Source organism: Pagrus pagrus, assembly GCF_965226575.1.
Source record: "Pagrus pagrus genome assembly, chromosome: 20".
Taxonomy (NCBI): Eukaryota; Metazoa; Chordata; class Actinopteri; order Spariformes; family Sparidae; genus Pagrus; species Pagrus pagrus.
Window position 1 is genome coordinate 13,499,151 of NC_140207.1, and position 288,358 is coordinate 13,787,508.

Consider the following 288,358-nt stretch of genomic DNA (forward strand, 5'->3'; position numbering starts at 1 on the left):
ACCACGAGCATGAGGTCATCAGCTCCATCACAGAGGCTGATGGGATAGAGAGGGATGGGTGTGTCCCCTCTGTGCCTTTTTTTTAAAATTCACTCTTTCTCATTTCTGTCCACTCCAGACTTCTCAGAAACGTGCTGCTCAGCAAAGGCACCGCATCCCCCATCTCATCCAATCAACATTTATCCCCTCGCTCTCTCACTTCAATCCATTCTTACTCTCTCTCTCTTTCTCCTCCAACAGATCTGTCTCCCTCCCCTCGTTTTTCCCTGTGGATCCGCCGCTCCACATCCAAAGACAGAGAGTCACGTGACCAGAACTGGATCGATACGAGTGCATCTTTTTTTGCAGTGCACTGTATAATGAGACTTACATAACCGGCTTACACACAGCTGTCACAGCCTGCCGTTCTTGCTGTTTGTAACACAAATACGGTCTTGATTTAAAAAAAAATCTTGATTCCAGTCAGGAGAAGGGAAGAGCTTGTTTTGAGATTTCCAGCTGCACATGATGGATGGCGGTGCGGTCACGTACCAGCCAGTAATTTGATCACTTACTACAGTACAGGGGACCTTGTTTGCTGCCATAAACACTTTGCATCAGCTTGAATGCTTTCACCGTCGTTGCTTTAGCGCTATGCATCAGGTCATGTGTTTACTTCTGCTGTAAATTGTTGCTCTAATGCAAAAGCCCAACAGAGAATCTGTAAGCTCGTCCTTTCAACACATTATTCATTTTTCTCTTTTCCCACTAGGTTTACCTCAAGCTCACTGGCTCTCACTGACACAGATACAGACTCATAATATCACGGGTCTTATCTGTGGAATAAACAGTATGCTGGAGTTTTTCAATATCAAGCATGTTAAATCCACCTTATGTAATCTTTGTCTTATATCCTTGAAATCTGCAGAATAAAGCATTTTCTCTCTGCGCTCGCCAGAGAGGAATTATTGTATTCTAAAAGACTGTCTGGATATTATAATAAAGCCGGCTACTCATCGAGTCTGCTATTACTGCATTGCTGTAAATGTCTAGGTTCAGCTCTGAGTTAGAATGCTCTTATTTATTCCCTCCAGTGTTTTATAGAAGTGAGTATTTTATTTAATCACAATACAGATTGTTGATTAATCATTTAGTCTAACAATGTTTAAATAATGCCACCAATTATTTATTAGTCAAGTGCAAAGTAATTTTTTAACCTCTAGCTGGTCTAAGCAGCCAATAAAACATCAAAGTATCATTATTATTTATTATTGTAAGTTGTCTTTATCGGTCTACCCATTTGGTCCAGACTGTCAGCTATTCTCAACTATTGGATGAACTGCCCTGAAATTGTGTTCAGACATTCTTGATCCCCAGAGCATGAACCTTACAAACTATGGTGATCCTGACTGTTCATTTTGACGAGCGGTTGAATCGTGAGGTTGAATTGTTGAAATGTCTCAGCACCTCTCTCAGCAAGATAGCTTGTACAGACATTCATAGGCCCCAGAGGATGAACCCTACTGAGTCGAATCCCTTAACTTATGCTAAAGTACCATCATACGGTTTGTTTTATTTTAGTAAATATCTGAGCAATTATTGGATGGGTTGTCATGAAGTTTGGTGCTGATATTCATGGTTCCCAGAGGATGAAAACTAAAGGCTGCTTGCCTGACTCTTATTGTTGCGCCACCAGCAAGTCGAGGTTTTCACTAATCCTGACATCAACATCTCTAAGAATCCCTAGACGATAAATCATAAAAACTTTGTTGATCCCCTGACATCTTTGGACATTTTTGGTATTGAGTAAAATGTCTTGAGATAAAGTAACTTGAGTGATCCCTTAACATTTCAACTAGCAGCATCATCAGGTCAAATTTCCATTTCTCCAGTACTTGGTTTTATGACTGAATACATGCAAAATGTGCTTATTGCTAGTTAGAAATTGTTAGCATGCTAAACGTCTAAACTAGAATGCTAAACATGGTATTTTACCCATTTAACACCAGCATCTTGTGAACTGTGAACATGTTAGCACGCTCACACAGTACAACCTTGAAGAACTGCCAGCATGGCTGTGCACTGTTAGGCTTATATAATTATATGAAACATAAAAAATAACTCTGGAAATTTGTGAAGCTGTGCCCAGCAGGACAACAGACTGATTTAACTGATTAATTGTATAATTAAAGTTCATTATCTTTATTTTGATTGATTCACATTGCTTGCTTGCGAATATAAGTGTCCATTTTCTTGAGTGTGAGACAATAAACTTGTCTTTGATTTTGTGTATTATAATTGATTGTTCATTTCTTTTCATGCATGCATATTTATGTGCACCTCTTGAGCAAGAGAGAGAGAGAGAGAAAGAAAAAATCAAAACGCGCTTGATTGCATGGAGACCTTTTCACAGCTTGTACACATCCTCGCAGTCTTGAGTCTAATAATTCCCTGATGCAATGAAACCAGAGGATGTCAAAGTGATGCTGCGTACGCTGAACTGTGTCCCAGTAGGAGGGAGGCTTTAAAGGAAAAGGTCACATCTCATCCACCTGTTAAAGAGCAGATGCCACATCAGAGCAATACTTGGCAGGAGGAGCAAGTATCGTTATTGGGCACACGAGACGCATTTGGCATGGGCGCAGGTATGGCTATACCGCTCACACACATGAACTCACAGGCACACAGACCGCACTCTCACACACTCACGGACCAACGCGCACACACACAAGATCCCTAACCCCTCTCCCTGGGAATGAAAGATATGGGCAGAGAATAGAAACAGAACCTTTTCCAGGGATGATCGCAGTGGCCACACAAAAGCCTTGACTGTTGATGATGTATAAAGGTCGGCGCTGTTGTCATGGGACTCCACTTACACAAGACTGAGCCTTCAATCAGACCGGGAAATGTTTGTCAAACAGGCCACTGCTCTGACTCCTCAATGCTGAAAATAAACTGCTGAGGATGTTCGCCCTGTCGTTTTTTGTGTTTACACAGTATACACCCACATGCACATACAGAAGCATGAATGGACACACACATAGACACAGTACCTGGAAGCTGCTATTTCCACTTTACTCCTGGCAATGGCTGCAGCCCTCTGTGCCCCCTCCACAGCCCGATCAACCTTCTCTTTGGTTTTGGGGTTCTTAAGAGGAATCAACTGCTTCCTTATTCCACGCACCAGCACGTTATTTTTGTACTTCCCTTCTTCTTTGGTGGCATCTGGGAAAACTGTGCACCCGTAACCATGGCGCTTGTTGTTAAGCCACTCTCCCTCATACTTCATCCCGTTGGATCTCTCTGAAACACCAAATCCATTGCGTTTGTCGTTCTTCCACTCGCCCATGTAGGTCTCAGTCGTAGTGGCATCCACATGGTCCTCTAGAGGAAAGTCCTCATCCTGCAGCTCGCCGTCGCCGATGGATATGGTAGAGTTGGCATCGCTGGAGCTGATGCGGCTCATTGCGGCATCACTGCGTGCAGAGCTGCGCTTGCTGGAGATTGAGGTCCGAGAGTCAGACTTGCGCAACTGCCGGAGGCTGCCGAAGAGCGACCCCCGGCGGAACAGGCCCTTCTTCTTGCCGGTGACGACCTCGCTGTCTGAGTGGAAGTTAAGGACGAAGCCGCCACGGCTGCCTGTCGGTGTGTCTGCGGGGGAGGAGAGGTCCTGGAGCACTGTGCCGTTGCTCTGCTCGGAGCGCAGGGAGGCCAGAGACGTGCGCAGAGGAGAGCGGATAACAGTGGCCATGCCATAGGGAACGCTCTGACGCACGCCGTAGCCATGCCGCATTCCACCCATCCACTGGCCTTGATAGGTACCTGAGGAACAGGTGGACACAGGTCAGGGTCAGTCACAACTACAGTACACAAACACAAACAGTGGTTCCCAACCTCAAGTACCACCATGAGGTTTTTGTTTTTTGGTAAATGTCAGAGCAATTATTAGATGGGTTGTCTGTTTTTGTTTTGTCTTTGTCTTTGAGATTGTTTGCTACTGATATTCATGGTGCCCAGATGATGAACCTAAAGACTTTGGTCATTCCCTGACTCTTATGTTACGCCACCAGCACGTCAAGGTTTTCACTTATCATCAGTAACATCTCAACATCTTCTAGTTGGATTCATTTAAAAAAATTGTAGAGATATTCATGGTTCCCAGAAGAAGAATCAATAATTGGTTGTATTGTCATGAAATTTGGTACAGATGTCCACGTTCCAAACACGATGAACTGTAATACCTTTGGTGAAAACATTTCACTGAGCACCATCATCAGGTCCAATTTTCATTTCTCCAGGACTGTGATTTTTGATCGAATATCTGCAAAGTGTGCTTATTGCTAATTTTAGCATGCCAGCAGACTGAAAATTCAGCTCAACATCAGCATCTTGTGACTGCGAACATGTTAGCATGCTGGCATTAGCATTTAGCACAGAGCACTGCTGTGCTCACAGTACAGCCCTGCAGAACTGCTAGCGTGGCTGTACACATTTCACCTTGCAGCAGCATCAGGTCAAATTTCCATTTGTCCAGTACTGTTAGCATGCCGGGGGGGTCGTGTGCCCCAGGTTGGGAACCACCACTGTCTAGGATGAAACAATGCAACGGCGTATTGAAGAACTCATATGATTGCAAACATGATTTTTAATATATCTTCACATGACAATTTATTTTACAGTGCTTCAACATGGTAGAGGAAAGAGGATGTAGTGTGATAAGGTAAAAGGGGTTTGAAACTCTAACTTGGTGGGTCCACCATGTTTAATAACACCATTTTGGGCAAATTAAATTAACTTTTCTGGACATTATCTCTATTTCCCATCAGTTCCAAGAAGAAAAATTAAGCACTGGCTGGTATCATAAAGCACAATCAGCAGTGGGCTCACAATGATTTTAATAAGCATTAAAAGTGCTGCTTTGTGTCTGTTTTTGCTTGTGTGCACAGTCTGCTCTGTCTCACCGGGCCCACTTCCAAAATGAGCCGTCTTTTATCTTACATCAATGGGAAAAAAGCGTATAAGCCTGGATAATGTCTGCATTGTGGGATTTCCACAAACTACCTGAGCAAAACAAAAACAATTTTAAAGTGGCCCATCATGGTTGAGTCCTTGAGGGGAGAATCCGCACCGACACTGAAGATAACAGCTGATTGTTTCAAGATATGGACGTCTGAAAAGCTTAAAGGTGCACTGTGTAGTTTTCATACTACTTTTCATACTGTTTTACTTTGTTTATATTTGGCGTACCCTGCCACCTTTCTAGCTTATTTTCCTCTGAGAACAGCTTGTTTATCAAGTTCTGGAAAAAAATTATATTTCTGAGTTTGTATTATTACCTCATTAATATTATATATATAAAAATTCTGAATTTGAATTTCCCCAAAACCACATACTGCCCCTTTAATGTGTTTGACAAATGCTTTTAATTCATATCAGGGTGAGTTTTGTTGGTGAAAATCGCAAGGTTTCTCTTTTTCCCCTGCTGTACACTTTGCATTTTGCTGGCCAGACATTCTCTACATCAGCACTAATTCCTTTAAAACAGCATTACGTACGGGAACACAGAGGAGCCTTGCTGTATGGGTGCAGACTTTATCAGCCAATGAAATGTTTTCTCTCCTTCCCCACAGATCTGGGACTGTGAGTATAACTAACTCAATCACAGAGATTTGATTAAGGTACTGATACTGAGGATCACTTGGGATGAATGTGAATCACTCAGCCTGGAGCCTATTTTCAGGCAGCCACTGACTCCCCCACTGACAGTAGGCGCATTCGCCACCATCCGCTTGTCTCTGACGGCAGGGAATCGCTATGAGTCACATAATGAGAGGAATACTTCATTAATCCCATTTGGTGCTGCTGAGCCCAATGAGCATGTGCTGCTGGCCTACTGTAGCTTCTTCAGAGCATCATATTACAACCCCCGATCCTGATAATAAGAAACGCTTGTTGATCCAGCGCTCGGATCTCATCGGCCAATAACAATGAAGTAAGCCATAATGGTCAGATTCAAAACAGAAAATGATATACTACCCCGGGCAGGAGTTTAGATGGATAAACAGTGTGAGATTAACAGGCTGGCTCTGCAGTGGAGTTCAAATCAGCGACCCTGCAGATCAAGTTATCAGGATGTGGCGGGGTCAGACGGCCAGATGTTCCGTGGATCCTCTAGGATCAGCTGATTTCCCAAGCCCAGCCCTCTGTAGCTTTCATATGTGAGGCATTTACTCTGCACCATAAGGCCTCGCTTAGCGGAGATGATGCTCACAAATCACAGCGGGACTTAGATGTTTTATAACCACAATACGCCTTGCAGAGCACTCGTGTTTGCGGACCCTCCCTGATCACACAGGTCTGTAGACAAACTGTGAACACAGCACTGATTAGTGAGATCAAAGCACCAAGCTCACACTTTCAAGCCTGAGAGGGTGTCCTCAAACACGGCTAAATTCATAGCTGGTGGGTATATTTGTGTATTTTCAGCACTGCGGAAATGTCTTTTTTTTGTGTAGGAAGTTAAATAGAAATTGGAAACAGCATCCAGTGGGTTTTCATTAGTGTTCCCTGCAGGTGCACCTGTTTCGTGGGCTTATCTTTCACTGAAAGTTGCACTTTCTCAAAGAACACTGGCATCATTTTTCATCGGAAATCTTTGTAGTTATTTAAGAGACACGCTCTTAAAGGGGCACTGTGTTCAATTCAATCTCAGAACTTTAATATTTAGAGTATTAATGAGGTAATAACACAAACTCAGATGTATTTATTGTTTCCATAACTGACCAAACAAGCTGTTCTCAGAGGAAAATAAGGCGTTTGAAGCTAGAAAAGTGGCAGGGTCCGCCAAATACAAAGAAAGTAGAGCCGTGTTTTTGTGTCGTCCTTTGAAGTCAGTTTGTTTAATCAGTTTATTTGGTATTAGGCGTTAAAAGATCTCCCTCTTCTCATTAAAATGTCTTCCCCAAAAACGACACAGTGCACCTTTAAAGAGGCATCTCAACGAAGTCAAGGTTCAAATGTGAAAACGACAGAGAAGCAGGTGATAGTCAGGCTATAATTGGCTCCAAACGCACTGATTTGCTGTGATTTCCAAAACTCCTTCTAGGTGCCAGCTCTCTCTCTCGCTCGCTCTCTCCTCCCACTGTCATATGAGGAGCAACCGGTAGTTGCCAAACGAGACGGAACATTATCTTAAACTGTTATCCATCAAGTTAACATCAGCAGGGTGATAATAAGTCATACTTTCATCGGCCGGGGGGGTACATGATGATGCGCTTGACCACGGTGCGCAGTGCGCAATCTCAACCTGAACTCGGATCATATCAGATGGAAGATTCACGCGCTGATGTATCTCCATCAGCCTCCCTCAGTTTAAGTCTGAGCATCCTCTCTCTCTCACACACACACACACACACACACACACACACACACACACACAGAGAGAGGCTACATAACACACCATCAGCCACAGCAGTTAAAGCGACACACACGTTAAACAAGCACCGGAGGAAACAGTCTTTTGTCAACCTTACCGCCATCTCCATAGGTCTCGATCCCGTACCCATCCTGCAGCCCGTTGCTCCAGGTGCCGTCGTATCTCGCAGGTGTGTTGTGGCTCTGCCGGACACCGTAGCGACCCTTAAAACCGTGACTCCACTCTCCGCGGTACATCCACTTCCCTTTATTCTCCACGCCGAGCCCATGCCTCTTCCCCTGGGACCAGTAGCCCTTGTAGGTATTCCCGCTGGGCCAGGTGTACACCCCCACTATCTCAAAGCCGTGCGACCAGGACCCGGCGTACTCGCCCTGGCCCTTGGGTCCGGTGCAGATGCCGTGTCCGTGGGCTTTGCCATCCTCCCACCCCCCGCAGTAAGTGCCACCGTCGTCGAAGTCAAACCTTCCGCCCGTCATTCAGATATAGGCTGGAAATAAAAAAAAGCAGATCGTGCTGCAGACTTCAGGCGTCTCCAGGACCGAGGCTGAGGGGATCCAGGACCGGTGGTGGTGGTGGAGGTGGTGGTGGTGAGATGACAGTATGAGCCGACAAGATGATGACTAAAAAAAAAGAGAGGAGGGTGAGGACAGAGGGCAGACACTGACATGCAACACAAAAGGCATGCGTAACGGTAAGTGTGAAGGTATGAATGGTGGGCGTCGTTTACCGGAGGCGCACGCCGGGTTCTCCGCTGTGTGCTGCTGCTCGTCTCCCCCCTCTCACCCACTGATCACAGAGGGAGAGAGAGAGGCGTCGAGTCCCCGCTAAGGAAAGACACTGGGCCAATCGCAACGTCACGCCACAGGGACCTCCCACTCTCCTCTCTCTCTCTCTCTCTGTCTCTCCCCACCGTGTGTGAGGAGGCGCGTCACCCCCCCACCCCTCCACCCAATAAATAATAAGGCTCTTCTACATCTCTGCTACACATCTGAAAGACTGCTCTCACTTTACAGGTGTGAAGATTACATAACAACGTCAGAAGTGTGGGATTCTTCTGTGAATTCATGCTGACTTATTATATTTAGTCTATCTTATCAGTCATAGTTACATAATCACATTCATATGGCCCATTTGTTTGTGAGCTGATAATGTATACTAGGAAACTATACATAGCTTTAGAGATCATGCTATAATATGAATATATGAATGCCACGTATGTTTGTGTCGTATGAATGCATGCTCTCGGCCTTTATATTTGATTTTATCAGACATTATACTATATTTATTATTGATGAGACACTATACAATACTAAGGACTGCAGGACTATACTGTTTATTGTGTCATACTACACTATATCACCTGTATTTGTATCTTATATCTCATTAAAGGGGCATCATGTAGTTGTGGAGGAAAAAGTCAAGCTCAGAATTGTAATCTTTCCAATATCAATGAGGTAATAATACCTCTATTTTTTCCCCCATAACTGAATAAACAAGCTGTTCTCAGAGGGAAATAAGGTCCCCAGAACACTGTTTGAAGCTAGAAAGGTGGCAGGGTCGGCCACATGTAAACAAAGTAAAACAGTATGAAACTGTGTTGTCCTTTAAGGTCAGTTTCAGTCATGAAAACAAAGAGAGTTTGTTCATTTAGTTTGTTTAGGCATAGAAGGGAATGCACCTCTAATATTTTGTAATATATTATGCAGTATTTTATTGTTTTTTACTGTTTTATTACATTAGATGCTATACTGTATTTCTCTCATAATTATGTTAATACATACACTGTTTACATACATGTCACTTGATTTTTTTTAACCTTTGAAATTTTCTGTTTGCTCCTGTTTAGTGTATATTTTTGACTTTTATATATTTATATTTAATGCTTCTTAGTTATCTTTTTAATTTTCTCTATTTGACTTTACTTATTTCTCCCTTTGCTCTGCTGCATCGGGGATCAATAAAGACTTATATTATCTAATATTTCCTAATGACTAATTTTCCTCATATTATCTTGTTATTACCACTATATATGAGATATAAAACATAGATTTTGTTTGCACTGAGTTGGAACAGAAAGTGGGCTATGCAACTTCAAAATAGAGGTATGAGAAAAATCTTAAACATTCACAACACATTTAGGTCACTCCCTTTCTAAAAAAAAAAAACCCAACAAAAAATCACAAAAAGTGAATTATTCCAATTGATTCAATTCGTAAGAATAAGCATCACCTTACGTGACACTCGTGGCCTTTATTGACCTGCTACCTTTTGTATCAGGGCTGACCAGAGCACAGTGTGTATGGGCGAACAGCAGCTCGCACACTGAAGGGATAGATAACAGCGACCTCTGCTGGACAAACGCACTTATTACACAGCTGGAGAAATGTTGAGCTGTTGAGCTAACATTACAGCATACATTAACTTTGGCTAACTCTTTCTCTTTTACAATGCTAATCTTTATAGGTCTACTTACTGAGGTGTACTTACACACACCAAGCGTGTGGGGCTTGGTAATGATGTATGTAGACATTTGAAAAGAAAAAAACATAGTTAATAATTTTTAAACACGGGTTAATACATGCTACATGCTAGCACTACTACTACCGGAACTATCAGGAACAGGTGTGATGGAAAAGAGAAGAAGAAGAAGAAGAAGAAGAAGAAGGAAGAGGAAAAAGAAGAAGAAGGAGGAGGAGGAGGAAGAAATGGTGGAGACTTAAGTTAATTTAAATAATTTAGTTTAATTTAATTTAATTTAGAAAAACTCTATCAAAATGAATGCAGGTGGATGTTCCCCTCCGAGCCACTAGGGGGCGCACTGTGTCGCCTGTGATCTGACGCTGACCTCACTCGTCCCCTAAAATACTAACAGATAAAATGGCGTCCGAAAACAGCTCCGAGTCCCAAGAAGAGAGAGCAGCTCTTCTAGAGACTGGCTCTGAACAAGATGAACAGCAGCAGTGTGACACAGTGGCCAAACAAAGCGGGTCCAAACTAACGCTGTATCACTGGACGCAGTCTTTTAACTCTCAGAAGGTGAGTGTCTTTACGTTTCAGCACCACAGTGCGGGGGACAGCTCCCTGTTACATGTCCACACGGGGAGAAACATGAGAAATGATCATGATTTATCTGTCATATCCATTCAAAGTCTTACCACACAACATTTAAAAGGACGTTGACGTTTGTCATGTAAGGCTGCACGATATAGTGCGTTGAAAAAACATCATATTGTGATTTTCCTTTGTCGCAGTTTGTGGGATTAATCAATTTTGCATCACAATTTTAATAAGCTGACTATATAACATATGCCAATTGGTTTTGTATTTGAGTTGTGATATGTGAGAAACACTCACTGAGAGGAATATATATATTTTAGTTGGGATTCCTTGCACACTAAATGTGTCTTTGGGCTTGAGGGAGCAGTTCACCCAAAAATGCAAATTGTTATCTATCAATTTCCATGCTCCACATGCTCTGTTAGCTCGACCGTGCACCAAGGGTGTAAATAACATTTTCAAATCAATTTCAGATCTCTAGGCTTCTGGAGACTTGGATTAAACTGGAGCCATTTATGTTTTTTTCCCCCTGTATTTTTTTACATTTAAAAACAAGTCTCCTGTAAGGCTGTTTTTGCCTTAAAGCTCCAGAAATATTTTGTGGAGTATAAAATTGCACCCGACTTTCCATCAGCATGAGTGGATAATGACTGAATTTTTTGGATGAACTGTTCCTTTAAGAATCACTGAGATATCTAAGCTCCTACAAACAGTCACAGTTGTTGTTTTGCAGGTGCGTCTGGCCATAGCAGAGAAAGGTTTGCGCTGTGAGGAGTATGATGTGAGCCTACCGCTCAGCGAACACAACGAGCCCTGGTTCATGCGTCTGAACCCCACCGGTGAGGTGCCGGTCCTGGTCCACGATGACAACGTCATCTGTGACCCAACACAGATCATGGACTACCTGGAGCAGAATTTCAACAATGGTGAGACTGAATAAAATCTCTTCAGCAGCCTCAAACTCTCACTAAGTGTTTTGATCCACTGTAGCAGGGCTGGATAGGTCTCGTACCTATTCTATTCATTCTGAGTTTCTTACTTTGCTTTCTTCTTTCAGCATGTTTTTGTTGATTATTTGGTTTTTAATTAAATGTATTTTTCTTTTGTTTGCATTTGTTGCTTTTTCGATCATTCGTTCAATCATTTTCTTTTAAATTTTCCATTTTCTCTCGGTTTGCACTCACCCATGGTAGCTTTGTTCTAAGGGTCTCATCCAGTCGCCTTAGAAGAAGAGACAATCTGGTAAGCATGGAACTATTTAAGCTAATGAAAAATGACGTGTCACGCTGTTAAATTAAAACACTTTTTTGCTCTTATATTGTCTTGATTCCCTTCTGTTTTCTTTGGAGACACAAAAGTTGACACCTCACATCACTGCTCCTTCCTCGTTTGTCTCCAGAGGGCACTCCCAAGCTGATCCCTGAAGAGGGCAGTGCATACTATCTTAGAGTGCAGCACTACAGAGAGCTGCTGGACTCACTACAGATGGATGCCTACACCCACGGCTGCATCCTCCACCCTGAGATCACAGTGGACTCCCATATACCTGCATATGCAGCCACGTGTATACGAAGTAAGACATGCGTAGTGATCCATCCATGTTCCAAGAAAGTATCATGAAGACAGTAAAGATTATTTCTAAATTTTCTCATCATTCGAGCTCCTTTCACTCTGCCTAATGAGGTCGTTCATAAGAGAGATGTTAATGGAGACATACACGATTTGACCGTAACATAGTTTTGTAATGATAATCGCTGTGTAATTATTTGTCCCTAACATGATGCTGTGTTTTTGTGTGACAGCACAGATCGGAAACACACAGACTGAGCTGAAGAAACTGGCAGAACAGAACCCAGAGCTTAAAGATGCTTATGTGGCAAAACAGAGGCGCTTGAAAGTAAGTAAATAATGTCAGTATGCCGAATGTGATTTACACTGAAGACTGAGGGTTGTACCCTCCAAAGGCCATGCCACACTAAAAAAAAGCCAAAACACAGCAACTAACACATAGCCTTCTTCTTAACTGAGTAAAAACTGGATTTCAGTGCTGCTTAAGTAGCCACTAAAAACTAACTTCAGTTTCAACAAAGCTGCTTTAAATACTCTCCTCCTGCTTCCCACTTCTCTTCCCCATAGTTCCCATTTTGAGCCACATTTGTAGTACATTTTTGAACCTTTCAGTTTACTTCCGCTTACTATTTTGCCCTTACAGTTTGAGTTTAGCCCGTGACTAATCATGGATGACGTATGCGCCTGCTACATGCATGAACATGACCAGGTAGCAGGCTAAAACAAAAATATTACTGGAAAGACACAACTAACTAATCACATTTCAGTGTAGGTGATCTAATTCAAACTTCTGCAGTATTTTGATAGTATTAACTATATGTTTATAAATCATTTCATTTTCAACAAACTCCTCCACGTGATACTATAGGGAGCTCGTGTAGTACCAGTGGTACTTGTAGCACAGTAGGGGAATAGTGGAACTAGACGGTTATAGCGAGTGAGCAACTCCAAAATCTAGCTATCTCACTCATGCATTAATATATGAAAATGTTCCTGCAGTCCAAGTTGTTTGACCATGACAACATGAAGTACCTGAAGAAGCTTCTGGATGAACTGGAGAGTGTGATGGATCAGGTGGAGACAGAGCTACAGAGGAGGGTGGAAGAAACACCAGGTACACGACCACAATAGCGTGTTGCTAAGCAACCATTTTACTGTGAATTAAAGACACAATAAAAACATTTTTATGAGTCTAATGCTGGATGTCATGTAATCTTTTCTTCATGTCCTCTTCCACGCGCAGAAGAAGGCAGTCCGTCCTGGCTGTGCGGCGACTTCTTCAGCATGGCCGACGTCTCTCTGGCCGTCACCTTACACCGCCTCAAGTTCCTTGGCCTCTCGCGCCGCTACTGGGGCAACGGTAACCGCGTGAACCTGGAAACGTACTACGAGCGTGTGGTGGAGCGCCCGGCCTTCAGGAGAGTGCTGGGCCATGTCAACAACATCCTGATCTCCGCCGTCCTTCCTGTGGCGTTTCGCGTGGCCAGGAAGAACGCGCCGGTTATCCTCGGCACCACCCTGCTGATAGGCGTCCTAGGAGGAGCTACGTACCTCGCTTTCCTCTACATGAAGAAGAGGCTGACTCTCATCAGCTGAGGGAGACAACACACGTTTGAATTGCTTTGGGACTGAATTGGGGTCTGGGAGGTAGATAAACACAGAAAAATATGAGAAATGTTGCCTATTTAAATAATTTAAATTAAGATTCAAGTACTAGAATAATTCAATCATTCAGCAGGCGTCAGTAATACTGTATGTAATTAAAACAAACTTTATTTGTCTTGTGTTTTTGGCACAAAATGCACTTTCCATCATCCCCTATGCTGCATTACACGCCAAAGGATTGACTTACAGGACCATACTGCTGTATTTACATGTTTTGCCGTTCATTATAAATCACATATATCACATGTTGTGTGTTTTGCAGCTCTACAAATTAAGTCAGCTTCCAAACAGCATTGTATTTACAAGCTATCGGCAGTTATGAATAAATTACATGTCAAAAGATGAAAAAGTGAAGACTATCCTTGCACTTTGTATTTACAATCCACATAACAGCTCATGAATGTACCATTCCTCCATCAAAAGTCTGAACTTTTGACTGTGTTGCAGGCGATTGTAGCATAACTTTGATCTACATATGCAAACATGTTCACACTGTATTGAAAGTGATGGAAAGCAATGGCTGCTTGGACAAACGAAGCTGTCAGTGCCGCGCTGTGGATACGCTGTTATCTCAAGAAAACGATTAACGAGATAATGAATCTGTTATCGCAGGTTAACTAAAGGTCGTTTTCTCCATTTATTATCAAGTGTATCAGGGATCAGTAGTGCCGTGACAGCGTGCATAGATTGCATCTTGACAACTGAGGCAGCTGATTTAAGATGAAAAAGTCAGATCAAGAAGAACTTGTTTTTGATCAATGCATCAGTCTGTTCTTCAACCTTATTTATGTATATAAATAATTAATTATACCATTTGAACACCCACCAATCGCTACGTCAACGAGAATTATTTTGGTTGTAGCCTACTGGGCAGTAACACATATTCAAGTTGATGTACATTGAGCCTATCCTTTACAATAATTATCCATAATGTAAATACCCTCATGTCAAATAGGGAGAAACATTCTTACAAGCAATGGCAAATATTCAGAAAAAATACATCTATCCGCTTTAAAAACTCACAAAACAATCCCTGCGGTAGTGTGTGTATGTCACGGTTCACTCCTCTGAATTTAATGATTTAATGATGTAATTTTCTCGTGATACAGTATAAAAATTAACTCTTGATTTTGAGATAATGGCATTAATAAACAAAAACAAAGTTGGAATCGTGTCTCTTCTTGGCTTCCGTAGAGTACCAATATAGCTATTTTATGGAAAATGGGCTAAAATGTGCAAAAACACTATGGTCAGACATCTTTATATGTACTTAAATCATCGTTAAGAGCCCGATATGTTGTGCTTTGTCATTTACAATTTTGTTATCGTCCATATCTGCATGTTAAAAACTTTACAAAACATTATAAAAGCCTGCAATCTGCTTTATGTGACCAAGTCTGCCAGTGTTTAACAAACTGACCTGCCCAGCAGTTAACATAGTGATGATGGATGTGTAGGAACTTTGTTATCACACCTGCACTTGTGTCTTACTGTGCGACTGATGGATCATTGTTTTGAAATATTCTCTATGTAATGATAGTTGAATGAAAGCTCTTGAAATCGCATTAACATCTTCAGGCCTTCACATGCAACATCTGTCTGAAATTAAAGCGCTCCCAAACAATCTGCAGTGTTTCCTGTCAATCAGATCTAATTGAGGACGGCATTAAAACATTCAAATCTCAGCATCATTTGAAAGATCGTATGTCATAAAGGTTTCAAACACTTTGTCAGAGGGGAAACATCTGAAGACTGCTAATCACATTTCTCAGGGTTCTGGATGGAAGTCAACATCTACAGTCATTTGTTTGCTCAGTCAGGACCTCCAGGCCAACACTGACATTTAACATGCTCGGCTTTAATTTAAACTCCTCCTCACGTGAGCTCAGCCTCACATAAAACAGACACATGCTCGGCCTTTCAACAAAGTCTGGCCTTTGTTTCCAGCGTCCAGGGGGGCTGTCAGAGAAACGCCTCACACGTGTCAAAGCCGCATGTGAGCCAAGCTGTCAAAGGACCATAAGCTCATACTAGAGTGTGAGCACTGGAAAATCATACCGCTGCAAATGGCAACCAAAATGACATCACTTTTTGTTGTGGAGTACAGGTGCAAATTCAAAGTACATGCGCTTAAAGGGGGATTCTAGTGTTTTTTAAACCATGTTTTGCTGGAAGCTGAGGGGATCTAATGGTCCATAGTTATTTCCTGTTTTATTTTGTACTTATATCCTCTAGTGTCTTGTTGTCACTTCCCACTTCCTGCTCACCAGTACTCCCAGTGCTCTGTTCCCTCCTGTGTTCCTGTGCTCCTCCCCAGTTTGATTTTTCCCCAGCACCTGTCTCACATCAGCCTCGTTAGCACTGCCCTGTTCCCAGCGTCTCTCCACCTGCACGTCATCCCCTCGTTACTTTAGTTGGCATATAAGTGTTTGTCTGTTGTCGCCCTTGTGTCAGTCCTGTTGCGGTCCTCATGTCAGTCCTGTTTACTTCCAGGCGTCTATTGTGCTCCTGTGCCTGTTCCCCAGTCCTCGTGTGTCCCCTGTGTTCCTGATTTGTTCCTCGTGGCTTTCTGGATTGTCCTCAGTTTTTGTATCACTTTTGTATTTACCTTTGCCTGCTTTTTTGTTGCCAGTTTTTTGATTTTGGAGATCGCTTGTTTGTTTGTTTTACTACTTTGTTCACTGTGTAACTGACACTGAAGGATGAAATAATCCTTTAAGAACTGAGAAAATGTTCCTACTTCTTGAGCACAACGCACAATCGACTTATTAGAGATACGTGTTTTTTCACAGTACTACAAGCATATGGTGATCTTATGTAATATGATGCATTGCTGTTGATTAAAGTATATAAAGTAGTTGAAATGAGCTCAGACTTAAACATCGACAGCACAAAAATGCAACATACAAATGAATGCAGCAATAATATTAATGTAAAAACGTATAAAATGGCAAAAAACACTGACAACAAACATTTTTCTGCAGAAACACTATAAACAGACAACTTTGAAATGCATTGTACATTATTATATGACAGTTTTCTGTTTGATGAATATAACTAAATAAACCCACTAGGGGGCAGTGTTTCCTCAACCAACACTCACCTCTTTGAATTATAGGGAGAATACCATACACCCCATAATTCACAGGGTGGGGGGGCATACGTACTCCCTCAGACTCTATGTGTTTAAAAGGACTTTTCTTCTGAGAAAACTTCTGCTCTTTAAAACGTGCAGGCTGATATACATTTCATTTAAACAGGCCCGTCCTGGATAAATGAATTTTTCTGTGGACTGCTATCTATTAGAGGTGCAGCTGCAGCCAAGAGCGATTCAGCCAGCTGACAAAGTAAACCTCTTGTTGGAGCTGGACATGGTCACGTATTGTTTAAATGATTGGTCCTGACATCTCGCTATTCTGTTGTTTAAAATCCAACAGGTGGTTCACAATAATTGGACAAAGTTCTCCTCGCTCAGACTGTACAACAATGGTGAAACAATGGTGTTTTCTCCCCTTTGTTGCAGAGCCAGTGTCATGTGATATTAGACGAGTCTGTCAGCTCATTAACAGTCCTGAGCACTCTGGCCAGACGGATACAACAAAAATATTTGAATTATTTTAAACAGTGGGTCAAATATGAGCTTCAGACATGTTTAATAGATCAACAAAGACGTTTAAAGGACACGGCTCAAATATTTATAACAACTGCTCACGTTTTTGGCCTCGGCTGATACGTGAATTATCAGTTCGACTAAATCCATATCCAAATCCATTTCCTGATGAGCCGTCACTCATTTTAATTTACCTGCCAGAAGAAGGTTTATAAATGTCAGAATAGTGATGTCCTCAAACTGCGACGTGCAGAGCAAAAACACCTCTGTTGACTAGTTTCGGGGGCAGATTACTAAAATGATTTTGAATTTATGGGATAGGTTTGCCTTCACAGTAGATGATGATGTGACTGAATATGATAAATGTGATTTACAGCAACCGAAAGGATGAAGGCAGCGACAAGGAAGCTTTGCTGTTGCCTTTAATGGTCTTATGATAGCTACCTTTTGACTGGGGCTACATTGGGTGAAGGATGAGCTGAGGTTATTAAAGGCGCTGTATGCGATTCTTGAGAAAGCCAGTTGATTGTTGCGTCTCATTCCCAGGTCATCAAATATTGACGATTTGGGTTGGTGGCTCTACAAATACACTTTGGTGTGATGGAGTTGCACATTGTTCGAGACGACAGTAGTTAAATAAAAGAAACATCCAAGTCACTTCTGGCATAGAGTGACAAGACAAGCTGAGGAGAACACCCACGCAACTCAGAAGAAGGTCTTGGATCGTTGACAATTGAGAATATGCCTCTTAAATAATCATGAATACTACGGCGACAGGCTCAAGGGCCGTATCTTTTTGTCAAACATTTCTCCTCAGGCACAGATTCACTTAGCTGAACATACAGTCGGAGATATCTCTGATCTGCTCCACCGCAGATTCAACATGCTCGTGCGGGACACACCGCAAAAACAGGGCGACATTGGGCGATGGCAAACTGTCAGCCTCGTGTGTAAGGCAGCATCCAGTTACATACAGAAGCTTCAACAGCCCGTCTGTACATATAAAGGCTCTGTGGTGAACGCTACTGTGATGAATGATGAGAAACCATACAGCGTCCTCGATGATGTGGCATTAGAGCTGAGTCACCTCAGTACCAAAGCTTCTGTTGTGCCGTAATCCTACCAGTGGATTATTTGTATTCCCATTTAAAGTGTCTTTAAACCCCCCTGGTGTACATTTGAGATGGCGACTGGCGCCAAGTCAGACCACTAACAGAGAGTTGCATGCAGCTTCTTCGCTGCCACTCAAATAAACAACATGGACTGCGTCTGAAGGCATCACAGACACCCTCTATTTCTTTCTCCTATTAACTCTTTGACTCTGAACACAGTTATTTTGCCAGCAGGGAGCGTCTACGTCAGAGGGGATGGGTGGGGTAGTGCAGGTGTCTGTTGGAGGGAGCTGCATGGAAACCCCCCAGTAGACATGCAAGCCCTCAGACAAGCAAACAGAGAGTGAAGAGGGTGAAAGAGATGGAGGCTTGTGGTAGAGTGCGGTATGGATGGCAAGGAGTGATGGATGGAAACACGTATGCTATGATGATGCGAGCGAAAAAAAAGGTGGAGTCGAGGACAAAACTGAAGCTGAAAATGGTTCTGCCACTGAAGTGGGGATGCTAAAAATAGTTTACAGCCATGAAATAAAATAAAATCACGTGGCTTTGAGAAGAAAAAGAAAGATACCAATCCTATATGGAAAAAGAAGTTTTGAATGGAACCAGTTTAAAGAACATGGAGGTGAGAACAATCTAAAAAACAGTAAAACGTTCACTGTCTGTCAGCAAAAGTCGCCAAACAGTTCCTGAAACAGTAAAATACTACATATTATTAACGATCAATGACTGTCAAAGTTAACCATTCTCCTGTAATTATTATTTATTATGTATTTGTATATTATTTAACAGCCAAATCTGATTGAAATTACAAAAATGTATTATCAGAAAACATCTCTAATTATGTCTTTAATTAAATCAATGAAATACTGCATTTTTTTTTTTACAGCAATTTTTCTTCTTGGCCTATTTCACAGGTATATTCTCTTATTATGAAAAATACAAAAATATCTGTAGCATATGTATTTACAGTAAATGTATGTAAAAACATTTTTTTTTACAGAGACTAATTTCTCTCCCATTAGAGTAGTACTCGTTCTTTCAGAGGAGGGATTTCTTGCTGAATTGAAACTCTGTTTTAAGCGAGTGAGGCAGGTGGACAGTGGGGTGATGATGTGTGAGCTGAGCTGGATGCCCACAGACAGGTTGGCTGGGTAAACACAAACCCACGCAGCAGTAGCTGACAGCTAAGCCCGCTTGATGTGGCTCTTGCCCCGGCGACTGAGTGAGTGGGAGTATGGAAACTTCCACACTTCTTGCAATCAGAAGCTGTGAGCTGCACGGGTAGTGGTGGGGAAAAAACAGGATACTGTTGGGGATGTCATGGGCAGAAGGGAAGGGGACACAAACCAGGGACTGAAATCCTATCTTATCTGAGTTTAGCAGGATATTAAGGATTTTTGGTTGCACACAAACAAAAATCCCATCTTATCTTCCGGTAGGAATTTAGCTAGTAGCCTGTAATTACCCTAAATAAAAAAATTCTAAGATAGGAAACTTAAGTTAGGAGGCATAAACCTGTATTCAAAATAACTGCCAACCACTCTTATTAGGTGTGTATGGCAATGAAGATGGGGAACAAGAAGAAGAAGAAGCTAACATCAATGTTAGCCTGTTAGCTTTAAACTTTCCAAACCATGTAAAAATTGGCACACAGTGTATCCTCTCCTTCTTGGACACAATTAAAACCTCAAACTCATCAAAGCTAAGATTCAATGCCTATTTTTCCTTGTCCGTCATGGCGAGCTAGCTAACCAGCAACAAGTGAGGTAGGACAGCTGTTGTCATGGACACAGCCAGTCTCCCGTGTGGCATTGAACAATCAAGTTTATAGCTCTAGTAGGATTTCAGATATGATGAGATTGACTAGGACAACCATGAGTTTTGAATTTGCTGTCTTAATGGAAAGATAGGATTTTTCCTATCTTTGAAACTTTGAAAAAGAAGAACAATATTGTAGTCATGGATTATCTAATATTCTCCCATCACATCTGCAAAAAGCACTAGCGAACAATCCTTCTTGCCCTCTGACTGGTCAAAACAAATGGAAAAGATGTTGGAGGAGATAATGAGCGTCATGTGTTCCTGCGTCTACAGTGGCATTACGTAATGACACTGTAGACAAAGGAATGGCACGGCAAGATGAACTACCTCAGTGAACGGAGGAGCAGCTGTTTTGCTCTTTGTACAGTGTCAGCAGCAGTTTTGTCACCATTGTCCAATGAGCTAATTTGTTGCCCCAAACCAACTCTCTTATATCTCACTCTGTTCATTTTGCCCTCGTGGTTACTTTGGACGGCCTTCTTAATGGAACGAGTCCAAAGCCTGCTGGCACCCTTAAAGATGTTCTGAGAAAACCGACCACCGGGCCCTTCCAGAAAGCAGCCGTCACCGCCTTTCAGAGCGTCTGCGATATACTGCTTGCTGAGTCGACAGGGGTGGGATCTCACGTTGTTGACACTACTGTTACAATGACCCCCCGCCGGCTTGCCCTTCACAGCTTTATGATGAAATCCTGTGCCACCATTCATCCCCACATGTGCTCCTCAAATATTTAAACTCGGCCTACATAAACACTGCCGTGCAGGAGAGGTGATACCCAACGCCGCTTGGAGAGAACCTGCTGTATTATAAATCTCTGTTCAATTGGCCAGATGTGACCAAGTCAAACAAGCCATCGGCTTTTTATTGTTTTAATGAATTGTCTGTGTATCATAGCTTTGCCACTACCTTGCAAATTAAACCACAGTGATCTCAGCGTGGATCTGAGGCGATGGGAGGAATTATTTTCCCAGCTTTTTAAGCTCTTCTGTGTCTGCGCTGGAAGTGTACAGGCAGGTTGTGATCACTTTTGATTCATTAGGGAGATACTGTTGGAGGATAACGGAGTCACTCTTGATCCGAGTCTTAAAAGTGACTCAATAAAGAATGAAATAAGAATAAGAAGGTTAAGCGCGTCCATTCTTGCCTCCATACATCATCCTGACACGGATTAATGTCGCCGTTGCTCTAATGTATCGTCTGTCTCGTCCCGGAGGTCAGCGAAGGTCGCTCCACCTACTGTGACTGTCACAGTTAACAAACCCTGCGAGGGAGGCTGAACGCAGCTGGCACCATATAAACGGACATCCTTGTTTAAATACTGAGTTCACCTTGTGCTTTGAAAACACTTCCTCTCCCATGAACCCCAAAGGCAACATGAACCATGTTATAATACCATGAAAAATATTAATTCTTTTGATATTATGAGATACAGATGTGTACTAATCAGTGAAGTTATAATCAATGTAATCATTTGACATGTTCCTCAATGGAAAGGTAATTAGTTACATGACTTGTTCCATTACTTGCATTATGCAGCTCGGCCTCATCAAAGCTCCCAGGCCCACGACACATCTTTCGTACTTAAAGGACCAGTGTGTAGGATTTACACAGAAGTCCCTCTCTAGAGCCAGCGTTTGGTTTGTCTGTTCTGGGCTACGGTAGAAACATGGCGGTGCAACATGGCGGACTCCCTAAATCCCAGACACCGAACCTGTAACACATGTAAAAACAGAAAACAAAACATTGCTGTAACCTGAGATATTTACTGACCATCAACAGCTAGCTTAGCCCAGGTGGCTACACGCAGCCTCCATCTCTGAAAAACACGTGATTTTGAATGTGGGTTTTGAAGTGACGTTAGCAAGCCAGCTAAGCAGAGGTAAATAACACAATACATTTCTCTTTAGCATGGTTCCCTTTCTTATGGTAGACAGCAAGTGCCTCCCCGTACCGCTATCTAACACACAACCTACCTGAGCAGGTGAATTTTAACTCACAAACTAATCACAATCAATCGTTAAAGTCATATTAGCACTCTCACTGGGTTACCTGATTCGTGCAGCTCAGGGGAAAAAGCAGTTGGCCTCCACTGAAGAGACTCTCAATCTCTCTCCATCTGCAGTTGGTGAGAAGCCAGTGAGGGATCATTTTTCCCACCCTGCTCTATGACTCTAATTAAGCATCTCGCTATCAGGTGAACAGAAGCGTTCTAGTTTCTCAGTTGTGCTGGAGGATACATGTAAGTATTTCAACTCTCCGAACACTGCGAGTTAACAACAACAGCCCCTCAAAATGTCTGCACAGCTCCCTGAATTTCTCACATATTTAGGTCAAATTTATAGGTCGACTCTGTCCGATCCAGTTAGCGTAGCCATTACATACTTGGCTTACGACTAGGAACATTTTGAAATAACATTTCAGAGCGTATCAAACAGGAAGGGCAGAAGGGAAGAGAGAATTAATGGTTCTGTAGGGGCTTTACTGAGATATCAAGTGTAACTGTCCCTCTGTTTGGCAAAAGGCTTATTGCTAACGCAGGGACATATAAAAAAAAAGCAGAACTGATTTTAAAAGGTGTTTTCTTTGATTGTCGGCAGATAGAAGAAACATAAGCGATACGGTCCACCTTCCTGTGAGATATCCAGGACGCTGAACGGCCTTTCTTAAGGATCGATGTGTTATAGTTTGACACAATGCAGTGACTTATGCAGAATATCTCATCCACACAACCTCACACACTTCTATCAATATTTCTATGTGCAAACCTTGAATACAAACAAAAAAAAAACACTCACTGTGGTTTGAGAAACTTCAGACGTCTGCAGTCATCGGTGTTTGGTTAAGTTATTGCTGACAATTCATATTTGGTGAAACCACACAGTGTTTTGATTTTTGTTTCTTAGAAAGAGACTGTTTTGCCATTTGCTAGAGAAAAAAAACAATTGTAATTGAAAGTGGTGTGCTTGTTTATATCGAGTGTGGCCAATCTGATATGCCATTGCTGAATATGCAACATGGACACAAACTCAGTGAAATGACTCAATGATTCATTCGTTGCTGCTGTTGGTTCTGCACAAGAGGAAAGTCAATCACAGATCGCTGAGCTACAGCCAATCATAACATCAGCATATGGCTCGAGCATGCATGCGAGCACTCACACTGCCCGCTGCCCTTTGCTCGCAGCGCTTGTTTTGGCAGCTGATTTTGATTTAGTTCTAGTCTTAGTCAACAAAAACTAAAAACATTGTAGTCTCATTTTTCATCAGGGACAGGTACGTCCTCGCAGCATTTTGATGCGACCGCTCTCGCCATCTTTATTGTGTGCAGTGTCACCATGGTTACAGGTGAGCTCTATATATCTGCAGGCACAAGAGGAGAGTCATCAGAAGCATTCTGGTTTCCGTTTGTGGTTCGAGTACAGTATTGATTAATCATGTTTAAGGGGGCTTTGGTTGCATGGACGTAAACAGTCCTTGTGGAGAGCAAAAAAAGGCAGAACGAATCGGCTGGATGGCAACCGATGGTTACATTCTTTTGTGTGTCTGCTTTAATATGGAGGCATCAGTTTATAGAGATTGTTTCCACCACAACGTCTCGGATCAAGCTGTTACATTTGATGGTCGGACCGTGATCCAGGCCGCCAGAGCGTAGGACTACAGCGGGACGAGGAGAGGTGGACCCTGTGTTTATAACAGTGATGCTTGGACAGTGTTGATGATGTCCAACTTTTCACGTGAAGATGTGGACCTAGTTATCATCACCGTCATTTTGCTGCTGTTTACATTCACACTGATGCAAATTCAAAAGATGCACAACGTCTTTAAGTATGTTTCTATATTAACAACTGGATATATGTTCTGTAATTTATATAGCATGGAGGAGGTTATGAACATTTTGTTATGCAGCCCTGTGTTAGCCCTTTAATCTCTGTAATGAACTTGAATGAACTCTGTCGTGAACTAGAGTGAACCTGCTATTTCTTTTGACAAGTCCTGTTAGAACATCATTTTTTGCGTTATCAACACTATTTATCTTAAGTAGTCAGAACATATTAATGAAAACATTGTACAAATGTAGAAATTCAAGACGAAGGCAGAAAAGAAAACTGAGTCATACTGTTGGTTCTTAACCAAACAGCTCGTCCTCCATGACCTTTTAAAGGCAAGGACTGAACACAACAACACAATCTGTCTATTGTTAGTTGCAAAAAGGCTTTCCTGCGGGGAGTTTTCTGTTAAGATTTGAAAACAAATCAACTTTGTGGAAGGTGGTGCATTGTGTGTTTGTGTATGTGTATGTGTGTGTGTGTGTGTGTGTGTGTGTGTGTGTGTGTGTGCGTGCGTGCGTGCGTGTGTGTGTGTGTGTGTGTGTGTGTGTGTGTGTGTGCAGATGCCTGTTAGAGTTTGGGTCATTTTTTTCCAGTCTGCAACTTTTGAACTGGTTGTATGGTTGTTTAAATGTGCAAACATCTTCAAAGAGACATTCAATTTACAGAGATGAGTCAAAGTTGGAATACTCTCATCAGTGTGTCACAAATTCCACATCTCTGCTTCAAACCAACATGCTATTTTCAAGATGGCGTCCAATAGAGGAGCTTCATTGGGAGTAAAGCATTTAATAACGGAGCTGAATACTTTTCAAGGCCACCTTCAGGCTCACAGTGCACTCCCTGCTGCAACATATTATGCTCATTTTCAGGTTCATCATTTTATTTTGGGTTACTGCTAGAACAGCACCGTATTGCCCCTCTGTCTGAAACGCTCTGTTTTAGCTCCTGTCTCTTTAAGGCCCTCCCTTCTGAATACCCAGTCTGCTCTGATTGGTCAGCTCACACATGCATGACCCAGCACTGCTAACAACAACAGAGCAACTGTGCTAAATCAATTCTTACGTGCTAAAGTAGCTGCTAGGCATAAATTATTCAAATGTGTGACATGGCGACGTAGTGTGATGTCATAAAGTTACAGAATTAAAGGCACGACTACTGGTGAGGCGCTTCAGGAGCAGTTTTTGTGGGAGAGAGGAGCTTCTGTTGGTGTGGACTTTGACCTTTTTAACTTTCAAGATCTCTAACGTCGGAAAGGAAAATAACTAAAAAGCATAATAGATCTCCTTCAAAATCACAAGACATTATTACTAGAATAATTTTGATGCTGCAGTAATCAAACTCATTGTTGTTGATTGGAGCATGCTCAGCATTTCCACCTCATGCTCCATGCTCCCAAGTCCAAAGTAAACTGAAATAGTAGCACCTACAGTACTATCAACAAATTATCAAGGTCACTGGGGACAAACCAATAAGCTCAGAGTTGTACACTCTGAATCTGATCTGTAAAAAAAATAACAGAAAGAACACGTGTAATTAAATTAACTTTACATGCAAAAACCACTTTCTCCTCACTGGGTATCAGCCATGACTTCTAAAAACCCAACACAGACTTGAGAACATGCTGACTGTGTGGATTATCTCTGAGAATTGAGCAGGATAACAGGTGAAACTATATATGGTATTCTAAGCAGGCATTGGAAAGCAGATTTTGCATTGGCAGGGTTTCTGGGGCCTCCCTGCCAAGCACAATACTCGACATAATGAGAAACACTTGTTTCAAAATGAGCAATCCGCCGAGCCTCGCAGCATTCAAAAGCAACCGAGGGAGCTCATATTTTACTGTATATCATTAACACTGATTATGTTTGGTGGCCTTGGTTCACAGCCAGAGGAATATTCCCATACAACACTGGCCGTAAAGATTAAAGGGCTGTCTACTTAATAGATGCTCGAGAGGTGTCGATGACTGGAGAACAGGAGCAGTCTTTTGAGGAGAAAACAAGCTTTGCAAAAGAAAATGAAAAGAGAGAAGACTGTAAAACAACGCACGTTAAAAAGGAAACCTGCCTTTCTCCTCACTCATGTGTCATGTGTGAATACTTTCTCTTCTGGAAGTGCCAACAGACAGCATGCCCAAAATGACACACTGTTGTGGAAAGAACAAATGAATAAACAATTACGTCTCTGTGCGACCGAATATCGTCCAAGAACTAACAGAACATAAATCAACATGAATAACCAAATCAAAATCATAAATGGAAGAAATGACATAAGCACAATCACTGTCAATAGATCTGTGTGATGCCAAAGGTCAATACGGTCTCTGAAACACTTCTCTAACGGCAACGCTGGGCGCTCAAAGTTTATGCATCTGTGGGAAAACTACAAGTTAATATCCCTTAAACAAAGAGATCCATACAAAGTCCTTCTGTTTGTTTATATAATGCCAATTTCACTTCTGTTGCCTCATAAAAATAAAAAAACACAGAAATGCTGCCTTGTGGCTTTTTAGAGTTTCACGTTTGGCTGTGTACCTCTGCAGCATTTCACTGTTACAAAGGGAGGCATTAAATGGCAAAAGGGTTTTATTGACACGGCTGTATCCATGGAGGATTAGAGAGGTCTGCTTTCTCTTAGTGGCCTGAACCCATTAACACTAGCCAAGAGGAGAGAGGCATTTTTTCCACTGCTCGGAGGTCTCAATCTCGAGACAAGAGCCAGGGAAATGAAGTGCTAATTATGACCCTAGGGGTGGCAAGGGAAGTGATAGTAATGATTATGCAGTGAAATACTTCCTGTAAGGTGCTTTCAGAGAGATTGAGCATGTAAGACAAAATCGTGACCTGCGATCAGTCGACAAAAGTTGAAGTGAGATGCTCACAAGTCTTTTGTGCAAGTCCAAGTCAAGTCTCAAGTCTCTTATGGCTGTAATGAGCATAATCATTCGTCTGTATGCCATCTGGTCTGCTTAGAACAGTGCAACAGCTTTCCTTTAGAGTTCATAACTGTATTTTGCCTTGTAACATGAACATCCAGCTCCAATATAAAGCAAGTATTGAGGTCTTACCTGCCTACTTAGCCAACAGGTGGTGGCAGCAGCCTGTGGACTATTAAGTTACCTGACCATTTTTATAGTGATGGCAAAGCCAGCACAATGTAAACAAGTGTGGCAAGCAAGCACTCATCTTTTCAAAATGTTCCGCCAACGCTAATCTACTTAAGTAAGCTAATGTTAGATAACTTAATGTGATCAGCTAAGCATGTTTGCTAACTGTTAGCTTTCACAACTGACTAACTGACCTGTGTTTTCAGGTGCCTGATAAAGTTTGACGTGGTAGATCCAGCGTCCTTTGTTTTGATTCTGCAGACGTTGCATTGGGCCTCGTGTGAAGTCTTTAAAGCCAAAAGGGATGGCAAACAGCACCGCAGCTGGTGGCGTGCTCGCCGTGCTGTTGTATTGAGCTGTGTTGTTGCTGCAGGATACGTTGCGCGCTTGTGAAATGGGTGGGAGGTAGAGAGGGAATGACGATCACCTCGTCAGATCGTTCAAGAGTTCCAGATCTCAAGTCCAAGTCGAGTCAAGTTTCTTAATTCAAGAGAAAACGCAAATGCTATCGAGAGTTCGCATGACATTGCCAGGTTAATCTAGTCTTTGGCTCACTGTGCAGCAACCTGTAGTAGTTACAGGCCAAACTCCGGGAGGAGAGTGTGTATGAGCCAACCCTCCCTCCATGGTGGTTTGGTCTGGACTGAAGCCTTTTGATTCTGATTTCTACCACACAAGCTGACGTGTATTTATTTCATGGTTGCTATGACATCACTTGAGATTAGGAGCACTGTACGCTCTCATTCATAATGAAAAGCTGACATGCACTGCTGACAAACATCACACTTTTGCACAACTGTGGCTCCAAAAGGCAGCGAGTGCTAACTGAAAATTTTTAAATTCGCTAAATCAGTGAACTCCACACAGCAAGCTCATTTTCTAGAAGCAAGCTATTAGTTAACATCAGAAGATCCCACAGGCTTGAACAGCTGGTGTGATGTTAGACCACTGACGGGCCCTACCTATCTTCAATGGGGCCACTGCTGCTGTGTAGAAATGGATCCAGACTGGATCTACATGTGGGAGAATTGCTGCTGCTCTGCCCTCCATTGGCTGAAACAGGCAGCATGCTGCAGTTAGGGATGTCACAGGCTCACAACAGGTGTTTCCTAAGAGCCTGTACAGAATGAACTGAGAATCCATGGGGGAACAGGAAGTGGGCAGGTGAGGGGTACAGGCAGACAGATAGGCAGGCACAGATCAGGGTTCAGATAAAGTTTCCAGGTTTAAAGGTAGAGGGTTCCTGTTAAATGGTACAGAGGCTGGAAAGCAAGGCATGAAGCAGCACTGACGATCTCACCGGGTTGCATTCCATCTGCCTCTGAAGTCGGAGTTGGGAATGATGTCATACCCGAGTTGACTGCGTTCCAGTACAAGTTATAAAACTACGATGGACGCCTCCAAAAAAGGAAAACCTTTGTTGTGCTTTCTACCAGTTGATAACAACACAAAACTGTGGTATAATGTGCAAACACCGTCTGATTTAATGTGACAAAATGCTAACTTTCACTTTCTGTTGATTGCCTGAGCAGCCATCTTCCATTTTGAAGTCAAGGTTGGTGAGGTTCCTTCGACTTTCTGAATGGGAAGTTCGACTTTCATTTCAGTTGAAATTTCCGACCGAGTACTCGGAAATTTGGACTTCCCATTTCAAACTGAGCGCACCATCAGCACTGACAGGGTGACTGAGGGCTGTGTCAGTACACAGTGACAACACTGTTGGACCAAACCCGACCATACTTGAGCAGTCAGAGGGCGACAAAGAGGCAACTGCATTTCAGCTGGGTATTCATTCACTCTTTAAAGAACATACGTAATGAAAGGGAAAAACAGACAGACAGAAATAGTTGGAAGGAAGAAAAAGGGAATGACATGTGACATAGTATGACTCTTGAATTGAATTCTGCATTTTATGACGGATATAAACTGCAGCCATAGAGAGAGATGAAGCTGCAGTGTTTCCTGGTGAATCTGAATGTTTAGCTTGGGCCTCAGAATGAACAAAAGGCAGATGAAAAACCTGAAATGACAGTTTAATGTCTCAGAGGAATCAGCGCTCAGTGTAACGAATTAGCCATGTGTTCCTCTGTTTTATCACCACGGCATTTGAGGTGAGGAGCAGAGAGGGCCACGTCGGGGCTTTATGCTTCTGGAGGTTTGGTGCGAGGGCTCCGTTTCTGGATGGCAGCACTGTACTAACAAACATTTGCACTGATATGGAATTGCACTCAAACCAACAAACTGTAAATGCAGCGTTTCAGTCCTCTGAGTCAGACCTCTCGGAAAATGATCCACCGCTGTCATCCCTCCTCTTATTCTGTGTGCATTTGGCAACTGGACCTAAACACTGATGGAAGCTGAAACTCTGACATGATATTTAGAAAATGCAATGCTTTGGGATTTCTGTGGTTAATAACCAGCTTCGCTTGAAAAAGTATTTAAAAAAGATTTTTCAGAATGAACCGAAAGGCAGGCAGACGTGAGGAGCAAAGAAAGAGGGATAAAGCCACTCTCACCCTAACCTTACACCCTAACTGTGACGCTCAGTTATGCTGACAGATTTAGTTTTTGACCGCCACTCACAGCCCTGCCCTGCTCCGTCCATGTCAGGCCAATCCAGACTAGACTCATTCCAACACAGGCTGTGACCGCTGTCATCACAGGTCTCGTGTCCTGCAGCTCACCTAGACTACAGCGTCAGGCTGACCGGCAGCACGAGCTGTGCCCGTAGTGGTGAGCCAGGGCACGAGGCGAAGCAAAATAAATCCCATCATCGACCGAGTGACGTGAAACTTAGACACCCCACATATACAAAAGGAAACACCGACACAGTTGGATATTATTCTTGTCCTGAAGTGGAATACGCATCTTATTGAGGAAAGCAAAACTGGACATCCGAGGGGTGAAACGAGGTGAAGGAGGGATAGTATATCAGTCAATTAAATTTGTGTTTGGCTTTACTTGGCCTAAAATGTGGGTAACCATTGTTTTGATTTGGGGTTGGATGATGTATTGAGCTGGATTATTTTATTTCCATTCCACACCAGCATACTGCTTTAGAGATGGATTATTACTGTACAAATACGACCACGTCCTCAGCAACAATGAGCATCCCGAGTTTCACTTTCTCTCAGGGAAGAGTTCATGCTACTATCGGAAAGGTCAGAAAAGGTCACACTGGGAAAAGAGGCTGCCAAATTATAATAATCATGAGCTTCAATAAAAAGTTTGAGGCACGTGACAGAAGTTTTGCAAAAAAAAGGCTTTTTTAATTAACCAGATCCAAATATTTTCAGTGAATGACGTGAATACTTTCACTCGTGGGTTCGTTGCCTTCCAGTGTCATGAATATGCAGTAAACTGGTTTGAACCGTAAACAGAACGATGATGACAATTATTTTGGTTTATAAACTGAAAAGGCTTCTTTACACAAGACAATCTGCCAATGAAGTGAAATGATCATTCTGAACCTCTCCAAATGATGAGTCATGTGGCAAAGTGTATGCAACAAATTGAATGGGATTATGTTTGCAGAAATAGTCGCTAAAGCTTTTATATATATCATCACCATTGTGTAGAGTGGACATAAATGATTGGAACTGGTTCACAGTTACTCAATTAAAAACAAATGTAGGCCAGGGGCGTAAAGAGGGGGGCCGAGACCCCTTTCCAACTTTCGTCCCCCTCTAATTTAGACCCCTTTTTAAACTCACCCCTCTTTTCTTTCTCTAATACACACCCACAGCTTCATGACTGCATCTTGCACGATAGAGATGCTGTCGCGCTGACAAAAATCTGTCCACGGAAAGAGAGACAGAAAAACCTGGCATAATACTCAAAATTGCTTCTAGTGTAGGAGTTTCCGCTACATAAGGTGTCTCCAGGACAACATTTTATCATGATAACACACACAGACTCACACAGTGAAAACATTATCAGTCGACGCTGTCACGGCTGGTAATTTATCTGTGATGAAACTATTATAATAACACCACTGTGTCATGAGTGAAATAATCTTCCCTGAAAATTAATTTTATCAGAGAATTATTCTTATCTGTCACAATTACAGCAGCCATTAATCCATGAATTCATTACAAGGATTTAGTTATTTTCCTAACCCTGCACAGTAGTCTGTACATGGACACGATAAAAGCATCTGCACACACACACAGACAAGACATGTACTCCTTTTTTCTTCACTCTCTCTCTGCTTAAGGGAGTTCTGCTAACAATGTTATGTGTGTGTGTATGTGTGTGTGTGTGTGTGTGTGTGTGTGTGACTCCTCTGTGAACTGCATGTATTTTACTACACCAGCCTGTGTGCCAGGCTGCGTCATTTCTCTAATGGCTCTTTGCAATAACACTGGCAGAGTTACGTCAGTTGCATCTGTGGGGAATCGCAGAGATTTGGGAAAAGAACAAACCGGGTTCAGTAAAAGCCCCCTAATCAGGCATCGTGAACCAGTTATTGCGTTAACATTAAGAAACATTTTCAGTTTTCGAAACGGGTGAATGACTTAAACGGAAATATATGATGGTCAAGCACTTGTCTTGTTGACTAAACTATGCCAACTATCTGGTATACGGGAAAGAAACGTGACAGCGAGCTGAGGTGAGCTCAGTTTCACACCCGTGACGTCCATCCTGTTTAGCTTGTCTGAGCCATTTCCCTGAAGCAGATGCAGAAACACGGAGCAGCCAGCACATCTAGCATCGAGCAAACCGAACACAAAGGATACAATTCTCGATGCACTAATACTCTTCACATGTCAGCTAACCCAAACATGCGTAAACCACAAATCATCGCCATTTAGAGGTACCTGCAAACGTTTTATTCTTAAAACGCCTCCTGACATGTCCAACCTGCGAGGCTGGGGATGAGAGGGAAAGCAGACGAGAAGGGAATGTTGTTTGGGGGTCTTAATAGTATGTTCTTTGAGCGTGTTTTACGTCACTACCACCCACTGCTTTTCCTCCACATATGGTCGAGTTCCAGGAATGTGTTTCCTTAGCCTGTTCTTGATGACATGGGTCACCTCACTGACACTGCACATGCTGGGGAAAGATGGGCAAGCAAGCCTCAGAGCACTCGAGGATGAATACTGTTCTCAGTGTTGTTGGACGGCAACCTTGAATTTCCGAAAAGTTACGTTGTCTGATCGATGCCTGTGAACTATTACTTTCCTTTTGGTGTTATGAAGGGTCATAATTTAGAAGACATAATAAATGACGGAAAACAACATGTCGTCTGCTGTATTTATAAATGTAGTGAATCATCAATACAAACTGTTTAAACTGAAGACCACTAATGCATCATATTTATTAGCTGCCTGAACCAGAGACCATTTTTTTGTCACAAGGTGGCAGGGCCATTTGACATTTTGTGAAATACCAATGTCAGCTTTTTTGCTAAGAGCGAGATGAGAAGATGAAAACCAATCTTGTGTCTGTGTGTGAGATAAAGGCCTGTAGCTAACACCTGGTTAGCTTAGCTTACCACGTAGACTGGAAACAGCGAAAACAGCTAGCCTGGTTCTGTCTGAAGTTAAATCTTGCTAATTAAAAACAACGTTTGTTTAATCCATACAAAATATTAGTAGCCAAAACCCTTCGTCTGTCAAATAACCCTTTGTGAAGAGCAAGAACAAGAAATAATGTGGTGATAGGTGAGCGTTAGAGGTGGTATCCGCGGGTCATTCCGACATACCGCCACTCCGACGTTGACGTCTAGTTGTCGTAATGGCGGCACTTCCATTGATTGAAAACGTCCCACCACTCCGACAATTTCTGTTTCCATTGTCGGAATGGTGGTACTTTCCTTTTTTTGAAACGTTCCGCCATTCCGACACATCTTTTAAAAGGGTTAAGGTTAGGGTTAGGGTTATGGGTTGGGTTAGTATTACTCTTGTTGGAATGCCAGGACGAAACTTTGTCGGAATGGCGGAACGTTCACATGTCGGAATAGCGGTATGTCGGAATGGTGACATGTCGGAATGGTGACATGTCGGAATGGCGGTATGTCGGAATGGTGACATGTCGGAATGGTGGTATGTCGGAATGGTGACATGTCGGAATGGTGACATGTCGGAATGGCGGTATGTCGGAATTTTGGGATGTCGGAATGCCAGCATGTAACCGTTAGAGGTGTGGATAGGTGGATTTTGTTACCTTGGGAGAGAACCAGGGTAGCTTTTTCCCTGTTTCTAGTCTTTATGTAGAGCTCACTAAAGCTGCTGTACACTTTGTTGTTGTTTTAGCTAACTTCCTGTCTGTTTTGTAGTTAGCAGTTCCCTCCCTCCTCTCGACGTCGCCACATTAACGTGCAGCGGTAATCGCCAGACATTGCAGGAAACATGAGAATACGTGAGCAGACAGTACCGCCTGTTTATGGAGTTCTCTGTCCTGATTGGATAAAGTGGGCAGGGATGCCAGAAAATTTTCTTTAACTTCATGAGCAGGAGAAGGAGAGACATGGGTTACTGACCAAATGCTCTTTAACAGTGATTACTACTTAACACTTATTTTACTAAAAATACAGTTTCACGCTGACTGTGTCCTGGCTCCAGGTTTCATCTTACAAGATCAGTCGCATTTGCCCCAAAGGATTACATTGCAGCTGCCAGCTGAGTCGATCTTCTGGACCATTTCCAAAACTTTGGGTAAATAGGAATCATTTAAACACCCAAACATGTACATTTTCATGTTAGCTGGGCTGTCTGCAGATATCAGCCCTGCACTGCCCCTTGATTTGGTTGTGGGTTGCCAGGTTGTGGGGGCAGATGGGTTGAAATTGTATGTAGTTTGTTCATAGACAATCTGGCAACTTGGGTAATGTCGGACAAACGTATAAAACGTATGGATCAGTGTATGATTATTGTACATAATAAAGTTTAAGGTCTATGAAGATTGCAGTAGTTTCCTGGGAGAAACAAGAGGACAGGAGGGTGCTGGGTGATCGCTGTGAATATGGAAAAAACCCTGGAAAAACAGGAGTGTTGGCAGGTATAAGCCTTTGTCCTCTCTCAAAAAATTCCTTTAAAAACAGCAAAACAGGAATGTCATTCAAGACTTCATCTCAGGGCAGCGATGAGACAGTAGCAGTATGGTGGCTTCTGGGTTGAAACAGATTTGCCTTTTCAATTTTTTCCATGACAGTTCAATAAACGAGAGCGATGGAGGCTTTTGTTGGCAAGACATCTCATTTTTCCCCGCTCCATAAGTCGAATACGTTACACTCAGTAAAAATTACTTAAAGTCCCAGAATGAGGGACACTAACACAATAAAACTCTCAAATTTCTGAAGGCTGGAAATCCCCAATTTAGTGTGCTTTAAACCGAATCCAAACATGCCATTAGACAGCAGCTGACTCTTTCCCATACGACAGCATTATCTTTCCTGGAAGAATCTTGGATAGAAAGCATATGTAAAGTGAAGAAAGCCTAATTAAATAATCCATTTCACACCCGGTGGTTCTCGCCGTAAAGGCTGCCTCTGTGTCCAGCTGGAGGGGATTTGAGGCAAATCTTGAGCTCCGAGTCTTCCAGTTAAAACAGACTGCGGCAGTCTGTGGATTCCCACTTAGATGCCACTTGGATGCAGCTGAATGCTAAATTGAGATATTTATGTACAGTTGGCCCGTGTTTACATACTGTGGTAACTGCACCTTCCAGATTTTGCACCACATTTGTAGGATCAACTAATAGGAGGGTTAAGTGTTCAAAAAATAACTTCTTGCTGGTAGCAAATAGACCATTCGGAAAAAGGCTTCTGCGCTGACTGTAATTCTTTTAAGAACGTGGCTTACTGTGAGAAATAAAATAATTAAACAGAGGTTAAGGGTAGTTTTAAATAATCTAAACTTCAGAACTAAGATTAAAGTTTTCCAAAATTGTGGTCCAGTGCTCCTCAGTTCATTCATTTCCATTTTTAGCTATGCTAGCAGCCTGGCTGATAATGTTGGTTGGTCTTTCCAACAGCAGACTAAATTATATCAACAACTAGTGAATGGATTGGAGGATGAGTCATAATTAGCTTGGTGATACCTTGACCTTCCCTCTGTATTTATATGCATAGACTCAAAAATCAACTATCTCTTTCAGAATCACTTTAATAAGTGTGTGCAGTATGTGTCTGCTTTGTTGTCTTTGAGGGATCCCCCTCCCCATGATTGCTTTTTTTTTTACAACAGCAGGTTAGCCACATGTGGAGGAAGCCTGCTGTTGACTGCGTAGCCAAACTATCGAAACTAATGTGGTACTGAATGACATCATGACAACCAGGTTCACTTACAAGCTTGTAGAACAAAAACAACAGGTCGCCCTACACTAAATTGGAGAGGTCGCGTCACAGTCAGTGTGTTTACAGGAGGGACAATACTTCTGCTCTCTCTGAGTTTCTCTGTCGAGCACGTGGGGATGTCGGTAAGCAGAAGGTGTTGAGCAAGGCAGACTGTCCACTAGTTAATCGAACGCGGATGGCGTCGTTACCTAATAGTAAAAAATGCTAAAATGGGATGCCAAATGTAAAGTCTATGTGTGGAAAAGACTGGATTCCCATCGGTTGCAACTGTTCGTGAGTTTAGTACTAGTTAGCAAATGTAGCATTATACCTGATATACATCAGCATGATACTATTGACATTTTGAACATGTAGCATTTAGCTCAAAGCATCACTATGCTAACAGGTCCACTTAGTTTTTGAACATTTCTGTACATATGATTCAAGTTCCTGTGATGCATCTTGATTGAACACATCATGGCAAGGTTAAGGAACACTAACTGCTGTTACCATAGTATACCACCCGAGTGTTTTTGTCTCAGTTAAAAGCCCTCAGAAATTGTAGATAGAGAAAATTATGATGAGATTCATGTCGGCAACAAAACAAGGTGGAAAATCATTTGCACTGAACATGTGTAGAGTAACATTTCTAAAAACTCTGCAGACAAACTGTGAAACACTAGTTTGAGCTACAGCCAGTAGCCAATTATCTTAGCTTAGCGTGATTCATGACTTGATGCGAGAAAAAAGCAAGCCGAGCTTTGTCCAAAGATGACGAGATCCTCCACAGCTAAGCTAACTGGCTCCTGGCAGCACGCCAGTGTGTACCGCACGGACACGAGATTCGTCTGATCTTCTGATCTAACACGCTTCAACTTTTACCTCCAGTATACACTCCAATCTAGCCAGCTCAGCCCGCCCAGGAGTGAAAAACAATCCAGCTGGTGTCTGATTCATGGAAATGTTGGTGACTCAGAGCCTTAAGAAAAGCCATTGAAAATGAAGAGGGTGTTTTGCCAGCTGATCTCATTGACAAATTTTAAGAGTAGGTAATATTACATAATTTGTTGAGCATATGCGCCTTTGCAGCAGTTGACACCATCTGGATCCGTGTCCATAGAAGACCACCTTTTCCCAGCGTCCTCTCCAGCCAAACATTACAGAGTGAGAGCGAGAAAAGAGAAAGTGACTGCTCCAGATTGAATGATCACCGCTGAGACTGTTATTTGTTTTCTACAGTGACTAAAGCTTTTTTGGATATGCCTCTTCCTCTCAAAGGTCACCAGGGTTGGGACCACCTCTTCCTCCTGCACCAACCGCAACCATGAGAGCTGAAGTGTATCCTGACATGTGAGTGGAGTTTGTTTGAGAGCGCACCTGTTTTTCTTATTGATGGGCTTGTTTATAACGTTATCCACGATTGTTGGACGGGACTTTGAGGAAAGTTCACAGACTGTGTTATTGGCACAGGGGATATGTAACTGGGTGAGAAGTCATTTGATAGTGTGGACTCGCTAACCCTCCTCAAACCCACACTGCATCGCACGTTGATTGGAATGACTTTCACAGAAGCTATAAACCTTTGAGAGAGGAAAAGCAAAAGTCGGCTCTCTTACATATAACACCTGGTACTGTTTTAGGTAATGGATTTGATTGTCTGCAAGTCTGCATCAATCCAACAGGTTGCAGTGAAATATGGAAACTGCTTCTTGAATAGAAACTGTTAAAGGCAAGTCTGTGCATTGCACTAAATGATCTGAATCCATACTCATAACTTCTTTGGTCGCTGGTTTTACTGGGAATGTGATTGAAACCTGAAATTGTGGCGATGAAGCTCTAACTGTGACGCCTTTCCTACCGCACACTCCCTCCATCTGGAATCACTCTGCTACTGTGTGTCTGGGGACTGAGCTCTGTGGGTCAGAGGGCAGGGAAAGGTTTGTCATTACAACAGTGCTGAGAAATACCTCAGAAGGACAACGCTACTCTGCTGAACCGTGGTCCATCCAATAATAACAATAGGCACATGGGAGGAGGTGTAATGCTAGCTGATGGGAACGGCAGTCGTTGTGAACAGTGTGCTAGAATAAAAACACAACCCTAGTTAAAGGAAGAGTTCAGCGAAAAATGAAAAATGACGAATACCTGTTTTAAAACGTAAAGGAAACACCTGAAAATAGACTGAAATGGCTCCATAGAGCTCGGCCGGTGTTATCCAAGTCTCTGGAAGCCCCTAGATCCTAGATTGATATAAAACGATGTTATTTACATTTACAACCTTGCCAAAAATGTAAATGGTCTGCATTTCTATAGCAATCTTGGGGCTTCTGGAGACTTGGATGATGCTGGACGAGCAGTATGGAGCCATTTTATGCCTATTTTCAGATGTTTGTTGTTGAAAATCCAATCCAAGTCCATCACAAAGAAATCCACAGACCAGCAGCATTAAACAACTCAAACAAATCATCCACAGGCTTGTATAGGCAAACGGAGAGATGGGGAAGGTCTTATTTTTAAAGTCACGTTACTAATTCACTCACATATGGCCAATAAAAAAGTGATAGTGGTTACGAAGCAACATTATCATTCATTGAGGGTCTGTTTTCAGACATCCTGATGAATGTAAGTCCTGTATTCACTCTCTTCTAGCTGGTTTTAGTCTGCAGCAACACCAGAAACCCTTTGTTGGTAAATGGTAAAATAAAGTTGACTGAAACTGACTGAGCGCATAAGGAAGAAAGGAGAGGAAATTCATAAGGAGAGCCACAGTGTAAAAAAATCCAAGAAACAGTCAGTTCTTCAGACTGTACCAAGTCCAAGGTGCCAGGTAGGTGGGGCAGGGGTTAGAGGGAAGGGTCAGTGCACTGGGAAGCTTTGAGGAACGGCTGTGAAACTTGAAATAAGAAGGAGACCTGGCTATTCCAGACGCAGAGAGGCAGCACAGGGTCCTGGAATATGACGAGGAGGAGCCAGGCGGCGGTTGACCAGCCACGGCTGAACTTCACTACCTTGATATACAATTTGTGACCAGTGGTGTCGTGAGGTGATGTCTGGGCTGTACATTTTTGAGTGTAGATTTAAAGATCGCACAAGAGCCAGCTCTTCAACTGGCAGCGAGGAGTTTATTCCAGTGGCACTGCTCCGGGTTCGTTATGTATAGCAGGGATCATGTATTACAGGGCTGCCAAAACTTTTACCGCTGGAGGTTCAAACCTCAGACTTAATGGCGGGCTGTAAGCATCTGTTGTACAGTATTGAAGTTCCCTGTATTGACTTACTGTACTTACTGTGCAAAGCTGCTCAGATGGTGAAAAAATAATGAATAATCAGGGATCTGCATATTTTGACCTTACAAAAAAATAAAACAGCATAAGAAGTGATTTATGTTTTAATTTTTCTCGTATAGTCATTTAATTTTAGGGTGAAAACTTGATTCAAGGTAAGGCTAGGTATAGGTTAAGGTTAGGGTTACGCAGGTAGTGGTTGTGGTTAGGGTAAGTCTTCAGGAAATGAATGTAAGTCTATGTAATGTCCTCAAAACTGATGGAAACACAACTCTCTCTCTCTCTCTCTCTCTCTCTCTGTGTGTGTGTGTGTTGTATAGGGTGGGGCAGCGGCAGTCATAGCATCAGACTCCTTGATGAGCTGTGAGGACAGTTGTGGATATTTTGGCTGGAAGGAAAGGAAATCACTGTTTCACATCTGTTTTTTTTTTCTTTCTTTTTGTCATTTTTGGACAATTTTCAGCTTATAAAATGACAGGCACGGTTTGATTTAGTGCAATGAAAAATGAGCATGGCTTTGAATTCTCTGCCTTTTCATATTTCACTGAATCCTACCGCTGTGAATTTGCTCTCATGGAACTGACAGCTGTAGGTTTTTCAATACATTCACAGAGCCGTTCCAAGGACTACAAATTCTTCGCTTTCCTCTGCCAGCAACCCCAGAAAGCAGAGTATCTGCAGTTCAGGTTTTCGCTATTTTCTTTCCTCTTGCGGCCTCAATTTCAGCCTTATATTCTGAGATGATGCTCATCTGGTTAAAGGCAATAAAAACAGACAATAAGACGAGAAAAGACCTTGCACTAATTGTAACCATGTGCAGCTCGTGGGAACTCTGACCGCTTGTGCAGCAGCAGTGTCTCTTGATGAGTCTCTATAGCACTTTGATATTCAGCAGGAAACAGGGACAGGAAATGTGCATTGGCTTGGGGATGCTGGAATACATCTTATGCACTCACTGCCGAACAAACCGGAGCAGAAATCCAGCAGCTGGTTGGATTTGTTTTGGCCCAGGGCTGACCAATCCAGGGCCTAGCAAGACCCAGACAAATTTCCTGGTTGATAACAAGCAATTTCTGTCACAACAAGCTGCACAGCTTTGGGAAGATAGACTATGAATGCTATTTAAACATTCAGAAGGGTGTGCGAAGGACAAGTCCACCCATATACTCTCACGGTGTTATAGCTGCAGAGAAGACGTGAGGACATGGATTATTGTCAGCAACTATTTAAAGCTTTTTTTTGCATAAACTTGCATAAAATGGATCAAATGACTACGTCATTACACCTGTCATGAGGCCAGAAACACAACTCCAAATGACAGCTAATGTTGCTGTTTCCTACAGCATCCCCTTTCCAACTTTTACCCCTACCCCTTGTTTTTGAGCAGAGTTACAAGGGTTAGTGGTTGTAATCTCCCCCTATGAAATGGGACGACCCTTTAAGACCCTCATAAGTAATCAGTAGTGGTCGAAGTTTACATTAACAGACACAACCGGACATCTGCACTAGGCCTCTCTTCAGTTCTGGTGAATTCTCTTGCATCACTGTGGCAATCCTGGTATTATCACAATGCCATTTGCCATTTATCTGATGGAGATAGAAAAACATGGATGCTCGCAATGTGTTCACAACCTCAGGCTATCAATCAAGTCATCAAATACAAAAGAACACCGCTTCATGACCTGGCCACTAGCGGTGCTTTATAACATTAATAACTTGTGCTATGAGAGGAGCAGGACCAAGTGCAGCTTTGCTCCAGAGCTTTAGTTACACTTCGGACATCATAAGCCATCAAAGGTGGGAATGCAACACTGAAATGAATCAAAATGCAAGCATAAACCAGCCATAACAATGCATTGTTAGCTAGCTAACTAGTTAGCCACTGAGACATCAGCAAAGTATTAGTGATTGTTTTCAGTGTGTTATAAAAGAAAAGGACCAGAATACAATACAATACTAAGAGAGGAATTTAGAGCCACAGTTTTAAATGTGAAAATATTTTTCTTTTATAACAACACACAATCATATTTGTGGACAATTCATGTTTTTTCATTTTGCATGATTCTGTTCATTAATGTGATTTCCCTCGTTTCCTGACAGAAACGTCAACTAAATATCCAGACTGCACACTCGTTCCAAGCCGATTCTAGGAAAAGTGGGCCGCCAATAAGTATCAAAGACAAAACAGGTTGAAAGGAAGTAGAACGTAAATGCTAAATTACACCACTTGTTCACAAAATAAGTCCTGGAATAAATGGGACATCACGTACTGAGGACATAAAACAGTTTAAGACTGGAAGAGTCTGGGACTTTCCTTTCACAGTGATAACACACACAAAATTAAAAGAAAAGTTAAACTCCCAGTTCCAAGAACATCAAAGGCAAACACTGATATGTTAAGCATAACTGAAAACACTGCTCAGGTCAGTTACAGGGCTAAATTATAGGAGCGGTTTTCAGTTGTAAAACACTGACGTGAAAAATAAAGATGACCCCTGGATGCTCCTCATAGTAGTCTGGCTTCGTTTTCCTCTCATCTAATATGACAAACTTTGGATGATGAGAAACGTGAATATCTGCCGCCCAACTCATAAATAGGTCAAAACTGGAAAGGCTTAAAAGAAAGTGAAGTAATGCTGTGTTGTTTTCTAAAAACTAAGAGATCGTTTGCATACACCGCAAACTGTACGCCAGTGGAAGGGGCAATCATCTGATAATCTATACATGTGCATGCATGGGATGATTTCAGATTCGCCCGGTGTTCTCAGCCGATTAAACCTCAGTCTGAAGTGTGTGAAACTATTTGGCAGATGGGATTACCGAGAGAACCGAGGCCAGCGGAGAGAAACGAATGGGAACGCCACCAAGCTGCGGAGTCAAAACACTTGCTGATGCAAATCAGGTTAAAACCACCACAACAAGTCCACAACAGCCAGACACACACACCGCATGTTTACACCTCGCGGGTCAAAGGTTTGTGGAAACAGAGAGAAAGTTTACTATGTGGAAAGATTCAACAGGATAGAGTTACAAAACATTCCTCGTATGATGTAAGGTTTTGAAGGAAAGTTTGACAGAGCTCATTAATATTGGGAATTTCAACCCGGGTTCAAGACAATGTTAAAATATATTCTACTCCAGTTCATTTTCATGTAAACAGCAGAAAGAGGCAAAGAGGGAAAGAACCCATCTACACAGACAATGCCAACGAAAGGGAGGATTTGTTTTGCATGAGAAATGGAAAATACAATATGCTATGAACTCTCACCAATATCCTGAACATACTCAGCTCTCTCATTAATGAAGTAGCAAAAGGTTGGAGCTAAGGAGGATATCCTGATTGGATCCGGTGCCGTGGTAGTGACCTGTCACAAGGTGCCCCCTCCCTAAAGCGGACCCTGCTTTATCGTCTATTTTACTCTAAATGAGAAATCAACATCATAATTCATCAAAAAATGCTTCAAAATAGATAAACTCATTAGTAAACAGTAGACTGTGGTACATTTTTTCATAAGCTTACATGCAATCTGACTTTTTTTTGCAACCAGTGGAGTCGCCCCCCGCTGGCCAGTGGAAAGAGGTGTGATATAGAAGTGATACAGACTTGTGCTTGAGCCAGCCACAGCTGAGGGTACGTCCACTCGCAATGTTGTCGCAACCAACAGCGTCTATCACAACACGGCTCAGCCCTCCTCGGCGGATCAGAGGGAGAGCAACAAAAGGTATTGCAAGGTAACGCTAAAGAATTCAGAAAAACATTCCCACCGAGACCTTTCAGAGACTCCGTTCTGGCATTGGTTGTATAGTACGTCTTTGTAACATGAAATGTATAAGTTGAGAGGCAGATATGTGAATAGATGTGATGGTTTTTCATGATGTCAGAGAAAAACTGGAATTCCTGAACACATCTCACAGGTACCACAGGCCAAATGAAGCCATGTTTCTCTGTCATGGTACAATCAAACCGCAGGGTCCATGACCTCTCAGTATTTGCCCCATAAAACTTGGTTTGTTTGCATTGAACCAGAAGAACCTGGCCGTAAATTCTTACGAGGGATGCCACCTGCTGCAGCCGCCCAAAGGGGGGTGTAGCGCAAAACATCTGAGGTCACCTTGTTTGGACCAAAAGGGTGCGAGACAGAGGAAGACCGTGTGAGTGTGCAGTCTTAAGCCATCACCGAGCCCCTAAATGGTTATTTTTCGATAACTTTGACTGATCAAATAAACACAAAGGATTGTGACAACCGTGCCTCCGGCCTTGACCCCGAACAAGGAGTGGGTTTTGGCCTCTGTATTTGGGAAATATTCAATAAAAGCATGAAACACTTTGACCAGTCCCATCAGCTGCAGTTCAGAAAACTTGGGAAACCTTGAAACTGTACGAAGCCAACTGCTAGGATGACGACAACGAGAGGCCAAAAGGGGACTCCCAGAAACCCGCAGAGACTTTGCTTCATCTCAACTTAAAATCCATCACTTCCATGGAACACAGAGCACATGAAAGCTCGGGCTTTTCTGATAAGATGGATCCAAGGAAAACACTGATGTCATCATAAATACGGCCTGGGCAAGAGCCTGGTAATGACAGATAACTGATTACCCATTCGACGTCATTGTCCAAAACTCAAGTGAGATAAATACTCACGTCTGTGATTATGGACATCGTACGTTTCTTTTATGATATCACATTACTCACAAATCAAATGTGAGAAGCTTAGAGACTGTTTAAATCCCAGTGTTATTGCTGTTTCGGTACAGACAGCCCTCTGAACTCTTGTTGGACTTTGAGGCTAGATTCCCAGATTCCTGTCATCGTCAAGGCCAAAATCAAGAGAGCAAACAACAACTGCGGTGGAAAGAGAAAAGATTCTGAGTAAAACTTTAAGTTTTTTATTGTTTATCATTTGTTTCTGAGCTAAAACAAAAGACTTACATGCAGCGTCACACCCGGCGATACCGTATACTGGAAGAAACAACATTTCATACATACATAGGATATTTTGAAACGCGTTGGAGCTGGAAAATGTCCAGTAAACTTACAACACACAGTCTTAATGCCTACAATGGAAGTTTTAACTCCGGTCACATCTTGTTGAATCTACAGTACCAAAGTATACTTTTACTTATTTAAAGTATATTCTATACCGACATAGTGCACTATATTCAAAGTGTACTATGTCTCCAAAGTATTAAAAACGAATATACTTATTCAACAATACAATACACTTAGAGTGGTTTTTAGTGTACTTTGTTGTAAGCATATTGTAAATTGTACACATGTATACTTGAAGAAATTATACTTAAGTGCAAATACTTACAGTAGTGATTTAGTGTACTTTCATGTCCTTTGTGATACACTGACAGGAAAGTTCACTTTAATATCACTTCATTATATTTTAGTAGACTTATAAACAGTGCACTGTACTGTCATTTGTTTTAAGTTGTACTTCTGTGTACTATAAACAAGTATACTAAATTGTATGTGAGTATGTGAGTTTGTTTACTTTTTAAATGTCCTTTGGGTACTGTAAGATGAAGGTTTCTGTACCAACAGTGTCTACATGGAGCGGCCATGAGTGTAACAATGGTGTCATTTGTGTTATTGTACTTTGTTGCATGGTGTTCTGGCAGGTAGCTGCTTGAATGGGCCCTAATAGGATCAAGGAAGAAAAGCTGACATTAAAAATAATCCAACATAACAATTTGCATATTCTTTAACGATGAATGGTACAGTTCACCAGATGTCACCGCTGCACTCTGGACGCAAATTCTGCTCGTTGCAGCCCTCGCCTGTGCTTTCCAGCCACACAAAAGCTCTTACCAGGTGCCAAGTGAGCAAGGATCAAGTCTTAAACCACCCACGTTGGGATCGGGACTGAAGCTTTTCTTTCACTTTGTGATCATGACCACTTCTTTGCGAGTAGTGGTGGGAACTTCAGTTGAATCACAAATGCTGGGCAAACTTCTGATAATAGGAAAAACAGATTCTTGCAGGTAATAATTTCAGAACAGAAATCAGAAGGTACAGGCATGAAATGGACTTTCGCAACACAGCCAACAGCTGGTTTATGATCTGTTTTCGGTTTTCTCCTATTAGATGCCCTCAGTTAGAAGAATGTATTATATTTGCAAAGGCTAGGGTGTCTCTCCTTCAGAATAGCCCAATGCAACTATTATTTCTGTCAATGACAGGAGTCCCAAAGGCCTTGCCCTGCCCAAGAGAGACCGAGCCACAGGGCCCGTCTGCCAGGGCCCAGCTCATTGCTCATCTGCTGTCTAGACTGCCTCCAGGCCTACCCAGCCACAGCCTGATCCAGCCAGCCAGCCAGCCAGCAAGCCAACATACATCCAAGCATCTCTTTTGCTCTCAAATGGCCAACGCAGGTCACAAGAAATCCACCTTTATCAGAAGAATCAGCAACCTGCAAATCTGAAGGTTTGACTTCCTGTCCGTTTTGCAGTCAGCAACCCCCTCCCTCCTCTCTACCATACTGGCATGACTCCTTTCTTTTTTTTTTGAGGCAGCTCTCTTTGCCTCTCAGGCGTTTTTCATTGCTTGGCGTGTTTTGTAGTATAAGTCGTCACCAGGAGTGCTGGAATTGGTAGTTTACCCTGTTCCACCATTGAAATAAGAGCAGAGAGGACCGCCTCTTTATGGAGTTCTCTGTCCTGATCGGATAAATTGGGCAGGAAAATGTATTTTCTCTTTTACTGCATGAGGGGAGACACGGGTTATTGACCAAATACTCTACAACGGTGATTACAGTTGGAATAAAGCGCTATTTAACACTGATTTTGATATGAAAATAACACCTACAGCAGCTGTAAGAATTCAGACGTGATGTCAATCTGTATGTTGGGTTGTAAACGCTGGATCACGGACAAAACTGTCTGAAAAAGCTGCATCTTTCGACGGTATCTGTAGTCAGATAATGATACATAATCTCAATAAGGCACAAGTATGTCACAGCTTCTCACAAAAGCTCTGTATAGGTTGTTTTGGTTTTGGCAGCTCACTCCTGAGTCCCAGGTGATATTTTTTGTTACCTGCCGTCATGAAGATACATCATAAAACGTCTCAGCTCCAACTTTAGCTCCTGCTGGATTTTTCATGTTTGCCTGTCTCGCTCTCAGCTGACATCTGAACCTCTTGAGAAATGTCTGTGTGTGACCACAGCCCCGTCTCTGTCCAGTCTTACAAGGCCTGAGCATCAAAGATGGTTGTAAATGTCTTATAGATGGGTGAGAATATCTGGGGGCAAAGGAATGTAACATGTCAAAAATAGATACACAAGCCGAGCGTCTTATTTCTGAAGAAAAGGTCCCTCCTCTATAATCCCTCAGGTTTTTTTTTTTTTCCCACACTTAAATGGTGTTTTCGGGGAAAAGGGTGTTTAATTGTGTATGTTCTGCTGACATGATGTTTGTTAAGATTGTTTGAAGCACTTTACAGGCCCTTGAATAAAGCTAATGGTGCAGCAACTTGCAAGTTTCTCTATTTCCCCTGATGTCTCTTACCTTTTGTCAACTTCTGTTAGGAATTATCCACTTCATCTGGAGGGAAAATTGTCTTTGGATTCCCTGAAGATACTGAACCTCAACAGCCCTCACTGTCATTCGTTGTTTGCTCTTAATGTTGCCTTAATGGTCTTTACAGTCTGTTCCCTTCCTGTGACCGAGGTTTGGGACAAAGGAGCAGTCAAACAACAGCCAGACTTGTATCTAGACAACAACGGAGGAAAAACATCCAGTCCGGAATAGATCGTCTACGGTCATGTTTGCGGAGGTCGCTCCTCGGTAAACACAAGGTTATGTGGCTCGGGTTATATTGGGTGATCTTTCAGCAGTAAGTACTGTAGTTACAGTACCAGCTGGTCTCCTGCCTGATAGACTTAACATGATCAGTGTTGTTATTTTAGCACCTTGGTGCATATACAGTCCAAACAGAGCAGGAATTTAATTTTGAATTAAATTGAAGCTCAGCGAGGGCCCTCTTTGATCAGAGCACTCGGATATTTATTGACTTAATTACTGCGCTTGTTACTCTTTGGACAAGGGAGGAGTAATAATCCACTCCTGAACTTCTGACGGGGACACGGGGTTGAAGCTTTCTCACCCGCAGGTTTTTTCACTGTCAACATAAGCCTTTGCCCCGTTGTAAGTTAGCAGACTGTGTGAAACATACAGTATTTGCTATGTAACTGTATATTCCACTGATACAATGTTTAACAGCTGTGTGTGGAAGAAAGCAGCCTGGACAGCTTGAAGCTAGAGACTGGGCTTCTCACCAATGTAAACCACTCTTGAAATGTCACTATGTCTTTTTGCCCCCTGGCCAACAAAAACCAACTCATGACATCACAACTTCCCAACCCCAAAGCCTCCCAGATACAGTTGCCGTTCAAAAAGCCAGTGTAAAACATATTTTCGTAGTAATAAGCACTCCTTTATCACGCTGCTTGTATTTGCATTACTTGGCAAGGCTGCTTAAAGGTTAAAGTTTGGGAAATCCGATTAGCTTTCTTGCTGATAGCGAGACGAGGAGAGTCGTATCACTTTAATGTTTGTGCAGTACGATAGATGTGAACCTTGGTTAGCTTAGCTTAGCATATAAAAACAGGAAACAGGGCAACATAGCTGTCTCATTTCTGTCCAAAGGTAACAAAAGCTGATTACTAGCTTACTAATTACTGTAACTCATTATGTCTTTAACCTCTATAAAAAAGTGTAGTGTAAAAAATATATTTTGTGCTTTTGTAAGGGTTAGCTATGTGTTAGCAGTTTCCCTGTTTCCACTGATAGCTAAGCTGACTGCCTTGCTAGCAGTAGCTTCATTTTTACCGTACCAAGTTGTCATATCTGTACAATTAATATGAAGCTCAAGCCAGGAGACAGTTAGCTTAACTTAGCTTAGCATTAAGACTGGAAACCCTTGTAGAACCACAACTTGCCACTTTACACTTCTGTACAGATTTTTAAAAAACTGGTGGTTGTGGTGGTGGGTTCCCTTTGGACTGAGCCACGCTATCTGTCCCCCATGCTCACAGTCCTTCTGCTAAGCTAACTGTCCTCTGCTAAGCTAACTGTCTACTGCTAAGCTAACTATCTACTGCTAAGCTGACCCTCTCCCGGCACTAGGGGAGACCTGGGGTGATTGTCACATGTCAAATTACACCTAATTTTTTAATGTCTATGAATTTAAATCCATTTTGTTTTATGACCATGCTGTTGGCTAACATTTGATATCGTGATCAAATGTTAGCTTTGTTGTTTTCTAGCCAGGTGGACAGCTTTTAAACTAATGTTACAGTCGCCCCCTACGTTGCTTGCAAGAACATTTGATTACCATCAAGCTTTACACTTCTCTACAAATAGTTCAAGAGATTTTTGAGTAATGACATCAAAACCAAAAAATATTACAACTGCCCCCGGTCTCCCCTCTATTTTCGGTACAAATATGAGTCTGGCTTCAATCTTCTCTTCTAACTAAAATGTCAAACTCTTGCTTTAGATAATTTATAAATTCACAGAATGAACGCTCATCCAAACCATTACAACAGTTCTGTGAAAAACGCAATCTCCCACTTTTGTTTTGGCCTCTCAAGTCATATTACACCTCTTTTTCATCCATCCAATTCACATGCTGTCGATCTCTTAGTGACTTTCACATGCTCGCTGGATCCTGCCAGCGCAGTAACAATAGCCTTGGGTGGAGTGCACAGCTGAGCTGGAGTCTACAGCGTGTGCTTTGATTGCTGGAATAGCGTCTCCATCCTTTAGGAGATCTTGTTACTTATTGAATCGTCCAGTCCAATGTGCTATACTCCAGATATAAGTCAAAAAATGCCCACTGACACTTATTCTGTTTCTTTTGCACATTTATAGCACAGATGCACCATAATGCACTAAAATCATACATATTCTATTATTCACAATCTTTCTGCTCTTGAGTTTTTGGATTATGTTGCATCTGATTGGATGCATCCAGACACATATAACCAATGCAACACTTGTTGAGTCTGCCTATGCTCTGTAGGCAATTCCTCTTTCTTGCTTTCCCTCTTGCTCACCACTGCACCTCATTCTCTCTGCTGTACTGGCACCGACACGGGGCTTCGAGAGGCCTCCGGTGAGGGGGGAAGCATTGGGGGAAACTTGGAACAATATATTGTAGGTAAATAAATGCTCTGTCTGAAAAAGAATGCCTTTCCAAAACAGACCCAAGGCCCCTCAGAGCAGCATGTGCCCCAAATAATGCCCTAATTACTCCTGTGATAATATGATAATAATGCTTCGACCTCTTTCGAAGTCACTGGGTTCACTGCGCAAACAAGGACCAGCACTCTGACTGAGACTGAGGGAATATCATCTGGGGCCTTGAGGAGACTGCACGTGAAGAAACTGTGTGTGTGTGTGTTTGTGTGTGTGGGAGAGGGAGAAAGAGAGGGAGAGAGAGAGACATACAGTGGAAGTACAGTATTCTTTCCAATCCAGCTTTTCCGCAATGAAGCTAAACTTTTGACTCCATCGTTCTGTCTTGCATCCGATGCCAACGACCTAATAGACGTTAAGATAGTGTGAAGTGCTGTGAAGCAGGTGTATGTTAAGATAATCTGATGATATGGACGATAATATGGCTATAAACCCGGGATAGGATCTCAGCATCGTGTCGATCAGAGTCTTTGGCTGGCGGCCCGTGCTGGCTGGAGAGTGGCCTGACTATTGATACCAGATGAGAGGATGAGTCAAAATACTGTGCAGATGTGATGGTGCATAGTCATAACAGAAAAAAAGAAAACAGAATCACAAAATCACATAATATCTACAAACATTCTGCAGGGGTTAAATAAATACAGAGGTTGGTGGTGTTCAGGTGAGGCAATCGCCCCCGCGGTGCCCCCGTGTTTGGAAAAAAAAGCTGCGAAAGTGCCCTCTTGGGTGCCCCTATGGTAGATAAACATGATAAAATGCCCTCTAGGGCGACTAAAAATGTTTTAGTGGCTTCTAGGGTGCCCTTCCTGTGGACAAAACGTGGTTAAGTGCCCTTTCTTCTCCACTTTAAATAAGCCTAAATCACGACTGGTACATGTGGTGCCCTTTTTTATTTTTTCTGCCCCTGCCCCTCAAACATCCTCCATCTGCCACTGTTGTTGAGGACTATTTCTGTGGAAATGGCTTGAAAGTATTTGCATAAAAAGCAAGTTTCTTTTTGAACGTATTCCCAAGTGCAGCTCCGTTTAATGCCTACCTGTGAGTATTCATATTTCACTCAAGAACTACAGAAGGCGATGGTCTATTTAAGTGTAAAATAAGGCCGACAACACGTCTCCAGTCCTCTTGTGTGAAATACCTGTAAGTTTTTCCTGTTAATTCAACAGGAAAAATGCATTTCTGCTTGGTGTCCTGGCATCAAGCAGATCACTGGATCAGGTCTAGGAAGCAGAAGCATTCAACTAATCTGCCATGAATTATCCCTTTTTCCATCCCAGTGAAAACTTCAATATATTGAGGAAGACCTGCAGTGGAGAGCAGGAGCGAAAATGTATGGATGGAGTTAAACGGAGGAGAAAACCATCGCTGCGCACAGCTCCGGAGTGATATATCCCTTCCACCAATTCCAGCACCTGAAAAGTCCATCACTTCCAAGAAGATTTTTTTTGGGAAAGCACCAGTTGTCGGCAACAAGAGAGGAGGAGAGTAAGGAGAGGAAAAAGGGGGGAGGAAAATTGTTCCTGCGTCACGTTTCTTTAATTTGTTCACCAGCTGCCAATGAAAATGATGACCTGCAGGAGGTTTTTTTTTCTTCTCCCCCCTCCTGGCTCTGCATCTGCTCCAGCAAAACCACACAGCTGGAGCCACACACTGAACAAGTGTAATCTTTATAGTGTGATGAAGACGACGAAGAAGACTGATAGGTCACATGGACCCAGCTCTCTCACACTGATTTGGCTCATAAAGCTGCTCCCACCAATGAGTTTGTGTGGATGTCCTGAGCAGTGACCAGTGGAGATCAATCAGGTTAATTCAATAAAAACTGTCAGATTGGGGGGTCCATGTTTTAAAATTCAAATATCAATATAAAAACATCTACAGTGGCTTCAGCATGCATGACCAAGACTTATTAGTTTGTGCTTCTGACATCTCCAAAAAAGTAACTCAAAGTGATTTTGTTATGTTCCATCCTTGGTGTGCTCTCCTCTATTAATCAAACGCTGTCCTTCCACATCCTGCAGCTGCGAGCAGATGTCATGATGCAATTGGACAAGATTTGCCGGGAAAAGGCGTTCGGAGAAACCAAACATATCGTCTCCAAATTACGCAGCGCTTCAAGGTGACAAGGAGGGGCTGCTGCGCGTCTACCTCCGAGCCACTTCCTGCATCGTCCACTCCAATATATAAACCCGCAAAGACGGACCTCTCCCGAAGCACTCACACAGTTTGCAAAGCGCAAAACTCCCTCACTCGCAGCCCTCCCTCTCTCCAACCCATTACTGAGGCTTTAGAGGTGATAGAGCCTTGGCAGCGCAGCGCAAGAGAAGGTAGGACGCAGTAGGTTTTTGGAGCTCACCGCGGCGTATTCGTGCGCACCGCGGCACCACTTTACCAGTTTGTCTTCTTGCTTTCTTTGCAGATCACTTCAACACGCCGGATTTTTCCCCCACCTCTAAAACCAAACATGAAACCTCAGCTGTTCGCCGTAGACTTAATGCTTCTGTGCATATCCTGCGGAGCAAGTGCACTGGCAACGAGCGTCCCCGCCGTGTCCACGTCCAATTTCACCAGTCTTGGCGAAGCGCACGGCCACGGATCAGACGACACGATGTCTTCTAAGATCAGGAGGAAGCGTTTTATCAGCCAGACCGACATGCTGGCTATTCTTGATTACCATAACAAAGTGAGAGGGAAGGTGTTTCCCCCAGCGTCCAATATGGAGTACATGGTGAGTGAAGTTTCATTCATTTGTTATATGTGCATGATATTCCTGGAGCCAAACATCTATTTACTTATAATGTTTTTTTTGTTTTTTTATGTGGCAAGACTGAATGCATCAAGTATGAAATCATTTGCAATGGGAAGTGATGGCAAACACACATCTGATTGTGGTTTTCTGAGGAAGTAAAGTGACAAATGTCTTTACGTCCCTTGGCACCTTCAGCTGCTCAGCACATTGCACAGCGGCAGACCACCAGAGTAGTCCCCTTTTCAAAGGAAGAGGGGTCATGTATGGTAACAAGTAGCCTGCTGGCAGCGTAATAGTGCTCACTTGTAGACCTGTTGAGGTCCAAACAAGTCTAAATCAGACTATTAATCTCATTTTGTAGCTCTTATTTTCAGCTGCACACTAAAATCAGTTTTTATGGAGGACGGCTCATTAAAGTGCTTTTAAAGTTTGCATATTTCCTTCAGAAATTGGCAGCACCGTTCGCTGTAAAACGCAATGAAGGGTGCTCCTCGCTTGACAAAACTACTGCAGAATGAAGTAATCAGAGGAAGTCTCTCCGTCACAATCCTTCCCCAATGCAACCATCCGCTCTACTGTCTGTTGACAACTCTGGATTCTGCTGTTCCCGAGCCCATCCAGCCCCCTCTCTGTTCAGTTAAAGAGTTACAAGGGATACTGGGCAACTAACTTTCTCCACTTACGTAACCGATTTGATGGATGACTTGTGCATCTTGCCATGGTAACACCTGTATCAGCGCTGTGAGCTCACAAAGCGCCGACTCTTATCTCACACGTTGCTGCTGAATGGAGATCTGCTGTTGATACTTTCCATCAGTTATGTAATGGGTTTTCCCACCGTGTGTCGGCGTGTGTAGGTGTGGGACGACACTCTGGCCAAGACAGCCGAGGACTGGGCTCATGCCTGCCTGTGGGAGCACGGGCCACCTAACCTCCTCAGGTTCCTGGGTCAGAACCTCTCCGTCAGGACAGGACGGTGAGTGACCTTTGACTCTTCCTCCCCCCCCTCCCCGACATCTGCTGCTCCTCTCAGGGGCGACTCTCTCTCTCTCTCAGCAGTCATGGTCGTTGCCCTGCAGCCCCCTTCTTCTCTCTCCTAAAGGTTTTTGCACTGTGACCTGGTGACTGCTTGAGGAATGCTCCTGTGACCCTTCATATAAACAAAAGTTGTGTTTCCAGCCATGACCCATGAGGACAAAGGCGCATCCCTTTAGTGGGTCTTGACTTTCCATTTGGAAACACAGGGCACCTTCACGTGTTTTACACTTCTAGATTTTACTGAGGAGCAAAACACGAGACTCAAGGGAGTTCAAATTCTGACTATACCTTGTGACTTGCACGGACATTTCTATAGTGAGGTTATTTTCTAAAAAAAACCTAGACTGAGAAGTCAATATCAATCTGTTGACTTGTAGAAAATAATGCAAAAAAACCCCAAATAACTAGTTTAACTAACTATCAAGTCAGATTTATGAGGGCCTGCACCGTGATACAACTAAATGTTTCAAGTCGCCTTTATACCCTGAAGTAGACATTAGAGATTGACTGGTAACGATAACAGTTATTAGTAATCATGAAGGCCAATAACCAATATTTGGAACAGATACACATTAAACACATTGCATTAAAAATACTGATGGGATGTAACAAACTATAATTTACTTAAGTGCTGTACTTCCATTTTCTGCTACTATATACTTCCACTCCACTACATTTAGTTACTAGTTACTTTCAGATTATTTGGTGATCAGATGTCGTTGTGGGCGGGACATTGAGTGAGACTAGACTTGGACCGATATAGATATTATGAAATATCGCAATATTTTCTTTCATATGCAATATTTTTCACAATATCGAATATCAAGCAGCTTTTAGGGCATCTTTGGGCTTTTATTTTGAAAAGAACTTGCACATGGAGGCAACACACAGCGATACTTGCGAGGAACTTACAGGTAAATTGACCTGATGTAGTGGCGTGCACACAGCGCTTTAACATACAGACTTAGTGGTGGAAAATGGTGAGCCAGAGGACTTGAATGAGACTACATGTTGTCATGGCTGTAAGCAGGTGTTAACTTAACAAGGCAACACCACAAACTGGCAGTCTCATGTCAGAGAGACAGTTTGTGGACCTTGACTCGAGCGACGCTAATATCTATTGCAAATATTTGGGCGGGACATAATTCTGATATAGTGTTGGACATCGCCCACTGGTGACTACAGACAGAGAAAGGATGCTGCATCAGAGCCAAAGTAGTGCAGTTTTAAACCAGTTTATATAATCAGCAAATCAGACACAAAAACACTGATACTAAAAGTCAGAAAAATAATGAATATCTGCCCTGATTATCAGTCTAACCCAAGCGGATGTGTAGAAAACATTATGCATATATATGTTTTGTTGTCACTTATTCACGCCCTTGGAGAATGGAGCCACTTGGCTCCGTCAGACAAATGTCCCTCTGCACTTCAAAATCACAAGAATTCTATCATTGTTAATGACTGAAATTGTAGCTTTTCGGCTGCAAACTCTGAGGCTCTAGCACATCTTCAAAATCCACTTTGACATCCTGGAAGTTGGCCAGTTGGTCAGTAAGACACACAGCGTATATTGTATTTCAGAACCTCAGGTCGTTTCATTGTTATTGCGGTCCGAGTGACCGTCCCTGAAACACCATAAATGACTTGAAGAAATGAAGAAATGTGAAAACAACATCTTATCCAATTCACAAGAAATATATAAAAAAGTTGATGGCAGCGTATTAGATTTTAACAACTGTGGAAGGAAATCGGAGCATGTGGAGCTAACAGAGACCACTGAGCCAACATTCTGCCCCATGGATACTATTTTTAGGTTTTTCTGCTTTTCAAAATCATAAATCAAAGTCTTTCGGGTTTCCATGTTCCCTAAACCCTGAACACACTTTTGGCAAACTGCAACCTCCTCTAACTCATTTTCCCAGGTCAAGGTCAACTTGCATTAATAGTTGTGTGTCGTTTACTGAACGTGTCTACCTTCTGTTCACAGCTATCGATCCATCCTTCAGCTGGTGAAGCCGTGGTACGATGAGGTCAAAGATTACTCTTTTCCGTACCCCCGCGACTGCAACCCCCGATGCCCTCTCAGATGCTATGGTCCCATGTGTACCCATTATACACAGGTATACGCACAACAATCAGTATTGCATTTGATCCTGTTGAAATGATCTAACAGTGGCATTAATCGGTCTGCTGATGTGTCTTTTTTGCAGATGGTGTGGGCAACGTCTAACAAAGTAGGCTGCGCCATTCACACGTGCCATAATATGAACGTATGGGGCTCAGTGTGGAAGCGGGCGACGTATCTAGTTTGCAACTACTCACCTAAGTAAGTACACTCTGTAGACTGACGCTTAACTTTAAGGTTTACTGTAGACCATCTTGTATAGTGTTAGTTACATGCTGTAAGGAGGGAAGCCTGTTGATTCTAATGAACCTGTTGACCTGATGACGAAAGGGTGACGACAGGCCTAATCCCGACACAGACTGCTCTGTTCTGTGCTGAGTTGTGAAATGCCACCCATGTTGGCTGGGAGATTCAGATAACCTCGATACAAGGCTGTGAACCGGCACTGCATTACCCAAGCTCGAAACAGAAGGAAAGATCTCGAAAAAAAAATCCCATGAATCAAAGCCCGCTTGGACTTGTGACTGACTTGTGACCTCAGTTCTTTAATCCCGCTGGTTTGAGACATATGTAAGAGTAACAGACTCAGGACGCTGATGACCTATTTTAGCTTTAGAGAACATGGCCTCTACTTTTCAGACACAGGCCTTTTCAGACATCTTGAATGTGGATGGTGTCAAGATATAATTTACCTGGTTTCTATTTACACCTTGTTGTTCAGTCTGTCTCTGTACACATGCTAATGTCTGATTACTCTTTGCTTATAAAGTACAGATTGCGAAGTAGTTTATATTATGATGATTTCCACTAAGCTTTGCACAATTAACAATCATGTGATATGATTAAAGTGGAAACGTTTCAAGCATTTCCAAGTGGCGTCGCTATTGCAAATAAAACTGGATCGCTAATGCTAGCAGCTAACAGTCGACACAAACATAGATATGTTTTGAGATCAGTTACAGAAGCAGAGCTGTTTGACACAAACATAGGATTCCTTCTCTTTTGCAGGGTAGTTTCCACAGTTACTCCGGTTGCTCGACTTTGACCTGGGGATAGCGACTGCTAAGCTAACAAATCCTCTGCCAACCGTGAATCGAGCCTTCAGCATAGTGAAAATGAGGCTTATAGGGAACTTATCTAAATGCGGATGGTGTCATTACACTGCGCAATTAGTATTTACTTCATAATGATACGTTTAAGCACAAAAGTTGTCTGTTTCCAGTTTAAAGGTGCAATATGTAAGAATTTTACTTTGAAATGTTAAAAATGTGAACAGAATGTGAAGAAATAACAGTTTTGATATTATGTCAAAGACATCTGTGTATTGAGTTGAATATATGTCTGCTGGAGTTAGCATGCTAAACAGTTAGCCCAGGGCCTGAAAAAGTCTTTCTCCCAGCGGCCTAAACCTCCTGTGCTAGTGGTAAAAACACCAACACTTCCCTGGTAGTCTGGCTAGCTGCACAGCTAACTGAGCTAACAGTAGCTAATAGTCATAGATGTATAAAACAGTACAGCTAGCAGTGGTTAGCAGTTACTCTGGTACTATGCAGTCCTTATTTATTGGAGGTATAAATTCAAGGAGGCCAATTCTTACATATTGCACCTTTAAGAACTCCAGAACAGCAACAGTGGACATTAAGATGGGATTGTTTGTCATCTGCTGTTTTTAATGTCAAGAATGTAGTTTCATCATCATCTTATTCTCCACTGACCCTGTGCATGTTTTTTTCTTTCAGGGGTAATTGGATCGGAGAGGCTCCCTACAAAGTAGGCGTCCCCTGCTCCGCCTGCCCTCCCAGCTACGGGGGCTCCTGCAGCAACAACATGTGCTTCCCCGCTCTCAAGACGAACTACCTGCACTGGTTCAAATAAACACAGGTTTCCTCTCGACATAAGCTGACAACCTACAGTACCACAGAGACATTACTTTAATCCCGTACGGATTTGCACAACAGTCGTGGACCACACTATTTTGTATATATGGGCTTATTTAAAGATTCAAACATACATTTGAAGGCAGCAGACAATTTAGTGTTGATGACTTGTAAATAAACTGTAAATTTAATTTGTATTGGAATTGCTGTTACTATTATAATTTATGTGTAGGGTGGGTCCTTAAACACAGTACATACTGTATGTGGTGCTGCATACACTTTCACTATATCTGTTTACCATACAGTGTGGTAATTAAGGACATATCAAGATCATAGCTGCTCATCCATGCTCACTCTGGTGCTACGGGTATCACACCTTCATGTTGTGTGCTCTGCCTTCACAGGAATGTCGTGATCTAAAGATCAAAGCTTTTGACCTCAGAGGGTAAAACCTACAGCGGCGGTGTCAGCTTTGTAGCTGCCGAAGTTGCAGCAAACTTCACACTCAAAGTTTGTTGCGATTTTCATTTGTGTCCTGCAACAAATTGGCAATAATTTGTTGAAAAAAGTGCACTTACTGTAAAATACATGAAAAAAGAACTATACATCAGCCCGATTGGGAGGTCTTTAGATGATGTCTGCATAGATGATACCTCTGTTGTCAAAAGCCCTGTTTGCTTTAAAGGAGACATATTATGCTCATTTTCAGGTTCAACATTTTATTTTGGGTCACTAGAATAGTTTTACATGCGTTAATCAGATTTCTCATGCCGTCCGGTGCTGCTCTCTTTAAGGCCCCTCCTCCCAAATACCCGGTCTCCTCCGATTAGTCAGCTCACACACGCCTGAGCCAGCACCGCTAACAACAACAGAGCAGTTGTGCTAAATCGATTCTTACGTGCCAAACTAGCTGCTAGGCATAAATTATGCAAATGTGTGACATGGTGCTGTAGAGTGATGTCACAAAGTCACGGAATTCAAGGCGGGACAACTGACGAGGCGTTTCAGGCGTTTTATTTTGGGAGAGAGGAGCTTCTCTAGGTGTCGACTTTGGCCTTTTAAACCTTCAAGACTTTTAACATTTTAACAAACACTGACAGAAAGGACAAAAACTCAAAAGCATAATAGGTCTCCTTTAACATTTCTACAGTACATTTGCAGTGTTAAGGTTGTGTTTCATTACATATGTTTCATACCTCAAGGCATTTCACAGGTTTCAATCATATTTCATGTGATATTTATGGTAAAGAGAGCACATACAATAAAGCTGACCTACATATCTGTTTTATAATCATATTGGTACACATATTGGTATATTATATACCAATATATTGCTACATTGGACAAATCCATTGTTTGTATTTTGTTATGATCACTGATGTAGTTTGGTTTTTAGAAGTTAGGCACTCAAGTGCACCTTAATTGTTTGTAAATTTCCAAAAAAAACACCAAGAAATGATTATTTTTTGTACATGTAGATAATCATCATACCTTGACTATCTTAAAACAAGTATACTGTAAGTTATTCATTTTTATATGGGAAGAAATATTTAATTGATAGTCATTTTTTTTTATTGTTTTGTAAAAGGATTGTAATGATATCTAAATGATTAACTGAATATGGTTCATTTGCATGTCAACTTTTATAATGTTGAAGGGGATTTACTATAATGTCAATTAACTTGGTACGTTTCCATGAACAAAGCACTAGCATAATATTAAAATGCCTCAACACTTTTAACTTGGCAAATGTTTCAGAATTTCTTTACAAAATTGGGACAGTTTCTCAGCAGCGAGAACATATCATCAGCGTACAGTAACTGAGACATTTACAAATCAACAGAAAGTCAACACACTTTAGTGGGAAATAATGCATTACAATAGAAAAACATTTTCCGCACTGACTGTATTTAAATCAACATTAACAACAAGCTATTTATGCAATGAACTGCGCTTTTCCTGTTGTCTTTTGTATTTGTAATAAAATGTTCTATTTTGATTGTTTTCTTGTGGTTTTGTACAACTCAACAGTCAATGTCGCTGCTGTCAGTAGACCATATTCACACGGCAGCCATTTTCCTCTGCTATCACGATCAGGCTGGGCAGCTCAAATTTTGCACTGCTGTGCTCCAGCTTGCAAGTCCTATAAGCAAATAAAGAATCTGACAAGTTGTTATCTTTTTACCGTTTCAAGACAATAAATAGTGAAAACCTGTCGTGCCATATTTTAAGGTAAAACAACAATAACTCATTATCTTCCATTAAGCAACAGCTCATGTTAGCATTCAACCACTTCCTAGCTAACATTACTGTTTGACAGTGAGACACGATGCTGTAGGAAAGGCATAAATTAATAAAATATGAACATTTATTGAAGCCAGAAAGTGAAAACACACTGGATGTAATCAAACAGTAATGTTGGCTAGGAAGTGGTTGAATGCTAATGTTAGCTGTTGTAGCTAATGGGTTAACAAATGTGTTGTTTTACATTGAAATATGACCTGATGTCCCTCTAGGTTGTCCATTATCATGTTTATAGGACTTGCAAGCTGAAACATAGCATTTCGCTTCCCACCCTGAGTGTGATGTCAGAGGAAAATGGCCGCCGTGTGAATACAGTCTATTGTCTTGTGTTGTCTGAGCTCTTCCTCTTGTCTGATATTATTAAGAGTTTCTGCCCAAAGTACCAATCCGGCTCTTTAAGTTTTCACTTTCAATTAAAACAGCGGCATTTACAAAGTCCCACATCCTGGGTATCAAAGGCTGAGAGGGAGAAAAGAAAACATGCTGGGAGTACATCTGAATCCTAATAAGAGAAGGTTGACTTTGGCCCCGTCTGTCCATGTCTACACAAATGAACGGACAACTGATAGGGTTTCAGGGGACCCGCTTGTTTGAGTTTGTCCAATGAAACCATTGACCTTACGGAGAGGGAGCAGAGTGGAATGCTAGAAGCAAAAAGAGAGGGAATGTGTGTCGCCGCCAGACATACAGACTAAATCTATAGAGCGGACAGGAAAAACCACATTTTCCTGCTGTACAGCGTCAAGATTTTGTTTACGGTGATCGAAAAGAGTTGGTAGGAGGTTGAGCCAAACAGGTAGAGCCATAAATGTTCTAATGTGTTGGGCAGATGCTGTGGTTTTCCCCATTTTTCTCCAGTAGGGAAAGCAGGTTATAGTTCTGAGCCAGCCTGCATCAGAAGTATATGTATGAGATCGAAAGGCTATCGAGCAAATCCACAAGCAAACAAGACTACAACATGTTTTATTCATTAGATCAACACCTGCGTTATTCCAAGTGTAAACTAATCTGCAGGAAACATCTTTCCAGACTGAAACATTAGCTGCACTCTAATGCACTCTGGCAGGTAGCAACACAAGGCCTCACATTTTCATGCTAGGTTTTGCATAGCGTGTTGTTTTCAAACCACTTCCTGCTCTTCATTAAGAGGCTTCATCCTTGCAGCCAGCCCTAACAGGCCAGCACGCTCCCTGGAACCAACCAGCAGAGAGTCTTCGAGGAACACATTAGTATGCATGGGAAAAATCCGTCTGTCTGAGCAAATGCCGGACGCGGAGCCAAACAGATGATTGGTGGATGTTTAAAAGGCAGAGATGAGGAGCGAGAGGCTGTGGTGAGTTAGACAACCTGCTGCCGACATTCACCTGGCTTATCAATTTGTGGCAGAGGCTGAGTAAAGGTCAAGGATATGGAGTTGGGTCAGGATGAAAGCAGCCTCTGGGTTTGAGGGGAAAAAGGCTGCAAACAGAGTGAACTGGAAAGAAATGACACTGCACCAAATTCCATTTATTAGTGTTTTCTCCATCAGCAATGCACTTATTGTGCTTTTATTTTTCTTTATTATCGAACCTCAAACTGACTCTTAAAAAGATATTTCTGCTTTTACCACTGATACATCAACTGGAATTTTGTCTAATTCATCAATACTTTCTCTACGGTTTACCTGTTGCATAATTTCCGAGTTTAGAGCCTTAAAAACGGATATAAACTATATGTTGCTTGATTTTAAATCTCATTGGCTACACAATGCATCAGTCATCCGGAGGCTGGCATGTAAGTGGTTCAGAAGAGAGGAGAGAGAAGAGAGAGTGGACGAGTGGTCGGCACGATCACTCATTGACTGTTGTAGGCTCTAGGGTGGGCATATAAACTCATATCTGCTCAAATGAGCTGTTAATCAAACTCCATCACTTTCTCTGACTACTCAACTACTTAAGACATTACTCTTCAAATAAAGTTTATACACTCGAACTGGCACTAATTCCCTTTCCCTTCTGTCCCACTTCCCACATCTCAAGTGACATTTCAACTCCTTTCAGCACTTTTATTCAAACTGATACTTCAGTTTTCCCCAGTGCAGACTATTTAGCTCTTTTTTTGTTGTCTCTTTTGTTCTTTTATTACATGAATTCCTCGCCCAACCAAGGGTCGTTAAGGATAAAATCTGACGAGCTCCGTTGAAGACCAGTAGGAGGGAGACAGAAACACAATCAGACGGATGGAGAGAAGAAACAGAGATTTTCAGTCTCCAGTTGCTGCAGCAATAAATCCTACTCAACTGGCTCATGCTATCAGCCAGCGCCAACACCTACTGAGGCCACGATGACGCATCTGTAAGCTCATCCTAAGGTGCACCACTTTTCCTAATAACACAAGTGAATTACTGACCTGTCAGATAAACTGTTATTGCTAAAACAGTTTCGTCTCCCTCAAGTGTGAAGGTGCTGAAATGTTTATTTGGAAAGAAGATGGAGACTTCATACGGACCACGGCAGGGTGATGGATTATTAACAGGGAGAGTGTGAAGCTCGGGGAGTCAGTTTCCAAAATGTGCAAGCAGCCATCCAACTCCAATAATGGGGAGAAGTATGAGAAAGAGTTTGAGAGAGTACAATACTGAAAAAGGGGGATAAATCTTTTGTGGAGGGAGCTTGTAGGTTTGCTAATGTTTGTTGTGCAGCTGCAGAAAATCTTCTCTCCTTCCTTTATCGTCTCTGTACTCTACAACCTCTCTGCCCTCCCTGACTTCGAGCACTGAATGGTTGACAACTTGGCTTCTCTGTGCCTCGAGGGGGATATTGGGAGAGGATTCTTTCTAATCCATTGTATTTTTTTCTTTTTCTTCTGTCCCCGTTGGAAGCACAACAACTATGTTTACTTTGCTCCCCTTGCAGCTCAACCATCGGAAATGCAGCCTGTGCCCAGTCCAAGCCTCGCTCTGTCCTCAAACTTCCCCATAATCCACCACTGCCAGGGCACTGAGGACATCAGAATGCAGATGGAGTTAATGCTCAATGTTGAAAAAGCATTGGTTCTGGACTTGATCATTTTTCATCAATCAATTTAGCTGAAATTGACTGTAGAAGGGCCTGCAGAGGCGGAGAGTCCCAGCATCCGGAAGGTTTTTTACTACCTGTGCTTGTCGAGGAAGGATAACTTAAGTGAGACAGTCAACAAACTACTCGCCTGAAGCTGGGATGTTCAGCTACTGAGGGCTGGAATAGACAGTTGATTGTCTTTACTGTACGCAGCACCAGTGGCGGACTCAGGATGTTTGAGGGGCAGGGGCGAAAAAAATAAAGGGTGCACCAGCTGTATGCGGTGGGGGCACCAGCGCACAGAAAGTCGTGATATATTTACAGTGAAATTGTCACCAACCCTTGTGAAGATGAAAACTTTTGATTATATGATTATACTATTATACTGATTAACTATTTAACCATTTATTTCACAAAGCTATACACGTTTTGTCCACTGGCAGGGCACTCCAAGAGGACACTTTACTGTATGATGTTGTATCTACCATAGGGGCATTCAAGAGGACACTGTTGAGGTGTATTTCGAACATGGGGGCACCAGGGGGGTGACGCCAGTGCACACAAAATAACAAATCACAAAACAATCTCAACTCAAGGCCCACGTACGCGCCTGTTTTCCAGCTTTTGACCATGTCGCACCTTGTTAGTTCATTCTTGACCTGTTGACGATACAGTCCCAACTCGAGATCTTCTTACCTGCTTGTTTCAGAGCTTTCGACCACATCACACAGTGTCACATGCCCTAAACGTGCTCAAAAGGCAAAAATACGAGGAAGTTTGAACATTTACAGATCCAAGACAGGAGAACAAACCCTGAAGGCTGATGAAGACCAAGTGACACTGTCAAAAGCTACAGAACAAGCCAGTAAGTGGACCTTGAGTTAAGGCCCTGGGGGTGCCACTGCTGTTAAACTCAACACATTACCTGGTTTTGTTTGTCCAGAAGAGAAGAACTAAAACAGGGGACAATTCTTTAATATTGTATATAATATTATGTTTATATGTTTATTGGCAGGACATTTAATAGAAGACAGTTTTAGGGGGAATTCCATTCAACTCAGATGTTACCTGAACTATAATCATCGTAAGTCTGGACACATTTCCACGTGCTGCACAGAAAACACCCTCACATATGTGTAATATGACTTTTACACTGTGACAAGCTTGCTCTATTCATATCTCTGACATGTGCACAGGTCAGGCAGGAGTATGTTGACATATGTGTTTCCCAGAGACTGATGTCAGCTACTTGAAGCGTGTTTTGGGATCTCCTCAAATGTTGGCATGTACATGTTAAAACCCTTTTACTACCATAAATCTCTCGGGGCAGCGGAGTTAACTGCAGGGCACGATTTTGCACTCCCTCTTCTTTGGAGTTGGGTGCCTTTACTTCAAACAAGGAGTAAAAAATAAAGCGCTTCAGGTACACAAATCATTTGCGGTGTCTCAGTTGTCTATTTCGGTCTGCTTTTTTTAGGCCAGTGGCACCATAACATGTGGGGAAATGTCACATTTCTCCCAGGTTTGCATGCACTCCCTATGCAAGCGAGGCACCATTTCAGTTTGAGCTAAATGGCTTACGTTATGGTCGCTTTTCTCGTCTAGTGACTTTTCCTTGGCGAAGTAAGCTCCTCACACGGTCTGGTAAAATATAAATAAAGCATATCTGGCATACTTCAGTATAGATATTCCATTTTATGACGAGGGACATAAGCTGGCGTTATGTCATAAAGCTGTGTAGTCTATATTCACCTCATATGTGACATTAAAAGTAATCACATGTTACAAAATGTCAGACCCTGGCACTGTTATCCTGGCTGTTAGAATAAATCTACAACCCTGAGACAGACTGGACTTGACCCTTCTGGTTCAGTTTGAGAACATAAACTGAGGCAAAGGTGGCCCGTGTTCTGTGTTTGCCCTCCATATCCTACTCTAGTCTTTGTCTTGGACGGGGCCGCATTGGCCTCCTCGCGGGGCCTAGCGGGGACTTCAGACGAGCGACATCCTGCAGCAGCGAGACGCGGGCCAAAATCAATGTCCTCTCAGGAGCACAGCGCTGGGAAAGTGCTGCATAATCAGATGGGCTTTCCTCCTCCACTCTAAACTCTCTCCTATACCTGTAGTCGAAGAGCGAGCAGAGGCTTTGATGCCTGTACTGGTTGCAGTACTGACCTCTTTGCCCTCAGCGTTACGAGATTCCTTTGAATGGGAGAGGTCATTTATATATAGTCTTTCTTTTATTACCTAGAATTATAAAAAAAACTACCCCCAGCAAAACTCATTTTCATATTTATGACTGAAATCAAATGTGGCAAACCAACACACACATCATATCCAAGAAAATGCATGATTACTGCGTTCTCTCCACAAGATGATATTTGATGACATGAGACCAAACTGCTTTTGGCATTATTGTGAAATTTCTTGGTTTCGACTGGTTTGCACCACAAGCAGCAATCCATGAGACACTGACAGTGTAATAGGAGTTTCTGGTAACATTACTTCATTGGAGGTTTCATAGAATTTGACACAAACCGAAGGGAATCTGGGCACCCGCAACTGCCCAGCTCCAAGTGCCTCCACATTATCAGTTTACCAAAATGTCAGTGTTTTTGCTTGCTCAAGATCTTGCTGTAATAGGCTGGGAGACGAAGGAACAATATGCCAAGAGTTGCCTTTGTGGTACAAAACTTGGGGAAGCTTGAACATTTTCGTTTGTCATCATGAACATGTTTTATGTTTTATGTTGTTTTTTTTTTTTGTTTTCTTTTCCAACCTAATCCCCAAACAGAAGAACTTTGTCTGAAAGTCAAACACTGACACCTGGTGGTGAACTGCTGCATGCAACATGCTTTTAGACCTAAGTCTGGTGAATATTAAACACTTTTGTCTGTATATTGTTAGCTCATGTAACAAAGCGTCTCTCACTTGGCCTTATTTAGACTACTGCATATAAGCGTTAGTTTATGTGCAAGGCTTGTGCCTCATGTTTCTGTATTAAACATATGAGGGAGCGTACTGTATGGAAGCTGTCAGGGAGGTTTTCTTTGAGTTGTGGCAGACAGCATGTGGAAAACACAGAAATATACATGCTAAAAAGGCTGAGGAAGATAATGGGTTTAAAGGAGAGGCATGAAGTAGCTGCACCTCCCCAACTACGACAGTAATTCAGCATTGTGATTGATTGCCGATAAAATAAAATAAATAGATAAATTGCACTAATTTGGCTCTGATGCAGCATGTAATCTGTAAAGTAATTACTAAATAAAGTTATTAAAATAAATGTAGTAAATCTACTTAGTTACATTCTATCACTGTGTATACTATACTGTATACATGTTGTCCAGGCTGCCAAACATGGGCCTGAACGATTATCGGATCCGACATTCAGCATTTTTATGAGTATTGGGATCAGTGGGGTTTTTGTTGTTGATGTTTTTTGTTTTTTATCCAGTTGCACTGCTTTGGCTCTGATGCAGCGCGCCATCTGCAAAGTACCACGTTACTGGAGTTATCAAATAAACAAAGTGGAGTAAAAATTGTAGCTGAGTGGAAGCATGAGGTAGCAAGAAAAAAGGAAATACTTATAAACACAATGTGCTGTGCATGAAAATAGAAGTTGGAAGGGAGGGAGGGACCACAAAAAATGCAATTAAAGGTGCAATATGTAAGAATTTTTGTTTAAAAATAATACATTTATGAAAAGGATCAACATGTTTTGTGATGCACAGATATTTACTGAAGTTAGCATGCTAAGCAGCTAGCCCCTGGACTGTCCTTTCTCTTATAACCACTCTGATCTCCCAGTCCGGACTGCTTACTGCATGGCTAACTGAGCTAACTAGCTAACGGCGGCTAAAGTTAGCACTAGTTAGCAGTTACTCTAGTGATATGCTTCTCCCTATTTCATTGTATGAACTCAAGAGGTGGCCAGTTCTCACATGCTGCACCTTTAACATACTGAATGGTGGAGTGTCCTGGTGTGTAAGCTGCTCTCAGGCCTGTCTTTCATTTGGAATCAATTCAATACACAACCACTCTGCAGTAACACCTGTGAGTCGAAACACAACAACTCACAGCACAACACTGTGCTCAGTGCTCACAGATGCACTGCCATCCCTTCACCACATGGGGGTAGAGGCAGCCAAAGTAAGCCAAACTGACCTGAAGTGGATATCTGAGGCAGCCTTCTGCTGAACACTGCTGATAATGTCACAAAAGCAATGATGTAGAACGTCTGCCAAATGACCTTGATGCTCTTTACTCCCATTCCCACCCCCGACGCCATTCCAACGCTCTGACCTCAATTCAGCTCAACCAGAACCATTAGGGAGCAATGTGCCAGATAACGTGGGCCAACAAAAAAAAAAAAAGTGTTCTTCGAGAGTGTTTGTGCGGTGTTGCTGTTGTGTCCAGAGGCTACTGTTGTGTGTGGACGCCGGGTCTGGCACGGCTGATGCATTCTGCCTGGGTTCATGGGATTTCTCGCAAGACCACATGCTGAATGGAGGAGGCACCGAACGGAGCATCTGGACCCGTGGCTTAACAATGACTGTGTGGGTGAGATAGAAAGAGCAAAGGGAAAAACAGCGAGAGAAAGACACAGGCAGAGGGAGACAAGCCGAGGAATGGAAAGTGAATGCTCGTGTGCGAGGAGGGAGGCTGGAGAAGTGGCAACTCGCAGGTGGGGAGGAGGCCGAGGACAAAAATGTGAAATATTAAAACAAAGCAGGAAGCAGTAGAAAACAATAGATGCCATAAAGAAGAAGGAGTGATAGAGGTGCTACTACAAGAAGCATGAAATCATTTATATTGCTCCACCACAGGCGCAAATAGTGTATATTTACTGGCAGGCATTGTAATAAACATTAATCAGAGAATGTCTCGTCTGTTACAGATGGCTTGACCTAAATTACCGCACTGTAAATCAGAGAAATCTCTGAGCAGTTGGTAAATATTTTCCTTTATCCACACAATTTCATTTTCATAGTCGGGGTCAGAGACGTGCTCTTACAGTCAGTCCTTGTGTATTTCAGCCATAAACTTAATGTAATATAAGTCATTTCATATCCCGAGCCCATAAAGCTTATTTAGAGTGTTCAAAAATAATTGCACGTTTTTATGTACTGACTCATGTATTTATGTTATGAAGGTACCAACACACATCACTCCTCCGCTGCCTCACCTCTCACTCTCTTACTGTCAAACACACACTCGCACTCTCTTCCTCACACACACACACATCTAAATGTGGAGCAACATTAAATCTATAGCAGATGAATGAGCGTTTTCGGCGGCGCTTCCCTCCTGGGAGTTGTGGGCAAAGCGAGAGCGTTGCTATTTCAGCTGCGGTGTGCGAGGGGGTGGGAGCCCGCCGGGTCCGACCGCAGAGAGAGGGCCGCTGCTGGAGCTGTGGCCGAGGCCCCTGCTACTGACCCAGGGAGCCGACAGTAAACCCTGGGTTTATGGAAGTTCAGCATGCGGTGGGTCGCCTGATGTGAGAGCGCTTGTATCCCATTCTGTACAGATACAGAAGTAGGTTAGATGGCAAGGGTGCCCTGGATGAGGAGGTTATACATCTGTAGTGTCCAGTGCACAGAGAGCTGTTGAGTCTTAAAGGGTCACTCTAGTATAAAACCTTTTGTGGCTCCAGAGGAAGCTGATAAATGACCTCCAGTGATGTCTCTCAATGGCCTAGCTGCATTGTGGGTAATGTAGGCACCAGGTTTTAAAAACCAGGTGATATCTCCGCTTCTGCTGAATCAGGTTTGATCATTTGTTTTTAAACTGTCCCTGCTTTTCAAAACCTGGCGCCTACATTACCCACAATGCAACTTAGCCACTATGTGACATCACGGGATTACATGCAGCTTCCTCTTGAGCCACGAAAGGCTTTATACTACTCTTTTTCACATATGCAGTAGTACTCTTTAACTAAGGGCAGTGAGGAAATGTAACTCCAGTCAAGTACTGGATCTAAGTACTGGAGTGTTTCCACTATACTATACTATACTTTATATTTCAGAGGGTAATATTGCAGTTGTTATTCTATTACATTTATCTAACTTGGACTTTACATTTAAAAAACGTAATACTTTTTTGGGGCTTGTGACTCAAGCCGGTGCACAACGAGAGTTGCCCATGAGTTGTTAGCAGTTCCATGAGTTTCCCCTCCATCTGTCTCAGACTGTTTAATTTAGATTACTGTTTGAGGCCCAAACATGTCAAATTATCCAATATTTTATTTAAAGGTGCAAAATGCAAACAAATATGGGGCAGCGCATCATCAGAGCAGCTGCTAATTTCTACTAACTGTACTTAATGAGGAGTACTTCTTCCATTGTGCACCAACAAGAGGAGTATAAACTGCATTGTAACCAGTGTGACATGTCCAATCTCAAACCTGACACAGTTAATGGACCTCAAACATATCGTTAGTTGAGTTTCTAAACTGTCCATTCTTTGTCCATTGAGTCTCTGACTCACCTGATGTTTAACGGCTGAGGGCTAAAAAAAATAAAAGCATGAAAACATCAGGGAGTCATGGAAACAAGGGGATTAACTGAATAAGACACTGCTGGCACACGGTCGGCTTGGCCAGCGTTTGGTTTATTATGTTTGTCAGGTAAAATACAAGAAGATTGTGTCTCCCCCGGTGGAAAAGTAAGTCTGTACAGGGGGCAAACGCACAGAGGCCTGGTGATTAGCTACTGTTTCCACATGTGCCACGGCTACCAGTGAAAATGACCAGATGACAAAAGACAAAACCTGCCTGTTCCCATTATGGAATTTGCTCTGTGTTGCAACCGGGAGGGGAAACAGTGACGACAAGTTCAGGGTTTGGAATTAACAGAGAGTTGGTTTGTGTTTTAATCCCCCCAAGGAGTCACCTGTGAACAGTTAGACTCGAGGGGGAATGGGGCCACTTTTGTTTCCAGGCTCCACAGAGGAGGCAGATCTGGTTCACATTAATGTATTTTTGACCAAAGCCAGTTACCAGGTAAGAGGGCAGCAGTCAGTCAACAACCTTCAAGTGAATGTTCCTGTTCTGAGGATTTAACCATTAGCTAAAGAAAGAAACTAAAGGAATTCCTACGTAACATACAAATATCACAGTGAAATACTGAAGTCGGGTGTTTTATAGAGGCATATTGAAGATCAAGTCCATGACCAAAGTGTGAAAATTAAGTTTCACATGTGGATGAAATATTTTAACACCTAATTTTCAAAAATGTACCATATTAAGGAAATTTTCACATTCTGTCATGTATGAATGAAACTTGAATTACATATGTTAAGGCTGTGTTTTCCTTCGCTTGGCATGTTTGGTAGTGTAAGCCATCCAGAGGCAGTGGAAGTGTAGACGGAGGCTAGTTCGACAAAGGTAACACAGTACTGAGGTGGTTTTCTTGCCATGTTTGTAACCTGGTAACCGGTGGCTGAGTCAGCAAGGTGACTACATTTAGCAGCAGTATGGCAACAAAGATACCAGGAAACTCCACTTACGGTCCCGGTCCAGAGCTTTTCATTTAGAGGAAGAAAGCATTTATTGGACACCCGAAAAATCTACGTTTTCAATGATTGTCGAGGAAGTTACGAACCCTAAAATACCACTAATACTATTAGGTCTAATCAATACCTTTGAAAGGGCTTTTTTGCCATTGTTAGATCTAATACTACTCAATATTAGTTAGAGATGTTGGGACATGGATGCATATATGCATGTGCATGGATATGCAATAAAAGTCAGATGAAATGAAATAGCATATGTGATTTAAAATGTGATCAGCTTCATTTAAGTGGAATTTCCGCACGATGAGACAAACACATGAAATCACATGACATGTATATGTGAACTAAAATGTTAACCTGTGGAAATAAAACAATAAAACATGTGAAATGTACATTTTCACATGTGAACTACGTGCCTCCGTGCGACCGTGTGTGATTGGCTTTTCTTCTGATGTGAATTTCTACTTTCAACCTGTGAAAATAAATAAATGTCCCAAATAGGGATTACATTATTTACTATAAAGGCTTATTCATTTATATATTGAGCCATTTAAGTTTTTACTCTATTAACTTCTGATTTTGTCAGTTCCAGTCTTCCATACGTCAACAATAAAAGTCTCTGCAGGAACATTGCCTGTTATTTTGCTGGGGAATTCAGACTTTGTGTGACTTTTCAACCTGCTGAACATCGGAGAGAGAAGACAAGAATCTACTTATATGATACTATACTGTACACACGCACGGACCCGGGACGCGCGCTGAGGTCTTGGCACAGAGGAGTGGGGCCAACCTTTCGTGGAGAGGCGTGGCCGGGGGCGGCTCTCTCGAAGCGCAGCCAAGTTGAGGATAAAATGTGGATAAGTGATGCTTTAGCGGCTTTGGTGCAAGAATCCCGCAAGAAGAAAGAGCCCCTCTCTGCCTCTCTGTTCCCACACTGATGAAAACGGAGTGAAGCCACCGCAGCGCGTCTCTGATTTATGTCATATGGCAGCCGGCGACAGTCATCAGCGCTCCACCTGAGCTCTCCAACTTTTACTTTGAAGGCGGACTTTTCTTCTTCTGCTTCTCCTTCTTCTTCTTCTTCTCCTCGCAGCTGAAGTTTCCTCACAGCCAGATCTCTGTCAGGAGCTCAAGGAGCGGGCCGCATTCCAATTCATTAAAGGTAAATTATTTCTAAAGTCTACATTAAATCACAACACTCCATTTCTGTTTCAATATGCATTAGTCTTCACGGTTTCCATTAGGCTTTGGCACGTTTCACCAGCCTCTGTCAGCACTGCAGCATGCATACAAAAATAAAAGTTCATCTGAGAGTATATGTGTACATAAAGTATTGTGAATGCATTAGCTTCTATAATGCATCATTCTGTGCACTTAAGTACATTTATTGCCGCTGTAGGCCCGGTGGTTAATGTGATTTGAAATGCAGTATGTGTTTTGAACAGCTCCCAAGCTGTCCTTCCTCTTTTTGATTTAGGAAAAAAGTTGTAAAATCTTAAAGGAAGTTGAACGCTCGCAGGGATTTCTTTAATCCACACTTTCACTAGTCGTCCCCGGGCCTGCCAGCTTTTGCCCCCAGTGAACCTCATGAGCGTTACTGCAACCAGACTGAGTGTCTGCGAGCCAATGCACTGTCCTCACCAAGTTCAATATTGACTCTAGTTATTCAGCAAATTTGATACAGAACACCAATTCCAATCCTCCCAATAATCCTGTTTTGCTCTCCGCTCCCGGCTCCTTTGCCAGCTCACATTGAGGGAGAAGAAGAAGAGTGTCTCTCTGTGCTGCCGCCGCCGCCATCACTGTCTCCACTCCACCGGGATGAGGCGTGTATCTGTGCACCGTCTGAGGGGCGTGTCCCTCCTCCTCCTCCTGCTGCTCCACACGGCCACCTCCATGGTGATGCTCCCAAACTCCACGGGCTGGGAGCAGATCCTGGACAAGTATCTGGACGAGGACGGGGACTGGTGGGAGGCCAAGCACAGGGGGAAGAGGGCCATCACCGACAGCGACGCTCAGCTCATCCTGGACCTCCACAACAAGCTCCGCGGCCAGGTTTACCCACCTGCCTCCAACATGGAGTACATGGTAGGTGGATGGAGGATTCCCACACCTCACACAGGTTATATTTGTTGAAACGCTTTGACCCCGTTCTGAACTCCCTGAGAGTCTTCAACACTTGTGGACCATATAGCTTAGCGACCTGACCCAGTCACCAGACCAGCTGGCACTTGTCCCACTTGGCTCACACACGAGCAGCATGCCAGCATCTAAGCACCTTCACACTCGAGCCACCCCCACCATCCTCCACACACACACACACACACACACACACACACACACACACACACACACACACACACACACGTCTGCACCCATGTGACTTTGATTGTTTTGCCAGAAGTGAAAGAATTCCACCAACTTTGCCAATGATCACATTACTACTGCGCCTTTTTTTTCTCCTTCTTCTTCTTCTCTACTCGTGCTAAGAGATTTGTTTGACTTTATCCGTTGGCCATCACGTGTGTGTACAGCGCCAGATCACTTTTCACAGTGCAATTAGAATCAGAGCACAGCACCGGGGCTTGTTTTACCAGCTGTCCACCCCCCACTAAACACACACACACACACACACACACACAGGCACACCACACCTTCTCAAAGTGTGCGCTCCGCAGATCTGGAACTTTTCCAAATGCACTACATGTGTAGGCACTGCTTGACCGCCGCGGAGCATTGCCACCAGCAGCACTTAGGAGGTAAAAAAAATCAATACAGTGTGCAAAAGGTAATGAGGTTTTATCATCCTTTCATCTCCACTTAAAGAGCGACAGAACAAAAGGGAGTATTATTCTGTGGTAAAGGCAAATAAACAGTTCCTGCTGGGGGCAATTGCTGGACTGTGTAATTGTATAATTGAGAGGTTGGACTTGAGGACCCCGTGTGTGTGTGTGTGTGTGTGTGCGCACCACTCAGCCTGGCAGGCTCCTGGTTGAGGCACACTCTAGTGGAGAAATGCTGAGCCAGCAGAGCACAGCTCCTTTTTCTACTGTCTCCTGTTACAGTTGGCTGGGCTTTTTTTTTTTTTTAGCTTCAGGAGCACCCAGGGGTGAAATATGGAGAGGCGCACAACAAGAGGACGCGAGGTGAGGCGAAGAGAGCGAAAGCTAGCGGGGAGGAATAGAGTAGGTAAATAAAAATAGAGGTGTTAAAATGATAAAGGAGAGTCGCGCATGGAAAGGGGAGACAGAAAACTGCGAAAAGAGGAGGCAGAATAATTGAAAAGAAGGTGAGGAAAGAAGAAAAGAACGATGGACACGTGTGAAGGTGTTACTGATAACATTCAGCCACCAAATGTGGCATTACATGTCCCCCCTACCATTGTATTCACATCACAACACCGTTGTTGTTCAAATGATCTGCCCCCTGAAGCGGCTGATGCTAATGTAGATAATGTTGCTAACACGAGCAAGATAGTGCTAATGTTGCTTAGAGCCCCAATCATTCCTATGAAGCTGCTCTGTGGTGTCTTGAAGCCAACATGGCTGACTTACCAGGTATAAAATTACCCGGATCTTCTGTGTTGTGTGGCCCGTAGAGCCCATAAACTAACGGTTCAGCGCCCGGCTCACTTGAATACAAATAAAATGATTTAATCTGCTGGACTTTCCCGATTTTATTGGACCGAATGGCTTAACTTATGACAGTGAAACAAGTCACTTTGCTGGGGTTTTTACTGCCACTTCTTTCACAGTGTTAGCTCTGATAGCTCTAATGTTGCAATGCTAGCTAACGTTAGTGTCACTTACGCTAGCTAGCTACTACTACTAACTACTAAGACTTGATGCTGTTGAAACGCAGATACCACATGATACCAACGGCGTTATACTACTGGCTGACAAACCTTGTTGGACGCTGCAACCAACTGTCAGAATTCTTACACAGAGATAAACAAAACATTAATTTTGTACCTGACATATATTTTACAATTATTAATCCGCATTCACAATCATGTTTTTTAAGAAAAAAAAGAGAAACTTTCATTCTGCACCTTTCTACAAGCTCTGTAGATGTATTATTTAAAAAAAAAAAGAAGATTTGTCTACATGAAAATGTAGACTGAAAATAAAATCAATATGACCTTTTCATTGAAAAGAAAGAAATCTCACTGGAAAGAAACTGTTGGATTTCTGGTCATTTTCTGCGCTTTACTTTGAAAGGGGCACCATATTTCTCATACTTTCCTGTCCTGTCTGTGTTGAACCGCTGTCACCTTTCAGAAACCTCACAGCTTCACTGTACTGGAAGACTTCATAGACATGCTCCCCTGCCTTTCCTACACACTCCTGCATGCACACACACACACACTCACTCATGCACGTACGCAGCCATTCGCCCATCAGCTCTGTTATAGTCTGCCATTGTATTTAACCATAACCCGGCTGACCCTCTGTGGCAATCATCACAGAGACACAGAGATAACATCAATTCAAATCCTCCCCTCTTTCCTCCCCCTTCATCTGTTTCCTCTTCTTGCCCTCTCTCTCTCTCTGCCTCCCCTCTCCCTTATCCCTGTGGCTCCGTTCCCATTCTGTCATTATCCAACACACAGGCCCCGGAAAAAAAAAAAAAAAAAAAATTCCTTGGATATGCATTCACACTCTGTAGCGATCCACAAAAGCTTCAATGCGCCTTCAGTAGGGCGACAGCGGTTCTGCCTCTCGCTCAAATGTTGACCCACAGGTATAAACAGAGACGTGTCAGTGTTTGAAGCGCTGCAAGACAAACAGATGGCATCATGGGAGAAAGGGCCCCACCTGCCTTGATGTTTAACTTGGCTTTGCTGGGCCGCACTCAGGTTTGAAGAGGTGGTAGTGGTGCTGTTAGTGCTTTAAGATAAAGCTGTATCGACAGATTTTGGTTCGGGATGTGTGCTGCAGGCATCGGTCGCTTAAATTCATCATTGGATTAGGATTGGTCATTATCAGACGCCAGTGGCAAAAGGTTACCATTCAAATGTCTTTTATCCCGGTTGCTTTCTGCAGCTTCCTCAGAGCTCACAGACCAGCCTGGAGATTGAATCCCTCCAGTGTGTCTTGGGGTTTTCCCCTGGGTCTGGTCAGCTGGTCACACCCAGAAAACCTCCAAGGAAAGGGAAGTCCACTGGCTTCTCTAGATGTAAAGAGCAGCAGCTGAGTGCACAGTATGAAAAATGTTGGTCACTTACTGTTGCTCCCAGTGTTCCAGACGAGGTCACGCTCCAGTGAAGCCAAAAGAACATTGTCCCAAAATAGCAGAAAGATGCCACCCTAATGTCACAGAGCTGGAGCCTCACCTGCACCGGCTGCATCCTGTCCACAAATATCACAAACAGGAGAGGCAACAAGGTGTACCCTTGTGGGAGTCCACTGCCTACACTGAACCTGCTTGATGTAATGCCAAGAATGCAAACGTAGCTCTCAAGCATTGAGGCATACCATGTGTTTGGTAGAGGTTGACATCAAGATCCCTCATTTCGGGATTTGTACGCAGTGTTTTGACGTGGTCTGGACCATGAAGATGGTGATGGCCTTATGAACTTGTCAGATAATGAGTGAAACAACCTGTCGGCATCGTCCAAATGCATCGGCGGTGTTCTCTCTATTTAGGGCTGATAGCATCCCTGAACATGGAGACTGATTGGAACGATTGGATAATGGCTTTCCTCCTGCACGTGTAGGCAGTAGTAGCATGATAAAATGTAGTATTTAACTGCATAACAGCTGCTACAGTAGCATAGACAACGAGGCCAGCAACGCCTGTGATTCGTTATCCATGGTGTAATAACCACGGCTACTCGAGGCTCATAGATACATTGAGGCTAATGTAGCTTGTTTTCTTCTGTAAAATGGTCACACGATATGGGTGTGACGAATCAGGGAAGGATATGTTGTGACTCATAAATCCGAAAACTAAAGAAGGAACTAAAACGGGGCCCTCTTACTTGTCCTTGTCTTATCCTCACTCCTTGAAAACACCTTCCGGGAGTGAAGGTGTGCCAAGGACATACCCCTGTTTGCTTTAGATCAGATCCTTACAGTTCCTGTCCAGTTGGCAGGTCTTGCCTCCACCAACTTATTCTAAAAACTTCTCTGGGGGCACTTGAAAGTCATCCTTTTTAGTAAGCTCTCTCCTACCTGGGTTTTCACTGCTGTGATTCCTGTCCTGCAGCTGCAGCCCGTTTGGTCTGTCAATGACTCTGTGCTGACTCTGGAGTTGCCTGTGCCAAAAAGGCTCAGAAAGACCTTCTTCTTCCTTATTGCTTGTGGCCAGAATGCTTTTGTGCAGCTGCACTCTGGGTGAAGTTATATTTTATGTTTTGGTAGCTGATCGCCTGTATTTTTGTTTATGATTAATAATATTGATAATGTGACTTGAGATATTATATAAAGCCCAATATCAGACCAAATCAAAACACCGGGCTAACCCTACTATTTACATGTCTGGCTCACTTATACCCCTTTCACATTGGAAAAAAAAAACGTACTAATACCCACTAACATCTGGCTTTTGTCATCATTGGAAATTGTTATGTCTTTAGCTAAAAGGAAAAAAGCAGGACACGAGACAACAGACAATAAACTTACTGGAGGTGGAACAGAAACTGGTAGAGCAACACAAATAACTGAAGGCAGCTGGGAAGTCCAGGTGAAAACAAGTCGAACAAAGAATTATCCAAACAGGGGTAATCTGAAAAATAAAGAGAAATCTAAAGGGCAACCAAGGAAAACTAAGAGCGAGCAGGAACACAGGGAGCAGTGCAAACACTGGAAAAAACGTGGGACTAGGGAACTGACGAGGAGAACGCGGGACGGACACAATAAATACAAATACAGGAAATCAGAACAAGACACATGAAGATAAAACCTACAAAATAAAACAAAAAGGAAATGCTTAAACTAAAACCCAAAACCACGACTAAGCAGTAGTCATGGGTATTTCAGCTCCAGCTCTGATTGGCATTGATGGAAATATGACACCTGGGTGGACACGCTTATTTTCGCCCCTTTTCAGTGAGACACTCATTAAAGTTAAGGACATTAGCACGTAGATACACGTAAATACGTTTTCAAACATCGTCAGTCGGCATTGAGGTTGAAAGAGAGACTGCTAGCAATGGCAAAGGAGTCAATTGGCTATTTTTTCAGCGGGTTTACCCACATATATGCACTCATTTTGGTCAAAAAATGGTATTACAATACCCAGTAAGCGAGACAGCTTTCTGTTCAAGTCAAGCCTACAGTAATTGCCAGCACTCCTCTGACCCATGTTCCTGTCATTACATGATAAATGGAGATAATGGCATTCGCTGGTTGACAGAATTCAGACAATGGTCAGCCCCGTAACCTCTGATGTGAGCTGATGTGAGCTGGAATGCATCAGACACTGAATACTCGATATCAGTGAGGCCGATTTCTTATAGTTTTCCTGAATGTACTGGTCAGCGTTTTATTTCTTTTTAACTATCGATCAATTTTCCTACCTTTAAGCTCCTTATTAAGTCACCTACTCATGTACTCTGTCAGAGTCCTCAACTTTTTTTCTCAACCAATTCCCGTATCTTTCTGCTGCTATTTTTTTTTTTTTTTAGTATTTCTCTGCATGCACCATTGATTTTGAACAGGAAACCCAAACTTGCAAAGGAAGTACCCCATGGAATGCAACCAGATGACCAAGGAAGAGAGAGAGACAGAAAAAAAAACCCAAAACCTGGCCGCAAATGAAGTGTGAAGCGAAATACACAATGCTGTGTGCACAGCGCTGAAAGACTTTAGCAGGGGAGGTGTTTTTCTTTACGGGCCCCAGCAGAAGTGTGGCCAGAGTGGGTGGTGGTGGTGGTGTGTGTGTGTGTGTGTGGAGGGGGTCTTGGGTACAAGACCTCCCCTGCTGGGCTAACAGTGCAAACAACAGCAGCTTGACAAGCCGGCTGCACTCTGTACCAGATCCAACAGCTGAAAAATATGTGTCTCGCTCAACATTTTCTGAGCCTGCTCTCTCTGCGAGTTTGAGGACGATGGAATGAGCTCCTCAGCTGGAAGCGGCTGCTCGTATTTGATATTATATAAGACTAAGTGCTCCAATTGCATCGCAAATCATAGAGACAATAATCACATCAGCCACTTTTCCCTACGAGACATCGTAGCCAGAGTCTTGGTCACTTTTGGCTCGAAACCTACTATAGTTGTGGCCACAGCTAAATGTTTTCTGACCCATAACCATTCATAAATGTTCAAAACCTCGTGATGACCCCGCTCAAGTACAGAATGTCCCATGTGCTGCGGTTTGCAGATCATTTGGCAGTTAAAACGGCTCAATGCGCTGGTTTTCGTCTGTTTATCAGAGCACAAATTGATAATTTTTTCCTGTGAGGAGGTCACAGAAGTCAAGGTTTTATGTGAACAGCTTCCTTCTTCATTCGTTCACGACTGAGGGTGACCAGGCTTAAAGGAGACCTATTATGCTTTTCGTTTTTTTCCTTTCCTTTGGTGTTTTATATATCTTCTTGTGCATGTAGAAGATCTTGAAAATTAAAAAGGTTAAAGTCCGCACAAACAGAAGCTCTTCTCTCCGACAGAAAACACTGCTGCTGAAACGCCTCATCAGTAGCCCCGCCTTAAATTCTGTGACTTTGTGACATCACACTATGTCACCATAGCACACATTTTCATAATTTATGCTTAGCAGCTAGTTTGGCACGAAAACATTGATTCAGCACAGCTGCTCTGATGTTGTTAGCGGTGCTCGGTCAGGCATGCGTGAGGTGACCAATCAGAGCAGACTGGATATTTGGGACTCGGGGCCTTAAAGAGACAGGAGCGTGTTTCAGATAGAGGGGGAATATGGGGCTGTAGCACTGGACAGTATGAGAAAACTGACGTGTTTTTAGAGCATTAAAGCATGTAAACCTATTCTAGTAGTAACCCAAAATAAAATTACAAACCTGAAGATGAGGATAATATGTCTCCTGTACTGTAAATCTCCTCAGTGTTTCTGTTTCAGCATTGTGACCTAATATGGGAGAAAAGCTGGTTAACCAGGGATAACAAAACAGATATGACAATACTGACATTTATTTGCAGCTAACTGCCAACGGAGGTAATTTCTGAGCAGAGACAGAGGTTCTGGTAAACAAATCCTCATTCCTGTTTTCGCCCTGGCTCTGTCAGTCATCATTTGGCCTCATTGTGCAAGACAGACCACAGGCAACTACTACATCACTGATACTCAGTGCATGTGTTGAGATGAATGAAAAATATACTCCACACCTCCAGCTGTTTATTTGTTCTATAAGCCAGTTACGTAACATTTCGAGAAAGCTTTGTGTTGAAATCCGACAATGCATTTTTGCAATCATGGCGGAGTCCGCCACTATTACCCTGCTGGTGTTGATTTGAACACATCAACAGCCGACAGGATTCCCAGAAAGAGTTGAAAAAACTGTTCGGAGTAAGGAGTTAAATTGCAGCGCTGCCAGACATCCTGTTGTTAGGTAGGTGTGTGTGTGTTTTTTGGGAGTAATGCAGAGAACAGCAGTTGTTTCTGGTGGGACCGAAAGTGGGTGACGGACGATGGAGGAGGAAGGTGGTGGAAGTTATACGAGTGTCTGTTATTGGATGAGATTACAGTGAGCGTAAGCTATGACTTCCAGGGCCCGACGTGTGAAATGTGAAAACTCCTGACACCTCCGCTCGGGCACACAAACACACATCTGTGCACACGCACACATAAACTAATTGACTTTCTCGTCAAAAACCTGTTACATTAGATATCCCACGCTGAACGGGAAAGTGAAGGTGTGCAATTAGAGGAACATACAGTGTCCTTCGGAGGAATTACAGCTGGTGTTATTCTAACTTTTTTTTTTATGGTAGAATGTAGGTCAGCAGAGAGGAAGGACACTCTTTGCATTCCCAGAAAACCCCAGAATGGGAATATGATCCCTTAGTATCCAACCAGAGCCAAACTTAACCGAGAGGGCAATTCAGAGAGTGGTAAAGTGAAACAAAAGCTTGCACCCAGACATCTCACCAGAGACATATGGAAGGTATTACTTAAGGAAAAACAGCTTTTTTGCATTTTTTGAATAACACCCAATCCTACAGGAAAACCCATCTGGGGAAAGTCAGCTGAGCAGCAAGAAGAAAGTCTAAAAGCTCTTTATACAGCACATAAACGTAGTTCTGCTGAAATTAGTGCAGTTACTTAGCAGCTTCTAGTCCCGATGACTTATCATAACATAATCCGGGTTTGGTGTGTTGCAGTGGATCTGTTTATTTCTACTTCTTATAAGATACAATCTATTTTTTCCATCTTATCTCCTGTGCAGGTGTGGGACACAGAACTGGAGCGAACAGCAGAGGAGTGGGCAGAGACCTGTCTGTGGGAGCACGGTCCTGCCAGCTTACTGCCTCAGATTGGACAGAATCTGGGAGCACACTGGGGACGGTAAACAAGCACGCACAGTTTTCTCATATGCACTTTTATTTTATCAAAAGGTTGAGGATAAAAATCTCCCTCCAGAAACCATTCTTCGGTCTCTAATTTCAGCATATAACCAGTGCTCCAGGTTAGATTTGCCCTCTAAATTACTCAGAGAGTTTCACTTAAATAAATTACATTTTTTTGCAGAATGTTTGTTTTTCTTCTTTCCTGAACTCTTAATCATTTTTGAACCCCTCAGACTTATCTTGTTATTTTAGTAGGCATTTTACAACTGCTAGCTGGCTTCAAGTGTGCTGTTTAACTTTATACAACCAATTTAGCATCATAAAATCTACTCCTTACACTCTCAATAAAACCAAAACTTTTCTTTTTTTTTCCATTTCTGTTGGATAGGCATTAAACAAGCTATATGACATGTCAGTAAGCGGGCTTTAGTTTAGCACAACTGCCTGCTAGCTTGTTGAAGTAGCCTATACTGTTTTACGTCTCATAACCAATTTAGCATCCCAAAATGCATTAAATCCACTTGTTACACTACATAAAATCACAACTTGTATTTACATTTCTATCCGTGTACGCACTAGTACGTTAATTACTGAGCTTTTGTTTAGCACAATTGCTAGCTAGCCTATTGGGGTGCACTGTTTAACTTAATGTAACCAATGTAGCACCATACAATCCACTCGTTACTCTCAATAATATCACAACTTGTTGTTCTGCGTACACACTTAATAAATATATAAAATGTTAATAAGTGAGCTTTAGTTTAGCGCAACTGCTAGCTAGCTAGCTTTTTTGTCAGGATGCACTGTTTCAATTTATGACAAATTTAGCACAATAAAATTCATTACATTTACTCTTGTCATTTTGCAGAACCTTTTCAACACTGGCATGCTCATTTGGAGGACATATTTGAATATGACATATGAATTTAAAATATGTCCAAGGCATGAAAACAACATATGTTGGTCATATCCCTCATGAAAGCAAAGTCACATAGCTGCCATGGCCATTTGCCCACTTTACCTACACCCATGAGCCAAAAAACCTCTATACTTCTGGATATATTTCAAGTGAATTTACACACAAGTGGCTGCAGTCTCTATGATGTGTTCATTTGTGTGTTCGTTTGTTCGCTCAGTCCCCCACAGAGCATCCGAAAACAGCACCGCTTCACACAAGAGGCTCTTGTTCCACATCTAATCATATCCCTCCACAGTCAAGATGTCCATTTGATTCTGATCAAATTAACTAGCAACACCTGGTGCCAAATCAGCGTCAATCTTTGGTTACTGCAATTTATTCAGAGAGAACGAATGCTTGATTGCCTGCTAGAAGCTTAATGGCCGTCTCAACAGATGTGTTTACCTTACTGTGGTTATAACTCGCCTGCTTTATTCTGATGTTATCTCCTCTGCTGCTACCAAAACCTAACATTTTTATAAACTTTGTAGTTTTGGAAAGGCTACGTGGAAATGTTTCTTAACCATACGAGAGCTGCATTGTGTTGCACCAATAAAATGATGATTATTTAAATATGTCTTAAGGTCAATCTACTGTATGGATATAATGCATGTTGGTTCCTAAGAAGAGGACTTGCGGGAAGCAGAGAACAGCTTTGATGCACAATACCACCTCCTACACCTACAGAGACACAAATGTTTTTCAGGAACATTGTCATCACAGGTGCGCTTACTCATCTCTCCAGGTATCGTCCTCCCACGTTCCATGTGCAGGCCTGGTACGATGAAGTGAAGGACTACTCCTTCCCTTACCCTCAGGAGTGTAACCCCTACTGCCCCTTCAGATGCTCCGGCCCAGTTTGTACTCATTATACACAGGTAGCCACGTCTGGATCATACCAATTCATCATTTTGTGATTTAAGACTTTATCGTGAGTTTTTCATGGTCTGTCTTGTGATCCTTTTGCAGCTGGTTTGGGCCACCAGCAGTCGGATTGGCTGTGCCATCAATATGTGTTACAACATGAACGTGTGGGGACAGATCTGGGCCAAAGCCGTCTATCTTGTCTGCAACTACTCCCCAAAGTAAGCACATTTGTTGTGATCTTCTTTCACGGCTGCATGACTGATGTACTGGAAACATAAAGGAAACGAGAATCTTAAAGGAATAGTTCACCCTTAAATGAAAATTCAGTCATTATCTTATCACCCCGTACCGATGGGGGTACGGGGTGATCCACAAAACATTTCTGCAGCCTCACAGCCAGAATTCCCTGCAGTATTCTCTTCGATAACTGAAGTAGATGGAGATGGATGTCTTTGGGTTAGGGTTAGGGTTACACCCTTGATGCACGGTTGAGCTCTGAGGGTTAGGGTTAGCAGCAACAGTCAAGATTTCAGCTTTATAAAGGGTGTAAAATCTTTTCAAATAGATTTGGGATCTCAGAGCTTCAGCAGGCTTGGATTTACCCGGACGAGCTGCGTGAAGTCATTTTGTGTTTTCCTTTTGTCAAATTTTGCATAAAAAGTAATATGTGTTCTTCTCAGTAAGCCTTTCTTGTTGTATGACCTGAACAGGGGAAACTGGTGGGGCCACTCGCCTTACAAACATGGGACCCCATGCTCTGCCTGCCCTCCCAGCTACGGAGGAGGCTGCAAGGACAATCTCTGCTACAAAGGTATGTGTGGAGAAAATCGAAAACGACAGAGTAATAAAAACCCGAGGAAAAATGTGCTTACCGTGCCCTGTTTTTGTGACTTTACTTGAAGATGACAGCTCCTACCCTCCACAAGAGGAAACGGAAGAAAACAACTTCATCGAGCCGGAGGCCCCCCGCACTCCACAGAAGCCCCGGCCCAGGGCCCCCAAGCCTGAGCCTCCCAGTCTCCCTGCCCCGGCCCCCACCAAGCCCCCCACAGAGGACCTGCAGAAGAATGAAGTGGTCAACACACAGCAGATGTGTAAGCTGCCATTTAGCTGTTTATTCTGGATCTAGTTTCATCTCAAAATGCGGGGTGTGGGATCTGTTTTAGGGTTGGGAGGTGCACAGGACATGATCTCAAAGAAAAAAAAGGAACTTTGTTTTGTTTAAATTGGGTCAGAGAATTGGTGAATAGCTGAAGTGTTGAACAAGCAATAATGGATAACAAGTGCAAAAAAAATAGACCTCGGCCGGAAATATTTTTCTTGCAATTTATCTTGAATTGCCTTGATGTTCTGTGGCCTTTATCTGTCATCTCTCTGATTAACCTTGACAGTTCCTGAAGTGTACTTAATATTGCAAGTCACTCTTTGGAGCAGGGAGGGGAGGTCTATTTAAGCACGATCCCCAGAGTGTGTGTTTGCTTTTGGCCGGCTGAGAGGGGTTGAGGGGTGAGAGGGGCTTGCTGTGGTTTTTAAATGGCTTCCTCTCGGCAGTGCAAGGGGCCTGGGCTTGTAAGCCGAGACGCTTCCTCCAGTTTTTGCTGACCACCCTGAACCTTGTTGCAGGAATTCTTCCCTTTGGTTCTTGTAGCATCACAACAATAGTCTCCGCTGGGTTTCACTCAACTCTGGCTTTTAGAAACAAGTCGTCTGCATCAGAGGAGCCGGTCCATGCATGTTGGTTCCTGTGCGAGCGCTGAAAGGCCTTTATGTTTGTGTTTTTACAGCTCAGCTTGTGACCTGTGACACGAAGCTGCGAGATCAGTGTAAAGGAACACCATGTAATAGGTACAGTTAAGAAGAAATATGATAAAAACAACAACACAACATGGAGTATAGACAGTAAATTTTACATTATTTTTCTTATTTTAAATCTACAGATATGAGTGCCCAGCTGGGTGCCTGGATGCTACAGGGAAAGTAGTTGGGACAGTATACTATGAAATGGTGAGTACGCAAGGTTCTGATAGGTCTCCTTTCAAAATGTACTCAAAGTGATTAATCGACTATCAAAATAGTTGACAACTAATCAGTTAATCACTGCAGCTCTAGCTTACTCCTTAATGATTAGTATAATTGCAACTAACATTTGTGTTTGTGTGCCGCAAAAGGCCCTTAATGTAAATAAAATACTTTATGTGCAGCAATCCAGCGTGTGCAGAGCTGGTCTACATGCCGGCGTCATCGATAACGATGGAGGATGGATGGATGTAACAAGACAAGGCAGAAAGGACTTTTTCATCAAATCCAACAAGAACGGAGTCCAGTCTGTCGGGTGAGGCAATAACATCAGAAACAATACCACCATGAGTTCATACTGATGATACCTGATGATGAGACGAGTAAAATATGCTCACAATAAGTGGATATAACGTGTGTTTCCTCTTGACAGGAAATACCAAAGTGCTAATTCCTTCGCAGTTTCCAGAGTCACAGGTGAGTCTGACAATAATGTGACACTGTAATTAAAGATATGTCACATTTTATGTTAAATTGCTTATTATAAGCTGTGCTGCAACTGTGCTTGTTGACACTCGCTGTAATTATTTCTTGCAGTCAAAGCCATCACGTGTGAGAGCACCGTCGCACAGCTGTGCTCGTACCAAAAGCCTGCGAAACATTGTCCAACGTGTGAACCTGGTTTGATTTCTGCCTCCATGTCAGCCTTTTTCATACATTTAGCTATACAGTCTCATGTGAGCTCAAGTCACTATCTCTATCCGTTCCTTTTTTAGGTTATACTGCCCGAGAAGCTGTTTAGAAGAGAATCCTCACATCTCCAGAGTTATAGGTACCGGAATATACTCTGATGTAAGTCTGACGATTCACCACCAGGATCATAATTTTTTTATTTCGTGCAAATTTAAAGACTCAAATGAATCAACGTCTCTCACATTACCTTTCCTTTTGCATACCTCTGTAGAAGTCCAGTATATGCAGATCAGCAGTCCACGCTGGAGTAATCAAGAATGACGTGGGTGGTTACATCGATGTGATGCCGGTAGACAAGCGGAGACACTACATTGCTTCATATCAAAACGGCATTTTCTCAGAGAGGTACGAGGTGTCTAATCTACGAGTAGCCAAACATTCTATGAGGCTAGTATGTGCGTACTGCCGATGTGCAATTTTTAGGGAATTTTCTCAATATTTTTAGGTTTTAAAGAGGCTCTGTGAAACTTCTGTGTTGTGCTGGAGGCCGGTCGTTGATACAAATTGGTACATAGAGCCCCTTTAAGCATATTGTCATGGAATTAATTGTTTTAAAGATTACTGGTCCTACTTCAGCATCCTGTCTTGGAAAGTGAAGGGGTTAATTTGCTGGGGCTCGGAGTGGATGGATGAGAAATCAATGGCTCTCAGGTAGAGAGATATTTATCCACTCTGCTCTCCCATGTGGACCCAATCTTTTCAAGATGCAGGCAGTTCGTCACATCTCTCATGCAGTGTGCATAGGAGGGTGATTAGCATGCATCTGGTTTGAAATAATTAATTGCTTGGCAATTAGTGTAGAGAAGATGAGTGCATCTTAATGGAGTTCTGGGGGGGGTTTTGTATTTAGGTTGTAAGTCAAAAAGGGCAGTGAGTGGACGAGGGTCCAATGTTTAATATAGTGGCTTAGATAAAAAAAAACAAAGAAGCTGGAAAACAGGCAAGAGTGTGAAGGAGAGAAGAGCCAAACATATGCATTGAGGAATGGGGAACCATTTAAAACACAGGGGATCAATGTAAGGGGGATTTTTTGACAGTTTTAGCTCTGTCCAACCAAAATGGCATATAACCTTAAGCTGGATCAAGTTGTTGAAAGCGCATGTGGGGAAGGAATGGATTCTGTATAAGACCTCCTGAAAACTGAATGCATTTCAAATCAGTCTCCCCCCAACGTCTAACCAAACATGGTGGAGAATGCATAGAAGTGATATTAAGGTCATGCAGGGACATTATAGTCTGAGGATTGTTAAGCTAGGCTGAGGTGGAAGTTAAATTGTATAAAAGTTATTCTCGTTTTCATAAGAAATGTCTAAAAAGATTAGCCTCCTTGTCACATCGCCACAAGTTGCATTTGGTTAATTGGTTGTATTTAAGATCGGAGTTGCAAGACTCATATCTATGCAGCACACCAGAGAGAAAGGCATTTTTAAAAGTCTCAGTGTTGAGCTCTCAGAGGTTTAGTTTCTCCCCTGTTCGTACTTTAAGATATCTTCAGCTTTACCTTTCTTTTTTTTTTTTACCTCTGGGAAGAATATTATTTACAGCCACTCCTTCGACCACAACTCCAGACAAGCTCGTCATTAGTTAAAGATTCCCAGATAGCAAGATTGAGAGCAGGCCATACTATGTTAGCCAAGAGGGAACCAAATAAGCCAGAAATGGTCGAAATCTGTGGCCTGCTTGTACAGATTGTTTATTTGTTCCAATACAGTAAGAGTTTGTCAACAATTGTGGCAAACAGTAAAGACATTCTGCTTTCTGAGCCCATTGAGAGTTAAAATCACTGAGGCTCTAGTGACCATGTAGATAATTTACATAAAAAATACTGTGAAAATTTGTATGCAAATATATACCTGAAAAAGTAGGGATATCTAAGCTATGTGAGGGTTGAAAAGGATAAAATAACGGTACCCCATCCTCACAGAATAAAGAGCCTCAATTATGAAACAGAACATTGCAAACAGAGCACTGCATCGTCAGCATAGAGGTTTAATATTTACGTATATTGCCCCACCGTTTTTCATTTCTTCTCCAAAGAGGAGAACTGAGAGAAGACAACCCTGTTTGGTACCACCTTCTTAAACAGAGCAGGAAACAGGAGACATCATTGGTTTGTACTGCTGCTGTTGGAATGTTAAGAAGCTTAAGCCAGGCAATAAAATACCTGCACAATCCAGCTCTCTAAAGAGTGTAAAATGTACCTCTCCAGGTATTAACAAGACTGAGAAAGTGTGACTTTTGGAATTAGGAGACATATTAATAATGTTCAACGCCTCTCTCTGATATTGAATAATATAATAATCCTTTGCTGTGAGTGAATTGTTTCTGGCTGCATGGAATCAAAATTATGAGCCAAGATTTTAGTGACAACTTTGGCGCCCCATTATTCTCACTGTCAGGTAGATTTTGTCCCCATCTTTCTACCTAATGACTCCTCGGTGACTGAAAATGAATCACACCTAACTGTTAACAAAGAAAGGATTGCCGGGGATAAAGACTTTGCTGATGCTAATAGAGTGAGAGCATGTGTTGAATCCATGCCGTACCACTTTACAACAGCACTAAGGTTACAGGTCCGTACCAGCCTCTGTTTAAAGCTCAAGTGACCCACATACTGTATGGTCTGGTCTAGTTTTACAGAGATGTTAAATTGCACCTACTTTGGATTGTTCTGAGAAATGGCTGACCTGTGTAGAGGACACACACACACACACACACACACACACACAAACACACACAGTCATTTTATTCTACAGTCTTCCCTCTCTCTCCCTGTCCTCCCTTGTCTCTCTCCACCACATTTATCTTAGTCACTCTACTGACGCCTGTTAGTATCTGCCCATCATTTATCTGTCTCCTTTAACTTCACAACACGTCTGTCTCTGCTGGATTAACACGTGAAGTCCCCTGTGTTTGTGTAAAAATGGCTGGTTTATCTGTTTTCTCAGGGAGCTTCTCCCTCTATCTGTATGCGTCCTATCTGTCATCAGAGTGTCAGACGACACACCGACGTGGACATTTCGAAGTCAATTTGTTTGTGTGTGTATGTCATCTGCGTCTCTCTGCAAAAAGGCTGGGACATGATCTCTTTCTGACACATGCCTCTCCCCCCTCTTGTTTCTCTCTTCCCCGCAGCCTTCAAAACCCTCCTGGAGGGAAGGCGTTCCGGGTGTTTGCTGTGATTTGAGTGCCCCAGAGGGCGGCTTCGCCAAACAAGAAAAGCGCACTTGGGCTGTTGAATAGGCGGTAATCAAGCCCTGTTGTCAAACTCAATGACTGAAATGTTTCTGGCTTTGCTACACTTCAGGGGTTAGAGGTCGTCTCCATGACAGCGAAAGCCCCGGCAACAAAAACTTGACACAAACACAAAGAGAAACTGTCAGTGCTCACTCGCATGGAGTTTTCATTTTATCATCTTTGGCAAGAAATGTTATGAACTGTAAATATATTTTGTTGTACATAATTGTTAATATGTCTTTGTGCCATTACCTATTACCTGTAATAGAATGATAACACGTTATAATGGCACTTAATTGTAATAAGTCTGGCACATTTTTACTGGTGCTCTGCAGAGGTTTCTTTGTACTTTTGTAATGGCTGGGGAACAAAATTATGCATTTATTTTTGTATGATTATGCTTTATATCAATATGATTTATAAAGGATGCTGCTATATGTTTTTTGTATTGTTGTTGTAATTGCCAGTGTGATGAGTTTTGTATGTTTGGTTATTTTTCCAGATAATGTGGTTTAGTTAAAACTCCCTGCAGGTCGGGAAGTACGCTCATCCCTCAAAGTTGTCATTCTCGAAAACAAAACCTTCATCATGCACCCCAAAGATGTTTTCAAGTCATATCTATTCATCTCTCTTTGACATTGATAAACAGAAGTAATCCTATGCAACAGTTTTATTTCACACAGTATGTAGAGGAATGGTGATTTCTTTGTTCATATTTTACCAGCTCTCAGCTTTCTTTCAAGCTGCAATCAATATAATGGACATTTAAATGTATTTTTGTCACTGTTTCTCTGTGCATCATATGTATTTTCCTACCTCAAGTTGTTAGGAAAAGTCCATTTTGCAATAAAATATTACAACCACCACAATTCTTGTTCACTCTGGTGATGTTTTTCTATGCTTTCGCAAAGGCATTTTTACATTTCATCTATATACACTTAAAGTATCAATGTGTAGAATTTAGTAGGCTTTATGGGGATCTATTGGCAAAATTGGAATATATTATTCATAATTATGTTTTTATTAGAGTATAATCAGTGGCGGTGTCCACCATGTTTCTACAGTAGTCCAGAACACACAAACAAAACACTGATCCTAGAGAAGCATTTTCACATTTTAGCGGTCAATGTGGGGGAGACGAGGGGTGTTCACTTGGTTGTAATCTGCAACCACACCACTAGATGTCACTCAATTCATTACTCTGGACCTTTAAGACTGCATAAAACTCATTACATTATTGTTGGGTTTTTACTATTGTATTCAGCCTATCTTTAAAGGTGCAATATGTAAGAATGTTAGATTAAACTGATTACCACTGTGTACCTCAAGAGGCAGTAATCAGATAGGAAAACAATACCAGCACTCTCCCAGTGCTACGAGATCCCAGTCCAGGCAGAGTCAGCTAATATTAACGCTAACTGCACTGCTAACTGAGCAAACTAGCTACCATAGGTGCATCCAAGAGGGCAATTTCCTCTTGGATGCACCTATGGTAGACAAGACATGATAAAGTGCCCTTTATGGTGCCCTTCCAGTGTACAAAACACGGGGAAGTCAGTATAAATATATAACGACTCTCCTCCCAACCATTCATGTGGTGCCCTTTTTATTTATTTTTTTGCCCCTGCCACTCAAACATCCTGAGTCTGCCACTGAAGTAACATGTTCATAACTCAGACGCATGTTTACTTGTGCTGATTTATCCCAGCCTCAAGCGACACGCTGCCTCAGATTCATTTCACCTCGGGCACAGTCAAAGATAAATCATGGATGAGTATTTTGAAGTTGCAGACTTTGCAGACAGAATAGAGCACAAATGAAAAACTACACATAATGTCTGTTGAAATGATCAAATATTGGCAGTCTGAAGCTGGGAAACACGTCGCAGACGGTTGTCATGGTCCTTGAACAGTTCTTCTAATATGGCTCATAACGCCCTCATGTAAAAAGCTGACAATCTGCTCTAAAACCTCATTGGCAATGAGTCATTTCACATTTGCTTTCACCCAGCGGATAAGCATGCAGAGCCCAAACACCAAAGATCAAAGCACCTCGGGGAGCTGCTGAAGTGGTAGGTTTTGTGGCTTGGATGAAGACTGAACCCAATCCCCCAGACTTACATATCCATTGCTGCATTTGAGGAAAGTCTCTCAGGATGTGGCACCCCTCTTCCCAACATCCAAACCAGTTATTCATTCAAACCTTGGAGAGCGGAAGCGTTTGATTTTTAAATGTCCCAGCTTGCCTCCTATAGTTCGTCGCCAGGGAGCGGAGTCGTCACTCCTCATTTGCTTCTGAGCAGCAATGGGCCGAAATGACCGGCCTGTAATGGGTTCCACCATATCCGTGTCTGACTGTGTTATGATGTGTGGAGGGCTGCAATACATTGTGACTCAAGCTGCCAGTCTTTGTTACTCCCCAGACATGTGCTACTAAATCTAACGTGATGGGTTGAATATGCAGCTACTGGCCCGGTGACACCAGTGCGACACGGTATACATTCGGTCTTGTTAAAGGTGACCTTAAAAGGACAACACAATTTCATACTGTTTTACTTTGTTCATATGTGGCGGACCCTGCCACCTTTCTAGCTTCAAACAGTGTTATGGGGACCTTATTTTCCTCTGAGAACAGCTTGTTTATTCAGTTATGGAAAAAATAAACACTTCTGACTTTGAATTATTACCTCATTAATATTGTAAATATTGAAATTCTGAGTTTGAATTTCTTTTCCAAAACTACACAGTGCCCTTTAAATGAATTTAAATGAATGGATTTTATGGGTGTACATGTGGGAGAGTACATGCTACATGCACACTGACCCTTACAACATGTGGAAAACTACTTATTGGTCGTGAAACATGGAGAAAGGGAGATAACTGTGTGTGTGTGCAGGAGGTTTACACTTGTATTTGCCTCATCTAGTCCGTACAGTTGCCCTAAAACACACACTAGAAAAACAGCCTCAAATACATGTACACACACTTACATGACTCATCACGTTTGAATAAACCACAGTCACTTCTGATTGGCTGAGCTCAGCAGCAGAAGGAGCCACGGAGTGATTGATAGGCCATCCCTGTGCACCCACGTCCTGTGAGAGAAAAGAGGGGCATACATCAGACAGGTGTCAAAATTCACAGCGGGGTGTGGTGGTAGGTGGCGTTCAGGGGAAGAATGAAAGCGAGGAGAAGAGGGGAGAAAGTGTGAGACAGAGGTAAGGGCAAAGAGATAACCTGACGGCTAGAAAGAACAGCATGAAGTTTTGATTCTCTGACACCTTCAGGAGCGTGACAACTGCAGAATTTCTCATGTTTTCCAAACTTTTGGAGTTTGTACAAAGAAACAAGACAAAGAAATAAAGTTTTCCAGGAGCAGTTTTATAACAAAGCTAGTCACTGTCAGTTAAAAAACAAATGCTGCACGACTTCAAATAATTAAGGAAGAGCTACAACACATCCGTTGACGGTGATAGATTGTGGTGTGCTTATTCAAATGTGACCCACCAGACAGACAAGGGTGCATTAGGAGCAAACTGACAGAGCGACAGCCACGGGCCCATTAGGACCAAGGAGACTGAGTGCCGTAAAGACAGATGGGATGAAAGACAAGCTTGCAGCTAGCAGGGTCTGCATGGTGCCACCAGTGTTTTCAGACTGTCGTTTAAAATAAGGAAGGCCATTAATAACCTCCTCACTGCGCTCCGCTCAGCTGCAGTCTGGCGCGTCTTGCAGAGCTAAATGTGGCGCTGCATGGCAGCAGACTGGCAGACTGTGTCAAAGAGACTATATACACCTGAGGAGAGGGAGGGCAGGCAGATTTGTTTGTGCTGTATACACTGTATGTGTGTGTGCATGTGGGTTTAATTGTATTTTTTTCACTTACTCACCTGTTTATGTGCCACGTCTGTCCCACTATGGTTGGATGGGAGTCAGATAACAGTGATGCAGTCAGGGAAGCCGTCAGCGCCGAGGTGAAAAGTTATGGTTTGCCAGTGGTAATGACTGTGTTCCTTCTTGTCAAGCCTTTACTTTGGCGGATGAACAAAACATAAAATTTGACAGGGAGTGGGGCTTTTTCCCCTCATGATCCAAAAATATTACATGTGCATGGCCACACTGGTGAATGTGTTTTTGCAAAGATGGAGCGGGTACGTTGGTGGAGAAAAAATAAGCTTTTCCTGAGTGGCAAGGTGACTCATATAATTATTGAGTTATTTTAGGCCTCCGCGCTTTTAAAACAACCCTCTGACAAATCTCAGACACATTTGATTTATAATAACCATTCATTACCAACTGGCTCTCGTGTGACCAACCCACCCAACTACTTGACTGAAATCATGCATTGAAAATGGTGCTGAATTCTACTGTAATACTATATATTTAAATTGACACTTTACATGTGCCAATCAGGGTCCAACAATGGACGCCTGCCAGCTTTTCTCCATATTTCTATCCAAACCTCTTAAATTACAAAGAAATATATTACATGGTTCCCTTATTGGACTGTGTTAGTGAGGTGTGAGCACTGTGACCTAATACTGTCAAACCAGTGGTTACCTCCATGTGAATGCTTTTGGTCTGCTGCTATAATCTGTAATGTGAGCCTCAGAGGCGCACATTGAATCCTGGAACAACACAGTGCCGTTGGAGAGACACAATGTCAACAACTCAGCCTTGGCCAACACTTGGTGTTGTACCAGGTTAATTGCGGGAGGCTTTAACAGATCAAACACTCTCTTTTTCTTCAGTCCAACACAAATAAATGAGGCTTTCCAACAGAAAGGGTTCCTTTGTTTTGTTAGAGGATTAAGAAACGTGAGTTTTTGGGCTTGTGAGGTTATTTTGTTCCTGTGTGTACACTCAGGTGAGTAGAAAACCCAGCTGAGAACATCTGGCAAAGATTATGCAAAGCACTATAATGTGCATCTACATATTTACATGTTGACTGTCTCTTATTGTTTCCCTCCCTCTTGTACACAGACATCTCTGTATGCACACAACGATGAGAGTACATTCATCTTACTTCAGCCATGACAGGTAGGGCTAAAGCCATATTTTAAATGCTTTCATCACCAAGGAAAACGACTGCACTGCAGCTGATTTACCGTCAACAATTTGCACACATAAGACACTAACACTGACATTTGTTCCTGTATAAATGGGTGTCAGAGAAGCAGTTTAATGCCCTGGATGCAGATGTGGGCCACATGTAAAAAAGGCTTTCCTAAAACAAGCACGAAAAACACGGAAAGTTGTGCTTACCGTACCTCTCCAGGAGGAGCTGGCTGCCTCCCAGACTGCACTGCTGTTAGAGCTACCGCTCAGAATAAATAATGACAGGTCCACATCATCTGGACACTTTCACAGACCAATTCATATCTGTGAGTCTTATTTCCTGGATCAAATCTTAAAGATGGGATATGTAATATCTACGTAAGGATTTCATTTAAAGGTGCAATATTTTATATCTATGTAAGAATTGCAGCCACTAGCTGCATGGCTAACTGAGCTAACAAGCTAACAGCAGCTATGGCTAAAGCCATAGATACAATAAACAGGTTAGTAAGCAGCAATTAACTGTTGGAGTGACTGTCAACAGGTGGTCAATTCTTCATATTATACCTTTAAAATCTCAGTGTTTCGTAGCAGTCTTACTATACAGAGCTCATTTCCACAAGTGAGCTGTCTAATTGGTCAGATATTTCCTGTTTATCCTCCAGATGTGGGTCAGCTGAGATTGCATTAATGACAAAAAAATAATAATAAAACTACAGCTCAGAAATGTGGCACCGATCACACAAAGCATGATAATAGAGGAAATGGATTGAGTTTCAAAGAACCCTGCTTATCCAAAGCACAATCAGACGACTTGTGTGTAACACAAATACTTGTTTGCAATGGAAAGGAAAATAAATGTTGCGCGAGAACTGGAACAGAGTATAAGATGCCTGGCAAGACAACAAGGAACGGACTGAAAAGCTACATACAGTGTGGTCGAGGGTCAAACAATAAGGCCATGCACGGCAGATGGGCACACACACTCCTTTGCAGTCAGTCATAATACAAGAAAAAGGAAGTGGGAGAGTTTTGCGCCAAGGCCTGGAGGGCCCAGGGGTAATGGAAGAAGAGCACAGCATGAAGAAAGAAAAAACTACAGTTCATAGTAAACTACATCAAAAGGAATCCCAGAATAAGTTTGTTTTCAACTTTCTGTACGAGTCAGCAAAAAGTATTCCTTTTGTAGCTGCGTGCAACACATGCTACAGTGGACAGACTCATGGGCAGCGGGCAAAACACCAAACACAATTCTGTGACAGGAGTGTGCGGACGTATTTGTATTGGGATCATGGTCAGGGAGCGCAGAGTGCAAAATATAAAGAGCCGTGACGAATCAGGCGCCGGCGATGGGCCGCAGAATCACGGAGGAGGCCGTCCCTGGACTCTGACGTCATCGCTGACCTTTGGTGTATTTACAGAGGAGGTATGATTTCCACTCTTTTTCCATGCTCACACATGAGCCGTTGTGAAGCGGAGCCCAGGAGGTAAAAGAGTAGCTTTGTCCCGACCTGGACGGTGAGCACTGGAGTCATGTGCTTCTGCCAATCCCGAAGAAGGGCCCACAAGCCCGGGCCATTGAGACAAGCACAAGCATCACCTGTTTTATATTAAATCTGTCAGATTAAATAAGGAAAAGCAATAACCTGCAGCCCTCGATGTGGCGTTTAAGCCAAATTTGACCCTATGATCTGACTTGTTAAAGCCTGTTTGCAGACTGAATTGAGGGAGAGGACACACACCTTTTGCAAAGATATTCCTGCATCTACACGTGCACACACACAGTTAAATGGGATGCAAAGTGATAAAGACGTCTTCTTCTGTATTTCAAGCAACAACAAACCACACGGCATTTGGTTTCTACTTGTGCGGATTTGTGTTTTTGTGCATCAAGGTGAACCTTCTGCTGCACAACTGGTGTGTTGCTCGCTCAGTATAGACGTCTCATTATCATACAGTAGAAACATGAAGACTTTTAAACAGCCCCTTCAAAGTGCTCCTCCTGACGCAGCAGACAATATTGCCCTCTACAGGGCAGACAAATTAGTCACGCTGGTCCGTCTGCCTCCACCCCGGCTCAGATGAGTTAAGGAGACACAGCTCCACATGTGCTGATGCATGTGTAATTACAGTCTTTAGAGAGCGTGAGGATCAAGGTGGGCACAGGGAGGCCATGGCCTTCAAGACCCTGGATTAACATTTAGCTTCTCCCTTGCTGGGGGTGTCCTTTAGCATGAAAGCAGCTTCATGTCCAGCCTGCTGTGGTCGACCCTGACTTCTGACCTTAATATAGACGGAGAGTGTCGAAATTAACATAAAATGAAAAGGTGACTAAGGTCATCTACAACATGATGCCAGTCACATAACTTTTAACTCATGTGTTGACAGCAAATATTAAGTTTTATTAAAGGTGCACTATGTAGTTTGGGGAAGAAGGACTGATTTGTTTATGCCTAAAGAAACTAAATGAACAAACTCTCTTTGTTTACGTGACTGAATGAACTGAATAAACAAACTGACCTTAAAAGACGACATGATTTCATACTGTTTTACTTTGTTTATATTTGGCGGACCCTGCCACCTTTCTAGCTTCAAACAGTGTTGTGGGGACCTTATTTTCCTCTGAGAACAGCTTGTTTATTCAGTTATATAAAAAATAAATATGTAAGTAAATACGTATGTAATAAGTTTGTATTATTACCTCATTAATATTGGAAATATTAAAATTCTCATTTTGAATTTCTTCTGCCCCTTTAATGTGAAATTGAATTAAACAATGATAATGAAGACTGATCAGAATCATAATGAGAGACATGAGATGAATAACTCCCCGAAACAAAGGATCAAATTCATCAAATGTCTCAAAAGACGATTAAATTTAATGAGATGGTCACATGAAGGACCTGGTCAGTGATCCAAGACCGGCCAGTCCTTCACTCTGAAAGTTGATGAATTCAGCCTCTGGTCTCTGAATAAGCTGCGTGGCATAATAAAAAAGAAGAAGAAGAAGAAACAGGCGTCTCATCACTCTTCTGCAAGTGGAGGGAGGCACCTATTTCCCCTCTCTTTCCTCCACGAGGAGCTGAATGTGATGAACTGTGGATTCAGAGAGAAACGCCACAGCAGCAGAACAGCTCTCGTCTCCAGAGACCCAGCCCAGGGTTCAGCCTCACTGTGACACAAGATGGACCCCAATTTAGGACACAAAGACTGGGTCAGACCAGCAGGAGGTATAGCCTGTCCCTGAGAATGATCCATTCCTTTTCTATTCACACAATGAGACCACGCTTCCTCTCTTCTTCCCATCTCTGTATTTTCCCCTCTGCTTCACCCTCATCTGTCTGCATCTCTTTCCTCCCACCTCCCCCCCTCTTCCCCTCACCATTCATCCTCCTCCATTACCATAATGATCATTAGTGTACCTACATAGTTAACTTCTAAAGTTATTTTTCTCTCTCATGCGCTCATTTACAATTATAAATCTCCTCTTAATGCAAATGCCTTTATCTCATTTCAGATGTCTGGAATACAAAGCGGACAATCGTCCAAAAGGTGTATCTGCGAGATTGCCTTGAAAAATGAATTTGCTCAAGCAGACACGCAAATTAAATCTTATCCTCGGCTCTTCTGATAATATTTTTTGGTTAATTCGGTAATGCGAGGAACCCTTGTAATAGGCTTATACGCTCTTCTCGTACACTCGTCTGTGATTGAAGCCAAGGACCCTCTTGAATCGCCCACTCTCACGACTCACCTTCCACAGAAGGACAGAGAGGCCCTCCAACCACTTCTACTTCTAACTGTTATGGAGTAAATCACAAACATGTCATGGCCCGATCCTCTGGGACTGCACACAACCTTAGCTGTCCTATATTATGTGACTAACCAATGTCGGCCTTGCACCCACTGAGCTGAGAACAGCCCACATCTCTTATTCTGAGATTTTTTTTTCTACCTCTTTCCACACACTCGCCCTTTTTTCCCCCTCCAGGCATTGACATTTAATCAAACCCAAATCCCATTGTGCCTATTAACATATCAGGCTGATACGGGGTGTTGCTGTAAAAAGCTGGAGCACAGGAACCCGGAGCAGAACATTACCATAACTCTGCCTGTGTGATCTCTATTTTCTCTCCTCCGCCCACATGTAAAAATGCTTACCTGGCAAACAACTACGCATAGAGAAGCGTTTCCTCCTCACTCTCACTCCCCCCCCCCCTTCTTCCACTCGTTCACCCCTGCTTATCTTTTTAGAAAGTGTTAATTATTTAGCTGTTTGTGCTCGTGGATGTTCGCCAAATAGCGCCGAGACAAACTAAGCATCTAATGCAAAGGCTGTTTTAATATTTCACCAGACCATCAGAACCGTCGAAAGTTTGCTTTTCGCCTGAGCCGGGGCTAAATAAACAATTCAGGGGTTACTTTTTTAAGAATGCTTAAGTGCTTTAATGGATTGCATGGTTTCTCTGAGAGCCTTTGCGGTATTAATCATCATAGACGTGAAGGGACTCGGATAAGTGATGCGGAACTTCTATGAAAAATGGTGATGATTTGGAGGTCAATACCTGATAAACTGCCATATTGGACAAGAGTTGTTTTCCGTGGCTGTTTCGCCTTGACGACCTTGGTGAAGGTCTTGCATCTCTCGAGCGACTCCCAACACATGTGACCCTGTTGGCAGCCGTTCATGTATGTCGGGGCCATATGTTGGTTTGTGTGGCGGCCTGTCAATATCTAGTTAAACATGACTGAAATTAGCCTAGCTAACATTAGCCACCAAAAGCAACTGGTCATAATGCCAGGCCAAATATACAGCTAAAATGAAAACCTCAAAGAGGTTTATTAAAGGTGCTATATGTAAGACTTGGCCACCTGTTGAATTTAAACCCCCATCAAATAGAGGGAGTATATCACCAGAATAACTGGTAGCTGCTGCTAACTATATTCTATCTATACATCCATGACTGCAGCTCCTGTTAGCTCAGTTAGCGGTGCAGCTAGCTGGAGTGTTGACGTTTACACTGCTAGCACAGGAGCTTTGACCACTTGGAGAAAAAGGTTTTCAGGCCATGCTAACTTCAGTATATCTCTGCAACAGAGTACATTGGCATCTCTGACGTAACGTCAACACTGTTATGTCTTCGCTTTGTGTTGATAACTTTATGTAATTTATTTTTGAATGTGTTAAACAGAAAATGATCACGTATTGCCCCTTTAAAATAAGCAGGGGCATGTTTTTACTTTTTTATCTGAGGAAGAGCAACAACAGTATTTCTTCATTAAAAGGTTTAATAGTGTGCTTGTAAGCACTTCCCCCAATGTATGTCAGTGCCATATGTTGATTTGTGTGGCGGCCTGCATGCTGTGCACGCTGAGCCTCTCTACCTGCGACCAGCTGAGTCCAAACCGGTTGTCGGTCTTGTATCACGGCAGGCAATTACATCCCCAAAACTAGGACAGTTCCTGGTAATAACAGTCACCAGAGCACAATATTTAGTGCAATGAAAAGTCATTGTTGCTGTCAGCATTGTTTTCTCAGAGAGGGGATGACGAGGCAGTGGGAATGGAACGGCGCCATGTTGTACAAAGAGGATTATAAAGACAAAACAACTTTGACAAGTCTGAAATTTGAGGACACTTCCAGGGAGACATGAAGACTATCAAAGTCAAGCTGTTTGTCGGAAGGGTGGCAACTTGCTGTTTTCGTGCGCCCTTGCGGATGTGATGGGACCGAAAATACAGATATTGAGTTTTACCTCTGGACTCGAAAGCTGACACTTGACAGAAAAGCACTTTTCAAAGTGGCAGCCGTCTACGCGCACTCAACAAAGCCCCCCTGCCCCTCTTTTGTCAGCAGAGGACATTTTCTTTCAGTGCAACACAACAAATAAATAAATTAGTGTGAGCAATAGGATAATTGTGCAGAGCTGGCTGTGCTGGAACATTCGTGTCCTCATTTATCTGTTCTCTGATACCGCCACATTAATCTATGGCTCTTTTTCATGGATGGATTGAAGAGTGCAAAATAAAAGAGGAATGTCTGGAAGTGAAAGACTGATCTTCACTTAATCATGTAGTTGTTTATATAACTGTGTTATATAAGCCATCTCTCTTCTCCACATTTTAATCAACGTAAGTAATGGCAGCCCCTCATATCAATATACCTGAGCCATCTGCTCCTTAATACCAAGGATTTCACTCTCTGCGATTGCACAACGCCTCTCACTACGTCCCGATCAGGATTACAGCTTTGGCAGGGATCAAATTTTGTTTCTGTGCTTTTATTTTCAGAGCTTTTTGGTTGCCAATCTCCGGCATTGTATGTGGACTATACAGGCTGCAGGCGGTGGTCACATGCTTTGTGTAGTCCGGTTCGCTTACAGTTTATTTGATCCTTTAAAAGGCAACTGGACAATCTGGTTTTATTATTCACCACATCAAACAACATCAATCCAAGGCCATCTAATAATGACAAAACATGGTGCTCACACACTGGCAATCTCAAATTGCATTTCCTTATTAGCAGGCGGTCTGGTGAAAAATATGGAAATGATATTCAGGCAGGTAATAACCAAAAGGCAAGGGACAAAGTGTGTTGCAAATTAGTCTGAACAGTAAGCTCTGTTGTACATTTGCATATTTCTTTGAACACACTGTGGCCTGAATTTGAATGGTTTGAAAAGTTACATCGAAATTCACTAAAAGTAGTCTTAATAAACACCTTGAGTGCTATAAATCACCACATGGCAACACAGTGATGTTGACTTTGAGTGCCTGCTTACTGTACATGTGATTTTAGTGATCAAAAAAGCCCCAAAGTAACGCTTGATTAGACTATAAATTGACAAATTAAACGTTAATCCATGAATGATTTTTGAGAAATTCTCCAAATATTTGCCTAAAAAGTAAAGACAAGTATTATACTTCTTACTCCACTATATTCTACCGACAGCTTTAGGTACCAGTTATCTTTTCAGATTACATTTGTCCACACCTTTCCTGCTCAGTGAAAGTCATTATTCTAAACATTTTGATGATCCAACATTTCTTAATACAGCTGATGAAGCAGCTGTAATAAGAAATGTTGCATTTGTTGGAAACAAAGTTGAAAACATTGCTATGTTTCATGAAAAGTTAACTTTTTAAAGGTAGGCTACATGGTTCTTACGGGAAAGAGAGGCCTTGGTTGTAAGGTTGTGAATGCAGGACTTTTACTTGTGGTGGAATATTTTCACAGTGTGGTATCAGTAATTATTGAAGGCCTCCAGCCATTTTCTCTTTAACCAAGGTCTAAGAGGATAGGAGAAAAGACTGTGGGAGTCGGCACAACTGAAAACACACCGATGACCCATAGTGGCAAGCTAGCTTGTGGTTGTTCTGCAGGTAAATATTACAATTTATAGTAATAAAAAGGGAAAAAAGTTCTAGAAAGCGTTTTCATTGGACGCAAAATGAGTAAACATCTGTGAGTGCAGGATGAGTCATCAACATTCTCACTTTCTGGCTAATGACAAACTGTAAAATATGATTAAAAATACCCACAAAACTACTTTTTTGTTGCTGTCGAGCCAGATATTGTCACATCTGACGTCTACATCTACTGTAGCGTTACATTAGCTGCCATAAGCAACTGATCAAAACAGACCAAATGTATGGCTAAACATCAAACCCTCAGAGCGTATTAAAGGTGCAGTATGTAAGCATTGGCCACCTGTCGAATTCATGCCCCAACAAACAGGGTCAGCACATCACCAGGGTAACCGCTAAGTGTTGCTAACTATTATATAAATACATCTATGACTGCAGCTAGTTAGCTCAGTTAGCCATGCAGCTAGCTGGACTAACAGGGGAGTTTTGTTGTTTGCTAGCACAGGAGCTTTTGAATGCTTGTAAAGAGGTTGTCAGGACTTAGCTAGTTAACATAACATCAACGCTGTTATTTTTTCACATTTTGTTGATAATTTCAGCAGCTTTCCTGGGATCTTTTGAACAAAACTTAACATATTTCCCCTTTTGAACTGAGCAAGGACATGTTTTGTATTGTTTTTTGTTGTCAAGAACTCAATTTTTAATCCGACAAAGAGGAAGAAGTTGCGGTGACATACTGTGCCTCTGAGTACTGTACTTCAGCCGAGACGTTACACCCTAATTGGAGCTTTCCACTTGTTCTCTGGGGAAATCTATCACCTCGGCTTCAGGGGGTGACACTTTTCAGAAAGATGACAACAATGACGAAACAGAAACACCCAAGTGAGTAGAGCATTTTCGTGAGAACGGGCGAAAAAAAGAAAAACATTCAGGCACCTCCTTGAATGAAAGCTCCCCGCTCCCACCCTCCGCGGCGGTTCTCCCCCACCACCCCCCTCGCTGTCTCGGGGATGGTGTGGTCCAGGAAGCGCGCCTCTCTCCTCTCCTCTCCTCTCCGGCTCCGGTGAATCAGCTGACGAATGGTATCTCCCTCCTCTCCCGGATGGATCGCTCCGCTGAAGCCGGGCAGCCTGAGCGCTGACACAGGAGCAGGTTGCCCACCGCTCGCTCTCCTCCCGCTGCCGCCGCCGCTGCTGGATGTCACGGCGACCGAGCCTCGAGTAAAAAAAAAAAAGCCCCACGAGAAGAGGTTACTTTACTGAATATTTCTTCCCCCCCGCCTCGGGCTGGAAGCTACCCCGCTCCCCCTCCTCTTCACCATGGCTTCCAACTTCAACGACATAGTCAAACAGGGATACGTGAGGATACGGAGTAAGAAACTGGGGGTGAGTACTGTTGCACTTGCTGTGTGGCGCGGTGGAGGGGGGAGAAGGAGGAGGTGGTGGTGGTGCTTGGTGAGGAAGAGGAGGAGGAGGAGGAGGAAGAGGAGTTCCAGTTGTTTTCAGGGGGGGGCGGCTGGATTAAGAAAGAGGCTTTAATTGCTCCATAGGCAGCCGTCCTGCTGTGAGCTCTTCAAGAGGAAAAACAGATTAGAGCAGCACGAACAGTGGCCAAGTTTCTCTCTTGAGTGCATTGTGCAAAAAAAAAAAAAAAAAATACAAGTGCACACGCTGAAATGTTGGGAAAAGTGTGTGTGATTGACAGGTGGTGTCATGTGGAGGTAGCTGGAGATCACCTCCCCCCCTCCTCTTTTTGTTTGCAGGTTCATTCATGAAAGTTGGGGCACTTGGGAGCTGTAGTTTTATGAGTGGACGAAAAGGGGAGGAATCGCCCCTTAAAGACATGAAAATGCCATCGCACACTGTAATGGGTCTAATAAGGTCACTCATAATTGAGCACCACAGGCTGTAAGTCGCTATAATAACGCATGGTGCGAAATTAACACCATGTTTTATGGTTTCTAGCACGGGCAGCATAATGGGAATCCCGGGAACGTCGTTTATCACTGTGCAAATTGTCATCGGCCTATTATCAGCACTTCAGCCGACGTGATGAATTGAAAAGTCTCATTGAAATCCAGCTGATTCGGTGCAGATGCCCGGCTCTTCGCCGCCTTGATAATAATAATGGATTTCCACTGAGTAAGGAGAAGGAGGGGAAAGAAGAAAAAAAAAAAATGGCTTGACTGCTTAAATGGAAATGAATGATATATATTCAATTATGAGCGCCTTATTGTCTGACTCATAAAGCCATCTGCTTTTGTTCATACTTCCAGCTCATTACGCCGACCGGGCGGGCACACTCCCTCTCCTCTGATGAAGTGTGATGATGGAGGCTAATGATGTCTGCCTCCTCACATCATCACCTGGCTTCATCAACAACACTGTTTCTGCTGTTGTTTCGCCCCGCCGTCGAGGCTATCTCTGATCACTCTTTGAGAGCGAGTAAGAGAAAACCTTTCACTGAGCCCGACACAACAAACGGAAGTGCAAGACATTTGTTGTTGTTAACATGCAAATAAGCTCGCTCACATACAGTCGGCTCAGTTTATTTACTTCCTCCAAGTGCTGTTAGCGAGATGCGTTCGGGAAAAAAACAAAGGAGAGATTGCGTTTGTGCGGAGCGTCTGTGAGTGAGGACGCACGCTGTGTCGGCTGTGCTCGAGGTATGGTTGCCATATCTCTGCCGGCTCCACATCTCATCCCGCTGTTTGTGGAGAAAAAAACAGTTTGCGTCCCGAACACCCACTCCCTCAGCCCTCCACCACTCGCTGCTTGTTTCATCACAGGAAAGCCACGCTGCGATGGCCTCGGAGGACCCCGGTGTGGGCAGATAGAAAGTATTTATCCGTCCACGCTGGGGTTAGTTATTCCAGGCCGGTTCTCATTCTGAATCGGTTAGAGGGGACAAAACGAGCGAAATGGAGCAGGAGTAGGGATCTGTACGCCTGAATCAACAGGCGCTGATCTCAGTGATCTTTCCCTGTGTGCGGAGAGAGACCTCATCAGTGCTAAATGGCATCATTTCAAGTGTTTTGTGTATGAAAATCCAAAAGTGTGACAGATGCGCACACGAGTAGGCCGACTGGAAAGATGCACATCTGGGTGGAGGTGGATGATATTTAGTGTTGGCTGAAATCCAGAAAAGTGCACGATTTCACATCTTATTTTATTTCTGTCTAATTTTTGATCAGTCATGATGACTCAACAGAGGCTTGAGAGACAGAGACTTGAGGCATCATTACCCTGATGTACTTTAAAGAGAGTGAGAGCAGAAGGGTTCTGGAAACATACAGATTAGATTTGGATTAGATACAGATTTAGGAGCACGGACAGAGAGATGCTCTGGTTTCTTTGATGCTGAGCAGTCTTCATCACTATAATGGGGCCAGAAGTGCAAAACACCTCCATGCAATAGTCCAGCCTGTCTCTAGGGCCGGTGTTGTGTTTCAATTAGGGCTGCAACTAATGATTGGTTCCATCAGTCATTAACCTGCGCGTTATTTTCACGATTTAGCAGTTATGTTTTCAGTTTAACTCAATTTTTTGTCAAAATTATTTCAACGTCGCGTCTTCAAATTGCCTCTTTAGTCCAACCTAAAGAAATCTTCATTTACTCTGATAAATGACAAAGAACAGAAGCAAATCCTTACATTTAAAAAGATGGACCCGACAAATATTTGACATTCTTGCTTATCAAATTAGTTGACAATTAATTTTCTTTCACTCGACCAGTCTTTGCAGCTCGAGTTTCAACACCGTCATGGTATAAAAAGATACAAAGAAACAAAACAACCTTTTTCTACAAATTCCTCTTTTCCTTTGACAAATTAAACCAAACAGGACCAATTTAATCAATACTAATCTAGTGATGATTTTTTTTAAGTAATTGATTAAATGTTTGATCTACAAGCCGAGTCTGACCTTCAAATTGTTTGTTTTATCCCAAAAAACATTGCAATATTCCAAAAATAATAAAGCATTAATTTGTTTGTTTGAATATTATTTTTTATTAACACATTTTGAAGATAACATATAAACCACACATACATCATCATATGAATAACCAATGCGAAGCTCATCTTAAGGACATAAAGGCTCATAGTAGTACATGTCATCCACATGAAGTCGTCAAATACAACTGTCAATCACAGAATCGAGAAAGAAAAGATCAGATTGACTCCAAATGTTGCAACAAGGGGATTCTTTTATCCATTTATGTTGACATTTTAAATCATTAAATCGCAGCTTCTCTGTGTGCATAACTAAAATTAGTCAGTGTCTTTGAGAATACGTTTATTTGCTAGTACCATGCCCATCATCAGAGCTGCTTGAATGTGTGAAGGGAGAATTAAAGAGTCCTCCCAGCATCCAAAGAGAGCAATGTCTCCGTCTACATTAAACATTAATCTCATACTAGGCAAGTCTTCACATTTGACAAGCTGGAATCTATGCATTTTAGGCATTTTAGGCATTTTTGAAACCGTCAACTGATCATCAAAACTGCTGCGGATGATTTCAAACAAACTACAAATCAACGTACTCATTAATCTGTTCAGCCCTACAACCAGAGCTCCTCCAGTGTTACGTGTATAAACCCGAGCAGCCTCAATAAAAGCTGTCTGAAACTGGCAAATTTATTTCGATTCAAATAAGAAACCATCTCCTCAAAGGATTGCGTAAACAAGATCACAAATCTGTCCAAACATTTGATGCCAGCGGAGCTGCAACTAACAATTTCCTCTCATTTCCCATGATTCCTCAGATTCTTTTCATGATTGATTCGTTGTTTGCCTGATAAAACGTCTGAAAACAGTGAGGAATCAGTTTTTTTTCCACTCTCACAATTTCCTAAAGCCCTATGCGACGTTTTTCAAATCAGTTGTTTTGTGTATGAACAGTATAAAAACGAAATAAGATATTCTGTTTACTGCGACAGGAGATTAAGCAAAAATCCCAACGCTTGAGAAGCTGGATCCAGACATCGACTAAAATAATCGCTGATTTTTGTTAATTGACTAAATCGTTTCAGCTTTAAATGCCGCAGACACATTTGAATTGATCCCAAAAAAAGTGCTGAGCGTAGACGTGCCTGTCAGAGCAGCTGGATGTGCCTTCTCATCTGGACTTTTTTTAGGCCGGAAAGGTCCCGGCTGTTTTCCTCCTCACGTGATGACTTTTTAATGTATTTTTTTTTTTAGTGCTTTAAAGGTCTCTCAAATATCACATATCAAGACTTTGCATCACAGTTGACCTTCTAACGCTCCTGCCTCGCTCTCTGTTGTAATGCTGCTGCCTTCTTAAAATGTACTCTACATTATTTTTCATTAGAGAGCAGTACAGTCGAATGGCTCTCTTTTATGCGATTAAAGTGGCCACACCAACACCGACAACACCACCACCACCGCCGCGCAACACCAACGGCTGTGGCTCAACTCATCAGCATCCGTCAGCGTGATTGGCTCATTTCCAAACCCCGTCATGTGTGAAGGTTGAGGCCACGAGGTCAGGTCTGTGTTCTGCCGGGTGATCAAAATTACCAACCGGAGCACTTCTGTTTTTTTTTCTTCTCCTTTTTTTCCCGGGACATTTGTTTTCCTCCTCCGCCGACATGAATGGCAACGATTTCCTACATTAGCCAACTTCTTTGTCTCTTTGTTGGCTGGTGGAGACAACGGTGCAGTGTTCTTGAATGCACAAGTAGTCTCTCCTTTCCTTTCTCACATCCCCCTCCTCTTCCTCACCTCTCTACCCATTCTCTCACCTCACGTTCTCCCTCCCCTCCCCTCGGCGTCTCACCTGTACTCCCCTCGCTTCACAGTGTCTCTCTCATCTCTCCTCCCCTATTTTATCCCTCTCCCTCTTTTCTTCCCCCTTTATCTGGCTATCTCCCTCACCTCATGCCCCCTTCTCTCTCACCTTTTCTCTCCTTTCGCTGGTTCGCAGACAGCTGAGAGACTGAGCACAAAAGCGTCCTATTCATCACCCCGCGCTGCACCCTCCATAACCCCAACAGGCTATTCCCCCTGATACAGCGCAGAGGCACACACGCAGACACACAAATTTCGCTTGGTTCAACATTGAAGACTTGGCACACGCATGCTCCCGACAAACAAGTAAACAATCTGCTGCCAGAGAACAGTGTGTGGATTCTCAATTAATTTTAATCCTGTGGCTTTGTACCATACAGTATTTATTTTTTTGTGTGTGGCGACACGGAGACAAGCTAAAGGGCCAAAAACAAGAGACTTGTCGCGCCGAGAAAAACATAAACTCTCGCAGCGTCTGAGAAAACAGCGGGGGAGATTGTAATCGTTTCTTCCCTCCCTCTCAGCGATGCCATCAGCGCGATGGACTCCTCTTGACGAGCCGAATAACACGACCTTTGAGTAATCCGCCGTCAGCCTCGGCCCAGGTGCATGTTTCCCAGGTTAAAGATCGCTGTGGTAAATAGAGAAAGGTCAGCCGTTGAATATTTCCAACCCGTCCCTCCCTCCCTCCCCCCCCCACCGTCTGTCCAACTTCTCTTTGAGCCTTAACAAAAATGGTCAATTTAAGTTTGCTGCGGGTGAGCTCGGCCTGCCATTCAGCCTCTCCATTCACAAACATGTTTTGACACTTCAAAGGAGCTGTAGATGAGATGTTGGCCCAGAGGTAGATGTGTAATATTTTAAGAGAACGCAGAGCACTTCGCACGTAGACTTCACACTTAGATAAGATTTCTATTTCCCTGCCAGAGTTGCGGCACAACATTTTCACCCGGAGAACCTGCAATTAACTCTACATTAACTTGTCTTCCATACAAACAAATGAGAGATCATCAGATATTTAGAGGGGCTTTAATTAGCATTGTTTGATCCAAAATGTGAATACTCAGATGCCGAAAAAAAGGCCCACATATAGTGACAAACAAAGATTATCACCGGAGACTTATTGTTATGGTTGTTAATGCTTTAAGTGGACTGTTTTGGTTCACTCTCACTGCTCTCATAGTGTTGTTTTCAGACACAGCAGGCAGCTGTTTACAGACAAAGCTGTAAAAAAAAAAACCCCTGTGCTAGCACCTAACAGCAGGGAGACAACGACAGCATTTAGTTGGTGATGAAAATGAAAGATTTAGCCACTTAGCCGTTGGTAGAGACCAAAGTTGGAGCTTAAAGGGAGAGTTCAGCACAAAATCAAAAGCATGTATTTTTCCTCTTACCTGAATTGGTAATAATCCAGCTTGATTGTTCTGGAGTGAGTTGTGGAGTTTTGGAGATATCAGCCGCTTTCTCTCAAATATTATGGATCTAGATGGCACCCCCCAAAAATTGTATTACCGCACCAGAAGGAATAGCGCATTAACTCATGAACGACAGGCTCATACTTGTGACAGCACAGGATATAAACGTTAATGGCGTCCTCCTTAGTTGAGCTGTAATGTTAGCTAGCTTAGCTCGCCATCTGCGGATGGCAATTGTAGTTTGGTAAAAAGAAAATAGTTCCTGTGGGAAACTGGTCACAACAAGGTCTTTGAGTTATCTTGAGTAACAGGGTCATGATTTTTGGAAAGACACATATCTGTTGAGTTTTTAAAATGTGTTTCGACAGCCAGTCTCTCACACCAAGACGATCTAGATGGATAAATAGCACAATAGGTTAGAGGAAAAAACATGTATTTGTGAGCTATCTCTTTGAAGGAGAGGAAATACTGGACTTACATTCATCAGGTGGACACAAACACAACTGTAACTGAATGCTAATGTCACTGAGATGCTAATGTGTTAGCATACAGATGCCTTTTGATACACACAGCAGATACAGACAAACGTTAGCACTCATTTGGAGTCAGCTATTTACTCATACTGCTTTGTATCCACTAACTATCCACTGAGTGAACTGCTCCATTAGCTCGTTGATAACTTTGTCCACTGTTTGGCCATCTTGCATACAGTAACCGCATTGTTGGGTAAGAATTCCCTGTGGGCATCATGCGGCCCCGTTCACATCACACAAAGTCATTTACTCAAACATCATTATAAAGATGTTGGTCATAGCTGCTTTAAATATACAATGACAGTCTTGTTTTCAAAGGCTACCTTACAGTACCTTGCACCCTCCAACCTTCAACAGTAGACCAAATCCCCAAATTCCCCTTCCAGCTCCACGTTGATATTTTGCAACTTCACCGTGAGCTGTGTTGCTTTTTAAAAAAAGCATTTTTGAGATTCTGAGGTGGTGTTGGGCATCTTAAATTCAGCTTCAGCTTCACCTTCAAGCTAATTTAGATCTTGAAAATAAACACATCAAACATAATAAACTGCTAATGAAATTCATAATAGCACAAACAATTGAAAGGGACAAAGTTTTACTCCACTGCTATCCAAGAGCAGTTACTGTATGAGAGATCCTTGGTCAACCAGAAAATGTCAAAGCAGAAAACACATTAAAAATGCATTACGTCTGGTCCAGAATGAGGAGGATTGAAAATACAATCAGCCGAAAGTAAGGATGTAAACAAATAATCAGTAAACCAATAATCGTGGCTGCAGACGGAGAGTTTAAGTTATTCATCATCCAAACACAAGGATATCATTTGCAAAAAAGATGGGTTACTCTCCTGTTTATAGATTTACAGAAGTGATTTGGGGTTTTTAAATTACTTTTTTACGAGTGAACCATTTCACAATCTCGGGCATGCATACAGTTTGTTTTGGGGCAAATATCCCAGCTGTAATTTAAGGACTGAAACAAACAAGTGACAACCACTGTAACTCAGTACTTATTGAATTCTTTCCACATTTTGTCTCGTTGGAAGGTTTGAGGGAAGTTTAATGTGAAACAGAAGGTTTAATCTACAGCAGACACTGACTATAAAGAGTACTGGTAATTTATTATGACTGAACACATCTAATTACATGGTGTAATACTCCTACCAGCTACACTGGCTTTGTGGTTAGGCAATAATTATGACTGTTTACTCATGAGATAAATGTGAAATTCATGTTACTTCCCGTCAGTGCTGTATTGGGGATGAAATGAAGTATTTAAGTACTGCAGCTGAGGAACAAGTCAATTTAACGTATTTAATCATTTAAGATCAACAGAGCCAACCTCTAGGAAAACAGAACAATGCAGAATGACTCATAGTCTCCATTGTGTTGTTAAAAATATAATGGTTTGATAAAAAGAAAAACAATGTTAAAGTCATGCTGAAATGCTTTTCTATCAAAATCCAGTCATGTGTTATGGAAGCCTTAACCAACCGATTGCAACCAATTACACCATGTCATCCACCCTTAAATCAATCTTCAACTTTAAAAGGTGCCGCTGAACAGAGTTGGCTTTACTTGTTGCTAAAGTAACCTCTAGCAGCAGCAAACTGTGCCGGGCTCCAGGTGAACACGGCCTGTGTCTGGACCGAACACAAATTCTAAGACCAACTGCAGGCAGTTTTACGACTAGGGATCCGGTTCCGAGGTGGTTTGCGGAGTTTAGCTGCTGTTCGACAGTTATAGCTTTCTCGCTTAGTATGCAGCTAATGTAGCAGTCCAGGACTCGCACCTGGAAAGAAAACCACCTTGGTACTGCATTTCATGTTGCCAAATTAGCATCCGTCAGTCTCAGATGCTGCATGACTGGTCCTCGACCACTGTCCATTCGGCGTTCATAGTGAAAATCTTTTGTTTATTTCCCTGTGGATAAGTCAGAACGTGCCACACTAGCTCTGGTTTTAAAATGGCAGTCATAAGCGGTTGTAGTTGGACTTTGGTCATGATGACCCCGCCCCCAGCCCCTGACGTAAACAATTAACAACACAACAATAGGAACCAGTTTTCCTGACTGTTCCTGACAGTTTTTTGGCTGTCGAAACGCAAAGAACTGTTTCAAGAATAGGCGCTGTCTCGAACTGCATTGGACGAAAAGGGGTATGGTCAGACTGAGTCAGCTACTCTGACATGTAGCTGCATGTCGTAATCTGCATTCTGCTAATGCTGTCAGTATCAGTCAATATCCTTACAAGTCCCTCACTGTCTGACTGCCTGTCTTTTTATAGGCAAACACCGAAGCCTTCCACTTAATAGGGAGTTATGAAGAAAGTGAGAAAAGATTCCTGGATCAGTACCAAAAGTTAATGGCGTCCATCCATTATTCAAGTTTTGTGGAAATCCGTTCAGTAGTCTTTTTGTAATACTGCAGACAAACCAACCAACCAACTAATCAACAAATGGATAAAACATGACCTCCTTGGTGGCGGTAGTGATTGTTAGTCGCAGCCCTATTTTCAGGCAGCAATGGTAAACAACTTTCAAGACTTCTGATTCTTTTTAAAGTTAATCTTCCACTGAACAAAAGCCAGTATTTCACAAATTAACTTTTCAGTAAGGGTGTCTCAACTTGGACTCCAACTATTCAGAAACTTTTTTATCCTGGGAAATAAAGAAAAAAAAAAGATAGATCTTGGACAACTTTAATACCTAAGTGTGAAGCGAGGCTTGCAGTTTACATTGGACGCCGATAAAGACATTAATGGTGCAAATAAAGCATTTTCTCGCCATTTAGCATGAGGACAAAATGCAGAGTTATTGCTCTTAAAGTACTTTTCTGGACCCGGTGGGGCTCTCCTCCCATTTCTGTCTACAGATAAAACAGTTATTAATTGTTTTTTCCCTCTTTTGTCTCACTCAGCTGTTTCTGACCTACAAGTGGGCATTTGTGTTCAGTGACCAGTGGCCTTTACGTGGACAGAGTGTATTGTAATGGTGTGTGGGTATTCCCCCCCCTTGTTGGCGCTAAAGCACCCACCAAAGCAGAGGCAAAGAAGCAGAGAACAATGTGTCTATTGTCCAAGATGGCACAGCCGTTTAAGATAGGATCTTGCCACTTCCATGCACTCGCTATTAACAATGACAGGCCGTCCAGAATGCTGGATGTCAGGAGATTTTTCACCCCAGGAACTGTACTTGTCAGTGGAGCGTAGAAAAGACACAGTCAGCCATGGTAGACTTGTAGCAATTGAGACTTTCAAAACAACATGGATAAATGTGACTGGGCTTGAGCAAAGAAATCAGATTATATCAATTAGCGAATCATTAGATCCTTACATCCAGTGGCCAGAATTAGCTGTGTTCTCCACTCCATCTTTGTGATTGCCAAATTGAAACTGCAGCAGATAGAGGAGTTCTAATATGCCTAGTATTGTTTATGCTTTTATTTGTGCCTTGTGGCTGCATGTAGCCTACTTTCAGCTCTTCTTGTGATAGATGCTTTTGGACTCGGCGCATTAATTCACAGATATGCAAGGCTATACATTGTGTGGTCATTTCCTCTGGTTTTCATCAGCTTCCTCCATCAGACAAAGACCTGAAGACAAATTACCGGCTCTTATTGGCCCTGATGAATTGCATCTCCAGCAGGATATGGGAACAACAGCCCAACAGTCGTTATTCATGGTGAAAAATGCGCCTCTATTATATAGTCGCTTTCATAAATAAATCTCTGCCCGGACCCCACTTGAACATTTCACATCATTGATTCCCGTTGTTCCTAATTATCCAAAAAGCTTTTTGTTGTGAACAGGGACAAATGTTGTTATTAGAAGTTAGTAATCCCTGAAACTAAATTGATTAAGCAGTGCACCATAAAAAGACTGGTTACTTATAATGGTCCGTTCTATCAACACTCTTTTCTTGCCCTCACTCAGAGTCACGCTCCCAAAATACCAGAAAGGATTCTTCTTTCAGTGCGAGCCGCCTTCTTCTCTATAGCTTCTGTCTCTCTGCCCGAAATCCGTCCACAAACACATGTTACACCAGGCTCACACTGTCCATAACAGCTTTGTGTCCCCAATGTTTTCTGATGAGCTGCTTTGTAAAGTGCAAAGTTCTCTAATCCCATTGGGGGAGAAGTCACAGCTCAGTAGAAGAGGACTCTGTTCATGGCTATTTAATCTTTCCAATCCCCTCCAGACCATGCACCCTGACAACAGATGTGATTCAACACCATGAGTTAAAGCAAAAGTAGAAAGAAAAGCCATATAACCAACTGCTTTTTCATTTTTGTTCCTTTTTGCTGCGTTTTCATGGCTTTTATTCATTCTATTTTGTATATTTTCACCATTTTGGATGACTTGCCTTAGCATTTTTGCTAGCGTTAGCCCAAACCCAGCGACTGGTTGTGTCCTAGTGTCTCACCAACATGATCTTTAGTACGCGGTGTGCAAGATATTTTGGTGTCCAAAGTATGAAACCACTAGTATGTGAATTACATACTATTTATGGGGAAATATTACAGTATGCAAGCACTGTTGTAACAACAACAACATGACAGGCAATGCTGGTGTTTCTTCTTCTTCTTTGGTTCAGGTAGACTAGATGCTGCAACGATGTAATGCTGCCCTCTACTGCTTGTTATTAATGCCCCCTATGACGTTATTAATTTTTATTTTATATAGTCCAATACTGTGCTGATATTCCAGCAGTTTCTTGATTTTAGTCCGGCTATCCAGGTTGTGTAGGGAGTACAATCTGTTTCTCCAGCTGCTTCCAAGTAATGGTAATGGTACCTATATCGGCTTCCCAACCCTGTTGGTTATAGCAGAATTATCAACTGACTTCTGTAGTTCCTCTCTGTTCTATGGAGCTTTGTGACTTTTATTTAGATTTAGTTAGTTAGAGTATTTAACAGATAAAGAGCAAAACATGTCCTTCAAGAGGTGGTGGAGAACAAAAGTAGAGCTAAAAGAAGAGTTCATATTAGACATCCGTTCGCCAACTCGTGGATGGGGCGTGGCCAACAATTAGATAGAATAAAGTATAGATACATTTTCTGTTTTAGCCAAAACTAGTTCAAAATGAAAACTTTTTTTAGCCTTGTATTTACATTCTTTTACGTCAGTGAATAGTTGTGTAGAAATGACTGAGACAGACACTGTTTCAGTACATTCTGTACTGTGATGTCACTGAGAGATTTTCCTCCACCTGCTTCTCTCACAATGAACTGAGGACAGACTGTTGACTCGGAGTGTTTATTCAAGCTGTTAAATATTACATTTTGGTGATGTGACAGTCATGAACAAATTGGATGTTCTTGTGCGATCGCTCTGAGTGCTGTCACTGTTGTCACAAAGTCGGTTGAAAAGTTAGTGAAAGGAATAATATTTCAAAGTTGATTCTTTATCCTGTAATGCTTTTTGTTGTGAGGTGACCCAGAACTCTTATTTTGGAGATGAACTAATGAACTTTTTCTCCCAGCCTGTATAATTTCAGTATTTTTCTCCGTATTCGTGTCCATCTGATTCGCATATTTCACCTCCCACGCAGGGCTCATGCTTTAGCCCTCTGTGGTACTGTAGTGCTACATTTTGCAGATACACTGGAGACTCACCTATAAAACACCAGGCCTGGAGGAATCTATCAGAGCTCCATTAACACTTCTGCATCATCCTCCTCTCTTCGCCTTCCTCCCCTCATTAATCAGCAGACCAGCCCTCGGGGCTCTACTCTGCAGCTAAGCTCACTTTCACTTTATGTGTGTGTGTGTGTGTGGGGGGGGGTCGTGGATGTGTTTATCTGCATATGTGTACATGCATGGGAGTTTTGTGTGCGGATATGTGACAATGTCGAGTTTCCAGAAGTATTTCTTATCTGTGTGAATCTGCTCCATTAAATTTGCGACTAAAAGATCCATCAGAGATTCCCTCAGATGCCGCTATCAGCATGTACGGTCTTATTATAAAAGTCAGTCATCCCTCTCAAACTGTTCCCAAATTCAATTGAGTCATTATGTGATCATTCAGATTTGAAAACCCTGCTTCAGAAAGGAACCAGATGAAGTTATTCTCGGAAAATAAAAAGTCCCACCTACCTTTTTATATTTGAATCACAAACTATAATGAGTTCCTCTCCTGCTGTTACCTTTCATCAGCCTGCTTGCCAAGCACATTGAGTACAGTATGCAGCCAAAGATAGCCTCAGCTGTGTGTCTATGTGTGTTAAGGGGCTTGTCTTTGTGTCTGTGTTCTTAATTCACTCAAAGCGGCGCATGGGTAAACATTATTACGGCCTTGCTGAGAGAAATAATAAAATAATACACCTGATCTGCTTTAAATGCGAGCAAATAGCCTTGTTGAATAATGTAAATTAGCCCGAGCTGTCGGCTAAACAAGGCTGTTTAATTGTTAGACGCTGTATTATTAATGTGGTGTTTAAAAAACCTTGACCTTGGCGTCGTGTGTAAGTAGAAAAAAAAAAAAAAAGCAGTCACTCGTCTGTGTTTGTTTCTTTGTTGTTTGGAGATGAGTTTGTACACTCCACTCTCCTCCCCTCCCTCGTTTCCTCCCAGGGGAGTTCTTTTAATAGTAAGGAGGTGACAGTTTACCTCTGACTGAACACCGGGTTGACAGTTTGGTACCTGCCCAGCTCGCTGCAGCTGACTCGCTCAAGTTGCATGCAGAAGCAGCCTGCCTTTTGAAAGTCCGTTCTAATGAGCCGAAATGACCTCAAGTGTAGGCCAAGGCAATCCGATCCCCCTTTCTATTAAGCAGCTTTTAATATTTCCCTGAGAATTATTGTTCAGGGAATGAATTTTGGATAAGGCCTGCCAAGGGAAATGGAGCACACAATAGTAGCCTTGGCAGTGGCACTTTGAGCGGATCATTTAAAGGTCATAATGGAGAAAATAATGGCTCTTAAGAGTCATAAAACAATTGAAAACATGAGGTTATTGGACACAGTGCTGGAGTGAGATACATAATTGAAGAAAGAGGAGTTAATATGGTAAACTTTTGACCCATCATGAATCTTAAGCGTGCCGGCAGATTAGCTAATTTAACAAAAGGAAGTTTGGAGTCGAGAGCACACAGTAGGGTTAACACACACACCTCCCTCCCTCCCTCTCGCTCCCCTCTTATGTTCCCAGTTATTCGCTCACATTTCAGAGAAATGTCTGTCGGGCGAAGTGATAATTGCATTCCTCAATGATTTCATGCTGAGACACACACAGTGACACAGAATCACGGCCCACTTATTCCAAGGGAGTGTGTTCTTTTGGAGGAAATGAGACAAAGACAATATGACCAACTCCATCGGATCTGTGGCGTAGAAGTGCAGCACATTCCCCGGCGTCCTCTTTGATTTGCAGACCCACATGTGCCTGAGTCGAGTTAGTTCCAGCGAGCCTCAAATCTCTCGCTCTCTGGTTGTGAGGGAAGAGTCGTCGCAGACACAGAGCCCGCTGCTTTTCCCAGCTAACCGTATCAGAGAAGCAGCCCAAACATCAGTGAGCGTGTACCTCTTTAGAATTAATCCTCGGGCTGTGTGAGAAGGCGAGGGGAGGGTGGGGGGGGGCACCAATGTATGAGGATTACTGCTTTTAGGGCTTCTGATGAAATTCAAATAACAAGTGCTTGCACAAAGTGTCCTGGAAAACACTCCGCGTTTCATAATATCCCTTGCTAAACATGCAAGCATTTGCCGGAGCACCGCACGGTGGTCTGCGCCTCATTCGATTTCACAGTCTTTATTGATATGATAATCAAGTGGTCAGCTAATGGTAATTAAGCTAGTCGGTTGATGGAGTTGCATCAGAGCTCCTTTCATCCTCGCACTTTATATTCTTTTCCCACAGAGGCTGGTCGGTCACTTCTGAGACCGCTGGATTTGGTTTCTATGTAACAGCCCCTCACCTGTTGGCCTAGATGCTAATTTTGCTGGAAGCCGGCGGTGGCGCGAGCACAACACAGTGAAAAATAAGGCTTTGCTTAATGGAGTCTTGTGCTTTTCAGGCCACATTCCTCTTCATTTATGGATTTGGTTCAGTTTAACATTCAGCCTGACTGGACAACTCATTCCAGTCTTATAAAGAACAACACTGCTCTGTATTGTTGCTTCCTGTCTGTGGTGGCCTCAGTATGCTTGTCAGCGAGGGTATTCTGCCATCGTCAAATCCCTCTTTGTCTGCATGTTATTGTCTGTGAACGCTTCAGCCTTGTACATGGATTAAATGGAAATTGCTCCGTTCGTGTGTTTGTGTGTGTGTGTGTGTGTGTTTGCAGAGGATTGCTGACTAAAGCCGGAGTACATAAAGAGGTTCGGATGACGGATGGTTTAAAGAGCAGGCAATTGTCATAATGATGACTTGAAGCGAAATTGCCCCATCGTAAAAATGTTTTACACGTGCACGCAAGTCCTCGCCAACCTCAGTGTCACCGGAATTGATAGCGGTTAAAATATATACGACGGAATAAGTTTACCGCGCTCAAGTAGGCAACATTATAAAATTGTTTTGGTAGATTATGGGATTATAATTGCGGTGTAATCCTTTGTACTCTCTTCTCCTCGCCTTTGCCAGTTTGACTCCATGCCCAGTGCCACAGGGTTTATGCTGGTGAAGCCATAGTCTAAGCCGACACGAGCAATATGTCGTCCTGTTTATACCATGAAAAAAAAATCTCCCCTTGCTCCTTTTCCCTCCCTCACACCTGAGAGAGAAACTTTAATATTGACCTACATCTCCTTCAGAATAATCTGGCTGCTATTTTTGTGCCGTGCTTAAAAAAACCTGCTCATCTACAGAAGCCGTGGTGGTCGGATCCACACGGTGTGTGACATTTAAACTAATGTTTCCCTGCACAAGGCTGCGCTGCCCAGCGTGGGTCAAACATCTCCCTTGTCTCCCCCACAGTAATAAGAAACAACAGTAGGAAAACTTGTCCCAGCACTCGACAATGGTATTTGCATGAGATTTGGAAGCAGGGGTGGCACAAAGAGACTCCGCTTGTAGCTTTCCAAGGTTTGAGAAACAGCCGTGTTTATTCTGTTAGGGTAAGGGGAAGAGGGATTCTTATGAATAATACAGCAAAAAGTAGGTAAGGTAGATCTACCCTCAATGTCCTGACCACAAGTCCTACTTAGAAGCATAATATATGACTTCCAAAACTTTTAACAGCTGCTCTCACCACCGCATGATCAGTTCCACTTCTCCAGCCCTTCTTTTAAAGGAGCACGTTGTGAGATATGACAGGAATTCTGAATTAAAATATTCAGTGTAAAGAAACAACAGTCTTGACGTTGTGTCAAAGACGCCCATGTGCTGTGTTGCGGAGATGTCAGCTGAAGTTAACATGCTAACCAGCCAGCTCCTGCTTTGTAATACCACTTTGTGGCTTTGTCATATTTTCAGCTGGAACGTGTAAAAGCAGCGAGATCGGGAAATTGTAAAACTTACTTCATCCAAACTCGACATAAACAAAATAAAAGTCACCAAGACAGACTTGGTTTGTTTTCGCACAATCAACTGTAATTTGATCAGTAGTAGTTTACGTCAAGTAGGGTGTAAAAACATTCCGGCTTTAGACGCCGTCTTCACCCACTGCTTGCTTGCTGCCGTTCTTCTTGCCGTGTCCTGGCCAGAGCTGTTGTAAATCGCCTCCTTACTATATCCCATGTCTTCAAACTGGCATCTGCCGGTCTCAGAAGGTGTGTTCAGTCCCAGTCTGTAGTCCAGCCATGTTCAATGTTGACAATTAAGATATTTGCAGGTAATTCTCACTGAAGCCTCGAAACCCCAAAAATGGTCTTCAGAACATCCCTTGTTTCTTTCTTTCATTCATGGTTTCTTATATGTGTCAGTCCTCCTGGCTTCCTCCCAATCTCTGGCTGGCCCTCTTTTATTTCCGTCTGTTACATGGTCATTTTATTTCCTCCTGCCCTTGCAGTCTGTCATATTGGGTAGACGGGCTCATTGCTTTTGTGGGGAAAGGAATCGTCTGGAACCTGTTGTCCTTCTTATTTCATGCCATATTGTGACCGGGATCCAGTTTCCAGCTATGAATACTGCGTGTGCAATGCCACCCAGTCACAGCCGGGGCCTTAACAAGTGAAAATAAGGGTTACTAATACTATGATATTACATTTCGGGACCAGTTTGGCTCATGAATGTTTGATGAGAATGTCCAATCAAGCATAGACACAAGAAAGAGATGAGGAACGGGAGTAGGAGAAATTTAGAAGAGAGGCGAGGGTGAATGACAGAAGGGCACAAGAAGAGACAGAGACGAATCAGCCTTGGAGAGAAAGTCAGGAGGGGGAGTGTGTGTGTGTGTGTGTGTGTGTGTGTGTGTGTGTGTGTGTGTGTGTGTTTGGGATGGGGTGGGGGGCAGTGATTACTTGCTGCTGAGGTAGCACTGCATTACACATGAGGATTTGGAATGGCCCAGATAAAGTAATCTATGATTAACTGGGGCGCGGCTGGCTCGCCACCCTGCCAACAGCTGTAGTCAGGGGCGAATTATGAAATTATGGGATGTCCTAACATTTTATATGCGGCGGGAAATATATCTCAGAACATGGGGAGGGAGAAGGTTGGGTGGGATGAGAATTATGTATCAAGTCAAAGGTGACAGCCGGCGGGCAGGGAATTGAGTGACAGAGGGAGCAGCGGTGCAATTAAGACAAACTTTTGTAGTCGACGCATTTGGCAGGGAATTGTTGAAATGCTGGAGCAGTCCTTGGAGGATTTTGGGGAGGGGAGGCCGAGGTCGGGGCTGGCGGAGTGATCGCCGCAATGATTGCTGTAACAACTGTCCGACCTGATAACAAATCAAATTATAAAGATGGACACCGTGGCACAGGCCCCGCCGCCGTCTGAAATTGATTGCCGGCACCAGGAGCTGATATTGCCGGGCCTGCTCTGTCATAGTCCATCAGGCGTCATTATCACCAGGGGAACACTAAACCTTATGCAGAGCTGAATGAGGAGGAAGACTTCATCCGCACCGCCGCGAGGACTTTGACAGAAAAAAACAAACATATCAGATGCTTGTTTTTCTTGTGATTTAACGGTTAAAATTAATTCCTTTTCTATAGGATCGTGTTACAACATGGCTCAGTATTCGACATGCTAAGTACCAGCTAAATCTGGTCTGTTATCATCATGTCTGAGTGTTGCAGGGCTACCTTGATTGAAGTGCTCTCATGTCTTGTATTGCCAGTAAGTGCACCAGTAATCATCTTTAAATCATAGTTTTGTAGGACGCATGAATCATCCAGAGGGTACGAACCCATCCCACATTTGTCCCTTTTTTTATGAAATATCTCAGGAATAATAAATGCATCTGCGCCTCTGAGGTATTACGATTGTGCCTCAATATTCACCAGAGCCACTGAGAATCTAACAGGCGGCTATTTTTATTCTGCCGTGTGATTAGTCATTTACCTGAAGCAGGCTGTCATTGGAAATCATTTTCTCGTCTTTAGACAGTTCCTCAGTTCATCCAAATGACAAGTGATTTTGCCTGTGGGGGAAATAGGGCTCATATTTTATTGAGAGGCGAGACAGTTCTTTAATAATGGCAGAAGTTTGATAATGCTCTGTGAAGTGAATGGACTTTGTGTTAGAGGCCACTTACAGAAAATGACTAAGGCTTCAAAGATGGCTCATTACTGAGGTCTGACTTCCTACATTTTCTACCAGACCTCTCAGTCATGGTTTTGCTCTCTCTTTTGTCTGGCAGTCGTACGTGTTTGGAACCTGAGATAACCTTCTGAGGCATTTATTGTTGCATTTAATGTCACTGCACTATGATGCAGGGTATTTTACTTGCATACAGATACCTCTAAGCGCCTCGCAATTGGATTAAATTCCAATTCAGAGGGCTACGCTGTGATCATAGTACAAATATTGATGCATCGATGTATCTTGATGCATACAAATCTTAGATTTCTGTACATGATTTATTATTTGTCACCGTTACACTACTGGCTAATGATTCATACTTAAAATTATTGGACGAATTAACTTATATTACTTGCATCCTCACCAAAACTCAAGAAGTAGCCTGGCTTAGAATGTAAGAACAACGCATGTTTATGTCTGTTACACTTCATAATCCAATTGCTGAAGTGTAACAGACATAAGAAATGTAAGTGTGACACAGTGACACTCATGTTTACTTTGTTATGTTTCATCAGCCTACATCAGCATTACAGATATCGGCTACCTGTCCAGTAAAAGATCTGCTGCAGCTGCAAACATGTACAGGATGCTGCTATGAAGTAGCAGGGTCCTGGTTCTAATTAATAATTGGTATCAGTAATTGGTATTATATTGATACAGTATTGGTGGTACCAGATTGCTGATTTTATTTTTCTTATATATAATTTTTTAGGGGTTTCAAAATAACACTAATTTTATTTAATTAATCATAGAAAGAATAAAAGAATCCATACTATGTGTATGCGTCTGTGGGATTCCCTTTTGTTCATATAACGTGTCCATATTTTGTCATAGATATATACACACACGGGATATAACTTGACAGCTCTGCCCTCCGCTGAGACGGTGTTGACGCCAATACACTTTTTTTTCTTTTGCAGCAATAAAAGCAATACTACAGGATTGCCTTTGATAGCCAATATTAAAGTTCCCAAGTAGACAGACATGTGGAGTTGGCCTTCAGTCCAATACTGACTCCAGCATTGTAGGCAGTATTGGAGGCATTTCCAATCGTGAGTTTGGTATCGGAACAACCCTTAATCTTTCAAAAGAGAATTGCAAAGCATCTAATAATCCATCTTTTCCCCCACCCCTGCATACAGATGTGTTCTCTGTTTCCTTTTGAGCCTTTTACAAAAGCACATCAGACAGTCTGCCTCCATCTGTCTGTCTGGGATCATACTTTGGCTCTAATCCTTCTTTCCGGCCCCCTCCAACAGCAGTCTCAGTGTGGTTGTCGTAGTAGAGCTGGTGTTGATGAACTCGCTGTACCTTGCCAAGTGCCTCCTGAAGTGTTTTCCTTGCCACACACAGACCTCCCTAAAAAGTGGAGGGATTGCCCTTGAAATGTTCTCTCCAGCTCGTTGCCTTCGCTGCTGCCTGTTTTACACAGCGCCTTGCAATGTGTGGTGGTGAGGCGCTCATTGTATTTTTTACAGAGATGCATTTCAGAGCTGATCTTATTCGTATCTAGCACGTTTTCACAATGTATTCAGCCCCTTTGACTTTTCTCTGTTTCTTAGTGTTGCCGGTTGAATAAAAAATGCATTTCTCACATTTTTACAGCTTTAACAGTCTTCACAAAATACAACATGACTACAAAATGAAAACATGCTCTTGGAGGTTTTGGTATTCTTCCCATTCAAATTTTCACATTTGCTCAATGTCAGACAAATTGGGTGGGTTGTGCCAGTGAGAACCAATTTTAAAGCAATTTCTCTGTACATATTTTTAGTGGCATTCAAATTTTGGCCAAGGCTGGGCCACTCACGCAGTCGGCCACTTTCAGTGTTGACTGGTCGTCACTGCAGTCACAGATCTCGATGCAGGTTCTCATCAACAGTTTGCATTCAACTCTCTTCTGTATCCCTCTACGTCCTCCAGTTTCTACAACTGTTGTCACCACCACTGCTCTTCATGGAAGAGAGCATACATGGATTATGAGATTAGCTTCCTCTTTTCTAGATTCAGAGTTTTGCATGAGAACTGAAGCCTTTGTTTCATCTGACATCAGAATATTTTGCTTCAGGAATCATTTGCAAGCCCAACTTCACCCACAGCAGCAAAAATAGATTGAAGAAATTAAATTAATAAATACAAATTAAAAGGGTCAAGGTCAATTTGATAAATTTGTCGCTGAAAGTTGGAATAAGGTGGTGCAGATGTGATAATAAATCTCAAAATGTATTGGTGCATTAATTTACATAGAAGGCAAAGGCTTTTTTATTTGTTTTCCTCACATTCATTTCTGTTTTTGGTCTGTTTACTTATTAATGAAGAGGACAGAGACACACATGCACACACGCGCGCGCGCACACACACACAAACAAACACACACACACACACACACACACACACACACACACACACCACCCACATTCATGGTTGGCAACTTGTGTTGAAAAAATAATTTTCTTTAATAAATCATTCTAAGTTTGTGTTAATGAAGTGTTAAATTTTAATGACCCAATCTCGTTTGGATTCCAGTGGCCCTGTGGGTTCATCCCACCTCCCAGAATTCAAATGAGTACACACAATAATATAACTTCTTTAAATCTCCATGTAAGTTGGCCCATTTTTTTGTAATCCTCCTGACCTGCTGAATTTTGCTGTTCACGGAAAGAACCAGTGGATCGAATGAATTATTTTTTTTCAGAGATTTATTATCGAGGCTTTATTTCGACAGCCATTGTGGAGAAGTACTGAGAAGGTTGTAATTATGTGAGTGTTCTAAGCAGGTACGTGTTCAGCGTGGTGTGTGTTTGTATGTGCAGATGAGACGGTCTCACTGACTAAGTTTTAATGACAAGCCTTTCACACATTAACAACACTTTAAGACTTAGAACTGCCAGTGATGCCTATGGGCAAGCTACAAACGTCAGAGTTCATACTAAGTATTTAAGAGGACCCCAGTTGAGCTGCTCAATAATGTTAAACTATGAATTTGGTAGAAATGACAGATTGCTTTACAATAGGGTATTTGCCGGACCAAATGTGCAAACAGACAGACTGACATTTTCAAACTAACCTTTGTTGTGCGGGTAGACATGCTAGCTGCCTCTACCGTAAAGTCATTCAAAAATTCCCCATCAGAGAAAGACTTGCTCTGTTATTACGCTGAAACACAGTTTTAGGGCTTTTTCTTCTTTCCTGTGATGACAATGTGACATAGTTAGCATACCTGTCGAAAATGTCTCCTGATGTCGTATTCCTTGAAACAGTGATACTCTCTTGACATATCAAACACACTGCCTTTGTTATGATATATTAGGCGAAATAGCCTGTTTTTATGTCTACTGTTCTAGCATTCTTGCCTACTCAGGTCTCTATCTTCACAACCGCTAATGCAACTTGTCATTTGAGATGATTGAGCAAGAGTCAACTTGAAGCCTTTAGCGCCCTCCTTTGGTATCAGACTCATTGCAGTCATTCACCTCAGTAACATAATGCTGCCTTTTTTTTCTTTTCTTTGAGGACGTTGTTAGCTGGATCAAGATGGTCCTTGGGCCAGTTTTTGTGTTCCGACAGCCAGAACTTTTGAATCTACAGATGTACCCCCTGGTGGAGTCATCAGGAATCAAACCATCTCTGTTCTTACGATGATGACACAGTACTTTGTATGGGAGTGTCTCTTGATAAAACAGGACCAACTGATTTTGATTTTTGTGCCTGGATATCACTAAAATACTAAAGCTCAACTGGATTTACAGGGTAAACTGAACTATTATATGCTTGAAGGTTTAGAGAGAGGAATTGGTCATGAAAATGAGACTTCCGATACCATGGTTTTATCTTGAACTTGGAACAAAACCTCAAGACTTGTGCAGTATGTCACTAATAAAAATAACAAGTTTAACAATTTTTCTCCCATCTACACCTCTCAGTAAGTATCCAATAATTCCATTGACCAATGAGCATCTTAGATGAAGAATATTTAAACCACCATACCTCTTTCCTTTCTCCTGCTGTCATTCAAGTTCTGTTTTGTTGCTTTGCCACTTCACCCTTTTATGACCACCACCACTGTCGATGCCCAGTCGACAGTGCCCCAGGCTGTTCTTGGATACTATTTACAGGGTTCTACTTCTAAATGTCAATGTCATCGACTGAGTCACCGCCAAAGTCTCTCTATTTATCTGCATTCTTGTGAGTAATTGTTCAAGTACGTGACTTCTAAGAGCAAGAAACAAACAAACAAGGAGTAGTAGTAACTAAATGGAAATCAAAGCTTTAAGGCTCAAAGGCATTAAAACTTTTGAAAAAAAGAAAGAAAAGAAATTTAACCAATCACAGGACATTGTAATTGATTTGCAAGGGCAGTCTAAATTGTAGAAGTTCGTAGAAGAAACGAGGTCAGCTCTCCGACCTCCATACACAGCAGCAATCAAAGCAGAAGACAGAGTTGCTTTTTGGTCATTAGCCTGCAGATGTGCCTATGTATGCATGCCAAATTCAATTTTGTTTGTAGTTTACTTGATGGATGGGGAACTTCTTTTACAAAGTCTGTGTATTAAGAGCTTTGCCTACTTTGTGAAGTGACCAAAGGTACAACACACAAGTTGGGCATAGGAGGAGGTTCTTTTACACTATAGTAATCAGAGGACTCATCAAAGCAAAAACTCAGATTTTATTGTCACCAGAGGGGTCCTCTTCATCATTACTGTTTTTCATTTCTGGAACTGGCAACTTAGTTTTTTAGTGCCAAACAGTGTATCCTGCACTGTTCTGGCATTAAATGACTTGCACCAAACCAGCTGAGAGTCTCTTTCATGTCTGTATAATTACAATCAGTGTAAGAGTGTCTGAATAAGAACCACCAGCAGCTCAAGAATAGGACTGCCTTGACAAAGCATTGACAACTGTGGAACAGGCAAAATTAAGCCCTCTCCATTCATACCCCCTAGTTCTTATTATGCACAAGCTATCTCACTGAGCTTGCTTTTGTGCTGGTATAATTACTTAATCTGAGCACTCCTAGGGTGAATTACTTTGTGTGCGGCAAGCAGGCTGCATTGCTTTGATTCAAGCTCCCAAAGGGGAATTGAGGCCCTTTTAATTTTGCTGTTTTAAAGTCGCAAATGTGATAATGGCCATTGTCAAAAGGGATTCACATTCATGCTTGTGTTTCTGTTAGAGCTGCAGTTTTGTTTTATTTTAACAGGCATTATTATGGAAATAAATACAGTATGTTCATTTTTGAGTAAGATTTTATTGCGCCTTTGTTCTTTAAAGCATTTTATGGACGGTGTAGAGAATGATGCGCAGTGCATTAGCGAGTGTCTAGTGCACTATTTTGTGTTGTTTGCTGTTTATAATGGGCCTGGGCAACACTTAACTAGAATGGAGGCCCATCAAGGCAGACCGATAAGGACCTAGGGATCCACTCTAGTCAATTACTGCAAAGTGCCAAGTTCAACTCGCATTCAACTCAGTGGGCCTTTTATGAAGTACACCAGCTGAGTAAACAAATTAATCGTACATCCATGGTTCCCCAACACAGCCATGTGGCCCAGGGCAATCATACATCAGGCAGAGTGATAGCGGCTGTCTCCACCAGGAAATAGAGGGCTCCCACTATTAAAGATAGGCAACCACATAGGACTCATAAGCTATTGACCATCACACTTACTCTGCTGCTCATCTGCACTGCTGTGTCTGTAATGGGTTTTTACACCTTGACACTTGTATTGTGAAGAGGAAGTGTTGGAAATGGTTTACACATATTGTTATATATTGTTGTCAGGTGATACAGTGGATCAGATAGAATAGAAATAACAGCTTTTTACTGATCCTTAGAGGATTTTTGTCCAAAGAGATTTTTTCCAAATTTGGAAAGAAAGGAGTGTTGCTTTCTGGGTTTTTAGAGTTGTGTTTTCAGGGTTGTTCCGTTATAGATAAGAGTACCGGAAATACCTTCAATACTGCCTAAAATGCAGTGAAATGCAAAGTTTAGGTAACAGAATTGGTAATGAGAAGGTAAAATGGCCCCAGTATATCTGTAGTATTTTAAAAGTCAAAGATTTTTTTATATTTTTTACACAGTATTTGTCCTTTTTCATGATTTGACCTTGAAGGAGTCTGATACAGAACACCCTGTGTCATCTTCAGCTGGTGGATGGGCCCGACTGTGGTCCAATAATCAATACAATGTTCAGTAGTCGTCTGCACCAGAGAGAGAGAGAGATATGGACATTGTATGTGTGTACTTTGTGTGGCGAGAACCAGAAGCGCAGTGTGTGATCTGCAGCCTTTCATAAATGGAGGCACACAACTCTAAGTTGAAACTAAGTTATAAAGTTGTTAAGCTTGTAGAGCTGAGTGCAGTTTGTTCGAAGCTCTCGGGAACACAAGTTGTTTGGTAAATTTAAAAAGTATTCAGCACTTGCTCCGATTTAAACTCTGGAACAATATTTGTTTGTGTACGCCCATATTTTGAAATGCAGTTTAATGCCTGCAGTTGCAGCCCGTATGTGCCTTATGGCTGATAAATAAACCAGTCCCTTCACTCAGAAATAGATGAATAAATTAATCACAGAATCAATTAAATAGCCAGAATTTAGGATATTAATTATTAACCTAAAAAAAAAATCAGTGAATAAATTAAATATATTTTGTAACCCACATTCCTCCCTCTAAAAGTATTTTAACGAAATACATTTAATTGCCAGAAGTGTATTTTGGTGGTTAAAGCTTGAATTCTAAGTTGGTATCTAGCATTGATTTCTCTGCTTTCTGCTCTGGTATAGCAGGAGTTGATTTTTCTGTCCTGTTAATATGATGTCAGGTTGACTTCTCCTGGTCTATTGTTTTGTGGTTATGTGGGTATCGACCTGTTTGACTGGACAGTCAGTTTGTGTTTTGCTGTTGTCTGTATCTCTTGCTCCGGGAGAGTTGTGTTTTAGTAACGGGGGCTGCCATCGTTCTCTGTTGTCAGATTTTCCGGAGGTGTTGGCTGGTGTTCAAGAAGGCCTCCAGTAAAGGACCCCGACGGTTAGAGAAGTACCCAGACGAGAAGGCAGCGTACTTCAGGAGCTTCCACAAGGTAAACACGCACGACTGAAACACATTTTTGCAAAGTGATCAATGGGACTTTCATGCAGTTTGTTGATTTTATTGATTTATGTTTAAATAGAATACTATACAGCAAAAGGATATGTCAAAATGTTGCCAGTCACTTTTTCCCAGACTCAGGGGAACATCTTAAGGGTACAGTATGTAAGAACTGGCCACCTGTCCACTTCATAATTAAAACAAACAGGGGGCAGTGTTAGGGTTTACATCGCTAGCACAAGAGCTTTGGGCTTAGATGTGCTGCGGCTAGCTGGTTAGCATGCTAACTTTAATAGATACCTCTGCAACACAATATACAGACGTTATGTAATAAAAAAAAAGCTCTCCCGAGGTCTCCTTAATAATATCCAGTGGTGTCAAGCTCTCAAATGTTGAAATGTGGTGGTCTTGCGTCAAAAATATCCAGTGGTTTGGCATATACAAAAGTAAAAAAACAGTCTTGAACAGTGGTCATTGGCTTGGCAGCCTTCTCCACTGTAACTTCACCACCGTCAGTCCCGTCCCCCTTCTGGTACGAAAGTCAATTCATATACAAGTAAAAAAGCAAGATTTTCATCAATTCTGTGCTATTATTCATTTGACATGAAATAAGAATCAATCTTAGCGTCTGAAGTATTATTCAAAATGAGTTGGTAACACCCTGACTTTTTCAGCCAGCCTTCTCCCGTTTGACATCACTGAAGTCTGATCCAGTGAATGTTCATGGTCCCGAGAGGACCGTGAACAGTTAAGTGCATCTTTGACTTTTTGAATTCCAAAAGCAGATTAAACCTGGTGTGTCACTCCCCTGGGAACAGTCTCTGGCCGAGTCTAAATGCTACAGCTGCATCAGCATGCACGGCACATTCGTCAGACAACAGCCAAGGGTTTCATTTTGCAATTTGGCCAACTGGTGGAATTAATTAGCTGTAGCTGATAAAATCTGACGCCAGTGGTTGCCCACCGAAAACGGTGGAGCCGGGACTGTGTTTAGGCAGAAGCTGTGCTGTCTTAAACGGAGCAGAGAGAATGTGTTTTTTTTTACTGTAAAAGATAAAGATACTCCGTGTAGGTGTTTTTATATTGTATTAAAAAAGAAAGCGTATTAAACTCAGCTGTTCTACACACTCCTGCCTCGTGTTCATCTTCATATAAAAAAGTTCTGTCCACTGGCCACAGATGATGGAGTTAAGGATCCATTAAGACACATTTTGCAACTTTATCTCCTCCTCTGGGCCTCTTTCCCTCCCTTTTGAAAGTAATAATCCAGTGTATAATATCTCTCTCCCCACCTCTTAAGCCCTTTGAAATACTCCAATTATGGCTCATTATCACGGTGAGGGAAGATGATGTTAAAGGAGTAGCACCGTGAACAGTGTTTTAGAGTAATGAGAGGAGATAACAGCAGATGATAGGGGACTTTGACACCAGGTTTTCTACATGGCTGCAGTCTGAGAGTTGATTTAGTCGTCTGTAGCAGGCTGTCTGCTACCATGTAATTATAAATTAAATTGGGGATTTCTCAGCGGAAACTTAACATTTTCCTCAATTTTCCAGAAAGCATCCAGGCACAAGCGTCGTAGGTGTTTTGATCCACTTTGTTAGCATCCCCTTGCTGCTACACTATCAGCCATGTATTGTGAATGAGGCGTCTCTCTGCCCACTGCATCATGCTGTCACGGGGCGTCCTGTGTGGCTGCAACCGCCTCCCCCTCCTCCCAGAGGCATCTCATACACCCGGCGCTGGAGTGAGCGATGAGTGCGCACATGCACCAGTGCACCTGGTAATGCATCGCCACAAAGATCAAGAAAGGTCCCGTCTGAGGGCTTCATTCAACGCTGCAGTGCTTTGGGAGGAAATAGGCTGCACTGGTGGCTGATTTACAGAATCAACACAAAGAGGATTGGCTTTTCCCACTTTTTTTCTTTCTCTCTCTCCATATCCTCCCTACTCCCACTCTCTCTCTCTCTCTCTCTCCTCCCCTGTTCCTTTTTCTCTGTCGGAGAAGCGCTGGTCCACACAGTAAAACAGTCCCTGAATATTTTTAGCAATCTTTTTAGCCCAGGGAAAAGTTGTTTTTCTGTGCGCTACATTTCTCGAACTCTCCCGAGCTCCTGACAAAGGCAGCTAAAGTGGAAGAATTGAGCTGTTTTTAAATGGATAAATATGGCATTTGCATATGAAGGTGGAAATAACCAGTAAAGGCAACAGGGGTTATTGGGTTCAGCCACCATCGGCCGGTTGATCCCCCTTTTTGATCGAGAGCAGGGGCTCTCAAATGCATCACTCAAAAGTCTGTGTCGTTCTTTTATTCGTGGTCAGGTTGTGATAACAAAATAACATTAAATCAATTAATCACAGTCACATTTTGGAAGAATTATGAAAATAATTGACCTGTTGTACAATAATATGGTTGAATTTGATTTATTAGAATCTGCCTACAGAGAAATAAACGTGGTATTGTTCTTATTTTAGCGCCTAAATATGAAATGTTTTGTTGTGAAAGTACAGGAAGGTGATGACATATGCAGCTATGTGTTCCAACAAAGGAAAACAAGTAAAAACTTTTGTAGCTGTTCGAGATTTCTAAGTTTACGAGGTGCACTTGAATGCACCGTGAAGTCCCTCTGTGTGTGTCAAACTCTGACACAGACCGCACAGAGGAGCGAAGCAGCTCGTCTGTAAATGACAACAAAACGTGGCAGCATTGTTTTTTGTTACATGATTATTTTGGTACAGACTTTTACCTGGCAGTGTGGCAGATAGTCTTACGAGATTTGGGCCAACTCGGAAAATAAACCCACATTCGGCCCTTGGCGGACTCTGTTTCTGACTCATATTCTTACAATTACACTCACACTAGTTGTAGAAATTGTGTACAGGAGGAAACGAGGCATGTTGTGTATCTGCGATTATTAAATACAAGCTGAACTATTTTTTCAGCCTCACTTGTACATTGTGATTTATGCTAATTTAGCAAACATTCGCCTGCTAACACTGTAAACCAAGAGAGAGAGAGCTTGGTAAACATCAGCATGTCAGCACTGTCATCATGAGCATTTCCTGACTCTTAAGTGCACCCGCCAGCGTATCTGTCGACACTTAGTCGTCTTCACGTGAGATTTAACTCCCGCCTTTGAGTAAACCCAAAAAAAAAAAGAAGAAAAGAGGAGATGAGGAATAGGTCCCATCACAAGTGATTCACTTTGCTCGGACTCTCTTGCGCCTTAGGCTGGGAATGCACCCAAACCTCTCCCTTAGAAACACAGCTACACACACACACACACACACACACACACACACACACACACACACACACACGAATGGAAACTAACACACGCACACTTACACATTGAACACAAACGGAGAAAGAGATGAGAGGCTGGTGGAATTCACAGCTGAGAAATTCCCGCTTCTTTGTGGCACTTATGTGTATGAATAGCCTGCCTGGGGACAAATACATACTGTATCTTCACAGGGGGGGAAAAAAAATCACCTCATCTCGTATGAAATATTCAGATACTATCTTTGAATAGGATAAGAAATAACAAATGGAAAATATCTGCTATCTTTCAATATCCGCAGCCTCCTGTCTCGTTGTGTTTCCTTGCTTTGTTGTTGAAATGTTTAACCTGAACGCTGAACAGAGGATGATTGCCATTCAAAGGGGGGATTTATTATATGCAGTGTTACCCAGCAAAGAAATCTGTAGTCCACATATGTTGTGTGTGTTATTAGGTCTGCTCTTTTAATCTTAAACAGTCGAGCTTTACTATTCGGGCAGTGAGCCCAGCTAATTCATTCCCAACAGTCTGGCAAAGGGCCCGCAGTTAGCACACAATGGACTACAATAATGTAATGGGCCTTATCTCCCAGGCAGAGTGAACACACAAGCGACTGTTGAACAAAATGGCCTGTAAATGCGGGTGATATTCAATTAAATGTAATCTTCTCTTTTTTTTCCCATTCACGATCAATCTCCTGGTAAAGTGATTTAGATGCTTTTGATCGCCCTCCTCCCTATTGACTGGAAAAGCGGTTTCGAGGAGAGGCACTCGAACGGTGGATGCACAGGATGGTCATCAGGTCGCATTTATTCATAAAGTGCTTTTAAAATAAATAGCAATGCATCACGTACTACACACTACAATACAGGAGCCAGCGCGCTGCCGAGAGCTGCCATCGCGGATGATTTCCTACTTTTTGAAAAGAGCTTTTTGTAATCAGCAGGAAAACGGCGATTATTTATTTATCAACCTCAAGATCAGCCACATTTCTATTTTACTTTGCCATCCTTTATGTGCTACGCCTCTAAATACTATTGCACTCTCAGCGAAGCAGTGCAAGATGGCAATTAAGGCTTGCTGCTGCTGCTGCTGCTGCTGCTGGCCGTGTTCATTCAAGGTAATGTGCTGCTGCCACTCTCTCCTTTCTCTTTAGATCACCGAGCTCCATAACATCAAGAACATTACCCGGATGCCCCGGGAGACGAAAAAGCACGCGGTGGCGGTCATCTTCTGTGACGACACATCCAAGACATTTTCCTGTGATTCAGGTAAGTGCCTCTGCCCTCCATTCATAATTAAAGAGGGGATATTTAAGGTGACTGCACCATATTTTCATGCGCTGGCAGATTTTGGGCTCTTTTGCTTCCGTGACATGTCTTGAAAGCAGCAATATCAGCAACACTCCACTGGTGCTCTGAGCTCACAGTCCGGACCGCTAGCTGCACTGCTAACTGAGCTAAATAGCTAACGGCAGCTACAGTTAACAGTAGCGGCTACTCTGGTCATGTGCTTTCCCCGTTTGTTTTGACTATGGGTTCGACAGGAGGCAAACTCTTACATAGTGCACCTTTAATGGCTGTTTTTCTCAATATTATTTACTCTGAGCCAGAATCCTCAGTAGCACCAAATTCCACCAAACGTCCCAGTTTTATTCCTTCTGAATGTTTTTTAATGAGTGGTTTAATCATTTATCATTCATAGCCTGTTTTACGTTTTTATTCCTGAAACCAATTGCTAAATTGCTAAGTTGCATTGTGGGTAATGTAGGCACCAGGTTTCAAATGTGTGGAATAAAAAAGTTGATATCTCTGGTTCTACTGTAGCAATATTGATAATTTGTTGGCGTTACAGGAGTGAAATGCTGGATCAGTGGACTGCTTTTTTAAAACCTGGTGCCTTCATTACCCACAATACATCTTAGCCACTGAATACCATCATTGGAGGTGATTTGACAGATTAAATGCAGCTTCCTCTGGAGCAGCAATACGATTTATACTACTTTTTTTTTTACACAGGCAGCAGTAATATTCCTCGAGATCTCAGATAAACACACTTTAATGTGTAAAATCGTGGAATTACCCTTTAAATGAGACTTTTTCAGCTATAGGAGAGCATCTTTCTTGAATGCAAAGATGTCGGAGGAGAAGTTTGAGAGTTGGTTTTGCGGAAAAAAGTTTGTCAGGAAGCGGAGGAAGAATCAGAAGTGAGAGGCAGAAAGAGAAAGAGAGAGGCGGAAGAAGCGGCGGAGAATTGGTGTCGAGCCAAGGGATGCTCATTTGCCGCTATATTAAGAAGTGGGAGGATCTGTTCCGAAATATTGATTTTCATACTGAAGGTATGAAAAACGATATTGGGCATCGTTTGCAGTGTGTTTCAACCCAATTATGGACTGTAACAATAGAGATTGCCTCAAATACGTGGACGGAAAGCCAAAGAGGCTCGTGATCTGCACACGGTTGGTCTGCTCTTAAGTTGCAAATAAGTGGAGGTGGATGAAGAGGAAGCCGGGGGGCGAGATAAGATGGATGCGCCTTAATGTGCTAAACTCAATCTTAACACCCGGCCTCGTTGGATGTGTGTGCGCATGATCAAATACCTGTTGATGTAGAGCAGCAGTTAACCTCAGGGGGAAATATTAGTGAACTCAGAGCGGTGAACTCTGGCTTGCCTTTACTCTGTTTCCCATCATCCCCCCACTCTCTCTCCTCATCTGGATCATTTCCATGCCCAGAGTCTTCCCCCCCCTCGCACCACCAGATGGACGTCTCTATCACTGTATGTCCACTGACCTCACATAGTCCTTCACTTCCTTCACTCGCATTAATGATCAGTTACTTTTATTTAATTCATCCAATCCCAGGAAGGAGATTTCTACCACTTCTAGTTTTAAAATGTGTATTTATTCTGCTTTTTTAAGTTGTATTAGGTTTTGAAAAATTCTCCAGTTTGAATTTGCCAAGTCCAGCTGGGCCAGGTTAGCTACATCCGATGCTAATTTGGCATGCAGCCTTTCCCGCTGCAGCGCGATGTCAACGGGAGTTTGGATCTGTAAAAACCGAAGCTGGCAGTCGGGAAGCAAGTGTCAAACTTATTTTAGGGCCGCCATCCAAAGGCTCCCAATCATTTTGAAGAGTTTTGTAAAAAGGGGAGAAAAAAGTAATTAGGCCTCGTGATGATTTGCCTGATATTTTATTTTTAAAAAATAACCTTTTGATGCCTCAACCCAAGTAGTGTCATGCTGTTTTTGTGTGCTGTCAGCGAAACACGGAGCCGAACCAAGACTGAAAAAGAGCTTGCATGTTTTGACAGTCGTGTGCTTTGAGTGCATCTGTCAAACACGCATCATGAAGAGATAAAGACAGTGTGACCCGCAGATCGGATAATCTGTCAGCTATACTCCACAGGGAAATCAGGCCCAAAGAAGTAGAGCATACGATATTATCTCTTGTGTTCTACAATAGCTACACTGGTCCACGTCGTGGGAAGGATTCATCTTCTCTTTCTATAAGATTGTATTTTGATTTAGCAATACGCAGCGTACACGTCCACGTCAAGACAGCAAAGACACTCCACCAGAAGACAGAACAAAGCAAAGATGACATACAATGACCACACACACACTGCCTGTTCTTTACTACTGTCCTGCAGCTGCGTCACGTCACGTTCAGGTTTTCTTTTTTACAAACGGGAGACATTTCTTTCATCCTCAGCAGAAAAGATAATTAAGATTAAAATGCATTTTGATGATATTTCTCACTAGAAATGCACGTTGTTATTTTCATAATGTTCGTTCTGTGTAGAGTTTTGAGCTGTTATTTCTGTTGTGTTATGTATGGATTGCCATTTTAGTCAATAAAATAAATAAAAGAAATACATAAATAAATAAATATGCCTATGAAATAAATACATCTTGAATTAGGAAATAAAAGTCCCTTGAAATAAATAAAAGTTGTCCTTTCAAAATAAAAACACATTTATTTATTGAACTATATTGACCACATTTATTTTTCAGTTTATTTATATATTTATTGCCCCATTTATTTATGTCATGATTCATTTCATAAGCATACGTATTTATTTATTTATCTAATATTGACTAAAATGGCCTGGCCTGTCCCAGTAATGACGTATTTCTTCCTCTCACAGGCTATAGCGCATTGCTACGTGTTACGGTTTCCTTTTAATGAAATCCTCAAAATTTCTCAACAAATGAACACCAAAGTGTCTTTGACAGTTCAACAATATGATAGGTCAGTGCTTTAATTCTAATAAATACAGTCAGTTTTGTGGACAAACGTAGCTATTTCACATTTTGATGTGAGACTCGCTGCTGAAATCAGAAAAGACAAAGCGTCCTGACACACTCTGCTTCCACATCGTATCCCATCACGCACCCAGCCCTCCACACATGCACCGACATCCTCCTACCACATTTTCTCCATGCATGGCACACAGACCAGCGAGGCTCAGCCGCCTCTGTGCTGCTGATGAAGTGTTTGTTTGGCCGATTTTCCACCCAGTGCCCTTAAAAGTGTGGGAGTTTAGAGGCACTTAAAGGCCATAGTAACTCTGAATGAAGGAAGTTGAATCCGGGGAGGCATGAGCTAAAGTGCAGAGCGGCTGCCTGTAAGTGTGTGCGAGTGTATCTGTATTTCAGCTGTTTCTGTTGTGTGAGAATGAAGTGCTCCAGGCAGCAGCAGACCTTTCCTTCACCCTGCAAAGTTGTGTAGATCTGTGCCGTTGGACACCAGAGTTGATCCGACAAACAGGCTGTCAGGCATTACGCAAGCTAGTTTGAAGTGGATGTAGTTAAATTACGGATGGGTTGACTTCTGATTATTAGACACAGAAACATTGTGAAGTTTTCCTCGCTTCCTACGCGAGTCTCTGCGCTCATCTCGAGCCGCTGTTACATATCCCAGAATTCCACGGGGCTTGGGATTTAAGAACCTCCGGAGCGATAACCAACTCTGGCATTCGCCTCATTTCATACCTCAGTAGCTCTCACCAAAAGCTCACATAAGACAATTGGAAATCTTCTGCATTGTAAACAGTATTTCTTTCCCGACTTAACAGGAAGGAAAATTGGGTATTCGCAAACAACAGACCGCCACGCAGACCTGCAGATTTGATTTGTGAAATCATTTGTCTCCACTTAGCCTCCAATTAAAAAAATGCAGTCTTACAATGAATGCCCTCCCCCCTTTAAGTGCCAGCTGTCACATGTTGTAGATGCAACTCCCCACACAGAGCTCGGCCTCTAAAACCAAGACTGCTGCTTTAAAGAGCCAAAAATCATAACGCTCCTGATTGATTACTATCACAGCGAACCCTTTAAGGGACGACGGGTCAGATACGGCCAGAATTTTAGTTTAAAACATTCAGAAAATAGACAAATATTATCAACAGAATGTGAAGAAACGGCAGTTTTGACGCTGTGTAAATGACGTCTATGTATTGTCTTGCAAAGAGCTCTAGTTAGCATGCTAACCAGCTAATAAGTAAACAACATTTACTCACCATGTGTCAAGGAAGGAAGTATTTTTACACCTTTTTTCCTCACTAAACAGAAAAATACAGCCGGTCACCTTCAGTTTCTCTCTTTTACTGAACTAAGACAGCTTTATCGCCTTGCTAACTCATTGTAAACCGAACAGTACCTACAAGGCTAACGGAGCAAGCTAGCTACAGGCAAAGATAGCTAGCAAACAGTTTAGTGAGCAGCAGTTGTCGGTTAATCTAGTGATATCTTGGAGCTACCTTCAAGAGTTTGATGAAAAGATTGAAACCATTCTTGCGTGAAGGCTAAATATGTAGCTAGCTAAGAACAAGAGCTGGTTAGCTTATCAAAACCCCCAATTTTTTGAGCTTTGGTTTTAGAAATTGATTAAACAAACAACATATAACGTGTTAGTTAATGCGCTGCTGCTGATAAGGAGCCACTGTTACCAGCTGGTTAGCTTGATTAGCTTAGCACAAACGGGAAAGGGGGAAACAGCTAGCCCTGCCTTGGTAACAAAATCCACCAACCAGCAACTCTGAAGCTCACTAATCAACAAGACATATGTCATTCTAAATCATGCTAAGCTAAGCTAACGGCTGGTGGCTCTAGCTCCATATTTAATCTACAGACACGAGAGTGGTTTCAATTCTCTCATCAAACTTTCAACAAGGAAGCGAATAAGTGCACTTAATCCTTCAACCATCTCTTTCTGTTGAAATATTCTTTATTTTTCCGTTCCAATTAACAAGCTCGAGCTTTTTCGCCCTCCTTCAATTTGGAAAATAGCTTATTGATCGTCTGAATAGATGATCGCCAGTCGCAGCTGTGACTGTGGCCACATTGTTCTAGCAGAGCTACTTATATTGTACAGACTTGAGAGTGAGTATTGGCACAGGAGGGAGGAAAAGGCTAGCATTCATCCGTCGTTGCCTCCTCTTTTAATCTCCCCCGAATCGATGGCATGGATTTTCCTCCCCCCTGGTTACTGCTGGCTGTACTCATGTCCTGTACATTCAGGGTTTTTTTAAAATCCTCGCCTGATTTATGTGTATGTGCATGTGTTAACACACTTAAAGGCAGCGGCGGTATAATCCGGACAGTATGTTTTATTATCTGCTGTATACGGAGGAGGTGACGTGCCTTAACACTGTGCCGCTGTGTGCAGAGCTGGATGCGGAGGAATGGTGTAAGCTGCTGTGCGTGGAGTGCCTGGGCAGCCGTCTCAACGACATCAGCCTGGGAGAGCCGGACCTGTTAGCAGCGGGGGTGCAGCGGGAGCAGAACGGTGAGTGCCCAATTAGTCCCTGCTAACACAGACAGCCATTCGGGGTCAATCTCTCTCACTCCGCCCGCTACCGAGCGGTTTACGGTCGCAGTCCGGGCCCGTATGTGTTAATGCAGCTGAGCGCCTCAGAGGGTTAGGGGAGCAGAACAGCCACTGTCCAATTAGGCCTGGCTAATAAGGGCCATTTTTTGTCAATACCTGATCCGAAGTCCCCCGTTGCAGTCTTTAGTTACATTAGCACACTTTGGTTCAACTTCAGAAGTATGTTTGGATGTGTGTGTGTGTGTGTGTGTGTGTGTGTGTGTGCTTGTGTGTGTGTTGGAGCACAGGTCACAGGCTGTGGTAAGGGCTCTGTTCCAGGCCTAATGAGAAGTGCTGTGCATCACTGGCTTCCCTCATAATGAAGCTTGTCACAGAGATGGATGAGATTATGGCTCCTAAAGCCATGTGAAATAAATGTGCTTCCCCACATATTCCACTCGCAGGAAATGGAAATGGGAAAAGGAGAGGAGACAACAGGGCGCTGCTATCACGGCGGCGCTCGTTCCCTGTGTGATTTGTAAACTCGCGGAGGAAATTGAAAAAGGCAACGGGCGAAGACGAGCATTTTAAAGTTGCAAAAGGGCGAGTAATTGAAAGGAATTCGCCGTCATTTCAGACCATTTCATTTCACCGCAGCCGTAAAGCGGAATCGTATTTTTTTAGCGTGGCTCGGGCCCGTTTATTAAAGATATCGGTACACGCGTTTTTTTTTCCCGACCGTGCTGCGGTGAGCCGATTGAAGTGTAACAACAACAGTCCCTCTCCGGCTCCTCCTGCTGTTTGGTGCCGGGGCCTGCAACCACGTTTCAATTAGTACCCCTCCCCCAAACAGCAGGGACCGATAATTAGATCAGAGTTCATTCTCACCGTCCCTAAAAATACGCCACACTATGACATTGCCATTTTCTATCCGCCGCAGACACATGGCTTATTTTGAATCATTAAGCGTAATTAGTGAGGACTAATTTAGATTATGGAGAACTCTCTCTCTCTCCCCGCCGTCTGCCTTAGAGAGTTGGTTTAATGTGAACGGGCAGATTCGGCTGCTTGATCCCAGTGCTGCTCACTGGATGGCTAGTTAGACCCACTGTAGGTGAAGTGCTGTCTGAAATACAGTTTTTAAGGGTTGTTTAACTCTTCTTTTGCCAAATGGATAAAAAAAATCCCCACAAAGTAGAAGTGAGTCAGGGGTAAATGCAGGCAATTTAGTGTATTGTCAGTGTATAGTCAGTGTATTTACTGATTGGATAATTGCATATAAATAAAGATGTAATGTTGTGGTGATGTTTTCATATCCATGTGTTTGTTAAATACTAAGCTTCCCATCCCTCTCGTGCTCTACGTCTTAACAAGGACTGAAGAATAATCCATCACTTGATAAGAACTGATCCTTTATCTTAATCGGGCTCTTCTGCAACCCCTTTATAAGATCCGAACAAAGCCGCATCCCAAACTATTCAATATAGGTCCACTTTAATCCGTCTTTTTACAAATACGACTGAATTTGTGAGAATCTTTGCCCCTGGAAAGAGTCGCGGATAACATCTGACATATTACACCTACAATAATGAATTGTTAAGGAAAGATAATTGCCAAATGTTTTGTCCTGCTAGCAGTAAAAACCGAAACTCATTTTAAAAGCGTCTCTCTCTGTCTCTCCACGTTTGTGCTCTTTTTAAATGAGCTTCTTGTGAATCTTTTCCCAGAACGTTTCAACGTGTACCTGATGCCCACCCCCAACCTGGACATCTACGGGGAGTGCACCATGCAGATCACCCATGAAAACATCTACCTGTGGGACATCCACAACGCTCGCCTCAAACTCGTCATGTGGCCTCTCAGCTCGCTGCGCCGATACGGACGGGACTCCACCTGGTTCACTTTCGAGTCGGGAAGGTGTGTGCGCACGAAGATGAGTGCCTGTGTTGTCTTGTGCGTGCGACTGAAATGTTGGCGGGTTGGGGGAAGGAAGAAAAAAAAAAAAAAAAACTTTTTGGAAGTGTCATAAAAACTTCAACAAAGCAACTTTGGATATCCAAAACATCCCAGGATATCAACATTTGCCGCAGAGCCCTTCAGGCATTGATGTGACAGGTGCCTCTGTGAATGTGTGTCTTTGTTTCTGTACTGTATCTCCTCACACACATGTGTGTGTTTGACTTCAATGAGCTATTACATCAATGCGCCTCTCTGTAAGTGCACATTCAAGCATGCATATTTGTAAATCAGCAATCCAAGAGCGAGCGCGATCAAAGTGTGCGCACTTCTCTCTGTCTCTGTGTGTGTGTTCCTGGCGCAGGATGTGTGACACAGGAGAGGGTTTGTTCACGTTCCAGACGCGGGAGGGGGAGATGATCTACCAGCGGGTCCACTCGGCCACGCTGGCCATCGCCCAGCAGCATGAGAGGATGATGGAGGAGATGGAGAAGAGCTCGCAGGTACATTTTTACATGTATCTGATATCTGCAGCAGCTCACAATGAAGCCAACAGATTTATTCTGGTGCTGCCAACGTTACAAACAGCTTATAATGAGCGCAAGTGTCAGGAATATTTATTTAAAGCATGCGTCACTATCGTACACTCAGTAATATATCCTGTTGCACCTACTGCTAGAGGAATCATTTCTACATAGACTATCTGCGCTGCATCTGTTTTATGTTTAAAGGGGCATGCTGCAGTTGTGGAGAAGAAATTCAAACTCAGAATTTTTTATATTTACAATAATATTGAGGTAATGATACAAACTTTTTCCATAACTGAATAAACAAGCTGTTCTCAGAGGAAAGTAGTGTCCCCAGAACACTGTTTGAAGCTGGAAAGGTGGCAGGGTCCGCCACATACAAACAAAGTAAATCAGTATGGAGTTGTGTTGTTTCGTGTGTTGTTTATTTAGTTTGTTTAGTCATTAAAAAATGAAAAGATCATTCTCTTCTGATTAAAATTTCTTCCCCAAAACTTCAAAAAAAATTAAAAAATCCCTGTTTGGCTTTTATTTCACTGTCTGTTTGATTTCGGCTGATCAATTGAGGCTGCTCGCAGCATTATTTTTAGAACCCAGTGAACGCAAAAGCAATAAATCGTGATTTTCACACAAGATGTTTCCACACACACACACAGGAACACACATTTCTCTCTAGGTTTTGCCGCCTGGTCACTCCCCAAAGTGCTGCCTTGGACCAGGAGCCCTCCGACGCCCCACCGTCTTGGCCTCCGCTCCCTCCTTCCATCACAACACCCGTCCATCCCTTCCTTCCTTCCTTCCTCCCTCCTTCCTTCCTCCCCTCCTCCCCGCTATCTTCTCTATTCTTTATTTATGTAGGCCTGCCCAGTGTTTGATGAGCCTTGACCATATGGCCATGCTCTTGGACCCCACCATTCGGGAACGCTTCCAAATGCAGCATTTACCCTCAGCTCCATAAATCACACGGATAGCGAACCAAACCTCACCTCTCGCAGTGGCAGAATGGGTGGATTAACATGTTTACCGGGGAGTGAATGCAAAATACTGAAGTGTGTCACACGTTTGAGATGAAGCCTTCAGTCTCACGCTGCAAATAAAAATCTAAAAAGCACATCAGCCAGTGGCACGACGACGCCACGGTCCCATATCTCCCCCATCTCGCCCGCCAAACAGCCACTCAGAGCGGAAACATGCCATTCAAGCAGCAATATGCCGTAACTACGCGCGCTCTTTGTTTACCGACATACCCGGAGCAATTTCCCCCGCTGTGAGCGAGTGACTGAGGAGTGACGGAAAGTGAGAGACACTGTAAGCTTTTCTTTGTCTGTTTCAGATCCACTCCAGAGAGACGCTCACCAAGTCCATCTCCCTGCCACGCAGCGCCTACTGGCAGCACATCACGCGTCAGAACAGCGTGGGAGATCTCTACAGTTACCAAGGTACAGGCATGAAGTTACTAATTATCACACGCGCTGCTGTTGCTATTTCTTCACCTGCTCGTGTCAGCGTTAACAGACAGGTGGAGGAACAGGAAGACAGAGGCAGACGGAAAATACCGCACCCATGCATTTATTTATTTCAGGAATTTATTGGAATTATATTTATTATATACAAAGCCATAAATACGGGACGTAACTGAGAATAAATCAGACTTTCACGATCATCCGTCACCCATTACTCAACCAGAGAGAACAGAATCAGGCCATAACACATCAGATACTAGTTCAGTGTCAGGGACTTCAGCTCATATTAAACTGACTCCACATTTTTCCTTTTTACAACACATTTTCTATCACCCAGCAATAAGAAAAGGTCTCTTGTAGTGTCTGACTAATGTGACTTTATCCGTGTTTGCGCTGCACAAAGTTCTGCGCTCGCCAAGATTTAAAACGTGAGATAAATCAGCTTGTTATTAAAGAGATTTTCTAGTTTCTGCCTTTGAATTTCACAGCGTATCCTTGAATCGGGCGTTTCTTTTATGCCACATTCTTAAGCTGGAGTAATATTCTGGTAAAACAAGCTGCACGCTGATTTTTGTTTTTCCAGTGTGGAAAAGGAACGAAGAAAAAATGAATTATTATTTGCTAATCTTGAGTGAATTCCACTTATTACTGTGCTGTATGAAGTCAGGTCTCAGGAAGCAATTACCACTTACTTCAAACCTTCGAACACTATCAGTACCTACTTACTTCTAACCCGGAACCAATTTATTTTCAAGATGTCTTGTGAAGTAAAATTATCTTGCTGCATGGACAGATAATTTCCCCAGTATGAAGACAGTTTCTCCTCAAATTAAGTGTTTATTACTTGTATTTTAGCTTTTCCTTTTCTGCCCTGTGGCCTGCAGACTAAGTCTTGTGCGGTGGTGATCTCTGTCTGTCCTCCGACGTGTGTTTACCTCATCCTGTTCTCATATCAAATATTATATATAAAAAACAACATATATTTAAACATGTTTGTATCGGCTTTCATCCTTTTTTCACATTCTGCCACAAGGCGCACCACATTGCATTTCACTGCACATATTGTGTATTTAACAAAATCCTTGAGTCTTTGATCCTCGACCTTCATTAGGCTTCTGATTCACACTTTGAAACAACATCTTAATTCTGGAGCCACAGGCAGCAACAAGCAATCAAACAGGAGGCAAAGTCTTGATAATTGATACGAGACTTGGACAGATTGTTTTTCTGTCCAGGCTCCACTTCTACCTCATGTGAACTCCTTTTGCTGATAAAATCTCTTCTTCTTTCACTTTTTCTATCTCGATTTTGACTTTTTATCTTCAGGATGCTTATGATCACTTGTAGATGTTGTAACTGCTCCAGGTGTTTGTGATTTGACTTCCCTTTTGATTGGTTGTCACAGACAACTCCAGTGCACAGTCCGGTATGGTCCCATTGTATGACATCCCAGCTCTTCTTGAGCTGGGAAGTCGTTCTTCCGACTTCGATGTGTCAGCGCGCATCATGTCGCAATGTCGGAGCGATTCGGACGCCGAGAAGAAGTTGTTTTTGCATTTTGTCGCTCAGAGCATTTAAACAACACGTTTCTAGTATCTGACAAGGAAGCGGGAAGAAAACGGTACAATGACAAGTTGTTGTTCCAACTTTAGGGCATTCGTGTGAATTTCTTCCCCGTCGGAAAAACGCTTTTCTGATAATTCAGACAATCCGACCATCACAGTAAAGCAGGTCTTAAACAACTAATAAGACTTCTTGAACTTTTGAGCTTCACAGCTGCAAAATAAGCTTTCAAACTGTCATTCATAGAAGCAAAACATGGAAACATCTGAATTACAAATCTGTCTCTGAAGTCTACTCACCCCATTAGAAATCATTCTGACTTGAGTCGAGTTGAGTTGCTTTTTTTCTGTCTGTCGTGAGAAAGAAAAAAAAATATTTGGGAAAAACGTGTGTGTGTGTGTGCGTGTTTGTGTGTGAGAGAAAGATAAATGTCACCCTAAATACATTAATATTGCAGCAGGTGCTCTGTAGCATCCTGGCTCAGCACTGTATATCCCCTGTGTGCACTTAAATGTACACATAAGAAAGGGTGTGTGTGTTTGTGTGTGTGTGTGTGCGTGTTAATGTCGAGATGAAGACCAGAGGCAGAAAGGTGATTAGTGAGCTGATGAGATTATGCTCTGTCTATGGTATTAGTTGATTAGTAGACTTATCTGAGGATTATGGGCCTTTTGGCTCTCACTGATAGAGCACAACAGAAAGCCGGGCGAAGATGAAAGTCGCTCTGACGTCATCGTTTTCTTTTGAAAAGCCGAAGCTGGATGTTGTTTTTTTTTTTTTTCTTTTTTCATTATCATTTAATTGTGGCTTGATAAGCTTAAAAGCAAATTATGAGCCTCCCAAACACCAACATGTTTTCTTACTCGTACACTAAACCAGGAAGCCTCCACCTCGGGGTCATTATTTATGGACCCGGTCTCCGTAAACTCTCCTTTCGAAACTCTTCCTCTCCAAACTCTGGTGAGCACAGCAGCTCCTCTCTCATCCATCACCCTGGCATCTCCACCGGTCCTCCCACACTTCCCTCCGTGTGTCCGTCCGACTCAGAGCCAGCCTCCGCCTCCTCCTGCTCGAACACGCTACCATTATCTCCCCTCCTCTCCCCCATGAATAAATCGAATGCATCGGTGTGTTTGAGGACACGTCGGGGGAAAAAAAATAAAGAGGTCTCGTCAGACAAGGAGGACTGCAAGGTGATCGCGGGGGAGTGACAGGAGTTTAACCCACCGGTGTGACACGGGATGTTTGGACCGAGGAAGGCGTGTCAGGAGAAGCTCACGCACGTCAGGAGCCGGTGTTGCTTTTGACATGGCTGCGAGCTATCTGGGATGAGGCGCGCACATACAGTAATTGCATTGAATCCTCATTTGCAGAAGGTCTCCACCTCCCTGGAGCTCTTTTACATCCTGTGCTGTCCGTGCTGCAACACAGAACTCCCATCATAACCTCGTGTGTTTGCACCTTTATTATGGATATAAACAATTTTTTTTCACTCGTAGTCGTCTCCCAGAGTCGTAACGGCGTCGCATCAAAACACACAGGCGTCAGACACGCACTGTTAACTCGCTCTCTACAGTCATATCAAGATTCATTGAGTCCATAAACGATAAATGTCCATAAATTCAGTTAAATATGATGAAAAGGGACTCCTCTTAACTTCAGATCTAGACTTTTTCTTCAATATCAATAGCCTGGATGATTGCTGTCTGTACAGGCGTGAACAGGAAGTAGCCAAAGCAGCATGAAGTTCATGATGCACATGCACAAGTGTAAATAAATAGGTTGAAGGCTTACAAACACTGAGCTGTCGACGGTTTTAGGTTTAATATTCAGGCATCTCATGAGGCTCATCCTCATCTGTTTCCTGTTAACTGATGCTGCACAGCAGGGGTGCGTCCAGAGGGGGCACCTGGGGTGGCACTGGTCACCCCAGAAACCTGATTCTGATTGGTCATCAGAGTGCCACCCCTAAAGCACGACTTGCTACCTGCCCAGTTGTATATAACCTACTTTTTGGAGGTATCTGAATGCACTTACTGTAAGTTGCTTTGGATAAAAGCTCCATTTAATGAATGTATATCGTAACATTACATAAATAAGATAAGATAATGCTTCATTGATCCCCAGAGGGGTCCAAGGACACAAGGACAGAGTAAGTACAGATAAATAAAGTTACTTAAAGAGAATACGTAATTAGATGTGTATAAAAAATAAGAATTTAAGAAAATAGAAACTATACAAGCTCAGTTAGATGCAACAAAATTAGATCGGTAGCAGTACACGTTCAGTACCCCACTAGTTCTGCACTGTGGCCTTTAGCAAAGTGCGTAGTGATGCGATTTCAAACACCTTTTTCGTCTGATAAACAGAATAGTAGCTTTGCGGTACACCCTTAGTCTTTAAATACATACTTTATTTTACAATAGCCAAATGTAGAACGCTTCTAGCAAATCTCTTTAAGGAAATCCGCCTTGAATGACCATCGAGTGTAAAATATAATGTTTCCACTGTATAGATGCATCAGTGTATCTTTCTGTAATAGTGATAATATTAGCAAGAACGATTTGGGTGCAAATTGAGGTAAGAAATCAGGGATTTGGACCACGATGGCTGGCTGCGTTCGCTCCTTGGCTGTATCGCTGCGTGCATGATGAATATCCAATCAGCACAGTCAATTTGCTGAGTCATGCTCGGGTTGCTTTCAAATACCCTGCGGGTCCGGGGGAATAATTAAGGAACGCCGTCTCCTGTCCCGTCGAGGTTTGCCCACCTATTTGTTTATTTCTTTGCCTCAGTTAACGGGGGAGCTGGCAGTGAAGTACAGTAGGTGTATTATTTTAATAGATTTCACATCTGCTTTTTTAAATGTGGCTGGAAATGCCTCAAAAAATACATCCCAGACGCCTCGTTTGCCATAATTGGAAGTAATCGTTGTCAAACGTGTTTTGTTTAAAAGAAATTGAGGGACTCAGACATGATCATCCTTCGGTATGAAACAACACAGAGCCCCTGACCTGCTCACCTTTCCAAGCAAAACCTAAGATGGACGTTTTAATCTCCAGAAACTATACCCTAAGACAATGTATCTACTCTCTGCTGCGCTCCACCTCTACTCTCCTAATGTTATTCACTCTTTTGCATTTCAGTGAAACTGCTCTGTTCTCTCCGAGTTTGCTGATGCATACAAATAAGTGCACTTTAAAGTTTTCGAGTTGAGAAAGCAAGGCGCCATGCCTGTCGGAAATGGTTCAATTACCAGCTCTAATAGTGGAATGGAAAAGGGGACAGGAATGCTTGTATTTTCTTCCTGGACCCATTTTTATGCGATTTTTTTCATTTTTTTTTGCCATTTCATACGCAGGCACTTCCTCTCTCTCTCTCTCTCTCTCTCTGCATTTCATTGTGCTCTACAGTTTAGTGCTGAAGCATTAGCAATTCTAATGGGGATGGAGCGCTGTTCTTAGTTTGATCGGCTGGGAGTGATACGAGGGGATTTTACAGAGAGGGAGCAAGTATCAAAGGCACGGGGACAAGATGAGAGGAGAACAGGATGATAACAGTATCTTATCTGCAACAGGCGACGAGGAATAGAGTAGATGTAGATGCAGAAAGAAAAAAAAAAGCGGAATCATGAAAAATTCATTGCAGCCAGGTAAAACTGGGTTCAACTGTTTTGGTCTCCCGGTGGAGGCTGGGGAGGATTTTAAAGGTGCATTATGTAATTTTGGGGGAGATATTTTCGATCAGAAGGTTTCAATGCTGAGATGAACTCGTCTTCATAACTTAATAAACTGATTTTACAAACTGACCTTAAAGGACAACACAGTTTCATACTGTTTCACTTTGTTTATATGTGGCGGACCCTGCCACCTTTCTAGCTTCAAACAGTGTAACTCTGTTTTCCTCCGAGAACAGCTTCTTTATTCAGTTATGGAAAAAAATAAATATTCCTGAGTTTGTATTATTTGTAAATATTCTGAATTTATTTCTTCAACGCTACACGGTGCTCCTTTAATCTCAGTCATCAGCGTGGGGTTATCTGAACCCAAACTGACATTAACTGACTCAATCTCGAGGCCGTGTTGGTTTGATCCTATATTTCCAGGGCGTTGTTGCACCTGTGGCTGGTTTTACTACACAAAAGACACGAAGCTGGATGTCAGCAGTCTTGCATAATCCCGATTGTTGTGGTCCACGCAGCCTCGCTTTCTCCGGTTACAGCTGTTACTAGGATGCCATCTGGGTGATGGCACCGTGAGGAAAGGGAGGTGCAGACAGGTGTGTGTGTGTGTGTGTGTGTTTGTGTGTCTACATACATGCATGAATAGGTGCTTGTGTGTCCAGGTCCGCCATTGTATCTGTCAGCATGTGTGTGTGCCCTCCCTGCCTGTCCTGTCTGCTCCGGCCCAGCAGCTGCCACCCCAGGCCAGATAGGATGACATGACCTTCCCTGGTAATGAAAAGGCACTGACAAATCACTGTCTGAGGAGGAGGAGGAGGAGGAGGAGGAGGAGGGATGCTGACTCCATCTTCTCTCAGTGTTTTTACAACTATTTTTTTTTGTGTGTATGTGCGCGAGTGTGTCCGAAAGCATGGCTCTCGTCAGGGGTCTGGCATCACACAACAAACGCCGCTGTTTATGACCGAGGAGATGATGAGATCTGCTTCGCCCTCGCTGTCTGCTCTGGGCTCCCTGCCTCTTTTTTTTCTCCCTTTTTTTTTTTTTTCCCAGCCCAAATTGGCCTTGGTTTGAGGGGAGGGATTGTCTTGGCAAAGATGTGAAGAGGATCTGCCTGGTTGCGCACCACTCGTTTCAGCAATCTATTAAGCACAACGGCGATGGGAGAGAAAGTGTCCCCCCTTTTTTTAACCTGCAGTGGGGTTTTTTTCTACAACATGAACTGAGCTGCGTTTAAAACATTAAGCCGGAGCCTTGTCTCATTTTTCTTTATTTCAGGGAGGGCTGGAAGGGAAAGACTAGTGGACAGAGGTGTCTGTGTGTGTGTGTGTGTGTGTGTGTGTGTGTGTGTGTGTGTGTGTATGACTCACCTGTTATGGCTGGTACTGTTTTGGTCTCCTCCTCACACCCACACCAGCCCCTCTGCGCTTCCTCCTGCAAGCTGTTCCCTCAACTCGCAGAGGGAAGTGCTTTTTCTTGTGTTCTTCCTTTCTCATTGTCCTTCGTTACTCGCGCTTCATTTCACTTCATGCGCATTTCTGTTTTTAACAAGACTCGTCCGTCTCTATTTTTCCTGTGGCTCTGACATGTACATGCACACACGCATGCGCGCACACACACACACACGCAGCCACTTGACATTGATTACCAGGCTGACTGGGTCATGTTTTATATTCAACGTCGTGGTGAGTTGGCAGCCCATCTTGCGGTCTGAGCTCGATTCCCTTTGGTGGCAGCGTGAGTGGCGCTGCCTGCTACACACACAGAAAAGCCAGAGTGTGTGTGTGAGTGTGTATACATATTATGAATGAACTTTAAAAGAGACCTATTATGCTTTTTTAGTTTTTTTCCTTTCCTTCAGTGATTTATATAGATTATTATGCTCTCCCAACAGAAAACACTGCTCCTGAAACGCCTCGTCAGTAGTTCTGCCTTTAAAGGGGAACCATGTAGTTTTGGAGAAGAAATTCAACCTCCGAATTTATAGTAATAATACAAACTCAGAAATATTTTTCCATAACTTAATACACAAGCTGTTCTCAGAGGAAAATAAGGTCCCCAGAACACTGTTTGAAGCTAGAAAGGTGGCAGGGTCCGCCGCATATAAACAAAGTAAAACAGAAAAGTCAGTTTGTTTATTCATTTTATTCAGTCATGAAAACAAAGAGTTTGTTTATTTAGTTTGTTTGGGCTTTGAAAGATCTTCCTCTTTTCTTCACCAAAACTACATAGTGCACCTTTAATTCCGTGACTTTGTGACATCACAATATCTCACCACGTCACACATTTGTGTCATTTATGCCTAGCAGCTAGTTTGGCGCATGAGAATTGATTTAGCACAGCTGCTCTGTTGTTGTCAGCGCTGCTGGCTCAGGCGTGTGTGAGCCGACCAATCAGAGCAGACTAGGTATTCCTTTAAGAGACAGGAGCTAAAGCAGAGCATTTCAGACAGAGGGGGGATATGGTGCTGCAGTATGAGAAAACTGCTGTTGTTGATGTTTTTTGAGCATTAACTGTAAGCATGTAAACCTATTCTAGTCGTAACCCAAAATAAAATTATGAATCCAAAAAGGGCAGAATGTCCCCTTTAAATTCAATAAAGCACTTCAGCACCAACAGCAGAAAAAATAAAATGATCTCTTTGTCGATTGTGACTGTGGAAGCTCAGAAAACAAATTCCTGTTTTTTAATTTGTTAATCAAATTTCAATTAACCTCTGGAGGTAAAATCGATTTGGATTGTATGAACTGTATTGACGTGCGGCTGCCTGTACTATTAGGTGCTACGGGTTAGAGTTGATTACGGTGTTGCACCTCCTGAAATATTCATCAGCGGCCACTTCCTCCTTGTTCGGTGCCTGATCAGCATGATGCCAGCCACTTTATCCTCAGCCCACCTCGCCGTGCACGTCTCCAAACAGCATTCTAATATATTATTAATGGTCTCACAGTCGCACAGAACGGCCCTCCACCCACAAGGATCCATTACTCCCTCACGGTGCAGTTAACCAATATGAACTGCAGAACAAATTGGTCCAATTAATTTAAATTAAGGTGGAGAGGGAGAGAGCAGACAGTCCAAACAGATGAGACAGGATAGATCACTCTGAAATGAAGTTGCTTATTTGAGGCGAAAGGTAGATTTTCCATCACAACGTTTTTTTGCATTAAGAGAACCACCTACATCAGAGGGCTTTAAGAGTTATTCTTGTAATCTTGATTTGTACATAAATACATCAGCATGGACAGTAGCTAAGCAACAGTTGCACCATGAATATACAGTCTGAGAAAACAGGACGTATCGTTTCTGACGTGATGTCCAGTTCAGCGCGACAGATAAGCTTATTTCTTTCCGGCTGACAAAGAAGTGCTCCATTGATTCCCCCTCCACTTTTTCTCTCCACAGGAAGCGGCCTGACAATGACTTTCATCCCTCGAGCACAGACGTTCCCCAGCTTTCTGTCTGATGAGCCAGAACGGGAGGAGAGCCAGCGCCAGGAAGAGGCGCCGTCGCCCTCTAGTGGCCGTGAATCCAGTTGCAGCCTGAGAGCCCTTCAATGACAGAGAATTGCTCTCCGACAACTGGACACTTTACCCTCTGCTGTAGAAAGGATGTAGAAATATGTATAGGGACATGTGTAATATATCATTTCCTGGTGAACAATAGTGTCAACTGTAGAGCGAGTGGTTCATGGAAAGGATCCTGAAAGAGGGTGATTTTTGTGTGTGTTGTATGACAGCAGCAAAGATTGCACCAAAAATCCTGTTTAATGTAGTTTTTAAGTTGTCATTATGCCCCCTGGAAACTGTGCACTACACCGTACTAGAAGTTAAAGGTACTAACACTGTAAAACAATGTTGAAAAAAAAAGTATTTCCCTCTGAAATTGATGAAATCATACCGGGCTCATTCCAACAATGTGCCGCCTCAGCAACCATTTCCAGAGAAACTCCACCATCTCTGACACGTAATCCTCCCGCACTCACTCTACTTTTGCTCCCCTTCTCAAGAAATGTGAAATTGATCAATGCCTTACACAGAAAAGCGCTTGACTTTGATGGCAGTGATGAATCAGCTAAAGCCCTTAATCGGTTACACCCAGCAAAAAGGGAAAAAAGTCATTCAGAAATGTGCTTCAAGGATATAGGAGTGGACTGCCGTGTCAGAAATGATAGAATGCAACCTTCTCGCAGCCTCTACTTTAGACTTCCAGCCCTACATTACACTAAAGCAGAGCAATTTGCTTCTAATAGCTGCCCAGCTCTTCTCCAGGCTCATATACTGCGCAGTGTATGATAGCTGGTTCATTAGCAAAAGGGAAGAGGTGAGATGTTGGTGACCTGATGGTGCGAGTTATGCGAGGCAGAAGTAAAGTGCTATGTCCGTTTCAGTATTGAAATTTGGGGGAAAATAGCTTCAATCTGTTTACCAAAACAGGCCAAAGTCATAGACAGCTACCTGACTGTCAGTTTCCAATGCTGTCTAGTTTTCAGCTTATTAGCAACAGAATGAACAACAGAGATTTCGGGAAGTCCAATTATTTGCTTTTTTGCTGACAGTTAGATGAGAAGATTGATACCGCTCTCGTTTCTGGCCAGTTAACCGAGCTCAAAGCCTGGAAACAGGGTAAACAGCTAGCACGGCTCTGTCCAAAGCTAACAAAATCAGCCTACCTGCGCCTGTGAAACCACAACTTGTTGCTTTTACACTTCAGTTTTCATACAGAATAAACAAATGAGATATATCTTGTTAATTGGAGCGCTTTACAGGGGCTGGTAGGCACATTTTATTAGCAGGGCTAGCTTAGCCGGCCACAGTAGTGTGCTCTTTTTCCAGTGTTTGTGCTTAGCTAATTAAGCTAACCAGCCTTTGGTAGTAGCCTATAGCTTTGTACTTAGCATACAGATAATATCAAATAATAAACAAATTAGATAAATCTTGTTAAATTATTGAGCTTTGTAGGTGCTGGGCTAGCTTAGCTTGTTTTTTTCCTTTTCCAGTGTTTGTGCTTAGCTAATTAAGCTAACCAGCTGTTGGTGGTAGCTTCATATTTATTATACCGTCATCGAGAGTGGTCTCAATCTTCTCATTTAACTCTAAAGAAAACAAAAAGAAAAAAGTATTGCAATTGAAAACACATAATTTGACCCAGTAGCCTGACAGCTACCTTATTACTGCCAGTTTCCAAGCCTTGTTTTCTGTTTATTAGCAACAGTATGAACCAGAAAGACACAATTTGGGAAATCCATTTATTTGCTTTCTTGCCAAGAGTTAGAGAGAAGATTGATACCAGTCTCATGTCTGTACAAAAATATGACCCTACTGCCAGCAGTGAGCTTAGCACTAATCCTGGAAACAGGGTAAACAGCTAGCTTAGCTCTGTCCAATATATATATATATATTTATATATATATTTATATATATATATTTATATCATACAGACATGAATGGTATCAATATTCTTATCTAAACAAAAAAGTATCTATCCAACAGAACCACGTTAAAAACACACTTTCTGACCCAGTAGCCTGAAAACGACCTTATTTTCCGTGTCAGTCACCAACGCTGTATTGTTTTCCATTCATTAGTGACCGTATGAACGATAGAGAAATCATGTTAGAGGCCATTCTCGATCACCAGAAAACTACTTTAGTAAATCTTTTCTGTAGCATGTGAGTTTTTTGAAACGTGTCACTCAGTACACGACAGCTGTGGCGATAACGTCCTCCTCGAGTAAGAAGTGCCTTCCGACACAGACCGCAGAGTGTGAGACCTTACCGGAGCGTCGTCTTCGGGCTTCGAGTTTACCGTTGTGGATAGAATTTAGCTCTGTACCTCTGTAAAAAATATAGAAAAAGTCTTACGTTTTCTCTTAAATACTGCAGACACAGCTGTGAAAGGCCCGTGTCACATTAAAAATACTCATAACCCGAACTGAACCAGAGTCAGCTGAGAATAATGTGTTACCTGTTGGTAGGTGGGTGTTAGCAGACACTTATCATCTCTTTGGTCATCTTTTTGTTACACGTTGAGGAAAAGACACGATTTTCTTAAATACAGGACAATCAGTTTAAGGCAGCAAAGCACCTGTTTTGTTCAGAAATCAAGTACAAGCACTGATTTTGTGTTGAAGTTATGTCAGTCACTTTATTTTGTATTTAAAGAACTCACATTTTATATTAATTTGAGCATCAAACGCCCATCTACCAACGCGCCTGCACACAGAGGTCATAGCAACAGTAGACAGTTGTTGACATCTGGCCACATTTCTGCCGTAGTCGTCTTGAGTCTCAGCTCAAGTGTGTTCGATACATATATGTATAATAGATCCACCACATCTGGACCGTTAGAGCCGTGCTGAGAAGACCCGAGGATGTTCTAGTTGACCGTGTTTATCATTTGCAGTTTCTGTTGTTTACCGTAGCAGCTCACTTGTTTTAGGTGCGACGTGTCGTCATGATCTCTTCCGTTGTTAACCAGGTTTGTACCCGTCATGTTTTGTGTTCCGTTACTGTCAGATTATGTGTTGATAGCACTTTGAATACATTGAGTGTAGGACTACAGTTTTCACTAAATGTACATATGTAATGTTTTTGATGATAAAAAAAAAGTAATAAATTGAATGTTCTATCATGTACCAGCATCGTTTTGCTGCCGAGGAACGCTGAATGCGAGGTAAGAAGGTTAATGTTAGGTTAAAGGAGTTGTTCCACATTTTGGGGAAATACGCTCGATCACTTTTTGCCAGGAATTACAGAAGAAGACACGACAGTCGAGATAGTTTCTATGTCTCGTGACCACTGAAAGGTAATTATGGCTCTCCCCATTCACTGACAGTCACCTGGTTTTGTTAGCCCACGGGCATTGCCAAGATGGCTGCCCAGTAATTAGACTTGGCTTAAAGGGCGTGAAGCCAGACCAGTCGCAACTTAGCTTAGCTTGAGCACAAAGTCTGAATCGGGGAGAAAGCTGTGAGCCTCGCTCCTTCCAATGGTAACAAAACCCACCGACCAACACCTTGAAAATTACGTGCAAAAAAACATGTCAGTGTTATGGGCCGGACTAATTGTAGCGTGACTAGCTCACGGTGTCGAGATGATTCCAGGAAGTGACTGCCGTTAGCCAAAATAACACGGCAAAAACCCCTGTAAAACCACAAATATTTATTTTCACACTTTGGTTTTTGTGCAGATGAAACAATCAAAATAAGAAGTATTAACAGGTGAGTCTCAGTGGTGTTACCTTCAGACAGTTGCTCTGTTTCCAGTCTTCGCGTTAAGCTAGCAATAGCTTCAATAGTATAGGGAGAACGACTGTCAAAGTTCTCCCTTAACAAATTAAATCATGCACTCGATGATACACGCTTTTTAATACCACAGCAAATTATCCGTTTCCTAGAAAAGGTTTTTGGCCAGTGATGCTTTCTCTTTAGCCGTCATCACACTCCCACATCACAGGAAATCAACGAGGTAGTGGTTATGACACATTTTTTATTTATACCACATTTGCAGTCACACGCATCAGTTTCAGTATTGCTGGTCACCCACACAGTATCACAGTCAAATGTACAAGTCGCAGCTTCTACTGTTTCGCCGGCCAACGGCGAGATGAGAGAATGAAAAACTTCCAAACTATATATTGTCCCTTTGTACGTTCCACATTTCTAGCTTGTCCACATTTGTCTCGTTTCTTAGCAGGATAGCCTGCTGCATATCCGTTACGGCCTCTGCCACTGCCTCCATTTCTATGGAGAAATGAATCAGATTACACATAAACAAAACACACAAACCTTAAATATTGTTTTACAAAAAAGCACGTAGGCAAGCATGGAAATTAAAGGGGAAAAAAATGACAAGTGGAGAAAAAAAATCAAACATCCATCAATAAACAGTAGACAGACGAAGTATGAGGAGCTAAAGCACGGGATTAGTTAATTAGAGTTTAGCTTTCATAATAAGAGCGTGCTGTAACTAGAACGAAGCCATCCTAGATAGAGAGCCCGCTGAGGGGGAGCGACAGTCTCAAGTGATGGTACAGTTCTGACTGGCTGCTTTTCTTTTCCGTTAGATGATTAGACACCATTGTCGAGCTTTGAATGGAAACCAGGAGGGATGAAAGTAAAAGGAGAGCAATTACACAGGCTTTTGTCAATCGTTTTACTCGGGGGTTAGGGGAGTGAAAAGAGCGATTATACAGGCCTTTGTCTGCTCTTCGTGCATGACGGTTACTGTCAAATATTGTTTTGCCCAAAACAAATATTTCCTCAACAGTAATTATGAAGAACATACTACATTTAATTAGCAGGAGCGGTGCTTGACTCGGAACAGCTTCCCGAGACTTTACACGAGCACCAGCCTGTCAACTCTTTTCCAAACACAGTATGAATATTTAATCGGTGTCAGTGTGATCCCCGCTCGAATAAATAATCATCGTTCATTTTTGCTCGCATGTACACTAATCGGAGGAAAGCTGAGAGCAAGCAGACGGCTGTGACAGATAGAAACGCACATGAAGCAGTACATCTTATTTATGTCTGCTCATTTATGATGGAGCTGACACCGGGGTTTGTGTGACCGCACGCTCTGCAGGTTGGCATAGACCGGGCAGTTTCTGATCGGCCTGGACTTCTTCCTGGGATACCTGCAGATGTTCTCGTAGAAGTTTGGCTGTGAATGTGTGGCAGATTTTGTTAGTAAATGAGGTGTTAGACAAGGAGGTGACAGACGATAATGGCATGACTGATAGCGAGGAGCAGCTCGGCAAAAAGTATTCAAACGTCCCTCTGAACAGGCTGAATATGAAATGTGCTTTTTTATGATGATATAAAATTACATTTTTACATCACACAGCTGATATTACAGCAAAGAGGGTGTTATATTGTATTCATTAAAGTTATATTAAGTAAAACTGTTAAAGGAGACGTATTATGCTCATTTTCAAGTTCATGACTTTATTTTTAAATGTTCTGTTTTAGCTCCTGTCTCTTTAAGGCCTCCCCCCTCCTGATATCCAGACTGCTCTGATTGGTCAGCTCGCACATGCCTGAGCCAGCACAGCTAACAACAACAGAGCAGCTGTGCTAAATTAATGCTTGCGTGCCAAACTATCTGCGTTAGGCGTTAAGTTACAGAATTTAAAGCAAAACTGCTGACGAGGCGTTTCAGGAGCAGCGTTTTCTGTGGGAAGAAGGAGCGTCTGTCGGTGCGGACTTTGACCTTTCATAAAACACTCAAGGAAAGGGGACAAAATACGAAAAAAAACATAATAGGTCTCCTTTAAAATCGATGAGATAAAATGTATTTTCAACCAATTTGTGGACATTTTGACAAGCTGCTCTCGTACATGATCCAAAAGCCGTGACACTGTCAGTCCTTGTGAAGCAGCATTAGTGAAGTCAACAAGTATACATACAAAGTATCAGGGTACATGGTGAGAGATGAGCTGTACCAAACAAGATTAAGAGTAAAGTGTAACGGGTTTATAATGAAGTGCCTGTCTGAAGAGAAGGTAAGGGAGTGCCGTAAAAGTGTCAAGTGTAAAGACAAGAGTGGATATGATGAACGATGTGAGGCTCACCTGTCTCTGAGATGGGTGCAGTTTGACTCTGTACTCCTCTCTCTTGGTCTTCTTCCTGTGGTGATTAGTGGACAAAAGAAACAAAACAACAAAAGAAATGTGGGTTTTTTTAAAATCTGTGGACGACCTTGTACTTTTCAGATCATTTCTTATCAGAATCAGAATCAGAATTCCTTTATTTGTCCCGCAAATGGGGAAATTTCTTTGTCACAACAGCCAAAGGACAGTATCACACTTAAACAGTAATAAAAGTAAAAAATAAACAATATAATAAGACATAAGAAATAGAATTTAACTGGTATATACATAATATCTACAATATGAAATTGGTATTTACAATATGACATAGTATTTATTATTTATAATATGGACAGTGTAAGTTTAAACAGTTGGTATTTTTATTTACAAACAATAAATAATAAATATGGATATTAAAAATTGTCCAATTTGTGCAAACCAGAAAGTGTGTATTTGTACATTTCTTCTGGAAGCACCAATAATCGAAGAAAAGAGTCACATTTTTAGCCACCGCTATGTGCCTGTTGGTCAACACACCACTCTGGTCCAGACTGAAATATCTCAACAACTGTTGGGTGGATTACAGTTACATACAAGCATGTAGATAATGTTTCCTTTAAGGGCTCACAGGCTAAAAAGACCACCGCTCTAGCACCACCGTGAGGTTAAAACCTTTGTTTTTTTGAGTGAAACATCTGTAACTATCTAACTATTGATGGTACAGACGTCCTAATGACCCCCTCACTTTTAATCTAGTGCCACCAGCAGGTCAACTTTTTCTCTTATCCATTGAAATATCTCAACATTAACCTCATAGATTGGCACAAAATGTTACACAGACATTCATGGAGTGTCCTGGTGCCCATGCTAACATGCTAAGTTAAGATGGTCAACACCAGCAGAGCCACTCAAGTGACTGCAGGCTTTTGTTGATATTAAAGTGCTCAAAGATTTGAGCATTTTGTGTCAATAAACAGAGAGACCCATAATTCTCAATCAGGATTAGTTTCAGACCTTTGCTTGTTGAGTGAAAACACACTGTGGGATCTTACCTGTGAATCACTACCAGCACGATGATGACTATGAGCAGAATAAGCCCGGCAGCTCCGGCCCCGATGTAAATATACATCATGTACATGGACAGGCTGAATCCACCTGAATACAAAATGAGGGAAAATATTTTTTTTTAAATAAACGGAAACCGCTGGAAAGAAAATGATTTTAATTTCAGCTAAACAACACACCAGTGCGGTTGTATTTGTGTTTGTGGTGAGTGACCGCTTGTTTCAAAGTGACTGTTAGTGCCTGACTCACACGTACAACATCACATTAAAGCACACACACACCTACACACACAGCCTCCTAACAGTTAGCAGAGAGCTGCTGCAGGATGTGGTTGTTTTCAGCAGCTCTCTGCTGAATTGTTTGAGAATAACGGATACAGCATTGTTTTATTGTATTCATTAGTTTTCATCAATCACTGTATCTCTCAGACATGTTTATAATCATAAATCATTTTTAGAAGGAGAGACACTTTATCACCTTGTCATAGACACTGTATACATGTGCATGTTCCCTACTGCATGCTGTGTGTCTGTGTACCTGGAGGGGCCACGGTGAACAGCACCGTGGTGGTCCGCGCCCCTGCGTCTGTGCTGAAGGTGCAGCGGTAGAAGCCGGCATCTTCCTGCACCACACCTGTCAGGTGCAGACTGACGTCCAGGCTGTCCGTGCAGCTGACCCTGCCCCTGTCGCTGTAGTCCTCGGCCACCAGGCCCCCTTCCACCTTCTTGCACACTCCGATGATGCCCCAGGGGTGGCCGTGCGGCATCTTCTCCAAAATGACCTGGAACACGGTGCCGTTGTGCTCGTGGTTACAGCTGATGGTGAAGTTGTTGTCCTCCTCTGCTACCAACTCTGTGTCCGGCTGGATCGGCTCTGGGGTGGGGGGCTCTGTGCCGTTGTCGTCTTCTGGGGGCTCATCTGCAAACACAGGAAATGTCTCGTCAGGGGAAGAAGGAAATCTGAATGCGTGGTGGAAATTAAAGGCTTGTAATGTAAATCTCATGAGTTTCATTTTCTAACATCGATACATTTCTTAGTCATTCAGCGGGGGCGCAGCAATCTAATAGCTCAAACTTTCCCACTCATATCTTTTACCTAGATCTTCCACTTGAATGTTTCTCGTCCAGGGGCCTTGAGGGAAGGTCTGAACAGAGCAGTGGTAGAGCCCGATATCCTGGTGAGTGACGTTCCTCATGGAAATACTCCCATCCATAGGCGAGGTCCTGAGGAACTCTATCCTCTCCCGGTAATGGTGCGAAAAGGCCACTCCGTACTCTGGATGGAAAACAGCTACCGGATCCTTGTCTGGTATTTTGGTCCAGGACACCATGCTGAGGTTGCCGTTCCAGGGGCACAAACAGTCCAGAACCATTCCTTCCTCCAGGCGGACCGTGACAGCATCTTTCTGGACAGCAACTGGATAAAGTGCATTTAAATCAGAATTTTGCCAAAGAAATCAAAAAAATCTAAGTTAAACGCAAGAGTAACCGGTTGTTTGTAGGATTAGAGCGGATCATATTTTAATAGAATCATAAACTTCTGACTTCCAGTGAGGCACGAGGCATTCTGCCCTCATGGCTCTTTTATGCATGTTGTGTGGGAGTGTCCTGGTATTTTGGTATTTTGGGGGAACGTTGTTGGGAATCTGCAAATACTGACTAAAGCCAAACTACCAGTGGACCCCTTTGTACATGTGCTAAGTGATGACGCTGACCTGGATATTGGTAGAAACTCTAGGAAGATTTGGCTTGCCGGCTTGACTGCAGCTAAGAAGATGGTAGCACAACGCTGGAAATCCCCCTCCACGATATTTCTCTCACACACTGGCTTCACAACTTTTTGGACATTTCTTACCGGGAACTATCCTCCGCACGAATCAACAACACAAGACTAAATACTATCTCAATGTGGAAAAACCTGATCAAGCATTGTTGGACGGAGCAGATGGGGAAGAAGGGAGAAATTATAAAAAATGTAGTTGCGACAAAGTATTTGTCACTGCATGTCTTGTATATAATATGCTGCCGTCGTAATAAAAAAGAAATGACAAAAAAAAAGAAAAGAATCATAAACGTCTAAGATATTATATGTACACCTATGCAAAGAGGCAAAAACAGGCAATGTTTTCCCCCCTTAATCTTCTCCACTTGAAGATTACCTCAGCTATTCACAGCTTTGAGGCCATCCCTCGGGTAATGGTAATTAGGCTAATTTGAGCCAGTACACAAAAACACAACTGACAATAGTTGGTGATCAAGCTTCCAAGTTTTCAAAGCCTTTTATCCGAGCTGAATGACAACTGATTTCAAGTCCGCTGATGCCTCTGGGAGAGCTCTGGCAGGTTTAGAATAATAATGTCCCGCAAAACTAACAAAAACAAGCTCCTCTACCATTTTTACCAACCAATTTAACCAAAAGTGAAGAAACTGAGAAATGACTTTAAGATTATAAACTGATGAAGCTAGAGCAAAAATCTATACAGACAACAGAGAATTCAACTGTGAACAGTCTATATAAGTATTGTTATTTGACACACTTCCATTCATGACAAATAACTCTTCTAAAAACTTTAGAAATAAGTCTCAAGTCCATACCTTTAAGAAAAGGAAGAAAGATGAGTACCACGAAGTACCAGTGGTCCTTTTGTACAGCTTCCATCTTGCCCCACTGAGGGAGACTGAAAGCTGCATTGATGAGACGAGTGGAGAGGCACCCGAGCTGCACTTCCTGCTAGCTCTCTGGCTACAGACGCACTTGAGCGACTGGGGCCACACTTCATGGTAGCCCACTGTTAGCTCATTCCACACAGAGGGGCACTTTATCTCCAGGGCTGGGGATGGGAGACAAGCTTATGGCATGATGCTGCATGGTGGGAGCCATACTGAAGTTTTCCAAATTGTACCGACGCTGCCCCTCAGCTGTCATAAATGGTTTTAATCTCGCATACAAGCATTTTAAAACTTCAGTTAGAGCTTTAGAGGACTTTTTTTTTTTAGATTAAAGGATGCAAATAACTAACTTGTGGATGGTTTCCATGGAGATATGGTGTAGATATTTATGGCACCCAGGGGATGAATCCTACTGACTTTCTCTCTAGGGCTACCATGAGATTGGTGTATTTTTTATTAAAATATCTCAACTATAGATTCCCATTAAATTTGTTACTGACCTTCCTGGTCACCAAATGTTGCTTTGAATCCCCAACCTTTCATCTTTCTATAACTATTATTGGTGCAAATTTTCTGTTTATCCATTGTTACCTCCATTAGTTAGCAGTGGTGGACTCAGGATATTTGAGGGGCAAGAGCGGAAAAAATCTAAAGGGCACCAGCTGTGTGCAGTGGGGCACCAACTGTTGGCGCATTCGTTTATTTGCTTCAAGAGAATCCAGAGAATCAGTGTCTTCTTAGTTAAATTAATTATTTACGCATTGGAGAATCAAAGGGCATGTACATGGATGTCTTCTGTTCAGAAAACCGCAGTCTGAAGACAGCCGTCTGTCAACAGGTGCTGCAGCCAACGTCCCAAAAGAGAATACGTAATCTTAGCATTACACAGAATAATATAGAAAATTATGCATCTATCTGATTGGTCAAAACTGATGGGGAGGCCTCATGGTTTAAACTTAGCTCTCCCTTCGTTGGTGCACAGGCTTAGTCCCAGCCTCTCGGCACACAAATCCACCAGTCACAGGAGACATCGCCCTGAGGAGGAGGAAGACCCTACTCTATCACGTTTTCTACATGTGTCTGCTGCACTTCCTCATGTTTGTCATGACCTTTAAGTGTGCTTAGGAAATTACATATTTAGGGATCAATTCCTCCCTGTACTGTCGTAGAGTTATAAAATTTAGGGATTGGTTCCTATATCCACTTCTGTTGTATGGAAAACCCCTATGTGTAGGTGTTATTGTCAGCAAATAGACACCCTTGTATTGATCAGCTTGATCTCTAGGAAAGTTAATTTAATAATTTAATCACACTTCTCTTATTCATTGACAGTAAGCAAATACTGATTAATAACACATGGCATGTTAATACTGATTCTTTAAAATATAAAAACCCACACAACCTGAAAAAAAGGCACTGGAAGGGCACCCTAGAGGGTACTTTATAATGTGTTATTGACCACAGTGGCATCCAAGAGGGCACATTCGCAGCGTTTTTTTGGCACCAAACCACCCTCTCACCATTTGAGTCCACCAGTTTTAATTAGCACGTTAGCACGATAGCTTCTGGCTAAACTAGGATGCTGAACATTGATAACATTACACCTGCTATGTATCAACATCCTAGCTTTTGTTGAGCATGTTAGTATGCTGATGTCAGCCATATGATTTAAGTAGTTCAGCTCAAACTGGCAAAAGTCAAATTTTCTGCTTCAGCGTACAATTATCAAGTGGACACTATCATAGAGTTTACACTGGCTCCCTATAAACCTCGCTATCCCTACACAATTTTGTCACTCGCTCACCCAGGAAAAGGCTGATTAACTGGCTATCTATCTCTATTATAGACAAAATGATTGAATAAACTCACGTTTTGTCCTGAGGTGTTGTTATTTGCAACTCTGGGGAAACGTAAACGATCCAGTTGTCTTTGCAACAGTGACGCCAACAATAATAAAATTTGGAAATGCTAGTGGGGGGAAGTTGTCTGATGCCACTTTAATTAAAGCCTCACATAGCTGCTAGCATGACTCTAGACTTGTTAGCAGTTGCACTTTTTACTTTTAGCACGTACCGTTGCATGCCATATGCATACAATTGCGACATTCTACCTCCTCATAAACTTCGACCCTCTGGCTCATACATCTGTCACAGTCCACTGCATGAAAATTAAAGTAAAAAGAAGAAGTATGTGCTTGAGCAGGCAGCATCAGTGAGCTGAGGATTGTGTGTCAGAACAGCCAAGAAAGCATGCAAATCTGGTATTTCTGGCACACAATGACAAATCTTCCTTGTTTCCCGTAAACACTTGGTTTTCAGTATCTGTGAGCAAGTTGTGTTGGTTATTACCAAGTAACCCACAGTGGTATAGGGTGGAATAGCAATTTCTCACAACCAAACCACAATTGTTGAGTTTAAAGCCACAGGTGTTCAACCCCTGAGCAAGTACAGTGTTTAAAAAAGAAAAAAAAGAAAGAGAAAGTATGGTTAGAATTGGTTTTAGTTTGGGTAAAATCAGACAATACAAGACCGAGCTAAAATTGCCACTTGGCACTTTAATATCAAAATAACTTCAAGTATAAAACATGATACAAAACAAACAAATACAATAAATACAATCAGTTTTTTAGCAGCTGGGAGAGGTTTTCGAGGCACTTCAACAGGTAGGCACTCGTAGGCTCCTGTTTCTTCTCTGCATCTGTGGTTTATATGAAAAGAAAAAAGCACAATCGTAAACAACGGGACATGAAAATCCTAGTGATCAGATGTTCGGCGCCGTGACAGGTGCTGATGCGTGCTCGTCATCAAAGTGAATAAATGCATACCCTTCTTAGAGATGGTATGTGCCTCCTCAATTTTCAATCGCACAGAGGGACACTTCAAAGTAGTCTTGGCCTTTGAGGGGAAATGAGAAAGACAGATTAGGAAGAAACCAGCAGGGTTTTCTTTTTTTTCCAATTCATTTAGGAGATAAAAAGGCTGATCATCTCCTCTGTGTGTGAGAGGACAATGAAGCTTTCAAACAGACTTATACGAGACAGAGTTAAGACACCCTCCGATTTAATTTGACATTTATCGCCAGTGAACTCAAATACTAGCCGGTAAATTTACTGTCGCTGAAATAAAGTTTTAATGCGTGGATGCATGTGTGTGTGTTTGTACCCTTTGGTTGTTATGGAGCAACGCCCAAAGCGCAGAGGCTCCCATACACCGGGTCTCCGTGTCTTTACTGTCCAGACAGCACAGCAGCACCTTCATGGCATTGCCTGGAAGAAAGATATGCACATAATCATCAGAGGTGTTCAGAAACTGTAAAAAAGCAATCAGATATTTTTTTAATTCAAAATGAAAAGATGGATTCTGGTTATCGAAACACAGATAATATATAAGCATAGAAAACAACTCTGAACAACACAACACACTGATATTTTCTGGTGCAAATAACCCGATGAACTAAAAACAGGTTTGCCAGTGTTTACCACACTGTAAATATCTGGGTCATTTCCTCATACCTCAACAACAACATCTGTTTTGCATTTCCACCTATTCTTGCAGACCTGAGACAGTGGCAATGCAATCACATTTCACATAATCGCTCATTGAGATCGCACTGTATGCACAACGCACAGGAAGCTTGATCTTTCCACAGGAAACAAAAGTAATGTCACAAGACAGATTTCACCCACCTGGTCCCACCACTCCCACCTACAGCTCGCTCGGGTGGGTGAGGGGTCGTCTGACACTTCCTCTGCTTTCATCATCTATGCGTCTCAGAGCTATCACTCTCTGTACACCTGCTGCATTTTCCTACCTTCTTACATTTTAAATTGAACTTTCTCTGAAGCGTAGTAGATACTAAACCTACAGGTAAAGGTTAAAAAAAATTGTTGAACTTTCAACAGAATGTGAAGAAATAACAGTTATGACATTATGAGGTAAATGTATTGTGTTGCACCCAGTCTGGACCACTAGATGCACGGCTAACGGCAGCTACAGGAGTTACTCTTGTGATTTGCTGCCCCGAGAATGATTTCTACAGGTGACCAGTACGCAGCCTTTCTATCATGAAAAGTTTTTATTGTGTTAGCAAGAATTTGCACATTATCTTTAGCAAATGCAGAACAACATGGGCATCCCATTGCATTTGTTTTTTTTTGGCCATCTGTTGAAGTTTAGTCCAACACTCTCCTTGTTTGCCTCAAGTTTAAAGCTCCTGACAGAACATATCTGGGACTCTCAGCTTCCCAGATGACTTTGTTCACCAACCATTTTATTTTTACTCGCCTACCTCTGTTGTTTCATGCTCAGCAGACACAGACAGAGTACAGTCGGCTTGTCTGAGTTTGTAAGCCAGAAAAGGCTGCAGTCTAATATGGAAGGATTTTCTGCTGGTCAGGCAGTACTGGCAACACTTTTAAGTTAAAGGAACAGTTCAGCATTTTAGAAAATACTCTATTTACTGGCGCACAGAATTGTTAAATAGGAAGAGTGATAACACTCTGACATCTGGGCATTTGGTGTGCAGCTGAAGAAAAAGGGTGACCTGTTAGCTTAGCATAGAGACTAGATGCAAGCAGAAACAGCTAGCCTGCCTCTCTCCTTGTTTCCAGTCTTTATGCTAAGCTAACCAATGACCTCCTGGCCCCAGCTCCATATTCTTCTTATATAACGGACAGCAAGAAAGCAAATGCATTTCGCAAAATGTCGAAACTATTCCTTTAATATCAAACGCTATATATCTATAAACTATTTCATATTTAGGTGATTTTTGAAAAAAGACCCAAACAGCTGTTCTTTTAAATGCAGTTTTTTACAGGCCTATAAACAGATCGAGCTCTTGGTAAAAGGAATAGCAGTTTGCAAGAGCTAAGATGAGTTTCAGATGTATTTTAAAGCCATATACTTACATTTTTGTTGATAAACATTAGAGCAAAACAAGCTTGTATTTTGAGTTATGGTGGTGTGAGAACAATAAGATCATACAAGTCCCACAGTTCAAGAATATAGGACTATATAACCAACACAAAGTTACACAGTGCACCTTTAACTGCTCCCGGTTTTTCCTTTCATACCGTTGGCAATGACGTGCGGCTTGTTGGCAGGGCAGAAGCAGAGGTTGTGGAGGGTGAGCAGAGCGTGGCGCCGGTGCTGTGCCAAGTCTGCCAGCAGCTCCAGAGCCCCGGCCACCCTAAGGATACTCTGCTGGCCGTCCTCCGCGAACGACAGATTGACCAGCAGCCTCAGCCACAGGCCCAGAAGACTCCCACCGCCGCTACCTGCAGACGTGGACTTAACGCCACCCGCTTTGGGCATCGGCACTGACGGGAAGGCTTGCAGGAAATTATTCTGAGAAGGAAGCAGACGAGAGTTTTAATCCAAAACTTTTACAGTCGTGAAGAGATCATTAAGAGCTGCTCCCCGGTTTAGCAGCGTGGTGTAAGTGTTAAGTGCGAGAGAAGCATGTCATTTATAGCCAGTGCTATGAATTTCTTTTTTAAACTGTAACACTGCATATCTTACAAAGTTTATTTATTTAACTTGTAAATTTGTTTTTCACAGCCAGTTAAAATGAACTCAAGAAAAGTATTGAACTGGCTCCTCTGGATAGGTTTATTTTAAAACATTCTCATTCAGGGAAAAACACGAATCAAGATAAAATTCTTCATATCTAATTTTGATTAAACAAATCATCACCAAGTCGCATATTAATGTCTTCAAGTGTTTGTCGTCCACGTGTACATTGTGTACCAGGTTTGTACCTTTTGCAGGAGGCCTCTGCACTCGCGGGACATGGCGAGGTTAGCCAAGAGAGAGAAGGCGAGCTTCTGGATAGGGCTGTTGTCAGGGGCAACCCCTGAGGCCAGCTTCATGATAGAGTGCATCAGGGAGTTGCTAACGGCGCATTTAGATCCTGGTGCAGCAGCAAGGCCTCCGCCACAAAGAGAACTACATGCTGAAAGGGGAAAAAACAAAACAACCACAGGTTCAGATTGACCTGATCTGATCAAATAGTCAAGACAGGTTTCACAAATATTGCAGCTGTGTGCGATCAATTAAGCATCTACACACGACATACACTGTGACGTGTGTGTCCAGGAGTACAGTAATTAAATCAAGGCTGAAGGTCTATTTTGAACATTGTTTTGCAGCCTGAACCGTGTCTTTCATGGTAAGAGCAATAATCAATGCCTGATGGAGAGCCCACGAGCGTGCTGCCTGTCCCTGAGGCAGCCAATCAAGGGTAGCGCTGATTGACATGCTTCCATATTGTGGGAGCAGCTAGTATTGACTTCCTACCTAATACTATACCATTTTAATGTTTGCATCAGGGAAAAAACTAATATGCTAATGTCCTAATCCATTCTGCCTTCTTATTGGGAAAATTCCCAAATCAAGGAATTTCCCTTCCACGTTTTCACTGCTACCTTGCACCCAGGCAGATCGACACATTGCATACATGCAGACACACACGAGTGCGTCACTCACGTGAACTAGTCATTGATCCCTGAATGCCAGGCAGCGGAGTTAAGGTGGGTCAAACACTGTCACCACAAAAGGCCTTGACCGCAGATAGTATGATATGAGGAAGAAAGAAGGGAAACATGGCAGGATAGAGGAAAGTAAGTATGTAAAGTATGTTTTTTGGTTCTATGTGTTAGATTTGTAAGTTATCTGCTATTTGAGATGTTAGAAAATAGATTTTTAGCCACAAAACAGTCTATATCAAGGGTCTGTGCCACAAAGCTATTATAAATTAGTCATCAAATACATTTCTATACTTCTGGCTTTTTAATATCTTCAAATACGTGTCTAGATGAAATTTTCTCAACCGGGCTGCGACCCACCAATACAGGAAATTACATCTGCTCTGTTTTTCTTGCGGGGAACTCCAAAAACCTCGACGTCCCACCCACATTTTAAATGCTCCCTGCGCCCACGTTCTTATAAAAGCTCTGTTTTGGACTGTAGTTTAGCGTACTGCTAGCAGCTATGGTAGCCACTTTTATCACTTGGAAAAGTCCATTACAAACACAGTAACAGTCAGCAAAGTGCTCTTCTTCATTTTCTTCTTGGCACTGGTTGCTTTTTTCTGTTTATCTTTAAGCCAGCTAGCTGTCCAGCCGGCAGCAACCAGTAGCGGCAAAAATAAAGACCGACCCGTCGGACTGCACGGCTGTCTGCACACTATACCAAAACATCTGTGCACGGCTGCATGCACAACCTGTGACGACACAGAATGAAGACATTTGTCATCTTACAACAGTGTTCATAATGAATACAGAGTTCTGAATAACTAGGTCTCACATATAGAATTCAAGACATCGCTGAAAGTTTTTTTTAAAAATCTTTTTAACTGGCTTTTAATCTTCATTCACCATGAAAGCTCTCTGACTGATGATGAAAAGCACCATCTTCTGACTCTGTGAGGGAGGAAAATGATTTCGCCTCAGGCTATGGCTACAATTTATTCTACTACAAGGCCTTTCAGAAATGTAAACACAAATAGATAACATACAAGTAACTCAGAAAAAACCTCTCTTTTTGCGCCACAGTCACATCAGCATAACTGACATGACTAATTGCTGCAGCTGCAGATTACATACAAAATACGGAAATTAACGAGCTTAAGACAGAAAGCACTGACAAGACATGTTCTGACAGTGATTGATGTTACTTATCGGAGAACATGACAGCTTGTTGGTTATACTAATCCAGGGATAGTAACATACAGCAACAGGCGTATGCTGATGTTAGCCTGAGGTGATCTCAATACCTGTCAAGAAAGCTGCGCTATCACAGAATTGACAAGGGAGCTCTGCTTTATAATGGATCTCCTTCACTGATGTGAGTCAGGCGTTCCCACTGCTGCTACTAATCTCAATATTTTTTTTCCCATATAGGATTGATCGTTCCATAGAAATGTGGGGGGGAATTTTTTTTTTTTTTTACTTTCTGTCTGTCTGCAGAAGCAAGTTTCAGGGGCTGCTACAAAAATATCTGTGGATATCTGCGTGGCACAGATGAATACAACAATCTGACTTGAACTAGCAGTGCAAACAAAGCCTTGGATGAAGGAGGAAGACTGGAGATGAAACATTCAGGAGAAATGTAGCAGTCTCAGGAGACAAAGTGGTAGCCTGAGGGTGGATGGTGTAATACTAAGCCTGGCTGCATGCAGCCTGAACACAACCTGCTGTTCGGTTAACCTTTAGGGAAATACTGTGCCCGACTTCACTGATTTCTGGTGCTTCACAGCTTGAGCATATGAGGGGTCTAAAGCGAGTGAGTTTAGATCAGAGCACACGCACCCACTGAGGAACAGGTGCCAATCAAACAGAGACACACATACAAAGACAGAAATGCTCTTAAGTGTTGCACATGACACTTCCTTTCCTTCACTGATGTAACTGATTTCTATTGCACAACTACACGTGCATACACACACACACACACATCAAAGGAACCACGAGCCATTTATCAAAGTAAAATTTCCCCACTGTTTCCTCCCCATGAATCATTCCTTTCCACTACTTAAAAAGCTTCTGCCGTTCTGATTCCCACATACACGATTCTTGCATTTGCATGACGGAATACTAACACAGAGAGATGCTCTGTCCTTCCCCACATCGTCTCCTCCTGGTCTGAAACCAGTTGCCATACATACAGCGAGACAGCCATGCAGCCTGATCCCTGCATCCTGACACTGTGCCCATTGTGGCTGGCAGGCGAGCAGGCGTTGCTCTTATACAGTGATACACAATGTTGTTCAGTGGTCACTGGAGAAGACAATGGGCTCCTCAGTGCGAAGTGTGTGTGACTCAGTCAGATTGCTAACCGCAGACAGAGGCGATGGGCAGGCACGGGCCAGGCACTGTGCCTGCACAAACACATAAGACACACAGACAGGCGCAGACACACAAACAGACCTGTGGTGCAGTTGGCCGTATAGACGCACAGAAGCTCCAGCACCGCCTCCATGGTGGGGTCGTCCAATAGGAGCCAAGGCCAGAGAGCATAGAGTGACTGTGTTAGGCGAGCATCTGTGGCCACCACCTACACATACACACAAATGCGCTTGCATAAGAAAAGGCCCACATATAGGCATGTACATGGTTTATACAATAGCACCAACACAGATGGCAGCAATCAACACAAAATGCTTCAGTTTTTTTTTCCTAAATGCGCAGGAGAGGCACAGGGAGGAGAGTAAACACTGCAGCACAGCCTCCCTGCACATTTAGTCCAAGGTAACCACCAGTGACAGAAAGGTCACTTAGAAAATGAAAAGCAGCTAATATACTCTATAAGTTATGCCATTACAGTGTTTCAGAAGCTAAACTCGCTGAGATGTTAGCAGGACCGTACACATTTAGCTGAATCTCATTTACAGGCACAGCATCGGTACACCGAGGTTCCATTAAAAACCAATTAGCAGTGGGGAATTAAAAGGCAGACGCAGAGGCTCACTTTGCATTCATCGTTGCGGTAAAGAGCACTCCGCAGGATCTCCACATTCAGCTTGACTTCCTTTAAATAGCCTTCGTCCTGGTAATATAGAAAGACAAAAACAAAGACCAAAATGTTGAAATGTTCAAGTTGAAAACTCCCCTCATACTGCACTGATGTTCATAATATTTATCCAAAAACTCGTTCACACTGGATTCAGACTGTTATTTTGTTCAATGGAAAAAACACAAGTGGCACAGAAACGCCAAGACTGGAAATTTCCAGCCAGTCTCTGCTCACCTTTTTGCGGTGAGAAGCCTTGCCGGGTCGGACCGACTCCAGGTGGAGCTGGGAGTGAGTTTGCTTCAGTTGCTCTACACAGCTGTCAATCAGACCAGCTGGAAATAAACACAGTTCAGATTGGGACATCAAATTGTTAACTTCACATTTGATGATGAGTTCTAAAAAGATATTCACCATAAATGTGGCACAAATTGAACGCGAACTTTAGTTGACCTTTCCAGTCAAGAATGAGGTTTTACATTTTCAGGGTTAACGTGTAGAAGTCGTTCCATGTGTCTGATGGGGAACCACCAGACAACAAGCTGGTGATTTTTTTTTTTATTTCAAAGAGTACCTAAAAGGTGACTGACTCTGACTCCAGCCTGAGGTTTGGGGAATTACCTTTAGCTGCATGGTTTTGAGCTGTGGGGCTGCAGGCGAGCAGTGTCATCAGAGCTCTGGCTGTCAGCTTCTTTAAAGGGTCGTGAAGGGTCCTCGTCTCAAAACTCTGGCATCACAAATCACAACGGAAACACATTATAAAAGACTTGCATGATAACAGACGTGTCTCATAACAGACGTGCTAGCAGTGTAAGCACCGACACCTCCCTGGTGCTCCAAGCTCACAGTCTGTACCACAAGCTCCACTGCTATCTGGGCTAACTAGCTAATGGTAGCTACTGGTGAAATGCTGCCCCCTATTGGTTTGAGTAAGAATTCAATACGTGACCAATTCTTACATATTCACATTGAAATATAGGTTCCCTAATAAATTTTTCATTTTTACAATCAGGCAGAGTGGCACTTTGGTACCATTTTGCATCGTAAAAATGCTGCCGTTAAGTTCCAGTTTTGGTCCTCCAAAGGAAAAAGCTTGGGCACCTGTGATCTATACTGACTACAACCTCCACGTACCTGCAGTAACAGTTCACACAGCTGGCTGGCTGAGGGACCGTTCACAATGTCAGACAAAGCAGAAGCATGTGCAGAGTGAGAGGTGGTGACCTCTACACCCCGACTCTTTGTCTCCTCTGTGAAAACTGTACGGAGAAACTGCAGAGCCACGGTGTGAAGATGAGGGTCTTCAAACTTCTCATTCACACACACTGATAATGTTCCTGCAGACATAGAGGGAAAATAATAAGAGTTAGAGCAGCTTTCTTTTAACAAATGATGCAGCAATACACTCTGATTCATGGCGAGACAAAAAGGCAAATCCTTGACAGCAAAATATTGGTCCATGACTGAGGAAGTATGCACCAGTGGAGGACATACATTCATTTAAATGTATATGCAGACACCTAGATACCATAAACATACACACACATACATAAATACACACACAAACGCTCAGCATTCATCTTTTACTGGACTCATCAGATTTCCCTGCTGTGCCATTAATCACAAAGGAAGATGAGTGGGAGGAGTAGAGGTAGTGTAAGGACAGGATGCAATTATCCTATCCTAGCATCTGTTCAGGGAGCATAATGCACTCAGTAATGATACAATGAACATGTTAATATGATAGAATTTCTTTTTTTGAACCAGAATTAAAGCTGCACTATTAAAACCTAAACTACTTATCCTGGTTAGTCAGTGCAAGGGTTCTCAAAGTGATGCCCGCAGGACGATGGCAGCCGTCAGAAGCATTCTGTGCGGCCTGCAATTGTTTAAATCACTCTGCTGCGTAAGTGTAAACCCACCGTGACATCACCCATAACTTTGCGGACGTCGCCATCTTGCTTTTGTGGATACAAAAGTGACCGTATTTGGAAAAGAGGGTGGAGCTGGGGAGGATATTATGATTGGATCTGAATGAGAACCCAACGACATACCGTGGTAGCACCCTAAAGCATACTCTATTTTATTGTCTATTTTACTCTAAATGGGACTTTTATTTACAAAATGAACATTAAGCTGCACTGAAGAAGACTTGAAACTAGCGATTGAGACTATAAAATCATTAGGAAACTGCTTATTGAGGTAAAAAAAACAACAACTTTGTTTTGAAAGCAGTGGATCCCCTGCTGGCCATTAGAAAGAATGCAGGTTTAAGACACTTCCACGTTGGCTTCACTTTTCAGACTCTGTGAAAGCGCCGTCCATATTTTAGTGCCATGTCGCAAGTGAATTGCGTAGTTTCAGCAATGCTAGTGCTGTTTTAGGTGCAGGTTTTAGCAAAAATGGATCAACTCTTGCATTGTTGGACCTGCTAATCTGGGTGAATTTGGCGCCATTATGACACCAATCACAAATTCTACATCGCTTTTAGAGCCAATTTAGTGAGTTACTGCAACCTGCATTACTCTAGTCACAATGATCTGTCTTTGTGATTAAGAAGAAAATGATTTTACAGCCAAATTTCATCATGTTTCAAGGACTTCAGGGGACCATTTGAAATGGAACACTAAATGTTTCCAAAAAAGGCAATTATGTATTATAAATTGTGAGAAAAGATCCATAATAGATGATTATAGAAGGTATTCTGCAGCCTCAAACAGAACAATTAATTCACTAACAATTATCACTTTTACTCACTTTGACACACACACACACACACACACACACACACACACACACACACACACACACACACACACACACACACACACACACACACACACACAAACAGAACAGAGTATCTGTGTACCTGCAAATGTCCGCCAGCGTCTCCCCAGCGCAGCAGAGACAGATGGGTACGCCGCTGAGCTGTCCCTCCTCACCAGAGTAGCCAGGAGCATAAACACGTCTGCCCAGCACACACAAACCGCGTCCCGGGTACCTGCATCTGAAGAGGGAAAGAGTGAGTCACACATTTTATGACACAAGACAGCCACAAAGCCACACACAGATCACACTGTAGCACACACTGCAGGATAAATGTAGAAACAGGACTTGCATTTGGAGCGTTGCTGTTGGTTGACATATGTGATAGTATATATGGAATATGGAAAACATTTAGAAATTTTCTTTGGATAATTATAACCAACTTTATATGCAAAAAAACGATTACTTCTACTTGAATTTAACATAAGGTTCAGACCTAATCCTTTGGTATCCAGTGTGAGCACCACCACCAGAGTAGTCAACAGCTGTTTCAGGAAGTCCATCTGGCCAATCAGCTCCTGGCTCACCGTGACACAGGACTGCAGCAGTTTGGAGAAGCTGGACAGGAACTGAAGTAGGACGACAAACTAGAGCCATGCACGCACATGCACACAGACAGACAGATCAACCACACATACATGAAAACAGATCACACAAGGTTATTGAGCAGGTAAGGTTAGAGAAAAGACGGAAACGGATGTATATCAAGTTATTATTTGTTTTAAAAGCTAATTTACCAAGCTGCAAAAACAATGGTGTGCTTTGAGTTGAAGCTTGTTGAGTATTCCACCCACACTGAAAATCTGGAGGAGCCCTCAGACAACCTAGCGCTGCACTGAAGCTGGCACTGTGCTCCACCAACCCACGTTTTTTTTTGTGTGTGTGGTAAGTCATAATAACCAGAAAAAAGTTGAAAAACTCTTCAGAACTGTCGATCACAGTGTTTTTCACCTGGCCCTTGATGTCCTCCCTCTCTCCTGGTAGGACGTTGGGTGTTTTCAGCTCAGTCAGACATTTCTCGATGGGCCCGATATTCACCAGACTGAGGAGGAAGAAAAGAAAGATGATGGGAAATGTGTGTTTTTGCAAGAAACAAGCTAGAGGGGATTAGGGCTACAATTAACATTAATTCCTTACTGAATAAAAAATAAGCATATTTATTTAGATCATCTTTAATCATGATAAAATATGAAAAAATTTTGATTTTATGACTTTTATTTACACAGCAAAACCTCCCTGCAACCAGAAAATGTCTGATACTTCTCCTGACACCTAAAGCAATAAATCAGTCAAAATAAAGAATGACTTCTCCATCATTCAATTATTCCTTTACTCAACTACAAACAAAACATTTTAGCACTGGATTTATGCTGTTAACACCGTCTACTGTATGTACTGTAGCTGGGCAATGTATCAAAATTATATTGTTATCGTGGTGTGAGACTACGTATCATCTTAGATTTACTATACTGTTGTGTTGCGATGTGGCATTAGTGTTGACTTTTCCTAATTTTAAAGGCTGCAACAAACCTTTGAGTTTTATTCATAATTAACACATTTGAGTTGGGGGGTGTGATCTAGGGCGATATGGCCTAAAAATGATCGCATTTTTTTAGGCTATATCTCCATATACGATATATATCTCAACATTTTTAAATCTCTGCAGCCTTCAAAACCAGGAAAAAACGCCATTCATGCTATATCACGATTTAACGCTATCCAAAATCTAAGAAGACATATAGTCTCATATCACGATAACGATGTCATATCTTTATACTGCCCAGCCCTCGTGTGATCACACAGCATGTGACCTCTTACCCGGCCAGTCCTTGGAGGAGCTGGTTGTGGCGGAGGGCGGTGAGGGTGAAATCTGGCAGGATGGCCAGCAGGTTGGTCAGCAGGCTGCAGTGGGCTGTCATGAGGTCGGGAGTTACCATGACAACGGGTTCCGCTGCCGAGGGCTCGCCCTGTCGGGAGTCTTGGGAGGCGACTGAGTCGCTGGTGTCTGTGTCGCTCTGGCCTGCGAGACACATCAATAGACAGCTAATAGAGACGCCTCCCCAATGGTTCACGCACTGTTTGAATCACGTCTGTCTGAGACTAGAAATGCTGCAACTGCGTGATCAAAAACATCAGACTGAGGTACTGTAAAATACCAGAGAACAATGTTGTACTTATTAAACTGTGTATGCAAGATAGAAATATAAATACACAAATGTGGGGAATGGTTTTAGTTTATAACCATCGTTGACCACAATGAGGTTCTGAAGGAAAATAATGTGAAGGTTTACATGGTATGAAGAAGTGTTGCTATTACTCTGAATGCACGTGTGCACGCACAGACACTCTATTTCTCTCTGCAGTACCTTGAGCCATCAGTCTGCTGGCAGGGGTATCTTCTGTGATGTTCACTGGGGAGGGACCCTTCGGGGTGTGTAATCCTGAACCTCTTATCTGTAATGGACAAAATGAAGATGTGATAATGAAGCAGTTTATTTCCAACTTGTTCGTGTGTGCATGTCTGAGGGTGCAAGAGCATTGCTGACCACAGTGCTGGACGTGGAGAGGGAGCTGGAAGGTCTGCTGGAGTTGATGGTGGGTGCCGGCGGGTCGCTCCTCCAAAACCACAGAGAGTTCTCAGAATCTAGCCAAGCACATACACTTAATAACATAAACTCAGACTGGAAAAACACTGCTAGAATCCAATCACTTCAGACTCACGCGAAAATGAAACCTACCCAGTGAATTGCTCTCCTGAGGTGCGCTGATGGTGTCAGCGCGAGGTTGCAGGTGGAACGTGTACCTGCCTTGGTAACAGCTGGAGGCCGAGAGAGCCACATGCTGGAAGTACTGACAGTGGTAGAGCAGAGCCTGGAGTGCCGGGAGACCCACCAAAGACACACCAGACACCTCATCGTGGACACATGGGTGCTGGGAGAAGAGAGAGTTCATTAGGGGAAGCCTTATTATATTTATCTTTTCATAAAAATCTGAAATTCTATTCCCTCAATGTTGTGGCAATTTTCCCCCGTGGCTCTGAATATTGATATTGACAAGAGTCAATCCATTGGTAACGTGGTTTATTTAATTAACTGTCTTAATAATCAAAAGTTTTCTTTGAAAGGTGTTATTATATCAGCGGTGGTGGTTTTCAAATGACAATAATATTGTTAAAGGCAATTATTTCTGTGACAATATATGGTCCAACAAGACGAGTTCATGACTCGCTGTTTATCCGTTTCATTTTAACATTTTTGACAGGCTGATAAACTGTTTTTCTGGCAATTACAACTAGATCAGATTTAACAAGCAGCGGGCCGTGCTTTTAAAAGATAAGAATAAATTATATTTTTCTTTTTCACCTCTGACATACAGCTTCCTTCACGAGTCATGACATCCCAAATTAAGATGCTGTTGGTGTTTTGACAGAGACGTAAACTTAATTATTTTTGGACGTGAGTGCTGGAGGCGTGCGCCCCAGTAGAGCTTGAATTCTAGCTACACCCATGGCCTGAACCCTGCAGGGCTGAACGAGAGGGGAGAGGAGAGAGCTGAGGGATGTGAGGGAGGAAGGGAGTGGGGATAGAAACAAAGAGAAACTAAAAGAGAGGGAGAGAGAGAGAGAAAACAGTTCATGGTCTATAAAAGCATTTTAACTGGCTGGCAGAGCTGCTGACCTGCCAGTGGGAGTCCTTGGCCTCCTCTGCGTTGGCAGGCATGGGCATCACCAGCAAGTTCTGCAGGATAAATGCAGCCTGGACACACAAACCAAAAAAGGAGACGTGCCGGGTCAAGTTAGACTGCATCAGCAACAGTGCCATCTGCCTGTCTCTGGCTGCTAATACATTGAAGTCCAGCCACATTTCCTGACAATACATGAAATAAAAGCAAAACACGCCTTTCTCTTACAATTTCAGCACAAAACAACATATATTTTGACACAGGACTCCTCAGAGGATGTCATTTATTTCCAGTGTAGCAACACGGAAAGAACATTTCTGGGTGGCGCAGACAGTAGAGCAGAGTTGCAGTTCGAACATCGTACCTCTCTGCGGACCATGCTGCTTTCCTGCTGATCCAGGAGGATGTTGAGCAACGTGCCCCACAGCCCGCCGCTGATGTTCTGACAGCTGGCGCACAGAGCCTGGCACCCACTGGGCACCGAGGACAGAGCTGCGCCTAAGCCCAAACTGGCACATCTCACCTGACATGAGAGGGGAGACACAGATTTGGGACTATGGACTATGGAATCTCCAAAAACTGTGATGCTGCTGATGTTTACAATGTACTTAATGGGAATTTGGCTGTGCTGAGTAGCATTTACATGGATGATAGTGAAAACAGTGTACCTTGTCAAGGGAGACTCATAGGCTGATATGTATGGGAGTTTATTTTTGGAGACAGACAGAATTTGGCGTGACTGGCTGTCATGTGCTTCTTTTTGTCTGTGAGTTGTTGCGCAACTCTTACGGGTTTCATTTTGTCCCGAGAGTCGAGCTTCCAGAAACTTCACTTTATGACAGGAGTTTATAAAGTGTAAGCTGAAGAATGAACAGTAAACAGCTAAATATTGAAGCCTGGAGTGTCATACACCATATAGTTTAAATATGTTGGAATGTATGTTTAACTTATTATGAGTTCAGCAGCCGTACCTCTTGATCTCTGTCGACCCAAAGTGGGATGAGCCAAGCTAAACCAAGCTGAGAGGCACTAGCCTCCTCTGCAGCTGCCTCATTCCCCAAAGACCACTGGGAGATGAAGTCCTGATGCAGACAAAATGGGAAGAAAAACATGCTTTTGGTTGCAATCCAAAATATTTCACCACAGCATCCTCACAGCCGTATAAACACAGTTGACACTTGCCTCGTCCTTGTTCTCTGCCATCATCTCATGGGACAGGTGAAGCAGAGAGATGACGGCATTCTTGGTCACACCTTTCCCCATGAAAGACAAAGAGTTGCCTCCCCACTCGACATAAAATGAGGAGATCACCTGTGTAGAGGACACAGATTATATTTGGAATTAAAGAGCACTGCGGCGTTTCCAATTCAGAGTTTCTCATTCTGCAAAGACACAGCCGACGCTGCTCGTTATTAAAAGGTGCACTGTGTAGTTTTGGGATAAGAAATTTATATCAGAGGAGAAAGATCTTGATTTGAATCGACTGATTTTGGGATTTTTGAGCTTCAAACAGTGTTCTGTGGACCTTATTTCACCAGAACAGCTTGTTTATTCAGTTATTGAAAAATAAAAATCCCTGAGTTTCTATTATTACTTCACTAATATTGTAAATATTAAAAATGTTAAGTTTGAAAAGGTTTTAAAATGTCTTCTCCAAAACGACACAGTGCCCCTTTAGGTAAGTGGTGTTCTCACATGCTGCTGCAGGTTTCTGTTTGTTTGTTATTTCAACACCATGGCAAAAGAAAACTGAACAAAGACTGCTTGCTTCTGAGATGGTGATTACTGTATGCTTGTCATGCAACTCACTGCTTCTGAAGCTAAATACAGCTGAGACTAATTATTTTGCTTTGATGTGCCATCAGGATGTGGGACTGCACTGAAGAGCAGGTGAAGAGAGAGCAGCCCAAGGCCTGCTGAGCTTTAGGGCCCTACAGTGCCAGCAGTATCAGGTGAGAGGTGGGTCAGAGGGGTTGAGGAGACGGGGGTGAAAGACTTGGACAGGAATCAGTGAGACGGAAGTAGCCACTAGAGATCTTGAATGAAAAAGGAATTAACCTTCAGTCCTCATCTAATCTTAATTCATGTCCACATTAAACCAGACTAAACGAACAAGGATATCCAATTCTTGTGTAAACAGAAGAGTCTATTCCACAGGGGTCATTCATTCCCAATCAAAAATAAAAGTTTGGACACCTCTGTGCTGAGGACTGCTGCACAAGCTGGTCCACACTGTGTTAATGCTATTGTTTTATGGACTGTTGAACAACTGAACAGATGGAATAGGCAAGGTTGATTAATCTCATCAGCATCTTCACAGTGTGGCACGTCTAATCAATGAGATTTTTTTACCTATTGCAATTCATGTCCCGTAACCATATTCTGCTTAATTTTAATTAATTCCTCAGAAAGTACTGTGCTTTTCCTTTCATTCATTTCTGTAGGCAGTATCAGCTCTGAGTCTTGTGTATGCTCATGCAACACATGAGCATATGCACACAGAACCTCACACACATGCCACACAGACACACACCTCTAATAGCCCGCTGAGATACTTGGAGCAGAGAGGGGCTGGCTCCAGGTCAGGGCAGTGGGAGCTCCAGCCAGGCTGGGCAGTCAGGCTGACCATGCCCTGCAGTGTCCTCTCCAGGCTGGGAAGGCCATAGAAACGCGGGGCGTCAGACACCCGCAGGCTCTGAAGCAAGCGGACTGCCAGCTGGCTCTTGAAGGGGCCTGCTAATGCCAGACATAGCCTGGACAGACAGGAAAGGACAGAGTGAGAAAGAGTGAGGAACCAGACAGACAGGAGGGCAGAAAAGAAAGGAAAAAAAGAAATACAATGTTGACAATTAGCATACCAATTCTTTATCATCACCCGGTGGTGTTTTATGTTTGACATTCATTTTCATGTTCTAAATGACTCAGCCATCAGGATTTCCTTCAGAAATGAGCTACACATCACTTATAGAGGGGGAACAACACTTCAGTATCCTTTTTCCTCCTGATGACATTAATCAGTTTTCTAACCCTACAGGAAGTCTGAATAGAATTATATGAGCATGCACTCACTTTCACAAACACTAAAAGAGTAAGAACTGCAGTTCTTTAATTCATTTTTAATTAAGAAGTCATTAGGAAATAATGTGGAACATCACCAGCAGAAATATAGTCTTGGAAGGTCAACTGTGCCTCTGTGGCCCTGAGCTGTTGCTGCAGTTAATGCAGAATTGAGCTCTTCTCTGTATGTTTGATAAGTACATTTCCTACCTATTCTAGTATTATAATGCAGGAAATGAAATTGTCTTTCAAAATGATATGCCTAGCGTCTGTCTTTTCACAGTCCTTAAGCGTCATCCAACCTGTCCGTGGTGTGCGCCAGCCGCAGGAGCAAGAGGTTAAAGAAGCTGGTGAGTTCTCTCTGGAGTCTCTGGCTGACGTGGCTCTTCAGTTCCTCCGACTCCCCCGAGCTCTGAGTTGAGGTCTGGGTCTCCACACCGAGCAGCAAATTAAGGAGGGACTCTGTCTCCTGGATGATTGACAGATGAGTTGCTTTTTAAATTTTATGTAGTTGTTTTGGATGTGTCCCATTTTAAAGGAATTTCTGTGGAACTTTTGCGTCGTGCTTGTTCAGACGGATTATTAAAAAGGGCACTATATAGTTTTTGGAGAAAAAATTAAAACTCAGTATTTTAATATTAACAATGTTAATGAGGTAATAAAAGAAACTCAGAAATATTTATTTTTTCCATAACTGAATAAACAAGCTGTTCTGAGAGGAAAATAAGGTCCTCAGATCACTGTTTGAGGCTAGAAAGGTGGCAGGGTCCGCCAAATATAAACAAAGTAAAACAGTATGAAATTGTGTTGTCCTTAAAGGTCAGTTTGTTTATTCAGTCATGAAAACAAAGACAGTTTGTTTATTTAGTTTGTTTTGGCATAAAAAAAATAATCAGTCAGTGAAGCGCTTTCTCTTCTAATTAAATTTCTTCCCCAAACTACATGATGCTCCTTTAACGCTCCTTTAAGTGGATTAAGGAGTATTAACTGACCCATGGAGGGAAAATGTAGAGGAAGCTGATGTGTATTCGCAAGCACCTCCTTCTCAACACCGCCCATCTTTCCCTAAGAAAACTCAGATCTGGGAGTGCCTAACATGCAGAATTTCTTATTGAGCGGTACACACGGTGTAGATAGTTTATGTGAGTGTGGAGAGCGACAGATGTTCCTGAAACAGCTCAGTAATTACAGAAAAGTCGGAGCAGAGCAGAGCTGCTCACCCCTACCAGGCATTCAATCTGAGTCTGCTTTAGCTGCCAGGGGAGGGCTTATTGTTTACACACGCATTAATGAGAAAGCCAAGGTGAGACTGATTAAATCCTAAAAGTAGCTCTCCCCACTAAAACAGTGTGGTTATTCTTTTCCTCAGGCGAAAATATGACTCCAACTCTGTGTTGAGAGCTCAGGAAATAATCTGTGCTGCAGGTCTGAGGTGGAACGCTGTGATACTATTTTTCTGTCGTTACGAGAGAGCAATATGTTTGGCTTGTCTGACGGTGTGTGATTTATTCAAGCTTTGATTACAGGTATATAACCCTCTGTGTTGGAGAGGAGGGAGCCTAACCAGATTACTAGCGAACAGAGATGCACACACACATATTCTACGAGTGTATACACTCACCAAAAAGCAAGATACAGTAGAGAACACAGTAGTCCACGCTGTAACTCGACTATCCCTTTAAGCCAAAACCTTAAAGAACAACTGTAGTGAAATTTTACTTCAGTGCTTGTCAAGAAAGTGTAAATTATTTGTACCTGGTTGAGAAGGAGCTCCAGTATCCAGCGCAGGTCCTTGTCCTCAGGGTCAGATGCGGACTCGGTGTGTATCTGTTTGAAGTAGGCATTCAAAAATGCAACAATGCCCACTAGCAACCTCTCGTCCTCCACAGAGGCTGGACACACCTGGAGAAACCTGCGGGGAGGAAGAGACAGAGACCGAAGAAGAGAAAGAAAACGTGCTTGAAAAGAAAGCGCTCAATACTCATTATTTTTCTAGTGAGTACAAAGACGATTGCACAGCAGAAATATCAATGCACAAACCAATGAAAGATATTAGACATATGCTGCTGCAGTAGAAGACAGGTGGTGATAAACTGATTGAATCAAAATAACTGACATACTTGAATGTACTTGGGTGGAGGTTTGCTCTTTCTTTCTTCATCATGACTGAAGTGTCACATGTGAATCATTTAAATGTTTAAAGGCAAAGCTTTAGGATAAGATTAGTGAGTGGAAGCAAATAATTTTTTTAAAGATACTAATTATAATAAAGAATAAACAAAATGATTGTCCTTCAACAAATAAGAACTTAAGGACGATTGCTGCCAAGCAGAAAAACAAAACAAACACGTTCAAACTTTTTTGTCAAAGATATCAAAAGTCCGTCACACTTCCTGAGGGAGGGCAGAAAAGGCATTCAACACTATGCATTCATGTGAATCCTTCAAAATATGACAAAGAGACAAAGCCACATTGTGCTCACTGAGCCATTTGGTTCACAGCGACTACGGTTTTGTTCGAAAGCAGCAGTAAAACCAATGGATTACTGTATGGGAACAACATTAAATCCTTCTGTAATTTGCTTAATTCATAAACCTTAACAAGACATATCTACGAACTGAGGTATTAGCATGTGTACATGACTCTGTACCTGGTCAATGCTGCCTGCCAACTAAGGGAGGAGAGGGTGTCTCTGCAGCTGTGGGTGGGGACGTGAGGTAAGGCCAGTCTGTCCATCAGTAAATAGAGGCTGAGCCTGGAGAGGGCAGAGGTCACCGAGCTGTGTCCTGCCGCCGTGACGATGGTCCGGATGCAGTCCTGCAGCGCGGCGGGAAGATGCACCGCCTGCAGCGTCAGAACCTGTGCTTCTGACAGCTTTAAGTTGGGATGAAATCTGCAGGGAGCAAAATGCAAATTGTTAAGAGAAATATATTCGAAAATCAGATTGCATGACTATTGATGTGCTGACAAGAGTGTTGCATAAGTAGCATCTTCAGAAGCATACTAATGACTGCATTAACAAACATATCTGAACACCAATCTGGAGGGACGAGACATTTATGAGTCATCCAAAGAGATATTTTCTGAGATCTACTTGCAACTGAATCGAGCAGCAGCAGCAGAGGAAGGCATCGTACTAGCAATATTCAAGAAAGTTGTCAAAATGATGTAAAAAAAAACAATATAGAGAAAAAAGATTTGCAACTTATAAAAAGACAACAATATCATCAGATCAGAAGTTACAAACTGTGATTAAGACACCACTCAGTTTTCACTGACTAATCCATCTTGAACAAGTACTCTTCTCTCAATCATAGCCCTGTATGAAATGTAGTTTCAGGTGGATTGATCCATCTACGGTGTGCTTTAAACTTCTTTGCTGTAATCAAGCTGGTTTAAACTGTGTGAGAGACAATCTCATCTGTTTGAATTAGGTCACATTAGAGGTAAATGAAGACAGATGAAACACAAGATGGCAAGCCTCAGAAACTAATTCTTTGCCGCAATTCTCCACCAGAGAGAACAATGAATAGGAGTGATACGTAGCAGGATGTTTCTTTAAATTTTTAAAAAAATATTTTCTTGCCAGTTTCCATATTGTGCTGCTCTAGTTTATATATATATTCTCTGTATTTGTATTATCGAAGAATATCAGCCAATATATTGCAGTCTCAAGGTTTTTACTCCTTGATAGATATTTGCATCAGCCACAAAATGCAAGAACTCGGGGCTCTAATATATTGTATATGAACAAATAACTACAAACTGTTAGTCTGTTTTTCTACAGCGAAGCGTAGAACAAAGAAAGCTTTGTCTCAAATCTTACATTAAACGATAAAAACTAGACTCTAGTAGAAATCTAAGATGCTAAAACCCTGCCGCATGCTTAAGAGTACGATTCTTACTCGGTAACATCGGTACAGCTGCCACGCAGCTCTTCCAGGAGGTTGTCTATCCCTGAATGCCACGCAGTGTTCCAGGCCACCTGAAGGGCTCGGCGAGCAGGTGCAAGGGTCAGGAGGTCGGAGGATGGAGGCAGGACACAGCAGTACGGACTGACGGCGTGATGGGTCGCTGCCTGGAATGGGATGTTGTATCTAGGGTTGCAATGGGATGACATTATCACAGTAAATAACCATCTCAAATAATATCACAATGTCATGGATATCTATCTTGAAAATATTGTTTATTTGGGTTAAACAAACACTCAATTATAATTTCACAATTATTATGACCTGACTGACATAAAACTTAACATAAACTTAAAATATATACGTTTTTAATTACACTAATACAGTAGAATTCAATACCATAGAAAAGCAAATGCACATGATATGATAACCGCTAATTTTCATACCACGGTATACCCTAAAACTGGCATATCGCTGCAACCCTAGGGAGAAAATTGGTGAAATATTGCTTGTGAAGTGCTGTTGGTGAGAGAAAACAGATCAGTTTACCTGCGTATTACTGACAGTGGTAGAGAGAACGGTGCGAGGGTCACATCTGTGTTGGATTTGTCCGACCTGATACGACACAAACAAACATGTAGTACAACAAAACACTGAACATTTATTCAAGAGGCGTGGAGAGCTCAAAGAGAGGAAAAATAAGCTCACCATATTTCAATGCTGGCAATCTCATCGAACAGCAGTAAACTCATCAGGATGGCAATCTCACTTCCACTGCCTTTGTTCTCCTTCAGTATCAAGGATGCTTTAATGAAGACACGACATGAGCAAATTACATAAGAACCACACCCTACACTGCTTCACTCAACCTCATGAATACATTCATAAGAATTTTAAATTCCATTAGAGCGACAAACACTTAAAGACTCATTTCGAAATCAAAGTTTGGAAACCTCCAATGAGCCTGCCAGCCCACATCAGGCTTTGATTACATTATGATATTATAATAACCCTGGAATTTGGTGTCTGGGGTGCTTAAAAACTGAGCTGTACCAACATCACATTTGTTATCTATAAAAACTGGCATATTTGTTGCATAAAACCACTCAATAAGGCTCAAAACCTATACTAAAGTATACTACTTTAAGTAAATCAAATCTATGAATATACAGTGATCACAATCATGATGTTAAAATCTAAATCAACTTCCTCCTAATTTACAATGAGTGACAGACAATTTAGCTACAAATTATGCAACAAAAATGTAAAACCACTGCAGACAAAGCCCTGAACAATGCACTGATGTTGAGCCGAGCTCCAAAGCAACAAGTTGCATCATACTAATGTGCCACTTACTGCAGTGTGACAACGTGGTTAAAAGCTATGCATCGACGGATAACTTGTCATCTCTTTTTTGAGAACGCGCCCCCGGGCTACACAACACGACGCGTATAGCTGTTACTTAATGAGTTGTCTTGTGAACGTACCCCTGAGCAGTGTGAGGAGCAGGAGGTTGCGCTGTGCCAGGCTGTGCCTCAGAGACGGATCTGCATACACCAGCTTCCTCAGGATACATACACAAGGCTCCAGCAGGCAATCTAAGCTCTGGGGAGAACAGCAACATACGCACTCAGTGTTTAATTGCAGGGAAAACACAAACAAACACACATATATTCTCTTTCTTTCTCCTCCTGCTGATGCGTCTCTCACACAAAAAAGCTGTCTCTTAACTGTCTCGTCACATAAACTTAACCCAAATGCTGTGATTGCACAGGTCGCAGGCATTGCAGTGGAGGGACGAACGCAACCTGAAGGCTTCCCTCTTTAACACACTTGTTAACTGAGACAAGTTGTTCTCTGTGGCCGTGTTCCTTCACCGCCAAGTAGCCAGACATGCTGGACGATTACCCCTGTTAGGAGCTTCTGATTCAAGGCCTGGGAATGATCAGCAGACTGCAGTAACTAGAGGGCAGAAATCACTGCTGACCAGGGCCTGTCCGACACTATTAATACAGGCCATGTCATCCTTCTATCATGCACGCCTCGGTGGGTTCCCTCCACATCCGCTGGCAACACATGCACTCACATGAGCACATTTAAACGAGGACAGTTAGACAAATGGGAGCACATGGAGCTGCATTTATGAGATGCAGGGTTTGTTTTATTTGGCTTTCAACAGCAATTCCTTGAGTACACATCTATTCATCACTTCGCCGAAGCAGGTTTGTTTTTACCTTGTTGCCGTTTACACTCTCCATAATGAAAGAAATGACTTTGTCTGTTATTCCGAGATTCTTCAGCACTGCGTGCATTGTTGTGTCTGCAGGGAAGTGGGAGAACAATTCAATATACTTACAATAAACATTTGCATAATCCTCAAATATTTGCTTTCCCGTGCTTGTCTAAAACATATGGTGGTGGGAAAGCACCAACTCTGCTGCACTCAATTCAAATTGTAGTTTGCACAAGGGGAGAGCTCTCACTTATCACACAAAGTTTTTAAGCTCTTCTTTTTTTCCCATTTTGTTATTAAGTGCAGAAATTTTCATCTCAAACTCTGTTTTGGACTTTCAACCTTCTTTTTGTGTGGTTTATTATTCAGGCACTTTACTGTGGAAGATTAAACTCAATGTCATTCTCAACAAATATAAGAGGGATGTGAATTGTTAGCAACTGCATTCTGCTGATTTGCAATTTCTTGCCGGGAACAATGAAAATTAGAGATTGACTGTTTTTTATAGCATTATAGAGTGCAGAGGCTGCAAACTTAATTTTGTTGTACTTGTACAAAGACAATAAAAACTTTCCGTTCTATTCTATTAAAACCTGCCTCAAAGTGAGCATTTCGATCTGAAAGGTGATTTTACCAGGGCCTGGGTGAATACTCGATTCTGATTGAGTGTCAATTAACTCCTAATTTACTGACATCTATGAAACTACAGAAGCAGTGAAACTGTCTGTTCACTTTTCTATATTAATGACTAAAGTCTGTACCTAAAGGGTGGTATTGGCATCAGCTGGCTGCAGACACATTTTGGTTAGAAATAAATGAAGAAAAAAAAAATGAATACAGTGTCCTTCAGTGCATCATCCTTTAAACATAACGTGATGGCGCCTCTAACACACAAGTTGAAAGAAGTAGCCTACACTGTCCCATCATCTCACATCTCATTCGCTATTCAACTCGCTATTTCAGGTTGGCAGCCGACAGTAAACATGGCCGAACATTTACTCCTGAGACAATGACATGGCTGGCTAGCTAGCCAGTCTTCTTGATCAACATCCTTTTAAATTATATTTACTGTTCATCAACCGTACAGTTTTATTGACTTTGAATCTTGCTAGCATAACGTTAGCTTTCTGGCTAATAGCTTAGCTGAAGTGTTCAATGAGCTGAGTGGACTAGTTTATCTCCCATGGCTAAGGCGTATCTAATGTTCTTCCTATTTACTGAAGTAGTAATTGACGTTAACTTAGAAATTAATGATCTTAATTTTTCTTTCTTTGGCATGATGACCATGACCATGGTATATGTAGGAAAATACCCGCTGGCCTCCATGTCATCCATTAATTCCTGATAATGGACAACACGTCCTGCATTATCCCTTACCTAATAAAGCAGAAGCAGACTTAATGGTTGCTTTAAAAGTAGTAGCATGCTAATACCAGGATTCAGCATGGAAGTGGATTAAAATAATACAGTTGAGTTTATCAAAAAGTCTCTATATCAATGTTAGCATCTTTAACAGATAACTCACCTTGTAGCACTACTGACAGCTGCTCTGCTGCCGACCTTCTCAGGGAGATGTCAACAGTGTCTGAGGACAGGATGCAAAACAGCTTCTCCACAGACTCCACCTAGCCATCATTAAACACACATTAAATAAGTGCTAATATATCCTGTGAGTGGATTTAGGTGTGTGTTGTGAGTATGTGGATGTATACCTTAAGGACAGACTTGTTGCTGGTGTCCAGCGTGATGTCTAAAGGGTTTCTGAGGCAGTAGAGATTAGGGAGGGAGGAGATCACTTGTTGATCCAGGGTTGGTCTGGCTGTGTTGGCATCATCATCGCTGGTGAGGTGGGGCAGGATTTGTTGCACTGCTGCTATTCTCACACTGTTAGTAATAAGCAGGAATTATGCAAACTTAAATTCAGATATTTAATTCATAATCACAGTTTTAATCACAGATTAAAAACTACATGAAAAAGCTTCAGATGCTAAGGCAAGCCCTTTGTCTACTTTTTTTTTTAACACAACATCCAATTGGTGATTGGTCAGTGGAAAAAATGGCTGGCATGGCAGACGAATCAATTAGCTGTTGCCAAAATTGACCAGGGCTTGCTTCCTGGCCAGTGTCTGTGTTAATTTTCATCTCTATCAATATTCATAGACTGGGACTTGATAGCTGTTTTACACAGGCCTCACAGAGCATTTAGATGACTTGATGAGCACTTCAGCTAAAAGTAACAGAGGGTGGTAATATGTCTGCCACATCATGTGTTGAAGAGCAGAATATATTTAAACTCTCAGGAGTTTACAAAAAACTCTGAGACTCTGAAACATCGAACAGCTTCACACAGAAGACACATACCATCATCGACACAAACGCACATCTCTACTACGCGCACACATCTGGGCAGGCACAAAACAACCAAACGAGACACGAATACACAAACACTGACAAAAGAAAGACAAAGAGACTCACGTGGGCTGTTTGGTGAAAAGGAGTCGGATCGCCGCTTTGAGCTTGGCGGTGCTTGGAAAAACATTGTCTCTCGCCACGTCCGACATGTCACTTATCAGCAGGACGCAGTTTCCCAGTGACTCCTCAGTGCTGGTGTAACCCTGCCACACACATAGACACACAAACACACACATAATTCTCAGACTGCCTCGGCAGACAATGGAGTGAACAACGGGGAATTCCGGCTAAGCAACAACAACAGTAAATAAAATATGCATCGCTTTGATTACGGGTGGTTTCATTTCATCTCTTGTTGACACGGCGGGCCCATCTCTGAATGGCCTCCTTGAATTAAATCACACTTGACAGCCTAGTCAAAATCTCATGTATATTCATGAAGAATTTCCAGGCTTTCTGTTGCCTGAAACTGAACAATTAATAAAGCCTGTTTTTTTTTCTCCACAAAAAGGAAACAATATAGCACAGAATATGTAAATGAGAGAATAACTACATTTTTTCTCACTGGCAGCTCAATATGCAGTCTTTTGTGGTCCAAAAGCGCTAAAATTGCACTTTTGATCATAGTTGTTTTGATTGCGGAGAACATACACCGCTTCCCGCCGCTCCATAAATATAATGTAATAAGTTTGAAACATGATGCGGCTTCATGAGCTCTGCAGCACAAACACAACACAGCCTTTCCACACAGAGAGCACGCTACCTGTAATATGGGCATGACCGGGTAAAGTGCCTCATTGAATTTGTCCCAGGTTGATGCTGTCATCATCAATCGTCCCTTGAGCAGGAATAGCAGAATATCCTTGGCAGCGACGTTCACCTATAGATCACAGGTAAACTGCTGAGTTCACAAAGGCACCGCTGATAAAACATTTACAAGCAAGTTCTGTGAGTGACAGACTTTTAAACACATAAATCACATGACAGGTGGGAACACTGGCAGTTTAGCATGACGGCTGCAACTAACGACTAAAGTAATTAGCAGTTAATCTGCCGATTATTTTCACGATTAACTGCTTGGCCTATAACATGTCCAAAAATTGTAAAAAAGGTTCATCACATTTTCCCAGAGACTAAAGTGACATCTTCAATTTGTTATTTTTTTAGCCAATCAACAGTCCAAAAACCAAAAGCCTCCTCATTTAGTATCATAACTGACAAACAAAAGCAGCAAGTCCTAAAAATGAAAGGTGTAATATGTAAGATTTTAGTTAATTAACTAAAATTATCACCAAATGTGAAGAAATAACATTTTCGACATAATGACATCCATGTATTGTGTCGCAGAGGTATCTACTGATGCTAGCACACTAACCAGCTAGCCCTGGTCCAAAGCTCCTGTTCTTGCAGTATAAACATCGACACTTCTCCAGTGGTCTGAGCTCGGCTAACTGAACTAACTAAATAACTACAGTTAGCAGCAGTAAGCGGTTACTCTACTGATATGCTGCCCCCTATTTGTTTTGAGTATGAATTCGATAAGTGGTCAATTCTTTCATATCGTGCCTTCAAGAAGCAGCAAATGTTTGACTAAATCACTAAATCGATTATCAAAAAAGCTGACAATTAACTTTCTTCTAATTATTGCAGCTGTATCTTAAAGTAATGTACAAAAGCTTTACAAACACACACAATACACAGAAATCCTGTACTTTTACTCTCATGAGTATGTGTATTAATTACATTTATTTCTTCCACTCCAGATCTAAACCAACTAATTAAAAAAGTGGCCAGAATGACCTTGCTTCAGAGTAGAGCTCCAACGATTAATCCATGAATCAATTAATCGATTTGTTGTCAACTATGAAATGAATTGCAGATGAAACAAAATATTTGAGGATGTCATCTCGGGCTTTGGTAAACACTAATCGCCATTTTTCACTATTTACTGATATTTTATAGACCAAATAACTAATCGATTTATCTAGAAAACAATCCACAGATTAATCGCCAATCACAACTATCATAGTTGCAGCCCCACTCCAACTCTTTAAATTGGGTCTAATACAGGGCTGGAACTAACAATTATATTTATTAGCAGTTCATCTGCTGGGGGGGGTTTTCACGATACTTTCAAACTAATTGTTAAGTCCATAGTTTTTGAAAAATGTCTTCAAATTGATTTTTTTATCCAACCAACAGTCCAAAGACAAAGGACTTTTCATTTACTCTCATAACTGACAAAGTAAAGCAGCAAATCTTTACATTTAAGAAGCTGGAACAAATAAAATGTTTTTGCTTAAAAAAATGACAAAAACAATGTATTATTTAAACAGCAGCCAATATATTCCCTTTGATCGACTTACTGATTAATCATGTAATCATTGCAGCTCTATTCTAATATAAATACCAGAGGAACACACGTGTGTGTCTACCTTCTCTGCAGAATCCTGGAGTCCAAAAGCGCTGATTTCATAGAGCACCCTGTGGTGGAGAAGGAAGTTGACTCCACCGCAGGCTCCTGGTTCCAGTCGTGACACATTCTGGATGCCAAGGCAGTCCTAGGGGTGTATGTAATCACACCGAAGCACATCATAAATTATCGCTTTCCTCTCACTTGTGCTCGCATACAAGAGCTCCAATTCACTTTAAATGTAGCCATGTACTCTCGACGGTGGTTAGTAAAAAATGAAGAGGGAGAATGATTTCAAATGTCAAGTGGGTTTTTAACAGCAAACTGTCAAAGATCTGTGATTCATCCATCTTCAACCTACTTATTTACATATGGGGGCCCCACCAAACACAGCCACGCTACGGCTTCAGCGGCCATAATTTTACCCACACATTCTCATTTAAACACAGAGCGTCTAGAAGGTGGCTCGCTCTGACCTTGATCAGGTTTAAAGACTGTTCATATGTTTCCGTCCTGACAGGCAGTGAGGGATGGGACAGCAGCTTGAGGAGAAGTTTCTGGCTCTCTGTTTGGAGGAGGGGGCTCGGCTGATCAAACTTCCACCTGGTGAACCGAAAGCGATTTAAAATAGCATCAAAATGCGTCATCTTTAAATTCAGCAGAATAACTGACTTCACATTGAGATAAACTGTGAATTTATCTTACAGGTAGGAGCAGATGTTAACGCATTCCTTGACGATGGGTAAGTGTTGGTGAAATGGGAGGCCTTCTATTGCTTGGTCCGCCAGCTCCAGTAGATCCAACCAGTTCTTTTCTCCCTTGATAAAGAAATACATCAATGAATTAACACAAGAAATGCTGTAGGGAGACACGGATATATCAGAAATCATCAGTATCGGCATATATTCACGTTGTTGACTGCTTTCGGCTTATCAACAAATGAGATAACATTCACCAATGGCGGGGTCGTTGTTGTATCTGGTGTGTCACATTAATTTTACACCGGCACAATCATGAGCTACTGGCTAGTAAAATCCCTGCCATCAGTTTGTGCACTGAAAAAATATTTTCATCGAGTAGGTAGTTGAAAAGCAGGTTTAAAAGGCTTTTGTAACAGTTTTCACAAAGGAATATTTAAGGTTGTATTTGTATGATCGTATTGGTACTCTTTCGGTGAGTGTAATGCGAGGTTGAATGACTTCAGAACAATTCAGTTAAAGGTGCACTATGTAGTTTTGGAGAATAAATTCAAACTCGGACGAGTTAATAATGAGGTCATAATACATGCTCAGAAATATTTCTCAGAAATGACATTACTTTTCCATAACTGAATAAACAAGTTGTTCTCAGAGTAAAATAAGGTCCCCAGAACACTGTATGAAGCTGGAAAGGTGGCAGGGTCCGCCAATTATAAACAGTAAATCAGTATGTAATTATGTTGTTCTGTAAAGACAGTTTCTTTATACATTTTTTTCAGTCATTAAAATCAATCAATGAAGAGATATATGTGTGTGTGTGTTTGTCAGGAGACTGCCCTCTCACTGTAGACAGCAGAGTAACTATTGGCTGTATCTATGCAACATGCAGCTTCTACCTCAGCATGTGCTTCCTTGAGGAAGTTGCAAGTGGATTCCATCCAGAGGACAGCGCGAGTCACCCTCCTGAAGAGATCATGGCTGTCTGAGTTCACTTGCTCCAAGTAGGCCACTGCTGTCTCTTGCATGCTGGGTAATAAACCTCCGAATGACGTGTCCAAGCACAGGTGGAAAATAGCTGTTGCTGTACTTTCCGGGAGATTGTCACTGGCCTGTGTGAGGTAAGGAAGTCTTAACTTTCCAGTATTTCCGTAGTTGAAACAATCACAGAAAACTGTTAAGAAAGCACACACACACCTTTTCAGGAGGGAGGATGGTCTGTAGGAGTTTAATAGTGAATATGGCAGAGCCTGTGTACGCCATTCTGTGATGAACCTGAGAGCTGCGGGGAATGTCTGCTGAACAGCTCTCATGGTAGCTCAGGATATCCCCCAGTTGTTCCATGCAGCCTTGCAGCTTCTCCTTCTAAAACACACACAGACAGAAATGTAGACAAAAGCACACATGCCACACAAACACAGTAAGGCAAGTGCATGCACACACACGCACGCACACAGACGCACAGCTACTGGCTGGGAGCCAAGAGAAAAATTGTTCGTTCCAGGGGTTAGGAATTGAATGTAATCAGATTTCAGGGTTATTTTGGGACGAGATACAGATCCACCCTATCTCAGTATGAATAAATTGGAACAATCTATTCTCAGCCACTTTGTTCTGGGAGTAGAAATTGAACAATAGAAGACGAACACCAGCAGGGGGCAGTAGATGCCCTGTGCATTGCCGTGGCTGGCATGAACAGTTCGGCCTGTTCCCATAGGAAAAACCTAGAGGTCTGGCACACAAAAGCTGCTCTCCACATAAAGATGACAAAACAGTTCTCAGGCTGCAAGGCTCTGGGCATGTATTAAACAGCAGAGGGCCACTGGGGCCTGGGCTTGACAAGTGTATAAGTCCCCCTACATAGCAACATATCCTTTAAACAGTCAGGAGGATAACAAATGATTCTGCATGGTAAAAAAAAACTCACTGGTTTAACTCAATACACCTAATAAATGAAGACATTCACTAACCCAACAATTTTGTGCTTAGGTAAACCCAGGGGTTCAGACGAGAGGCGTGCACGCATGTGTGAGAAGCTCTTTGTAAGCAGCAGAAAGCCTTTGTAACCTTATACAATTCATTCAGCTCAATCACATGCCTACAGTTCTCCTTGACAGTTGAGTACCGTATGCCTGTGTGTCTGTGGCAAATTGTCTGGTGGCCAACCCAGTTCCCCCCTTTCCTCAGTGAAGTGTATCCATTCATCTACATAAGAGGCTGTCATGAGTTGTGTTCTGACTTGCCAGCTCCATCCCCACCAGGCTGCGATCGTCCCAGACCAGCTCACAAACGCCGTCCCCGAGCAGGAGGACGGCGTCGCACAGCAGCTCCAGAACGCGACGGAACACGTGTGAACTCTCTGAGAAAGAGGAGAGGAAGAGGAGAGCAGCGCGAGCGCGAGGGGAGATTATTTTTGACGAGATCAGATGATAAGAATACAGTCAAAGTAGTGAAACAGGTGAGGAGATGTTGGAAATCTCTGATCTTTACTCGAGCAAAAAACAGACGGTGGCACTTAATTAACATAATTTAAAATATCTTTTCTCCTATTTCCCTTCCCTTCACAAGACTACAGTCACTCCTACCTGTCTTAAGCAGTGGTATGGCATGGTCCATGGTGGCAACAGTGAACTGAGCCAAAGTGAGCTGCTGCAACTGCAGCTCCAGGACATCTTCTAAACCCACGTCAGGAAGTGCCAAGTGGGTCACATCTGCGGGCGACTGGGGCGTCTGCCTGGGGGCCTGGACTGCTGCTCCACCTCTGTGCGAGCTGCCACTGCATGGATACAGACAAAGAGAGGAAGGCAACTGTAAATTCATGATCTGTGCATGGACCGCTCAAATACGTGGAGTGACGTGTGAGCTGTATAGGGAAGGATCCCAAAAATATCACGGGAATCAGAAACTGATTGTAGACCAGCCGCTAGAGGGCTCCTGCTGTAATTCATAAGAAGAAAAATCCTCCACAGTCTTTCTCACATTGTTTTATCTTCATGTTCGGGTTGCCGGTGTCACTCGCAATTTTGTTATCATCAAAGCCACAGCAGATCCTACTGTGCATACATTTCTTAAAAAGTGTAAGACTCTCTTGTTACATGTAAGGTCTGATGAACAGAACTGACAACAATGCTTCACCTCAAACACTATAGACCATCAACACTAACATAACAGCATTTCAGTCTCAGAAGTGTAACAGAAGCCGAACTGAGTGAATCTCTGCTCTCATATGCAAAAGAAGACCTTAGACAGCCAGAACTGATAAAGAGATGCAGTTGTTTTTATCTAGAATCTCGTTCAGCCTTTGTTTAAAAATGCACAGTTACACAAGAATGCACACACCTGTTGGAAGCTGCGTCTCCGTCTTGGCCGTCTCCCCGGGCTCTCTGGCCCGTGCGCCCAATCACAGAGGGCCGAGGAGAGCACTCTGCGCCCGGGGATGAGGCCTGGGAGCGCTGGGTCCGCACCTCCTGAGAGTGGGAGAAGGACGAGTTCTGGGAAACTGGATCTGCACAACCACAAAAAAAACCACACTTGCACATTAGTTGCACGCAGAGCCTTTATGATACAGCAAATAGAACATTAAGTTGGTGGTAAGAAATTAATCAGGATGATTAGAATTTGAAAAAATGTTAAATTTATACTAAACTATACTTAAAATAGACAATGAGACAATACCGCTTATAGTGATACAGTTTGATGTCGCGCTATGTAAGTTGTTTCTTCTACCCCTCACTCACTCGCAAGTTCTCCTGCAATACTGAGGGAGACCACAGGCGCTATTCTATTGTAATCAGACTGTTAATTAGCCTACAGTGCGACATAGGCCTGTATGTTGCAAGTGCTATGCCGAAATTGGTCTGTTCAATCAATCAAATTACCGCAGTAAAGACCTTTGGCCACCTGTTTGTGTGAGGTGAGGGTTTGTGTGCTTGTTTGTGCGTGAGTTGAATAAATAGTGCATTGCTAGTCTTCTTGGTAGTCTATAGTGTGAAAGTGAGACAGTGTCTGGATGCAGGCGACAGATGTGTTGTGAAATGAGATGTGTCTCTTTTTAGTTCATACTATGTGCAGCAAACAAAGATTTTCCGCAGAAGAGTTGCTGCTTGCAAAACTCAGAACATTAACACATCTCCGCCCCCTTGTGCATGCGTGGGACAGCTGTGTGGCCTTTTTTAGTTTGCGTTAAGATCAAAATTTGTGGTGCAGTGGGACAAAAAGTCAAAGATCCGATATACTGCTGAGAAACTAAGTACTAAATATGTATAACAACCTGCTAGTAAAGTAAATAAACATTCTGCTGAATTTCACAGATTTTCAACCTGGATCACCACTGAAAACTGTAAAAGATAATACGTGAAGATATTTAAAAGAATATCTGCATTTTTTGAGTGTTACATTCATTTGAAAGGTCGGGGGAAATTACATTTTAGACTCCCCGAAAGCAGAATTTATTCAACGGGCTTACTTGATATTCATGCAATAATTTTGGGGCCTGTTTTAGAAAACCTTAAGCATCTGTAGCACCACTATTACCAGAGCTATATGTATAAAGAGGTGACATTCAGCCCCGCTATTTGTTACATTAAATTTCATTGCCATGTTCATTTTATCTTGATCACAGTCTGTTTAAATAAAAGTGCTTGTGACATCTAAAATGTGGCTTTGACTTACAACTAAACATTCAGCCCACTTTGTACCACAATGTTACAAATGCATTGCCTAAAATAACCAATATATGCATTTTTGGTCAATGTCGCCCAGCCACAAGGTCTTTACTTGTAAAATGTAAAACACAATTAAATGTATGTGGTATGCTTAAGGAATTTGGTCATGTGAAGTATTTAATTCAAATGTTAGTGCCTCATTTCAATCATAGTAACCACATGTATTTAAACATGTACTTTATAATGAAGAAATATATGTATACCGACAGAATAAGCATGCAGCTATTAATCACAAACTGAAATCCCTTCTTTAAGCACTCAACAACACCTGTAAAAAGATCTGTGCATCAGCATAACCCATAAGGTGTGCTACCTTGCTTTGTAGAGTAGAAGCTTGGATCTTGATGAAAGCGCAGTCTCCTTCTCAGCCCCACGCAAAGCTGCCGCAGGCAGGAGAGAGCCTGCAAGTGGAGGTAGCTCGCTTCACCTTTACCCGAACCCAGCGTCAACAGGGACAGGAGGCTCTGAAAACATGAGGGGATGTGAGAGCAGTGTTGTTTTTGTGAAGCTGAGTTATGGAGCGGTTTTCTAAAGACATAAGTAACCACCAGCAATATCCAATTAGGATATTACTGTAATTGGGCAAATATATTGATCTCTGCTCTGTTTGCAAACAGACAAAACAGAGAAGAAAGACTGTGTAAAAACAGGACCTACACTCAGACAGTGACAGAAAAGTTGCAATGTAGTTTGCTAAATAAAAAGGCCAAGTGGAATTGAATTATTGAAGCAGCAATTTGTTCCAAGTTCAGATTCCCTGCCTTCTGTAGCTAATGATGTCATGTCTTTAAAACCAAGTCTTTTAATTAAGCTTAATAGCTTTAGTAACTCAAATGAGGGCCGAGTAAAGCCACAAGAACAAAAGTACTTTGCCATTATGATTTCTTCTGGATGATGAGGCAGATGCCGGGTGACAGAATGCTAATACTGCCTTGAGACCGATGCAATGTAATGCAGCACTTTATTAACAACATGGCAATGTTCAGTCACAGTGGCTCATCAGGGCAGAATAATGTCTCCTCCAACACGCTTATGTCTGTCTATGCCAATGAAATAAAGAGCTCAGATAACAGATGTACTTTGTTGCAGACATGACACGGGTAGAGATACGTCAGAAAGTGCAATCCACTTTTGTAAGACTTAGACCAATTTTCCACAATCTCTGAGAATCACAGAATAAAAGTGTAAAACACTCCACCGAAGACTTTCAACCCCTGCAAGAGGTGCATCATGACCAAACCACATCCTCACAGCAATCTAGTACCTGCTCAAGCAAAGTAAGCCTCCAGAGGCCTCTTCCAAGATCAGGGACACTGAATTATAAATTGCTGTTTTGTTCAAGGACACTATTTGACAGGTTATTATTTTGACAGTAGCTGGAGTGACCACCCCATAAATTCCATTATGAGTTGGTCACACTAGCCTCTCAAAACAATTCACGTCATCTAACTGACGTGAATAAACAAGAATACTAAATATTATGAACAGCAGTTGGCAGAGAACCAGCAGAAAAAAAACAAGCCCGAGGCTCTTCAATGACATCTTTTATTTAGTCTCTTAGGACACATACTGATTCAAGCTGGGAGATATTTTAGGGTCAAGTCGCCATTTTTAAGTCAAGAATGTGAAAATCGCTCCATCAAATGCAGGCTCCTGTTTTGAACATTGAGTGTGAAAAGTAAATATCATGTCATTGACAGCCATTTCAATGCCCTGCTTCAAGGTGTGGAAATCATTTATAAAGCGTACTATAGACTCGTGTTGTTATTGACATATGAGTGATCAGTTTACTGTTAGGGCCCAGACATACCAAACCGTCATCTAAGAACTAGCGATGAGAAAACCTGCCTAATTTCCTTGAACACACCACAAAAACTACAGCCGACGACCGACTAGCTCGTACATTCTGCGCATGCATGGCTCCGTTCCTCTTTTAGTGCACAGATTCACGTGGCTGGACAGCTGATCAGAGCGACTTCTCTCACCATCAAGCTCCGCTTTCGATTGTACTTGCTCAGTTTGCCGAAAAGTTGCCAACAAGGTAGTGCCAACTGTGCGGGACACGGCTCTAAAACTAAGGCCATAGCTGCTCACTGACAACCCCCGACAGCTGACACCTGGTGTGTCAGGGCCTTTGTAGTCAAAGCTAAAACCGTTGGAATAAATCCATGGTTTTCCTGAATATGCTTAGAAATGGCAGTCATTCTGAAATGTTCTGTTACCAGCATGGGATAATGGTTTGATTATATAATGATACCTTTACAATACTGGGCCTTTGCAGGAATATCTCAGCGGGAAAGTCTTGCATAATGACATCACACAGAAGTTCACATGTTGTCCGCACCAAGTTGGGGTTGCTGCTCCTTAGAGAACTGATGAGAGTTAAAGCAGACGTGTTTGTTACCCAGTAATCACTGTTTTTTCTGGTCAACTTGCATATTAAGTAATTATTTGTTTATTTTACGCTGCATTTTAATTAGGCATTCATTAGCTGTTAGATACATGTGTTGTCTCTCACCTCTCATTGGATGAAAGTATGTGTCTGTCTGTGTTTGTCAAAGTCAGCCATGGAAACACTGAAAACTTCAGACATCTCACAGACTCATGCACTGCACAACACAAGAGGGATAAAACATGTAAAACAAGTAATATGTAGAAAAAAATATGCACGTCAAATATTCAAAAATACTGGTACCTGCTATCTTCTGAGGTGGTGTGTCTCTATGGCTTGGCGTGCTTTTGTGGAAATAGCCCATATTGGGAAAATGCTCCTCAGGTGGAACAACTGCAGGAGCTGCGGCACAAACACCACATTTGTTAAAATATCATTTCACATACAGTACGAATACAATCGAACAAAGCATAACCCTCTGCTGCATAAAGTTATGAACATTCAGCAGTTTGCGCAAGACAGAATCCAAACAAACAATTATTTGGCTTTAACTTGCAACACCTGTTGGAGTTGTAGTGCGCTGAACATGCGAGTAGACCGGCGCATGACTGGGGAGTAGCTCAGGTAGCTGGAACAGCTGGTCCAGGGTTCCATCGATGACAGCTCGCAGTCTGGGTTCCACATTAGGAGACAGTTGGGTGAGGAAGTCCACCGCCCCAACGTCTCTTAGCATCTGGGCTGCACTCGGATGCTTGGATGACAAGATAAATCGTCACGAAATGAATAATCTCAAGTTCAGTGTGATGTTGGGTGTAGCACTGTAAAAGTACTTCCATACAAAGTGAGGTTAAAGAAACTTTAGACTGCCTCATTAAACTTTAACCTAATATATATTGGCAAAGGCAGATATTGATCCTACTTCATTTTACTGGTGTTAAAGTGTGGTTAACCATATAAGCTTATATTTTGCCTGCTCCTCTTCAGCCACTGTCATCCAGAGGACTTGTCTAGCAATGCATCTACAATCTCGCTATGTGTCTACCTTTGATAAAGTCGAGAGCAACCCGAGGACCTCTTCCTGCATCGGCACCTCGGGGAAATTGAACCACTCCAGGAGATGCACAAACAGCATCTTTTCTTGGACAATGTCAGAGACGGAAATCAGGGAATGGTCCAGCTTGCATATGATGCTCTTCAAAGCTCGAACTCTTATCTCCACCAAAGAGTGGCCTGAGGTTTTTTTTTACAGAGAAAGACAAGTGTTAGGTTGAGGAAAGATACAGCAAAGTTAGCGACGCTTTGTTTTTAGCCTGTCAGCGGCTAGTTTAGTTAGCTAACGTCTTGTGGAAGTTTGGACAAGTTTTTCTGAGTTAACTTAGCTAACATTAGCGTTGTAATTAAGTCCGACTCTGCATAATAAAGGCAGAGTGCCGTTATACCTGCAGACGTCCGACTAGAGATGGTTTCTATTGTTAGCTAATGTTAGCATGCAAGCGGCTAATACAAGTTGCAGAGTTTTGTTGAGTTCAGGTGAAGTCAGCCTCCTACACCACATTTCCTAAGCTAGAAAGTTAGCCTACCTATTTTCTTTATAAGCGGAGATAACTCCATGTTCAGCGTGTTGCGTCTCTCGTCATAAAAAACAGGTTAAAAGGCTTCATCGACGGTCGAGTCTTGTCAGTTTAGTGAGTGTCTGTCTGTCAGTGTCATGTCAACAGCGTCTGCCCCGGGTTTGTTTTCAACGGCCGCGCCAGCGTCACTCCACTTCCTGTGGAGGACCAGGGTGCGTTCACGGGGCGCAAGTGCGTCGGATAAACTTAGACTCTAGAAGGTTAAAGGTCCACTATGTATATTTTGGGAGGAAAGAGAAAAAATCTCCATTGACTGCTGTTTTTATGCCTAAACAACCTAAAGCAATCTTCATTTTCGTGACTGAATAATCAAACTGACCTAAAGGAAAACACAATTTACTTACTTTGTTCATATGTGGCGGACCCTGCCACCTGTCCAGCTTCAAACAGTGTTCTGGGGACCTTGTTTTCCTCCGAGAACAGCTTGTTTATTCAGTTACAGAAAACGAAATATTTCTGAGTTTGTATTATTACCTCATTAATATCGTAAATATTAAACTTCTGTTTGAATCTCTTCTCCGAAAATACATAGTGCCCATTTAATGATGTACTTCAACAAAACATTCACATAGTGTAAATACAATAATGTGAGACCCTAAAGGAAAATACTAATAATTAATCATATTAATAAAAGTGAAGCATTTTTTATAGAAAATCTGCTAATGAGTACTTAAAAATCAATATGCAGTACTAAAAGTAAGAAGAAACCACCAGTTATATTCAAGAGTCAAGATTCAAAGTATTTATTGTCACATGCACCGTTAAAGAAACTCATTTCCCTTTACTATGAAATTCTTGTGTTGCCTTTCTACTCGAAGTGCATATTTACAGTGAATAACTTAAACGTTAAGAATATCAAAAAGTACAGAAATATTAGAAACAATCATAAGATAGAAGTATATACTGAAGATGTACAATGTGCACTATGCAAACATGCAAAGTACAAATACAGGGTATCAGTGCAATGTATGTTCATGCAAATATGCATGCTGTCACTGACAATCTGTGCACAAACTATAGACATACAGTTGGTGGTTGCGGTCGTGGAGTATGGAGTGTGTATGTTTACCTGTGTGTGGGGGGGCAAGTACAAGGGGGATGTTGAGGCAGGGGCAGCTGGTTCAATCTGTTGATCAGGCTGATGGCTTTCGGATAGAAACTGTCTCTCAGTCTGGAGGTCCTGCATTTCATACTTGTGTAACCTCCTGCCAGTGAACAGAAGCGTGAAAAGCCTGTGTTGTGGGTGGGTGGAGTCCTTGATGATGGAGATGGCTCTTCTGTAGCTATATTAGCTGTATATTGGTGATGCACGATATATATAGAACTAAATTATCAGCCTGATATTGAGAATTTTATATTTTGGGCTATTTATCGTATCAGTGAAATTATAGTCGATAATACAAAGTAATTGAACATCAATCCCAAAACTCGAGGTGTAATACTTTGTATTAGTTTGTTATTTTTATGCCTTTATGCCACCAATTGTAACACTGGCAGTCCTTAACCTTTTTATGGCGAGGACTTCAGAGCAAGATCAGATATGATCAGATAATGTCTGTGGGTTTCTCACGTCTCTCTCATCTGATCTTTCAAAATGTTACGCAAACACGCTGAAGCAATATTTCTCGCCAGGATCATCAGTGTTCCGAGGCATGTTTAAAAAACCACCGAAGGCTTCATGCATTGTTTAAATATTGAACGAAGTTTTGACAGCAGCCACATTATCCTGTCGTTAAATTAATCTCCTCAAACACCGACGTTCTCAAAAAATCAAAGCTGATGAGAATCGCCTCTTAACAGAAGTGCAGGCATACATCCTTTTTTTCCCTGTGTGTAAGTTAATCCGCTCGCACGAGATCTCACACTTGAGATGTGAGGTGGATGTGATCAGCAGACAGGGTGATAATTAACAAACTTAGGAAATGATAATTTGATATGATAATAATATAATCGCACAGCTTTTGAGAATTCCAGAGGGATTTAAGCCCATAATTAATTTGGCTGCGTAAAGTCTACTGTCACCTTCGAAGGGTTTGAGGGGGTGAAAGAAAAAAATGACAATTTGTGCTTTCATTATCCATGACTGTTATATTTCAGCACATGCAGGTACATTTTTACAAGTCGTTTCAGGCGAACATCAAACATAGCTCGCTCCAGAGCTTCATATCGAAATCACTGCACACTGAGCCAAATATTCAAATCAGAGCTGCTGCGTTCATTCACACTTATTGGAAACATGATTTTTACACACATCCCTGTAATTTTCTGCAACATTTGTGTTATGTTTGGACACCTATGCGTTGCATCTTGACCAGAATTCAAAATGATGTTTTGTCGAGCTTGTCTGTTCAACATGAGTCATATTGATGGACCTGCCACGGGGTCCATTGACCTGAGGAGGATAAAAAATGCATTCCAGTTCCCCCCAGCCTCTGATACAATATATAGGACTGACTTTGACATCTCTGCAGATATAAAATGAGAATACAGAGCAAGAGACATCCAAACAGCCGAGGAAGTCTGCTAGTGGAAAAATACATCGCCCTAGGTCAGACTAGGAGCTCTCAATAGCTGTTGAGTCGACTCCAAAGAGTACATCACATCATTTCTGTCTGACAACCACTGTGTGTCTTGGATCATTTGTTACATCGGCGACAGACAGGAAGCAAAACTCCACTTTAAATAAATGAAATAATGTGGTGAGGTGTATGTCATTCAGCCCAGTGTTTTTGACCGTCAGACATAAGGTATGCTTTCCTCCCAGATGGCTATTCAGCTGTTTCTGTCAATTCTCCCTCAAAAACGACAGTCACCCCTTCATTCATATGTACATGATCAACACTCTTCTTACTCACAAAAGTAGGCGACATATTAAGTTTGAAGATATATTTTGTGTTTTGTACTTCCAACCTCTAATTGCCTGTGTTTTCAAATGCATTCATTTTACAGCAGACTAAATTACTCATATGCCAGAAACCGCCTCAGGCTGTTAATGAACGTAAGCCTGATTTCTGAGTGGAAATCATGCCAACTGCAATACTTTGAAGCCAGATTTACTCTTGAAGCATCTCCGTATCTGGACGCCCAACATAAGCTGATCATGAGTCAGCATGCCGCTGACCATATTGGCCAACCTGGGCCGAAGTCTCGGAGTGCTACACAGCTGATGCATTTCATTTTGCAGATAACTGGTGGAGACATACTATATGCTGCTACAGCTTAAGTATACATGCATAGATTTCCACAGACAGGCTAACAACATGGAGTAAAATCACAGCAAATTAGGGACTGTATGAAAATTATTGGGGTGAAGGTAACCTTATATATCACTTAAAAAAAATTAAGTCCCTGTTTATTACTATTTTCTTTGGACCCTTCCTTTGACAATATTTAAATATATAGTAATAAGCAACAAGTGCAACAACTTGTGTTTGTATTAAAGGTGCGATATGTAAGAATTAGGGGACAGTATATCACCTGAGTAACCTCTTACTGTTAGTAACTGAAGCTACTGTTTGCTAGTTAGCTCAGTTAGCCGTGCAGCTAGTGGTCTGAACTGGGAGCTCGGAGCACTGGGGACGTGTTGGTGTTTACACCTCTGATGACTAGCTGCATGGCTAACTGAGCTAACTAGGTAATGGCAGCTACACTTAGCAGCAATTAATGGTTACTCTGGTGATATGCTGCCCCCTATTGGTTTGGGGTATGAATTCAACTCTTACATATTGCAACTTGAGCAACTGTTTCTTATATAAAAGTTGCAGTAAATATCCTACACAGAACTGAATAATATAAAAATAAATTACACAGTGTAACAAAAAACAGTTATGATGCAGATCAATGTGGAGGAAGGAGGACTCACATTTAATTTCTAGGAGAAACAAAAATACATTACCCTTCTTTCCCCAGCCTCATCTTTCCCTCGTACAGTCCTCTCAAAGTCTTTCAAAGACTGTACTGACATTTAAAGTCTTTAAAAGTGACTGTAAATAGAAAAGTGTAAGGGCTGAGCCGTGTCCAAATGTTTCAGAAGGGCTGCTGGGCAAAAAGGATCTGTTGTTGCCCTTATGCATAAAACAAGGTCAAATCAGCTAGTTAATCATATCGTTACCGTAATTGTCCAAAAATCAGCACCCCATATGGTAACGAAATTTAAGAAGTGGCTTTAAGAATTAATAAACCGATATCGAGGGCTATAACGGAGCCGAAGAACATAAGCAGGATTAGACGGTTGATTCATTGTTTTAAGCAGGCAGCCGTTTGGACCGAGCTCAGGTTTCTACAGCTGAGTCATTACATTGTATGTGGATGCAGCTGGTGTAACAGTAATTATTGCACTATCGTTGAAGACCACTTAAGTGTGGAGGGAAAGAGGGATATGACGGACTGATTCAGCCGTGGGGCATTTGTTTGATTTTTTAAAAGTGCCGTATTTATATCTTTTAATCAGATGAGAAAAATCTTCATTGACTGACAAACTAAATAAACAAACTCTTTGTTTTCATGACTGAATAAACAAACTGACCTTGACAGTTTCATACTGTTTAACTTTGTTTATATGTGGCGGACCCTGCCACCTTTCTAGCTTCAAACTGTGTTCTGGGGACCTTATTTTCCTCTGAGAACAGCTTGTTTATTCAATTATGGAAAGAAAATATATATTTCTGTTTGTATTATTACCTCATTAATGTTTTAAATATTAAAATGTCTTCCCCAAAACTACTTAGTGCCCCTTTAAATAATGCAACAACAACAAAAAAAGGAAAGAAATCACAGTGAGACACAGAAACAATGAGGCAGAGGTGTGGCCATCATCCCCACAATAAATGCTCAGACTGTATTTCGAGGCTGTGTTATTCCACAGTCATTCCTGAAACGAAACCCAAGTGGTCCCACTGGTCCTGTCACTGTTTGACATGCCTGCTGTACCCGTCTTCCGCTCCGCTGCAAGTGTTGAGGATATGAGGGTGGGCACAGAGGGGGCCCCCCGACAATCCCCCACCGGCGAAGGAGTCAAGTCGGAGGACTGAGTCAAACCGAAGCAAGACATATTGTGCAAATAATTTATGGCTGATGCCGCGTTCATTTGAAATTAAGATGGAGCCGAGGCGTCTCATTAAGCAGTTTGGCCCTCTCCACGTGTACAATGTTCCATCCTGACTCACTGAGGTTCGGCGCTTTTGAGTCGTGCTTATACATAATTTCACATTTTTTTGGGGAAGTATTGATCTTAAGAGATGCTCCAGACGCACTCGTATGTCTTGCTCCGTGGTGCTCTGCAGCATCACGCACAAACTATCAGAGTAAGAGTTAATTTAAATCTAAACAGCCTGCTATTAGGAACTATTTGAGCTGTTTACCCTGGCGTGACACAACAGGCTACATGACAAGCTGAATATTTACTTGTTTTTACTGTCTGGCAATATCAACAAGACTAAAGTTTGTTTGTCAGGTCTAATTTCGCTTGTAGAAACATTGCATCCTTGCCTCCCAGTGTCCTTGGTGCTATATCTAAGAGCTGCCACCCCCTCCTCCCTTCCCCCCCTCCACCAGCCCTCCCCTCCTGTGCCAACACATCAAGTGAAGGCAGCCTGATCAACCCTAATAGGGCCTGGTAATTAGAGTCTTTGCATAGAGCCTGTCTGCACACAGCTGCCCTAAGCAGGTTGGCGAAGGACTGCCATACACTTGACAGTGTGGAAAAAAACAATGTAATGTTCGGTATATGGACCAAATTAGCCTGGCAGTGGTAAACACAATCTACTTTAAAACAATACTGACACTAATTAGGCAACCAATGTATCATTTCAGAGTTGGAGTTGTAGCCGCTGTATCAGATACACGAGAACACTCGGAGAGAGAACTTGATGTTTCCCGAATACAAATTAGAAAGACCTCCCCGCATAAAGGCTAAAGCGCAGTCGGCTTCAGGGGGGGAGAAAAGAGCAGCGGTTGATATTTCTACAGTTATCTGATAGCTGTGGTGAAAAATGGGAATACTGATTATTCCACTGAGGGGAAGTTATATACTGTATTTGGTGTAGATTGCATGAAAAGAAGCAGAAAACAATTTTTAAAAAGTGAATTCTTTGCTATAACCCAAAGCTACAATTACAACACAAAAAAAGTTTCAGTCATTAATTAGCTGGAAGTGTTTATCTTCATAAGCAGCTGCTGTATTCAATCAAAGACTGCTATACAGAACTCGGTTGAACGAAACAAACAGAATATTTGATAAGTGTGATTTCACCGTCACGTTTCTGCACAAAAGAGTGGATTACATCTTAGAGATTTAGGCAATTAAGAAAACAAAAATCACTCTTTTTGGCAAAAAAAAAAGTCCAAATAAGTTGGCTCTGGCATTTTAAAAACACTCCGTAGTTATTAATATTATTTCAGGGACTGCATATCTAATAATTTCATGTGGCACAGGGAGATGATTCATGCCTCTGCAATGAGCAAACTGAACTGGCAACTGCTCCCTTTTTGCAAGTTTCTCTAGTTTTCTTGTTCAGTCAAGGCTATTTTTATGAACTTCCTGTGAAATGGCCGGTGTGTTGAGACAGCGAGACATTTTGACATCCACGTCAGCCATCGATCTACACAAGTTGCCTTTATATGTATTTCTTTAGATCAAGGGCTGCCAATATGGCTGAGTGCATAATCCAAATCACAAGAAGCTGTAGTTTTTTATTTATTTAATGATAAACTGACAAAACGGCAGTATAATGGAAGTACATTCAACACATCCTCATTAAGTTGTTTGGTAGAAACCCCATCAAATTTCACATCATCATGATGAATACTCTTTTTTTTTTAGTGAAGATGAAAAAGTTCATTAAAGGCGCATTGTGTAGTTTTGGGGAAGAAAACATGGACCAGAAGAGAGAGATCTTCATTGACTGATTTTCTTTTATGCCTAAACAAACTAAATAAACAAACTCTCTTTGTTTTCATGACTGAATAAACAAACTGACCTTAAAGGACAACACAGTTTCATACTGTTTTACTTTGCTTATATGTGGCGGACCCTGCCACCTTTCTAGGTTCAAACAGCGTTCTGGAGACCTTATTCATCTGAGAACAGCTTGTTAATTCAGTTATGGAAATAATAAATATGTCTGAGTTTGTATAAGTACCTCATTAATGTTTTAAATATTAATAGTTTAAACTACATACTGTAGTGCCCCTTTAATTCCACTAATCATGAATCATATGGCAATATCTGTTTTTCTTTTTTCTTTTACCACGCCGTGCAGCCCTGTTTAGTTTCGTTTTAGCAGAAGTTGCAGGGTGTTTTTTTTTGTTTTTTTTGCAATACCTTGCTCCATAAGTGGGTGCTGCCCAGCTCAACCACATCCTTCTTCTTTTGGCAACTGGGCAGCTGCATTTGTGGCAGCAATAGTGAAATGCTGGGTTATTTACACATGTTTCACTGCCCTAAAAGTTTGTGTTTTGGATGATGAAATCCTCTTTTGTAACCTTAATTTGTCAAATAAAAAATAAAAAAAACATTTCCAACAAATCATATCTCCTAATGATAAAAAAAAAAAAAAAGCCATATACTATTTTTATTTTATTTTATTTAATTTTTTTTAAATATATAATTATTGTTTTCATCTTGTGACATGATGCTCATCATTCCTCAGTGTTTGTGTCGCCTCTGCCTCCGGGATGTGAAAACTTGCTGTGGCCGCTGTGTGCGTCTGATTCGCTGCATCTCAATCTGCTCCCACAATTCAACAGGCAACAAAGGAAGAAAGGAAGAGGCCGTGAGCTACAAACTGTTAGCTAACCCAGCCACAAAGATGTCACCTTATTGTGTCATACCAGTCGGCAATGCAAACCCGCACATTTAGAGAGGAACCAAATCCGGCCATTTAAACGCTTTGTACTTTTTCGTCCGGGCGCAGGAGGCGACCGAAGGGGAGCTAACGGTTATGTTTTTCGGCAGCAAAACGCTAACAAAGCTAGCTGATTGGCTTAGGTGGTAAGCTAACATTTAGCCAGGCTAACATTAGCCAGCTGTCGTTAAAGGGGCGAACCTTTCATGAACGACAAATGCCAACAACTCTGGGTTAATTCGCCTGGTGAGACGAGCAGAAGTGACCGGGTAAGAGACGATGTAATGTTCATTTTTCATTTATTTTTGTGTACATTCTGCTAGGTTTACTTTGAAAGTACAAACTAACTGGCTTGTTAGGCTAGTTGATATTAGCATACAAGCAAACCAGCCTGTGTTGAGTTAATTGGCAGTTTGTGTCGCACAAAGTCACGCTTCTTTCTCACGGTCGCACTATTTAAAGTGTCACCAACTGAGTCGTAGTTTGAGCACACAGTTTGACAATATTGCCATTAAAGACACAAACAAGCGCAAAGTAGCTAAAGCTAAAGGCATGCTGTTGTGTCCGTAGGCCCTGCCAGGTCAGGACAAACCATGCTAACGCTGGCTTTATTCAAACACACTGCTTGTTGTATTACGTGGGTGCATGTTATGTGTCGTTATAAAAAAAACAACAACATGTCAAATCGTACATGTGAAACTTCTCATTCTGAGCTGACTTTTGTTTTTCACAGCATCAAATGAAAGGTGGTGGAAGTGGAACTTGACCCATCCAACTGAGTCACCATTTTCCTGCACATAATGGTGAGTAATCAGATTGCAGCTGTCTTGATTATAAAGCAGCTTCATTCAGGGGCTTTAAGTGGTACATGTCTCTGGATACTGTTTGAGTCTTACTTTGCCGGAGCTGTCATGGCTGTAAATATATATATTATTTTTTTTGTTGACAGATGGACAGACAGCGATTGTTATTCATTTTCATTAAATGGCCTTAATACGGTGTGGTCAGTGAATGTTTGTACGGTGACACATTTTTCTATTGTTCACTTTGCATTTACGATGAAATGACGTCCGTGAGGTATAAGTGCTAGCTTTCAATCATGGAGCTGTTTTGGAGAAGTTGACATCTAAATTGGGGAAGCAGTGTGAGAACTGAGGGCAGTTTCATCCGTGGTCTGTAGTAAACAGTGCAGCAGGGAAGTGATCCTAAACAACCGGAACGACCGAGGAGTTTAAAGAGAAGCACGCTCAGCGGCAGCAGCCGAGGGGAAATACAGAGCAGTGTTGATGTCTGCGGATCACAGACTTCGTGCAGTTAGTTTAACCATTAAAAAGGGCTTGCAGTTAGGTATTAAACACAATGTTTTTGTTATATGTACGTTGTCAGGTTATTAATGCCCTGCTTCACATGGGACGGTGTTTATAGAAGGGCCACAGTTTGTACACGGCGTGGATGTAAGAGCCGATTACAGTGAACCTGACCTCCGTAATTGTTGTTTCATTTCATTTGTGCTGGCAGTACGCTGTTTAGAGCCGACACTATTACTCAGTCTGCATTAAGCAATCTGTTTTAATAATTGATTAATCTACTTAATAGTGTTTTCAACCTAACGTGCCAAACATTTTGAAGTTCTAGGTTCCCTCTGCTGTTAGGATTTGCTGCATTTCTTCATCTTTTGTGATCGTAAACTGAATATCTTTCACTTTTAGACCCGGCAGAAAACAAGACATTTAATAACATGGCAATGAGCCTTTGTAAATTATAATAAGCCTTAATATTTCTTACATTTTATTGTTCAAATGATTAATTGAGAAATTACACTTTACTGTAATGCCATCTTTAAACAAGGAAAAAACAGCACTTATGCTGTGTTACGATATAACGATATCGGCTCATAAAATCGAAGAAAATATATAGTCTCATATCACGACGATGATAAAATGTGAATATATTGCCTGGCCCTAAACAGGGTTAATACATCAACAAATATTCACTGTTTTAATGCCAGGGGACTGCACTAATTGGCTGTAATGTTCTATACGGTTGTTAAGAAGCTCATTTTTTATCTGACAAATTATCCTAATATAAACAAAATCATTCTTTATAATATTTGTTTGCAAATCCTTTTCAATTATTCCAACAGATGCTTGTGTTTTTTTGGTTTTGGTTGTTTTGGCTGTGTGTTTATGATCACTCTCCTGCTGCATTGTTTCCTATGAACCACGTATAAAAATGGCCACCAGCTCCTACGCTGCTCCCCCAATATAGATGAGCACCTTCAACAGCTCTATTAAATTAAATCTTTTCACTGTGATGTGTGTGTTACTTTCTGAAGTATTGGAAGAACAAACATAGAATATCTATAATCTTGTTTTTTGCTTTTCTTCCTGCAGGGTTCGATAGCTCCACTGTATGCATGACTTGTTTCGTGTGGCCTGATGGGAGGACGCTGTGGATAGTACTTTCATCAGGATACCAGGAGAGCCATCCCATGCCCCCACTTTGGAGGGCCTGTCAGAATGAAGAAGATAAGCCTTAAGACCATCCGCAAGTCCCTCAGCATAAAGGGCAAAGAGGAGGGTGACTTTGTCATGCTCCAGCAGCCCTCGGTGACTACAGAGTTTTCGAAGGAAGAGTCACTTTTCGGGGGCTGCTACACCAAAGAGCTTTCTGGCTGTGACCTTGGTGGTGAGGAGGACAAAGGGGGGCAGAATAAGGGCCGCTCAAAGAGTGAGAGCCTGATGGGATCGCTAAAAAGGCGGCTGTCTGCCAAGCAGAAGGCGAAAGTGAAAGGCAGCTCCTCCGCCATCGGTTCAGTGGATGACGACGACACGTTCTCGTCCTCTTCTGTGCCCATAACCTTCAATGAGGTCAAAGCCCAGAGACCCCTTAGATCTTCATCCCTACGGAGTCATCATTATAGCCCCTCACCGTGGCCTCTGCGGTCAGTCAACTCTGATGACGCATGCATCAAGATGGAGGTAAAAGTTAAAGCCATGGTTCACTCTCCCAGCCCGAGTCCCAACTTGAATGGTGTCCGGAAAGAATTTCACGATTTCCAGATGGAAGGGCTCTTTCAGGACCAAGCAGAATCCTTAAAGAATCTTCAGCAGCCACAAAACGGTGAGCTGCATCTAAATATTGATGAAAATGACGTGCCTGTGGTGCTGGGGTTGACTCCCCAGGACTACATCCAGTACACAATGCCTTTAGATGAGGGAATGTACCCAGAAGGGTCCCACTCCTTCTGCCTGGACAGCTCCTCTCCTATGGAGGTGGTGACTGAAGCGGACAGCAGGTCCCTCCACACAGACCAGGGACAGGAGGAACATGAACTGGTTAGTGGGATGCCTCCAGATATCTTCATGGAAACCTCAGTTAACAGTCTTCTCATTGGATCTGCTGGTGTGATGCGCCAAAGTTCTAGAGTAGAGATCCCACCTCCCCTCTCTCCGCTCCTGCCGCCCATAACAAGTAACGGACATCTTCCCAGGACTTTTTCAGGGTTCAGCTCTTCAGACAGCCAGGTTGCTGAGAGGGTAAGACACCACCTCAACTTTGACCCAAATTCAGCTCCTGGGGTTAGTCGGGTGTACGACTCGGTCCAGACCAGCGGGCCCATGGTCGTCACCAGTCTGACAGAGGAGCTGAAGAAGCTGGCGAGGCAGGGCTGGTACTGGGGGCCAATCACACGCTGGGAGGCAGAGGAAAAGCTGGTCAACTTGGCCGACGGCTCCTTCCTGGTCAGAGACAGCTCGGACGACAGGTACCTGCTCAGCCTGAGTTTCAGGTCCCAGAACAAAACCCTCCACACCCGCATCGAACACTCAAATGGACGCTTCAGCTTCTACGAGCAGCCCGACGTGGAAGGACACACATCCATCGTTGACTTAATCGAACACTCTATCAAAGACTCAGAGAATGGAGCTTTTTGCTACTCCAGGTCTCGCTTGCCAGGGTCTGCAACCTACCCTGTCAGACTAACCAACCCAGTATCTAGGTTTATGCAAGTGCGCTCCCTGCAGTACCTTTGCCGCTTCGTCATTAGACAATACACGAGGATAGACCTGATCCAGAAACTACCATTACCTAACAAGATGAAAGATTACCTGCAGGAGAAGCACTACTGAGGACACAGAGATAGGACAGTGGTAGCAATTTGCACTTTTGGGTTCAGTTCAGAGATTTAAACAAGGTTTACAGACGACCACAGTTTTGAGATGATCGGTTTTGGTGGCTCTTGATTTGTGTCCGAGTGACTCTGTCACTGTTAAGTCCTCCATTCCACTGTTCTGGGTTTATTTTCCGCTGGTCTTAACTTCCAGAGACATAGTGCCAGCACATAATCTACTGCAAAAACAAATAAAGCAGAGGTATACAGCCAAGTTATCCTAGTTGCATACATTAAGTGCAGACATTAAACAGGTATGGTTAACTGTAAAATCCAGCTCTGCAAGTAGAGCAGATTTTTATAAATTTGTCATCTGCGTTAAAGAAATCCACTCTGGATTTGGAAATTCATTGAATTTTTATCCACTAAATTGTACATTTAAAAGAAGGAAAAAATTGTATCCACTAAATTGTACATTTAAAAGAAGGAAAAATAGTGCTACTTAAGTTTTAAATTGGATTTTAAGCTCCCTGCAGATGAACCAATTTTGATCATCTTTTGCTTTTTTATCACGTGACAGATTTCGCAACGTTGCCATCTTTTTCCAGCACGATCAGACTGCAAATGAGAACATCATTCTGCATTTATACTATGCAATTAGTCAAATCATATAACAAGTGATGGTGGCCAACCTGTTCTGCTAATTTACACTTCACTACATATCCAGCGGATGCTAGTTCTTCCTCAAGCATTATTTGACTATTATGGCATGGTACTACGTGACATACAACACATACATTACTGCTTCAGTATGGTTAGTCTGGTGCAGGTGTTTTATTATTTTTTTGAGCTGGTCATGTTTGCTACTTTTGAAAAAAAGAAAAGCCCTTTCAGAGTCACATGGGTTTACCAGGTCCAAAACATTATCAACATTTTGTTGCAAAAGATGTCCAAAATTGGCCGGTCTGTAAGTGGGAGGGAACAGTTTGGTCAGAGAAGAAGCCTTACATTGTGTGGCTGCATGTAGCCATTTTATAATGTGCAAGCCTAAAGGTACTGACGATGCTGGACTTTAACGTGCTGTTTGTAGGAACAGCATTGAAGTTGATGTATAAACCTTTTAAAAGTATGTTAACATTAAAAGTGAAATCTTTCTGCATTAGGAATGTTACAAAAACTGCACCGCAGCTCAGGCCTAACAACTTTGTCACTATCTGTAATGCTTGTATCTGCATGTAGTAAAGGCTTTAAGACTGTCGATTAATGGCACTGTAGAGTTTCTCTAAATAAGAGGAGATGTTGGTCAAGGGATGAAGGATTTTGGCCGTGTTGTTTATGCGCAACTCTGAGTGAAAGGCTGTTTAATGCACAACTGCATTTACCTTAGGCAGTTTATAAGTGAAGAAAATTTCCCTCAATTAACCTACAACTAAAGAAAAAAAGGCCTCTAGTCATTTGACCTGAATCTGTACGTAGGGATGTCTGTTTCTTAGTCTCGAAACGCCAGCAGTGAGCTGGACCCAGATCAAAGGAATCCCATAAATGGTGTGAGCTTGGGTATAAGGACTCGGGGAAAGCCAGGGTTAGTCGTCCTCACCATCTTGGAGCACTGCCATGGCATATGACAAAGGTTTCACCACAGCTGCACGGCTCCATCATTAATGTCATATGGGTTTCAAGGACATTTAAAAAGAGAGAGGCACAGTTTTTGCCATTGCTTATACACATTGTCCCCACAGAGCTGCACTACCCCACAGATTGTCTCTACTTGGCTGTTGGTGCCAGAGTAAAGGGAAGAGCACACAGTATGCTACGCAAGTGCTTTATACGGATACTATGACAGGGAATAGTGTTTTCACATTATGAATGAGCATCTTTTTTGACATCAGTGTCCTTTTTAAAAAAGTATTTGGAAAATGGTCTCTCAGACAATTTTGGTAGAACGTTAGCGCATAGTTCTAGTTTTAGTTAGCTGGAAATGTTGGTGTCTGAGGAAGTTACCGTGAGTCTAGCACAGCAGAAATTTAGATAGGAACTCTGGACGGTGTTGCATGTTTAAAGACTTGGCGTTTTGAAGCTTTGAGTTGTATAGGAATGGAGGATCTAGGTCGTGTGTTTGGCTGTGTAGAGGGATGTTGTTTTCTGTCACAAACATTGGCTGGACATTCTGTGTACAAGATATGTTTTTTCTTTCTTCGAATCCTTATGTGAGTTTTATTTTTGTGACATTTGCCATCTGGGGGATGAGGCTGTACAAAAGGAATGTACGCTTGTTTGAGGTATCCATTTTATCTGCCTGCGGACCAGTTTCAGAAAGCATGAGAATCATAAAACCTACATTGACACATTTTTTGCACTTGAATAATCTCCATCGACATGCTTTGGATCCTCTCCTGCCTAAAGTTCTCCTTCAGATGGCGTGTTTTTTGATTTGTTTTTTTAAAGAAGAAGAAATATAGTCACACATTTTGTCCTTCTGTGTTCATATAACTGTTTAGATAAATGGAGATCGTTTTGTTTATGTCATATCTGTGGGATATAAAGGGTAAGGCACCAGCATCATATCAAAGCCTCTGCTAATGCTCACAGGCTGTCAAGGAATGGGATCACGGCAAGAATGTGGATGTAAATTAGATTTTACTTTTTGGGCGTGTGTGTATGTGTTTCAGTTGAAATGTGAAAGCAAAATGTTAGTCTTTTTTTAATACAATGTTCCTTAACTTGTATTTTTCCATTTTTAATTTGCGATTATGTCATCAAACTTTGACAAGCAGGAACCGGTGTCATACAGTGTTGCTGCTGTGAGTTTTCTAAATAGTTATTTTGTTTATTATTAAGCATTATTGCCTTCAATGTTTGATTCCAGAGGTTGATGCTTGTTCAGACTGCTGAAGCGTTTTGAACTAATAACAGCTGTTTAGCACTTAACAAGCTCCAACAACTTTTTTTTGTGCATCTCGGCGAGTGAAGGTGATTGTTTACAACATTATGTTTGGAAATGCTCCCCCTCTTCCTTCCCTTTTTTTTTTTGTTTACCCTCTCACATGAACATCTTGGTACAATTTGAGAACTTTTATTTCATTTTAATGTGTTATACACATTTGTGCTGCTTATATGGATATGATTGCCTTTTCTTGTATTTAACAATGGGGGAAAATAGAATGTCACCAATGTAGATGTATGTACACTAAATGACTTTGGTTATCGTCTTGGGAGAGTAAAGCAGATTTGCAATTTGTTAACAAACTGTAGTCAGTTAAAAGAGCATTAGTAGCGATTAGTAAACTACCGGTTCACTCCAGTTTACATCGGTTGTCAACTGTCAACTTTCCAAAGTAGATGGTCTTTTTGTATTTTTCTTTTGGGAAAAAAATCAACAGTGATTTTATTGCACACTTTGGATACAGTTCAAGAGTTTTTTGTATCTGCCAATTATAAATTATAAATAAAAAAACTATATTCTAAAACATCTTTGATTTTTCTTCATATTCTCATATGAGATGATACTCAAGCATTCCTGTCATCACTTACATTTGTGTAAATTAAAGGGGCACTCTAGCTATTTAGTATTACTTGTCCGTAAAGCTTGGGAACTCACAAGAGACACATTTTTAAAAGAATGGCCAATATGAATGCAGCCGAGGCAGAGATATCTTGACTTTTAATTACTAAGTATGGCCAATGTTCGGAAAAACTGTGAATCTTGGCCAAGATAGCCTTCATGACATCATCAGGTCGTGTCCACACGTACACAGGTATATCTCAAAACAAAGCTTTTTTTATGTTTTGGCCTTTTGTACACATGCAAAGGACGTTTCAGGTCACTAAAAATGAGTGTATGTTATGATATTGGATTTTTGAGTTTGTACTTCGTTCGTTATAGTAAGACAAACAAACATTGATCATAAAATGATAGAAAAAGGACAAAAACAGCAATATTTTAATAAAAAATGGCATCCAGGTGGATTCTGTGAATAGCAGTTACATTTCCCTGCGTCATTCGTAGTATTTTCTGTAGCTAAGCAACTAAAAATCAGAAGATCACAATTTGTTTACACCAGCACGCCCATGTCCAGTATGCATGTGTTGGCATGGATGGAGATTATTTGTTAAACCATCTTAAAACACTTGCCTAGTAAACTGACATTGATCAGTAGAGTGCCCCTTTAAGTACCTTGCATGCAGAGTTTTAATCACACCATATACATAGTTGTTTGCCAGCGATACACTTAACAAGAGCCTGATCATGCTTGAAGTTGTGTTAATAGATAAAATCATGGAGGTCTCAAGGAGTTTCTCTCCGCAGTGGCTACAAATTGGCAGCTAATCCCAGAGCTCCGGTTGCCTAATTTACAAAGACAATTCAGCCGGTCTTTAAATACAACCGAGTGAAGCGGAGACTCCTGGGAGAGATTAGCAGTGTTGCTACCATCTTCGCTTTAACTTCACTTTAAGTCGACTCTGGAGAAAAAGTGTTGTAGAGGGTGGGGGGAGGAGAAGGTGGGGGGTGGGGTAATGGTGTCAGGTTTTGGACTCGGATCTGCAGAGACTCCGTCCGCATGATGATGAGGAGGTAGGCTTTGTTAACTGCTGTGTCTGACAGGCCTCTCCAGGCATTTGAGGTGAAGATACACAACAGTTTACTCTCCCTGCCCGGTTCAGGATGATTTATTCATTGCACACACTGGTGGTCACATGTCATATGGAGATGCCTCCATCATAAAAGGACTCATCTCTGCTCTCCACTGTTACTTTTTTTTTTTTAATTTGCAGTTTTTTATATTCAGATTTAGCGGGAGAGGTTTCACTTTGCTCGGAGAGTGCAGCTTGTCACGGCGTGACACGCCATCTCAGCGGGTTTGGGTTTGTCTGCAAACATTGTGATATTCAGCCTGCTCACTTTGCCACCACATACCCAGGATGTTGCCTACTTACCCAGAGTGCTTCTCTTGTCTTTGAAGGGAAGCTGTCAGTTGACAGGATGTCAAATCTGTTGCTGTTTCAGCAAACATTAAAATGATATAAGCAAAAAAAACGTCTCAACAAAATCACCTGAAATTTCAGCACTTCTGTCCCCCTGTTCATGTGCATGAAATGTGATATGCAGTTTGGCCGATTACACTGTAATCTGGACCGTAGCCAAGATTCTTGACGATTAGCTCACATGCTAATCGTGCTTTTACATTTGAAAGGAATAGCTTAACATTTTTGGAAATATATTACAGACTTTCTAGCAGGGAGTCATGTGAGAAGATCAATCCCATGCAAATGCCTGTCTGCTAAATATGAAGCGTCAGCCAGTTAGCTTAGCATAAAGGCTGGACACGGGAAAACGGTTAGCCTGGCTCAATCGAAGTGTAACAAACAAATGCTGTCATCTTTTCTAAAGCTCGCTAATTAAGTAAAAAGTAAAAACAAATACGTTGTGGGTGACAACAGGACTTTGGGAAGTTGCACCTAGCTAATAAATATTCCAGCATGTAGGTAAACCTTCCTGTAAAAAGACATAATTTTTGTCTTAATCAAATGAGATATAATGTGTTATGTGTTATCATCTATTTTCTCAAGCAAGGAAACCATGAAGTAGGCTATATCTTTCAAACCATCGATATATTTCTTTGAACCTGCGATAACTTTTTGGGGGACCGGCTACTAGCTAACTGCCTGCCATTTTGTGCTGAGCAGGTAGTGTACAGTGGTTTTTGAGAGCTTTGCCTGCTGTGCCTGAGAGCGACTCATCATCATGAGCACCTCTTTCTTGCATTCTTGTTATAATATCTATTGTAGCCACTTTAAGGCCTTGTGACAGGGGACACGTGACCTGCTTGTTAGTCCTTATATTAAATACAGTCAGTTTTAGAGTGACAGCAGACCCTCAGCCCAGTCGCCACGATAAAATGTTAACGTTTCACATTTGTAATTGTTCTTTACTACTTGTTTTTAATAAAAACACCTCAAACGGGGTTTGTCTCATGCATGTCTTAATGGGGGATCAAATGAAAAATTATTTTACCATGTTAGTTCATTACCAATTAATTATGTTGGTTTAATTTAGATGGATGCAAATCAATTTTGTTTAGTTAATTTAATTATTTTATTTTAGCTGTACTGATAAAAATGGCATGCATGTACTTACAGTATTTCCTGCTCACAATTGAATTGAGTTCATCCAATGGGTTATTTTTGTGTATTGACATTCCTCCAATCGTGCCATGTCACGTTCACGTTACATATCTATGACCTGACTTTCATATCATGAGGTGGAGGTGATAATTGTAATGTGGAAGCAGTGTTCCAACATTTGTAAGTGTGACACCACAAAATCGGTTGTTTAAACAAGAGCTCAGAACATCTCCAGCCGTGTTTATGATGACCAAAACAGGTATTTAAAGCCAAAACATGATCTTTTTTCGAACCCTAACCAAGTATTTTTTGTGCCTAAATCTAACTAGAGCATAAGCACAGCCTTGTCATGAGATAAAACATAAAGAAAAGTGAAGTTGCAACATGAAGACATGTACATTGCCAATGTTTATTCTGGTGACTAGAATGCAGATTCCAGGGATGCCTTGGTAGTAGGACTGCCTCTTATTTCTATTTGGATCATGCATTGTATCATATTCAAGTCACAAACAGCGTTTGCATTCCTTTCAGTGCATAGTGTCGACACAAAAGTGGTCATTTGTGAGCAAATTTCTTCCCAGTGTGGTTCTTAGTTTGAAACTGTTTACTCTGGAGAATCCATCCATCAAATGTCTGCTGTCTCAGATTGATGATCCATTCCTGCCATCTGGCGCGCTGCGTGGTGCACCCATTTTTCACCTACAAACAGGGATGATGTTGACAGCCTGAATTAGCCAGCAAACATATATATCGCTTTAAATTGTCATGCCAGGGAAACATCGGTGGGTCTAGCTGGTAATGATAAAGCCGGGGTTACCTGCTGGCAACAGATGTCTTTCAGCCCAGAGTGAAAGGTTCAGCTCTATTAATGCTTGTGATCTCGTGCCAGCAGTGCGATACACCACTGAGACCCTCTCCTTCTCCATCTATCATGCATTAGATGCCTCTGAACCCCAATTAGCCCTGTTAGAGAGGGGACTGCCTTCATCATTATCAGGTCCCCACTGAAACAACAGCTCATCGTGGCATTCATTGTGATCATTCTTCACAGTTTCCTATGTATCCGTGGAGTGTATGTTTGTTGAAGTTCAGCTTGCTAGCTACCGCTTTGTGTGTCTCACACTGTTGTGCTGCAAGCACTCCAGATCAAAACGCCTTTCATCACGGTCCTCGTCCAAAAGCAACATCTCTGCCATACCAGGCAAAGACAGAGTTTAGAAAACAAAGCAGCTCAAACTGTGAACATAGAGTTGCCAGCCTCGGTCACTCTTTCAGGGAAGAGAAAGCACTTTAAGATTGTTAAGAAGTGAGCATTGTTAATGACCAGAAAATAGCCGATCCAGATGGCCTCAGCTCCGGGGCGTCAGCAAAGAAGAGGCTGGCCAGTTTGATATTTGATTTATAATCTGTCAGGATAATCCTTCCTTTTGTAAGAGTCATTCATGCTTCTCATTTTACATGATTAAAGGTGAAGAGATTTTAATCAGAAGAGAAAGATATTCATTGACTGATTTTACTTGTTTATATGTGGCGGACCCTGCCACCTTTCTAGCTTCAAACTGTTCCGGGGACCTTATTTTTCCTCTGAGAGCAGCTTGTTTATTCAGTTATGGAAAAAATAAATAGTTCTGAGTTTGTTTTATCGCCTCATTAATATTGTAAATATTCTGAATTTGAACTTCTTCTCCAAAACTACATAGTGCTCCTTTAATATAGGATTTTTTTTCAACTATTATGGCGTTCTAAGTGACGGCTGGAGGAAATGTATAATAGCTACACAAGCTGGGTATCTTTCAAAAATACATCTTTATAATTGGAAATGCATAGGCACACATGTTTCGATTAATAATAATAATATGCAGGAATTGAGTGTGTGTATGTGTGTGTGTGCCGAGCTTCCAGTACAGACTGTGGGCCAAGGGGAGTCGTAAGACGGTCATAATTATGTCATTAAAAAGAGTGACATCTGGAACTTGGGGGCCATCAGGTAACACAGAGTACCCGCCGCCTTTCCTCCTTTGCCCCCTGTGACAGTGACAATCCACTCTCATCCCCCAGCAATCTGCCCATCCCTTGCAAGGGAGCGAGGTGTATATCCGGATGTGTCGGGAAGAGGTGGGGGAAGGGTGAACAGGTGGCGACCATCAGGAAATGGATAGGGAATGTTTTGAATAGGAAACTTGCCTCCATCCCTCACGGAGTACCTGGGTGTCTGCCCTTCACCAGTGGTCCAACAGGCACAGCGAGGACGGGAGAGATGAAATGAGAACAGGTGGTGGTTTGTCGTTTAACGAGGAATGGAGTTCCCCTGTAGATCATGCGCAGCCAATAGAGCGGTATGGACGACACCGTCACAGCAGGAACCCCATCTTAGTGCTCGCAGTTCTCAACTGGCTCCTCATTGTATCCGAAACAAGAGAACTTCACACTTCACACAAGAACAAAAAGTGCACTGACACGGGAGGAATGTCTAATTAATGACATACCTGCCGCCAGTCTGTTTTTGGTCAAGGGCCAAACCGCCATCATTTTGTACTCTGATTGAATCACAGTCACACTTCCCACTCTTTGAACTGCCACTGTCCCACAAGTGCTCCCTCAGCTGAGATGTTGCATGGCAATTAACAGCTCCCCCCACCTCTGAGTGTGCATTACTCAGCGGGGCCCCGCCCTCCTCTTCTGCAGCCATATCCTGCTAATATTCTTTCCCCCACTTGTCTCCTGCAGCCCTAATGAGTTGGCTACAGAAGCTCTGGGCCCTTTGAGCCTCTGGTGCAAATGATGAGCTCAATCTCTCAGTCCAACACACCTCCGGTACGTGTCACCTGTCTGCCACACAGCAAGTGTGGTGACGCGCTTTGTGACTTTTAAATCAGGCCTCAGTTCATTGCAGCTCTAAGACAGGCGTCCTAATTCCCTTTGCATGCTGCCAACCGTTCTTCATTCGATTAACATTAGCAGCCAATTAAGCAGGAGTTGTAATTTCTCTTCCTAGATATGATATTTTCTCAAGTAAAGTGGGGTTCCTTCCGTTTAGCACCTCATTTTTAGGCTTCTAAGTCGCAGCTTCAGGATGGCTGCATTAAGTCTAATCACTGCGAAGCATGCTAATTGCACTGCTTTACATCAGTGGCTGATATTTTTCAAAATATCACAGGCAAACAAGATTGTTGTGTAGCGGCTTCTAAGGATGAACTAAAATCATTAGTGTGTTTTTTGGTGCCTTTTGTGTTAACAGTGCATTAGATTCTCAGTCTATTATATACTGTCCTAAACTCGTAATAATCTATTTAAATTCATAAATTTACAGTTTACAGAGCATCTCAAAGTATAGATCTTTATAGTTTGATGCCCTCCTGTCTGAAGTGGCATTTCAACATAGTCAAGACTTGAGCAGCTCTTCACACGGCGTGTAAAAACTAAAGGTTTCAAGTGTTGACAAGCTCTTTATCGTAACCCTTGATGACATCATCTCTGTTTCCCTGCATGGCAACATGGGTGTACATTAAAAGCAGCACATCTAGAAATAGTAAATGATTGAACCAGGTATGAAACTGACATGTTGCTGCAGCCTCGAGTCCATCCTTGGTTCTACAATCTATTAAAGTAGAGAGACAATTCCCAGATTGCCTGTAATTCCAACACAGGTGATTTGATTTTAGATGATGCTGACAACTTGCATGAAGCATATTTACAAGGCCGCACCCTGCAGTACCTCTCTGTCATTGCTTTACTTGTTTACTGTGTTGTTAGCTGTGCTAGTGGCATGGCTTGGCAACACCAGTCTGTTGGTCAGTCGAATGGTTGTGAGGACCGACGTCTCAATAACTATTGTTGGATTGGCATTTTATACAGACATTCATGGTCTCCAGAGGATGAATCCCCAAATGAATATTCCTGCAGCTTCCCTTCCAGAGCTACCAAGAAGCTGACATTTGTGGGTCAGAGTGAAATATCTTCAAATAACTGCTGATTTTCTTTTTATCCTCCAAGGAATATCTGTAACATGTATGCACTGACCTTACATGGAGGATATATAACAATTACAATGATTTTTTGTGTTGCATTTATTCAGTGAAATATATCAAAATATATCGAATGGACTAGCACAATTTCTTTTTTACAGACACTCAAGGTTCCCAGGTGATGCATTTTAGTTGCATTGTGGGTAATGTAGGTACCAGGCTTTGAAAAGCAGTCCACTGGTCCAGCATCGCTCTCCTATAACACTACGGTTTAATAAGAAATGATTGAAAGCAATACAGCAGAACCAGAAATATCCCTGTTTTTAATTCATGGCTTTACAAAATTGGTGGAGTTACCCTTTAAAGTTTTCTAACAAATTACCAATTATCTGCAAAACTAATCCATACCATCAGCCTCAGCTGCACGGCTACTACATGCTACTACATGTAGCATGTTAGCATGCATTTCTATACAATACAATACCTGTGAACTACAGGAGCATTAGCATGGCTGTAGACTCTTATAATATCTAAGTAATGTTTTTAGATTGAACAAAACAGTCCACACTGAGGTATATTAGACACCGCTAAATGTTGGAGAGAAAAATATGTTGGTTTTTTTTATTTGGATGCACCAGACCTTGAAAATATAGTGTTTATCCTGTATACACACTTCTCTCCCCTCTGATGGAGAAGATCAGAGGAGCGGCTTCTATCTCCAACATTGATGTAAATCTGAACCAGCACGCACGGGCAGCCAGCTTGAAAGTGGGCCTGGAGGGAAGTCTTTTAAAATTAGATCCAAACTGAAGGAATTGTGAGGAGTATTGGTCAGTGCCCTCCGCTTGTAGACGTACAGCACGAGCTCATGAGCCCTTCACCAGCTGATTTCTTGTCCTCTCCGTTTCACGTTTGGTTATTAATTAGCACTTGAATGCCAAATACCAGCGTGACGGAGCCAAAACAAGAGCTCATCAGCGGTATTGTACTTACATATCCATGTTGTATTTATATAATTGATTTATTTATTTATATTAGTGGTGCTGATCATGTAAGTCTGCACTTTATTTGTGTATGTAGATCTATGATTGGAAAGGTCAAACAGACCTGAGGTCGCCCCGCTGTTTTGATGTACACGTTGTAGCTTTGTAGGCTTTTTTTTTCTTATTTTATCTTATTAAAGGGCAACCTTTTATGCTTTTTTTTTTTTTTTTTACCTTTCCCTTAGTGTATTATATAGAATCTCGTGCATGTTAAAGGTCTTGGAAGTTCAAAAGGTCAAACAGAAGCTCCCGTTTCCCACAGAAAACACTGCTCCAGAAACACCTCGTCAGTAGTCCCGTCTTTAATCCCCTGACTTTGTGACATCAGACTGTGTCACCCTGTCACACATGCGCATAATTTATGACTAGCAGCTAGTTTGGCATTTAAGAATTAACTTAGTAAAGCTGCTTTTGTTGTTAGTGGTGCTGGCTCAGGCGTGTGCAAGCTGGCCAATCAGAGCAGACTGGGATTTCAGGAGCGGGGGGCTTGAAGGAGCTAAATCTGAGTGTTTCAGACAGAGGGTGAATACAGTGCTGCTACACTAGATGAGAGAACTGATGTGATATTGAGCATTAAAGCATGTAAACCTATTCTAGTAGTGACCCAAATAAAATGATGAACCTGAAAATGATCATAATGTGTCTCGTTTAATGTCTCGCTGCAGAACCAATTACCCATTGAATACAAATAAAGGTGGAAGTGAGGTGGAGTGATGAGGTATGATGTGATTTTGCTTTATTGGACAGTATCAAACTGGGGAGGAACACCCATTTATTTTACCTGAATGCGAACCATGACTCAGGTCATTTGAGTTGGGTCAACTTGATTTCCTCGCCGGTTATATCAGCTAATCATACTGACGTTGTCTCCAGTCGGCAATTTATTGAGTCCGTCTGTCTGTCAGCCCATTCCTGCCTCTCTGAGCACCCTGCAGCCATGTAGAATCTGCTTGAAATCCTTCAATCCCATTAGTCTTTGCAAGTCTTTCTTTGCCAATGTCTGCCCAGAACAAGTCAAACAGAGAATCCTCGTCCTGAATCTGTCCTGTTGCCTTCCTCTAAAAACAAACAGCAGCCCGAGAGAAGGGCAAGTCCCTTAAATACATATTCACCATATAAAGTTGCTTAATGCAACATGGCATACTAAATGTAATAGTCATTCATAATTTAGGATTATGGTTTTTAATGGGTGACTCCCTGTCCTGTAATACAGTGCACCTTCAATTGTTTCCAGTTTGTAAATAATGTAATGCAGTCTTGATGAGTAAAAGTGGCCACGGGCCATGCAATAGTAATGAAGACTGGGAAGCGGCTCAAGCAGAACTGAGATAATTCTGTTTGAGGAGGACGGTTAAATATCCAAAGCTGTCATTAGACAGATCTGCAGGGATGCGTTCTGATAAAAGAATGTGTTCTTTATTTATTCATCTCACAAACTGTCAAGCGCTCGAAAGACTTAGTTGTGGTTTGTTTAACGTCCGCGTGCAAATTAAGAGAAAGTGCTTCGAGTTAGGTTTGATTGGAAACATCATTTGCTAATGTGGTGCATGTGCATAATCGTGCAAAAAGGGAAAAACTGAGTGTCTTTTTTTAATTTGTGGCATTCATGACTCAGCACTTAGATCAGTAGGATTTTTTTTTCTCACTATCATACACAGTTACAGTCCAAAATTAGTTTGATTTAATTCCAAGGCACAACAGCAAATAGTTGAACCTTTTTTTTCTTTTTCTTTTTTTTTATGTAACATTTAATATTGTTATCTTTAGAAGCCCTTCATCTTTCTTTGCTCAGGTCTCAAAGGTCAAAGCAGCCTCTTGAATCAAAATCAAAACCACTACACGTTGTACTGATTGAGCATGATGAGCCAAATGAGTGTTCCTGAAAAAGGTGCCTCAGTGTTTCCTGTCTGAGTGAGAGCCTTGAGAGACATGAAGTGGCCTCTTTGTGGTGTGTGATGTAATTTCTAGAGTAGAAAAGGATGAAAAAAAAACAAACAAACAAAGAAGAAGCGCATCCGTAACCGTTCGGCTCTTTATGCGACTTAACTCCATGAAAGACATCAAAAAACATATTTCTCAGTTCGGTGTGTCAGCTTGACTAAGTAGCTTTAGCCCCATGCATGTCCGCTCCTCCTACTGAAGTGTGCCATTCAATTTTAAGTAATAAAATCCTTCCAAATCCCCTGGAGAAAAACAGCAGCTTAAGTAAGGTTAATGTTCACTATCCTTGCTTCCTCCACCCTGCGCAAGATTATATTGGAGGATGTGAATCATTTCTGTCGTACAAGCTGTGAGCCATAAGGACATGAGTGGAAGGGACAGCCGGACGTGACCTAAATGCATTCTGGCTTCATTTCTGATGGTTGTTATACATATCATGAACATGCATCTGCAAGCTCATTAGTGTGATTAATACATAGCATTAAAAGGCTTTGAAATGTGATTGATTTTTTTAAATGTAAATTACTGAAAAGAAATGTACATTATTTTACATTTACTGTAATGTAAAGCACACAAAGGTACACAAACAATCAGCCTGTGATGCTTTTTGCATTATCCCACATGACCCATAGATGTCCTTGTTCAGCAAGTCATTCCGCTCTGATGCAGTGCTATAAATAAGTTCCCTCTGTTTCAGAGAATAAAGTGAAAATAATACAGGAATTGTCAGACACAACGCTGACATAACATCATGAGCATGTCTGAAATAAAGACTTTAAGGTTGCTATGTGCATCTGTGTTCCTCTTTTTCCCCTCTCCAAAACTTAGTATGTGTTATTAAAGGGGCACTATGTAGTTATAGCTAATATTTACAATATTAATGCGGTAGTTATACAATAAATATGCTTTTTTTCCGTCCCATTTCTGAATAAACAAGCTGCTCTCAGAGGAAAATAAGGTCCCCAGAACACTGTTTGAAGCTAGACAGGTGGCAGGGTCAGCCAAATATAAATTAAGTAAAACTGTGTTGTCCTTTAAGATCAGTTTGTTTATTCAGTTTATTCAGTCATGAAAACGAAGACAGTTTATTTATTTAGTTTGTTTTGGCCTGAAAAAATCAGTCAATGAAGATCTTTCTCTTCCGACTCAAATTCCTTCCCCCAAACTACGTAGTGCTCCTTTAAATATACATGAATGTGATTTATGAGCCTTTCGTCATATTGGTAGTTTAATTTAAACTGTAAATCTTCTCTCCTCTGTTATGTGTGTTTTTCTTGCAGCTCTAAACAAGGATGAGTTGCAGGAGGGAGCCGTCTTGGAAGCTGCAGTGCAGACTCATCTCCTCTGTAGCCTCTACAGAGGTTTCTGTGGTTCAGACACAAGTTGATCCAAGAAAGCACGGGCAGCGTCTCTCTCTGATTCACACATTACAAAAACACAAAATCATAATCCGTGGTTTTTGCGCTTCAAGACCAATCAGCCCAGACTGTCTGTAACAAACGTAACTCGCAGGTATGATTAACTATCATGATTATTCATTATGCTCGCTGCGGCTCAGAGTGTTCTTAAGGTCTTTCTTCATAGAAGTTTCTCAACAGCTTAAAACTTTTTTGTAGGTATTGTTGCGTGTGAATAAAAGGAAATGTCTCACGGAATGTTAAAGCCTCTAGCGTTTTTTTTTTAATTGCCTGAAGTCATCATGAAAAGAAGAAAGAACTTGTTTCAAATGACAAAAGCTAAATGACCAAATTTCAGAGATAGAAACAAACAACTATTTGCTGTATAAAGACATAGTGGAGTAACGACATCCTGACCAGAGAATAAAGTCACACCTCCTATGAGTGTGACGGACTACAGTTGGCATGAGAGCTGATTGGTTGTTACCGATATTATGAATTTGTTGTAGCAAATGTTAAAGCTGCAGCATGGACAAAATGGCCGCCCGCCGATCTCATACACAAATATCACCAACATATCACCAGAGTAACCACTAATTAGCTAGTTAGCTCAGTTAGCCGTGCAGCTAGTGGTCCAGATGGTGAGCTTGGAGTGTTGGTGCTCACATCGCTAGCATGTGAGCTTTGGACCTGGATGGGCTGCGGCTAGCTGCTTAGCAAGCTAACTTCAGTTGCTATCTCTTCAACATAATACATAGACGTCATAATGTCACAACTGTCACTATTTTTTCCACATTCTGTTGATCATTTTTGTTAACTTTTGAATGTTTTTGGCTAAAATCCGTACATATTACACCTTTAAATTCCCTAGATGTCGCTGAATGTTGTATATAGCACCTTTAAAGTTCCCATTTGTCATTGATTGTGATATCGCAAGCTGTGGCGCCGCATGTTTATTCAATGCAGATGTTTTTGTTTACTTCAGAAATCGAGAAATCATGTCACCCACAAACATTTGCATTTTCATATATCTATATATAACGCCTCTGTCAGGGCTAACGTGTCTCTAAACCCACATTTAGGAGTAAATATGCAGTATGTAAGGCTTTTTGGATCTATGAATCACAAAGGTAAGAGACTGTCAGCTCCAGCGCTGCAGTGCCTAGATCTTAACGAGTGAGGAGACAAGAGGAATGTGGAGCAGACGTGGGTGGTATTTAAAACTACATATAAATAAATAAAAGGTGAAAATAAATAAATAAATCCTACCTACATCATTGAGCTGATAGCTATCTCTTGCGAGATGAATCCAAATAGAGCAAATGGAGGACAAGCTGCTTAATTTTCTTGGTTTAGCCTTGGATGTGTGTACACACTCAGAACTGATAGATTGTTATTCCGCGCATGTTTACGTGTTTTTAACCTGGTGGAATTAACTCGGCATTGAGTGTGATTGCACCTGTGACTCATGCAGCAGTGTGTTTATGTACAGTGTGTCTGATTCATGCACGTAAGGGTGGTTTGATGTGGTGTCGCCTTCGTAGACATTTAAGTTTCCTTTCCTTCATCACTTTGGAGAGAATGGATACTATGAATGTCAGCCATAAAAGAGCACTTTTCAGCTTATTATTCAAATTGAGCTTTCAAAAATATAAAAGGGCCCCAAAAGTATGGATGTGAAAAACTGCTATTGCCTGCCACTCCTACGAGGATGGGAAAGAGCCTTTTCATTGTTCATTCTGCAGCAGTTACGGAGACTTTCTTTCTCAGAAGTGGCTAACATAACCCGGCATTCACCTGCACGGTTCGAGTGAACGTGCAGTCCTGAAAGGTGGTAGTTACAGAGGCTGGTGAAAGAAGTACATCCTCCTCATCACAGAGCAACGAGAGATGGTTTTATATGAAGTCTCACACAATGCAGCAACAATCAGAATCATTAAATAACTTAATACCCTTCCCAGCTCCAGTCTGATCAAGAAAATCCTTGTGCTCTGGTGAAGCTGCTTTATGTGTAAAAGCATCACGGGAGAAGAAAGTGAGGGGTTCAAGTTCTCTGTCTGCCTTTCATCCCCTATTTTTTTCCCCCCCCAGTCCATCTTCCCTACGAAGCCATGATGGACAGGGGAGGAGCAGTGCAAGGCCTGCATCCATCCAAAGTCCAGCCCTGAGTTCTTAGATCTCCTTTCATCCACGTTCACCCTCCGACTCTCCCTCAATCTATCCACCACGTGCAGCCATTCAGCCTCTCGATTTCACCCACATCCCTCACTAATGAATCATTTACCCCACTAGACGAGGTGCAGTCTCACAGAGAAGCAGATATGGAAGAAAACGTAGGAGGTTGTAGCGTGTTTGGGTTTAAAATCCGTAATTCTGTAGTTGTTTTTGCAGAGAGCTTATTTTGACTCAAGCTAGCCTATGTGTCTACCACAATTAATCATCTTTCAAAGCAGATATACTCAATATATCTGTATTAAGACTGACTGTGTATGTTAAAAGTGTCACAAAGTTCATATGCTGGGATAATGTTATCCTAATGTTATTCAAATAAACATAAGCTGACAAATCATTATCATTTCACCACTTACGGGTTGATCAGCAACTGAAATAATGATCAAATTTCATTTATTTGGTGACCCATAGCATTTAACCACTTCCTAGTTGACACAGTCCTCCGTTTGACAAGCCTACATCGGGGCCTTTTCACTTCTAGGTTTAAATAAATGTGTCCAAGATGTGTGTTGATATTAGAATGATTTTCTTACCGTATCTTGTAACACTACCAAACGGTAATGTTAGCTAGGAAATGGCTGGATGCTAATGTAAGCTAACGGGTTCTCGAATATGTTGTTTTACTTTAAAATATGACCCGATGAAGTAGCGGATCAGTCAGAAGTGGGATGGAACAGTATGTTTCAATAGGCAACTTTTTGCGAACAAGGTCTCCATATCAATTTGTTCTTAAGTGATAATGTTTTATGTATTTATTTATTTTTATTTATGTTTCTGCTGCCCCCGAGTGGCCAGTCAGTTATTGGGGGTTTAAAGATCTATTACATAAACACAATTATGGGAGATTTTGCCAAATATAGTTTTACTTTTCTTACCAGCATTTGAAGAGAATTGTCAAAATAAATGGGGAGTGATGTAGCAATACAAACATTTGCTAAATTAAAGGGACAGTTCACCTCAAAATCAAAGATACATATTTTACATCTTACCTGTAGTGCTAGATATCCACCTAGATTATTTTGGTGTGTGATACTGAGTTTTGGAGATATTGGACATAGAGATGTCTGCCTTTTCTGGAATATAATGGAACTAGATGGCACTCAGCTCACCAAAATATTGCCAAAAAATCCTTTGGCAGCAATGTCTCTTGTTGTAACCATTTTCATTTTATTTTCTCTCTACCGAAGTACACCAACCGACCATTTCACTGACAGCGTGAGATGTTAACATTAATGGCGTTCTTCTCCGCTGGTGATACAATTGATATAAGACTTATAACATTAATATTTTACTTTCTTACCTCAAAATGTGTACTTGTTTATCTTTTTCCTCTCTACTTTGTTGTCTCTTTGTTCCACACTGAGATGAGGAACTTTGTCAGAAAATAGCAGATGTGTAAAATATTGATCACACAACCACCGTTCATTCCTGACTGGTCAACCTGACAGAGCTACAACCATCCTCGGCCTCCTCTATGTATCTCCCGCGGGGAGCTTCTCTTTTTGGTTGCCCACTTCCTCTCAGTGGGGCCGAATGCGGCTCAGCAACACAGCTGTGCCCATGGAGCTGGCAGAGATTCAAAGTCTTGCTCAGGGACACTTCAACAGCACTTGGGATACAGCGGGACATGAACCTTGCTTCTCCAGCCTCGGGACATTTCTCTGTTCACTGTCACCCTGCTGTAGTAGTGCAGGTACAGGAGGTGTTAGGGTTGCTTTTACAAACTGCAAAAAAGAGAAAGCTTATTTATGAGAAATATAGATAGAGCCAGAGGACCAGTCCACTTCCACCTCCTCACAGTGTTGTCTCAGTGAGAAGGTCATTAAATTATTCTCGATTATTTGTTTTGTTTTGAATGCTTAGTGTGTAAAAAGTAGATTAATCTTCGAACTAACATGTTGGCGCCGCTGAATTCGTAACATAACTCCATTCATTGATTTTGTGTATCAAAGCAAAATAAGACTGAACTGTCTACTTAGAAAAGCACCGCTTTTCATTTCTCAGCAGATAGAAACCTATAATTGTCCCAATTAGCTCTTATTATTTTAGAGGACTCTGTCTGCAAAATCCCTGTTACAAAAACACTGACTGTGATAAGATTTTGATCCCACATAAAAGAGTACAATTGGGTTGCCTGTTAATCTGACTAATACAATTATAAAAGAATAAAAAATAAAAGACTTAACTGCATGTTTTGCAACTTTCCTAGACTGCAAAAACTCTGAAACTCAATACCTTAAAGGAGACATAGTATGTTTTTTAGTTTTTTTCTCTTTTCCTTCAGTGTTTTATATACAGTAGGTTGTTATGCATGTGAAAGGTCTCGGAAGTTAAAAAGGCCAAAGTCCGCTCCAACGGGAGCTCATCTCTCCAACAGAAAACGCTGCTCCTGAAACGCCTCGTCAGTAGTCCCGCCTTTAATCCTGTGACTTCATGACATCACACTACATCACCTTGTCAAACATTTGCATAATTCAGTCGCAGTGGCTAGTTTAGCATGTAAGAATTCATTCAGCAAAGCTGCTCTGTTGTTGTTAGCGGTGTTGGCTCAGGCATGTGTGAGCAGACTAATCAGAGCAGACTGGGTGTGCAGGAGGCGTGGCTTTAAAGAGACAGGAGCTAAGACGGAGCTTTCAGACAGAGGGGGAATACAGCGCCGCAGCACTGGACAGTATGAGAAAACTGATGTGTTTTTTGAGCACTAAAGCATGTAAACCTATTCTAGTAGTAACCTAAAATAAGATTATGAACATGAAAATGAGCAGAATATGTCTCCTTTATATCTCAGTTCAAGGTCATGCTACAGAAACACCTCCGAAACATTTGAAACATATTGTAATGAAAACATCTTAAAGATTTTAGCGTACCCAGAATGCCTGTTGGGATCAGTTGACACGGTGTGAATTTACAATTTCAATAGATTTTTCATAGATGATTCAGTTTTAAACTGGGGCTTAAGGAGGATCTGAGCCAACTGACTGTGTCTTTGTGCCAGTACAAGTTTCCCAGCAGGAGTGATATGAGCAGAGCTGTGCTCTTATTTGTTCAGGTGTGGTGATAGACATCCAGTGAGAGGAGAGCAGAAGAGGGAAATAATAAGTCATATTTATCCAACTGACACTTGGCTTCTCGGGGACAGGAAATACTAACCTAAATATAGGAGAAGATATAGGGTGTCATACTGTCATTACATGAAAGCTAAGCTTATTGAATCACGATTCAACCGTGATGACGCTAATTTGTATAGAAAGGTATATTTAGGATAAAGCTCTTTGAAGCTTGTATAAAAATATGTTTTGTGAGTATTTAATGCTTTTGTACTTTACATTTTGTTGAAAAAAGAACATTCTTAAATATATATTTACTGGATACTCTTTGAAGAAAGCAGTAATGAGAGTCAAGTGCTTTAAACTGGATGTTTATGTTGTTTCCAAAAGCTGTGACGTAAAGAAAGCAAGCAGCTAAAAACACCTCAAACAAAGGCATCCACTTTCTACCTTCCTCTTCCTTCCTGTTACTCATCTTTGTCACTAACAAACCTGAATCCTTTGACCTGTGCGGAGCTACGTCAGTCGCGGTGCCGCAGGAATCCAAGGTATTCTCCACGGTACCAGCTGGTGCACCACTTGTGCCTGTTTGATCCTTTGGCAGACTCCCCATCCTGTTTAAAGTGTATTTTTAGGATATTAGAAACATGTAGAAGTGATGTTGCCCACAGTAATGTTGGGTAGATGTGTCATCTTGCTTCTGCTAGTTGCCATGTCACTTTTCATTAGTTTCTCCCAAAATGTTTGAGTGAAACACACACATTGAGGTCACGGAAAGGATTTGCCTGGTCAAGCTGTGTTGTTTATTTGCGTGTGGCATGTTCCTGCTTACACCTGGGTGGGAGGCCAATATTAAGAAGCTACAAGCTGAGGTAGTTAATATGCAAGACATTTCTGTCACCATAGACTTGAGAGTGGATTTTATGATTTAGTTCAGCACCAGATGAGAGAAATTCTAGCCACGCTTGCAGTGTGGCTGTATGGACCATAATGTTAGTCATTTGGATGGTTAATCAGTCCTGCATTTTGGTCCAGATTGAAATATCTGAACAACTGTCAGATCGATTGCCATTAAATAATGGTGTCATGGTTCCCAGATGATGAAGCCTCATGACTTTGGTGATTCCCCTGACTTTTCTCCGAGCAGACATGATGCCCTGCAGGATGAATCTGTCACATTGGTAATCCTCTGATTCCTCAACTAGTGCCATCATCAAGTCATAATTTTAAATTGTCCAATTTTTTTTTGTTTAAGACTAAATGAGCTATACTAGTTGGCAAATGTTAGCATGCTAACATGCTAAACTAAGATGGAGTTGGTGTCTGCTTAACATCAGCATGTTAACATTGTCATTGTGGCAATTGGTTACAATTTTCTGATATATTTCAATATTTTTCTCATTCTCCATACATTTAAAACTGCTACATATATTTGGCAAAAATATGTTTATACATAAAAAATACAATAATATAGGCCATAACAGGTTAAAACAACATGTTTAATCTAAATTTTAAATAATTTTGATTTAGATTCAACTTTGAGATTAAACATTTATCATTTAGATTTAACTTAAGATTTAATATTTAGATTTAACATTTAGATTTAACGTTTCGATTTAACATTTAAAGGTCATATTGATAAAATGGCTGATTTCTACAGTATGCGTCCAGTATACTTTACTGCCCGAATACAAGCTAGCAATGTTAATGTTTGCTAGCTAGCCTTAACAACGTTAGCTACAACAAACTGTCAACCACTTGAGGGGGCACATGATTCGAACAACAGCGGTATTGTGACGGGAATGCAATGGTAGGAGGAGATATCTGCAACAATATATATATATGTATGTATATATGTATGTCTCAAATGTGAATATATATCAGTTTAACAAAGTTTTTACATTAGGCTCCCTATCTCACATTAGTTCTCGATGGCTGCAGACTCTCGGTTTTATAGTAATTACAAATCACAAATGATTTAGTTAAATAAAGCATAAACCAATTTGGCAGCGTCCTTGTCTGACTAAATGGCACGAGCGTGAATATTCGAGTGAGTGTGTTGTGATTTCTTTGATATATCCAGTATCATGAGAATGTGAATCAGACAGAACAATCACGAGTACCAGCATCTATCTGACAGGCTGACAACACCAGCTTCTCTGATACAAAAGAAGGGGCGTGTCAGGTGAAACGCTGCAATTAGACCTTGACAAAGTTGGGCATCAAATGCAGCTGTGATGAATCAAATGGAGATGAAATTAGTTGAAAAGAACTAAGGCTGTGAAAAAAAGATATAATTTGTTTTTTTTTGAAAACCTTGAATGTTAAATTATTTTGCCGGTCCAGTGTGTAGGATTTAGGAGGATCTATTGACAGAAATGGGATATAATATTGATAATTATGTGTTCATTAGTATAGAAACACCTGAAACTCAGAACTGTCGTGCTTTTCTTACCTCAGAGCGAGTCTTTTATATCTAAAGATATCAAACGAGCAGATCCTCTTCCACGATGTCCGCCTTGTTGCACCACCATGTCTCTCTTTTATCGACCATTTCATTGTGAGTGAGGCACGGGGTGTTTAGTTGGTTGCAGTCTACGATCTCACCAGTAGATGCCATTCGATACTACACACCAGACCTTAAAGCAAGCCGTTAAGCTACTTTGAAACCCTATAGTTCTGCAGCTAACCTGAATTTGTCCAACTATTATAGACAAATGGTTCGATCTGGTTTGAAACATGTCTGAAAATCTGAGCCAAATGCTAATTTTGTACAGTATCGAAGACCTCAAGCAACCTTTTTTTCCCTCCTGTTAGGAAGGATTTGGCAATGAAGATCGATAGCGAGGTATGTCACTGTCTCTTTCACTCGCTCCCTCTCCATATTTCTTTCTCTTTGTCTTTCTCTCCGCCTCTGCGCTCGGCTCTTTCTCTCTCTGCCTCGCTGCTTTGGAATTCTTCCTGTGTTCCTGCTGTGGTATTGTTGCACCTCATTCACGTTACCTGGTGTCACAGTCTTGACTTCCCTTCCCTTTGTTAATCGGCAGTAAACAACATGGCTGTCTGGGGACTCTGCATGGCGTAGGGACATATTTTTACCCCGGCACCAAAAAAAAAAAGGGAAAAAAAAGAATAAACAGAAAAAAAAAACAACAATACATGATTAAAGTTGATGCCTCTCACACTCCACACTGTGCACAATGATAAAAGGTGCTCAGATATCCTAGTGACAGGTCAAAGCAATGCACACAGCTAATTGATGCAGCCTCAGAATCTCACCGCAGTATCAAAAACATTTGGCAGTTCACATCGTTAGCGTGCATATTTATTCTCCTGGGTGTGACAATGGATTCATATCTGTTATAATACTTTCAGGCACACAATCACTTCCATTTAGTGCCTGCCTTAAAACAACGACAAAGATGTTAGGTATTATGTGTTAATTTTCCAGGTGATATTGTCATGGCTGATAACCTTTTCAGTTCTGCAAACACCTTGTCTTGCTCAAGGCAACATGTGCCGTCAAAATCAACCCCCATTTGTCAGCCATGTCGACCTCATTTGCAAAACTTGGTTTCTGATTTTACGGGACTCTGACATTGGTTATCTTGACTCTGTGTCATTTCAAAGGAAACACCATTAATAAACCAACAGACACACACCCATTTCAGACAAAGATTGATAACTTGAGAGAAAAAGGTTATTGGTGGAGATAAAAATGGTGTCCGTAATGATGTATGAAAATGGCAGGATCACTCAATACTATCTGCCGCGGCAACACTGTTAATGGACAAGAGATGTGCCATGGCTTTACCACTGTAAAGAGGAACCTGTTACAGAATAAAGTAGAAATATGATCATCAGAGGTTGGTAGTAAAGTAAGTACTTTATATATTCCTTTCCAAAACTGTGCCTCAAATATTTTGTTGTGATATCAGTACAACTAGTCTGCTCTGCACTCATTTTATACTTTAACAGTAACATTATGAATTGCTGATGGCTGATCTCCACTTTTAAAAACTAATTTTTTCGAATTAAGTCGCACATACTGGAGGGAAAGATGAAGCTAACGTTAGATATGTTGTTCTTTTCATGTATATCGTGAATCGTTGATGTTATGATAATGGCGCTAACTTATCTTGTAGCATGATTATTTCCTAACCATAACCAAGTGTTTTTTGTGCCTAAACCTAAACAGAGCATAAGCACAGCGTGAACCTATGCAACATAAATAAATGTTAAGTTTCAACATACTGTAGCCCTATCTGTGATTTGCAGAAATGTACATTACCAACGTTATTTCTGGTTATTGGTTTGGCTCTGTTGCGCTTTAAATTGGTGTACTTTAGCCTAACATAATGCTAACTTCAACATTTACGGTACTTTCATGAATGCAAGTGATTTGAAATTGAAAGACATCACAATGGAAAGTAACTTTTTCTTTGATTAACTCATTAACCAGATGCTTGTATACTACATGAGGCAGTTTGAAAGGGAGTAATTGCACTTTTGCTTGAGTATAGATTCTCAGCACTCTGCCCACCAATGAAGATGATTCACAATCCTGAAATATACTTTTGGTGGTGGTGCATAAAAAATATGCTTGCATGAAGTAATAAACAGCTGCTTAGACCAAGATCAACACAACTCTAATAGTTAACAAAATCTCATAAATTGCATCATAAACCATAATCACAATATAAATATTTTTCTTGCAAGCAGACCCTGCAGCACATCCTCTCCACGACGCTGCCTTACCAGTGTTGTGTGTCTGTGCAAGAGAGTGTGTGCATGTGTGTGTTTTTTGCACCGTGTCTCTGTGCGGTGAGAGCCCTTTCAGCTGATTAAATATGTGAATATTTAAAAATGACAATTCTCAGCACAGCTGCACATCGTCGGCAGGTCTGTTCCTCAGGGACCCGCCAAGCTGTTCCTCTTGCATTCAGCACCACGCGCCGTGCTGCAGGAGGAGGCTCCAGCGCCATTGGAGGGGACTCCATGTCATTTGTAGAATCTGATATTTCCCTATAAATACAGAGCACTCAGCACGTTCCGTGTACCAAAAAGACGGTCCCAGAGGGCTGTCGAATGTTTGGCTTTCAATTAGCTCTGCCCTCCCTCCTCTGGCTCGACCATTTGCCTCCGTTTGATTGGGCTGATCGTGGCGACGCGGCCTTGGCTAGCTCTGCTGTGATCATCTGTGGCGAAAGGCAAACAGGCGACACAGTTAGTCTACATGCAAACACATAGTCCTTATCAGATGTGTTTGATCGGAAAGCAAGAGATAATGGTTGGTAAAGCAAGGAAGAAGGAAAACTCAAGGACGTCCTCTTTCTTCAATAAGTGCACTCACAACATTTAACAGGCAATGTAAAGATGAGTCTATGTTTTGTGGAAACACCTTACATGGCTTCATGTATTTAAATATGAGGTCTCCTGTCTTACTCTCTTTGTCATTCATTTTCTTGAGCCTTTGCCGATACGAGGCATCATGCCAAGCCTACTTTTGCTGTCTCTTATTATTACGAGTAGAAAAGATGGGGTCCTCGCCCTGAGCACTTCATTTGTATCTCCAAAGGAAGGAAACAGACAGATGTCATTTACATTACAGCAAATTCGGTTTGGATGTTCCTCTGGTTGAGGACGGCAGAACCATGTCAGAGAATACATTTTCCACTTCTCCAGACTGATGTTAGCCCACGTGTGCTGTAAGCAAAGTGGTACTGTGATTCAATATGATTCATCCAATCAACCTAAAAGTTAACCAAATCATTACATATGTTAAAATAAAAATGGTTTCCTTTAAGTAATTACCTAATAATTACCAGATGGTGTTTATTCATTTGTATATTTTTTATTAAATTATCATTTTCAACTTTAGTATATTAGATTTGCCCATCACAAATGTTGTTGTATGTCCTTATACCTCCTTGTGAGTAATTGTGGAATAAAAAAGTTTGTTGTTTACATACATGTATATACTCAAAGACAATTGTCATTTTGAAATGTAATATTACGTGAGTGTTTGTGTATAAATGTATTAGTGTGTGTTGCCAGTGGCACTGGACGCTAGTGACAGCTCACTTACATATGTGTGTGGCTGAGGATTCTACTTTAAGTATTAAATCAATGACTGTATTCTGATACATTAGATCTATTTGTAGCTGATTATGTCAATCATGCTGCACAAAACATTATGTTAATAATGCTAAACTACTGACTTTTTGGGAAGTTCGCTAATCCACTGTCTTGTGGAGCTTTAGATCAGAAGAAGATCATACCAGTCTCATGTCTATCTGTTCTGTTTGAGAATGGTTAGCTTCGCTTCATAAAGACTGGAAACAGGTGGAAACAAAAATATCTGCCACTAGAACATGTTACACATGTTATGTTGTTTAATCCATACAAAATCAGCAATTCATGGTTGTGCTAGTGTCGATTTATGTTCCAATTTCTGCACAGATCTGTACGAGATAACATGTTAAAGGTGCAATATGTAAGAATTGAACACCTGTCGAATACATGCTCAAAACAAATACGGGGCAGCCTATTGCTAGAGTAACTGCAGCTACCATTAGCAAGTTAGCTTTAGGCCGGGACTGGTCGGGGCTACATGCAGCTTGCCCAAGACTTCAGATCAAAGGGGGAGGGTCATCGAGGATGATGGTACCATCTCAACAGCATTTGGCATATATCTGTCAGCTGAAACTACGGAGGCTATTTGACTATCGCCTCTTGTGGTATTACAAAGCCATCTTTGATGAAGCCTCAACAGTGTTGTTTTCTCACATTCTGCTAATAATTGTACTTAATTTTTTTAAATCTGAAATTCTGTCCATATATTACAAATTGCTCCTTTAAAGAGCATCAAAGAAAGACTCTGTGTCGGGAGTGACGCAAATGTAATTTAACAATTAGTGCAATTAACTGCTTTCTACAGAGGGTATATGAATAAAGTATTATGTTTTAAAAAGTCATATGTAATGTGTATTACATAATTTATTTTGGATTAAAGACCCCAACACTGTTCATATTCAACACACATGGAGGTGGTTTTAATCTTCTCATCTAACTCGCGGCCAGAAAGCCAATCAGCTCAATACCCTCGATGTGACACTATTGCTCTAAAACGAAAATATTCACCCACACTGTCGCACGACGGTGGCCTGATACCCCACATCGCCTGCTCGCTAAAGCTCATTTGCACATCGAGCGCTGATATTCCTGCTAGTGAGTGGGCCCCCTGCCTTTGAGGCACACTGGAGCCGAGCTTCAGAGTGCTCAGCTCTCCCACTGCTCACACACACTCCCCTGTTGAGCCCATCTGCAAGCTGACCCTCCCCCCCACCCCAACACTCATCGGCCCCTCCACTTGCGTCAGGCGTGCCCCTGAATCGCCCCACTCACTCTCTCCTTGAGTGTATCTCAGAGCTCTGCCAACCCCCTGCATCACACTTCACACATACACACACCCCTCTGCTGTATCCACACACACACACGCACACATAGAGGAGGCAAGAGAGAGGAAAGAGGTCAGTGGGTCTCCTGAAACACAAAGAACCTCTTGAGGAGCACTGACTAGTTTACACTGCACTCAATTACCTGTATTTGATTATTGGCTTCTGTGACGACTGGCTCCAGGAAGTGCTGTTCCAGTGCGTTAAGACACTGTACCCTTCTCTCAACTCACCTTCCCCTTCTTTTGTCTTTGCCGCCATCCACATTACTTCATATCAGCCTGGTTTCGTCTCATCTCTTCCTCTTTGTCATCTTTTAGCATGTCATTATTACCTAGCAACAACCATCCATTTTTTCCCCCTCCCTCTCTCTAGCTTTACTGCTTTTCATCTGCTGCTTCCTTCTATTTTTCACCCTCCCTTGCCACCTCTTCTAATATCTGGCACATAATCTGGCACACACTCAAGGAGCTGGTTCTATGTAGAAAATATGAAAAGAAAATACATCACAGATGAGACGTAAGCACCCTGTGAAATATTCCCTGCACTTACCCACATATATTTCTTTGTCAGTGCATAGTAAAGTGACGCACTCTAGTTATTAATATAACAGTGTTGCATAGGATAAGTAAACCCTTCTCAAAATGTACTCGACCAGAGGACTGAATGCACTGATGAACCTTTTAGGGTTTAAATAACATTTTATTAATTAATTCGTGTTAAGTCCAAAGCTAAGTTACACAGGAGTTCCATGCTTAATTTGCAGTTGTCAGCCCAAGACTAAGTGAAAAGGGGATAAAACACTGGGGTAAAAATTTACAGTTTGGAAAACACTATGGTGCTATATCTTTATGAAAGCCCTTAATGCTTTACCAGCTGCCATTGCCTAATAGCCTGTAAATCCTGGCCAGATTTCCAGACTTAAATACACTTTAAATCTGTACTGGGAGGGCCGCTTTTTAAAACTCCTAATTGAAAGGTGACATTCAGAGAGAGATGTCTGTTCTTTCCAGAAAAGTTAAATGCCTCAGATATGGCAAGAGTTATTATTATCAATATATTCATATTATCAACAGAATGTGAGGAAACAAGAGTGTTGACTTGATGTCAGAGATGCTTATGTACTGTGCTGCAGAGATGTCTACTGAACTTAGTATGCTAACCAGCTAGCCCAGCCCGTCCTGTCTCCTAATACTAATTTGTACTGCAAGAGGCAACAGCCTGATAGCCCCCCTGCTGGTGCCTGACTCTATCTCTTGCTCCGCTGCCACTTCACGACTCTATCACTGCCTGCTGTGTCTTCTCGTCAACAAAGTCATATTCCTGGTCAGAGCCGCTGTAAATCGCCTCCATACTGTATCCCCTGTCTCCAAACTGTACAAATATGTATATTAAACATCAGATACTTCAAAGACTTTTACCAAAGTAATATTTTAGCATGTAACTTTTGCTCATGTATGACTTTTGGCCAGTTTTACCAACACTGGAATATAGTGAGCAGCAATTGTAGGCTACTCTGGTGATACACTGCCCCCTATATTTTTGGAGCCACCTTCCCCTTTAAAGGTGCAATATGTAGGAATTTTTGTTTAAAACAATCAATAACATTTACAATGACAGACAACAACAGAATGTGAAGAAATAACAGTTTTGACGTCATGTCAAAGACGTATGTACGATGTTGTAGGGATATCTATTGTAGTTAGCATGCTAACCAGCTAGCCCCTAGCCACTTTACCAACACTCCCCTTGTGCTCTGAGCTCCCAGCCTGGGTTGAGTCAGCTAATACCACAGCTAGCTTCATGGTTAACTGAGCTTACAAGCTAACAGTGGCTACAGTCAGCAGCAGTTAGCAGCTACTCTGGTGATATGCTGCCCCCTTTTTGTTTGGAGTATGAATCCCACAGGTGGTCAATTCTTACATTTTGCACCTTTAACACATCACAAATGATACTTTGAAATGTTAATTATTGAAATACGAGGCATTGGAAACAATGCTGTGGTTGCATGTGGCAGACATAATCAATGATTGACAGCCCCAGTCAGACATAAATACGATTTAAAATGGAACCCAGTAGCTCATTCACAAGAATCCTGCAAATTTCATTCTTCTTGCTACGCTATTCTCTGATAAGTCAGGGCTAGGCAACGTGTAGCACATCTTCTTTCTCATGAATTATAATCTATCTGACAGCTACACACTTACACAGAAGATGGGCTGAATGTGCCAGGTCCTCAGAATATTTTCATGCCAAATGAAACTGTATTGCTGAAGAATTAGACGGCAGTTAGTAGCTCGTGCTTTATTAAAATCCTGCAAAATGGTGGTAATATAATCACGAATCTTGCAAGCAAAGAAGCTAAGCTTTATTCAAACACACAGCAAATGTTTCGTTATATATTTATTTTAGGATTTTTTACAGTTTTGTCATTCCCATCCATCTATAACTGTGTCATCCTAAAATCTGATGCCGTACTGTATGAGCGCACATAGTTTGGCTTCACCTCAGTGAGGAGCAAAGTTCACCTAATTAGCTTCAAACCCAGCTGAGCTCCCCTCTGACGGGGGTGTGGCACCACCATAGACACAATATCATCCTCACTACATTCTGGGGTGTGGGGAAAAAAATAAAAAATGAGCCACATCACATGCCTGACAGACCCGGCACCCATAGTCTTCCACCCCTACCCTCTTTTTTCTTGTCTTCTCCACCCTCTGTATGTCTCCGTGTCTGTCACTCTGTCGCTTTCCTTGCTCCCCTCCGAACCCTCTTCTTCCTTCCTTTTCCTCCCTCTCTTCTTGTCACCTGCCTTCACCGCCTACACAGCAGTCAGCTGCACATAGCGGCACCAAGATAACACCAGGGCCCGGACAGTCAGACACCTCATTTATCAGCTCAGACTCTTGTTATTCTCTGTAAAGCCACAGCAAATCCTGCAACAGGCGTTTGACAACAGGCTACTTGATCAGCTCGCACAAATTAGGATTTGAAATCAGCTGGGAAGTCATCAGGACATATTGGAGAGGAAAGTTTTGGCATGTAAATAACAGACATTTTCACCCCCATTAATAAGTGTGACTCAGCCGCAAGATAAACTGTGTGTTTTAGGGAGTAGACAAACATGCTGTTGTTTGAAGTCTTGTATATCAGTATTCATAGTGATTCACTACTGCATCACATCCATCCTGCCACAGTAAAGAAATGTTTATACATCACTTCCCTTTTGATATTCTGATATGAAAGCTAGAGGAATGGTGGAAAACACAGGTGGAAGACAAAGGATGATGAAAAAATCAAATAGTCTAATTTCTGATCCCTTCCTCCAGATATTCTCTTGATATTCAAATAAAGGCAGTTATTAGGGAGATTTTACCATCTAGTCCTCACTAGAGGTGTGCGCACTGCATTCTATCAGTATGCTAATCTGTCAGTTCAGAGGACCCGCGGTGTCATTACTGTAACCTCTTCTGTAAAGAGTGTTACCTGTGTGAAGAACAGCCGGTTGTTTCTGATGTTTCTCTCTGTGGAATAATGAAGTTGGGGTGCTGTGCAATTACTGGCGATAATACATGTTGGGATAATGTAGGCTGCGCAAATCAAGCTCTCTAATCTGTGGCTGAATTGGCACAGGTAAAAACTCACACTGAATTTTTTGCTCCACTTGGTGTCTTTTATTTTTCTACAGGAATACACGGCAGGCTACAATTTGATCTCCTTTGATGAGCAGAGTTTCTGTCTCAGGATATTTTTGTATGGAATGGATTATTAACAGATCACCTACATGATAGTCAGCCCATGCTCACCAGGAAAACAGACGTATACGTCATCCATGCAAGCAGCTCATTACGACCCATATTGATGTTTATAGTCTTATTTTAGCTTATAACATTTTTAGCTTTTAACATATGTAACTTAAGTTATGTACATCGTAGTTAGCTTAGTTATTTTGACCTCAACAATTATCCTTTCCTTAACCTAACCAAGCAGTTTTTGTGCCTTAACTGGACCAAACTGCAGCTGTTTTGCAATGTTAACCATGTAACTATGAAGGTTCGCTACAACGAAGGTCTGCCACTCCTCCTGCTGGGACTCTCCAGTGGTCATATATGTCACTGTCAATCACTCAGTTGTTTAGGTTATATTAACTTACAAGACCTGTCTTAGTTTTATTCAACCAACTGTCATTCTCACATACCTCAAGTGGTCTCTGGGCATGCTGGTGATTGCGGTTTTATGTGCTGAATTTTCATGTCATTCACTATGTACTACATCTATATTTACTAGATCTACTGTACAAGTTATTCACAGTAACATGGACCTTGTTTCTGACAACCCATTTTTTTTTCCAAGTGTATTTTACCCATGAACAGGTATTAAATCCTTCACTGTTTCTGAGAATTTAAACTGACCACCTGTGAACACATAACAGCTGCTTCCTGTAGCAGGTGAGTGAATTACTCATTGATGCGGCTTGAATGCATGCTGAATGGATCACACTCAAAGTTCTCTAATGTCCTCCAGACTTGGTGTTATAAGTACATATTAGTGTTATAATGCAGTATGTTTGATTAAATTCAGAACTACTGTTGGCGTCAGGTTTAACCGCATTGAATAGGACTTGCAGCGATGGCATCAAGCCCCTCCAACACCACCCAAGGGATGCCCAGCCATGGAAGATTAAAATTCAGTGTTTGCTCCCCCATATAATGTAGATCAACAATTAAGCAATCCACACCTCACATATACCTGAATGGTTAGCGTAATTACCTAATAGATTGGTGTAGGGTATTTGTGCGTATTAACATTATGTGTCAGCTATAGTGCGCTAACATTAGCCAGTGCGTGCTAATGCTAACGTGTTGGGGGCTGCTGAATTCACTGTAGCCTAACTGAAATCCACTTGACCTTGGTGAACTGTTTGCCTTTGAACTTTTTATAAATTTGCGATATCTAGTGCATGCTAAAGTTAGCTAGCCCATGCTAACGCGGACCTTTTGGGGCTGCTGAATTCACTGTAGCCTAGCTGTAATCCAAATTTAAATTTACCTCTGAATCTCTGGGCTCTCTGTTATAATTTTTTTGAGAGGTCCTCCTCAGTTGGAAAGGCTCATGAGCACGAGCAGCGCAGGCCGAGGGAAAGGCGAGCTTTGAGCTTTGAGACAGTTGATTTTGTGAGATTCAAAGTTCGACAGCTGACATAGCTGGTTCTACATGTAATACAATCCGTTCACTGATATTTTACCTTCACACATACAGTATGTGTACCCTAGAAAGGTACATTTCGTTACCTTGAGGTCCAATATTTAGCCCTCAGGGGTAGATTAGTATAGAATGTACTTTGGGGGATAGAAATGGACTCATACTGTACCCCCATTTCTGACAGTGTAGGCATCAAGCCCCTCTTCGCTTAGTGAGGGAAACAGGAAACAGGAGGAACAGGGGGGTTCTGCAGCACCACCCCGACACCTTCAGTCATCTGAGTCGACTTCTCCCGCATTGTCAGTCCCACCCTCTGCTGCACCGCCTTGTACATCCATCCATCTGATTGACAGGTTATGAGCCAATCCCTGCATAAATGACTCTGACACACTAGGAATCTAGACCAGCTGGGTTCAATCAATCTCACTTAAACTATTCTCCATCGCAACCACGCGCTCCAATACAGAGACAGCGGAGAGGGGCAGTTCCCCAGTAATGTTATCAGATCTTTACTGGAGGGATGGGGTGATCACTCTCCATCAGAATAGAGGGGGAATGGAGGTATTTGTACGTGAGGGGGGAAAGAGAAGATGAAGGTAATTGTGCTTTTTATTTCTGTGTTTGGCTCGTGAAAAGCAATCAAAAGCGAAAGAGCGATACAGTAGGTACAGTGTTGGACAAGAGTTAGGTGTGAGGAAAAACTCATAACAGCAGCTTTGATTCTGTTAATGGGGGTGATAAAACCGAACGGACACAGCAATCTGTGTTTGGCCTGAGCAACGCTGCCCCACAAAACCCCCTAAGGCTCATGTCATCACAAACATTGCGAGGACAAACACTTGTAAAGACTCACTCAGATTGCACTGACACCGCTTCCTCTGCGGCGGGTTCGCTCCCGCTGTTCCAGCTCCGGTGTCACGGGGAAAGTAAATTTACCCACAAACCCTCAGTGGTGAACAAGTGAACTTTCATTATTGCCGATTCTGTCGACCCACAAATAACTTCACACGAGAGACAGAATGATTGATACTCTTCATCATCTCTGCCTCCCTCCCCAGCCCCCCTAATTCAATTCCAAATAACTGCGAAGCTGTGTCACCCATACCAAGGAACTCACCAATGGAGGCAACACTATTGATCCGCAAACACAGAAGCTTGTGCATTTTTTCAAACCGAATGAAAAAGAGGAAAAAAAAACAAAACAGACCTCCATCCTTGCAATCTTTGCACAAAGAAAGGGGATTGAAAGTACAGTGAGGAGGGAATTGGCACACGTGTAACCTGCATCTCATGTTTCACGGAGGAAACATCAGCCCAGATAAGTGTTTTTAATTTCAGCCTCTCATTATAATGAACATGACCCCCCCTTTAGCACACACAGCTTCCCAGCCTTCATTTCACTGTCCTTTTCCTGAGGTTACTACCAGTCAGCATCCTTCTTTACTCCTGAATAGTCATCATTTTTGTTGCCACAGCGGTATAATCGGCCCCGATCAGGAAGCCCCCGGACTCTGAACGAAGCACTTTTATGCAGAAAAGCCCACCAGCTACAGTCTCATCTTTCTGTTTTCAGGACGGAAGGAGGGAGGAGGAGAGGGTGGGGGGGGGGGACTAAACTCGTATAGCACAACAGCATTGATGGTTGCTCACAGACCCTCTAGTCTGTGTACATTTCAGTAGGGCTTCAAATTTATCACATCAAAGACACAGCAAATTGCTACATAATTCAGTTTAGAGAGAATCTGCCGAGGCTGCACAAAAAAAGGTGAGGGGGATATAAAAAAAAAAACAACAAAAAAAAACCACAAGTCTTAATTTCACAAGAAAATGAAGATTATTCAAGAGGTTTTTTTTTGTTCCTGAGAAGAAAAGTTTTTAGTGTTTAGGTTTAAAATCGTGGTTCTCAGTTTTGCCCTCCCTCCTGCATGATGATGACCACCTGATTTCATCGGCTGCTCAGCGGCGATGGCGGTTCCCACGACGCTTCCGCTCAAACAGCTTAGCTCAGCAACCAGGGGAAAGTGAGCTGAGACTTCCAAAGACACACCCAGGAATACAACATCTGGCTTAGGCTCTGTTTCCTTATCTGTTCCATTGTATTCATCCGCACAGACATTCACCCCTGCAATTTAGACTTTGTTTTTGGATCTCATCTCCCCTGACATTTGTGTACAAACTTAGTTTATGATGGAGCCGGAGCCGCCTGTGATTTAATATTACCGGATGACATAATGCGTTTAACAATGCACCGGGGTAAATATTATCAGTGAGGAATGGCTCATAAAGTGTCATCAGTCTGCGGTAGGGACGCACAAGTGTGAGATTAGGTGACGTCAGAGATGAGTAACTGACCTGATTAGACCACTTTGATAAACACTGAGAGGATTGTCTCTCATACTCACCTCCTCTCTCCACACTCGCTCGTTAGCTGCCTGGATGGCGCTGCGTGAGAACATTTGCTTACATTTGAAATCATCCCCACCTTCACACAGATTGAATTACTGCCAGAAGAAGAAGAAAATAGCCTGATAGAAACAACAGATGCACTGCAATTTCACACAGTCCTTCTGGAATCACCTAATTTCTAACCTCTCTGTTTGCGCATCCCACCATCTCTTAATGCCCCTAACATACTGTAGGATGAGGGTGAATGTTAATGAAAAATACATTATTCATATTCCCACAATGCCATCTAAGAGTGTGGTGTGCTGTGCCAGCCAGGATGCCTCACCCGTGCACAGAAAGGCAAAGGAAGACAAAGCACGCCTACACAATTTATTATCAGTCTTATTGATTTTCTCTTTTTTGGGTTGGGTGAGGATGTCTGCAACTATATTGTACCCAGAATCTATTTTTTCTGCTTCCAAAATAAGTTATGTGTAGCAAGTCAACAGCCTGACAAAAGGCAGCCAATGTTTTTCCACCTTTCTTCTCTTAAAAGGATGCACTTGAATAGCAATGAGGGAGAAATGACGACAGCGAGGAGTCAAATTTAAAAATATAAGTGTGGAGAAACAGCAGGAAAAAAAAACAAAAAAACATTACCTCTTCCTTCCATCCCAATATGATTTATGACTCAGCTGGAGAATTACATGTAATGATTCAGCATGTTGATCAAGCGCTTGTACGACAGTGCGTGATCCAGAAATATTGCAGCGGAACCGAGAATAGACAGCAATGCAGATCAATTACTCCACAGCTCCACATTGTGCATTCTGGCATTCCACCTGCGGCTACGGACTTTACCCTCACTACATCACGACCAAATCACCCCCCTCACTCTCTACGACATGCAACAAAAATATGCATTCCAGCCAGATACACTTTACTCGCTCTTATTGTCTTAAAAAATGAAAAAGAAAATCAATTCCTGCGCGTTTTCAAAGTCATCTCCGAGGGGGAGCGAGGGGAGTTTTTCAACCTCTCTGTCATATTTCAATATCAGTGTGCGATTCATAGGAAAAGGCCCCACCAGGAAGAAATATAAATAATTAATGACTTGGTCACAAGGTGCTGTATCTACAAAATGAGCAATTACTTTCTTCCTCGTGGGATGGGGGGCCGTTTATGGTGTTGGGTCAAAGGGGAAGACGAGCTCCACGGGGCAAACTAGCATCAAATCTCTCCATTACTGATTTATCATGTACAGCTCGGGCTGATATGAGACGGGGAAGCGTTTGTATGGACAGTGACGGACAGTGCAATGTTATTACACATAGCCATGGGCATCCATCATAGGACTACACGGATAAGTCCACAGAGAGCCAGTGTTCCTCATGATATATCCAAGAATTGTTTTCTGCTTGTGGACCTGGAACATCATTGACCCTTGACGTGAAGCAGTCTTTAATTTTTTTTCATTCTTCGGAAGCAGTTACTCATAAACTGTTCAACAAAAACAAGACCGTGCTCCGCTTTTATTTTCTTTACCCCTCCTCTTTTATTTTGACACTCAACACAACTGATTACAGGTAGGAGCTGGTAAAGGTCACTTGTTTGTCTCTGGTGAGCGGAGTTGATGGAGAGGAATGACATTTACATTCGGACAGGCCAAAGGAAGGAAGGTGAGGCTGATTTTAGAGCCCTCATTCATTCATTCATTAATAGAGCTGCAACGATTAATCGATGAGTTGGCAGCTATCAAATCAAACTCCAACTATTTTGATAATTGAGTCATTTTTTTGAGAAACGTCTAAACTCCAGCTTATAAAATGTTTCATTACTCCTCCATGACATCCTTGGGTTGTGGGTAAAACAACTCAAAGGTGTTTGGGAACATTTTATAGACCGCGCAAAAAATCAATCAATTGAGAAATTAATCAGCAGAATAATCGACAAAGAAAATAATCTTTAGTTGCAGCCCCGGCCCGTATGTTAAGGTTTTCATTGGATAATTTTAAAATCATGATCTTTTCACTGAATGTTAAAGGATGTTAGCAGTTGACGTTCTGCAAACCACAGATGTATCTAAGTTTGTACGTGTCGGAGGCTACAGTATGTAATATGTTGACATTTGTACAAAACGTGCCATATCACAATTATGTTATGTGTATTACATGACTTTCATATAACCCTAACCATGATGATGATGTTTACCCCAACCCTGACCTAGACCATGATGTTAGCACTAGCCATAACACTAACTCTAACAAGTATTTTAAGCAAAACCATGATGCTAACCCCTAATCCTAACCCCAGCCATTATGTTAACCCTAACCCTGATAAGAATTTTAAGCCAAAGAGTGTTGTTAACCCTTTTCGGGCCATGGTGTTAAGCCTGACCCCAGGCCACGATGACAACCCTAACCCGAACCTTTCCTTACTATAACCAAGTGGTTTTTGTGCCTAAACCCAACAAGAGCATAAGCACAGTGTTGAGACAATAGAGAAATATAAAATTGAACCCGTTGAAACGTAAAGTTACAACATGAAGAAACATAAATTGTTCTATATTTGTCCTATTTCTCAAAATAGGTTGCGATCTTTACAGTTGGACAGGGACTACACATGAAACCGAGCCTCCTGGCTAATTCTGGCATATTTATAGTACTGTTTATTAATATGCACTGTATCTGAGAAATAAAACTGGATAAATGAAATAAAAAAAATAGCTACCATTTTATCTGGCGATTGGGTCGAGTCTTGTGTTCTACATACAGTGAATAAAAGAATAGTGTTGGAAAATGTTTCAGCACGTCTCACTCAGTTCCCACTCTCTCCTAAACAAGCCCAGAAAGCAAAGATAACCTTATTGCCAGTGAGTTAGAACTGGAAAATGCAAACAGCCATAATGTTACATAAATGTTTGCACGAATTCAGCGCCTAAAATGGAACACAAGTAATCCAGACATATGGTGCTATTTAATCCATCTTGTTATAGCAAACCTTGTAAAATCCAGCATCTGTTTCTTTAATAGGCTTAAGGAGGAAAGACCTTGCCCCAACCGTATCCACCCACCTCCCTCCACTAACCTCAGGTGTTTTGTTGCATGTCAATGTGTCTGCAGCGACAACGATCTGCTTCCTTAATCAGGAGCAAATCTTGTTTTCAATAATTAGCTGACAGACAAAAAGGAGAGAAACCTCATTTTCCTACGAGACTCGACGCTGCTGCACGATCAATATAATGAATGTCTAATGGCAAGCCTGTTCGGCTCCGCCAAGAAGACGCTAATGTGGAATTAAAAACATGTCAGACCCATCACATGTTCTGGTTCCCCGCCTCCCTTTGAATCCATATTGGCTGTCAGGATTCGCACTAATAAACATACTCGGCAGAGGTGTTAAGAGATGCTGTAAACAATTCAGAGGGGAGGCTTATAAATCGTCTTTTTTGTAAATATTTTATCGAACTTACATGCCAAAAGAGAGGAAAAGAGTAAACCGCGGCACCAAAGAACGCTGCCTCCTGACAACCTTTCAATGTCTTTTATTGACATTCGGTTCTTGCTTGTTCACACCGTTGTTGTATTTCTTTATCACGTTCAATTCTACAGTATCTACTGCACTTTTGCCTGTGATGACACCGCTGAGTGTAGATAACCCACAGTGACAGAAACCCCAGGAATCCAGTGTGTGAGACAGATTGTAAGTGCTTATGAATCTTTCGGGGATATCAGTTTCTGATTAATGCAGTCGTCTCACAGCATGCTGACAGGAGTATATTGGGCCCGCAGTCGACATCCAGGAAAAGCAGTAGTGATAAAGAACTAATTAAAGGTGGTAAAAGGTGAATATGATTTTGGGGATCTGTCAGTAATTGGGCACATGAAAGATACTGGCAGGGTGCAGAAGCCAGAGCTGCTCTCTCTTATTAGGCTCTAATGCGAAAGTTAATGTATTTCAAGCCTGTGCCCAGACGCCTGGAGGAGGAGGGCTGTGGCATGGCCCAGGATGGCCCTCACAGGGTGGGAGCCCCACGGGGCTGTTTGTAAGTGGTACGAACAGCGCTTCCTCTCCTTAGTTTTAATTCAGAGCAACAGCTCACAGAGACAAAGACCAAGTTCACAGGAAATCGATCTATACTGCTACAAAGAGCTTGAAAGACCCAGGATATTTTGGGAAATGCGCTCATTTACTTTCTCGTCAACAGCTGGATGAAAACACTGATGTGGCTCTCTTGTTTGTATGCTAAGCTGGTGTTAGCAGGTGGTTAGTCTAGTTTATAAGAAAGAAGCAGAGAAAATGGGTATCCTGGCTTTGTCCAGATGTAAAAAAATAACCAAAAACAGCATCTCTAACCAAAATGTAAAAGCAACAAAATGTGGGTTTAATGGAAGTTACATTAGCGACACCACCTTAAACCAGAATTTGTCATTTTTACACTTTAGTTTCTGTATGACTCAAACAAACGTACCTCAGCCTGTGGACAGTTTCTTCCCCCTGTTTCGGGTATTCATGCTAATCTTAGCTAACTGTCTATTAGCTTCATATTTACCGGAGAGATGGCGGTGTCGATTTTACTCATCAAACTCTCAGCAAGGAAGCATAAGAGCGTATTTAACCAAAATGTTCCATCACACAGAAAGTAATTAAGAACTATCACCGCTGTCACAAACACGGCGTTAGCAACATGGCGACTACTTGCTACTGTCCAAAGCCAAAACAACTGTAAGAATCCCAATTTGACCTCAAAACCTTGCTATGAAAAGGCAGAGCAATACACCCAGTTGTATTGATAAATAATTAGATTTTGTTACTTACTGATTTGGTTGCAAGAATGCCGGTTTGAAGCCCCTCAAGTCCCGGTGGTGAGGGGAAACACATGTCAACCAGGAAACAGACTTTGACACAACACCGGCGCTCTCCATTGAGTGAAAGCCCGTCCGTTCACTCCTGTTAAACTCAAATTTTTCCCTCTCCTTTCTCAACTTCTCTGCGTCCTCCATCAGCGGTGTTCTTTTGCTTTAGCAGAGTTCCCACAGTTGTTAAAGTTGTCACCTGAGGATAGCGACCGGGGAAAACAATGCCTCTCCCTGTTTTGGTTGTGCTTCTTTTGTACCGTACTTCGACCTTTGTTCTTTCGGTGGAAATGTCCAGCTCGGTGGCAGAATAGCATGGTGAAAGTGAGGCTTATGGAGATTTCATTATTATTATTTTTCCTCAGCTGTAACTCTATGCAACCAGTTAAAGGAAAAAAAGTTGTTTATTGACAGTTTAACTTTACTTCTGAAGGATTTCATGGCATTATATATCATATAACAATAACATACAGGATAAATCAGTGAAACACAGTGAAAGTTAGGAGACTGGCTTCTATATGATTTGTAAGACTTTTTAAAAAAAAAGCAGAGCGATGACCAGGAAAGGTGAGAGTGACAGACACAACAAAAGGACCATTGCTGGACTCGAACTGAGGATGTTGTGGTTAAGCTTAGTGTAATAACCCTTTATCCACCCTTTATCATTTTCTTGAATATGTTGATATATTCCATAATAGGCCGCAACTAATTGGGAGTACTAGGAATACACTGACTCCGTACACACATCCTGTGTAGGTCCACCCAGTAGAGGCTGCTATACTGACATATTCCACCCGACCGGCCACATCTTTCATTGTATTCCCATTGGGGAAGTCGGTATGTGGAGGTGCCGTGAGGATTCTATAAACAATGCATTCGCTATATACTATCTTCCCTTACAGTTTGCCACTTGTACTGAAACAGCTGCATTGTGGCTGATTAAAATTCACCAGTGATAGCAGAATATTTGTGCATCACGCTGCAGCAGCATGAAAGTCTCTAATATAAAAATCTATTGCCTAATTAACTGTCGTGCTTGAATTAATGAAGTGAGCTGAAAAATATCTTTAAAGTGACATTGCACCATTCAGACTTGAAAGGGATTACAGCACGTACGGTAACCTGTTCTCAGACGTGTTTAGCTCCCATTTACCAAATGCTATTGGTCCTGAGAGCTGTCAGTCAGAAAAACAGATCTTAGTGGCTTCGTTAAAGCTTGAAGAGTGGACTGTTCTGCTCTGTTGAGTATGAGTAAATCCTCTTAAAAAATATGCACTGCAGCGACTGCTCTTCCTTACTAAACAGCAGGATTGGAGCCCAGGTTAATGCTGAATACAATCTTTTTTTCACCAAACAGCAGTGCTTTTGCCTTAATTGAAGCCCAGACTATTGAGGCTAATGGCAGCTTTTATGGGTTCTTGAAATGCCCTCAAGTCTTATTAGCTTTTCAGTCTCTTTTCCCCCAACCGGCGGTTTATTTTTACTCTTCACTTACCGAGACGCAGACAGTAAGTTTACAAAGTTTCAGAGGATTCATTTATTGTTTAATCGCTCCCTGAGGAGACAGGTGTCACCCTGGATCTTATCGGCTCTTGCATAATGAATAAAAATGATGGAGCTGGGTCGGATCCTGCAAAGGTCACACAATCACACCCTTTTACAGAAACAAATGGAATTAATGAAAGTAGTTTGTCTGGACCCCCTCGACTCCCTCTCCCCTCCTCTGCGTTGCACTCCTTTAGCCCCTCATTATTCTCTCCCCTTCTCCGTCTTCGTGACACGCTGCATTTACTGTCAGCGTCTCTTCTCGCCGGATCCTCTCGCCGCGCAACTTTAAGATCACAGCGAGCGCGTTGCCATATTTATGAGCCGTTTCAGCGGTGACTCCGTCCCTCTTTCCCAGCTTAGTTTCATAAAATCATTTTAATAAAGCCAGACATCATCTTGGAAGGCGGAAAAAAAAAAAAAAAAAAAATGAAATTAATGGGTTTTGTACACAAGGAAAAGATAACAATAAAACGTACCACGGAAATGGAACATGATTGGATTATTTCCCCCAAATGTATTCTCAGAGAGGGGTAAGATATTGCAGCCTCTAATATAAACAAGAATTCAGCAAAGTTTGAACTGCTGGGTGTTTCACTGCAGATGTGGGAGAACAAAGGTAGCAAACAGCTTTGAGGCAGTGGAGAGGGTATGACAGCTCAAACATTGTCTTGCCTGCCCGAAAAGTTTTTCATCTAACCCACTGCATTCTTAAAGGTGTAGAAAACAAGGCTCAGGGAAGCGTCTGACACGGGTAGTGAGCACATCAGGGTCGCACAGAGACTCACAATTCAGTGCTTATCAAATTTCCCTCTGGTCCGGCATGAAAGCAATGTACACCTAGCGTAGCGTGAGTTATTCTTAGCATGTGGTAGCCTTCCTCCCCAGATCAAAAGACTGTCTCCAAACCCCGGACAGAGGGACAGAGGGAAGCCTCGAGGCCATGCCACCCTCAAGCTGTTTGGTCGATGGGAATCAGATACCGAGGTTTTCTCAATGGAGTCTGTGCTGTTATCATCCGTGCACAATGAATATGAGCTGTCACAGAGAGGATTATTTCAGCGGAGAAAGGGAGGATATCTGAGTGAAGGTTTTTCACTGGGTGCTTACAAAAGATACGGGAAAAAAAGAAAAAGCCTAACGACTCTAAAGAGTTGAATCATCCAGTCGATATTCTGGGATTTCACCTGGGGGGTCCTCCGCCGTTGTGTTTTGCACTACTGACTCACAGTGTGTGTATGGAACACTGCTAAGTTTAGACTTGTGTATGTTTTCTCCACAAACGAATCTAGTTCGTAATTGGCAGATGCAAGGGGTGAAATATTGACTGTGTTTGTGCGCGCGTGTGCGTGTGTGCAAACGTATTTCGCGCGCGAGTGTCTGTGCGTGTGTGTCTCGGTGTGTTCGGTTTTGGCTGCCATCCTGGTTTCATCTCAGTGTGCTACCAAGGAGACATAAGCCACTTCCATCTGCCTCGTGTTCCAAGTTTCTTTGTGTTCCTAATAAAAGACAGGAAGTTGAATTTAAATCAAATTTTTTTTTTTATCACCACACCGGTCTCTAATTAAAGGATAAAGGTGGTATAAGGAGAGAACTTTTTCTCAACTTCACTGATTGACGTGAATCATGCTCGAGCAGAACATGAAAAAATGAACATACTGTATCGACCGACCGCAGCGCAGATGTGGATCAAATAACACACAACATGAATTATTTTCTTTTGTAGTGTTTGAGTGCACTGAAAGATTTTTTCTTCCATTTGATGTGATGTGTTTCGTTTTTTGTCGCTGTTGCATGTAACCCGGTTAAAAAGTATGAGGTAATAAGTGATGCTGGGAGTGTCATTTAATAATCAAAGCATTTATGGGGTTAATAGCGATTGGCCGGAGCGTCATGTCTCAGGTGTTTCAGCACGGACGAGGGGGAGGGGGCACCTCATGACAGGCTAGGAGAGAGCGGGCAAGATGTAGCTAAGGAGTGAGCGTGACCCAGATATTTTCTGGGTTACGTTGTGAGTTAGAAGTGCACAAACCAATTTCTACACGAACTTCCGAGACTGTTTACGTTTTGTGCTACTGCTAATGCTAAAGTTAACGCTTAGCCACCTGGAAGTATAGGACTGAGTTAGTTCATTACAGGTGAACTGACAGTTCAAGTTGATTCCCTCAGTCGAACAGATTGAGGGGTTTATCCGCTGTTTTCGACCTGAAGACAGAGCTTGGAGCAACCTGGACTTTGCCCGTGAGTTTTCTTGGCAACGTGGAAGGAGGAAAGAGAAACCGACGGAGTCCGTGTTGAGATGCTGATCTGTGGCTGTTGGAGTACAGGATCATTACCTCAGGTATCATCCGTCGGCCATTAAGTTTTGGGCCACAACGAACACGAGCACCGCATCGGGCCTGCAACTTTATTTTGGTTTTATAATAGTTGCCGGCTTTAGACAGTGCATTAAGGTGTGTGTGTGGGCCCACAAATTGTGTTTAAGTGACTTTGAAGTTGGTAAATTGAGGGTTTCTGAATTAATTTGAGGGTTAAAATGGTTTAAATTGTGGTCTGTGCATTTATATATGGTACAGTATTTCTAGTGTTTTCCTTAAAGAAGAGGGAGAATTTATTGACAGTGTTTTCCTGAAGAAAAGTGACATTTTATTTTGAAGGTTCAAGAAAAGAACAGTCATATTTTTATTTAATTTTATTATTTCATTGGAACTGGTGATTTTTTTATTTAAGTAAATAATTGAGATTTAGTTTTCTAAAACCTGGTGTGTGTTACTTTATTACTTACCTGGAAAGAGGTTATCATTTCATTCTGAGGGAGACCTATTGCGACCCATTTGGTTAAAAATCTTTGGAAAGAAAGGTGAATTCATAGGTAGGTTAAAAAACTTTGCACGTGTGTATTTTAAAAGGAAATCCAAGATAATAATTAAAACTGAGTTAATCTGGGTTAAAAATATTTGATAAATATCTTAAAAGAACCCAAAAGCCCTGCCCTCATCAATATGACTACTGAGGGGAGCGCTACATGTAACTTCAGTGCTTGTTACATTTGTGCTGCACAGGTGGTCAAACTGATCGGCAGACAAGTGTGTGAGGTCCAAAGTCCAATGAGGAGAGACAACAAACCCGAGGAACGATAGGATAGGACATTCAGGATAGGGTGGTATGAGATGTGATGGACAAAGAGCTAGTCTCTTTTCAGCAAGATGCACCGCAGCTATTGTGTACATACCTAATTGATCTACACACATCCTGTGTTAAAGGGGAAATAGTCTGATTGTAAATATTAAAGTCTGTTTACAGGTCTTGTCGAGTACTGCTGCATACTGCTGTACACCATTACAGCCAAAAATAAGCCTCAAGTGATGTCACTTGGGTCAGCATCGGGCTAAAGACTACAAGTTTGAAAATGAAACAAATCTGTGTGTGGAGCTCCCCCATGTTCAATAAAAAGGCTGTAAAAGTGCCCTCTTGGATGCAACTACACACTAAAAAATGTTGGGTTATTTTGGTAACCCAATTTATGGGTTATTAGTGTTGAGTTAAATTTTGGGGTTATTTTTATAGAGAGTAACCCATTTATTGGGTTATAGGGCTACTATTTTAACCCAATTTCTGGGTTTTCAAGGTTATGCACCATTTTTGGGTTATTTTTAACTCAACGGGTTACCCAACTATTGGGTTACGCATTGGGTTACGCAATTTGGCACCTCCACGACCCAATAGTTGGGTTAGCAATAACCCAACATTGTAGTTACCATAACCCAATTTTTGGGTTAAATATTCAACCCAAAAGTTGGGTTGAAAAAATAACCCAACCCGTTGAGTTAAAATAACCCAAAAAAGGGGGTGGTCCTTATTTGAACCAACAATTGGGTTAAAATTGGGTTATTTTTTAACCCAACTGTTTTTAGTGTGTATGGTAGATAAAACAAGTTCCCTCTAGGGTGCCCTTCCAGCGTATACAGCTGGTGCCTTTTTTAATTTTTTTCGCCCCTGCCCTCAAACATCCTGAGTCCGCCTCTGGTGTGGCGTTAGAAAGAAGTGATGCCACGAGCTCTCTGAAGCCTCCACCCTGTTTGAATCTAGCAGCTCGAGACTACATTAGTCGCTACTAGCATAACACACCTGAATGTCTGATTGAACTGTCAGCGGTTGTGTTGCATTGTGGGTAATGTAGGTTACAAGAGAGTCATTTTGCTAGAAATGTTGTGAAACTCTAACTGGCGCACTGAAGTATCTGAAATCACACACCAACCGACTAAACTTCGTTTGGGTAATGAGAACAAACACTGTACAAAGACAGAGTGGAATCCAATGGAGTTTGGAGATGGTGATGGCTGGGACGCACTATAAAAAGAAAACAATGTCAAACACAACAAGTCAGGCAAGCTTTGACATGGACAATCAAGGGAAGAGTTAAAGGGGCCAGCCAAAGAACACCCGGCAAGGGCTAAAAGCTAGCTGCCAAGATGGCAACAGCAGGAGCCACCACACTGAGATTCACGGTGGCTGTTCACAAACCTATAGGTGACATCATGGAGACTACACCCATGACTTATACAGTCTTTGAAAATTACCAAAACTAATTCAACTTTGGCAGAAACCATTGTATTTATGTAGGATCCAACTGCTCACAACCACAAGCTAAAGGCCTTTTAGTGTTTTGGTGGTTAAGGAACAGGGCAGCTGTGAGATCCTTGGTGGAAATATGACTAGTGTGTCTCCTATAAGTCAAATTACCTCACTTACGGCCAGTTGCAGTAAACATATTTATCCACTTACTGTTACTAGTTGCTGTGGGTGGAGCTGTCTCCCAGTACAGTTTGAGTTTAGTCCAAATATGCAATTACCATTCTGTGGTTATTTCCCACTCAAAACACTGACGGAGCAGAATGGGTCACTGATCAGATAAACAAACAGAAACAAATGGATAAGGTCGGGGTTTAGGTCTGCGTTAGGATCTGTCTTAGTAAGATACTTGTGGTTGTAGAATACAACAACTTGAAAAAATACAAACAAGAATGAGACATGTGCAGTTACATTTGGATATAATTGTTTTATCACTGCATATACTTAGCCAAACATGGATTATTTCACAAGTTTTAACTAATCCATCCTTGGCGTCATCCACATCGGTGTCATTAACTGAAGAAACAAAACTCATTTTCTCTCTACACCAATGTTCAAAAGTCAGACAGAGAGAAATGTATTGCATGAGAGCCAGAGATCAGTTTCTACACTGAAAGCCTACGGTTAAGAGTCAAAAGGGATTTTGGTAAAAGTACAAATGCTCAGAATCAAAGAAAGGTAAAAGAGGCAAGTGCACCGACTGTCACAGAGTGATATCTAACAATGTGATGGTATTTTAGGGTGGAAGAAGTGGGGCAGTGTTTCCTTAAAGAGGCCTATTATATATAAGAAGAAGATGATAGAATCCCTATACCCACTGGGAATATTGGGATAAGGGGAGTTTAAAGCATTTACTGTATTTAACGACAAGCAGCAAAAACGGGGTTTAAGGCACTGAAGGGCCATTTGAAGAACAGATAAATGTTTTTAAAATATTCATGAAAAATAGAAATTCCAGTAAAATCGAATAAAACCGGGTTTGTCTCATTCAACCAGTATCAGAAGACATTTTGGCATTGATTGTGAGTCAATGGGTCAAATGACCTGGAAGCTGTTGAAAATATTCACCAAAACGTGTCCCTATGCAAAATGAATGGGATGGATCAGAGGTGAAATTTCGTTCCAAAATGTTTCGATTGTTCCTCCAGGGGGTGTTTAGGAACATGTTTCGGGCCATTTGGAGCGTGCTGGCACCCCTCTGTACGGACACTTTTTCGGATCTAGGGTCAGGGTTTGGTTAGAGGCAGGCTTGCAAAGTGAATGGGATGGATCAGAGGTGAAATTTGACTGTCAGGGGCAAAATTTTTCAATTGTTCCTCCAGGGGGTGTTTAGGAGCATGTTTCTGTCCGTTTGGAGCGTGCTGGCACCCCTCTGTATGGACACTTTTTCTGTTTTTTTTTATATCAGGGTTGGAGGCAGGCTGGCAATGTGAATGGGATGGATCAGAGGTGAAATTGACATCAGGGGCAAAATTTTTAAATTGTTCCTCCAGCGGGTGTTTAGGAGCATGTTTCAGACTGTTTGGAGTCAACTGGTACCTATTTGTTTTGACACTTTTTTGGATCACACAGTTGGATTAGGGATAGTGCTAGTTCAGAGGCGGGTTTTAAAATATTCATGAAAAATAGAAATTCCAGCAAAATTGAATAAAAACAGGTGTGTCTCATTCAACCAGTATCAGAAGACATTTTGGCATTGATTTTGAGTCAGTGGGTCAAATGACCTGGAAGCTATTGAAAAAAACGCCTGATGTGTTCATGAAAAATTGAGACTTGTCTATAAAGTTGAAGTGATTGACAGCCACAGTTTTTGGACCGTCATAAACAACTTAAAATATAGAAAACTTGGCTGACTGTTTTGTTGGCCTGGTATCATGTGGCCAGTATGGTGCATATTGATTTTTGAAAAAATAGAAGAACAGTGTTAATTGGACTCAAAACCATCTCAAATATGGCCTTGGAAATCTTTAGAAATGTCACCACAGTTCCTCACTCAGTCCAAATTAAACTAAATTTGGCAGGGATGTTTGAAATGCTTCACAAGACGCAAATGCCATGTTTGGTGCTGATTTTCAGAAGCATCTTATCTTACAATTAACGCTGACAAGGATCACAGTTGACCAAATTTGATCGTCAGGACTAGAGCTGAGGGTCCTCTTGGGTGCTCCCTGCTGTTGTGAAGACTTACTGAACATTTTCACCTGAACTGAGCTTTCTGTTGATTCAACCAATGAGCATTACCTTCTGGCCAATATTTTTGTAAGGCCGTATCCATTTCCACACAATTTATTACAAGCCGACCAAAGAGGTGAGGGGGTCACAATCCCCCCCTTATGCGAAGAGTGTGACTTTATCAACTTTATGAGCAGCTAATTGGCACTTGGGCAAATGCTGCCAAATGTTCACATTCATCGGATGATGTCGTTGAATGTGTGTTAGCATCTATGATGTGATTCCATTCACATAATCTACAACAGTGCAGCAATGTCATTTCTCTGTCCTTGTCCACAACTCTCTCTTTGCATTGCTGTCCAAGTCTGACTGTCACAGTTGGGTCTGCTAGCTCCAGCGTTTCATTTTTGCTGGCCATAGAGTGACTGACTCCAATCAGCTTGTTGATAACTAACTTCAGCACATGATAATGTGATAATGAACATGATTGATAATGGGTTAAAGGTCCAATTTGTAAGATAGTAGAAAAACAGTAACAAATGACTCAGTTATTTATTAATTAGTTAGTCCTAACTAGTTTGTGTCACTGAGTGGCTGATTCATAGTTAATCAGGAGCAACACATAAAGAAAGTGGGCAGGATGTTGATTCACAAATATTTATGAACTTATTATTACCTAATGATTCATTAATGTAGTATCTCCCAGTCTGTCCTTAGTCCTTACTTGCTCCTCAGTAACTACTCACATTTTTGTGTACGTTATTGTTAATTGTTACCGATCACCAAAGCTATTGCAGGCTCATATATACTCAGAGATTACAACGTCTGTACACAATTTGTCTTTTGACATTTCACTAAAAGCCAAAATTATCAACCTGCTGTGGGCAGAATCAGAATCAGTATTCCTTTTATCCTTTATTTTGGAAATTTGTTTGCCACAGCAGCCAAAGGACAGAATATTTACAAAAAACAATAATAGCCAAAAATTAACAATATAAATCAAAAAGGTAAGAAAAGGAATAGACTTGTATATACATATAAACATGATATTGTACAAAATTAACAGCAGTGAATTTTTATTTACAATATAAATAATAAATATGGGTATTGGCCAAAATCCACAGGGTCGTGTCAGTCAGAGGGATTGTTCATGTGGGGTTTTATTATAGAAAAATGCTGCATGTTAATCATAGAGCAGTGCATAGGCCTATAGCTGCCAATGAAAAGGTGCGTGATATATGGCCATTTGAAAAAATGCCGTTTTGTTTCTGTTGGTGTGAAAAATGTTGTCTGACACTTTCTATAAAGCCTGTGGGGGAGTTACCTCTTGTAAGACTTTCTGAAATGAGCTGACGATGAGTTCCACATGACGGTCCTGTTATCAAGGTAGCTACATAACTTATTAATATTTTGAAGAAATGATGCCTTTCAGGTTTGGATGTTTCAAAATTCAGGTGCTTCTGTGAGGCAGTGAGACCTTGAACATTTCATCTAAATTCAAACCTATTCAAACCTACACTTCAAAAAAACAAAACAAAGCTCTTCTACGGAGAACTTGTAATTACACCAGTCTGAAATTAAATATATGGCAAAGGAGGCCCAACTGGTTCATATAAAATAATTAAACAACATAGCAAAAGACAAGAGACATTTTACTTTGCACTTCAACGTTGTTAATGCTATTATGGGGGAGTTGCTTTATCACAGATCCCATAACACCACAGGGAGTGTTTCCATGTTTTAATCAGGTGCTAAGTGGCTACAGCTCAACAGTGCATGCTGTACCTGAAAAGAGCCTTGGCTGCTGTCTAATGAGGAATCATATTTAGCTCTGCCTTCGAGTGTGAATATCAAACACAACTTGTCTTCTTCTTCTTCTTCTTCTTCTTCTTCTTCTTCTTCTTCCCATCACCTCGTCCTCATTTAAGCCTAAAGGTTTTCATTTTTGATGATGGTACCACGAGAAGGCAGACAGGGACGGAGCCTGGTAAAGACTTGTGTGTACTGTTAAGTGTGTGTGTGTATATGTGTTTAACAGCTTCAGACACATTTTCGCTCATCATGTAAATACTCCGATTAGCTGTTTGCGGTTGTTTTGACAGTTTGAAAATGAGAGCGCCAGCCAAACGATTATTCCATGCTGATGTTGGAGAAATGAAATTAGATCTGTGTTAAAAAGGGTTTTTCCCCCTCAGCAAGTACGGTGTATCTGGCTTCTTTCATTAATCATCATCAACCAGTGGATCGCAACACAACCCATTTACAAGTCTGTATTGGTGTCAGTGTCCATATTAGAAATCATGAACTGGGGATAATCCTGGAAAAATATGGTCACTATGAACAAAGTCACTTTGAATTAAGTGTAGCAGACTGAACATAGGATTATACGAACAAACTAAATTCTTTAATACATTTTTGATGGTTTAATCGAAAGGCTCCTGTGCTTGTATTGGAGTGCACAGAGGCACACACAGACCCAATGACCTCTGACCTTTAGGAGGAAGGATATCAAGAAAGACAACGAACAGAACTGAGAAGACATGCCTTGTCCAAACGGCTGCAGACTTGGCATCCTCATCCTTCTGTCTTAAACCTATCAAGAGGCATAAATATACCATATTCTCCTCTAAGTGTCTGAAATGGTCAGAACTATCCAGTTGAATGTGTAAATACTATTCATATCTTGTGTTTCAGAGCATGTAATCATTTTGATATTATGAAACTCTAACTCTGTTTTAAACTCTGCTAGTTTACAGACTACCTGCTGGGACTGCTTAGATTTGGTAATAACTTTTGCCCGTACCACATGAGTGTATTATCATTTATCATTTTAGATGGGCTCCACTGTTATATAATCCTACAGATAAGAATTCAAATATCATTAAGAAATCTAATTATTCCCCTTTAAGTGTAGGCCAGCTCTCTTTCCACACAAAGGAATTAAACAGTAATCTTCTAAAACATGCCCTTAAACTACAAAACTTTACAACACTTGCCGTCCTCTGGCTATTCTTTCTTCGGCTCATCCCCTTGTGATGACTCTCGGCTTTTGCTCATCGCCCTTTTTGGGCTCTCCGTCTTGAAGCCTCTCTGTTTGGCCACACGGCCAACAGGCATGTATGGGTGCTGGCTTTTGTTTTCACTAGGTTCCAGATTATGTAGTTAACTTTTTGACTTTTGAAGACATTTTGGCTCCATGCATCCCGTTCTGCAGCCTGTCACTGAATGCAACAAGACCGGAGAACACCTGCTGTGTTTCTCCCCTGAGGCCTCAGACAGGCCTCAGACCACTTGCCTCACTGTCCCTACTGTACAGCGAGGCGGATTCTGAGGATCATCAACTCTGCTCGCCATGCCCTGCGCTTTCCGGGACGTTCGCCTCATCATCAGCCCACCCATCACTACAGAAATGTGGGAAATAACCATCTTCATGCGTTCTCTCTGAGAGTTGATGCAGAGCTAATTCTTGAATGAATTCTGCTTTCATTGATCTTCGTGAAGTATTCCCTTTTGCATTTTTGAATCGTCATTCAGTCATTGATTCATTCGTTCTGTCTGCAGTAGTTTGTTGATTAATAAAACTCGTCAGTCATGCCGTCATACGGTCATTCATTCTTCTAAAATATGTATAAATGTTAAGTGGCTCTTATTCATCCCTGTCCCTCAGTTCAATTAATACCTTTAACATTAAGTTGTGTGTTGGGGGAGGTCATCGCTAATCAGAAATTACTACTTAAGATTTAAGATTCATTTGTTTAAGCTAGCAGAATAATGTGTCGCCTATTACTAAGCTACTTGAATGTTTCTTATTTATTTAATTTGAAGCATGTAGATGGTTTAAAAGGGTGTTTTTCACACAAGACAGCTCAATCCATTTGTTAAAAAAGTCTAAATAAATGTTAAAAATGTATAACTAAAATATATAAATATAACATTTCTTGTGGGATATGGAAAAGAAAGCTTGTATTATAACACTGCTTGCAGGTTTTACATAATACTGTCCGATTCATTTTCAGGACTGTATTACTAAAACATCAAAATAACTGGGGACTTTCCTTCAGTGATGTCTCAATTTCATGGCCTTGTTTCTTCTACACGTGTCGCAACAGATAATTGTGCAGATTCCGGATAACCTTTGCTAAACAGCAATGTGTTCAGTAATGATGATGTCGACACAATAACCTCTGCTGATATGCAGGCCAGATGGCCAGCCAAGTTGCCCTTTCAGAACCCTGCTATGCTCAGTGAGGGATGGTGACAGCCCGAGTCTGTGTGCATGTGTCTGTGTGTGTGTGTGTGTGTGTGTGTGTGTGTTCATATGTGCAACTGCTTATGTATTAGTGTGCACTGCTCTAAAGACTGTACTGTAAGTGGGTATTCCTTTTATCTACAGCAGCATAATGCTTTGCCACATCACTATTTAAAGGATAAGACTGGTGTTACTTTTGATTTAAATTTTTGTCAACAAATCCTATGGAAAGACCAAAAGAGACAATGGCTTACTCTGTTTTCTACTCCAAACTCTGTCTGTAGCACCCAGCCCCAAGCCTATTTATTACCTCTGCCATGGAGGTTATGTTTTCACCCCTGGCCGTTTGTTTGTGTTCGGGTTGGTTGGTTGGTTTGTAAAGAGGTTTACACAAAAACTACTCAAAGGATTTCCACAATACTTGGATGGAAGATGGGTCTCTTTTCACAAATTCTTTGTGAGAACTTTGTGAGATGGGGTGGTTTTAGACATTTTCGTTTTAGACAATTTCTCAAGGAATAATGCAGGGATCTCGATTTACAAAATCAGGTGTATTTAGGTGGTTACTATGAGAGAGTACAAAAGGGGACTGTTTGGCTTTGGTAGAGGTTCTTAGTGCCATCTTAGTTTCGACTGAAGGTGTGAAGTCTTTACAAACACTTTCAGGGACTTTTCTGTAGCCATAAAGAAATAGAAAGAAAGAAATATTTGGGGATTTTTTTGCTTTTCTTTGCAGTGACTTCCTGGACTCGGTCCCTGGCAACCTTAAAACAAGAAAATCCAGAAGTCACCGCCCTTGGTCAAGAAATTGTCCTGCAATTGTCATTTTTACAATTTCATTATAACAAATTCGATATGATGCTTTAGTGATCTTTAGAGCTGCTAGCTAGCAGATTATTTTACCTTTGAACAGAGCTAGGCTAGCTGTTTCCCCGCTTCCAGTGTTTATGCTAAGCTAAGCTAACTGACAGCTGGAAGTAGCTTAATATTGAATGACACTGGAATCGATGTTTTCATCTAGCTCTTGCAGGACAGTGAATGTCTTTTACAGGAAAAAATACAGCCCCCTAATTCACTTGACTGATAACATTACGTTGTCACCGGTGTGCTTCCGCCAAACAGAAACAAAAACCCCCCAAAATGCAACGTCGTAGGATAGGATTGCAGAACCTGGCAACTTTAGCCACAAAGCAAAACAGCGTCATCTGGCAAAGTGCTAAGTTGGCCAATCAAACACATGCACGTTCACATTTCTGGGGAACGTTACAATAAAACCGAGTGAATCACACTGTGATGACTTTCCAAAGCTGTAAAATCCTGTGTCATAGTGCTATGAACCTCTGTGCAGTTGCTTGGTATCTGATATGCCTTCAAACTAATTGATCTGTTACTCAAACTGGATTTGATTTCATGTCTCACTGGCACTTGAAACAGCACAATCGAACCAATGCGGCCCCTTGCAGTTTTTTTTTATCAAAGGATTATTTTAGTCCAATAATGCACATTTGGTGTGCTAGTGAGGACTGTGTGTGTAGGACTGACTCACAATAAACTACAGTGCCCATAAAAGTGTGGTTCATTAATGTGTTTCTGATAGTTTTGGACAACAGTGGAGCTTTATAAGGCACACTGTGTCAGCCTTTGGCTACACAGACAATAATTGACACAAGGATCAATTCATCTAAATTATGCATTTTGGATGTAGTGGAAAGAGCCATTTCCACGATGAAGACACAATATGAGGCTTTATAAAAGACAAGGGAGAGGAAGAAATCCTCAATTTCAGATGAAATATCCAAGCTGTGAGCAGGTGAGGGGAGCTCTGGAAAGCTCATTGGGTTCTTAACTTGTCAGAGAAATCCAGGTCCACCCCTAAGGGGGAGCTGGCTACTGGCATTTTCCCTGCAATTTGTTATAAGAGTGAGTTTACATTTTGATTTAATAAGGCCCATAGGCATGGCCCCAAACAAGAATCAATCATCGGGCTGGAGCAAACGAGGCTCTGGCCGGCAGAAAACAAGTTGACTGACTGGAATCAGTACAGAACTAACTCACTCGCTCTCGTCCTCCCTCTTTTCTCTTTCTTCTTTAACACACAACAGTGCCAGTCCATATCGGTCATAAAAGACACAGTTTTCATCTTACAGAGAATCAAAGGCTTTGTCTACCCGCATGATTGTTAGAGGCACATGAAGGAAGGCGTTTCACTTTAATAAAATATGGCCTTCTTGCGAATTGAATGAATGCAAATGTATTTAAACCACTGAATCACACGCTGCCTGGAGACATCAGAGCCTGCAGGGCCATACTTCCCTGTGTTCCATTTCTCATTACCGTCTAATACCTGGCTCCCTTGATATGGCCCCAAAGCCTCCTGATGGAACATTCATAATTGATTCTGATTTGAGTCCCTCATTACCAACAAGTGACTCCGTATCGGTGCACGCACACTCGGCTCCAGAGGGCAAGTCCTTTGGAGTGCGAGTTTTAACTTCACTTTCACCCTCATCTGTGTGTGTGTGCGTCTCCCTCCCTGCATACACATGAGGAGGAAGAGAGTCTGTGAAAGTGAGGAAGGCTCGACGTCCTTTGGAGTGTGTATTTTAGTTTCTTCGCGCTGTCTCATTTCCTTTGTTGCACACACACACACACATGCACTGACACACACAGACACGCACACACAGGCACCTGTCTTATACTCTGTTCTTTTTGTGCACGTCTTTTTTTTTTTTCTGCATCTCACACAAAACCGAAGCAGCAGGATGGTCTGTTTTGCAGATGGAGGCAAAACGGTAATGATATCAAAACTGCCAGGGTGACATTTACAGAGGCAAAGCATTTGCACTCTTTTACAAAAAAAAAAAAAATACAATGAATACACAGCTAGGAAAAAAAGGGACACCATGTTTTCTGTGCAATTTTCTCTCTTTGAGGGTGCAATGATTAAGACACAGCATCTCCTCAGGAGTGGTCCATCTTGAAAATAAATTGTTATCATTCCTTTTGCAGGTGAAGGGGCCAGGGACTGGAGCGCTCGACACTGAAAACACTACACCCATGCGATGAGATAACAAGCTAAGCGGCCTTGACCTTGTCTAATGGCACCTCCGTCATATTTACCAAATGGCATTTGGAGCAATCACCACAAGTTGCGATGAGATAGATAGATTGACAACAAAGCAATCAAATCCACAAGGGTGTGTGCTCCCACAGAGGCTTATCCCGACTACAACCTGTTCATAATGCAGGGCAAACAAGAAGGATTTCATCACTGACACGCTGAGCTCCCCCTCTCTTTTGTCAGGGCAAGGGCACCATCAGCGCTTTGTTCTACACCGCACAAGTCAAAGAGTGAATGTTTAAACAACAGGTTGCAACCTATCCACCTTTTTTCCCTCCTCCTTCCACCTCCCCTTCTTTGCTTTTGTTAAATGCATGAATGAATGTGAATGAAGTCTTTGGGCAACATTTTCATCTACATGTCTGATGTTCCCCCCCTCCCACGCCAGAGAGAGGAGGGGAGTCGGCAGCAGCAGCGGCAGCAGCAAGGAGAGCCCATCAAAATTCTACAGGAAGTGTCCAGAACGGTCCCTCATGGACTGCCCTCCTTGGAGGACATGGCTGCAAATGGCTCCTGGTCTTGTCAGCCATGGTAATACAGTGCAAGACACCGCAGGGATAAATACCTGGGTGACAAATAAATGTGTTGTAAAAGGGGCATTAATCGCCGGCTTTGTGAGACGTGTGTCCTTATGACAAAGGAGGGAGACATTTGTCAGTCTGTTCCACAGATGGCCCCACGGAGCTCTTGATGAATCACCTCCACCTTGCTTTAACTGGCCGCAGAGGCAGCAGCACTACAGCCGCTCAATCTGCAGCCGCCTGGCACCCAATCTACTACAGGGGTAGTAGAAAAAAGAAGCAAAACACACCCATGGACCTCACCCAGTATATGTCTGCTTTTATGTAAAAGACAGTTTGACATTTAGGAAAAAATAAGCTTATTCAGCTTCCTGCCAAGAATTAAATGAGGGGATCGATATCAATCTCATATCAATCCATTAAGTAAGCTAGAGCCAATTAGTTCAGCATGAGGACTGGAAGCGTGGGGGAAACAACCAGCCTGCCTCTGCGAAGTTGGAAAAAAATCAGCATATCTATAAAGCGGACAAATTCACATGCTGTATCGTGTTTGGTTAATTTGTACACAAATAGAAATATAAGAAAATCAATTCGTGGTTACATCTTATGGTACACTTTATGATTTTTAAAACTTTAGACAGGACCATTGCACCGCTTCCCCTGCTGAAAAGATGATGAATAGTAAAAACCTGCAGGCACGTTCAGCCATATTTCAAGTAAAAATGAACATATTTGATAACTTGTTAGCTGATGTTAGCATTTAATAGCTATTATGACCTTTTGATTACATCCCGTGTGTTTCACTTCCATGTTTGGACACATGTCTCCAAGATGTGTGTTGATATTTCTTAATAAACTGAGGTTAATCAATCTATCCTCTCGCATCAAAACAGTAACGTTAGCTCGAACGTGGTTGAATGCTAACGTTAGCTGTTGTCTAATGGAAGCCAATCGGTTATAAAACCTGTTGTTGTGCCTTGGCTGGGAAACACTGGTATGTGTTCATTAAATCGGTAAGTACAGTATAATTACAGACTGGATTTATGGCCAAAACTACAAAAGTAAGACTCAAGTTGTGATATAATGAAACTAAACCTTAATGACCTTTAGAAAATAATGTCTATTATTCATATCCAGCTTCTTGGCAAACATTTTGACCCTAATAACTAATTTAGCCTTAAATGACTGCCCATTGCAAGAGTGTAAATATTTTATGCTCAACCAAAGCAAGTGTTTCACACTGTTTCAAATCCTCCGTGACCTCCTGCGACGCGGCTCTAACGGGATCGTTCCGTCTGATCAAGGCTGGCGTCGTCCGCTCTCACTCTGCTCGTTAGCATGTCACAAGCACTACTTTGTGCAACAGAACAAGCCGCAGCCTGACACTCCTCACCTTGATGTGTTTTCGTGGTCTGAGACGTTTCGCTGATGGACCCGGGAAGTGAACCACACTCACATTTAGGGAGCAGAGTGGCCCTGGCTCCCTTAATTGGTCATGCAGTTCACAGTGGATGTGATTAATCACTGGCCAATTAGCCACTGGCACCTGTGCCAACACTGGACGAGGCTGGGAGCGCAGGCGACTCAAGTGAGAGTCAGTAGCACTCTGCTCGCTACTTCTCTGAAACTGTTTTAATGACTTTCCCACTTCATGTTTTATTTTTATGTCTTCAGTGCTCAGCGTATACTGCAGAGGACTCCCTGCGAGCAAAAACGATCAATTATGCATGCCATTAAATATGTATATCTGTGCCTTTGTTTATTCGATTGGAGTACACTGATATTTCTCTTTCTCCTCCCAATGATTTACAAAGAAAATTAAAGCGGCAACTTTTCCTTACTTTTAACTGCTAAGCTCGGGTGATGTTGACGAACGTGACCCACGGATGACATCCTGTGTGACATCACCGCAAATCTCCCTTCCTCCCCTGACCGTCGGCCAATCAATACCGTCTGCCTCCTCCTGCCGAGCCTACGGGGACACTTCCTTTGGCACCTCGGAGTATCTAAATCCTTTTACAGTGAAGCCTTCTGGCCGTCTCACAGCTGACTGATGATCCTGTATTACACGTTGAACTGACACAGAGAATAGGCACTTGGTGGAAATCCTCCATCCTGAGTGAGAGAGGGAGTACCGTAGGAGAGAGAGAGGGCGGAGAGTCTAAATGCTGGCTTGGGACGGACGCCTAGTCTACTCATGACTCAAAGACATGTGTTGGGGGCTGGAGGTTGGAGGGATTAGAGTGCATAATAGATTTCAGAGCAAGGGAGCACTGATGCAGCCCCAATTCAAACACTGCCTGGGGCCTGTAAGCTTTCCGCACCGAAGATTTCAGGAGAAATAATGGTAAGTTCTTTTTTGCGGGTGGGGAGGCACTAATAGCCTCTTAAGAAAATCCCAGACTGGTGTCAGACAGACCAGCTTCGTTTCAGTGGCGAGGCTGCACTGAATCGTTCAAAGGGCTCTCCTCGACCGCCGTGGCCTCTCCAGCATCTCATTTTCAGATCTCCTAGAGTTCCCACTCGAAGTTGACTGGAAGAGAACGTCGAGTGTTTCTCTGCCGCCTTAAAAAAAGAGACACCCATCTGCCGTGGAGCTTGCATACAAACTAAAAGTAAAGTCACGAGATAAAAGGGCCGACTGTTTCTTTTTAATGATGCAAATTAAAGTGATTCAGTGTTGTTGCTCTTGTTGTTTCAAAGACCTTTTGTTTATCTCCATGTTGGGGATCTGCAGTGTGTTAATGTGATCTGAGCAGAAAGATTAGGCCCTGACCACTGACCCCAAACACCGCCAAGCCACATAGAGACAGATAGGGCTATTAAAGCACCATAATGGAGGGAGAAAAGTGACACCAATTAGATTAAATGTGCTAGATATTCACCAGGCCTTTTTTCCTTCTAATTTCTCTTGGCAGAGAACCAGAGAGCAACTCAGACGGGATAACAGAAGATAATGATCTCATTACAGTACACACTTATTCTAGTCCGAACAGAACCTGAGAGGGAGTGGGGGGGTGTGGGGGGCCATCGGCCATGACTGACACACCAACACACGCAGTGGTCAAACAATACACTGAGCCGAGATAACAAAAAAAGTCCCCGCGTGTGATATCGGAGTGAATATTCAATCCAAGGGCGGACAGACTATCTGAAGAAAAACCAGAACATGCTACAGCTTGTGCCCCTTGAATTATTAAGCGTTTTAAAATCTCCACCATCCCCAAAAGTTCCCATTGCATTAATTAAAGTAGTTCAGTCGGAGAAGCTATGTAACATCCCCCTTGATGAAGGTAGACAAGGTACAACCATTACATTGCACTCTGGAGAGTGTTTATACTTGCCAGAGCTCTACGTGGCTGTGTTGCCTTGTCTGTAGATTTAAATGTGAGGGAAAAAGACTGTGAGCAGGACTAAGTAAAAGAGAATTACCCTGTCCCTGAGGGCGCACACTGGCAGGTGTAGCCATTACTGGAAGAGGTACTGAGGCAATGTTTTTTAAAAAAGTAGAAAGTCATTCTAGACCCAGACTGTCATATGACAATATGTGTCACAAACCCCTCATGTGCAACTATTAAAGGGGCTCTGTGGAATTTCTGTGTTGTGCTGGAAGCCGGTTGTTAGTTTATGTCAGCGGACCTCATTTGTCAACGTACGTTAGCTCTCTGTTAGTGAAACGGAGAGAGGCGCCGAGGCGAGGCACTCGAGAATGTGCTTAAAGTCACATCCCTCGGACTGTCGCGGAAAATCCGACCCAAGTCCTTCGCAATCCACAGGCGTGCATAGGCAACCGAGAGAGACGGGGAAGGTCTCATTATTCACGTCACATTCCAGTCCGCTCACATACGGCCAATAAATAAAATGATTAATACATGCAAATTGCAAAAAAATGTTTAATAGGGCCCCTTTAATATGAATCGTGAACAATTTGTAGACATTTCCCTATTCAAGTCTATATGGTCAATTTTATGCTACAGCCAGGAGTTGGCTAGCTTAACGTAGCAATTACAACTGGAAACAGGAGAAGCCAGCCCAGGTGACCATTTTTACAGACCGCACAATGCTCCAGTACCACAACCAAAGACACTATTAACTATTAGGTAGAAAAAAGTAAAAGTCTAGTTGCGCATATTAGGTAAATAAAGGCCCCGGCCACTATTTGAAGAAATACGGTAAGCGTTAGCTTTACTCATTCATCTGTAGACACTTGATGATCTAATTCAGACACTCTGAAGGTAAGAAAGTAAAGTGTATTGAACTAGCTATATTGCTACTCACATTAACTTATAGCACGGCTGCATGTGACTGTAGACATGCTGTAGGATTGACGTGAGGCAGACAGATGAGATGTTTAGCTCAGGTCAAGGTTAAGCAATGTAATGGTCCAGTTTTGTGGTGTCTAAAATTGTATTATAAGACTCTTCCTGGCATGAATATAGGAAATATAGATTGTAATATTTAACTTCACAGTTAGGGAGTTAAATATTAGCTGTTGTTTTTTTTTAATAAGCTGTTGTTTTCAACTCTTTTGGGAGGGTCCAAGTCTTAATTAAGGAGGCACACTCCCCAAATCCCCCCATAATTCCAACCCTGAGCTAAAGCCAGTTTGAAAACTGACACATTTATATACTGTGCATGATATACAAAAGTTAGAAAGGTCAAACCAAAATCATTAAAATTCACTTTATCCTTAACCATTATTACTTCACAAGACTCTATCATCTCATTAATATGCATCTAAATCATCTCTAATTTAAAAAATGTTTAATGATGGCTGCTGTACAGACTGTGGAACTGATGATGGGATGAACAAATGAAAAAAATGAAACTTCAACAGTCATGTTAAATGACTTAGAACAAAACCAAAGGAGAAGGAGCCCCCTGGTCAAACAACGGGGATTAGTGATCGGTCATTAAGTAGGCAGCTCATTCATGTTTATTGTCCGGCTGATGATTGGTTGGTTGACTGAACGTGCTGCTGCTCTCCTCCACTCAGTGAACACAGTGCACATTCACAAATGAAATATTGTTGCCTCTTTTTCATGCCCAAAAAGTTAAACTGGGCTAGCTGTTTCTCCATGTTTCCAGTCTGTTTTCTAAGCTAAGTTAAGCTAAGCTAAACAGCCCAATAGCTTCATATTAACTTTAGATAGCATTTTTAGTTAACCATAGTCACAAAATCAAACATGCATATTTCCAAATGTTGAGCTTTTCCTTTAAAAAAATAAAGATCATGAATCAGAATGAAGTGTTCTGCCTTTTCTAGGAGCCATTTGGTCCGACATAATGTGTAAACTACTCGGATCCAGCCTTTAATGAAAGTTCTATCTTGAAAAACAAATGTTTAACTTCCAGGGTCAGAGACTGTGGTGGGACCTTTGCGTTCACCGCCCGCCAAACTTTGAATAGTTAAGACTTTGAAGCAGATGCCACGAGTTAAAAGGCATAAGTCATGAGTCACATTTTGTCTGATGAGTTACTGGGGCACTGTGGTCCATCTGCTCTCATAAGACACTGGCACTGGTTGCCAGCCTCCCACCAGTCTGACTACACTCTGTTGTAGTGTTGTGTAGAGTGCACTCATTAGGGCTGAGAGGAACACATAACAATAATTCAAGACAATCTTGAGCAATGAAATTCACTCTTTCAGTTCCAGTTAACTAATGATCAGAATAATATACACCATTTATTTCAATGGGGAAACTGAAATTAAACTTTTATAACAACCAGTAGATAAGACAAGACAAAATATTGGATTCTTATTGGAAGCAGCATTTCAATATGATATACCCCATATCATGCAGCAAAGATAAATAGATTTCTAGAAGTCCTGACTTTGCTTTTTCTGCGTTTCCCGCTGAAGTTGAGCCTGTAATAAATTTGTTCCATCAAACTCTTGATACTTGGTTTAATAAACTCTGGTTGGTTTATTACACACGTACAAAGCTGACAACTTATTAGCTGAGCGATGCATAATGAAATTGACATTCAGCCTCTGATATGAAAGATTGTTTATTTATTGGTTTGGTGATATTTGCAACATTCAGTCTTACCAAAATAAAGCCTGCCTCTGAAGTCTGTATTTTTTAACATTGTTCCTGCCCAACTTTAGCTTGAGTTGCCACAAATGTGCACACATTCGAGGAGCAACTAAAGCACCACATCCCCAAACACTTAACAGACATTTAAGTCACCATTTTGCTCTTTTGTCCTAAAGGTGCAGCATGTAAAAGAGATAGTTCAAACCATTAAAAATGAAAAAAATTATCAACAGAATGAAGGAAGGAAAAGCGGTTTTGAAGTCAGGATGTCTTGTGTTGCAGAGATATCTACTGTAGAAAGCATGCTAACCAGCTAGCCAAGTCCAGCCATAGTCCATACCAGTCCAACTCCCCTGCTCCAAGCTGTCTGGATAGCTAGCTGCGTGGCTAACTTAGATGGCGTTGGCAGCAGTTAGCGATTACTCTGGTGATATGCTGCCCCCTATTTGTTCAGAGTATGAACACAACAGGTAGCTAATTGTTACATATTGCACCAATGTAAAGTGTAAAGACACATGCTTGTGCAAGAATATATTGTCTCAGCTTGTAAAATGAGGCTGCAAGGTTTGATTTGAATGCTAAACACCCAATTTCATGAGAAGATAATGGGAATTGTAAACATACAGAACTTTAAAAAGAATGAAGCTTACACGTCAATAAATGTCAATAAACAAGATAAAATAAACACGATTTAAAATCCCACATGTTAGCGACGTCACTAAGAAGCCGTGGATTTGTCTGTTTCAGCTTTGGAAATAAAATACCAAAGAAGACATCCTTGCAACACAGTCGCCAGAATATATGTTGAAACTGTACATTTCTTTAAGTTGCAACCTTCTGTTTCTTCAGGTTCAATTTTCAATGTATTGTTGTGACCACTCTGTGCGTATGCTCCCGTTAGGTTAGGGCACAAAAAACACTTGGTTAGGGTTAGGAAAACATCATGTTTTGGCTTGAAATACCCGTTTTGTTGCCACAAACACGGCTGGAATTTGTCCTGAGCTCTCCTCAAAAACATTCATTGGTTTCATACTTACAAATGTCGAAACATAGTCTTGAACTGTGGTCACTTACTCGCCACCAGCATCTCCCCCACCTCCCGATATGAAAGTCAGGTCATAGACATGTTGTGTAAAAGTGCCACGTATTTTACAAATGGTACGTAGCCTATGACACGTACACATGTGAACGTACCAGTGGTTTGAAGGAATTTTAACTGCTAACATTTTATTCTGGCGGCAGGGCGTCTTCTTTTTGTAAAAAGAAGCGTTCATTAGTTCTTATTTTTTGTCCAGAAGCTGCCGTTGTGTTTAAAATTGTAGATATATTCAACTCTGCTATTCTTTGTGATGTCAGGTCTTAGATAAGCGCAGCCGTCCACATAAAACACAAAGGCATGACTTTGATTGGCACATCGGTAGGAAGTAAAGTGCAGATGCAACGTTCTTATATCTTTCAATGGCCCAATTCTCGGAAATGTTGCTATCAATTTTTCTTTCCTTGCTTCAATCACATAAAGTGGTCCTGTCATTAGGAAGTCACTGCTGCGTTCATTTGCTTTAGACTTTCTCCCTCTCGCTGCCTTTTTTCCCTTTCTTCTGCGCTCGCTCACTACTTTTCTCTTTCTCTCGCTCTGCCTTCAGATTGGCAGCGAGAAAGGGGATAAGTGCAAGGCTGCAGTTGGTTTCAGTGCTCCAACATCATGCTAATCATGGCAGGGGAAAATGATGGTAGGGGAAAAAAAATATGATTCAGACCTAATCTTGCGACTTGCTGTGGCAGCTTACCGGTGAGTTATTGTGCCCCAAGGGCGGATTTGGCTTCCAGTTCTTTCCCTCTCCTTCATCTTCATCACAGTCTACAGTGTATGTCTGAGAGTGTGCTTCTGCACGTATCGGGCTTGCCCTTGCGTGATCATACTGACACCGATGTCAGTGTGTCAGTCACATCATACAGTAGCGTGTGTTTATGCCCATCATTCTGTTTTCAGCTTTGTGCCCACATAAATAAGTGCTTCACAAGATTTTTAACAAGATTTTAGTGACCTTCGTGTTTGGACAGAAGGTCAGCCGCAAACTGTGACCCCTGTCACAATAAACAGATGTTTCCAAAACCAGCGAGGTTTCATTTCATGTGGGATTTCATAAAAGGTGACACATACCTTCAAGAGTGATTGACGTTACAAAATTAAAAGAATTTCTGGCACATTTTTTAAAAAAAGAAAAGAAACTAATTTCATGGGTTGGTTCAGTGGTGACATTTTTACAGGGCTGAGGGATCCAAATTTTGACAATATTGAAAGATAAACCCCAGGTAATCGGAGCACTTCATCTGACGCTGTCCTTGCCACGGGGAATGGAGTGAATGCAACTGCCACAGATAATAATGACTTTCTCTAACAATGACTGAAAGGGGTACAAAGAAAAAAAATAAGAAACCCTGGCTTTCCCAGGCTATAATCAAAGGAGAAAAAATAACCTCCGTGTTTCACTCAACTGTTACGTCTCCACATAATGCACGATGGGAAGGAGGGCAGAAGGCGCGTCTCCGTGATAGCCGTTCTCGGGGTTTGTTTCTCAGCGAGGCCAGATGGCATCAACCTCCTCCTCTCTCGCCTGTGTGTAAACAACTGCTCACAGCTTGGCCGCACTCACAGAAACTCAATTCTGTCGGGTGATAGCGAGTGTGCAAAGATTCCTGTAATCCTGTCTTTTTTTCCCTGCAATTGAAACAAACAGGGCAAAGGGCAGTGCAAGATTAAAATAAGGTGGCATAAAGAGCGTGGGGCATGTCTGCAATTGAATCGTCTTTGTTTTTGTCATATCCATTGTGTTTAAGAGAGCTTGTAATCCCAAGGAAATAGGACTTTCCAAATCAGACAAAGGTCACACAGTAGATCCATAGACACTCTAGTAAGTCAGAATTATTCTCAGCATCCTATCATCTCCTTTTTTTTTTGTTTTCAGTGTCTTTATCTCCCGACGGCAGCTTTCCGAATGGAAAAATAGGCCTTGGTCTCTGAGTTGGAGCCAAATACAGAGGGAAGGTAAAATAGAGTGGGAGCATATTACTGTGAAGTGTTCCATGGATACATAAAAAGAAGGGGAAAAAATCATCCATCTCATTTCCCTGTTGAGGGCCTCTATGAATTTTCTGAATGATGCTGGAAGCAGATTCATTCCCTTCAATCGTCCCACTGTGAATGTGCTCAGAGGATGACCATAATAGCAGGGGCGGGATCTGAAAGCCATCAAATCCTCTGGAGTGCATTGATAAGGAGCTGAGGTGCATGTGTTGTGTGTCTGTGTGTGTGTGTGTGTGTGTCTGTGTGTGTACTGAGGGTTTGGTCGGTGCTTAAATTCATGCGCGTCGGGGATGCCAGCAGGAAATAATCAAAATAAAGTCACGTCCACCTTTTACTTTCCCACTTTTACTTCTTTCTTAAATGTATTAATTTACTCTCTACAACAAATATTTGATGAATTGCCTAATTTTGGCATTCATGGTCCCCAGATGATGAATCCTGCTCACAACTGGAATCTCTGGATTTTTCTTCTAGTGCTACTTTGAGGTTGACATCATAGGTTTTTTAGAGAAATGTCTCAACTACTACAGTATGGATTGCCTTGTAATCCTGGATGATATTCATGGTCCCCAGATGATGAATTTTGTTCACTTTTGGCATGTCTTGACTGTTCTTCTAGTGCCACTATGAGGTTGACTTCATATGTTTTTAGAGAAATGTCTCAATAACTACAGGATGGATTGCTTTGTAATTCTGGATGATATTCATGGTCCCCAGATGATGAATCCTGCTGACTTTAAGCAACTCTTGATCTTTCTTCTAGTTCCACTATGAGGTTGAAATCGTCTGGTTTTTAGTGAAATGTTTTTAATACCTACATGATGAATTTCAAATTTTGGATGGATATTCATGGTGCCCAGAGGATGAAACTTACTGACTTTGGTAGTTCCCTGACTTTTCACTGAGCGCCACCAGCGAGTAAGTTATAAATCATCCTGTGGTTTTTAGAAAAGATGTCTCCAGAAGGATGAGTTGCTATTCAATTGATGCCCTGAACTGATATTCATGGTGCCCAGATTCCTGCTCAATGTTGGCATCTCGTGATATTTTTTTTATTTTTTATTTTTTTGCCACTATGAAGTTGACATAATTTTGGATAGATATTAATGATGCCCAGATGGTGAATCTTTTAAAGATTTTCAGTGGTTCCCTGACTTTTCATCAAGCGCCAGCAGCAGGTAGATCTTTCTGTGGTTTTTCATTAAATATTTCAACATTGACTTGCTGTATTAACACAACATTTTGTACACACCTTCAGGGTTCCTGGAGGATGAATCATACTGGCTTTGGTGATCCCTGACCTTTCCTCTAGCATCAACTGTGTTGGTACACACATTCCTGTTGCCCTGAGGATGAATCGTAGTAACATTTAGTAAATCTATTCTAAATGTATTTTGCCATTTTGCCATACTGCACAATTTACATCAACCAGCAAAGATCGGATTGCCAGAGCTGAAGGGTAGGGATGGATAAAATTTTAGTATCGTGGAGTCTATGGCATCATGAGCATGTTGACAATGTTTGTGTAATTACTCTGACTGCCACAAGGGGGAGACAAAAGTTCCACACTGCAGGTTTACAGAGGTGATTGGTGATATACTGACCTTCCTCTAGTGCCATCAATGGGTTGAAATTTCAATATGTCAAGCATTTTGGTTCAGCTCAGCTGTACTTGTGTTTACTGTATCTGCAAATGTTAGATAAACTAAGATAATGAACATCACACCTGCTTAACGGCAGCATTTTAGTATTGCCACAGTGAGCTTGTTAGCACGCTAGCCTTTAGCTCACCTTTACATTTAGCTCAAAGCACAGCTGTGCTTAAGTACATCCCAACAGAGCCTCTAGCATAGCTGTAGACTCTTGAGTTTTTGTTTTTCTTTTTGTCTATCTCACTTCCATCCTTTCATTCTCCCTCACACAGCCTTCACAGTTATAGCACTGCGATGTCTGGTGTGTTTTGCCATCGGCCAATCGCAAATTAGAAAAAAACCCACACAAAACTTAATTGCTTTGCCATCTGCATTGATTTGATGAAGACTATACACCATTATCCCAGAGGAAAAATATGCCTTAGTTCAGATTCATATACTTCAGAAATACATTTGGTTCTCTGCCTCTCAGACGCAACATCAACGCAAAGAATGGCTGCACACAAAAACAATTTTCAACTACTTACTGCCAGAAAAGTTGGAAAGTGCAGTTTGTGATATGTAGCTCTCGCCCATATTTCAAAATGATGAGGATCAGTTTGAGTCTACAGTAATCAGACAAGAAGTACATTGTAAATCTAATAAAACCAAAACACAATTAATCACTTCAGACTGAGTGCATCTGAAGGAAGTTTTACCTCCATATTGACAGACTTTAGGCTTATTGTATATCTCAAAATCCTCAGGGATCATTATTCAACTCTCATTTTATTTGTTTTGTCTGCTGATATATGACTGTCTCCTTGGGTCTCTTTATTTGTCAGGCCATTTTGCACATATTTCCACAATGGTATGCAGTGGAAGAAAAGAAAGAAGCATTGACTGAGAGCACTTTTGCAATGAGTACGTTACAAACCGGCAAACCACTGTCCGTTGTTCTGAGAAGTTTGTGCTTAAAGTGTAAAACTTCCTCTTTAAATTACTTTCTGAACAAAGTGGAGCATCTATAACAAACAATATGGGCTTTGCAATGTCCTTTGTGGATACTGTAAATTTAGCTATAACTCAGACGTAAGGCTTGGACCTGTGTTTGCGAGTGTGAAATAAGCCTCTCAAGCCTAATAATTTGTTTTTACCATAATAGATTAGCTGACTTCTTATTCCTCTTTTTCAATAATTATTAATAAGGCTGCAATTGTAATATTTCCCTCACAAATCATTCATACCCATTAGATGTGTCGAGTATAATTAATGGTTTTTAATAAAGAAAAAGAGATTCCTCATAAGGCAGCAGGAGCGGGAAAAGGTGCAGTGCAACACTGTATTAAAACATATTGCAATGTTGAGAAAGGGGAAAACAGTCATTCATCATGCCGTGGTAATGTCCATGCTTCAGTATCCACCAATTCACAGCTATTGCCTGTGTGTGTGGTTGCGTCTGCGTGTGTGTGTGCACGCATAGACATGTACACGTGCTTTTGTGCAATCTGAGTCACTGGTGTGTGGTATGATGTAGCTCCTCATTACCACATAATTGGCCTGGTGATAAAATGATCATGGTTAGGCTAAATCACTCTGTCCATACACACCGAGATAGACTCTGCTCCGTGAAGCTATTACTGTCAGCGACTGCAGACTCTTCATACAGAAAAACACAAACTGAAGTCCTGCATGTGGCGTATGTCTGAAAAGAAATTACATCCTGGATGGAGAGCTTTCATTTTGATTTTCACACCTTTAAGATGTGGTCTTTTATCATGAATGTGTTAATTGAAAGATCTTATCATTATATCTTTATTTTCAAGTGCATTTAGAAAATCAGACTAGATGAAGATGGAGAGTCTCCAGTCTCAATCGATACATCTTCATCGAAGCAGTAATATGAAATGTTTTTGCTCTGACCAAAAGAAAGAGTTTTTTTTTAGTTTTGGTCTCCTCCTTCTCAGTTGGTAAGTTTTCCGAACACTTAACACATTTACCATGCGGCATCTGGGAAGCGCACACCGAACATTTACTGAGCAAATCAGCTATTCTGCAATAGAAAATGTAACTGCGGTTTATTGTTTTGACTATCTTTTGGCTGCAGTACATTATTGTTTTGTTGCTGGCACATCATGGCCACTGTTGATTTCTCTTAACTCACACTTGCAGCTTACGATCAGCCTCACCCTATTAAATTAATTCTTACATGCATCACAATTCTCTCTTGACAGATTCTACCTCTTATGGCTGTATGTTTGATATGGCTGAACCAAATAGATGGTAAAATATAATGCATGTAAACATGTGCATTGTGTTTATGTTCAAACAGTGTCAGGTGCAAACAACCGTATGTTGGACACAATCCGATTGGCACCATCTGGCTTTAAAGGTAAGCACATGGAAGCATTTGGCTTCTTTGAAGTACAAAAGAAAAGAGAGCTAGACATTAGTCACACTCTTTGCAAGTTGTATATGACTGAGCTTATTATTGATCATTACAAATATGTTATGTTTTAAAAGTAGCAGGTAGTCATACAGTGAAAAAAATGGATAATTATGATTTGATCGTATCATACTCTTCTGAATTGGATTTGAGTCAAACTGTGAAGTCTCCCGAGATTCCCACCCATAATATGTGCTCAATGATATTTTAAAGTGAGCCCAAATAGGAAAGTGTTAAACAAAGGCCACTGAGGCATCAAGTTACAATTGCAAAAATAGAAAAGAATCAAGACTCACTGCTACTGAGTCCGGTCCAATACTAAAATGCACCTAAATGTTGGTTAAATATTTATCTGACACATTGACATGTAGTATTAAATTTGGCACACTTTATTTTTCGCAAACTTCTTCAAGCAAATACTGAAAGGTCCTGATTCAAAACTATAAAATTAATACGCTTAAAGGTGCAATATGTAAGAATGGGCCACCTGTTGAATTCATACTCAAACCAAATAGGAGGCAACATATCATCAGAGTAACTGCTAACTGCTGCTGCTGTAGCTGCCCTTAGCTAGCTTGGTTTGCCATGCTAGTGGTTCGGACTAGGAGCTTAGGGACCAGAGGAGTGTAAGTGTTTAAACCGCTAGCACAGGAACTGTGGACAGGGATGTGGTTAGCATGCTAGCTTCAGTTGATATCTCTGAAACACAATACGTAGACATCATAATATCAACACTTAAACTTATTCACATTCCATCGATAATTTTAGTGTAATTTTTGAATGTTTTCAACTTAAAATTCCTACATATGAAATCATCGCTATAATATGAATCAGAGTTTAACTGGAGGAATGTGACTCCTATAATTGACAGGAAGAAATCTGCTCTGTTAGAGTTGTGGTATAACCGAATGATGCTTTTACCTCATATACAATCTTTGGCTGAGTTCAGACTCCAGCTTGCAGAGAGCACACAAACCTGTGCTCTCTGCACGGTTTAATTTTGTTTCCAGCAGGGCCTAGCAAATGTTGCCAACCTGGATGTCAGAACAGTGTCAATCACAAGTGAGATCAAATAATTTTTCACATTCACACACTCTAATTCTCACTCTTGCATGTGGTGAAATGTTCACAGTGCCTGACTGTCAATACAGATACCTGTGCTACAGCACTGGCAGGCTGAGGTGGACAAAACACTGAAGCAATTATGGAATTTTGATCAACTTTATTTTCGGATCATAAGCACTAAAAAACAAACAAACAAAAAAACACTACTTGGTTAGGTTTAGGTACACAAACCACTTGGTTAGGTTTAAGCACAAGAACTACTTTGTTACGTTAGGGTTAGTTTGTAAAGTTGTAAGTTCGGTCACGGTTGCGTAGCTTACTTTTCTTATGTAACAAAACTTAAAAACAGATCAACCATTTTCACTTGGTCTCACACAGGACTCCAACCCCACTCTCCCAGGATAATGTTCGGTGTATGACCCATCCAACCACCCAATCCGCCCAACTTTTGTGGCTAGTTATACTACGGCACTTGAGATGCACTCCAAGAAATGATGCTGTCACTACAGTGTCATACTTTGAAGGGTAGGGCCACTGACCAGGCTGCGGTATTTGACGCACAGGGAGTGAGAACAGGCTGTTACAGGCTAAACAGGGTGAGAGCAAAAGGTCGCTCCCTTCATTAAGTTAATTCAAATGTTATTAATAGGCTTAGCCCATAAACTGGCCGGCGTAATGTAATAAGGGGGGAGCTTTCCTCCTGTTATGACTTGGTTTGTGGCTTCACCAATTCTGCTAGCGCTGTAGGGTCATGTACTTTCTGCCAACCACATTACCACACAGCACAAAGATGGCCTTGAAGACTTCAGAAGGCACACATACACATGGCCCCGCTGAGTTTTTTATAGTCTTTGTTGTTGTTGTTTTTTATACACACAAGGACAAACAGTGTCTTCTATCTCCATCACTGACACAATGCAGGCAATCACTCCATACCACTTGACTCTGATGGGCTGCCTGTGACTAGGCAGCGCCCCACACATCTAACAGAAGTGGAATGATTACTAGTTACTCAGCCAGCCGAGCGTAGGCTGTGGAGCTATGATTTAACAAAAAAAAAGGACAATTTAGGGCGACATTAAAGACATGACTGCTGTTGATGCAATAATCAGAAGTTGTCTGCTGACGACATGAGACAGCAGACACGGGTAAACACAGATTACATGTACACACACACACACACACGTACACACATTCAAATATTCACACGTAATCAACTAGAAAGAGACTTAAAAAAACATTTGTGAACTATTATGCTCTCAAAGGACTCTCAGAATAATTTCTAACATAAAGGGCAACGCTGTTGTGGAAGTGAAAATGGAAGTGTTGTCACATGGGTACAAACTGAGAATTGTTGTTAAGTAAATGTTTTTTTTTTGTGAGCACTTAGCAGTTTCCTCTTTGCATAAGAGGTGAGCGTCAACCGCTTGTAAAGCTGTTGCTAGGAGCCGTCAACGGAAATGTCAGTCGACTCAGCAAGCGATGAGATTTGACATATGGCATCAAAGCATCATTAGACCTGCACCTGCTGCAGATGGAGTCTGCTCTTTCACAAGGGGTTCAGCGCTGAGGGGAGGCATATTGAGGGACAGGGAAGGATAAGATGACCGGAAACACACACCAATTGTGTCTGAATTACAATCTACTTCAGGGTATTTAGAGATCTCAAGAAGGCCACTTCACCATGTGTGGACAGCAGCCCAGTGGATACTATATTTTTTTGGGCTGATACCGATATTAGGGATTAAACACTTTGATACATCAGTTGTTATACACAATTATTTTGCAACGAATGCTTAAATATGATAATCAAACACGTGATAGGATATTTTACAGTTTAACAAAAAACTTTATTGTCTTCAATTACATCAGTAATTATATCACTAAGATATAATATGTAGGAATTCTTCATTGAAATGTCTACAAACTAATACACCTCTGTATGTATTTTGCAGAGTTGTGTACTAACAGTCTCTCAAATGTTTCCAACAATGTTCAAACCCAGAGAAATCACAAGTTTACTCAAGGTAAGTGTGCATTTCATTTGGTCACTTGTCACTTTGGTCACTTCTGTTATTGGGAATTTGGCGAACAAGACTTAACATGAATAAAACTTTAAAACATTACCTCGTCTGTGACCATTTGTGTCAGAGTCGCATTGGATAGATATTCATCAGCATTTGTGTTTTGTTTTTTTTTGGGGGGGGGGGGGGGGGGGGGGGGGAGGGGGTTACTCACTCAGTGTTTATCCACCGCAAACAGCTAGATTACTGTACAATGCCTGACAATGGAAGTCACCTCCATGGATCGCTGCTGTAGTCAGGTTGATAAACAGGAATGAAGATAACCCCCCCCCGCAAAAAAAACAATCCCCCCGAGCTCTCCTCCCGTCAGTAAACAGCTCCACATCAGAATCAGATGTGACTCTGGATGTTTATTCCTCCAAAGGGTCTGGCTCTGCACCGGACTCTCTACCCGGCACTGAGCGGCTGATCAGCAGCTATGCCCTCCGCTCCACCCGGCCTTCCACACAACACTCAGCAAATGTCCTTTGTTTTGTTTTGATAGAGAGCCCCCTGGTGGCAGAAGTTACATATTGTAAATGTATTCATTTTAAATGACCACAAACATCATGGTACATTTTGTATCATTATCTCAAAAAAATATTTATTTGTAATGAAAACATATACACCCATCCCCAGCTGTGATAGGCCTATATCAGCTGACAACATCGGGCTCTAGTAGACAGCCATTGTATGTATATCTTATTATTTTCATCAGCCTGGTGGTCTAAGTAATGCTGTGGCAGTTCAAGATAATGGCTCTAAGGTTTAGAGGATCTATTTAAGTCATTATCGAAGCTCAAATCGCTGTCTAAGTTCCACCAATTAAGTTCATCAGCAGCCCATTGAATGGGAAATATGAAATGTTTTTGTTTCTTCATTGTTCGCTCCCTCTCTGGTCTCAACATAAGAACAACAGATCGTTTTTGGATACATGGCTCAGCTGGTAAAAGTATTATTTTTTTCCAGTGTATTTTAAGTCTATAATGTCTCATTATTGCTGCAGGGGGTATGCTGCATTCAAATCATAATGTACCCTGATTACAGCAATTTCACGTTCACCAAAATAAAGCCAAACAAACATTTTTAACAAAAATATATAATTACCTTTGAGGTTGTTTTGTTTGTGGTCATAAAAATGATGACAGTATGCCAGAGACAGACAAACTACTGCAAAAAAAAGTTGCAGGTCAGTGACAGGAATAAACATTTATCACGATGGTGGTTAAGTGCTATAAATGTAAAAGCTTAGAATAAATGTCACAGATTTTAATTAGCACCTCTGTCACCCAATCAAGACCTAAATTGTGGGTTGTGAGCTCCACAAAGTCAGAATTTATGGCAAATGTGTGGCTGCCATATAAAGACATGCTGTATAAACTGGTTCAAGGGGCAAAACCTGGAGCAAAGTCAAATGCTCTAATGGATTCATTCCTTCATTTAGGCTGTATTTCTTACATGTCCAGTTTACTTTCGACCTGCTTAAGCTCCGGTCCACAATGTCTGTTTTAAAGTGCAGGGGGATCCATAATGGTATTCACCTTGTGGTACTCATCAGGCTTGATGACACGTCTGCAAGGTCACACAACAACTAAGGCAGATGAGAACACTTAAAAAGCACAGTATCAATTAAAAATACATTTCTAGCCTAAAGAAACATGACAGTAATGTTACATAACTTGCTTACACAGAATATACGTATGTACCTTGAAAAAACATCATGAATAACGTGAATACTTTTAGTCCAATAGACTGTTGACATGACGACATTCGAGCTTCCCACCTTGAGTGTGATGTCAGAGGAAAATAGCTGCTGTGTGAATATGTTCCTTGGTTGTAGCTAACTACCAATAAGGCATCAGCTAATTAGCTCATGGCTCAGTTAGCCTCGGAGCCAGTGGTCCTAGAGTTACTCTGGACTAAGACCCTGGCTCACCATGGAGATATAACACAGCTGGACATTGAACTGGAACTGAACACAGCCTTTAAGACCGACAGAGATCAGATCAAAGGAGCAATTTGTACGATAAGGCCAGAATTTAAGTTTGAAACATTCAACGGATGCACTAAAAGAGATGTGAACTTAGCGTGCTATCAGCTAGCTAGTTTTTTTCTTTAGGTGTACAGTTGTATTTTTCAGAATAGAAATAGATGTAAGAGTAGCTTTTTTTATGTTTTGACATTTTTTATTTTGTTCATTTATTGCAGTAAAAGCTAACCTAAAACTATGAGGGGCTTTTGGACTATCGCCTCTTGAGGTACTACGGGACATGACAGGCCATGGCTAGCTTGTTAGTATGCTAATAGCAGAAGATTTCTCCGCAACACAGTACAAAGACATCTTTGACATAACACTTATATGGACAGTCTTTAATGTCTTAATGTCTCTATCCTACAAACTGCTCCTTTAAAGGTGTATTTTGCAGAATATGGACAGAATTTGAGGGCATCTCCAATAACATGGGGGGCAGCGCATCACCAGAGTAACTTACAACTGCTGCTCTTAGCTAGCTACTCTTAGCTAATTAGCTCATGGCTTGGTTAGCCATTGAGCCAGTGGCCCTTGAATTTGTAAGTATTATAAGTATTTTATTTCTTTTTTGAGAGTTTGGTTAAATTATGACATTAACAGCTGGCATATATCTGCCAACTGAAATTACAGGGCTTTCAGATTATCACCTCTTGCTGGTACATAGTGGTATTAGAAGACAGGACGGGCCGTGGCTAGCTGGTTAGCATGCGAATGTAGGAAGACATCTCTGCAACACAGTACAGAGACGTCTTTGAAATAACTTCAGCGCTGTTGTTTCTTCACACTCTGTTGAAAATGTTAGCAGCGTTTTTAAATGTCCTTTTTGCTAAAATTCTGGCCATATCTTACAAACATGTTTTGTGTTGTATTTTACAAGGCAGAGACGATTAATCTTCCCCAAGTGTTACAGTGGTCGCCTTTGTTTACCCGCTTGTAATTCATAATTGGGACTGTCAAGGTGAGGTGCCATTTATCAAAGGCAAAAAGAATTTGTGATATCAAAAGGAGCATGAGAGAAACAATATTCTCCTAACCGTTGCTGTATAATTGACTGCTAAACTGTTTCCCCTCAAACAAATACAGTGATCTACGCGGCCCATAGCTTGGATGTATGCTAATAAAGCTCGTCTCCGAGCTGCGGCATCAATGTTGTTAAAGGTGTATTCTCTCCTCTGATTGCCTCTAATCAGCTCCGCTCAGCCGAGCTTACTCCACCTGGAGGACCAGCTACTGATTTTCTGTCAGAAGGAAAAGCACACCATAATTATGCTGCCATTTGAAATTCCATCACTCTCCTTTTGCAACAGAAATAAGATGCATCTCATTGAAATGTATGTGGAATGCTGGAGGGATATATTCTCGGGTAAACCTTGTCTTTTTAATTAAACACACGGTGGCCTTGGTGGATTGCTTGTGACACAGGGAATGATCGGGGCACTTAGAGGGCTGCAGTTCAGGTAAATATGCCTTTAATGTCCCAGAGGGCAGCTGGAGGGGCATGACTTGGCATGTTTATGGAACTGTGGAGTTTGGAAAGCATATTTAAAACACACAGAGTACAATAAAACGGTAACCTCTTCACCCTGAAGTTAAACTGCAAAACGCAACTAAATGAAAAATAAGCGGCGTTAAAAGCCCGGGCTGATATTTTTCTCAGTATTCACGTCTTCACCTGCACTACCTCGTCTAAAAAATGGACTGCACGAGGCTGCTCACACATATCCATCACACATTAAACCCGTGGTTAGATGAGGAGCGAGCCATTCTTTATGATATATGCAGATTATGAAGAATGATACATGATCACGTTCTCTCAGGTCCCATTACTGGCATCCCACTAGCATTTACAAATCCCAAACAAAGCCTGCTTCCAACAAGCTGCGCTCGCAGACATGACTCTGCTGTTTCCCTGTCTGTCTCAAAGAACAATGCATGCACATTCATCTGGATTATCTCATTAATCTTTTCTTTTTTATGATAAAAAGAAAAAAAAAAAAAGGGAGAAAAAATATGGGCACAGTTTCTCACAGGCAGAGAAGAAGAGATGACACCCAGATCAGTAATTCGAGGGAGACAAAGTCGGATGACCTTGACATTTCACTTCGTCGAAATGCCAGTAGATTATTCAGTCAACTGAAGAACGAGTGAGACAGACAGGAGGAGAGAGGAAAAACAAAAATAGAATTATTCTGAGGGGAAACAGGCATTTTGAATTCCCAGTGATACGCCAAATATATCCTTAGCTGCATTTACAGACAAGTTTGTGTTGCTGTAGCTGGGAGGAGCTACAGTACGTGATTCACTTTACTTTTTCACTATACATCCCAATGAGTGACAGGCAACCAATCTGGGTCATCTTTAAAAATGCTCCCATACATGCGTGAATACAGTATGTGTGTATTTGCTGGAGGGATGTGGAGAGGGGTGGCGGAAGGGGGCGGATGCCAGGGGCTCTCTGAGTCAGCCGTTACCCCCTCGCTCGCCTCTCGCTCGGCTGCCTCTCACCTCTCACCTGCCCCTTGGCCCGCCGCCTGCAGACAGGCACTGGCTAATCTTCCTCTTCTTCCTCTTTTTTTTTCTTTCTTTTTTCCCCCCCTTTCTCCTTCAGTTTCTCCTCGGCAGCCTCTCGCAAACAGGACAACGAGGTCTGACTGCTAACCTCACACTCTGACCGCCTCGTTCACCTTACGGAGCCTCGGAAATAACTGTTTATTCCACCTTCATGGTGTCAGTCGGTGGCATTAAATAACCTTGGACGCTAGCAGATACAAGTTAGAATGAAGATTTCTTTGTTGTTAAAGGTGCACTACGTAGTTTTGGGGAAGACATTTTAATCCAAAGAGAAAGATCTGATTTTTTTTAATGTCTAAACAAACTAAATAAACAAACTCTTTTTGTTGAATAAACAGAATAAACAAATTGACCTTAACCGAAAACAGTTTCATATACAGTTTTACTTTGTTTATATGTGGCGGACCCTGCCACCTTTCTAGCTTCAAATAGCATTCTTGTTTAGCTTGTTTATACAGTTATGGAAAAAACATATTTCTGAGTTTATATCATTACCTCATTAATATTGTAAATATTAAAATTCTGAGTTTGAATTTCTTCTCCAAAACTACGCAGTGTCCCTTTAACGAGGCAGGAAACCTACATTCTGTACATTCTTTCACGAG

The 288,358-nt window shown here is 41.9% G+C and overlaps 8 protein-coding genes across 8 annotated transcripts in view; 5 read left to right on the plus strand and 3 right to left on the minus strand.

Annotated features, from left to right (window-relative positions):
- Positions 1 to 8,258, minus strand: part of LOC311249659 (junctophilin-1-like) — a 37,396-nt gene extending 29,138 nt beyond the window's left edge. The window contains exons 1-3 of the mRNA XM_084340879.1: positions 8,145 to 8,258; positions 7,515 to 8,037; positions 3,036 to 3,804 (exon numbers count right to left, since the gene is read on the minus strand). Coding sequence (XP_084197005.1) covers positions 3,036 to 3,804; positions 7,515 to 7,893 — 1,148 coding nt within the window. The 5' untranslated portion in view covers positions 7,894 to 8,037; positions 8,145 to 8,258. The remainder of the gene's footprint in view (positions 1 to 3,035; positions 3,805 to 7,514; positions 8,038 to 8,144) is intronic.
- A 1,943-nt stretch (positions 8,259 to 10,201) lies between these two features.
- On the plus strand, positions 10,202 to 15,326 carry gdap1 (ganglioside induced differentiation associated protein 1). Its single transcript, XM_084340805.1, has 6 exons — positions 10,202 to 10,453; positions 11,208 to 11,400; positions 11,874 to 12,047; positions 12,277 to 12,371; positions 13,043 to 13,157; positions 13,287 to 15,326. Exons 1-6 carry the CDS (start codon positions 10,295 to 10,297, stop codon positions 13,637 to 13,639), a joined length of 1,089 nt encoding a protein of 362 aa, XP_084196931.1. The 5' UTR covers positions 10,202 to 10,294; the 3' UTR covers positions 13,640 to 15,326.
- A 35,871-nt stretch (positions 15,327 to 51,197) lies between these two features.
- LOC311249099 (peptidase inhibitor 15-A-like) lies at positions 51,198 to 58,752 on the plus strand. Its single transcript, XM_084339845.1, has 6 exons — positions 51,198 to 51,290; positions 51,383 to 51,691; positions 52,570 to 52,688; positions 54,741 to 54,873; positions 54,964 to 55,079; positions 56,618 to 58,752. The coding sequence occupies exons 2-6, from the start codon at positions 51,428 to 51,430 to the stop codon at positions 56,751 to 56,753; spliced, it is 768 nt and encodes a 255-aa protein (XP_084195971.1). The 5' UTR covers positions 51,198 to 51,290; positions 51,383 to 51,427; the 3' UTR covers positions 56,754 to 58,752.
- An 11,758-nt stretch (positions 58,753 to 70,510) lies between these two features.
- On the plus strand, positions 70,511 to 88,782 carry LOC311249617 (cysteine-rich secretory protein LCCL domain-containing 1-like). Its single transcript, XM_084340806.1, has 15 exons — positions 70,511 to 70,774; positions 71,359 to 71,700; positions 79,979 to 80,097; positions 81,803 to 81,935; positions 82,027 to 82,142; positions 82,635 to 82,735; positions 82,827 to 83,018; positions 83,709 to 83,769; positions 83,862 to 83,928; positions 84,126 to 84,256; positions 84,374 to 84,417; positions 84,538 to 84,610; positions 84,717 to 84,792; positions 84,905 to 85,038; positions 87,829 to 88,782. The coding sequence occupies exons 2-15, from the start codon at positions 71,434 to 71,436 to the stop codon at positions 87,878 to 87,880; spliced, it is 1,566 nt and encodes a 521-aa protein (XP_084196932.1). The 5' UTR covers positions 70,511 to 70,774; positions 71,359 to 71,433; the 3' UTR covers positions 87,881 to 88,782.
- A 12,803-nt stretch (positions 88,783 to 101,585) lies between these two features.
- Positions 101,586 to 152,801, plus strand: dok6 (docking protein 6). Its single transcript, XM_084340791.1, has 8 exons — positions 101,586 to 101,740; positions 126,765 to 126,872; positions 131,322 to 131,436; positions 136,837 to 136,956; positions 138,705 to 138,894; positions 139,298 to 139,436; positions 140,794 to 140,899; positions 149,571 to 152,801. Exons 1-8 carry the CDS (start codon positions 101,675 to 101,677, stop codon positions 149,723 to 149,725), a joined length of 999 nt encoding a protein of 332 aa, XP_084196917.1. The 5' UTR covers positions 101,586 to 101,674; the 3' UTR covers positions 149,726 to 152,801.
- Positions 152,802 to 153,916: 1,115 nt separating this feature from the next.
- On the minus strand, positions 153,917 to 159,602 carry cd226 (CD226 molecule; the record flags this gene model as incomplete). The annotated part of the gene is given in 9 exon segments (XM_084340384.1): positions 153,917 to 154,830; positions 155,741 to 155,795; positions 156,811 to 156,913; positions 157,361 to 157,741; positions 157,919 to 158,239; positions 159,418 to 159,529; positions 159,532 to 159,574; positions 159,576 to 159,592; positions 159,594 to 159,602. Coding segments are annotated over 9 exon segments (1,170 nt in total). The 3' UTR covers positions 153,917 to 154,701.
- Positions 159,603 to 162,026: 2,424 nt separating this feature from the next.
- On the minus strand, positions 162,027 to 199,082 carry rttn (rotatin). The gene is made up of 49 exons (XM_084339807.1): positions 198,926 to 199,082; positions 198,388 to 198,575; positions 197,907 to 198,096; positions 197,649 to 197,747; positions 197,472 to 197,562; positions 197,211 to 197,325; positions 195,267 to 195,417; positions 193,569 to 193,734; positions 192,815 to 193,005; positions 192,473 to 192,588; positions 191,427 to 191,594; positions 191,129 to 191,341; positions 190,240 to 190,352; positions 190,011 to 190,137; positions 189,557 to 189,682; positions 187,885 to 188,001; positions 187,185 to 187,324; positions 186,422 to 186,593; positions 186,235 to 186,334; positions 184,711 to 184,796; positions 183,964 to 184,081; positions 183,185 to 183,281; positions 183,026 to 183,091; positions 182,471 to 182,662; positions 181,216 to 181,458; positions 180,321 to 180,477; positions 178,868 to 179,034; positions 178,042 to 178,261; positions 176,691 to 176,819; positions 176,480 to 176,590; positions 175,873 to 176,031; positions 175,505 to 175,582; positions 174,566 to 174,758; positions 174,374 to 174,471; positions 174,194 to 174,281; positions 173,646 to 173,847; positions 172,779 to 172,869; positions 172,264 to 172,414; positions 171,871 to 172,008; positions 170,136 to 170,338; positions 169,623 to 169,728; positions 169,239 to 169,336; positions 168,960 to 169,037; positions 168,419 to 168,545; positions 165,251 to 165,444; positions 164,564 to 164,837; positions 162,654 to 162,757; positions 162,317 to 162,386; positions 162,027 to 162,189 (listed from the first exon to the last, which is right to left on the minus strand). Exons 1-49 carry the CDS (start codon positions 198,954 to 198,956, stop codon positions 162,110 to 162,112), a joined length of 6,732 nt encoding a protein of 2,243 aa, XP_084195933.1. The 5' UTR covers positions 198,957 to 199,082; the 3' UTR covers positions 162,027 to 162,109.
- A 7,581-nt stretch (positions 199,083 to 206,663) lies between these two features.
- socs6a (suppressor of cytokine signaling 6a) lies at positions 206,664 to 214,400 on the plus strand. Its single transcript, XM_084341207.1, has 3 exons — positions 206,664 to 207,089; positions 207,554 to 207,623; positions 209,214 to 214,400. The coding sequence occupies exon 3, from the start codon at positions 209,340 to 209,342 to the stop codon at positions 210,948 to 210,950; it is 1,611 nt and encodes a 536-aa protein (XP_084197333.1). The 5' UTR covers positions 206,664 to 207,089; positions 207,554 to 207,623; positions 209,214 to 209,339; the 3' UTR covers positions 210,951 to 214,400.
- Positions 214,401 to 288,358: the final 73,958 nt, after the last annotated feature.

Coding starts and splice junctions, on each gene's coding strand:
- gdap1 (XM_084340805.1), top strand. CDS start 10,295: ATGGCGTCCGAAAACAGCTCCGAGTCCCAAGAAGAGAGAGCAGCTCTT. Junction 11,401..11,873: donor GGAGCAGAATTTCAACAATG/GTGAGACTGAAT, acceptor GTTTGTCTCCAG/AGGGCACTCCCAAGCTGATC. Junction 12,048..12,276: donor TGCAGCCACGTGTATACGAA/GTAAGACATGCG, acceptor TTTGTGTGACAG/CACAGATCGGAAACACACAG.
- LOC311249099 (XM_084339845.1), top strand. CDS start 51,428: ATGAAACCTCAGCTGTTCGCCGTAGACTTAATGCTTCTGTGCATATCC. Junction 51,692..52,569: donor CGTCCAATATGGAGTACATG/GTGAGTGAAGTT, acceptor CGGCGTGTGTAG/GTGTGGGACGACACTCTGGC. Junction 54,874..54,963: donor TGTGTACCCATTATACACAG/GTATACGCACAA, acceptor TCTTTTTTGCAG/ATGGTGTGGGCAACGTCTAA.
- LOC311249617 (XM_084340806.1), top strand. CDS start 71,434: ATGAGGCGTGTATCTGTGCACCGTCTGAGGGGCGTGTCCCTCCTCCTC. Junction 83,019..83,708: donor GGTCAACACACAGCAGATGT/GTAAGCTGCCAT, acceptor GTGTTTTTACAG/CTCAGCTTGTGACCTGTGAC. Junction 84,418..84,537: donor CGCAGTTTCCAGAGTCACAG/GTGAGTCTGACA, acceptor TATTTCTTGCAG/TCAAAGCCATCACGTGTGAG.
- dok6 (XM_084340791.1), top strand. CDS start 101,675: ATGGCTTCCAACTTCAACGACATAGTCAAACAGGGATACGTGAGGATA. Junction 139,437..140,793: donor AGATGGAGAAGAGCTCGCAG/GTACATTTTTAC, acceptor TGTCTGTTTCAG/ATCCACTCCAGAGAGACGCT. Junction 140,900..149,570: donor AGATCTCTACAGTTACCAAG/GTACAGGCATGA, acceptor TTCTCTCCACAG/GAAGCGGCCTGACAATGACT.
- rttn (XM_084339807.1), bottom strand. CDS start 198,956: ATGGAGTTATCTCCGCTTATAAAGAAAATAG. Junction 192,589..192,814: donor CATACCACTGCTTAAGACAG/GTAGGAGTGACT, acceptor CCTCTTTCTCAG/AGAGTTCACACGTGTTCCGT. Junction 191,342..191,426: donor CCATCCTCCCTCCTGAAAAG/GTGTGTGTGTGC, acceptor TACCTCACACAG/GCCAGTGACAATCTCCCGGA.
- socs6a (XM_084341207.1), top strand. CDS start 209,340: ATGAAGAAGATAAGCCTTAAGACCATCCGCAAGTCCCTCAGCATAAAG.